Genomic DNA, 254,681 nt, shown 5'->3' with positions numbered 1-254,681 from the left:
TTTATTCACTCTTCCCCTGCTATGCTTCATTGGGAATAATATTTCCTCACACTCGTACTCTCTGGTTTCCAAGGAGGCAGGAGTGGCAGATCAGAGCATAAGAGGAGACAGAAGAAATGTGGTATTTCTCACCTTTTGTCCCACTTCTCTGTTTCTTGTGGTGTCTCTGGTAGCAGGTGTATCTTCTTTGTCTTTTGGCTTTAGGACTCTGGTAACACCACTTCTTGCTGTCAATTCCATCCGATGGTATCATTTCCTGCTCTTGCTAATCTTTGGATTGCTTCACCATCTCTTTTGGTTTCTTAGCCTTGGTTCCATCACCCATGAAACCAGTTCCCTGTGTTCCTTCTACTTGAAAGATCCAGAGTTACTTTCCCAGTTGCATGCTGATTGATACACATACTAACAGCCTTGAGGATAACTAGAAATTCTTGGTCTCACCCCCCCCCTGCCCAAAATTACTAACTTGATTATACCATTGAGTGATCAAGAATCTATTTTCTATTAGCCAATTCTATTTAAGCCCCATAGCCTTTATGATTTGTTAGAAAAAATTGAAACTGACAAAAATTCTATAAATTGAAGTTTTTCTCAAGAGTGAACCAAAGTTTGACAAGATCCAAATATTGTATTGGAGCCTGGGAAGATGGTTGAGTACGAAGAGCCTAAATTCAGCTTGTCCCATGGATACATATGGATAATAGCCACATCAGTATAACCCAGAAAACAACCCAAAGACTGGTAGAACAAGCTTTCCACAGTTAATTGCATAGAGGAGGCCACAAGGAAAAATGTAGGAGGGGCAGAGATGGGGTCATTACCCAAACTCTTGGTGAGACTAACCACAAAAGAAAGGGACTCCACAAGCACAGAGAAAGGAGAGGACCAACCACACAGCAGGCCCCCCAGACAGTGATGAATCACCTCAACATCTGACTTTGAAAACCAATGGGGCTTAACTTCACAAGTTTTTACAATCAGCAGGGCTTACCTCCTGGTACTTTGGAGATCTTAGGGCTTAGCTCTAGAAGAGCCAGGGAGCAATAGGGACACCTTAGCAAAAAGCCCTGCTGAGAAACAGCATAGAAGTAGCAGTTTGAAAAGTACCTGGGTACACAGCAAAAAGATTTGTTTACTAATCTCAGAACATGTGCTGAAGGGTTAGGGATCTTTAGGAGAGTTGTTCAAGAACAAAAGAGCTGACAGGAGCCATTTCTCTACTGCCCCCCAGCTTAGATCACTGGACACTTGCAGGAAACAGCATGACCAATCTCCACCTAGCTTGCTAACACACCACACTCTACCTGTGCTTTCTCCTGTGGCTCCACCCCATCCAATCTGTCCCACTTAACAAGAGTCCCTTCAAAGTGGCTCCTGTGATTTCACATCCTGCAAGCAGCCCCCACAGTGACCAGTGCCACTCCAAAGTAATGACAGAGAATTTTAAAGCAGCAAGAGAAAAGAAAACAGCTACATACAAGGGAAACTTCATAAGGGTATCTACTGATTTATCAGCAGAAACTTTGAATATATAATATGCCACTCCTGGTCTGCTAAGTGCTGAAAGGAAAAAAAACCTGCAACCAAAAATACTCTACCCAGCAAGATTATCACTCAGAATAGGAGAGATCAGGAATTTCCCAAACAAAAGTTAAAGGAATTGTCACCACTAAGCCAGCCTTGTAAGAAATGTTAAAGGGAATTAATCTTTCAGTGGAAAGAAAAACTATAAACATGAGTAAGAAAATTAGAAAAGGAAAAAATTCCACAGGCACATACAAACATAATAAAGGTAGATAAATCACATAAATCACTTATAAGACCAGTAGGGAGGACTTTTGGCAAAGATGGCAGAGTAGAAGGGCCCTAAACTCACCTGTGCTGTGTATATAACCAGATAACACATCAGTGTAACCCAGAAAATGACTCAAAGACTGGAAGAATAAACTCCAGAACTAAATGTAGAGAAGAGGCCACATTGAAGAAGGTAGAAAGGGTAGAGACATGGAGGGGAGCTAAACCCTGCAGATCTGGCTGCCAGAAGGAGAGATATACAGGTGCAGACAAGGGCACAAAACAAACTATCAAATCAGGGAGGCTGCACAGCAAAGACAAATCACCGTAGAATTTGGCTTTGAAGACTAGAGGGCCAAATTTTGTGAATTCTTACAACCAGCAAGACTTAAAACCTGCAACTTTAAGAATCAGCAAACTTGGCAGAGGCAGTAAGATGGCAGAGTAGTAAGGGGACCCTGAGTTTGTCTCATTCCTGAAACACAGCTATATCAGCATCAAACCATTTTGAACACACAGGTAATTGACCTGAGGATTAATGCAACAACCTGTATAATTTGAGAGATCTTGGCAGATGAAGCAATTACCCCTAGAGAAAGAACAGGAATAAATGGCCAGGGATTTAATCAACAAAGATGTAAGTAAGATGTATAAACTAGAATTGAAAACCACAATTATAAGAATACCAGCTGGGGTTGAAAAAAAGCATAGAAGACACCAGAGAATCCTTTTCTGCAGAGATAAATGAACTAAAATCTAGTCAGGCCAAAATGTAAAATGCTGTAACTGAGATACAGTCTCAAATGGATTCCATGATGGCTTGGATAGACAAAGCAGACCAGCAAATCAGTGATATAGAAGATAATATTATGGAAAATAATGAAGCTGAAAAAAAGAGGGGATACAATGGCAAAAGGTAATGATACAAGACTTAGATAAATCAGTGACTATTAAAGAGGAACCATTCATGTAACAGAGTTCCAGAAGATGAAAAGAGAAAGGGACAGAAGGTTTTTATAGCTGAAAACTTCCCTAAACTGGAGGACACAGACACCAAAATTCAAAAAGTACAGGGAACTCCTGTTAATTTCAACAAAAAACCAACAATTACCAAGGCATATCATAGTCAAATTCACAAAATACACAGACAAGGAAAGTATCCTGAAAGCAACAAGGGAAAAAAAGTCTTTAACCTCCAAAGGAAGACAGATCAGGTTCACAACAAATCCGTCCACAGAAGCCTGGCAGGCCAAAAAGGAGTGGTAGGATAGGGGCGCCTGTGTGACTCGGTTGGTTAAGTATCTGATTCTTGACTTTGGCTTGGGTCATCTCAGAGCTCGTGGGTTTGAGTCCCACATTGGGCTCTATACTGGCAGCGTGGAACCTGTTTGGGATTCTCTCTCTCTCTGCCCCTCCCCAGGTCTCATGCTCATACTTTCTCTCTCTTAACATAAACTTAAAAAAAAAAAAAGAATGGAGTGGCAGGATATATTTAATGTGGTGAACGGGAAAAATATACAGCCAAGAATTCTTTATCCAGCAAGGCCACTATTCAGAAGAGAAGGAGAAATAAAGAGCTTCTCAGACAAAATCTAAAGGAGTTCATGACCACTAAACCAGCCCTGCAAGAAATTTTAAGGGGGAGTCTTTGGAGAAAAAACAAGACCAAAGGGCCAAAAGCAACAAAGACTAGAAAGGATCAGAGAACATCACCAGAAACACCAACTCTACAGGCAACACAATGGCACTAAATTCATATCTTTCAATAATCACTCTGAATGTAAATGGACTGATTGCTCCAATAAAAAGACATAGGGTATCAGAATGGATAAAAAAGAAAGATCCATCTATATGTTGCCTACAAGAGACTCATTTTAGACCTAAAGACATCTGCAGATTGAAAGTGAGGAAATGGAGAACCAACATTCATGCTAATATATGTCAAAAGAAAGCTAGGGTAGCCATACTTAGGCAAACTAGAATTTAAAACAAAGAGTGTAACAACAGATGAAGGGCATTATATCATAATTAAGGGGTCTATCCACCAAGATCTAACAACTGTAAATATTTATGCCCCCAAGACAGAGGCACCCAAATATATAAACCAATTAATCACAAATATAAAAAACTTATTCATAACAATACAATAATAGTAGGGGACTTTAACACCCCAATTACAACAATGAACAGATTAAGCATAAAATCAAAAACAATGGCTCTGAATGACACACCAGACTTGACGGACTTCACAGATATATTCAGAACATTTCATCCTAAAGCAGCAGAATACACATTCTTCTCTAGTGCACAAGAAATATTATCCAGAATAGATCACATACTGGGTCACAAATCAGCCCTCAACAAATACAAAAACATTGGATCATACTGTGCGTATTTTCAGACCACAATGCTATGAAACTTGAAATCAATCACAAGAAAAAATTTGCAAAGACCACAAATATTTGGAGGATAAAGAACATCCTACTAAAAAAAAAAAGAAAAAGAGGGAGAGTGCCAAACCATAAGAGACTCTTAAAAACTGAGAATAAACTGAGGGTTGATGGGGGGTGGGAGGGAGGAGAAGGTGGGTGATGGGCATTGAAGAGGGCACCTGTTAGGATGAGCACTGGGTGTTGTATGAAAACCAATTTGACAATAAATTTCATATTAAAAAAATTAATGGGTTAACCAAAAATTTAAAAGAGGAAATTAAAAAGTACATGGAAGCCAATGAAAATGAAAACATGACAGTCCAAAACCTTTGGGATGCAGCAAAGGTGGTCATGAGAGGGAGGCATATAGCAATCCAGGCCTTCCTAAAGAAGGAAGAAATGTCTCAAATACACAACCTAGCCGTACACCTAAAGGAGCTGGAAAAAGAACAGCAAATAAAGCCTGAAGCTAGCAGAAGAAGAGAAACAATAAAGATTAGAGGAGAAATCAATGATACTGAAATTAAAAAAAAAAAAAAAAAAGAACAATGAAACTAGGAGCTGGATCTTTGAAAGAATTAACAAAATTGATAAACCTCTAGCCAGATTTATCAAAAAGAAAAAGGAAAGGACCCAAATAAATAAAATCATGAATGAAAGAGGAGAGATCACAACGCCACAGAAATACAAGCAATAATAAGAGAATATTGTGAGCAATTACATGCGAACAACATGGGCAATCTGGAAGAAATGGATAAATACCTAGAACATATAAACTACCAAAACTGAAACAGGAAGAAATAGAAAATTTTAACAAACCCATAACCTGTAAAGAAATTGAATCAGTGATCAAAAATCTCCCAACAAACAAGTGTCCAGGGCCAGATAGAATTCTACCAAACATTTAAAGAAGAGTTAATAACTATTCTTTTGCAGCTGTTCCAAAAAATAGAAATGAAAGGAAAACTTATAAAATCATTATATGAGGCTAGCATTACCTTGATGTCAAAATGAGACAGACCCCACTAAAAAGGAGCATTACAGACCAATTTCCCTGATGAACATGGATGCAAAAATTCTCCACAAATTATTAGCAAATCAAATCCAACAATACATTAAAAAAATTTTTCACCATGATTAAGTGGGATTTATTCCTGGGCTTCAGGGTTGGTTCAATATCCACAAATAAATCAGTGTGATACATCACTTTCTTTAATAAAAGAAAGGATAAGGACCACATGATCCTCTCAATAGATGCAGGAAAAGCACTTGACAAAATACAGCATCCTTTCTTGATAAAAACCCTCAAGAAAGTAGGGGTAGGAGGAACATATCTCAACATCATAAAGACCATATATGGAAGACAAACAGCTAATATCATCCTTAATGGGGAAGAACTGAGAGCTTTCCTCCTTAGATCAGGCACATGACAGGGATGTCCACTGTCACCACAGTTGTTCAACACAGTACTGGAAGTCCTAGCTCCAGCAATCAGACAACAAAGAGAAATAAGAAATAAGAAAAAAGACATACAAACTGGCAAGGAAGAAGTCAAACTTTTACTCTTTTTTTTTTCCAATATATGAAATTTATTGTCAAACTGGTTTCCATACAACACCCAGTGCTCATCCCAAAAGGTGCCCTCCTCAATACCCATCCCCCACCCTCCCCTCCCTCCCACCCCCCATCAACCCTCAGCTTGTTCTCAGTTTTTAACAGTCTCTTATGCTTTGGCTCTCTCCCACTCTAACCTCTTTTTTTTTTTTCCTTCCCCTCCCCCATGGGTTTCTGTTAAGTTTCTCAGGATCCACATAAGAGTGACACTTTTACTCTTCAGAGAAGACATCATAATCTACATGGAAAACCTGAAAGACTCCACTGAAAAACTGCTAGAGCTGATACATGAATTCAGCAAAGTGTCAGGATATAAAATCAATGTACAGAAATATATTGCATTTCTATACACAAATACTGAAGCAGCAGAAAGAGCAATCAAGAAATCGATCCCATTTACAATTGCACCAAAGCCCATAAGATACCCAGGAATCAACTTAATAAAAGAGGTAAAAGATCTGCTTGCTGCAAACTATGGAAAGCTTATGAAAGAAATTGAAGAAGACACAAAGACAAACATTCCACGCTCATGGATTGGAAGAACAAGTATTGTTAAAACGTCCATGCTACACAAAGAAATCTACATATTCAATGGAATCCCTATCAAAATAACACCACCGTTCTTCACAGAGCTAGAACAAACAATTCTAAGCTTTGTATGAAACCAGAAAAGACCCCAATAGCCAAAGCCACCTTGAAAAAGGAAACCAAAGCTGGAGGCATAATTCTGGACTTCAAGGTATATTACAGAGCTGTAATCATTAAGACAGTATGGTATTGGCACAAAGATAGACACATAGATCAATGGAAAAGAATAGAGAACCCATAAATGAACTCACAACTTATGGTCAATTAATCTTTGACAAAGCCAGAAAGAATATCCAATGGAAAAAAGATAATCCCTTTAGAAAATTATGCTGGGAAAACTGGACAGCAACATGCAAAAGAATGAAACTGGACCACTTTCTTACACCATACATAAAAATAAATCTAAATGGATGAAAGACCTAAATGTAAGACAGAAACTCATCAAAATCCTAGAGAACACAGGTAGCAACCTCTTTGACCTTGGGCACCACAACTTCTTACTAGGCATGTCTCCAGAGGCAAGGGAAACAAAAGCAAAAATAAACTATTGGGACTTCATCAAGATCAAAAGCTTCTGCACAGCAAAGGAAACAATCAACAAAAATAAACGCAACAAATGGATTGGGAAAAGATATTTGCAAATGACTTATCTGATAAAGAGTTAGTATCCAGTCTATAAAGAACTTACCAAACTCAACACCCAAAAAACAAATAATCCAGTGAAGAAATGGGCAGAAGACACAAATAGACATTTTTTTGAAAGAAGACATCCAGATGGCTGACACATGAAAAGATGCTCAACATTACTCATCATCAGAGAAATACAAATCAAAACCACAATGGGATACCACCTCACACCTGTCAGAATGGTGAAAATGAACAACTCATGAAACAACAGATGTTGGAAAGAATGTGCAGAAAGGGGAACACTTTAGCACTGTTGGTGGGAATGCAAACTGGTGCAGCCACTCTGGAAAACAGTTTGGAGTTTCCTCAAAAAATTAAAAATAGAAATAACCTACAACCAGCAATTGCAAGACTAGGTATTTACCCAAAGGATACAAAATGCTGATTCAAAGGGAGCACATGCCAATGTTTATTAGTGGCATTGTCAATAATAACCCAATTATGGAAAGAGCCCAAATGACTATCAACTGATGAATAAAGAAGATGTATATGTCTACAGTAGAGTATTATTCAGCAAAAAAAAAAAAAAAAAAAAATGAAATCTTGCCATTTCCAACAATGTGAATGGAACTAGAGTGTATTACTATTATACTTAGTGAAATAAGTTAAAGACAAATATATGATTTCACTTATACGTGGAGTTTAAGAAACAAAAACGATGAAGATAGGGGAAGGGAAGGAAAAAAAAAATAAGATCAAAACAGAGAAGGAAGCAAACCATAGGAGACTCTTAAATACGGAGAACAAACAGGTTTCCTGTAGGGGAATGGGTAGAGGGATGGGCTAAATGAATGATGGGCATTAAGGAGGGCACTTGTTGGGATGAGCACTGGGTGTTAAATGTTAAGTGATGAGTCCCTAAATTCTACTCCTGAAACCAACACTATACTATATGTTCATTGACATGAATTTAAGTTAAAAATTTTTTTTAATATAAGAAACAAAAATCAGAGAGCAAACTGTGGGGGAGCCCTGAGGGTGACAGAAAGTTGAGTCCCCATACATAAAGAGACTGCATGACAAACAGCTTGTAGAGACACAGATTAGAAGCAATAGTTTGAAAAATGTCTGGGGCATACAGGAAGGAAAGTTATTGACTAATGTCAGAGTACAGCAAGGAACTTTTCCAGGAACAAAGAAAGGAGATGGTAGGCACCATTTCCCTCCCCCATCCTCCAGCATAAATATGGGAACCAGCATGGCACCAGCATTCACTGCCTAACTTGCTTATACTGTACCCTGCCACCCTCCTGCCCCAGTGCTTCCATGGGTCCTGCCTCTTCTAGCCAAGCCTTCCTCAGTCCTGGTGCTACAGCTGCCCTCCCCCAGAAGACCAGCATGCAAACCTTGCCAACATTGTGTCTCTCGACTCTGCACTCTGTGGCACCTTGGTCTCAGTGGCAACAGCTGGTCACCTCCTGAGGAAGATTCCTGTACCTTGTTAAAACTGCATTTTCCCTCCCCAAGCATGCTTTACAGAGGTGCCTTGTGTGCCCCAACTTCCGCAGCAGTGCATTTCTCCTGTGGAAGAAGACCAGTGCCACCTTGTTAAAAGTGACACCCAACCCAATACTCTGAAGAGCAGGAGACGTAGCCAATTTTTCTACCACACAAAAACACACAGAGTTAGACAAAAGGAGGAGACAGAGGAGTAGTCCCAAATGAAATAACAGAGGGCAAAATCACAGCAAGAGACCTAAGTGAAACAGATATAAGTAATATGCTTCATAGATAATTTAAAGTAATGATCATAAAGATACTCATGGGACTTAAGAGTGGAGGGCATCAATTAGACAACACCTAGATTAAAATACAGAGATGAAGAGCATAATAATTGAAATTAAAAATACACTAGATGAAATAGCAGGCTAAAAGAGGCAGAAGAACAAGTGAGTGACCCAGAGGACAGAATAATGGAAAGAAATCAAGCTGAGCAGGTGAGAAAAAATTATGTAACATAAGAACAGACTTAATGAACTCAGAGACTCCCTCACGCATAATAACATTGGCATTATAGGGATCCCAGAAGAAGAAGAAAGAGAAAAAGGGACAGAAAGTTTATTTGAAGAAATAATAACTGAAAACTTACCTAATTTCAAGAAGGAAACAGAAATTCAGATCCAGGAAACACAGAACCCCCCCCCCCCCAACAAAATCAACCCAAAGAGGTCCACACCAAAACACATAGTAATTAAGATGGCAAAAGGCAATGATAAAGAATTTTAAAAGCAGAAGAAAACAGTTATATACAAGGGAAACCCCATACAGCTATCACTGTTTTTTTCAACAAAAACTTTGCAGGCCAGAAGGGAGTGGCATGATGTATTCAAAGGTCTGAAAGGGGAAAAGTCTGCAGGCAAGAATACTCTATCCAGCAAGGCTATAATTCAGAATATAAAAAGAGTTCATGGTCACTAAACTAGCCCTGCAAGAAATGTTAAAGGGTACCCTTTTGGGTGGAAAGGAAAGACCATAAGTAAGGGTAAGAAAAGAAGGAAGCAAAAAAGCAGTAAAAAATAAGTATTTCTGTAAAAATCAGTGAAGGGACTCACAAAATAAAAGGAAGCACTATACCATATACCTAAAATGTGGGGAGGAGAGGAGTAAAGAATGGGTTCAAAGTTAAGCAACCATCTGCTTAATATAGACTGCTATATGCAGATGTTATTTACAAGCCTAATGGTAACCACAAATAAAGGAGTAACAGATATGCAAAAAATAAAGAGAAAGGAATCCAAGTATATCACTTATAAAAAGCCAACTTATGTTTAAAGAAAAGAGCGAGAAGGGGCACCTGTGTGGTTCAGTCAGTTAAGCATCCGACTTCAGCTCAGGTCATGATCTCACAGGTTGTGAGTTTGAGCCCCACATCAGGCTCTGTGCTGACAGCTGAGAGCCTGGAGCCTGCTTCAAATTATGTCTCCATCTCTCTCTGCTCCTCTCCCCACCCTCTCAAAATATAAATAAACATTTTTAAAAAATTTTAAAAAGAAGAAAGCAAGGGAAGAAAGGAAGAGAAGATCCACAAAAATAAACATAAAACAAATAACAACAATAAATACATACCTGTCAATAATGACTTTGAATGTAAATGGACTAAACACTCCAATAAAAAGATATATGGAGTGCTGGAATGGATAATAACACAAGACTCATCTATATATCCATACCTAAAGACACGTGCAGATTGGAAGTGAGAGGATGGAGAAATATTTATCATGTAAATGGATATGAAAAGAAAGCTGGAGTAGCAATATAAGTATTGAAAACAAAATTGACTGCAAAACAAGACTGTAACAAGAGACATAGGACACTATATTATCATTAAAGGAAAATCCAACACGACATACAATTGTAAATATTTATTCAAACAAAATGGGAACACCCAAATACATAAAACAGTAACAAATATAAAGGAACTGACAGTGATACAATAATAGTAGGGGATTTTAACACCCACTTACATCAATGGACAGATCATCTCAACAGAAAATCAACAAGGAAAGAGTGGCTTTGAATAATCCACTGGACCAGATAAATTTAATAGATATATTCAGAACATTTCATCTTAAAACAGCATGCTACATATTCTTTCCAAGCACACGTGAAATATTCTCTGAATAGATCACATGTTAGGCCACAAAACAAGTCTCAACAATTTCAAAAAGATCAAAGTTATACTATGCATCTTTTCTGACAACACACAATGAAATTGGAAATCAACCACAAGAAAAATTTTGGAAAGAGCAAAAATATATGGAGGTTAAACATGCTACTAAACAATGGATGGGCCAACAAAGAAATCACACAGGGCATAAAAAAATGTATGGAGACAAATGCAAAGGAAAACACAATGTTCCCAATTCTTTGGGATGCAGCAACAGCAGTCGAACAGGGAGGTTTATAACAATACAGGCCTACCTCAAGAAACAAGAAAAACCTCAAATAATCTAACCTAACAAAAACAATAGAACAGATCAACAAAACGAGGAGCTGGTTCTTTGAAAAGATTAACAGAATTGATAAGACTCTAGTCAGACTCATCCAAAAAGAAAGAGAAAGAGAGAGAGATAACACAAAATCAGAAAGGAAAGAAGAAATAACACCACCACCACCACAGAAATACAAAGGATGGTAAGATAACATTATGAAAAAATATATGCAAACCAACTGGACAACCTAGAAGAAATGGATAAATTCCTGGAAATATCTAGCCTACCAAAATGGAAACAAGAAGAAATAGAAAATTTGAACAGTGGGATTACCAGCAATGAAATTGAATCAGTAATCAAAAAATTCCCAACAAACAAAAGTCCAGGACCAGCTGGCTTTGCAGGGGAATTTTACCAAACATTTAAAGAAGAGTTAACACCTATTTTTATCAAACTATTCCACAAGAAGAAGAGCAAGAAAAACTTCCAAATTCATTCATTGAAGCCAGTATTACTCTGATACCAAAATCAGATAAGGATACCACAAAAAAAGGATAATTGTAGGCCAATATCACTGATGAACATAGATGCAAAAATCCTCAACAAGTATTAGCAAACCAAATGCAACAATACATTTAAAAAATGATTCACCACAGTCAAGTGGGATTTATTCCTGGGATGCCAGGGTGGTTCAATATTTGCAAATCAATTAACATGATATATCACATCAATAAGAACAAGGATAAAAACCATTTGATTATTTCAATAGCAGAAAAAGCACTTGACAAAGTACAACATCCATTCATGATAAATACCCTCAATAAAGTAGGCTTAGAAGGAACATACCTCAATACAATAAAGGCCTTCTATGAAAAACCCACAGCTGACATTAAACATGATACTCAATAGTGGGAAACTGACAGCTGTTCCTTTAAGGTCAGAAACAAGACAAAGATGTCCACTCTCACCACTTTTATTCAACACAATACTAGAAGTTCTAGCCATAGCAATTGACAACAAAAAGAAATAAAAGGTATCCAAATCGGTAAAGAAGAAATAAAACTTTCACTATTTTCAGATGACATGATACTTTATATAGAAAACCCTAAAAATTCCACCAAAAAACTAGAACTGACAAATGAATTCAGTAAGGTCAAAGGATACAAAATCCATGAACAGAAACCTGTTGCATCTCTATACACTAACAATGAAACAGCAGAAAGAGAAATTAATAAAACAGTCCCATTGACAATTGCACCAAAAATAAACTTAGATATCTAGAAATAAACTTAACCAAAGAGGTGAAAGGATCTGTACTCTGAAAACTATAAAAGACTGATGAAAGAAATTGAAGATAACATAAAGAAATGAAAGACATTCCATATTCATGGATTGAAAGAACAAATATTGTTGAAATGTCCATGTTATCCCCAGAAATCTACAGATGTAATGAAATCCCTATCAAAATACCACCAGCATTTTTCACAGAGCTAGAACAAACAATCCTCAAATTTGTATGGAACCATCAAAGACTCTAATTGCCAACAAAATCTTGGGAAAAAAACATAACAAAACAAAACTGGAGATATCATAATTCCAAATTTTAAGTTTTACTACAAAGCTGTAATAATCAAAACAGTGTGGTACTGGCACACAAATAGATCATAGATCAATACACACAAATAGAACATAGATCAATGGAACAGAATAGAGAGTGCAAAAATAAACTCATGATTATATAGTCAATTAGTCTTTGACAAAGGAGGCAAGAATAAGCAATGGGAAAATGACAGTCTCTATGACAAATGGTGCTGGGAAAACTGGACAGCTACATGCAAAAGAATGAAACTTCACCACTTTATTACACCATACACACAAAAATAAACTCAAATTAGATTAAACACCTAAATGTGAGACCTGAAAACATTAAAATCTTAGAGGGGAACATAGGCAGTGATCTCTCTGACAGTGCAGTAACAGCATGTTTCTAGATATGTCTCTTGAGGCAAGGAAAATAAAAGCAAAATAAACTATTTGGACTACATCAAAATAAAAAGCTTCTGCACAGCAATGAAAAAAAAAAACTTAAAGACAATATAATGAATGGGAGAAGATATTTGCAAATGACATATCCAATAAAGAGTTAGCAACTAAAATGTATAAAGAACTGATACAACACAACACTCCAACACCAAACAATCTAATTAAAAACAGGTAGAAGATATGAATAGACATTTCTTCAAGGAAGACATACAGAGGGCCAAAAGATACATGAAATGATATTCAACATCACTTATCCTCAGGGAAATGCAAATCAAAACCATAGTAAAATATTATCTCACATTTGTCAGAATGGCTAAAATAAAAAACACAAATAAGTGTTGACGAGGACATGGAGAAATAGGCATACCTGGGCACTGTTGGTGGGAATGCAAACTGCTGCAGCTGCTATGGAAGACAATATGGAGATTTCTCAAAAAATTAAAAAAAGAACTACCCTATGATCAAGCAGTCTCTGTACTGGGTATTTACCCAAAGAATACAAAAACACTAATTCAAAGGGATACATGCACTCCTATGTTTATTCCAGCATTATTTATAATAGCCAAATTATGAAAACAGCCCAACTGTCTATTGATAGATGAATAGATAAAAAAGATAAGGTACATATATACAATTAAACAGTATTTAGCCATAAAAAAGAATGAAATCTTGCCATTTGCAATAACATAGATGGAGCCAGAGAATACAATGCTAAGCAGAATAAGTCAGTCAGAGAAAGACAAACACCATATGATTTCACTCATATGTGGCATTTAAGAAACAAAACAGACGGGGATAAAGAGACTAAATAACAGAATCTTTTTAAAAAAAATTTTTTTTTCTAACGTTTATTTATTTTTGAGACAGAGAGAGACAGAGCATGAATGGGGGAGGGTCAGAGAGAGAGGGAGACACAGAATCTGAAGCAGGCTCCAGGCTCTGAGCAGTCAGCACAGAGCCCGATGCAGGGCTTGAACTCCCGGACCGCGAGATTGTGACCTGAGCCGAAGTCGGACGCTTAACCGACTGAGCCACCCAGGCGCCCCTAAATAACAGAATCTTAACTATAGAGAACAAACAAACGGATATCAGAGGGGATGTGTGTGGTGGTGGTGGGAGTGAAATAGGTGAAGGGGATTAAGAGTACACTGATTTTGATGAGCACTGAGTAATATATGGAATTGTTGAATCACTATATTATACACCTGAAATGAATATAATACTGTATGTTAACTACACTGGAATGTAAATTTTAAAAAACAGAGGTTAAAGCACAAAAGCAGTAATATCAGTTACATCCATAAGAATCAGTCAAGGGATTCACAAAATAAAAGGATATAATGTATGATACCGTATACATAAAACATGCATGGGGGTAGTAAGCATTTAGTGCTTTTAGTATCAGTTCAAAGTTAAGCGACCATCAACTTTACATAGATTGGTATATGCTTAGGATATTATATATAAACCTAACAGTAACCACAAATCAAAAATCTATAACAGATAAAAAATAAACAGAAAGGAATCCAAGCATATTACAAAAAAAACCCCATCAAACCACAAAAGAAGAGAGCAAGAGAAGAAAGTAACAAAGAACTAAAAAAAACAACCCTAAAACAAGTAACAAAATGGCAGTAAGTACATATCTATCAATAATTACTTTCAATGTAAATGGACCAAAAGCTGCAATCAAAGACATAGGGTGACTGTATGGATGAAAAAGCAAGACCCATCTATATACTGCCTATAAGAGACTCATTTCAGATCTAAAGACACATGCAAATTGAAAATGAAAGGATGGAAAAACTTTTATCATGCAAATGGAAGTGAAAAGAAAGCTGGGGTAACAATATTATATCAGACAAAATAGACCTTAGGAAAAAAAAAAAGACAAAGAAGGACAATACATAACCATAAAGGGAACAATCCAACAAGAAGATATAATGACTGTAAATGTTTATACACCCAACACAAAAGCACCAAAATACATAAAGCAACTATTAAGGAACATAAAAGAAGAAACGTATATAGCAATAGAATAATAGTAAGCAACCTAAACATCCTACTTAAGCAATGGAGACATCATCCACATAGAAAATCAACAAGAAACAGTGACTTTTAATGACACATTGGACCAGATGCAGCTAACAGATATATACAGAACATTTTATCCTAAAACATCCTTTGCAAGTGCACATGGAACATTTTCCAGAATAGATCACATTAGGCCACAGTCTCAACATATTTGAAGAGATTGAAATCATAAATGAAATCAAAACTAAAAAACAACAGATCAATGAAACCAGGAGCTGGTTCTTTGAAATGTCAACAAAAGTGATAAATCTTTAGCCAGACTCATCAAAATTAAGAGAGACAGAGAGACAGAGAGAACTCAAAACTAAAACTGAAAGAGGAGAAATAACACCACCACAGAAATACAAAGGATTGTAAGACAATATTGTGAAAAAGTATATGCCAACAAATTGGACAACCTAGAAGAAATAAATAAAGTCTTAGAACAATATAAACTTCCAAAACTGAATCAGCGAGAAATAGAAAATTTGAACACAGAAATTACTAACAATGATATTGTTAGTAATCAAAAAACTTTTCAACAAACATAAGTCCAGGACCAGACGGCTTCACAGGGGAATTCTACCAAACATTTAATGAAGAGGTAATATCTATTCTTCTCAAATTCCAAAAATAGAAGAGGAAGGAAAGCTTCCAAATTCATTCCAGGAAGTCAGTATTACCCTGATACCAAAACCAGATAATGACAGTATGGGAAAAAAGCCTAAAACTACAGGCCAATTTCTCTGATGAACATAGATGCAAAAATTCTGAACAAAATATTAACAAATGGAATACAATAATACATTTAAATAATCACTCACCACAATAAAGTGGAATTTATTCCTGGGATGCAAGATGGTTCAATATTTGCAAATCAATTGACACTACACATCACATTAATAAGAAAAAGGATAAAAACCATATGATCAACACATGCAGAAAAAGCATTTGATAAAGTACAATATCCATTCATGATAAAAAAAAACTGTCAACAAATTAAGTTTAGAGAAACATATTTCAACATAATAAAGGCCATATATGAAAAACCCATAGCTAACATCATACTCAATGGTGAAATGCTGAGAACTTTCCCTCTAAATTCAGGAACTAGACAAGGATGTCCACACTCACCACTTTTATTCAACAAAGTACTAGTAGTCCTAGCCACAGCAATCAGACAACAAAAATAAATAAAAGGTATCTAAATCAGTAAAGAAGAAGTCAAACATTCACTATTTGCAGATGACATGATACTGTGTATAGAAAATGCTAAAGATACCACCAAAAAACTACCAGAACTGATAAATTAATTCAATAAAGTCACAGGATACAATGTTAATATCATAAATCAGTTGCATTTCTACACACTAATAATGAAGTAGCAGAAAGAGAAATTAAGAAAACTATCCCATTTACAATTACACCAAAACAATACCTGGAAATAAACTTAACCAAGGAGGTGAAAGATCTGTACTCTGAAAACTGTAAAACATTGATGAAAGAAATTGAAGATGACATAAGAACCAATATTGTTAAAATGTCCCTACTACCCAGTAACCAAGGCCATCTGCAGATTAATGCAATCCCTATCAAACTACCAAGAGCATTTTTCACAAAACTAGAACAAATAATCCAAAAATTTGTATGGAACCAAAGAAGACCTTGAATAGCCAAAGCAATCTTGAGAAACAAAGACAAAACTAGAGGTATCACAATCCTAGATTTCAAGGTAGTAATCAAAACAGTATGACTGGCACAAAAATGAACATATAGATCAGTAGAACAGAGTAGAAGGCCCAGAAATAAACCCACACTTTTAAGATCAATTCATCTACAACAAAGGAAGTAAGAATATCCAATGGGAGAAAGGCAGTCTCTTCAACAAATGAGGTTGGGAAAACTGGACAACTACATGCAAAAGAATGAAACAGGACCACTTTCTTATACCATATACAAAAACTCAATATAGATTAAATACCTAAATATAAGACCTGAAACCATGAAATTACTGGAAGAAAACATAGGCAGTAATTTCTTTGATATCAGCCATAGAAATAAAATAAAAAGATTTTGCACAGCAACAGAAACCATCAACAAAACAAAAGCACAACCTACTGAATGTGAGAAAATAATTACAAATGATATATCTGATAAAGCATTAGTATCCAAACCATATAAAGAATTTATACAACTCAACCCCAAAAGAAACAAATAATCCAATTTAAAAATGGGCAGAGGAGATGAAGAGAAGTTTTTCCAAAGAAGATATACACATAGCCAACAGACACATGAAAAGATGCTCAACATTACTCACCATCAGAAAACTGCAAATCAAAACCACAAGGGAAATCATGGCTTTCAGAATGGCTAACATAAAAAACAGAAAAAAATAACAAGTGTTGGTAAGGATGTGAAGAAAACAAATCCTGCTGCACTGGTGGTAGGAATGCAAACTGGTACAGCTACTGTGGAAACCAGTTTGGAGGTTTTACAAAAAATTAGAAATAGAATTCTTATATGAAACAGTAATTCCACTAGTGGGTATTTACCTAAAGAATATAAAAACACTAATTTGAAAAGATATGCACCCTTATGTTTCTTGCATTATTTACAATAGCCAAGATATGGAAGCAACTCAAGTACACACTGATAGAAAAATGGATAGAGAAGATATGATACACACACCCCATTGGAATGTTACTCAGCCATAAAAAAGAATGAAATTTTATCATTTGCAACAATATGAAGAGATCTAGAGGGTATAATGCTAAGGGAAATAAGTCAGTCAGAGAAAGACAAATACCATATGATTTCACTCATGTATTTTTAAGAAACAAATGAACAACAAAAAAAGACAGAAACAACAACAAAAACAGACTCTTAAGAACAAACTGAAGACTACCAGAGGGGAGGGTATGAGGGGATGGGTGAAATTGGGGAAGGAGATTAAGAGTACACTTGCCTATAGGGCACCTGGGTGGCTCAGTCGGTTAAGGGTCCAACTTCAGCTCGGGTCATGATCTCATGGTTCGTGGGTTCAAGCCCCGCATTGGGCTCTGTGCAGACAGCTTGGAGCCTGGAGCCTGCTTCAGATTCTGCGACTCCCTATCTCTCTGCCCCTCCCCCATTCATGCTCTGTCTCACTTTCTCAAAAATAAATAAACATTAAAACCTAGTCTTAAGGAATTTACCCAAGGGATACAGGAGTACTGATGCATAGGGGCACCTGTACCCCAATGTTTATAGCGGCACTCTCAACAATAGCCAAATTATGGAAAGAGCCTAAATGTCCATCAACTAATGAATGGATAAAGAAATTGTGGTTTATATACACAATGGAATACTACGTGGCAATGAGAAAAAATGAAATATGGCCTTTTGTAGCAACATGGATGGAACTGGAGAGTGTGATGCTAAGTGAAATAAGCCATACAGAGAAAGACAGATACCATATGGTTTCACTCTTATGTGGATCCTGAGAAACATAACAGAAACCCATGGGGGAGGGGAAGGAAAAAAAAAAAAAAAAAAAGAGGCTAGAGTGGGAGAGAGCCAAAGCATAAGAGACTGTTAAAAACTGAGAACAAACTGAGGGTTGATGGGGGGTGGGAGGGAGGGCAGGGTGGGTGATGGGTATTGAGGAGGGCACCTTTTGGGATGAGCACTGGGTGTTGTATGGAAACCAATTTGACAGTAAATTTCATATATTAAAAAATAAAAAAAAAAAATAAATAAATAAATAAAACTCAAAAAAAAAAAACCAAACCAAAACAAAACAAAACAAAAAAAACCTAGTCTTAAAAAAAAAAAAGAGGACACTTGCCTAGATGGGCACTGAGTAATATATAAAATTGTTGAATATAACACTGTATGTTAATTATACTTGAATTTTAAAAAAGAACAGAACCAATTCTTGTAAGTCTCTGATTTAAATCTGATGTCAATTTTGCTATTTTTGCAGTTTCTACAGTTTTATGTGGTTTCCTAACTTTCATGCTACTAAAGAGGCCCTTATATAGTTTTTTGAGTAAGTTAGAAAGGTAAGTAAGTTAGGAGGTGCCTCGGGAATTAGTATGAAATCTGTTATTATCTTTATTTATAGTGTAACCATAAAAATAAATAAATAAGCAGTTATCAGATGATATTAAAATTAATAGATGTTCTATAAGCCCAGAGAATCACATACTGTGGAATCTGAAAATATTAGAATTGAAAAATAAGAGTATATTAATAACAAAAGGCTAAACATAAATAACTGTAAAGACCCTGAAAACTGGGTGGACAGGAATAATTTAGAGAATAACAAAGATTTGGGAAATCAGAGAACTATCAACTGGTGATATTGTTATCTAGTGAAAAGGGGGAAAAGCTGGAAAATAAAACTTAGCAAATATGAACTGAATATGTGTTTTTTGGTTTTTTCTTAAGGTTCATAAACAAAAACACATTTACATCAAAAGTGCTTCTTTTTCATTTTAATTAAAACAAAATGGTTCTAACAAGATGAAATTTGGTTGCTGACTTCTATCACATAAAAGGACAGATCTCCAAACCATTTTGTTAACTGGAGAAATGATATTATGAGTGTTGATCTTACATATCATTCTGGACTTTTAACATTTGGATAATATCACAAATGAGTGAACACTTTTCAATATTTTCTTTTAATTTCTTTTTTTGCCGCATTCTATGGATTTCATAATCTGGGATTGCATCATTTATATGAACTAAGTCTGCTGAAACCATTCGAGGACTTGTAAATTTTCCATTGTAGTTTTCTCGTCGTTTGTTAACCTCTGGAGCAGTATTCAGTCTTGCAAAGTGTTTTAACTGATTATGGCTATAATTTGGGCTCTTTCCTAAAAGTGTTGCTCTTGATTTTGCTTGTTCAACATGCTTAAATGAGCTCACAGGTATATCCTCAAATCTATCCGAACAATCCTAAATATTAAAATAAAAGATCAGGTTGGTGAGTTAGTTTTCTTAAAAGAACATTTTAAATTTATAAGAACTGGAGTTTGTAACATCAACAGTTAAAGACAAAGAATGAGAGCACCAAATATTTTATAGGCAGCCCCCAAAATCAGATCCTACACCCAATGCCTCCTATTAAATACTATCATAGAAAACATGCTTTAAAAAATAAGTGTCATTATTTCAAAGGATCTGTTTTTCTTTTTTCTTTTTTAAGAGAGAGAGAAAGAGAGCACACACATGCAGGTTGGGGAGGGGCAGAGAGATAGAGAGAATCTTAAACAGACTCCATACTCAGTACACTCAGCACAGAGACCCATGCGGGACTTGATCTCATGGCCCTGGGATCATGGCCTGAGCCAAAGTCAAGAGTTAGATGTTTAACTGACTGAGCCACCCAGTCTAAAACTGGCTTTTAGACAAAAGTCTAAAACTGACTTTTAGACAAAGCCAGTCAGCCAGAAGAACTCTATTATTCTTCTCCAAAACGAAATTTCCCCAATCCCAAATATAAGTCATGAACTCGTACTTTATATTATCCAGGGTTTCATTCTTTTTTAAAAAGTAATAAACATCTTCTTTAATATACTTTCACACATACATAAAGAGCCTGGGATATAAAGATACAGTCATACCATTTATATTAAAGTAAAAAAATTATGTACATTCTGAAAGTAAACAAGTAAAACATTTAGGAAAATAACTGGAAGAATACACACCAACTTTTTAAAATGATGGTTAAGGTGGTGGGATTATGGGCTTTGTTTTCCTTTTATCTTTTTTCAAATGTATATACTATGGCTATATTTTATAATAAACATGTAATAACCTACAATTATCCCTAAGAGGGAATGGAACTATTAGTCATTCCTAAACTAGTATAAACTAGTTTCCTCTGCAGTTTGAACATCTTGTCCCTTAACGCTTTGCAGAGATGGCCACACCAAAGGAATAAGATACTCTGATTTGGAGACAAGGTGGGAATGAATTAATAGAATTGGAGGGTGAGAAGAGGTTGTGCAGGACTGAGAAGAATTGAGGCAGTAAGAAAGAGATTTACAGAAAAGGAGGTATAAAGAGTATAAAGACAAATTCTATCTACTTTACAATTTTGCCTGGGTTTGAAGAAGGCAAGGAAACATTCTTCCTCTCCCCTCTTATGTTAAGGGGAGCAATTAGGTAAGCCACATTATTAAGGGAATTTCTGCTACTTTGGTGAGTAATATATAATTCTTGCTTCACAGATTAGATAACTGATACTAGAATACCAGTGGAAGGGCATGGACACCCACACAACTGGTTATTTTCTGGATGCTCCTACAACTCAATTTCTCTGTCTTCCATTTTGATTCCTTTGAGAGATTCTCAGATTTTAGAAAAGAATCAGATGAGCAAGTCTTTCTGATGATCTGATAACGCCCTCCTACCATTCAATTCTCTTTCTCTGTTGTCAACTTCACTAGAGAGAAAACTTTAGGTACTTTGGTTTAACAGAGGAAAGTAAAGATAACTCTACCTCTCTTGCCCACTCTTAGGATAAAGTTTCTGAGACCCTGTATGATCTCATATGATATAATAAAAACACAATTTCTTCTGTTTGGAAAAGTGACATTAAAGATTCCATTTGTCCACAGGAACTTCAGAAAGTCTTTACTTTCCCCAAATTATGGACGCATCTTCTACTTCCTTTTTCCAGTAGGCACATATGCTCACTCAATGCTAAATTGCCAACTTTAGACAGAAAAGAGAAATCCAAAGTTGGTATACGCTAAATTGATAATATATTCCCAGCTACTAGTTTTACTATTTACTAAAGGTAAATATTTGCTTTGCTATGGAAAGCAAATTCAAAGCAACTGTTATAAATCTATTTTCTCATTCAAAGGATTATGCACATCAAATTATGTAATATCATTTTGGGATTTATGGGTTCTCCCAATTGTGTGTCATGCCTGTCTATATATACTAACAGAGAAGAGCAGCAGTCCAGAAAATTAAAGTCCCTTCTATTTCTAGATTTTAACTTTGCTTCAGAATGGTTTGTATAAAGTCTGGTAGCAGTTTTACCTTCCTAACTGTTTTATGTTAATATTATAAATAGATTTGAATTCTCAAATTTCTCAGCACATAAGATAAAAGAAGGGCAGTGGTAATAGAAGAGAGTAGAAGTTAAATTAAAAATTTTCCACTCATAATCCAATAGATTGTAAATTTTGCATATCCTAATGCTTATCACAATAACTGACACATAATATCTTTGTTTACTGAAACAAAGATAATTCAGTAATCTGAAAAATACTTATATTTGCATGAAAACAAAATCCCAGCTATGTTTTCATAGTATACAGCCACTGCCAATAATTGTATAGGTTGTGCCTGTACTGCAGCCCCTGGCTGAGGCGTTGAGTCACGGCTGAAATCCAGCCAGTTTTCCATAGACAGGGCTATGTGCTTTGGCTCTAGATACTCAGTCTACAGTCTTCCCTGAGGAAAGGGTGCCTTTCTAATTCATGCTCCAGAGGGAGTACCCTTTATCTATTTTATACTAAGGCACTGAGTCCCCTGATTTTGTGACTGCATTTTTAATTGGGTAAGGTGAAATCTGAATGTCAGAAGAAATTTTTTTTTTTTTAATTTGAAGGTCTGTATATCTTGGGGGTTATCTATGAAGGTTATATACACACTTGCATAGAGATATATATGCCCTAAAATAGATTATTTACAATTCTTGCCAAATACAAAAGTAGTAGACTTAGAAAAACAGTATTACATGTATAGTTCTTCTTGCAGTCCAATGAAGCAATGTCCTTGGAACAGATTTCCTTAGAATTCTCGCGGTGGGCAGTGTGGTTGGTAGTATCCTAACTAGTTTGCTAAATGACTTCTTTTGTTTGTTGACATGGTCTCTTTCTTTTCGGACCTTGGGCTTTACATTTTCTCTCTTTAATACTGCTGGGAAGAGGGATGGTTTTGAGTTTTTCTCAGCTTCCACAACTTTATATTTAAACGACTGTAATTCAGGGAATTTGGCACATTTTTCATTGCAAATTCCATTTGTCTTTAGAGAAAGAGTTTGTATTTTTTTGTATTGTGCAAATGTTACTAAATGTTTTTTATTATTATTATTATTTCCTTTCAATCTCTGAAAATACTGGTCTTCTAACTTTGATTTCTCCCCAGCCTCTAAATTGAAATGAGTTAAAGTGTTAGTCTGCCTGGAAGGAAAGGTGTATCTGTATATATATTCTTCATTTTCATCTCGCATTTTGCAATTAGGAATTCTTGGATATGGTGACAGTACTGTTTCAAGTTTTTCTTGTGCCATCAATTTATAGATGTTATTATGCTCTTTTTTTTCAAGAGACTTCGTTTTTAGTGTCTTTTCAAAGCAAGCATTTGACTGAGCTGTTTTTGATTTACCACTCCAACTATGCGGGTCTTGAACTTCTGTTTTAAAGTCACAATTTTCTGCTCGAAGAAGCTGCATAAAACTATGTTCACTCCTTTGTTTCTTAAGTACTGTATCTGTAAGTCTTTCTGATGACTTATTTAATGGAATTGCTTGGGTATTTTTGTTGAAAGAAGGTTGTGCTTTAATTAATTTCAGTGTTTTGGCTCCTTCTTTAGGACAGTATCTTTGCTGTTCCTCAATTATTGATGGATTTTCCTTAATATTCTGTAAGGAAAAATATTCTTTTTCTTTCTCTTTGGTCAGTTCTGTTGCTATAAGTCTATCCTCAGGAACTTTTTGTAAAGTGGTTTTTTGAACAATTTTTGAATATTTATTTTGCCTTTCTGAAATCTCCTCCATAAATTGATTTTCTTTTCTAAAAGATAATTCTGGTGATACACATTTTAATGGTATGGATCTAGTATTGATCAAATTTATATGCTGGTTGATCCCCTCTAATTGACTTTCAGTTATTAGTCCTGATTTTGAAAGTTTTTCTATAAAAAGACTCTGGAGGTGTTTGCTTAAATCAGCTCTTAGATTTAATACTTCATTTTCTGATAAACCTATAAGATAGTTTTGTAGAGATTTACTTAAAGGATATTTCATGTGTATGTCAAGTCTTTCACCAAAACTCCCCCTTGAAGTGTCTTGTCCTAACTCATGAAAAGATATTGAGGCACTTCTAGATCTTAGAGAAGACATGTTTGAGTGTATAGTCTCAGATTCTGTCTCTTTAAATAAACTGCTTTCTGAAAGGTTTTTTAGGAAATAGTTTTGGAGAATTTCATTTAAAAAAGATCTTAGCTTTATTTCCAAATGTTTATCTATGAAATGATGATTAAAATTAGTTACAAAAGACATGATTTCTTTCACAGTTTCTGAATATTTTTCTAGAAAAATATTCTGCCCTTTTGGTTCTGCTTTCTCATTCATCAAATATAGATTGTGATAGATTTTTGGTAAGTCTTCTTCAGTGATGTGTCCAGATTCTGAAAGTCTTTCTACAAGGTAATGTTGGATATGTTTACTTAGTTCAGATTTTAAATTTTTTATTTCTGACTCTGAGAGTTCTTCTAGAAATACACGCAGCTTTGGATTCAAAATAGGCTTACTGTCTAATTTATCTGCTTTATCAAAATTCTCTTTGATTTCTTCAAGGTCTTCTGTATTATTTGGAAAAGGATGCTGGATTAATCTTTCTAATTCTTTTTCTAGTTGTCTTCTTTCAGACTGATTATATTTGAAAAAAATATTAAACATATGTTTTAAAAAGGATTTTAACATTATTACATCTGAATCATTAAGTTTACCCATTAATGAGTTACTTAAATTTTCTAAAGTAGAATTCAGATCATTTTCTTCTCTATCAAACCTCTGACTGTTATTTAGCGTATCTGTTTTTTTATCTGGTGTTAACTGATATTTTGGATCTTGTAGGGGTATGTTTTGGCTTTCATCCACATATCCGACTCTATTAAAAGAAGTAGTTTCTTTGGGAATGATGAGTATATTCTGCTCTGAAAGAGGTACTGTTTTACTTTGGGTTTCTGAACAATCCTCTGTGGAATACTTTGGCTCTTCTTCAGCAAATGCTGTCTCTGTATCCAGCATGGAACTCTTTTGATATTCTTTATTTAATTCTATCACTTTAATTACCCCAGATTCTAAAAGACTATCTACAGGAAATGCTTGTATTATCTGGCTTATAACAGATTTGGCCTGTGGCAATTCTATTTCATCATCATTTTCTTCATAGCGAAGTAGAATGTTTGAAGATAAACTCTCCCAAGCAGTGGGTAATTGATTCTGCAAATTTATTGGTATCTCACTCGATTCTTTCACTCCCATTTCCAACTCTGAGAAGATAGGTGCAGTGAATATTTGCTTTATAACATAATCATGTGCAATGCTACTTACACCTGGTTGGGAACTAGACACTTCAATTTTTGAATTTTTCTTTTTGAAATTATTTTTTTTAATTGGAAAATCAATCTCACCAGACTCCAAGTGTTTTTCAGAGACAAATTCCCTTTCTACCTCTGGAGAATTTCTTGGTTCACCTACTGAAAGTGAATCTGCAGGAATATCTTTAATTTTTTGTCTTAAAAGAGACTTTGAACTTACAATGTATTTTTCTGAAAGCAAGCTATTTAAATCTTGAACTTTTTCAAATACTTTGTTTTCCACACTAGTTGGTGGTTCATCATGAACATGTAAAAGTGGAGAACTACGACTTTTCTTTCTTGTTTCAGTGTCCATAGGAACCTTTGGTTTAGAAAATAATTCATCTGATAGGTCTTGCAGATTTTTACCTAAAATTGACTTGAGCATCACTGATTGTTTTAAATTTTCTAGGTGGGAAGTAAGACTTAATGATTTTGAGAGGCGACATGTATTTACATTTCCAGTCATTGATGATTCTCCTTCAAAGTTTGGTAGAGATACATTTGGTAGTCTTTCTTTTAATTTATTCTTACTATCTAAAGTCGTTAGTGTGGTCATAGTGGGATCACGGGCGAAATTACTCTTAGTGTCTAAAGTCTTTATTGTAATGAAATCAGGATCACAGGCTAACTTAGTCTTAGTGTCTAAAGTCTTTACTGTGGTGTTACCAGGATCACATGGCCAGGTTTTATGAGTAGGTCTTGCAGTTTTTGAATATGTTGGGTAAGGAGGATCTTGGTCTTCATGCTCTATAACCTCTGTACTTAAAATGTTTCTGCATCTGGACATATCTTGGTCTTTCCTTTTTCTGACTGACATTTTGTTGTTTATATTCCTTATGAAAGGATCAAAACCATTCTTAAAGTTGAATTTCTGGAGCTGTAATATTAAAAATAAAAGGTAAGAAATTCTATAGTATTTATTTGAATTTATAATAAATTTTCTAGTTAAATTCTCTTTAAGAAATCTGTCAAGTTATCTACTCATCCACCTACCTTCTATAAAGAGAAAACTATTTTAAAATATTTGAAATTGGAATGATGAAAATTTTAATGCAAATTTTAAAAGTCATAATTCTGATACTATTTTGTGTCCAAGAGCTTTTCTGCTACCTAGAATATTTTAAAATACTTAAACAGCATTCATACATAGTTTTTTAAAAAACTTAATTTCCAGTGTTACCTGCACTTATTTAGACAATGGCTAACATCAGGATCTAAGTCCTATCCATAGAAATACTTACCATTTTAGTAGCAATATAGAACATTTTTATAATGCAAAGCAAGTAGTAGATATCCCATTAAAAGTATCATAAATATTTTACAAAGACTAACTTGGGAGCATATATCATCTGCTTTTAGGTCTGAGAATTTCAACAATGATGATGAGTTCTACCCACTCCTTAGCATGTCACAGTAGAGTTTTGCTTTTTGATGAAAGGTCTTTCAGAAATGGTTAAGAGAGAGCAGTACAAAAAAATTCTGGATTACAGTGAAATTCCAGTGTAATATCCATGAGCAGTTTTGTAGCTCTGGGAATCAAGTTAGTCTATCATGAAATAGTCTTTGGAATGCAGTCTCTTATTCCAATTTTGCCAAACATATTCTTGTGTTTGTTAATATAACATATATTATCCAGTTGAAAAAGGCAAAATATGAAATAATCAGCCTAATATTTTAGTTTATTTCAACTTAGTAGTTTAAGCTTTATTGTAATGGATACAATTTATTATATCTATTTTTCAAAAGTTAGTTGATATCCAGGTGATAGCATAAGAATCCCCTGGGTCTTTCTGAGAAATATAGATTCCCAGACTCCATTCCAAGATTTAGTTTCATCAGGTCAGAGGTAGGACCTGAGAACATGTATTTTTTCAAAGATAGCCAGATGCTTCTAATGGGTAGTCTGGTTTAGGAACCATTGAATTATATAAAGTATTAGAGAAAACTAGTATTTAAATATAATTGTTATTGGGATAGGATAATTTGGGACTCACCTGATATTTTGGTTTGAATTCTATATATTCTGGTCTGAAAGATGGTGAAATATATTCCTTTGGTGAAACAATCACCTTATAAAAAGAGAAATTTTAATTTTAGAATGCTTGTTATGCAAGGATATTTCCCAAGATAATTTTATTCTTTCAATAGTTATTAAAGATATAACAATTTAAAACCTAAATAAGTATTTTTCTCATAACTACTATAATTTACTTTGCCAATTATCAAAGAAATCTATACATATATAATACATTTGCATATATAATCTTAGCTTCCTTGATAGTATATTCAGCCTAGTGAATTTATAAAATCAAAACAATACAGAGCAACGTCAAGCAGAAACCAAAATAGAAAAGAAATAGAATTATCAGAGCAAATGTAATCTCATTTTAAAAGGTTGTAAAATGCTTTAGATAATAAATGGCATTTGATATGATATTGGGATATATAGCACTTTCAATGATTCTTTAAACTGTAATTGCTAAATAGGTTACTTAACGCTGACTAAGGAAACACTTGGTGCTAGATCAGGGTGTATAGGAGCAGGTATAGAATCACAGAACCACTGAATTTTTGTAGATGAAAGGTGCTTTAGAGATATTCCAGTCCTCCTCGTTTTATACAAGATCTGAAGTTGAAGTTGGTTGCCCCAAGTTACCCAGATGATTAGTAGCCTAAATCTTAGGTGTCCTAAATTTTCCATCACACAATCAAGACTGCAGTAATGTGCATCCATACTGACAACTCATCTAGAGAAAACTTGACACCATCACTCTGAGAGTACATAGTACTACAAGCCACTTGCTGATAAACTATCTCCTTTAGACAGAATGTTCATATATACCAAGTTAATTAAAATAACATTTCAATGAATGATGTTTCCATCTGTAACACTTTTGGTTTATATGTTAATATTAAGCAGTTAATAACACAACTTTATTCCTAAATTTTCAGCACCTTACCACTTTTGCTATTTTTAATTGCCTTAACACATTGACTAAATTATTTCTACAAGTTTCTCAATATTCCCCATTATGGTTTCTCCCTTTCAGACAAATGTGTCTAACTCTGAGTTCTTGAAATATATCTCAGACTTTCCCACACCTGTTCTTTTGCTTTTTTCTTTGCTTGAATTTCCCTTAAAAAGTTTAAATTATAACATTTAAAATCTCATTATTTTAAATAAATTTAGTAGAAAAATTAAAAATAAATGAAATATGACAAGGAAATGGAAGAATAGTGATTATGTATGTATGTGTGTGTATGTATGTATGTATATGGGTGTGTATGTACATATATATATGTAAAATCTCCTTTTTGTAAAAGACACAAAAAGTCCTCCCTAATGTAAGCATGAAAGGATGTATGAAAGGATATAAAATGCTAACATCTCTGGAGGAGAGGAAATAGGAAACTATTAACTTTTATTCTGTTTAACTCTGTATTATTATTTAGATGAACATGGAACACTACTGAATATAAAAACTCCAATACATTTATACTGGGGAGACATGCTTTAGGCATTCATCTCAGGAAGCTAGAAAAGGGCAATAAAACAAACCAATATAGGAGCTTTAAGATGATGGACTGAACATGTGGTTCTATTCTCTCCTACCTCCCAAGGTTCCAGTAAATTAACAGAAAATAATATTTCAAAAAGAAAAGTCTCATGGAAATACTGGAAATCAATAAGGTGAGACACAAGGATTTAGAAAGTTGAGAAAATTTAGAAAATATGAAAGAAAATGAAATTAATTGAATGAAAATCCCCATCAAGAAAGTTAGAGCCTTAAACAACAGAACTCAGGTGGGCCTGAGAAGCAATAAATTCAAGGTCAGCATATACAAAGAGAATCAGATAATGGTGTAATTGTCATAGTTATTAATTAAAGAGCTGTATTCAGAACAGCTGGATCTTCTCTATCTCAGTGAATACAGAGCATATATTGCTGGGAGCATTGTCTTTCCCAGTCACTCACCCAAAACATCAAGAAAAGAAAAAAAAAAACATCTTTCTAAAGAAAGTGAGCCATCTGTGTAGGTGGAGATCCTATGAGTTTTGAGCCTTGATGGGGAAGCAGAGTAGAGCTTGCTGTCACTTATATTTCCACATCAGGTAATAGAAAGGGTATAAAAAGAAAGAAAAGGAAGTTCCATCTAGGAGATTAAACACATGGGTTCTCTGGAAATGTTGTTGGGTCCCCAGCCATCCTGCCTACCCTCTTCCATCCCCATATACCCTCCAGGGAAGCCTGCCTGTCACACAGAGCATACCTATACAATTAACATATTACTTCATTTGCAAATATAAAATGAGCCAACAAAGTTTACCAGATATATGAGGAAAATCAATACATGGAAGTGAAGAATTAATATGAACAGAACAAACCCTGGAGTAAATAGAGATATTTCTGAGGAATGTGAGGGGAGGGTGATCCTTGGAAAAAAATTCTAAATGGTATCTCGAGATAATCAAAAAGGTATTGATATCCACTTAGCTGTATAATAAGCATCTCAAATACAGCATATACAAAAAAGAATTCTGGATTACTAAGACTGCTCCCCTCCCTCCCCTCCAAAACCCCCACAAAACCTTGACCTTTCTCTGTCTTTTCTCACTTCAGTTAATGGTGCTACCATCTACTGAATTATTAGGCTAGTAACTTAAGTATAACTCTTTAATTTATCTCCTTCTCCATCCATATCTAATCCAGTATTAAGTCCTGTGGTTGCTGCCTTCAAAATATATCAAGTGTTCAATCACATCTCACCATCAACCCTACCACTGTAGCACAAGCCACTATCATCTCTTTGCCAAACATTACTCTTCTAACTTGTTTCTTGTTCTCTGTGACAAAGACTAATAATTGCCTTACCACAATATATATGATCTCACGAACATAATTTTTTTTTAGCATTTAGGCAGAAATGTCCCCTGCGTAAAAAAAAAAAAAAAAAAAGCTACATTTTCCAGTGTCCTTTGAAGACAAGGGTAACTATGTGACAAGTTTCTGGCAAACTACACATAACTGGAAGTTGTTGGGAGAATCTTCTGAGAAAGTATCTTAAAATAGAGGCAGACTCATTTGACAGGGACCTAACTGACCAGCCTGCATTCCAAGTTATATGAGATAGACCTGAACTAGTCAGGCCTTCATGTATCCACCCAGCAAGGTTAAAACATCCACACACAATGATTTGCACAAAAGGTCTTCCTATGCTCTATCTAGTTCAATGAAGTTAACTGGGAACTGGGCTGACACTGCTCAAGACCAAGAGTGCTGCCATAACATAGGGGATAGAGCAAGAGTGAGTAAAAATGCCATGAAATTTCCCAATATTTTGAAGATGGCTTTTTCTTCATTGGATATTTGTTTGGTTTCCATAAACTTTGTTTTCCAGAGCTCCTATGAAGCTTGTTCAGATAGCTTCTGAATGCTTTTTCAATGTTCTTCAAGGGAACAAGAACTTGGAGCTTCTTATTCCAACATTTTGTTGCTGTAACTTTCCTTTAACATTTCTTGTGGTGTTGGTCTTCTTGCAATAAATTCTCTCAGACTTTGCTTGCTGAAAGGGTTTCTTAACTTCTATTTTGAAAAATGCCATCACTCTTTAAAGAATTCTAGATTGGTGAGGTTTTTCCTTCCATTACTTTAAAAATGACATTCCATAGCCTTCTGCCTTGCATAGTCTCCAACATGAAGTCTGTTGTTATTTGTATATTTCTCCCCCTATAATAAATGTGCTTTCCTCTCCCATCCCCTTAAGGTTTTCTCTTTACCACTGATTCTCAGCAATGTGATTATGATATGTCTGAGAATTTTTTTAGATCTATTCTCTTTGAGGTTCACTGAGCTTCTTGGGTCTGTGGGTTTACACCTTTCATCAAATTTGAAAAACTTTTAGACATTATTTCTTCAAATACATTTTTTAAGTTTCTCCTATGAGTCTCCAATTACACGTACATTTTACCATTGTATGTATTTATTATTTTCTTACTGGATGCTAAGACTGAGAAATTTTACATTTTTGGTTGCTAGATTTTGCTTTCTTCGTTAATCTAATATTTTACTTTATTTTGATGTACATTAATATACATAGAAACAGTTGGACTCTTTTGAAGTTTGCTTTTAAGCTTTATTGGTGTTGGTATTGTCCAAACGCCTTTAAGGTAAGGATGACTTAGTCTCTCTACTAAGATGATAGCCTTCTATTTTCTGTCACATGTGTTATGAGTCTTTCCTCTTTGACATATAGGAAAATGGTTTATTTCTAGCTATACGAGCTCCTAGAATGTTCTACCTAACATTTTCAATGGTTCTTTTTCTTGCCTCCAGTATTTCACTCGTCAGTGAATGAGTACTCAGTCTAGTACTCAATGACTGAAGGGGACCTCCTTCAGTTATCTGGAGATTTCTTGCTCTACATTTCCTTCCTCTCTGGTACTCTACTCCACAAATTCTGCCTCTGCCTGCCAAAGTCCAATATCCATCTCTTCAACTCAGTGAGACTTCCAAGCTCTGTTTTGGTTCTGTCTCCTTGTGCTGCTATGTAGTAAACTGGTATGACTGTATGGCTCACTTTGTCCTTTTCTCTAAGTAATCACAGTCCCATGCTGCCATCTTCCCATTGTCTGAAACTGCCTTTCCATATTTTTTTCCTGTTTTTTTTATTGTTTAAGGCAGAAAGATAAATCATGTCCCTGTAAACTCCATCTTCACTAGAAGCAGAAATGTGACATTTACTTTTCATGGATCTACCATATACATTATTTGGTTCAGCAGAGATTAACATTTATATAATAATAATATATTATATATAACATATATATATATTTTAATATTGTAATGTCATAAATATTGTAACAATTATAAATTAATTTTTCTTAGATTTAAAATAGACTCTATATGCTCTATAAACAAAGCATAGGAGATTTAACTAGAGCAAAACAATAGAATGTACTAGAAACCTTGACAAAGAAATGACAATATGTGAATAACAACAGCAAAAAGAAAATGGAAGGGACAGGAAAATTAAGCTATTTAAAAACATTTTTTTAAATGTTTTTATTTATTTTTGAGAGAGAGAAAGCATGAGTGGGGGGGGGGCGGGGAGTGACAGGGAAACATAGAATCTGAAGCAGTCTCCAGGCTCTGAGCTGTCAGCACAGAGCCTGATGCAGGGCTTGAACTCTTGAACCATGAGATCATGACCTGAGCTGAATTCAGACACTTAACTGACTGAGCCACCCAGTCACCCCAGAAAATGAAATTTAAAACAAATATATTTACATTGGGGCGCCTGGGTGGTTCAATTGGTTGAGCATCTGACTTGGTTTCAGCTCAGGTCATGATCTCACAATTTGTGGGTTCAAGCCCCACATCAGGCTCTGTGTTGACAGTGTGGAGACTGCTTGGGATTCTCTCAGTCTCTCTCTGTCCCTCCCCCACTCTCTCTCTCTCAAAATCAATAAATAAACATTAAAAAAACTTTTATCTTTCATAATAGGAAATTGATAAATAATGCCTATAGTAACAAGAATTTTTCAAAAAATATTAATCAGAGCATTATAATCATTAGAAAAATTTAAAAAATAATGTCTAATAAAACTGAGAAGAAACATTGTAGAAGGAAGGTTTGAAACATTATAAATGCTCTAAATCATCTTTCAGGGTGTGATATCAACACATTCTACCTGAAGTTGATTAGCTGATAAATAATATAGAATTTGAACTACATAAGTTATAATAAAACTCACTGGAAGAATTACAAAGCAAAATGTTAAAAGTAGTTGTCTGGAGGAAGTGTGACTGATAGTGTGGTTATAGGTGGAGAAGAATGACTTTTACTTTTCATTTATACTGTTCTATGCAGACTGATTTTGGGGGGACTGTCTGGGTGTAGTTTGAATTTAAAAAAAAAAAGCTGAGGGGTGCCTGGGTGGCTGAGTTGGTTAACCATCTGACTTCAGCTCAGGTCATGATCTCATGGCTGGTGGGTTCAAGCCCTAGGTCAGGCTCTGTGCTGACAGTTCAGAGCCTGGAGCCTGCTTCGGATTCTGTGTCCACCTCCCTCTCTCTGCCCCTCCCCCACTCATGCTTTCTTTCTCTTTCAAAAATAAATAAACATTAAAAAAAAAGCTGAGGGGTAGGAGAACATAAAAGCTTAAACCTTATAAAAAAACTACAAAGAGCATTCTTTTTAATTTTTTTTGAGAGTGCAAGTGAGCAAGTGAGTGAGGGGCAGAGCAAGAAGGAGAGAGAGACAGAGAAGCAGCACTCACCCAAGGGTCATGTTTTACCCGAAGCTGGGCTTGAGCTCACTCAAAGTGAGGCTTGTGCTCACCTGAAGCAGGGCTCAGTCTGACCTGAAGCAGGGCTTGTACTCACGTTTTTGTTTTGTTTTGTTTTGTTTTTGAGAGAGAGAGAGAAAGTTACATAGGACATTTTTCATAGGAAATTGATTAAATAATTTTTGTATAGGCTCACAATGAGAGACAATAGAATCTACTAGTTTACAGCAGATTTCAAACTCAGTCTGCCTCAGCTCAAAACCCAGGCTTACCACTTGATTTCTAGATGTTCTCAGACTAATCAGTTAGCTGCTCCACGACTTACCTTTCCCACATATATAATAAAGTAAAAATATCTACTTCACAGTATTGTTATGAGGATTAAATGAGTTAATGTATTAGGATACTAATACAGTAACTTGTGATAAAAGTATTGGCTATTATTATAAAAAAGAATGAAATCTTGCCATTTGACAATATGGATGGACCTAGAGGGTATCATGCTAAGTGAAATAAGTCAGACAGAAAAAGACAAATACTATATGATTTCACTTACATGTGGAATCTGAAAAACAAAACAAAAAAACAAAACTAGACTCTTAAATACAGAGAAAAAACGGGTGGTTGTCAGGAGGAAGGCAGGTAGGGGGGATGGGCAAAATAGATTAAGGGAATTAAGAGGAACAATCTTCCAGTTGTAAAATACATAAGTCATTTTGTATGGGGCTGCAGCATGGAAATATAGTTAAAGGTACTACAGCAGCATTATGTGGTGATAGATGATGACCACACATCATAATGAGCATTGAATAATGTATTGAATTGTTGAATCAATATGTTGTCCACCTGAAACTAATATAACACTGTGTGTTAATTATACTTTAAATAAAAACTATTGGCTATTATTAAGATAAAAATATTTTAGCCATTTAAAGTAATGAATTTGATATACAGGTTGTACAAGCAATGTGATAACACATGAAAATTTAAGGTACAGAACAATATGGCTAGTTGATCATAATAAGCAGTCTGGAAAAGTGCCAGTCGCATATAAGGATGTCTTTGCAAAACTGACTCAAGTGGGATAGGACAAATTCAATAGACAATAATTTAAAAATTTTTTTTAATAATTAAAATATATGATTATGCATTTGCCAAAATCCATTGATCTTTACTTCACAAAGAATGAACATTAATGCACATAAACTACAACCAAAACAATAAAAAAAAAGAATGTTAGTAGTCAAGAAATAATGCAGACATTGATAAATGAATCTAATTGTATTATAAATGTAATTACACTGAAAGGGGTAGGAGAAAAAAGGAACTGGCCATAGTAACTTTGGAAAATAATGTTTTGAGTGGAAACTCTAAGGCTAAAGACAAAGTAAACTGTACATAAACACTGTGCACTAGAAGGTAAATTTGTTCTTCATGAGTATGGTATAATTTAGTAATTCTGACACTGCTTTGCATTCATATTGGGGCTGAATAAATAAATAAATGAATTGTGGATGATGACAGCAGGTTTCTCACTGTGGGAGAGAGAAGTTACTTTAGATACAAGCAAGAAAAGTGGGTTAGAATAACTCAGTGATACTGGAGTAAGTTCAGAGACATCAGTAGAAACTTAGAAAAATATATAGAGAGTTGGATACATACAGAAACAAGTATAAATATATCTAAATATTTGGGTTTGCATACATACATATATTAACTGTCCTCTGAGAAAGCCTAGACACAACAGCAACAAACACACCCAGTTCCCAGAGCCTGGTTTCAAGTATCATTCTCCAGTAAAAATAACCAGGGATCCTTGTAAAAATGGTTGATTCTAGGACTGGGGCAAGAGATATACAAGATATACCTGGAACATCTTATAGTACAAAAAGTAGGAAAGTGCTCAAAAAACAAAAGGATGGGGGCATGTCAAAGGGACACAGGACATACTGAAAGAGTTCCTAATGGCCACCCACCCACCCACACACACACAATAACATCGTATTGGATTATAACCCAAAATATAAAATATATTTATTTAGCAATAAAATACCTGAAAGAAAGAAAGAAAGAAAGAAAGAAAGAAAGAAAGAAAGAAAAGAGAGAAGAAAAGAAAAAAGAAAGTAAGAAATTGGCTGATATAACTAGGGAGGATCTGGTTCCAGGGACTCAAGTGAGCAAGTCACTATCTCTTCATATCTTTCTTGCTCTGTGTTGTTTTTGTTTTTTTTTTTAATGCATTCTTTCTTAGATCACAGCTAGCTCTTGCTATAAAAGAATAAAGATTTCTCTTAATATTCTTATATCAAATTATATGGTTATCCTGGTAGCCACAGAGACAGTATCAAGTTTGTCAACTACACCAAGGATCAGAGTTGAGGCAGGGATGATATCCTCAGGAAGGGATACTGACAGACAAAAATATGTTAACTATATGGACAACTAATATGTACACTCATGCCTCATTTTATCATGTGTTGTTTTATTGTACTTCCCAAATATTGCTTTTTTAAAATAAATTGAAGATTTGTGGAAACCTGGTGTCAAGCAAGTGTATCAGTGCCATTTTTCCAAGAGCATTTGCTCATTTTGTGTCTCTGTGTTACATTTTGGTAATTCACACAATGGTTCAAACTTTTTCATTATTATTCTACTTGTTGTGCTGATTTTGTGATCATTTATTACAACACTGAAAGCTCAGATGATGGTTAGCATTTTTTAGCAATAAAGTACTTTTAAATTACGGTATGTGCATTTTTTAGACATAATGCTATTGCACGCTTAATAGACTACAGTACAATGTAGGCATAACTTTTATATGCACTGGGAAACCAAAAAATGCATTTGACTTGCTTTACTGTGATATTCACTTTATGTGGTGGTCTGGAACCAAACCTGCAATATCTCTGAGGGTGCTTGCTGTGTTGAAATAACTGCCTATCTATTTCAACAAAAATATCAGATTTTTACCTCATACCAGAAAAAAAAGTATAAGTGAATTAAACCCATGTAAACATAAAAAACCTGTACTAGAAAGACATCTAAGAAAATACTGACATAATCTTGGGAAGGGGAAATACCTTCTAAGAAAAATTATAAACTAACTGCCACAAAGGAAAAGGTGCCAGATTCGACAATATAAAAATTTAAAATTGCTGTAAGGACTCCAAAGAAGTCTAAAAACATAGATAACAAACAGTATTGATAACAAAGCATTGTTATTTGAAATACATAAAACGTTCTCACATATAAACACACACCCAATTTGCATATACAGGCTGAGTCAACAGAAATACAAATGGATAATAAACAGGTGAAAATTGTTCACTCATTAATAATCAGAAAAATGTAAATTAAAATAACAATGGAATATCATTTTTGTGTGAACAACTAACAAAAACTAAAATGAACAGGGTATGGAATAGTGAATATTTTCTTACATTTTGGGTGCAAATACAAATTAGTAAATATGGTTTAAAGGATAATCTTGCAGGATTTATGTCAAAATTAAAAACACTCATATATTTTGATCCAACAAGTCTACTTTTCATATTTATCCTATGGTATACTTGTACAGGTGAATAAAGATAATACTTACCATTTAGTAAGTGACTAAATTCATTATGTTCCAAGCCCTTTAAAATTCTTTGAAATAGATGATAGTATAATCATTTTGCAGATGACAAAACTGAAACTCAGATGTAAATTGCCCAAAGCTATATGACCATGAAAGTGGAAGAATCTGCATTTGAACCTAGATATTTTTGCCTGTAAAATCCAAGGTCTTTTTACTATATCATACTAGTTCTCTTACCATCACCAAACACTGCCTTTAATTGGTAGGTAAAATCAAATTCCCCATTCCTCCCCACCTTTCTTGCATCTTGACCTTTGGGGAAATGATTTAGCATCCTGTCATTGTCAAGGTTTAAATAGAAACAAACTAAGCTATATCTTGAAAGTCTTAATTTATGAAGGGGATCTAAAAATGTGAAGGAATTATTGAAAGACTGTCACCTGAATGAGCTATGAGTTGAAAGAGATGTTTGTTAGTCCTTTCCAATTCAGATTAGCACTCCAGAAGTTTGTCTCAAAATACTGCATTTCTTTAACACACTGTCTACCTTGGTTCATAAAAAAGCCTTCTTTTAACTTCAAACAACTTCAAAGTTTATTTCCCCACAGAATTCTGAAGATTTTGTGACTTTGTGAAGCAATTACCTTAGACTTTTATGAATTTGTTCTAGAATACTGATGTCTTCAATTTACAAGCTTATTGCCCTAGGCGATAGATTCTTTCAAACTTCTAAATCTGTTATTCATACATAACCTGTTTTATGGCTTACCAACTGAATTTATCTTGTTCAGTTTATCTGTTGTATATACAGGTTTGACTACCATCCTTAAGGACAATATTTAAGGTAAGTTTTCCTTTTCTTTACTTTATAAAAATTCAACTCTTTATTTTGAAATACTGTAGATTCCCATGAGTTGTAAGAAATAATAGAACTCAAACCCTTTATTTAGTTTCTCTCAATAGTAACATCTTACAAAACTGTAGTAGAATATCATAACCAGGATATTGACATTATACAGTCAAGATGTAGAACATTTCCACAAGAATCCCTAAAGTCCTTTTATAGTCAGTCACATCCATTTCTTTCCTGCCCCCACTCCCTATTTAATGCCTAGGAACCACTAATCTGTTCATTTGTATGGTTTTGTAATTTCAAAAATATTATATAAATGGAGTCATACAGTGTATAACATTTTGGAATTGGCTGTTTTCAGTCAGAATAATTCTCTGGAGATTCATCCAAGTTGTATATATCAATACTTTGTTCCTTTTAATTACTGTTATTCCATGGTATGGATGTACCACAGTTTATTTAGCCATTCACTAATTGAAGGACAATCTGGGTTGTTTCACTTTTTGGCTATTATGAATAAGGCTGCTATGAATATTTGTGTTTATATTTTTCTGTGAATATAAGAATTTCTCTGGGATAAATGCTCAAGAGTGCAATTCTTGGGTTTCATGGCAGTTGCATAGTTTTTTGACAAACTGCCAAACTATTTTCAGGTGTGGCTGTAAAATGCTTAATTCCCATGAGCAATTTCTCAACATTTCACCAGTATTTGATTTTATTATTGTTTCTTATTTTAGGCATGAGACTTAGGTCAGAGTTTGGTTTTGTTTCTCAACAGATGTCCAGTTGCTCCAACACCACTTGTTGAAAGGCTATCTTTCCTCCATTGAATTGCTTTTGCATAACTGTCAAAAATCAGACATGTTTTTGTGGGTCTATTTCTGGCATATTTATTCTGTTTCATTGATATTTGTGTCTCTCTCAGCTCTAATAGCACACTGTCTTAATTTGTGGTTATTGTAGCTCTATAGTAGGACTTAGCATCAGTTAAAAAGATACCCCTTACTTTAACCTTCTTTTTAAAGATAACTTTAGCTATGCTAGCCCTGTGCCTTTCTACATATATTTTAGAATGACCTTGTCTATGTTTACAAAGAGCTGGAGTTCAGATAGAAATTGTATTAAATCAGGAGAGGTGTAGAAGATGGTAGCAGAGTAGGAAGACCCTAGGCTCATCTCGTCATGTGAACACAACTAGATAACTATCAAAACATCCTAATTAGGGGTGTCTTCATGTGACTCTTGATCCTGGGGCTGTGAATTAGAGACCCATGTTTGGTGTCGAAATTACTTAAAAAATAAAATTTTTTAAAAATCATCCTAAATACCTCAGAAAATCACCCTGAAGACTGACAGAACAAACTATACAACTAAAGGGAGATAAGAGGCCACATTGAAGAAGGCAGGAAGTGTGGAGACATGGTTTAGAGGAGAAATGGATCATGGGTACTGCAGAGGGGAGGGAGCCATAGTTGCAGAGAAGGCTGAGAGAGAGTATGACACATAGGGGATCACACAAGGAGAACATTTCCTCAAAGCCACTGGCTGGGAAAAAGAGAGGGGCTGATTTTTGTGAGTCTGCCACCAGCGTGGCTTAAAGCTTAGAGTTTTAAAGGTCAGTCAGCTTGGCTGGGATAGAGCACTGAGGGCACTGCCCATCTCCTGGAGAGAAGGGCCCAAATAACCTGGGGGCAGACAGCATGGAAGCAAAGATTTGAAGAACACCTCGGGCACACAAGGGGGGAGATTATTTGCTCTTCTTGGAGTCAGTCCCTGAGAGGTAGCATGCGGGAGGATCTCTCTCCATGGACAAAGAAGCTGGCTGGAGCCATTTCCCTCCCCACCTCTCAGCATAATCACAGTCACCTGGGAGAAGCAATCCAGCATTGACACAGGCTGCCTAACTTGCTTACACCAAGTTCTACACCTCTGCTCTCTGGCAGAACTTCCCTTCTCAGTCAAGCTTGCCTCAGTCCCAGTGCAGTGAGCCCCACCTCGGAAACCAGCAAAACCCCTACCCACACCACATTCCCAAACAAAGAGTTCTGTAGGGCTTCAGTTCTAGTGAAAGAACTATCAGGTCTCATTTAACAAGTAGAACAGAGAACACCTAGTTTAAACTCACCACATTCTGGGCAAGGACCAAACACTGTCCACTGCAAGCAAGGAGAACCTCCACAGATGACCAGCCTAAAAGATACAGCAGCCAAAACGCAACAGCAGAGCGCACACAGTACACATTAGAGACACTCCCTGATGCACCAGGCCCTGGAAACCACATGGCCACTTCTCATACAGCTATTACTCTCTGGTGCAGAAAATATAACTGGCATCTCTAACACAGAGAAAAAGGCAGGGCCTTAGACAAAACCAAGACAGAGGAATTCATCCCAAATGAAAGAACAAGATAAGGTCACAGCCAGAGATCCAAGCGAAAAAGATATAACAACTAACATGATTGATGGAGAATTTAAAGCACCAATCATAAGGTTACTCACTGGGCTTGACAAAAGGATGAAAGACATCAGGGAGACCCTTATCACAGAGATAAAAGTTTTGAAAGAATCAGAAATAAAGAATGCAATAACTGAGATTGGAAAAAGGTTTCAGGCAATGAAAAGCAGGCTGGAATCAGCAGAAAAATGAATTGGTGATATAGAAGACAAAATAATGTGAAACAAGCTGAACAAAAGAGAGAAGGAAGAATTATAGAACATGAGAATAGACTTAGAGCACTCAATGACTCTATCAAACATTAAAACATTTGTATCATAGGAGTACCAAAAGAATAAAAGAGAGAAAAGGAAGCAAAAGCCTTATTTGAGGAAATAACTCAAAACTTCCCTAATCTGGAGTAGCAAACAGACATCCAAATCCAGGAGGCAGAGAGAACTCCATCAAAATCGACAAAAACAGGCCAATACCAAGACAGGTTGTAGTTAAATTTGCAAAATATAATGATAGAGAAAAAAATCCTAAAAGCAGCAAGAAAAAAGAAATCCCTAACCTACAAGGGAAGACCCATAAGGCTAGCTGCAGATCTCTCCACAGTACCTTACAGGCTTGAAGGGAATGGCACAGTATATTCAAAAGTATATTCAAAGTATATTCAAAGCTCAGAGCCTGGAGCCTGTTTCTGATTCTGTGTCTCCCTCCCTCTTTGCTCCTCCCCTACCTGTGCTCCATCTCTCTCTGTCCCTCAAAAATATATAAACATTAAAAACAATGGGTAGAAGGCATGAATAAACATTTTTCCAAAGATGACATACAGACGGCCAACAGACACATGAAAAGATGCTCAACATCACTCATCATCAGGGAAATACAAATCAAAACTACAATAGGATACTACTTGACACCTATATTTGAATTACTATTTTTGGATTATTTGGGTAAATACATAGTATTTACTTTATTGAATCTTTACCATATTGAGTCTTCCAATCTCTGAACATGGTATGTTCCGCCATTTATTTAGGCCTTCGATTCTTTCTGTCAACATTTTGTAATTTTTATCATACAGATTGTTTACATGCTTTGTTCGATTTGTAAGTATGTAATTTTCTTTGGAGTTATTGTAAATGTTGTTTTTTAAATTTTTGTTTCCACATTTTCATTGTTAGTATATAGAAATGCTACTGATTTTTTCATTTTGAATTTGTATCCTCCAACCTTACAGATCTCACTTATTATTTCTCATATTGTTATTGTTGTTATTGTTTTTAGAATCTATTTTATACACAACCATTCCATCTGAAAATATAGTTTTATTTCTTTTTTTCTAATTTATGTGACTTTTATTTCCTTTTCTTTTTTGTTACAATGGATAAAATTTCTAGTACTATATTAAAAAAGAGCATATATCATTGCCTTATTCCTTATCTTTGAAGAAGAGCATTCAGGCATTCACCATTGAGTTAATGTAAACTGTAGATTTTTGCAGATGCACTTTATCAAGTTGAGAAAGTTACCTTATAATAGTTTGTTGAGAGTTATGTCATGATTGTATGTTGAATTTTGTGAAAAAATCTTTGTGTCAACTGATATCATATTTTTCTCCTTTAGTCTGTTGATATGGTGAATTACATGACTGATTTTCAAATGTTGAACATGTCTTGCACATCTGGATATGATGAATTACATGGACTCATTTTCAAACGTGGAACCAGCGTTGCATGGCATATAATTTTTTTATACTTGCTGTATAAGTGTGCTAATATTCTGTTGAGGATTTATGCATCTAAATTCATGAGCAATACTGTTTGTAGTTTTTTCTTCCTTCCTTCCCTCCCTCTTCTTTTTCTTTTCCCTTTCCTTTCCTCTTTCCTTCTTTATCCCTTTTTTCTTCCCCCTTCCCTTTTCTTTCTTTTCTTTTTTCTTCCTTCCTTCCTTCCCCCTTCCCTTTTCTCTTTCTTTCCTCCCTTCCTTTCCTCCTTTCCTTCCTTCCCCCTTCCTCTTCCTTTCTTTCTTTCTTTCTTTCTTTCTTTCTTTCTTTCTTTCTTTCTTTCTTTCTTTCTTCTTTTCCTCCCTCCCTGCCTTCCTGCCTGCCTTCCTTCCTTCCTTGTCTTTATCTGGTTTAGGTAATAGCCACATAAAATTAGTTGGGAAGTACTCTTTAGTCTTCTGTTTTTTGAAATAGATTGGGTAAAATTAGTGTTAATTCTTTCTTGACTGCTTGGTAAAATCCTCCAGTGAAACCATCTGTGCCTGGACACTTCTTTTCCAGGAGCTTTTAATTACCAATTCAATTTTTTTTTAATGGCTGTAAGACTATTCAGGCTGATTAATTCATCTTAATTGATATGGATAGTGTGTGGTTTTCCAGGACTTGGTCCACTTCTTCTAAGTTGTCAAATATATGAGCCTAAATTTCTGGGCAGCATTTCCTTCTTATCTGTTTAATTCTACAATGATATACTCTATTTCATTCCTGATGTTGGTGATTTGCATCTTTTCTCTTTTTATTTTTGCCATTCTTATTAGAGGTTTATTCATTTTGTTGATTTTGAAGAGCCACCTTCATTTGTTTCACTGATTTTCTCTATTATTTTCTAGTTTTCAAATTCATTAATATTTGCTCTTATCTTTATTATTTCCTTCGTCCTCCTTGCTTTGGGTTTAGTTTGCCCTTCTTTCTCTAAGCTCTTGAGATGAGAGCTTAGATTATTTATTTGACAGTCTTCATCTTCTAGTGTATGCATCTAGTGCTATACATTCCTTTCAATGGCTGTGTTAACTATGTCTTATCAGTTTTGATATGTTATATTTTCTTTTGTACTCAGTTCTATGTATTTTTTATTCCATTTGAGACTTCTTTTACCTGAAGATTATACAGAAGTGTGTTGTTTAATTTATAAGCATTTGGAGGCTTTTCTGTTGTCTTTCTGTTGTTGATTTCTAGTTTGATTCCATGCTATGTAAATGACCCAAAGATGGCTTCTACATACTTCCACCCTCCAGGTTGTTTACCTCTTCAAAACAGGCTGAGACCCATTAGCTCAAAAGCCTGCCAGCGCCAAACTAAAACTTGTGTACATCCAATGGTTTTAACAATAACCCAAATAGGGGTGCCTGGGCCACTTAGTCAGTTAAGCATCTAAATCTTGATTTCAGCTCAGGGCATGATCTCATGGTTCATGGGATCAAGCCCCATGTCACGCTCTGCCCTGATAGCATGGAGCCTACTTGGGATTCTCTCTCTCCTCTCTCCCTCCTCCTCCCCCTGCATGTGCTCTCTCAAAATAAACATTTAAAAATAATAAAATAATAAAAATAACCCAAATTAGCTATTTAAAGCCCACCTGCTTTGCATACCATATGAAACTGTGCCTAACATATGCTAGCCATAGATAAGATAAACCCTGGGTATATAAAGACCTCTAGTCCCTGCTGCCCTTTAGACTTCTCTGACCCTGAGACTCCCTGCTGAGTGAAATGACCTAGATATGTAACCACCTCTCCAATAACCCTGTCACCCAGGAATTTCCATGCTATGTGGAAGTGGTGGCCTCTGTTCTATAGCCTCTGGATGGTCTCATGCTGTGAGGGACTTCCCCCCACATTCAAACCTATTAAAGTGTCACTCAAATAAGGCATGTGTGTGCTAAAGCCACCTTATGGTCATCTTTTTCCTTGATCAGCCCCCAAGTTCCTTCAGCCCTCTATATTCCAATGTGGTCAGAGAATAAAAGTTCATATGGTTTCAATTATATTAAATTTGCTGAAGTTGATTTTATGATCCATGATGTGGTCCATAAAATCTAAATGTTGCATGAGCACTTGAAAACAATGTGTATTCTGTTGTTGGGCAGAGTGCCAGGTCTTGTTGGCTTTTTTTGTTCAGGTCTTTTACTAGCTGATTTTTTTCTGTCTAGTAATTATAAATTACTGAGACTGGGCTGTTGACATACCCAATTAACTATGGATTTTATTTCCTCTTTCAGCTTTATCAAATTTTGTCTTATATATTTTTAGGCCCTGTTACTTTAGGGTTACTATGTCTTCCTGGTGGACTGATACTTTTATTTTTATATAGCATCCTTTTTTGTCTCTAGTAATTTTCTAATGTCTATCTAGTTTATCCAATATTAATACAGCCATTGCTGTTTTTTATGATTAATGTTTGCATGTCATATCTTTTCCCATTCTTTTGCTTTTGTTAAAAACAAATATGTAAGTTTTATGTTATTTCCTATACAATACATAATGTTGGGTCACATTTTTTATTCACACTGCCAACTCTTTTAAATAGTGTATTTAGACCACTTATATTTGAAGTAATTACTGACATATTTGGGCTTAAGGCTGCCATTTTATTATTTATTTGTTTTCTGTTTGTTTCCTCTATTTCTCATTCCTCTGTTTCTCTTTTTTATTGTTTTTTTATGGGTTGATTAATATTTCTTAGAATCCCACATTGATTTATTTATGCTGTTTTTGAGTATATTGCTTTTTATAGTTTCATTAGTCGTGGTATTATATTTACATAACATCACAATTTACTGCTATTGATATTTTACCTGTTCAAGTGAAGTATAGAAATCTTACTCCTGTTTAGGCCCCTTCACTTTTAGAATATTATTGTCTTAATTATTTCCTCTGCTTACAACGTGCATCAAGTAGATGGTGTTATAATCTTTGCTTTGACCATAACATCTTAAAACTCATGAGAAGCAGGATAGTCTGTAATATTTGCCCACTCATGTTCTTTTAATTCTGAAGTTCCAAGCCTTCTCTATTTTCTTTCTTTTCTTTTTTCATTTCTTTTTCTTTTCTTCCTTCCTTCCTTCCTAGAGACTTTCCTTTAGCCATTCATTAAGGATCTGTTTGCTACCAACAAGTTCTCTTCGTTTTCCTTTATCTGAGAATGTATTCATTTCTCTGTCACTTCTGAAAGATATTTTCCCAGGTGTAGAATTGCCTGTTCTTCTCTTTCAGTACTTGAAAAAATGTTGTGCCACCTCCTTCTGATCTCCATAACTTTAGATGAGAAAATCACTGTCATTCAAATAGATATTCCCCTGTAGATAATGCATTGTTTCTCTATGACTGTTTTCAAGGTGTTTTTTTTTTTTCTTTAGTTTTCAAATGTGCAATGATGATGTGACCTGGTGTAGATTTCTTAGGATTTATCCTCTTTGAGACTTGCTCAGCTTCTTGAATCTATTAGGTTTATGTCTTCCACCACATTTGAGAAGTTTTCAGTCATTATCTCCTTTAAATACTCTTGCTCTTTCATTTCTTTTTCTGCTTCTCCTCTCCCCCTCCTCCTCCACTTCCTCCTCCCTTTTTTCCTCCTTCTCCCTCTCTCCCTGTCCCTCTCCCCTCTCCAATCCTTCTGGAACTCCAATAATATGAATGTTAACTCTTTTGCTATTGATCAAGAGGTCCCTAAAACTCTGTTAATTTTTTTCAGTTTGTTTTCTTTCTATTGCTTAGACTGTGTAAATTCTGTTGGTATTTTCTTAAATTCACTGCTTCTATCCTCTGTCATCTCCAATCTACTATTAAGCCCTTTAAGTGAGATTATTATTTTGGTTAGCCTTTTTCAGTTCTATACTTTCCACTGATCTTTTCTACAACCTCTATGTCTGTGCTGATAATTTTTGTTTCAAGAGAACTTCTGATTGCTTGGTGAAGCATTTTTATGGTGATTGCTTAAACTCCTTGTCAGTTATTTTAACATGATTCATCTTGGTGTTTGCATCTTTTGATTATCTTTTCTCATTTATGTTGTGATTTTCCTGGTTCCTGGTATGAAAAATGATGTTCAAGTATATCCTGGATACATAGGATCTTATATTATGAGAACCTGGATTCTTTAAAAAATGTATTTTTAAGTTTATTTATTTTGAGAGAGAGAGAAATCGAGCAGGGGAGGGGCAAGGAAAGGGATAGAGAGAATCCCAAACAAGTTCTGCACTGTCAGCACAGAACCTGATGTGGGGCTCAAACTCATGAAACCGTGAGATCATGACTTGAGCAGAAATCAAGAGTTGTATGCTTAACTGACTGAGCCACCCAGGTGCCCCCAGAACAATTTTTAGCAGGAAGTCACCCTGTTGGGATGTAGCATGGGGCCAGCCAGGTGGATGTACATGTTCAGCTTCCTACCAGGTATCCCTGACACCACCCAGCAAAAGTGGGGCAATGATTCATACTGTCTTATTGAAGACAAATAGAATGAACATTAAGCATCCTCCCTGACTCTGATAACACCTTCTCAATGAAAGTGAGGCAGCCACTTGAACCACATTTTACCTCCAATGTGGGTGTTTACCTCCAATGTGGGTGTAATATCATCTCTCCACTAAGCCCCCTGACACCAGGGATTGGGGAAGGAGAAACAGAGTGCCAAGTAGCCTGTCTCCCCACTGCTTAGTTTTGCCTCATTGATGTCAGGTGGGGATGGAGGCTCAATTCCCTACTGGATCCTACTGACATAGGGGGCAAGGGAAAAACTAGTGCTAGCCAAGACTCCATTACACAGCCTCATTAAATTTTGTTGCTACTAAGTGTGGATGGAGGCTCAGTTGGCTATTGGACCCAACTGATACCGCCCTGGTGCTAGAATCAGAGTATTGGTTACTTTCACAAGCCAGGGGATGAGAAGATCAGCTTCTAGCTTAGCCCCACCAACACTATCCTATCAAGGGATATCGGAGTATTGCCTTGTTCTGCTGGGTGGAGATAGCAGAACAGCTGCCTGCTCAGTCTTACTTCCACCTAATGGGGAAACCACAGTGTGCCACCTGTTTACCAGGGGTAAGGGTGGAGTATGAGATAAAAGATCAACTTCCTACTTGTATCCACTGAAACCATGTGCTGGGAGAGGAGTGTAATTTTTTCATTGGAGTTTGGCTGGAGTAGGGCAGGCATTGCTAAAACAGTTTACTGCTGTTAGCCTACCCCTTTCTGGGTTTCTTGGTTAGAGGGAACAGGCTTTCCTTGGAGCTTTAGTCTGTGCCTATTGGCAGCTTCTAGTTGCAGGCTTCTGCAGTGTCCTGTTCAGAATATATTAGGAACAAATAAGGAAACTTAGAAAACTCACACCATGTCCTCAGATCCCCAGGAAGCCTACCTCCTTCTTTCTTTGTTTCAGAGATTTCTTATGCTTGTTTGTTAAAGGTATATATATTTTTAGTTGTGATGGGAAGAATCTAGGAGGAATGGGGTTATTCCATCTTGTCCAAACTGAAGTCTCTTCATTTTAATATAAAGCTTTTGAATGTTTGTAGGTTCCTTTAGCACTACTATTTAATTTCTCAATGCTTTTATAGTAACACTTTTTTTACTTTATTTTTAATTTTTTTATTTTTTAGAATATTTTTTAATGTTTATTTATTTTTGAGAGAGAGAGAAACAGAGTGCAAGCAGAGTGAGGGGCAGAGAGAGGGAGACACAGAATAGAAGCAGGTTCCAGGGTCCAAGCTGTCAGCACAGAGCCTGATGCAAGCTCAAACTCATGGACCATGAGATCATGCCCTGAGCTGAAGTCGGATGCTTAACCAACTGAGCCACCCAAGCACCCCTATTTTTTTTTTTTTTTACTTTAAACAGTAGTATTACCAGATTACAGATTTGTGAAGATAATCTGGGATGTCCTTACCCTAGGATTTACAGGATAATCTCATCTTGATTCCTACTTTAATGGTATAAATGAAGGCTGTTCTTTCTCCTCCACCATGCCTCTTCCTAATGCCATGATAATTCTTTTTCCTTTATCCTTTATCTTTTTTTATACAGTGATGAGCTTTTGCATATAAATTATATAAATATTGTGTGTATGTGTTTGTGTTTCTAACAGAGAAATTACAGGGTTTTAGCTGAGTTGAATACACCAGTCCCCACATGGGCCTTGACTGCCTCCAATCTAGAGTCTTGGGAAGTTGTGGCATGCAGTTCTTCACATCCACAGGTGGCCTTTGGCCTTGGCTGCAAGTGATCTACAGGGGATCAGGAGTATAGGATATCTGGGAATAAAAACTATAGAGTGTCATTTACCTAACACTACCAATACTTTTAGGGGGCTGTCACAAAGCAGTTGGTAGAAAGAAACTATTAGTGATAACAGCAAAAAGACAAAATCTATGTGGCAGACAAAATATAACATCTATTGGGTGACTACTCTGTACTACTGTTCCAGGTGTGAGAAGATAAAAAGATAAGTAAGATAAATACCTTACTCCAATGTAGAAAAGACTATGGTCAAATATCATATAAAAGATAGGATATTGCTTTGGTGGTAATATGCTAAATCACCTAAAGTGCCATAGCTAATATGTAGTCAGGCTCAATCTGAAGCTAGTTGTCAAATCATCTTTAACTGTCAATGCTACTTTGCCTATGCCTGCTGTACTTTGTAAACTTATCTCACTTAGAACAATTATGTTACTGTATATATAATGGTTTACTCCAAATGAGTCTTTCTGCTACCTCACTGTAAGGTCTTTTAAGTTCAAGATATTCATATACCAAATCCTACTATCTACAAAAAATATTAGTAGGGGGTTCCAATGTCTTGGATTAAGGAGTCAGTTAGTCATTAAAAATTACAAGGAAAAGCACTTTGATTCTTTCCCCTTGTGAGAGATGATTCTTACCTACTGAATGTAAAATAGGAAGTAGACCAAAATTTTATTTCTCTTCTCACCTTCCATGTCAGTATTTCTTTCTTGCCTGGTTGTTCTAAGTCACACATCCCCTGTTCCATTTCTGCAATACTTACTGCTATTTTCAAGACGCAGAAGAGGAATCCATTATAATTAATTTCAAGTATTAATGGACAAAAGAGATGAGAATGGCTTCTTTAAAACTATTTATATCAAAACAGATGGGCAGAGGTGGTCTATGCTTCCCTAGTGCTATTGTGAGTTGCCCACTAAGCAATAGATATATGGGGGGAAGCAGAAGTAAAGAATTCAGAAGTGTAGCCTGCTAAAGTTAATGTTGTTTATAGTGCTTTATAATAATTTATAGATTTTTATATGATAAATATATAGGATAAATATATAATAAATTTTATTTATAACAGATTCATAATAATGCATATGCTTGCTTGATGACAGAATAATATCAGTAATTAATTCAAAACAATGTAAAATATTAATGATTTTTAAATGATCTATCAATCTACTTACTGATTTGCCCTTTTTATTTGAATTTTTTTGTCCATGGAACTTATCTTGCATTAACCTATCTGAAAAAGAATTAAAAAAAAGATTATATAAATAAGTTAGCACTTGTGGCATTTGACAAACACGATCTATAGGCATGTCTCTAACTAATGATGGTGCAGCATAGCAATTAAGAGCACAGGTTCTGGGACCAGACCGCTTGGACTCAAACAGTCTCTGTAAATAACCATCTAACTTTGGACAAGTTATTTTGGCTCTCTCTGTCTCAATTTCCTCCATCTGTCAAAAGATAAAGATCCCCTGCCATAAGGCATGTGATTTTAAGGGCTAAAGCATCTAACACTGGTCTGGAACATAATAAGCACAAAAAGAATGCAACTTTTGTTGTTTTTGTTACTACTACTCCCTTTGCTCTGACTCCTGATATACTGTAACCTTGGGTCTGTCACCTAATAAGTCCAATTACTATTTTCAATAGTATTGTTAAAATGCATGCATTAAGTTATTAAAATTAAATGTCACAATGGTCTATATTTTTATGTCTTTTAGTCAGATGACAGTATATATTTGTATGGAGTACTTCTATTTTTCTGGTTCCTAATGTTAGTTCAAAAAATAAAAACTAAATTACGAACAAACAAAACCTTATCATTGCACTCTACGTGGTTCTGAATGTTTTTTGTGGGTGTTAAATTTTATGCACGTTATTCAAAGTTGTGTTTGACTAGATATTTAAAAGATTGCTTTTACTCATCCTTCTTGGAATCTCATTTTAGCATATCCTCTAGGAGTCATTTGGGTAATCTTCCATTATACATTTACTATTCATACCCAAATCTATAAAGCTGTGTAAACAATCTACATCTTAGATACTTTTCATTAATAATTCTGTATTTCCTCAATAATTCATGACCGTAGGAGGAATCTCATGAAATAAACTAAAATAATTTATAAAGTATAGAATGGAACAATTATAGTCTTTAATTATTGGTAGTCCTAGGCTGAGATAAATGTGCATAAATATATACATTTATATAAGGGAGTGAGAGGTATCAATGAAAGTAGTTCCAAAGTAATGGAGCTAGGCAAATCCTCTAAATTTTTTACAAATAATAATAAATCAAGGAATTCAACAAGAGTGAATCAACTCTAAGTATACTGCATTTCATTTATTTATTTTTATAAAAGTAAAACTAACTTATGCTTTTTTTTTCAAGTTTTTATTTAAATTCCAGTTAGTAAACATACACGGTAGTATTAGTTTCAAATGTAAAATTTAATGATTCATTACTTACATACGACACCCAGTGCTCATCACTATTAGTGCCTTCCTTAACCCATCACCCATTTAACCTAGACTCTCACCCACCTCCCCTCCAGTAATCCTCACCTGTTCTCTACAGTTAAGAGTCTGTTTCCTGGTTTGCCTTTTTTTTTCCTTCACATTTTCATCTGTTTTGGTCCTTAAATTCCACATATGATTGTAATCATTTGGTATTGGTCTTTCTCTAACAGTTCACTTAGCATGATACATTCTAGTTCCATCCATGTTGTTGCAAATGGCAAGATTTCATTCTTTTTGATCATCAAGTAATATTCTGTGTGTATGTGTGTGTGCATTTGTGTGTGTGTGTGTGTGTGTGTGTGTGTGTGTGTATGGACATGGGCTCTTTCCATAGTTTGGTTATTGTTGATAATGCCGCTACAAACATTGTGGTGCATGTGTCCATTCAAATCAGTATTTTTTATTTCTTTGGGTAAATACATAGTGGTGCCATTGCTGGACTGTAGGGTAGTCCTATTTTCAACTTTTTGAGGAACCTCCATACTGGTTTCCAGAGGGGCTGCACCAGTTTTCATTCCCACCAACAGTGTAAGAGGATTCCCCTTTATATACATCCTTGCCAACACCTGTTGTTTCTTGCATTGTTCATTTTAGCCATTCTGATAGGTATCAGGTGGTATCTCATTGTACTTTTGATTTGTATTTCCCTGATGATGAGTGATGTTGAGCATCTTTTCATGTGTCTGTTGGCCATCTGGATGTCTTCTTTGGTAAAATGTTTATTTATGCCTTCTACCCATTTTTTTAATGTTTATTTTTGAGAGAGAGAGAGCACAGGTGGGGGAGGAACAGAGAGAAAGGGAGACACAGAATCGGAGCTATCAGCACAGAGCCCAACATGGGGCTCGAACCTACGAACGGTGAGATCATGACCTGACCCAAAGTCAGATGTTTAACCAACGGAGCCACTCGGGTGCCTCTCTTTCACCCATTTTTAATTGGATCATTTGGTTTTGGGGTGTTGGGTTGTATAAGTTCTTTATATATTTTGGATACTAACCTTTTATCAGATATGGTATTTGCAAATATCTTCTCCCATTCCATAGGTTGCCTTTCAGTTTTGTTGATTGTTTCCTTCACTGTGCAGAAGGTTTTTATTTTGATGAAGTCCTAATAGTTCATTTTTGCTTTTGTTTCCCTTGCCTCAGGAGACATATCTAGTAAGAAGCCACTACAGCTGATGTCAAAGAAGTTACTCCCTCTGTTATCTAGGATTTTAATGGTTTTCTATCTCATATTTAGGTTTTTAATCCATTTAGAATTCATTTTTGTGTGTAGTGGTAAAAAAGTGATCCAGTTTCATTCTTTTGCATGTTGCTATCCAGTTTTCCCAACACCATCCATTGAAGAGACTATCTTTTTCCCATTGGATATTCTTTCTTGCTTTGTTGAAAACTAATTGACCATATAGTTGTGGGTTCATTTCTGGGTTTTCTATTCTGTTCCATTGATCTATGTGTCTGTTTTTGTGCCAGTACCATACTTACTGTCCTGGTGATTACAAGTTTGTAATATAACGTGAAGTCTGGAATTGTGATGTCTCCAGTTTTGCTTTTCTTTTTCAAGGTGGCTTTGGCTATTGGGGTCTTTTGTGGTTCCATACAAATTTTAGGATTGTTTGTTCTAGCTCTGTGAAGATCGTTGGTGGTATTTTGATAGGGATTGCATTAAATGTGTAGATTGCTTTGGGTAGCGTGGACATTTTAACAATATTTGCTCTTCCAATCCAGGAGCATGGAGTGATTTTCCACTTGTTTGTGTCATCTTCAATTTCTTTCATCAGTGTTTTATAGTTTTCAGAGTACAGGTCTTTCACCTGTACTTTGGTTAGGTTTATTCTTAGGTATCTCATGGTTTTTGGTGTAATTGTAAATGGGATTGATTCCTTGATTTCTCTTTCTGCTATTTCATTATTGGTGTATAGAAATGCAACAGATTTCTGTATGCTGATGTTGTATCCTGTGACTTTAGTGAATTTGTATATCAGTTCTAGCAACTTTTGGGGGGAGTTTTTGGGTTTTCTATGTAAAGCATCCTGTCATCTGCAAATAGTGAAAGTTTGACTTTGGATGCTGTTTTATTTCTTTTTGGTGTCTGATTGCTGAGGCTAGAACTTCCAGCAGTTTGTTAAAAAAAACAAAAAACAAAAAACAAAAAAAAACCATGATGAGAATGGACATCCCTGTCTTTTTCCTGACCTTAGAGAAAAGTTCTCAGTTTTTCCCCATTGAGGATGATATTAGCTGTGGACTTTTCATACATGGCCTTTATTATGTTGAGGTATGTTCCCTCTAAACCAACTTTGTTGAGGGTTTTTATCATGAATTGGATGTTGTACTTTGTCAAATGCTTTTTCTGTTTCTATTAAGAGGATCGTACGGTATTTACCCTTTTTTTTATTGATGTGGTGTATCACATTGATTGATTTGCAAATATTTTTTTAAAGGTTTATTGGGGTGCCTGGGTGGCTCAGTCAGTTAAGCGGCCGACTTCGGCTCAGGTCATGATCTCGCGGTCTGTGAGTTCGAGCCCCGCGTCAGGCTCTGGGCTGATGGCTCAGAGCCTGGAGCCTGCTTCCGATTCTGTGTCTCCCTCTCTCTCTGCCCCTCCCCCATTCATGCTCTGTCTCTCTCTGTCTCAAAAATAAATAAAACGTTAAAAAAATTTTTTTTTAAAAATAAAGGTTTATTTATTTTGATATTCACAGAGATCAGGGGAGGTAAACAGGGAGAGGAAGAGAGAGGGAATCCAAGCAGGCTCCACTGCTTGTAATGGAGAGCCCAATGAAGGGCTCAAACTCACGAATTGTGAGATCATGACCTGAGCCTACATCAAGAGTTGGATGTTTGACTGAGCCACCCAGGTGCCCCTGATTTGTGAAAATTGAGCCACACTTTCAACCCGGGAATAAATCCCACTTGACCATGGTGAATGATACTTTTAATGTACTGTTGAATCCGATTTGCTAGTACTTGCTTGAGAATTTTTACATTCATGTTCACCAGGGATATTGGCCTGTAGTTCTCTTTTTTAGTGGGGTCTTTGTCTGAATTTGGTATCAGGGTATTGCTGGCCTCATAGAATGAATTAAGTTTTCCTTCCTTTTCTATTTCTTGGAATAGTTTGAGAAGAATGGGTATTAACTATTTTTTTTTTAATTTTTTTTAACATTTTATTTATTTTTGAGACAGAGAGAGACAGAGCATGAACGGGGGAGGGGCAGAGAGAGAGGGAGACACAGAATCGGAAGCAGGCTCCAGGCTCCGAGCCATCAGCCCAGAGCCCGACGTGGGGCTCGAACTCATGGACCGCGAGATCGTGACCTGAGCTGAAGTCAGACGTTTAACCGACTGAGCCACCCAGGCACCCCGGGTATTAACTCTTTAAATGTTTAGTAGAATTTGCCTGTGAAGACATCTATCCCTGGACTTTTGTTTGTTGGGAGATTTTTGATTACTGATTCAACTTCATTGCTGGTTATTGATCTGTTCAAGTTTTCTATTTCTTCCTGTTTCAGTTTTGGTAGTTTATATGTTTCTAGGAATGTATCCATTTCTTCTAGATTGTCCAATTTGTTGGCATATACACTTCCATTACATACTTTTATAATTGTATTTCTGTGTTGTTAGTTGTTATTTCTCCTCTCTCCTTTCTGATTTTATTTGGGTCTTTTCTTTTTTCTCTTTGATGAGTCCAGCCAGGGGTTTATCAGTTTTATTAATTTTTCAATGAACCAGCTCCTGGTTTCATTGATCTGTTCTATTGTTTTGTTTTTATTTTTTATATCATTTATTTCTACCCCAATCTTTATCATTTCCTTCCTTCTGCTGGGTTTAGGCTTCATTTATTGTTCTTTTTCTCACTCCTTTAGGTGAAAGGTTAGGTTGTTTATTTGAGATTTTTCTTGCTTCTTGAGGTAGATTTGTATTGCTGTATAGCTCCCTCTTAGGATCAATTTGCTGCATCCCAAAGGTTTTGGACCATTGTGTTTTCATTTTCATTTGTTTCCATTTATTTTTAATTTCTTCTTTGATTTCCTCATTGATTCATTGATTCTTTAGTAGCAAGTTCTTTAACCTCCATGTATTTTTGCTCTTTCAAATTTTTTCTTCTGGTTGACTTCAAGTTTCATAGCGTCGTGGTGAGAAAAGTGGCATGGTATGATCTCAATCTTGTTGTATTTGTTGAGGCCTGATTTGCAACCTAGTAAGTGATCTATTCCGGAGAATGTCCCATGTGCACCTGAAAAGAATGTGTATTCTACTGCTTTAGGATAGAATGTTCTGGTCCAGTGTGTCATTCAAAGCCATTGTTTCCTTGTTGATTTTCTGTTTAGATGATCTGTCCATTGATGTAAGTGGGGTATTAAAGTCCCTTACTATTACTGTATTATTACCAATGAACTCCTTTATGTTTGTTATGAATTGTTTTATTGTTTATTTTTACAAAATGTGTATTTTGAGAGAGAGAGAGAGGGAGAGGGACAAAGAGAGAGAGGCAGAGAGAGAGAGAATCTCAAGCAGGCTCCATGCTATCAGTGCAGAGCCTGATGTGGGACCCAATCTCACAAACTATAAGCTCACAACCTGAGCTGAAATCAAGAGTCAGACACTTAAGCGACTCAACCACCCAGGCACCCCATGAATTTTATATATTTGGGTGTTCCCATTTTGGGTGCATAAACATTTATGATTGTTATATATTCTTGGTGGATAGACCCCTTTATTATGATGTAGTACTCTTCTTCATCTCTTGTTACACTCTTTGTTTTAAAGTCTAGTTTGATATAGATATCAATGAATATTGATATCTCTAGCTTATTGCTACTCTGGCTTTCTTTTGATATCCATTTGCATGATAAATGCTTCTTCATCCCTCATTTTCAACCTGCAGGTGTCTTTAGGTCTAAAATGAGTCTCCGGTAGGCAGCATATTGATAGCCCCTATTGTTTTTTTATCCATTCTGACACCCTATGTCTTATGATTGGAGTGTATAGTCCATTTACATTCAGAGTAATTACTGATAGATATGTATTTAGTGCCATTTTATTACTTGGTTTTGTTGTTGTTTCTGGAGATTTTCTCTGATTCTTTCTTGTCTTTGTCACTTTTGGTCCTTCCTTTCCACTCAAAGAGTCCCCTTTAATATTTCTTGTAGGGCTGGTTTAGTGGTCATGAACCGCTTTAGTTTTTGTTATCTGGGAAACTATCTCTCCTCCTATTCTGAATGATAGGCTTGTTGGACAGAATATACTTGGCTGCAGATTTTTCCCATTATGCACTTTGAATATACCATGCCACTCCCTTCAAGCTTGCCAAGGTACTGTGGAGAGATCTGCAGCTAGCCTTATGGGTCTTCCCTTATAGGTTAGGGACTTCTTTTTTCTTGCTGATTTTAGGATTTTTTATCACTGTATTTTGCAAATTTAACTACAACATGTATTGGTATTGGCCTGTTTTTGTAGATTTTGATGGAGTTCTCTCTGCCTCCTGGATTTGGATGTCTGTTTGCTACTCCAGATTATGGAAGTTTTGAGTGATTTTCTCAAATAAACCTTTTGCCTCCTTTTCTCTCTTTCTTTGGGACTCCTATGATACAAATGTTTTTGTTTGATGGAGTCATTGAATTCTCTAAGTCTATTCTCATGTTCCATAATTCGCCTTTCTTTTGTTCAGCTTCTTTTGTCCAGTATTCTATCTTCATTTTTTTTTTTAAGTAGGCTTCACGCTCAGTGTGGAGCCCAATGTGGGGCTTGAATTTATAGCACTGAGATCAAGACTTGAACTGAGGTCAAGAGTTGGATGCTAAAAAGACTGAGCCGCCCCCTAGATGCCCATTATTCTATCTTCTATATCACTTACTCCTCTGCTTCTTTCATCCTTGTGGTCATTATATCCAATCTGTTTTAAATCTCAGTCACTGCATTTCTCATTTCTGTCTGTTTTTTTTTCAATATATGAAATTTATTGTCAAATTGATTTCCATACAACACCCAGTGCTCATCACAAAAGGTGCCTTCATCAATACCCATCACCCACCCTCCCTTCCCTCCCACCCCTCATCAACCCTCAGTTTGTTCTCAGTTTTTAACAGTCTCTTATGCTTTGGCTCTCTCCCACTCTAACCTCTTTTTTTTTCTTCCCCTCCCCCATGGTCTTCTGTTAAGTTTCTCAGGATCCACATAACAGTGAAAACATATGGTATCTGTCTTTCTCTGTATGGCTTATTTCACTTAGCATCACACTCTCCAGTTCCATCCATGTTGCTACAAAGGGCCATATTTCATTCTTTCTCATTGCCACATAGTACTCCATTGTGTATATAAACCACAATTTCTTTATCCATTCATCAGTTGATGGATATTTAGGCTCTTTCCATCATTTGGCTATTGTTGAGAGTGCTGCTATAAACATTGGGGCACAAGCACCCATATGCATCAGTACTCCTGTATCCCTTGGGTAAATTCCTAGCAGTGCTACTGCTGGGTTATAGGGTAGGTCTATTTTTAATTTTTTGAGGAACCTCCACACTGTTTTCCAGAGTGGCTGCACCAATTTGCATTCCCACCAACAGTGCAAGAGGGTTCCTGCTTCTCCACATCCTCTCCAGCATCTATAGTCTCCTGATTTGTTCATTTTGGCCACTATGACTGGCATGAGGTGATATCTGAGTGTAGTTTTGGTTTGTATCTCCCTGATGAGGAGCGACGTTGAGCATCTTTTCATGTGCCTGTTGGCCATCCGGATGTCTTCTTTAGAGAAGTGTCTATTTATGTTTTCTGCCCACTTCTTCACTGGGTTATTTGTTTTTTGGGTGTGGAGTTTGGTGAGCTCTTTATAGATTTTGGATACTAGCCCTTTGTCCGATAAGTCATTTGCAAATATCTTTTCCCATTCCGTTGGTTGCCTTTTAGTTTTGTTGATTGTTTCCTTTGCTGTGCAGAAGCTTTTTATCTTCATAAGGTCCCAGTAGTTCATTTTTGCTTTTAATTCCCTTGCCTTTGGGGATATGTCAAGTAAGAAATTGGTATGACTGAGGTCAGAGAGGTCTTTTCCTGCTTTCTCCTCTAGGGTTTTGATGGTTTCCTGTCTCACATTCAGGTCCTTTATCCATTTTCAGTTTATTTTTGTGAATGGTGTGAGAAAGTGGTCTAGTTTCATTCCTCTGCATGTTGCTGTCCAGTTCTCCCAGCACCATTTGTTAAAGAGACTGTCTTTTTTCCATTGGATATTCTTTCCTGCTTTGTTAAAGATTAGTTGGCCATACTTTTGTGGGTCCAATTCTGGAGTCTCTATTCTATTCCATTGGTCTATGTGTCTGTTTTTGTGCCAATACCATGCTGTCTTGATGATTACAGCTTTGTAGTAGAGGCTAAAGTCTGGGATTGTGATGCCTCCTGCTTTGGTCTTCTTCTTCAAAATTACTTTGGCTATTCGGGGCCCTTTGTGGTTCCATATGAATTTTAGGATTGCTTGTTCTAGCTTCAAAAAGAATGCTGGTGCAATTTTGATTGGGATTGCATTGAATGTGTAGATAGCTTTGGGTAGTATTGACATTTTGACAATATTTATTCTTCCAACCCATGAGCACAGAATATTTTTCCACTTCTTTATATCTTCTTCAATTTCCTTCATAAGCTTTCTATAGTTTTCAGCATACAGATCTTTTACATCTTTGGTTAGATTTATCCCTAGGTATTTTATGCTTCTTGGTGCAATTGTGAATGGGATCAGTTTCTTTGTCTTTCTGTTGCTTCATTATTAGTGTATAAGAATTCAACTGATTTCTGTACATTGATTTTGTATCCTGCGACTTTCCTAAATTCATGTATCAGTTCTAGCAGACTTTTGGTGGAGTCTATCAGATTTTCCATGTATAACATCATGTCATCTGCAAAAAGTGAAAGCTTAACTTCATCTTTGCCAATTTTGATGCCTTTGATTTCTCGTCTGTGCTTGGCTCCAGAGAATCTGTTCTGCTAGTCTTCTGGCAGTTTTCTGGGTTATTTAGGCAGGTGTAGGTGGAATCTAAGTGATCAGCAGGATGCAGTGAGCCCAGCATCCTCCTAGGCCGCTATCTTCCGAGACCAGCTTCCTCTGATTGTTTTATTACTCTTATCTCTGTGGCACGAGTCTTCCTGATGTTTTCTATGCTTTTGTCAAACCCAACAAGTATCTTTACAATTGTTTTAAATTCTCCATCAGGGATATCACCTATATCTGTTTCAATTATATCTCTGGTTCTTTCTTGTTCTTTCTTTGGAATGAATTCCTCCATCTTGGCGTTTTGTCTAAGTCTCTGTATTTTTCCATGTGGTAGAAAATCCAGTTTTGTTCCTGCTCCTTAGAGTAATGGCTTTATGAAGAAGAAGTCATATTGTGTCCAGGGCCTGGTGCTTCAGGTAGTGTCTGTGGTGTGTGCTTCATGCTCTCTTCTGCTGTGTTTTCGCTGCTCTATCCCACAGGTCATTCACCTGCAGAGGTTCTCCTTGCCTGCAGTGGGTAGTGTTTGGACCTTGGCCAGAGTATGATGAGTTTTAACTAGGTGTGCTCTGATCTGCTTGTTAAATGAGACCTGATGCTACTTCCATTATAACAGAAGACTAGCAGATCTGTATGGTTGGTAGACATGGTGCATGCAAGTGTTTCTTCTAGTCTTCTGGGGAAGGGGCCCACTGCACTGGTCCTTAGGGACACTTGCCCAAGGAAAGCAGTACCAACAGAGTGCAGGGGGGTGTGACTTGATGTAATCAGGTTATTCAGCCAGTCTTGGTGTGGTGTTGTTTACTGAAGTTGGTTTATGCCAAGGTGGGGAAGAGGGGAATGACACCAGCCAGCTCCTTTGTCCCTAGAGTTGGAACATCGTTCTTGCTGTTCTCAGGGAAGCACTCCTAGAAGAGTGAATGATTTCCCCCTCACATGTCCCAGGTGTTTTTCAGATTGCTGTTTTCATGTTGTCATCACTGTGTTGCTTGTCTGCCTGGAGCATCACAGTACACTTTGGGCTCTATCTCAGCCAAGCCTGCTAACTTTTAAAACTCCAAACTTTAGGGACCAGTAGGGACGTGCGCTGGTCTTCTGGGAGTGGGTCTTGCTGTGCTGGGACTGGTGCATGTTTGACCAAGAAGGCTGTCACACCAGAGTACAATGGTATGGGAATTGGAATAAGCAGGCTCAACAGCCTATGTCCAGGTTGCTGCCTTCAGCAGGTGTCTCTGTGCCTATGCTAAGGCATGGGGGAGAAAAATGCACCCACTGGTTCTCTTATCTTTGGAGAGGCAACTCTGTGAATGCCACCTCTCACAGTTGTGCTCCAAGTAGAGCAACCAGTCTCTCCTCATGTGCCTTAGGTGATCCTCAGATCACATCATTTGCCCTGGAGTTGCTTGCCTGCCTTCTCTCCAGGAGTAGGAGGGTAGCACCCTCAGGTCTCTATCTCAGCCAAGCCCACTGACCTCCAAAACTCCAGTCTTTGAGCCCTGCTGGTTGCAAAGTCATGAAAATCAGCCCCTCTCATTTTCCCAACCAATGGCAATGGGGAAGGGTGCTCTACTCTCTCTCACCTTTCTCCACAACCAGGGCTCCCTCCCTTCCTCAGCACCTATGATCCGTTTCTCCCCCAAACTATATCTCTGCACTTCCTAACTTCCTCAGTGTGGCCTCTCCTGTCCCTTTAGTTGTACAGTTTAGTCTGTCAGTCCTCAGGTGGATTTCTTGGGTATTCAAAATGATTTGGGGGTGCCTGGGTGGCTCAACCAGTTAAGCATCTGACTTTGGCTCAGGTCATGATCTCACAACCCATGGGTTCAAGCCCACATTGGGCTCTGTGCTGACAGCTCAGAGCCCAGAGCCCACTTAAGGTTCTGTGTCTCCCTCTCTCTCTGCACCTCCCCAGCTCACGCCCTGTCTGTCTCCTTCAAAAATAAATAAACATTTAAAAAAATGTAGGGGTACCTGGGTGGCTCAGTCAGTTAAGTGCCTGACTTCAGGTCATGATTTCACAGCTTGTGAGTTCGAGACCCACATTGGGCTCTGTGCTGACAGCTTGGAGCCTGGAGCTTGCTTCAGATTCTTTGTCTCCCTCTCTCTCTCTCTCTCTGCCCCTCCCCCACTAACACTCTGTCTCTCTCTCTCAAAAGATAAAAACATTAAAAAAATATATAAAAATGTAAAAAACCAAAATGATTTGATAGTTATCTAGCTGTGTTCAAGGGATTAGGCAAGCCTAGCATCCTCCTGCTATGACACCATCTTAGCTCCCTCCCTCATATAAAGTATTTATAATAGATTGGGTTAATTAGATAAGACTGGTCTGCATGAGTAAACTGATTGTCAGTTTGCAAAATATAACATAACCATTTTTTCTTATGTATGTATTTTTAAATTCCAATATAATTAACATCAATATTAGTTTCAGGTGTACAATTTAGTGATTCAACAATTCTATATATTATTCAGTGCTCATCACAGTAAGTATACTGTCAATCCCCTTTACCTATTTCACCCATTCCCCCACCCACCTCCCTCCTGGTAACCACCAGTTTGTTCTCTATGTTTAAGAGTCTGGTTTTTGTTTTGTTTTGGTCTTTTTTTCCTTGTTTGTTTTTAAAGTATAACAAAACCATTTAAAATATGTATTTAGGAATCTTAATTTTTTAAAGCTCTATTCAGATATAAATTTAGGAATATAGACTTAGAAATAGGAGACCCAGTCATCTTAAAATCATTTTTCCCATTGTAAAAATGAGAAAGCCCAAGAGCAAGATAGAAGTGAGCAAGAAGGAACTAAGTCCTGTTTTCTCTCTAAGCATTTATTTATTTTTAAAAAGGTATGCTATAGATGTTCTTTCCAATCCCATATTTGATTTGATGCTGCTTATAAAGGTTCTTCACCTTTCAGAGGTGACTGGATCAGTGTGAACCATACAGTGCTGTATGAAGATCAAATAAATGTATGGGAAGTGTTTACAAAACTATGATGATTGAATAAGGCAATGTCAGGCAATGACAAGGAAAGTTCTGAAAACTTTATTCTTAGTATCTAGTTCTATGCTTTCATTTTGAAAATGGGAAAATTAAGGCTTTTGCAAGACAAATGATTACCTAAGGTCACAGAACTAGTAGCAAGGCAGGGGTGAGATACAGTTTATCCCCTCAGAAATATTTTCTATTACTTGATAAAAATTTTTCTGACATTTATTTTAAAAAATATTTTTAAATATCTATTTTTGAGAGAGACAGAAAGAGAGAGAGAGAGAGAGAGAGAGAGAGAGAGAGAGTGAATTGGGGAGGGGCAGACAGAGAGGGAGACACATAATCCAAAGCAGGCTCCAGGCTCTGAGCTGTAAGCACAAAGCCTGATACAGAGCTTGAACCTGTGAACCAGGAGATCATGACCCAAGCCAAAGTCGGATGCTCAACCAACTGAGCCACCCAGGCACCCCAAACTTTCCTGACATTTAAAGTATTAATTCCTGAAACTGACATCCTATATTACAAAATAGCTTCTTGTACCCCCATATATGTTTTTAGAATTGGTATTAATGTATAGAACAAGTGTATAAATACATATACATATGTATACATATATAAATACAAAACATATATGCCTAAGGCACTAATTTCTAATTATATTTATTTCACTATATTCATCTATTCAAATAAGCAAAATTTCCCTTTTGGGGGCTTTGTTCTAAAAACATACGTCTCAAGTACACTGTCATCTGATATTCCATAAGTTGGGTGTTGGAGAACTTTTTCCATGTTACAAAAAAGTGTGCTTGTTTGCTCATCATTCCTGTCAAGTGTTCTAGTTATCTTATTTTCTCTTCATTTTAATTAGATTACTGCCATCTCCTCTGGATGGCTATTCAATCACTACACAATTATGACTGTTACAATTGTTAAATATTAAAACATTTCTGTACTAATTTATAAAAATTTTGCCTCAAGATGTTCAAATGTCCACCTTACATTCATTGCCCTAGTTGTCTGATTCCCTTAGAAATCTCCATTTCCTTTCATCCCAATAAAGTATAGTAGGGTTCACCAGAACTCTGACCCAATGGTATTGTCTAATTTGCTTGTTCCATGCTTATGCATGTACTAGTTGTTAAATATTTTGATTATCTCCTTTGGGTTTACTGATATGTCAAACGTGTCTTCATAATGATATCAGTGAACATCTTTTTGGATCAGAAAAATCTCTTCAGTAGGTAGATTTACAGGGTAGACAAAACGTTTGTAAACAAACATAAACATAATAGATGGTTTAGTAATAATATAATCATTTAAAATAAATATTATAAAGGATTTTAATTTGCTTTGCTTAATTTCCCATTAATATTAAAATTCCATACATTTTTTGTGCCAATAGTTACAAAACATCATAGTATAATTTATATTTTGAAGGAAAGTCTTGATCATAATTATTTTAGGTGAGTTCTTATTCTCAATTTCACTGAATATTTGAAAATCAAAACAGTACATATACAAATAACTTACCCTCAGCATCAGTAAGATTTACAGTTTCATTCCTTGTGCTAACTGAATGACGGTGACTCTGAAATTAAAAAAAAGGAATAGAAAAATTGATTAAATATCAATATGACTTTTAAATAACATATTGATGGCTTTAAGTAATGAAATGAGATCCAATGTTACCACTTGGCTTTATCATATTAAGGAAAGTAATTCATTTACAATGTAATCAGTGCAACTGGAGGTGGTGAGATAACTTGCATAGCTTAAACATTGTATTAGTAGGTTGTTAAGGTAGGAAATGAAAATCATTTTTAAAAGTGGCATTATTTTTCTATATCATTGACCTATTCTTGCTCTTTCCAAGCCACAGGAAACAAAAATATTTTGTAACTTAAAAGGATAAAATAAAAATAAGATTAATATCAGAGAAAGTATATAGCAAATGAGAAGGGAGAAGTGACATTAAGGAAAATGGTGGAGTAGAGTACTTACAGAACTGTTCTCTCCATTGAAATAAATATAAACTGTCAAAGTTGGAGATCAACTATTTCTTTTTTTCCTCCTTTCACAGAAAATTTTTATTTTTTAATTTTATTTAAATCCAAGTTAGTTAATATATAGTGTAATAATGGTTTCAGGGGTAGAATGTAGTGATTCATCACTTGCAAGATCAACTATTTCAAACTCTAAATCTAATGCAAAACTTATAGCATCCAGGGGACTGGTCAATAAAGAAAAGGACAACTAAATTTTTGTGTTTAAGAAAATCTGTGAAGTCATTAGCTGGCCACTGAGATAATGGAACAGAAACGACAATGACTGACTACAAATGACGAGGAATACAGTCTTTGCAAAAAGAAAAAAAAAGCTTGAATAGGTCGCTAAAGAAACTGATGACTGCAGCCCTCAAAAAATCAACAGCAATAACCCTTGATGAAGGAGGAAAATCTAATTCCCAGAATTGCATTATAATATTTAAAATTCCCAATTTCCAGAAAAAAATTAAAAGGCATACAAAGAAACAGGAAATATGGACATTCATAAAAATAAATTGATAGGAATAACCCCTGAGAAAAAAACAGAAATTGGACTTACTAGACAAATATTTTTAAACAACTTTCTTAGATGTGCTCAAAGAGCTAAAAGGACCCATGGACAAAGAATAAAGGAAACTAAGAAAATGATGTATAAACAAAATGAGAATATAGAGACAGAAATTATAAAAAGGAACCAAAGAGAAATTCTGAATCAGAAAGAATTTTGGCATCTTCAAGTGCACCAATATACACATTATGGGAATCACAGAGGAATGAAAAGATTGGAAAGAATATTTGAAGAAATAATTCCCAAACATTTCCCAAATATGATGAAAGGCATGAATCTACACATCCAAATGCTTAACAAGCTCCAAGAAGGATAAACTCAAAAGAGATAAACACCAAAGCATATTATAAATCAAACTGCCAAAAGAAAAAGACAAAGCAAGAACTCAAATGGAACACGAAAAGACTCATCATATACAAAAGTTCTTCAGTAAGATTAGCAGTCAGTTTCGCATCAGAAACTACATACATTAGTACATAGAAAATACTGTCAACTATAATTCAGTAACAAGCAAAACCATCCTTTAAAAAAATGAACAAGGGGGTGCCAGGTGGTTCAGTTGGTTGAGCGTGTGACTTCGGCTCAGGTCATGATCTCATGGCTTGTGAGTTCAAGCCTCGCCTAGGGCTCTGTGCTGACAGCTCAGAGTCTGGAGCCTGCTTCCAATTCTGTGTCTCTCTCTCTCCTCCTCTGCTCATGCTCTCTTTCAGAAATAAAATAAACATTAAAAAATGTAAAAATTAACAAGAATTAAGGCACTCCCATATCAACAAAAGCTGGGGGAGTTTGTCACTAATATTTCTGCTTTAAAAGAAATGCTAAATGAGTCTTTCAGGTTGAAAGGATAGGACACTAGACAGTAACTCAAATCCATAGTAACAACTCTGGAAAAGGTAATCAAATAGGTAAATATAAAAGCCAGTATTATTGTACTTTTGGTTTGTAACTTTTTATTTCCTACATGCTTTAAAAAATATTATTTTACTGATATATAACTCACATCTAGTATATTAGTTTTAGATGTACATTATATATATGTGTATATATTGTATATTTATACATAATCATTCTGATGTGTGTATATATATATATATATATATATATATATATATATATACACACACACACACACACACCACAATGATTGATTACAATAAGTTGACATACATCACCAGACATAGTTACAATTTTGTTGTGGTGACAATTTTCATAATTTTTTTCTCTTAGCAACTTTCAAATATACATACAATACAGTATTATTAACTATAGTTACCATGCTGTACATAACACCCTCAAGGTCTGTCCATATTTTTGCAAATGGCAAAATTTCTTTCTGTTCTATGGCTGAATAATATTCCATTGTATATAAACACCACATTTTCTTTATCTGTTCATTTGTCAATTGATAACTAGGTTGTTTCATGTCTTGGCTGTTGTAAATAATGCTGCAAAGAACATGGGGGTGTAGATATCTTTTCCAGACAGTGATTTTGTTTTCTTTATATAAACACCAGATGTTTTCTTTATATAAATACCAGAAGTGGAGGCCATATGGTAGTTCTATTTTAAAATTTTTTGAGGGACCTCCATACTGTTTTCCATAGTGGGTGCACCAATTTATATTCTCATTTCTTTTCTTTATTAGTAATCTCTGCACACAATGTGGGGCTCAAACTCACAACCCCAAGATCAAGAGGTGCATGCTCTTCTAAGCCAGCCAGGCACCCCCTACTTGTAATTCATTATAATTTTCTGTGATAAGAACACTTAAGATCTACTCTCTTAGCAAATTTTTAGGTATACAATACAGTATTTTTAACCATTGGCACTATGTTGTACAGTAGATCTCCAGGAATTATTTATCTTGTATAACCTAACCTTTGCACCCTTTGACTAATACCTGTTTTCCTCCTCCAAACCCTGGACTACTTCACTCTTTGTTTCTATGAGTTTGACTACTTTAGATTCAACATATGAGTGGTATAATACAGTATTTGCTCTCTGTGTCTGGTTTACTTCACCTAGCATAATTTACTCCAGGTTCATCCATATTGTTGCAAAAAGAATTTTCTTCTTTCTCATGGTTAATATTTCATTGTATGTATATACCACATTTCCTTTATTCATTTGTACTTCAATGGACATTTAAGTTGCCTCCATGTCTTGGCTATTGTAAATAATGCTGCACTTAACATGGGAATGCAGATATCTCTTCAAGACCTGGTTTTAATTCCTTTGGATATGCCCAGAAGTAGGATTCTTGAATCATATGTTTGTTCTATTCTTAGTTTTTTGAGTAACATCTGTATTTTTTTCCATTGTGACAAATTTACATTTTCATTAACCATGTATAAGAGTTCCCTTTTCTCCACATTCTCACCAATATTTATTACATTTTCTTTAGTTGGTTGGTTTTTGATAGATTCCATCATAACAGGTGTGATATCTCATAGTGGTTTTGATTTGTAGTTCCCTGATGATTAGTGACATTAAACAACTTTTCATGTACTTGTTCGTCATTTGTGTGTCTTCTTTATAGAAATGTCTTATCAGTTCCTCTGCCCATTAAAAAAAAATCAGGTTATTTGGTTTTCTATGCAACTGATTCATAGGAGTTTCTTATATATTTTAGATATTAACCCTTTATCAGATACATGGCTGGTAAATATATTCTCACATCCCATACTTTACTTTTTCATTTTGTTGGTTTTTAGCTACAGTAATCAAAACACTATGGTACTGGCGTAAAAACAGATATATAGACCAACAGAACAGAATAGAGAGTCTGGAAATAAATCCACGTAGATATAAATATGAAAAGGGTGCTAAAAATACACAATTGGGACAGGATAATCTCTTCAATTAACTGTGTTGTGAAAACTGGATATTCACATGAAAAAGAATGAAATTGGACCTTTGTTTCACCCTGTACACACACAAAAAAAACTCAAAATGGATTTAACACTAAAACCTAAGATCTGAAACCATAAAACTCCTAGAAGAAAACATATTAACAGATATTCCTGACATTGGTTTTTACAGTGTTTTCTTGGATATGAAACCAAAAGCACAGGCAACAAAAGCAAAAATAGACAAGTAGGATTATATCAATGTAAAATTTCTAATTATATATTCTCTGATTTTTGGAAGCAGTCATTTTATGTCCACCATATGAAGTTATTAATTATGTCAAATTTTTACATCCTTACTAACATTTTTGCCTCCTAGCTCCATTAATAAACACAAATATTAATCTTTAAAAAATTTCTTTTTAACATTTATTCATTTTTGAGAGTAAGAGACACAGAGCAGGAGCGGGGGAGGCGCAGAGGGAGAGGGAGACACAGAATCCAAAGCAGGCTCCAGGCTCTGAGCTGCCAGCACAGGGTCTGATGCGGGGCTTGAACTCACGGACTGCAAGATCAGGACCTGAGCCTAAGTCAGACACCCAACCAACTGAGCCACGCAGGCGCCCCAACACAAATATTAACCTTAAAAAGAATGAGATTAAATTATCTCACTACATTTGTGAATTTGTCCATTTCTATATGAAGTTATTTTTAGCTGTGTATATTTTGAAATTATATCAAATTTTCTTGCTTTAAATGAATTTTTCTTGCTTTAAATAATTATGTAGGAACCGTCTATTCTCTAAATAGTTGTTTTTATTTTAAAAATAAATATTAATTTTTTATCAATAGTGATATATCAGCTTTCCTTTGGTTAGTATTTGTTCAGTTTTCTCCTCTTTGGTTTCACCCCTTCTGTACCCTTAAGTTTTAGATGTGTCTGTTACTTTCATAGCAATCTGAAAATATTTTAACTAAAAGATGGCATTCGCTTATAAATTTATTGTGATAACTCACATGTTTGAATTTCTTTCTACCATTTAATTGTTCTTTCTTTTAAAATGCTTTTTCCTCCCTGGAATCCTTTTGTACTCCTTTCCTGTATTCTACAGAATTGGATAGGTTTTTAAATTTTCTCCCTTTAGAAGAATATATACATTTTTAATTAACTTTCCTTCAATTTTATCATGTATTATCATGTATCATGATTTTTTTGAATGGTCATTTAGATGAGTACAGAATTCTATGCTTAATGTTTTCTCAGTATTTACTATTTCTTTGTTCTCTACTGTTGCTTTTCACAGTTTAGGTTCTCCGGAAGGAACACCCTGTGATGGAAGTGTATGTGTAAGATCTCCATTAGAGGGTACTATTGGGAGCAACATCTGAGGAAGAGAGGGTAAAGAAACAGGATTGGAAAAAAGAGAAGTTGAGTTGCAATACAGTCCTAATTATGCTCAGCAGATCCTGCAGGGAGTCCAGTTGAGATGGTTGTTAAGAGTTTTTCCACTTTGGGGCAAGGGGATTGAGTGTTTTACCTGTAAGTTGATCTATCATTGGATAGATCTCTATCATGTCTCTATAAGGAGACATGACTTGAGCAAGCTCAAAGTCAAGGGGCAGAGAAGTATACTCCACCTCTAATAGAAAAAAAACCTAAAAAATTGGAAAAGGGAAAAGGCATGAATAAGGGAAGGGTAATGTGTTGAGGTCAATCATTCATTCTACCACAGTCCATCTTTTTAGCCATAAATATTCATATCTTTCTCAAATATAAAATAAGCTTACTACCATTCAAACCGTCCTAAAGCTTCATTCAATCACAGCATCATACTTAAAATATAAATCTAGATACAATTCCTCCTGAATTACTCCTACAAACCACAAGCAAATTATTAACCTCTTCTAATCATACATTATTGGAAGAGAGATAGAATAATGAAAATAAATGCTCCCATTTGGGGAAAAAAAAAAGAAGTGCAAAGAGAAGCATGGGAAGATGGCAGAGGAAGAGGATCCTAAGCTCACCTCATCCCATGGACACATCTAGATAACATTCACATCAGTGCAACTAACCCAGAAAACAACCCAAAGACTAGTAGAACATACCCTATACAGTTAATTGTAGAGAGGAGGCCACATGGAAAAGGGTAGAAGGGGTAGGTATGGGTGGGATCCAAACACCCAGTGAGACTAACCACAAAAGGGAGGAGGACACCACAAGCATGGAGAAAGTAGAGGAACAGACCCCATACCAGGGACCCCACACAAGGTGGACTGGCACTTGGAAGATGAGTCCCCATGACATCTGGCTTTTGAAAACCAGAGGGACTTACCTTCACAAGTTTTTAAAATCAGCATACTTAACTTGGGGAACTTTAAAAATCAGTGGGCTCTGCTCTGGGAGAGCCAGAGGGTTACAGGAAATGGAGTCCCCACCTTAAAGATCCAGTATAAAAACAACCTCACTGAGATACAGCACTGAAGCAGCGGTTTGAAAAGAGCTTGGAGTATATGGGAAGGAGATATTTTACTAATCTCAGAACATACACTGTGGGCGGGGGGGGGGGGGGGAGGGCAGGAATTGTTAAGGGACCTCTCCAAGAATGCAAGAACTGATTCCCAAAGAATCAGCTCAAACACTCTACACCTAGCTTGCTAACACCCCACCCTCCAACCTCCCACATTCTCCTGTGGAATGCCCCATCCAACCTGCCCCACTCAGCAGGAGTGCCTCTAACGTGGTGACTGACACATATTCTGCAAATAGCCTTGACAGTGACAAGCACTACTCGAAATTAACTCCTACCTTGGGAAGAGGGGAAGATAACCACACACACCAGTTTGACTGAAACCCAAACAGATGGACTGGAGCTAGACATCTGGTCTAACTGCAGGACCCACCCAACAATGAAAGCCTCTCAGGGGACAACTCAGGAAGAGCACTCTGCAGTTTGGTGTGACTTCAGTCCTGGAAAATGGTCTGAGGGCACTCATCCAGTTTGACTTAACTACAATACCAAGACAGCCCCAGACTGGCCTCTTAACAGCACTGGTTCCAAACCCTTCCCACAATAGGCAAAATGGGCCACTGCAGCTTACTGGACTAAAGGCAAACAGAGTTCAATCACAAGAGTAGGGCACACCCAACACACAGAGGAGACACCCCAGAAGCACTTGGTTCTGGTGAAAGGGGAAATTGCACTATAGTACACCCCAGTACCTCTTCTTCATAAGGTCACTACTTCCAAGATCAAGAGACACAGCTGACTTGGCTAATACATGGAAACACACACAGAGGGTTAGACAAAATGAGGAGACAGAGGAATATGTCCTAAATGAAAGAACAGAACAAAATCACAGCAAAAGAGCTAAAAGAAATGGCTATAGGCAATTTACCAGAGAGAGAGTTCAGAGTAATGGTCATAAAGATACTCACTGGACTTGAGAAAAGAGTAGAAGATCTCAGACTTTCAACAAAAGAGACAGAAAATATTTAAAAAGAACCATTCAAAGATTAAGAGCTCAATAACTAGAATTAAAAATACATAAAAGGGAACAAATCATAGATAGAGGAAGCAGAAGTATAGATTAGTGAGTTGGGAGAAAGAGTAATAAAAAACACCAAATGGAACAGAAAAAAAAAAAGAATAAAAAATAAAAATAGGTTAAGGGAATTCAATGACATCATCAAACATAACAGAATTCACATTATAGGGATCCCAAAAGAAGAAGAGAGAGAAAAAGGAGGAGAAAATTTATTTGAAGAAATAAAAGCTGAAAACTTGCAGAATCTGGGGAAGGATACAGACACCCAGATCCAAGAGGCATGATAACCCCCCACAAAAATTAATTCAAGGAGGTTCACACCAAGACACATAATAATTAAAATGCCAAAAGTAGTTATAAAGAGAGAATTTTAAAAGCACCAAGAGACCAAAAGAAAACAATTACACACAAGGGAACATCAAAAGGCTATCAGCTGATTTTTCAGCACAAACTTTGTAGGCCAGAAGGGAGTGGCATGATATACTCAAAGTGCTGACAGGAAAAAAACCTGCAACCAAAAATACTCTATCCAGCAAAGTTGTCATTCAGAATAGATGGAGGGATAAAGAATTTCACCAAGGAACAAAAGTTAAAAGAATTCATCACCACTAAACAGGTCTTACAAGAAACATTAAGGGGAATTTGTTGAGTGGAAACAAAAAAAAAAATCAGGAGTAAGAAAATTAGGAAAAGAAAAAATTTCACAGGTAAATACAAACATAATTAAAAAACCATAGATTTTTCGTTTGTAAAACTACTGCAGAGGTTAAAGCACAAACACAGTAAAATCAGTAATATCTATAAAAATCAGTACAGGGATTCACAAAATAAAAGGATGTAAAGTGTGACATGACATGTATAAAATGTAGTGGAGAAGAGTAAAAATTTAGTGCTTTTAGAAGGGGTTCAAACTTAAGTGACCATCAACTTAATATAGACTGGTATATGCACAGGATATTATATATAAACCTAATGGTAACCACAAATCAAAAACCTGTAATAGATATAAAAAAAAAAAAAAAAAAAAAAGATGAATCCAAGCTTATCACTAAAGAAAGTCACCAAACCATAAGGGAACAGAGCAAGAGAAAAAAGAAACAAAAAAGAACTATAAAAACAACCATAAAGCAAGTAACAAAATGACAGTAAGTGGGTCCCTGTCAATAATTACTTTGTGAATGCACTAAAGGCCCCAATCAAAAGACATTGGGTGACTGAATGGATAAAGAAGCAAAAGCAGATCTAACGGCACATCCAGACAAAAAGTGAAGGGATAGAAAAACATTTACCATACAATGGAAACGAAAAGAAACCTGGGGTAGGAATAATTATATCAGACTATATAGGCTTTAAAACAAAGACTGTAACCAGAGACAAAGAAGGACACTACATAACTGTAAAGGGAACAATCCAACAAGAAGATTTAACAATTATAAACACTTATGTACCCAACATGAGAGCATTCAAGTACATAAAGCAACTATTAACAGACACAAAGGAAAAAAATTGATAGTAATATAATAATAGTAAGGAACTTTAACACCCAACTTACATCAAGGCATAGATCATCCAGACAGAAAATCAACAAGAGCACCCAAGTACATAAAGCAACGATTAACAGACACAAAGGAAAAAAAATCGATAGTAATACAATAGTAGGGGACGTTAACACCAACTTACATCAAGACATAGATGTATCATCCAGACAGAAAATCAACAAGGAAACAGTGGCTTTGAATGATACATTGGACCAAATGCATCTAACAGATAATTCAGAGCATTCTATACAAAAACCGTGAAATACACATTCTCTTCAAGTGCACATGGAAGATTCTCCAGAATAAATCATGTTAGAGCACAAAACAAGTCCAAGCAAATTCAAAAAGATTGAAATCACATCATACATCTTTTTTGGCCATGACACTATGAAACTAGAAATCAACCATAAGAAAAAATCTGGAAAGAACACAAATACATAGAGATTAATTAACATGCTACTCAACAATGAATGGGTCAACAAAGAAATCAAAGAGGAAATAAAAATATACATGGAGGCAAATAAAAATGAAAACACAGCAGTCAAAAACTCTTTGTGATAAAGAAAAAAACTGTTCTAAGAGATTAATGCAATAGAGGCCTACCTCAAGAAGCAAGAAAAATCCCCCCAAAACCCCAAACTTTACATATAAAGGAATTAGAAAAGGAAGAACAAACAAAACAAAGCCAGTAGAAGGAAGGAAATAATATATATTAGAGGAGAAATAAATTAAATAGAAACTGAAGAAACACCAGAACAGATCAATGAAACCAGGAACTGGTTCTTTGAAAAGATCAACAAAATTGATAAACCTTTAGCCAGACTCATCAAAAGAGGTGGGGAGAGGGAAAGATAGAGGGAGGGTACTCAAATAAAATCAGAAATGAAAGAGGATAAATAATAGCTGACACCACAGAAATACAAAGGATAAGAAAATATTATGAAAAATTATATGCCAACAAGTTGGAAAACCTAGTAGATATGGTTTAAGTTCGAGAACCATATAACCTTCCAAAACTGAATGAGGAAAAAACAGAAAATTTAAACAGAAGATTACTAGCAATGAAATGGAATTGGTGGTCAAAAAACAAAAACAAAAACAAATAAACCCCCCAAAAACTCCCAACAAATAATTCCAGGGCCAGAGAGCTTCACAGGTGAACTGTACCAAACATTTAAACAAGAGTTAATACCTAGTCTTCTCAAACTATTCCAAAAAATCCAGAAGATCAATGAAAGTGTCCAAATTCATTCTATGAGGCCAGCATTATCCTGATACCAAAATCAGATAAAGACACTGAAAAAAAAAAAAAAAAAAAAGGAACTACAGGCCAATTTCTCTGATAAACCTAGATACAAAAAAACCTCAGTGAAGTATTAGCAAACCAAATCCAACAATGGATTAAAAAAGTCATTCACCACAATCAAGCTAGATTTATTCCTGGGATGCAAGGGTGGTTCAATATTGCAAATCAATCAATGTGATACATCACATTAACAAGAGAAAGGATACAAGTCTTACAGTCATTTCAATAAATGAAGAAAAAGTATTTGATAAAGTACGTCAAAATAATAAAGACCATATATGAAAAATCCACAACTATTATCATACTAAACGGTGAAATACTGAGATTTTCCTTCAAGATTGGGAACAAAACAAGGATGTCCACTCTCACCACTTTTATTCAACATAGTACTGGAAGTGCTAATCACAGCAATTAGTCAAGAAAAAGAAATAAAGGGCATCCAAATTGGTAGGGAAGAAGTAATACTTACTATATTCAGATAACATGATACCATATAGAGACAACCCTAAAGACTCCACCAAAAACTACCAGAACTGATAAATGAATTCAGTAAAGTCACAGGATGTAAAATTAACATACAGATATCGATTGTATTTCTATACCCTAATAATGGAGTAGCGGAAAGAGAAATTAAGAAAACAATTCCATTTGCAATCGCACTAAAAAGACCAAAATACCTAAGAATAAACTTAAAAAAATTTTTTTTTAATCTTTATTTATTTCTGAGAAAGAAAGAGCGTGAGCAGTGGAGGAACAGAGAGAAAAGGAGACCCAGAATCCGAAGCACGATCCAGGCTCTGAGCTGTCAGCACAGAGCCCGACACGGGGCTCGAACCCACGAACTGTGAGATCATGACCTGAGCCGAAGTCAGAGGCTTAACTGACTGAGCCACCCAGGCGCCCCAAGAATAAACTTAGCCAAGGAGGTGAAACACCTGTACTCTTAAAACTATAAAATATGAAAGAAATTGATCATGACACAAACCAATGGAAAGATATTGGTTTGGGACAACCAATATTGTTAACATGTCCATATTATCAAAAGCAATCCACAGGTTTAATGCAATTCCTATCAAAATATCAGTAGTATTTTTCACAGAGCTACAATAAATAATCCTAAAACTTACAGGGAACCACAAGAGTCCCATAATAGCCAAAGCAATCTTGAGAAAGAATAAAATTGAAGAAATCACAATTCCAGATTTCAAGATATACTATAAAACTGTAGTAATCAAAACAGTATGGTACTGGCACAAAATTAGGCACACAGAGAGCCCCGAAATAAACCTATGCTATTATGGTCAATTAATCTATGACAAGAATATACAATGGGAAAAAGTTGGTCTCTTCAACAAATGGAGTTGGGAAAACTGGACAACTACATGCAAAAGAATGAAATTGGACCACTTTCTTACACCATACACAAAAACTCAAAATGGATTAAGGACCTAAATGTGAGACCTGAAACCATGAAATTTCTAGAAGAAAACACAGACAGTAATCTCTTTGACATCAGCTGTAGGAACATTTTTTTATATATGACTCCTATGGCAAGGGAAACAAAAGCAAAATTAAACTATTGGGACTACACCAAAATAAGAAAACAAACGTCTGTACAGCAAAGGAAACCATCAATATAACAAAAGACAACTTACTGAATGGGAGAAGATATTTGTGAATGATATATTCAATAAGGAGTTAATACTTAAAATAAAGAACTTCTAAAACTCAACACCAAAACCATGCCCAAATAATCCAATTAAAAATGAGAAGACATGAACAGATATTTCTCCAAGAAGACACACAGATGGACATCAGACACATGAAAAGATGCTCAACATCACTAATTATCAGAGAAATGCAAATCAATACTTCAATGAGATATCACTTCCTATCTGTCAGAATGGCTAACATCAAAAACACAAGAAATAACAAGTGTTGGTGTGGATGTGGAGAAAAACGAACCCTCATGCACTTGGGAATGCAAGCTGAACAGCCACTGTGGAAAACAGTATGGAGGTTCCTCCAAAAATTAAAAATGGGATTACTGTATGATCCAGTAATTCTACTACTGGGTATTTATCCAAAGAAAACAAAAACACTAATTCAAAAAGATATAAGCACCCCTATGTTTATTGTACCATTATTTCTAATAGTCAAATATGTAAGTAACCCATGTGTCCATCCAGATGAAATGATAAAAAAGACATGGTATGTATATTAAATGGAAAATTACTCAGCCATAAAAAAGAATGAACTCTTGCCATTTGCAACAACATGGATGGATCTGGAGAGCATAAACGTTAAGTGAAACAAGTCAGTCAGAGAGAGACAAATGCCATATGATTTCATTCTTATATGGCATTTAAGAAACCAATGAACAACAACAACAAAAAGATAACCAAAACAAAAACAGACTCTTAAATACAAAGAACAAACTGGCAGTTGCCAGAGGGAAAGTAGGTCTGCGTATGTGGGTGGGGTGGCAGGGATGCGTGAAATAGGTGAAAGGAATTAAGAGTATGTACACTTACCCACGGGGTGCCTGGGTGGTTTAGTCAGTTAAGTGGCCAACTCTTGACTTCAGCTGGGGTCATGATCTCATAGTTCATGAGTTCAAGCCCCATGTGGGGCTCTGTGCTCACTGTGGGGAGCCTCCTTCAGATCCTATGTCTCCCTCTTTCTGGCCCTCTCCTGCTCGCTCTCACTCTCTGTCTCTCAAAAATAAATAAACATATATATATATATATATATATAAAAGAGTACACTTATCTTGATGAGCACTGAGTAATATATAGAATTACTGAACCACTATATTGTACAGTGGAAATTGACATAACACTGTACGCTAAAAATACTTAAATTTAAAAAAAAAAGAATAAAAGTAAGAACAGGACATACATGAGTCACTGGTACTTAACAATTCTGAAATCCTTCTGGGAAAACTTTGCTTGATCCCCCTGCTCTAGAAGCACAGAATATTCCTTGATTTGGCCCCAGTTTTGCCTCTGGGAATGGCTGCATAATCGTTTTCCAAGGTTCTTGGCTTTTTTTCTCTGCATGGGCTTCTCTTCTTTCCCATCTTCCTCCTCAGATACTTCTGAAGAAGGCATTTGAGCTCATGCCCTTTATGTACCTGGGCAGTTTTCTCATTTTATTATCTGCTAGTGGCAAGTTGGGAACCCAGAGGGTTGTTTTGTTTTGTTTTGTTTTAATCTCAGCATGTCACTTTTAGTATAGGCTGGCACTAAGTTTGCCATTAAATCTCTTTTTAAAAAAAAATGTTTATTTGAGAGAGAGAGAGAGAGAGAGTGCAAGCAGGGGAGGGGCAGACAGAGAGAGAGAGGGAGAGAGAATCCAAAGCAGGTTCCAGGTTCTGATTTGTCAGCACAGAGCCTGACATGGGGCTCAAATTCACAAACCACAAGATCTAGGCTGCAGTCAAATGCTCAACCAACTGAACACCCAGGCACCCCAACTATTAAAGCTCTTTCAAAGACTAGGTATGTACATATGCATGTATGTACATATTTATGTATGTATGTATGTGTGTATGTATGTATGTTAAATTCCACTCAACTACATGAGCCAAAAGCCACTATTCAAAACATGCCCCCTCTATACTTAAGTACTGGTACTTTGGGCACATTAAATTTCTGTGAGACTGCACACTTACTCTATGACTCCTTTTGTTCAGTTGGAATGGTATCCCTAGATGCCACCTTATTTCTTCAGCACAGCCTTGATTTTATTGTTACCCCTAGGCCGTGTTGTAGGGGCCATATCTTTGATATGTAATATTGTTTCATTTTTCAAACCTTCAAGTCCCAGAATTATTAACTTTCTGTATATGTCTTTTCATATATTCTGTTCAGTGCCTTGTTCAATGGCCTAGCATTGTGCATTTTGAGAAGAGAGTGCCGTGATGAGACACTGTATTATGGTGTTAGTATGTGCAGAGACGTATGGGTCCTTGATCTATATTTTGGGTACCTATGAGGCAAGGGATTCCCAGAGTTCTTTGCTCCAAAGGGGAAACTCTGGACAAGGAACTTTGATGTTGCTGGCCATACCAAATGGCCAGACCTTTATCAATTGCCCAAGAATATGTAATGTGCAGATTTGGCCTATTTTTGGTCAAGGAATCCAGTGTTAAGAAGACAGCCTGAAGTTCAGCCAATTGTGCTGACCCTTATATCACATCCTTTTATGAGAACTTTATTAAAGGATGAAAGGCAGCAGCTCTCCAGCAAGCTTTATCACATGTGTTGGTGACAATGCCATCCATAAGTATATGAATCCAGCTCCCCAGGTAACCAAACAGTTTGGGAGAAGGGTGAACACCTCCATTACTGTGGTACCTGTCAAGGGACTGAGTACAGAGGTCACTCCTGCCTGAAGATGGGTTGTTCAAGAGAGCCCAGTCTTTGGTTGCTGTGCTGAGTGAGATTTCAGGATGCTGATTCCATGACTGAAGCATGATGCGCTGCTGAGTATGGAGGGCCACAGTCCCAGGGCCTGTGAGAATCTCTGTTTCCAGTATGTGGCTAGCAATTACCACTCTAGTGAGGTATAGCATAGGGTAAAGGAAGACTATTTCTTGCATCAGACGCCCACAGACAACTTATGGCCATCATGAGAAGTCCAAAGTCTCCAGAGGAAACATTATGTATGAAGGTTGTGAAAGCCTAATAAAGTCTGTTAGGGACACTAACAGAAGTGAGTTTTTTATTTTTGTGACTTGGACAGATTCTTGAACTTTTTGTTGGAGTGGGCACCACTTGAGAAGGGCTGATTTGGAAGTAACAGCGTAAGTGGGCTTCTAAAATTTGTAATTGCCTCCAGAACCCAAAAAGGCCAAAAATATGTAGGGCCTGTTCTACTGTTGCAAGTGCTGAGTGTCAAAATTATTTCTTGATAGTTTTAAGGATGGAGCAGCTCTCAGCTTACCAAATAATTCTCAGGAATCTAGTGAAGGTGACAGTCCTTCCACTATCTGTGTGGCAATAGCTCATACCTTTTTTATAAACCACTTTGTGAATATTTGTATGCCCTAAATGAGTGTGTCAAATTAATTTCCTTGGAGGGATATGTGATCAACGTGTCATACATGTAGTCCTGGAGGAAAATGAATGCTATTAAGATCCTGTTTGCAAAGATTGTGTGTGATTAGGCAAGGCTGTTGAGGTACACCACCAGTAGCCAGGTGCAGTATATTGGGCCCCTTTGGAGATGAAAATAAACTGTGGCTGAGAGATTACTGTAATAGGCACAAAACAGAACAGCCAAATGTACAGTAGCAAAATATTTATCAACTGCTGACTAGATATAAGAATGTGCTGTGAAAGAATGTGCACCACACATTCTTTCCAAGTTATTAACAGGCAAAACTGATCTGTTAAATGAAGAATAAGTAATGACAATCACTCCTCCTTTATGTTGGTCTCATGTAACAAGTTTCAATCCTAAAGGACTCTGTTTTAATTTACATTGGGCTGTATTAACTATTTTAACTGGAATGGTCCAAGGGGCCTTATTTTGCCAAGTCAATTTATAAATGCTAAAGATTTTTTTCTTCCTTTTTACCCATGTTTTGGCTACTGTGAATAATGTTGCAATAAACATGGGACTGAAGATCTCTCTTTAAGATTCTGTTTTCATTCTCTTTGGTATATATGCAGAAGTGGGATTGCTGGATCATATGGTAACTCTTTTTAATATTAAAAAAAATTTTTTTTTAACATCTATTCATTTTTGAGACAGAGAGAGACAGAGCATGAACGGGGGAAGGTCAGAGAGAGAGGGAGACACAGAATCTGAAACAGGCTCCAGGCTCTGAGCTGTCAGCACAGAGCCCGACGCGGGGCTCGAAAGCACAGACCGCGAGATCATGACCTGAGCCGAAGTCGGATGCCCAACCGACTGAGCCACCCAGGCGCCCCTCTTTTTAATTTTTTTGAGGAACCTCCATACTGTTTTCTCTAGTGTCTATGCTAACTTACATTCCCACCATCAGTGCACAAAGGATTCCCCTTTCTCCACATCCTAGTCAACACTTGATATCTCGTCTATTTGATGAGATATTTTTTTTTTTTATTTGATGACAGCCATTCTAACAGGTGTTAGGTGATACCTCAACATGGTTTGCATTTCCCTGATGATTACTGATGTTGAGGATCTTTACACATACCTTTTGGTCATTTCTATGTCTTATTTGGAAAAATATCAATTCAGATTTTCTGCCCATATTTTAATTGGAATGTTTGGTTGTTTTTTGTTTTTGTTTGTTTGCTATTGGGCATATTTTTTTAAATTTTTTTTTAACCTTTATTTTTGAGACAGAGAGAGACAGAGCATGAACGGGGGAGGGTCAGAGAGAGGGAGACAAAGAATCTGAAACAGGCTCCAGGCTCTGAGCTGTCAGCACAGAGCCCAATGTGCGGCTCGAACTCACAGACCACGAGATCATGACCTCAGCCGAAGTCGGCCGCTTTACCGACTGAGCCACCCAGGCGCCCCGGTCATAATTTCTTAATATATTTTTATATTAATCTCATCGCAGATATGATTTGCAAATATTTTCTCCATCTTTTTAGGTTTTTCATATTGTTGAGTATTTCTTTTGCTGTGCAGATTTTTAGTTCTATTTAACCACTTTTTAATTTTTATTTTATTATTTTTAAAGTAGGCTCCACACCCAACATGGGGCTTGAACTCATGACCCTGAGATCAAGAGTTGCATGCTCTACCAACTAACTCAGCCAGAGGACCCTAACCACACTTTTTAAATTTTGTTGCCTTTGCTCTTGATGTCCTATGCAAAAAATAATTGTCAAAAACAAGGAGATTTTTCTCTTAAATTTTCTTCAGGAGTTTTGAGATTTCAAGTCTTACACTTAAGTCTTTAACCCTTTTCAAGTTAATTTTTGTGAGTGGTTTCAGATAGGGGTTTAATTTCATTTTTCTGCATGTGTTTAAGTTTTCATTTATTGAAAAGACTGTCCTTTCCTCACTGAGTATTCTTGGCTGCCTGTCAAATATTAGTTGACTGTATATGTGTTGGTTTATTTCTTGGCTTTCTATATTTTATTCAGTCAGTCTGTGTATGTGTTTTTCATACCACACTGTATTGATTACTATAGTTTGTAATGCAGTTTAAAATCAGGAACTGGTTGGGGGTGGGGGTCTAGTTTTGTCCTTCCTCAAGATTGCTTTGGGCTCCCCTTTGTGGCTCCATAAACATTTCAGGATTGTTTTTTCTATTTCTCTGAAAAATGCCTTTAGAGGTTTGATAGGTATTGCACTGAATCTATAAATGGTTTTTGTAATAGGGACATTTAAGCAGCATTCCTTTTTCTGATCCATGAACATGGGATTATCTTTCCATTTATTTGTGTCTTCTTCAATTTCTTTCATTAGAGTCCTATGTTTTTCACAGTACAAATCTTTCACCTCCATGGTTAAATTTATTCTTAAGCATTTTATTGTTTTTGATGCTATTGTGAATAGGATTGTTCTCCTTATTTATTTTTCAGGTATTTCATTGTTAGCATACAGACACACAATTAATGTTGTATATTGATTTTACATCCCCCAAATTTACTCAATTCATTAATTCTAAACAGGTTTTTCTGTTGCTTCTGTTGTTGTCGATGAGTCTTTAGCATTTTCTACATATGGGATGTTATCATCTGCAAATAAAGACAATTTCACTTCTTTCTGATTTAGATGACTTTTATTCATCTTGAGTAATTAGCTAGGACTTCCAGTTGAGTGGTAGGACTTCTATGTTGAGTAAGAGTGTGAAAATGGGCACCCCTGTCTTATTCTTGATGTTTACAGTAAAAGTTTTCAAACTTTTACCATTGAGGATGATGTGAGCTGTGGGCTTGATATATTTTGGCCTGTATTATGTTGAGGTATGTTTCTTCCATACCCAACTTGCAAAGATATTTTATCATGAAAGAAAGTTATATTTTGTCAAATATTTTTTCTTCATCTATTGAGATGATCATATAATTTTATCTTTAATTCTGTTAATGTGGTGTATCACATTTACTGATTTGCATATATTGAACCATCCTTCCATCCCAGGGATAGATCTCACATGATCATGGCATACAATCACTTTAATGTGCTATTGAATTCAGTTTGTTAAGATTTTGTTGAAAAATTTTGAATCTATAATCATCAGGGATACTGGTCTATAGCTCTCTTTTATTGTAGGGTCTTACCTTACTTTGGTATCAGTGTAATGCTGACCTTGTAAAATGAGTTTGGGAGTTTTTTCCTATTTAATTTTTTGGAAGAGTTTGAGAAAGACTGATATTCATTCTTCTTTAAGTGTTTGTTTCACCAGTAAAACCATCTGGTCCTGGGCTTTTCTTTGTTGGAAGCTTTATTATTTCAATATCCTTACTCATTATTGATCTGTTCAGATTGTCTATTCATGATTTCGGTATAAGTTGTAATTTTTTTAATGTTTACTCATTTTTGAGAGAGAGGGAGACACAGGTTCTGTTTCTAAAATATAATTTATTGTCAAATTGGCTAACATACAGTGTATACAATGTGCTCTTGGTTTTGGGGGTAGATTGCCATGATTCATCGCTTACATACAATACCTAGTTCTCATCCCAACAAGTGCCCTCCTCAATGCTCATCACCCATTTTCCCTTCCCCCTGCCCTCCCCATCAACTCTCAGTTTGTTCTCTGTATTTAAGACTCTCTTATGGTTTGCCTCTCTGCCTCTCTGTTTGTAACTATTTTCCCCCTTCCCTTCCCCCATGGTCTTCTGTTAAGTTTCTCAAGTTCCACATTGAGTGAAAACATAGGATATCTATCTTTCTCTGAGTGACTTATTTCACTTAGCATAATACCCTCCAGTTGCATCCACTTTGCTGCAAATGGCAGGATTTCACTCTTTCTCATTGCCAAGTAGTATTCCATTGTATGTATAAACCACATCTTCTTTATCCTTTCATCAGTTGATGGGCATTTATGGCTCTTTCCATAATTTGGTGATTGTTGAAAGCACTGCTATAAACATTGGGGTACATGTGTCCCTATGAATCAGCACTCTTATATCCTTTGGATAAATTCCTAGTAGTGCTATTGCTGCATCATAGGGTAGTTCTATTTTGAAATTTTTGAGGAACATCCACACTGTTTTCCAGAGTGGCTACACCAGTTTGCATTCCCACCAGTAGTGCAAGAGGGTTCCCGTTTCTCCACATCCTCACCAGCATCTGTAGGTTCCTAAGTTGTTCATTTTAGCCATTCTTACTGGTGTGAGGTGGTATCTCAGTGTGGTTTTGATTTGTGTTTCCCTGATGATGACTGATGTTGAGCATCTTTTCATGTATCTGTTGGCCATCTGGATGTCTTCTTTGGAAAAGTGTCTATTCATGTCTTCTGCCCATGTCTTCACTGGATTATTTGTTTTTTGCGTGTTGAGTTTAGTAAATTCTTTAGAGATTTTGGATGCTAACTCTTTATCTGTCATTTTCAAATATCTTTTCCCATTCTGTCGGTTGCCTTTTACTTTTGTTGATTGTTTGCTTTGCAGTGCACAAGCTTTTTATCTTGATGAGGTCCCACGAGTTCATTTTTGCTTTTAATTCCCTTGCCTTTGGAGATGTCTCGAGCAAGAAATTGCTGCAGCTGAGGTCAAAGAGGTTGTTGTCTGCTTTCTCCTCTAGGGTTTTGATGGTTTCCTGTCTCACATTTAGGTCTTTCATCCATTTTGAGTTTACTTTTGTGTATGGTGTAAGAAAGTGGTCTAGTTTCATTCCTGGAATTTTCCAGGAGAGAAAAAAGAAAAAAAAAAAGAATATAAAAGAGTGAAGAAAGCCTATGTGAATTATGGAATATAACCAAGCCAAACAATTTACATATCATTGGAGTCCCAGAAGAACACAGGGAGAAAAGGGCAGAAAATATATTTAAATAAATGATGGATGAGAACTTTCAAATCTGGGAAAAAATTTGGATATGTAAGTTCATGAAGCTTGTAGGTCTCCAAATAAATTCACTGCAAAGATATCTTTTGTAAGACTCATTGTAATAAAACTGTCCATTATAAAAGACACAGAGAGGATTTTAAAAGCAGAAAGAGAAAAACAATTCCTCACATACAAGAGAACACCTATCAGGCTATCAGTGGGTTCCTCAGCAGGGACCTTGCCAGCCAGGCAAGTGGGAGATGATATATTCAAAGTACCGAAAGAAAAAAGCCTGCCAACCAAGAATATTTTACTCAGCAAACCGTCCTTCAGAAATGAGATACTTTCCCAAACAAACAGAAGCTGAGGAAGTTTATCACCTGCCTTACAAAAAATGTTGAAAGTAATTAAGCTGAAATGAAACGATAATAACATAAAAACATATGAAAATACAAAACACACTGGTAATGGTTAATATACAGTCAACATCAGAATAGTCTAACACCATAATATGATGGTGTATTATCATTTAACTCTAGTATAAAGGTTAAAGGACAAAGTATTAAAAATAACTATAGCTATAATAATTTGTTAACGGATTCATAGAGGTAAATTAGAAGAGGTAAATTGACAAAAAAAAACCCATAAAATGTGGCCAAAGAATCAAACTGAACCACTTTCTTACACCATACACAAAAATAAATTCAAAATGGATCAAAGACCTGTGAGACCTGAAACCATAAAAATCCCAGAAGAGAACACAGGCAGTAATTTCTTTGACATTAGCCATAGCAACTTCTTTCTAGATATGACTCCAGAGGCAAGGGAAACAAATGCCAAAATACACTATTGGGATTACATCAAAATAAAAGCCTTCTGTGCAGTGAAGGAAACAACAACAAAACTAAAAGAATGGGAGGATATATTTATAATGACACAACCGGTAAAGGACTAGTATCCAAAATATATAAAGAACTTATCAAACTCAATACCCCCAAAATAAACAATCCAATTAAAACATTGGCAGAAGACATGAACAAACATTTCTCAAAAAAAAAAAATAATAAATAACAAGACATACAGATGGACAAGAGACACATGAAAAGGTACTCACCATCACTTATCATTAAGGCAATGCAAATCAAAACAACAATGACATACCACCTCATACCTGTCAGAATGGCTAAAATCAACAACACAGAAATAGCAGGGGTTGGCGAGGATGTGGAGAAAAAGAAAACTCATGCACTATTGGTAGGTATGCAAACTAGTGCAGTCACTATGGAAAATGGTATGGATGTTCCTCAGGAAGTTATAAATAGAACTACCTTAGGATCCAACAATTGCACTACTATTTACACAAAGAATACAAAAATACTAATTTGAAGGGATACATGCACCCTGATGTTTACAGCAGCATTAGCTACGATAGCCAAATTATGGAAAGAGCCCAAATGTCCACTGACTGATGAATGGGTAAGGTATATATACGTACATACAATGGAATATTATCAGGCATAAAGAAGAATGGAATCTTGCAATTTGCAACAACATGGATGTAGCTGGAGTCAAAATAATACCATAACCTGAAAAAGTATCAACCAATAACCTCCAAAAGTGTCCCAAAGTCCAATGCTAGGAGAAGGTGGGATACTTGCAATGTAAACTCTCTCACCACAATATAAATGGGTCAATATTTGACAGGAATCCAGTTGGGCATGCAATGGTGGCCTATACATCAGAAACTTCACCAAACTTGACTACTTTATGCCCAGCTATGAAGGTGGATGTGTTGCTGTGTTGAGTATAATAATAAATCCAGGCAACAGTGGTGGCAATCTGGGGAGCAGAAGTTCCATCAGCAGCTTGAGTCCAGTCAGTCTCATCAAGAACATGCCCTTACTGTATAAGTTACTCAGATGGTTCTTTTCATAGCAACAATTTGGTTCTACAGAGTTTGCAGCCCCAAAGAGAAGTGCGTTTAACGTGGCAGTCTGTAGTTTTCCAAATGATAATCAGGTAGCTAAGCCATTGGCTATAGCCCAAAGGTAAGCAAAAATCTAACAAAGTTCTCAAGAGGAGTACTGGCCAGAGTTCTCCCAACTGAGTGAAATAACCACATCCATTTTTGCTTCTGAATAGCTGGCCCTTAAACTAAACAGCCATAGTAGCCCATTGAAACCATTAGGTTTCAGCTTAGCTGAACCATCAGTAAATTTTGCCCAAGCATTTAGGGGCAGCTCTGTGAATCCAGGACTTCACTGAGACAGTGGCTTTGCTTCAAGTGGCAAAACAAAGGATAAGTTTTGGGCCCAATTCAGTAGTTGCTACTTTTTCATGCAAAACCAAAACCTGCCAGGACCAGGTGAGATGCACCCCTGAACATACTCCTACCATTTGGCCAGAAAAACCTGCTGGTTTAGGCTCCACTCAAAGCATGTTGAATGCCTAAATGAGGCACATAAAGTCTCTCATGCCCAGAGTTAAAAAATATGCTGGGCTTCCTTTTGGGTGGTAGGTAACTGAAGAGACATCATGTTTTCTTTGACTGCCAAAGGAATTGAGTGTTGTGATTCTGTCCACACAGTCCCAAAAAAATCTTTTTGGGAAGCAGACCCTTGAATTTTTTAGGGTTTATCAGCCACTCCTGATGGTCAGCCAGGGCCAATGAGACTGAGGCTTTTGACTTGTTAATCAACAGAACATCTTTAGAAATTAGAGGGTGGAGGCACTCACTTAAATCCTGGTCCACGCTTGTGGCAAATGACAAGGACTTCTGTACCTGTGGGAGTACCCTGAATGGGAGAATTTCTTCTGATAATTTGTGACTATTTACAGTATAAGCATATAACATATCAATTTAACTAAATGGTTAGTTAGCAGTAGAGCTATAACAGTACAATGAATCAGCAGAGAGGGTCCTACCCATAAGGTCACTTTAAATTTTTTCCCTACTGCAAGTTTTGCTCAAACCCTATCAGTTGATTTCTGATATTTTTTCGCCTCTTGTAACATAGATTCTCTTGCACACTAGGGGCTACAATAGCTCTTTTATAGCCATCAGGAGATTGTTACTTCCAAACTGGGAGCACAGGAAGAGCAAGGGTGTGAGGGAAGCTAACCTCTGGGGGATATCTAGAGCAACTAGAAGGCTTTGTTTTCATTTTGGCCCTTTATCTTAATCTCAAGGTTGGTATACCCCCTGCATTGTGCACCTCCCTGCTTCCAGAGTGTCTGGGCCACAGGAGCTCAGATCCAATCACTGGTAGAAAGTAGCAGGTAAGTAGGTGCCCTGGCTAAGGAAGAAAATCATATAAACTAGGCTTGACCTTCAAGTGTCAGTGGTACAGGAAAGGTGGTGTTGGCAGTGTACAAGATAGTGTACCAAGTGCCATCAGTCTTGTATGGTGGATATAGCTATAATGACGATATCTGGAACAGCTGAAATATGGAAGCAACAACTGGATTCAGTTGATGATAACTTTAAGCCGCCAAATTCGTTAACAAATCCACTGGCCATACACACAGGGTTGTGGTATTGAGTTAATTGCATCTCTTACTTTCCAGGCTGCCTTGAAGTCCTTAATGAAGGCTGTGATTTCCCTTTTCTTTCTAGGATTCTATAGCATTTCTGTTAAGTGCACAGGGAGACAAGTTGGGTGGCAATTTACATGTCCCACCAGCACTTCTCTATAGCTCTTCCAATTCCTATGGAACTTATGGGATGGAGACAAACAAGTACGTAACATAATAATCCATACTACATATTCAGATGTGGAAACAACAACAGTACATTCAATTGACCTAAAGAGACCCATCTAGTTATGTTAGTTCCCTTCCCCATTGTGAACCCTGACCAAACCCCATAAAGTTGAACCCAACTAATTCTTCCTTCCACAGCTCTGGGTAATATAGAGATTTGAACATCCATAACCAAAAAAAGGCATAAAAGATTGGGCCCCCACCCTGTGAAATTCCTCCAGAAAACTTGGATGGCTGCACAGAATCCCCTTTAGGGACAGGAAGACCTTGGCCCCACCTTTAATCATGTTTCTCTTTAAGCCTCTGGGCTCAGCCTAAGAGGGAAGGGAAGTGTCATGGGGTTCAGAAGAAGGCAACTCCATACCATCTAATAAGACGTCACATGTACTGAGGTCTGCCCAACACTGTATAAGGCAACAAGGTCTTCATAGCTGATATTCTCTATTTCACCTTTTGGAATTATTTCACTCAAGAGCTATAGCCACATTGCTTTCTGGATAGGTCCATGTGGTTGCGTCCCCTCAAGTTACTTAAGCTTGCCTTGCATGGTAGTCACCTACTTTGTGGAGCCTACTTCAATCCAAGGCATCTGCTGTCCCATTACCGTGATGACATCTCATAAATTCTTCCCCAGTTTCAACATAAGGGCTAAAGGAGTTTTCCAAGTCGCCAGAGCTGACTTAAATAATTTATATTTCTTTGGGTCAGAAGATCATTTTCATCAGCATTGCACGCACAATTCACGGCAGTAAGTGCCCAAATACTAGTCAATGCCTATTATGGTTTCCCACAAGAGTTTATCTGTCTTAGGATAATCTCCCAAAGAGGGTCCAACCTTCCTGTAGCAGCCAGAACTCATGACAAAAAACTCAAATATCTTACAGTTGTTTTGGAATGGATGGAAGATTATCACTATACATGGCTCCTATCACTATATACTTAGGTATAAGATGGCCCAACCACTGCCATTCTTCCTTTATAGGTATTACACAACCTGCATCCTCATCTCCCAAGAAAATGAGCCAGAGTTCTAATGATACACTTGGTTTCTGCCCATAGCACTCATAAATTTCCTATCATCCTCACTGTAGGTATGCATCTCTGTAACTGCTGTCAAAAAAGATATTCTTCTGCTCACTCAGGACAGATCTTAATACTAAATGGGATGACTGAGGGGGCTCATCAGATTGGCAAGGATGTCTCCCTACCTGGAGGATAATTAGAAACAACCAGGCCAATCACTGTTCAGGCATGTTTTTAAATCTATTTCCCAAAACATAACGTGCAACCATCTCTTCAACAATCCAAAGTACAGGACTATTTATTGCCTGATTAATTATACAATTTGGTCACCACTTTCCACCAATTCCTGTGAGCTTCCCTCAAATCCAATGATCAGACCACAAAGTCCTCAAATCCGTGTCTGTCAGTATCCCATCTTGTCACCAAAGCTGTCAAGAATGTACGCTGCTGGTAAGCTAATTGGTTAGCCTGCCACAGCTTCAGGGAGGCTAACAGAAGAAATAAGTCTCCTGAGTTAGAAATAAAAAATAGCTTATTACTCAGAGCAATCACAGTAGCCAGAGTATAAGCATTTTTGCATCATTTTCTCAAGCCCTGATTCCCAAGGTAATGCAAAGTGGGCCAGATAACAACAGCACATGTGATGGATTATGTTACAGGAAAAGAATCCTATACCTCTCACAAGGACCATGGAGAATGTTTCCCAACAATATGGAAAGATTTGTGAAATGATGACATAAATATTAACTATTAACACTGGATGGTGGAATTATGGGTTCTTTCTTACAATGGGAGGGATTGCTTAAATTTTAATAATAAGTATATATCATTTTCAACTCTGTATTTTAAAAATGCATTATGAACATTTAGGTCAAAATGACCGTTTGAATTTTTACAAAGCTGCTGCAAAATAAGCAAAGAAATGTAAATATAGGACACTGTGTATCAGCTACTTCAAATTTTTTTAAAAATCCAGAGCTAAAAAAAAAAAGAGGAAAATCTATATGTATACTAGAAAACTAGTAGATTACTAGTTAGAGTTAGGGCAGAAATTAGAATTCCTCTAAAATGGTTCAACAAAAGAAGCTTAACATTAATGAAAGGCATATTTATGGATAAGGAACCAATAATAAATGTTGAGAGAAACACTGAAAAGATGTTACCACTCCAGCAAGGGCCCAGTGATAGCTGGAGTCATGGAGGTGGGGCCATTCAGCTGGAGCCACAGATACGAAGGAAAATTCATTGCCAGAACCACAGCAACAAAGCAGGAAAACAGTAGGACAGAAAAACGCAACCCTTCTTTTCCCTATTGCCCTCTAATGTTCTGCCAGTGTCTGTCACTTACTGCACCTAACTAGAAGTCAGCCAGAAAGAGAGTCTGGTAAGGCATTCCATAGCAGTCATCTTCCTGGGGCATAAAACAGAACAGAGAAAGGCAGACCATAGACTGGGGTGGGGACAAGATGGAAAATAATAAGTACAGATACTCTCCACAATCCAAAAATGTTTCTATAAGATATAGTCAAAATGAAAACAGTAAAAGGCTAACCAATCCACCTGTAATTTACCATATTCAAGTAAAAGCTTGATTTGGAAGAAAGTGGACAGAACTTTCTACCCCTCGATGAAGATGCATATTTCTTCAAGCTCATGGTATCTGCAATTAGTCCAGCTGCCCAGCTAAGTTAAGGAATGGTGGCTCAATGAATATAAAAACACTGAAAATTCAGAGATGTTCTCTGGTAGTATTGCTTCTGGTTATATATAATTTTTTTCCTGTTCCTCACAGACAAATAAAAGCCTAATTACTAAAAATATAAAATGACTCCTTTCCCTTTGTCTGGTACCCAAAGATTTAAGTAAACTATCTCTGACAAAATCTACCTCAGATACCACTGGACAAACATATCTTTCAGAGAATAGTATGAGCAAAGAGAAAAATGATTAGAACTTCCAAAATTATGTTTCTAAAGATATATTATGATCAGTTGAAAAAGTCCCCCTACTCCAAAAATCATAGAAACAATTTTTTATCTCTATTTTTATAGTCCCAATTAGTTTCAAGAATTCATAGATGTAATTAGATAAGAAAAACTGATTTCCAGGTGAAAAAAATATTGAATTAAAAAAGAAAGTGGATAGGGGTGCTTGGGTGGCTCAGTCAGTTAACCATCTTAGGTCATGATCTCATTGTTCATAGGTTTGAGCCCCACACTGCGTGTAGAGATTACTAAAATAAAGAAAACTAAAAAAAGATATTTTTGAAAAATATTTAAGGTAGTGTTTCACAGACCCATTCATCTACACAAAAATATTCTAAGTATCTTAGGGTGGCATCTTAGATCTCTCTCCTGGACAAGAGAACTTCTAAGATTCTTAAGGATACTGTACTACAGCACCTTGGCTCTCACTTAAAGGTAAATAGTGGATATTCAGGAGTGTAACAGTTGCCTAAGATAATAATTTGATATACAGGAAGCCTAAAAAATCTTTAAGAATCATAGCATCTGGGACAGAAGCAGAGATAATTTAAATGGAAAGAGGTTTTTGAACCCTCCACTTTCTTCAAAGAAGTCACAGGCTGCAAAGCTACTCAGTTACAAATACAAACTCTTTCTCAGGGAAAAAGAAGCTAAAGCCAAGCCCCAAGGGCAGAGGCAAGAAATTCAAAATTACTATGGCCCACTGACTGGTGTATGCTTCACCTTCCCCTTCTTCCACCTTTGGAATATAAGTGCCTATCCATTTCCCTGTTCTTTACTCACTATGTATGTAGGAGACAGATAATTGGTTTCTTTAATTCACAGTCTTAAGACTGAGAGGAGCCATACTCAAGAAACCTCATCTACCTGGATCTGATTTAGATGTTGAAATTCTGTACTTCAAGACTAAGCCTGATGCAGTAATAATAGCATGAGACCAAGGATCTTAGAAGGGAAGTAAGTATAGTTTGCATGTAGGAGGCACATGAATTACTTTGGGGTAGAGATAGTTCATTTGTGGTGGTTAATCTCCAAATATGGCCCCAATGAACACTTTCCAAGATTCATGCCCTTGTGTAGTCCCCTCCCATACTGAAACAGAACTGAGCCTAAGACTCGCTTTAACTGACAGAATTTAGTAGAAATATTCCTGTGCTAGCTCCAAGACTAAGTCTTAAAGGAGACCTGAAGCTTCTGTTTTTGTGTATTAGAAGCCCGAAGCTGCCACATCAGAAATTCAGCTGCCCTGCTAGAAAGACCACATAAAGGGGCTGCATGGAAAGGGAAAGGGATAATCCCTAAGATTACACTGTGGGGGGTGCAGGGTGAGTGTGGAGAATAGATACATCAAACCAGATAGTACATGCATCCCAACTGAGCCCAGATTTACAGCTGTTCCCATCAAAGTGTAAGACATATAAATGAACCTCACGAGTGTTCCAGCCGAATCGAGCTCCTAGATGATTATGGGCCCAGCCAATATTAAGTGGAGAAAAACAACTTCCCAGCTAAAGCACAATCAACCCACAGAATCTTGAGAGATAATAAAATGGTTATTTTAAGCCACTAAGTTTTGGAGTGGTTTGTTATGCAGCAATGAATGAAAGCTGAATATTCTGGAAGTCAGAGTAAATAGAGAAATTAAAAGGCAAACTACAAACTATGAAAAAGTATGTGCCATGATTATATCAATGGTTAATATCCTCATAATGAGAAAGAGCTCACTGTGAAACCTCCACAGGATCACCAAGTAGTCAACAAAATAAAATGGACAAAGGACATGATCTGTCTACTCATTGTAGGGACAAGCAAAATGGCCAATAAGTATGAAAAAGTTCTTATCATTATTCAAAAGACCATTAATATTCAAATACTACGGGTGAGAATATAGGGAAAGTCTTTCTGGAGAGCAAATTTGTCAACATGCCATTTCTATGAATATAGCAGGGGACAGTCACAGACCCAAATACTTAAGCAAAAGGATGTTAGTTAATTCCAAACTTAATGTCCAACAATACAGAAAATATATAATTGTTTAAAAGAATTACTAAATATCTATATTTGAGGATATTCTGCATCTTACAGATTTTTAAGGAAACTCAGATAACATGTTTATAATGTCGTTTTAAAAAGCACAGATAAAATTATACACACACACATATATAATTTGATCCAAGTTTTTTAAATAAATGAAAAATATAATTTTACATAACCAGGCCAAAAGGAAATAAAACTGTCAAATGTAGCAGTAGGATTGTAACTACTTCTATTTCGTCTTTCATGCTTCTATTTTCTAAATTTTCTCTAACTGTATTACTTCCAAATTCAGTAAAAACAAGAATGTTATTTGAGAATAACTAGCTACTTAAGAATAATTCCCCAACTAGAGATATTTAATAAAGTTATCTTTTGGAATTAGGAAGAGAATTTAGAAATGACCTGATATGATGTACCATTCAACAGATGAGGAAATAAGTCTAGAGATTTTAACTGCCCAAGCTTGTTGAAGTATTTAGAGGCAGAACCTTACTTAGAATCCAGATTTTTACCCACTGATCAGTACACATTTTTCTACTGCTTTATGAGCTACCTATAACAGTGATTCATGTAAGATGTAAAGATCTAAGTAGAATAACTGTAATTTTGAGAAAAGCTTTAACCCTTTGAATTTATATTCAAATCATTCTCATTTTAAACTATAAAATTATTTGCAATAAGGATATATGTTATTTCCTACAAGTTTTATTAAAAACTTCCACTGAAATCACGTCCCAAGATTTTAAATTTCCTTTGTATTTACATTTTGTTATTGTTGTTACACATTCAGATGAATTTTATACCCACCCATGAGACTAGTTTGTACTACAGGTATCTCCAATCACTCTTTTTTTTTTTTTTCAAGGCTTTTTCCTCCTTACTTTATGGATATACGCAGGGTAGGTATGTTTAATATACTTAGACACACCTCCGCTTGGAGGCTTTTGAATGCATTTTCAATTTATTTGTGTTTTTTTAATGAATTATTTTGTTTTTCATAGTCTTATACTTCTGATACGAGGGCAGATACCTTTAGTTCAAGGTCTTCCTCTAGATCTTGGCTTTGAAACCTACCTTTTGATTTCGAATCTGGGGAAACTAACCTTGTGCTCTTCCTTCTAGCTAATCTTATAATGTTGCTTTGCCATCTAATTTCTGCCAGAGATGAATCTAAGTTCCTCTTCTTTATTTTACCTGGATATATATAGCTAGTTTTCAACTTTACCTCTGATGCAGAGGAGTCTGTTTGTGAAAGGCTTTCCACATCTTTCATATGTGGTGGAAATAATATATTTTTCATTTTTCCCTCTGGCACAGCTTCTGACTGGCATTCCTTTAAAAACAATGTTTTGCTCTCTTCCATTACTGTCAGGCTAGGAATAACACGCAATGGAGTTTGCTTTGGTGACTCATCTGTTTTCTTTGTTGACTCATCTGTTTTCTTTGTTGACTCATCACTTTCAGGAGCAACTGCAATAGTATCTGAATTATCTTGATCTGACTGGTTCAAAGTTGGTAGAAGAGTAAGGTCTTTCTTATCATCATTATCCTGCAACTAGAAAATATATCAATAAAGCAAAGCTACCAATAACTAGAAAATATATCAATAAAGCAAAGCTACCAATTAATCATTACTGACTAGAAAAGATTTAAAACTAATAGTACTGGACTTAAAATAATTTATACCCTTATCCTTTATCATAACAAGTTACCACCAATGTTTGTCAATTGTTACATTCCTTATTAAAAGTGTTAAGAAATTCTCTACTTGCCTGAAACCATGGACTATAGAATATTATCCATTAAAATGATCACACAGCTTTATAAATTAGTGGTTCTCATATACTTAGATTTTATAAATCAGCAACATCTCAAAAAAGAAAATTGAGGGGTCTAACATTTTGCTGTTATTATGCTACACCAATATATCAATAAATAAATAAAATTTTACCAGCAAAATAGCACAAAGAACATACCATTAAATCACAACTATATAATAAAATAAAGGAAATTTTAATAGCAAAATAGTACAAAAAGCACTATCAACAAATAAAGGACAACCTGTTAAGCCAAACAAATTTAGCTCTATGAAAAATTCTCTATAGAGACTATTTAGGGAGAAGATGGCAGCATAGGAGGACGCTGGCCTCACCGCGTCCTGCTGATCACTTAGATTCCACCCACATCTGCCTAAATAACCCAGCAAACCACCAGAAGACTAGCAGAACGGACTCTCCACAGCCAAGCATAGACAAGAGGCCCACGGAAGAGGGTAGGAAGGGCAGAGAGGCGGTGTGCACTACATGCACTGGTGGGAGGGAGCCGGGGCAGTGGAGGGGCAGCCCGCCTGGCAAGGCAGATCCCCCGAGTCTGGCTTGCAAAAGCCGAGGGGCCGGAGGGAGTGTGTTCTGACAGCCAGCGAGACTTAACATCTGGAATGTTAAAAGTCAACAGCTCTGTTCTGAGAGTGGGAGGGTGAGAGGACACAGGGAGAGAGAGGTGTTGAGCCCTGAAGAGAGAGCTCATTTCTGCAGGGAACAAAGGCGCTGGCCAGTGCCATCTCCCTCTTCCATCCCCCAGCCGAAACCCCAAAGGGAATCAGTTCCCAGCACCAAACATGCTTGCATCATGCAAACACCCAACACTGTTCTTCTGTGGATCCATCCCTCCAACGGGTCGGCCCCCCTCCCTGTGCTGCAGGGCCCCTCCTGCAGGGGACCACTGACGGCAAAGTGAGCTGAGCCTGCCCCTCCTGCCCCTGTGCACCTTGCGGATCCACCCCAGCTAATATGCCAGTTCCCATCAAAGAAGCGCCACAACCCTAGCAGTGTGCAAGTAGCCCAGACAGGGGCCACACCACTCCACAGTGAGTCCTGCCCCTGGGAGAGGGGAAGAAAAGGTACACACCAGTCTGACTGTGGCCCAAGCGGTGGGCTAGGGACAGACATGGGGTCTGACTGTGGCCCTGCCCACCAACACAAGTTACTCCAGACAGCACAGGGGAAGTGCCCTGCAGTTCCACGCCACCCCAGGAACCATCCAAAATGATGAAACGGAAGAATTCTCCTCAAAAGAAACTCCAGGAAGTAGCGACAGCTAACGAATTGATCAAAAACAATTTAAGCAATATAATGGAACATGAATATTAGTCATAATTAGAATAATAGTCATAAAATTAATAGCTGGGCTTGAAAAAAGTATACAGGACAGCAGAGAATCTATTGCTACAGAGATCAAGGGATTAAGAAATAGTCATGAAGAGCTAAAAATGCTATAAATGAGGTGCAAAATAAAATGGAGGTGACCACAGCTTGGATTAAAGAGGCAGAGGAGAGAATATGTGAATTAGAAGATAAAATTATGGAAAAAGAGGAAGCTGAGAAAAAAAGAGACAAAAAAAATCCAGGACTATGAGGGGAGAATTAGAGAACTAAGTGATGCAATCAAATGCAACAATATCCATATAATAGGAATTCCATTAGAGGAAAAGAGAGAGAAAGGGGCTGAAGGTGTACTTGAACAAATCATAGCTGAGAACTTTCCTGATCTGGGGAAGGAAAAAGGCATTGAAATCCAAGAGGCACAGAGAACTCTCTTCAGACGTAACTTGAGTCGATCTTCTGCACAACATATCATAGTGAAACTGGCAAAATACAAGGATGAAGAGAAAATTCTGAAAGCAGCTAGGGATAAACATGACCTAACATATAAAGGGAGACCGATAAGACTAGCGACAGACCTATCCACTGAAACTTGGAAGGCCAGAAAGGAATGGCAGGAAATCTTCAATGTGATGAACACAAAAAAATATGCAGCCAAGAATCCTTTATCCAGCAAGTCTGTCATTCAGAATAGAAGGAGAGATAAAGGTCTTCCCAAACAAACAAAAACTGAAGGAATTTATCACCACTAAACCAGCCCTACAAGAGTCCTAAGGGGGATTCTGTGAGTGAAATGTTGCAAGGACCACAAAGTACCAGAGACACCACTACAAGCATGAAACCTACAGACATCACGATGACTCTAAACCCATATCTTTCTATAATAACACTGAATGCAAATGGACTAAATGTGCCAACCAAAAGACATAGGGCATCAGAAGGGATAAAAAAACAAGACCCATCTATTTGCTGTCTACAAGAGACTCATTTTAGACCTGAGAACACCTTCAGATTGAAAGTGAGGGGATGGAGAACTGTCTATCATGCTACTGGAAGTCAAAAGGAAGCTGGAGTAGCCATACTTATATCAGACAAGCTAGACTTTAAATTAAAGGCTGTAACAAGAGATGAAGAAGGGCATTATATAATAATTACAAGGTCTATCCATCAGGAAGAGCTAACAATTATAAATGTCTATGTGCCGAATATGGGAGCCCCCAAATATATAAAACAATTACTCACAAACATAAGCAACCTTATTGATAAGAATGTGGTAACTGCAGGGGACTTTAATACTCCACTTACAGTAATGGATAGTTCATCTAGACACAGGATCAATAAAGAAACAAGGGCCCTGAATGATACATTAGGACAGATGGACTTGACAGATATATTTAGAACTCTGCATCCCAAAGCAACAGAATATACTTTCTTCTCGAATGCACATGGAACATTCTCCAAAATAGATCACATACTGGGTCACAAAACAGCCCTTCATAAGTATACAAGAATTGAGATCATACCATGCACACTTTCAGACCACAATGCTATGAAGCTTGAAATCAACAGGAAAAAGTCTGGAAAACCTCCAAAAGCATGGAGGTTAAAGAAGACCTTACTAAGGAATGAATGGGTCAATCAGCCAATTAGAGAATAAATTAAAAAATACATGGAAACAAACGAAAATGGAAATACAACAATCCAAACACTTTGGGATGCAGCGAAAGCAGTCCTGAGAGGAAAATACATTGCAATCTAGGCCTATCTCAAGAAACAAGAAAAATCCCAAATACAAAATCTAACAGCACACCTAAAGGAAATAGAAGCAGAACAGCAAAGGGAGCCCAAACCCAGCAGAAGAAGACAAATAATAAAGACCAGAGCAGAAATAAACAATATAGAATCTAAAAGAACTGTAGAGCAGATCAATGAAACCAAGAGTTGATTTTTTGAAAAAATAAACAAAATTGATAAATCTCTAGCCAGGCTTCTCAAAAAGAAAAGGGAGATGACCCAAATGGATAAAATCATGAATGAAAATGGAATTATTACAACCAATCCCTCAAAAGTACAAGCAATTATCAGGGAATACTATGAAAAATTACATGCCAACAAACTGGACAACCTGGAAAAAATGGACCAATTCCTAGGCACACACGCACTTCCAAAACTCAAACAGGAAGAAATAGAAAATTTGAACAGACCCATAGCCAGTGATGAAATGGAATCAGTTATGAAAAATCTCCCAACAAATAAGAATCCAGGACCAGATGGCTTCCCAGGGGAATTCTGTATTAAAACAGAGATAATACTTATCCTTCTCAAGCTGTTCCAAAGAAACAGAAAGGGAAGGAAAACTTCCAGACTCATTCTATGCAGCCAGCATTACTTTGATTCCTAAACCAGACAGAGACCCAGCAAAAAGAGAGAACTACAGGCCAATATACCTGATAACTATGGATGCAAAAATTCTCAACAAGATACTAGCAAATCGAATTCAACAGCATATAAAAAGAATTATTCACCATGATCAAGTGGGATTCATTCATGGGCTGCAGGACTGGTTCAACATTCATAAATCAATCAATGTGATACATCACATTAATAAAAGAAAAGAACCATATGATCCTGTCAATTGATGCAGAAAAAGTATTTGACGAAATTCAGCATCCTTTCTTAATAAAAACCCTCAAGAAAGTCGGGATGGAAGGAACATACTTAAACATCATAAAAGCCATTTATGAAAAGCCCATAGCTAATATCATCCTCAATGAGGAAAAACTCAGAGCTTTCACCCTGAGATCAGGAACATGACAGGGATGTCCACTTTCACTGCTGTTGTTTAACACAGTGTTGGACGTTCTAGCATCAGCCATCAGACAACAAAAGGAAATCAAAGGCATCAAAATTGGCAAAGATGAAGTTAAGCTTTCACTTTTTGCAGATGACATGATATTATACATGGAAAACCCAACAGACTCCACCAAAAGTCTGCTAGAACTGATACATGAATTCAGCAAAGTTGCAGGATACAAAATCAATGTACAGAAATCAGTTGAATTCTTATACACTAATAATGAAGCAACAGAAAGACAAATAAACTGATCCCATTCACAATTGCACCAAGAAGCATAAAATACCTAGGGATAAACCTAACCAAAGATATAAAAGATCAGTATGCTGAAAACTATAGAAAGCTTATGAAGGACATTGAAGAAGATATAAAGAAATGAAAAAACATTCTGTGCTCATGGGTTGGAAGAATAAATATTGTTAAAATGTCACTACTACCCAAAGCTATCTACACATTCAGTGCAATCCCAAACAAAATTGCACCAACATTCATCTCAAAGCTAGAACAAGCAATCCTAAAATTTGTATGGAACCACAAAAGACCCTGAATAGCCAAAGTAATTTTGAAGAAGAAGACCAAAGCAGGAGGCATCACAATCCCAGACTTTAGCCTCCACTACAAAGCTGTAATCATCAAGACAGCATGGTATTGGCACAAAAACAGACACATAGACCAATGGAATAGAATAGAAACCCCAGAACTAGACCCACAAATGTATGGCTAACTCATCTTTGACAAAGCAGGAAAAAATATCCAATGGAAAAAAGACAGTCTCTTTAACAAATGGTGCTGGGAGAACTGGACAGCAACATGCAGAAGGATGAAACTAGACCACTTTCTTACACCATTCACAAAAATAAACTCAAAATGGATAAAGGACCTGAATGTGAGACAGGAAACCATCAAAACCCTAGAGGAGAAAGCAGGAAAAGACCTCTCTGACCTCAGCTGCAGCTATTTCTTACTTGACACATCCCCAAAGACAAGGGAATTAAAAGCAAAAATGAACTACTGGGACCTCATGAAGATAAAAAGCTTCTGCACAGCAAAGGAAACAATCAACAAAACTAAAAGGCAACCAACGGAATGGGAAAAGATATTTGCAAATGACTTATCGGACAAAGGGCTAGTATCCAAAATCTATAAAGAGCTCATCAAACTCCACACCCGAAAAACAATCCAGTGAAGAAATGGGCAGAAAACATGAATAGACACTTCTCTGAAGAAGACATCCAGATGGCCAACAGGCACATGAAAAGATGCTCAACGTCCCTCCTCATCAGGGAAATACAAATCAAGACCACACTCAGATATCACCTCACGCCAGTCAGAGTGGCCAAAATGAACAAATCAGGAGACTATAGATGCTGGTGAGGATGTGGAGAAATGGGAACCCTCTTGCACCATTGGTGGGAATGCAAACTGGTGCAGCCACTCTGAAAACAGTGTGGAGGTTCCTCAAAAAATTAAAAATAGACCTACCCTATGACCCAGCAATAGCACTGTTAGGAATTTACCCAAGGGATACAGTAGTACTGATGCATAGGGGCACTTGTACCCCAATGTTTACAGCAGCACTCTCAACAATAGCCAAATGATGGAAAGAGCCTAAATGTCCATCAACTGATGAATGGATAAAGAAATTGTGGTTTATATACACAATGGAGTACTACATGGCAATGAGAAAGAACGAAATATGGCCCTTTGTAGCAACATGGATGGAAATGGAGAGTGTGATGCTAAGTGAAATAAGCCATACAGAGAAATACAGATACTATATGTTTTCACTCTTATGTCGATCCTGAGAAACTTAACAGAAGACCATGGGGGAGGGGAAGGAAAAAAAAAAGGGAGGGAGGGAGCCAAAACATAAGAGACTCTTAAAAACTGAGAACCGAGGGTTGATGGGGGTGGGAGGGAGGGGAGGGTGGGTGATGGGTATTGAGGAGGGCACCTGTTGGGATGAGCACTGGGTGTTGCATGCAAACCAATTTGACAATAAATTTCATATTTTAAAAAAAAAAAGAAAGATAAATTCTCTATGTTGTCTTTTTTCCCCTCTGTCTCCTTGGACTGGGGAAACCAGTACATGTTGACTCTTCAATTGATATTTAGAAGACATTTACCCCACAATGAAAAATATTAAATCCTATTTGTCAAGTAGTATAGAAAAATCTTTTATTCTTTGTTGGTTTACACACGGATCCATTGCTTTATGGAATGAATTCCTATGTAAAATTAGCTAAAATGCAAATAATATTACGTGAACTCTATTTTTTTCTTTATATTTTAAACATAGATTATAAACACATAGAGAAAGTAATGAATGTGGTTAGGTCTGTGGCATCAATTTCTAAGATCAATGTGCAGAACTAACTTTATGCTTTTATTAATTGCTGCCTCCTTGCTCTTCGTCAACATTTTTTGTCCCCATCTTCATATGTATTTTTAAATATTACCATTTTATGCTGTAATTTCCCTTTGAAGAGTGTAAATTAACTCAACTAAATAATGTAATTATACAGATACTACCATAACAGAAATAACCATAAAAACCTGAATAACTTCTTGGGTGCTTTTTTCCCCCCATCCACAAATATTTTTTTTATTTATAAATGTTTCATCCCTTTAAAAACAGTGACTATTAGAAGTTCTCTTCCAAGTTCCCTTACCTCACTTGGAGAAGTTTCAGCTCCTTTCTTTATACAGGGGACATCTGTAAATAAGTGAATTGTAATATTTTATTATTATATTATAAAATAAACATTTTTATATATGTACACTAATAAGATACTATTAGGATCTTTCTCACCAAGAACAAAGAGCAATTTAAATCAAAGCAGCTATTCACACATAAATACTATTTAGTAAAAACAGGCTGATGACTCTCTGGGCAGATGGGGGAATGGTAAATGAAAAAGTGAGGACTTAAAATGAAAACATGCATAAAGTGGTAAGATTTCAGATTCATCAATGTAAGACATAAAAACAGGTAAACAGTATATTTTGCTACAAGTCAAGAGGAAATAAAATAAATCCCGTATGGTCAGTGATAGAGCTGGGACTGAAAAAAAGATACTGGAATAAAGTTTTATGTATCCAGAGAAATTAGGACCATTCAAAAGAGGCTGACTGAAGCATTTATAAAAATTTTTCTAGAAATATAGAGTCTATATTTATCAAGTAGAAAAGAAAACCTAAAAGGAAGAAAGAAGGAATAAAAAATTGAGATAGAAAGGTATGTATTAAGTCTAGTATAAAACAAAATTTATTATGGTCACTATTAGCTGTGGGGTCAGCTTACCCATTTTTCTGAGCTTTGGTTTTCCCATATGTAAAACAGGATAATGATGGCTTATCTTATAGGTATGACACAAGTATATGTAAGATGTGAGCAGCAATATGGTTAAATGCTTGAGCTCTTGATATACTTTTTAAAGTTTTTATTTACTTATTTTGAGAGAGAGAGACAGACAGACAGAGAGAGAGAATAGGGGAGGGGCAGAGAGAAAGAGGATTTCAAAGAAGCTCCACACTGTCAGTGCAGAGCCCAATGCAGGGCTGGAATCACAAACCGTGAGATCATGACCTGAGCCAAAATCAAGAGTCAACACTTAACCGACTGAGCCACCCAGGCACCCCAAATGTTTGAGCTCTTGGGTCAAACAGACGAGGTTCAAATTCAACCCCAATCAGTTAATGGCTGTGTAACTTTTGACTGGTTACTTAATCTGTTTGATCCTCAGCTTTCTCATGTGTGAAATCTGGATAAATAATAATAGCACCCTCAACTGACTGATGTGAGGATTGAGTTATATAATCCAGGTAAAGGCTAAAGGCCTGCAACACAGTGATGAATAAATGTTAGCTGAAGCTATAAGAAGATATAGGAATACCAGAAGAAAACAAGTCACCAGACTTGAAATAAACTCTTCAGCTAAGGAAAAAAAAAAAAAACTCTTTGGATAAGAAAAAAATAATAATAAATAAAAATAAAAATAAACTCTCTGGGGAAAAAAAAGTTGGCAACCACCAGTGAGTAAGAGAGGTAAACCTCCAATCTTCAACACTGATAGGGAAGAGGGAAACTGATTCTCTTACTCGTGAAACGAGCATTTCAGGTGAAGAGTAGGCTAAAGATTCAGTAGCTCTGCTAGTCTGGTTGATCCTCAGAGGTTAGGAAAAGAACATATCAAAAGCTAAGGTGGCCAGGAGGTAGAAGCAGGGAAGTAGAGAAGTAATTTGTGGCACAAGTCTTGCAACAATAAATCATTATTCTACACCGGCAGAATCCAAGATTTTATAGATATAGTATTATGCATATATTTTAACTTACTTTCTAAATGTATCTTTTAACAGAGAGATTTTTTTAAAGACTACCATAACAATCTCTTCCATTATCTTATTGATAATTTGTGGTAAGTTCTAAAATTTAATGCTAATTTAATTTCCTGCCCTCCGCTGTCTTCCTTCCTCTTACACACACACACACCTCTACAGCTAACGTTTAAGAATATACCTTTTTCATAGATCATAGTTAAGATTTAACTATTTTCTTGTCCTTACAAGGAATACAGGAGCATTTAAAAAAAATAACTCTTAATTGGGTCTAAGCCTTTTCTTTAAGGTGTTACAAAATAAATACCTAATAGTAAAACTATAATGAGATGCATATTTATTTCCAAGAAAAAAATGAAATCCACCTAAAGCAAATTATTAATTTTCTTTTTGTGATACAACCACCTTCTTTTTAATTATCTTAATAATAAATAAATAATGTGAATTAAGTTTCTGAACCTGATATTACAGTATCTTCAGACTTCTTTTCAAATTGGCTTTCAAGTACCTCATTGGTATCACTTCCCTAGAAACAAGAAAAAAAAAGATATTGGAGAAATGTTGACAGAGCTAATCTGCCTTTATAACTTCTTTTATTACCTTCTTTAAAATTTACAGAAGAATATGGGTTTATGAGAAAAGCAATCCAAACAACACTATCTTCAAGAGTATACTCTAGCTAGGAGTTAATGTTCCAAGGAGAGGATATCCAAGAATTGATAGGGTATTTGAGTGACAAATGTAGGAGAGAAAAAGATTATGAGATAAATGACATAATATTGTAACTTCAAGTGACATAAGAGAATACACCCAGAAAACAGATTACTTTTTTATTGGAAAACATTATGGCCTATAAGTTGCAAAGAGGAATTATAAGGTAGCGTGATCCTTGACTGTTATAAAATATTGATGTTTTAATAAGAACACAAAGTCCATAGTTCCTTTAATGAAGAGCCCCCCAAATTTTCCATAAAATACTAATTCTGTATGAGGAAGTGCTAATCAATTTACCCTAAAGCAGTATCACTATGCCCAATTATAATGAGGCACTGAAAATCATTAATATATCTGTATGTTATGACTACCACTTCAAGGCTGGGATCTTAGTCAACATTTTATGAATTTACTGAAACCTCTTTGAATCTCTATTGCCACAGGTCAAAATATATAGGTTTCTAAAAATTTTTTTGATGTTTATTTATTTTGAGACACAGAGACAGAGAGTGAGCAAGGGAGGGACAGGAGAGAAGGAGACACAGAATGTGAAGCAGGCTCCAGGCTCTGAGCTGTCAGTACAGAGCCCGACTCGGGGCTCGAACCCATCAACAGTGAGATCATGACCTGAGCCAAAGTCAGACGCTTACCTGACTGAGTCACCCAGGTGCCCTGGTTAGATTATATTTCTAAATATTAAACCTCACTTATATATGTGACAAAGGTCTAGTATTCAAAATATATAAAGAACTCTTACAACTGAACAATAAAAATAAAAATAACCTAGGGATGCGTGGGTGACTCAGTTAAGCGTCTGACTTCAGGTCATGATCTCGCAGTTGGTGAGTTCAAGCCCCGTGTCAGGCTCTGTGCTGACAGCTCAGAGCCTGGAGCTTGCTTCACATTCTGTGTGTGTGTGTATGTCTCTCTCTCTGCCCCTCCCTCCACTCACGCTTGCTTGCTCTCTCTCTCTCTCTCTCTCTCAAAAATAAACATTAAAAAATTAAAAAATAAAAATAACCCAATTTTTTAAAATCAACAAAGGATTTGAACAAACATTTATCAAAGAAGATATACAAATGGCCAGTAAACACATGAAAAGATGTTCACATCAATGGTTATCAGAGAAAGGCAAATCAAAACCACTACCGAAGAGTTACCACTTCAAACCACTAGGATGGCTATAATTAAAACAACAACAACAGAAAAGTAAAATAACAAGTGTTGGAGAATATATGGAACCTTCGTACATTGTTGGTTGGATGTAAAATTGTGCAGCTGATATGGAAAACAGTTTGACAGTTCCTGAAAAAGTTAAAGAGGGAATTACTGTATGATCTAACAATTCCACTCCTAGGAATATACCCAAGAAAATCACAAACATATGCCCACATAAAAATCTGCATATGAATGGTCACAGGAGCATAACTGATGACAGCTAAAAAGTCAAAACAACCCAAATGTCCATCAACTGATGAGGATAAACAAAATGTGGTACATATCCATATAGTGGAATATTATTTGGCAGTAAAAAGAAACAAAGTATTGCTACATGCTACAATGGGATGAATCCTGAAAACACTATGCTAAATTAAAGAAGCAAGTCGCAAAGAACTATATATTCATTGGTTCCACTCAAATGAAATGTTTAGGATCAGCAAATCTACGAAAACAGGAAGGATATTCGTTATTGTCTAGGGCTAGAGGGGTGTGAGAGGTTTGGTTAGGGGGTTTCTTCGGGGGGTAATAATGTTTGAAAATTGATTATAGCAATGGACATACAATTCTGTGAATATACTAAAGGTCACTGAATTCTATACTTTAAGCAGGTGAATTATATCTTAACAAAGCTGTTAAAAAACCAAATCTTACAAATTATTAGTTAACATTTATTGAATGTCACATTAGGAAAATAGGAAAGTACATGAATCATGAATAGCATTTTATATATCAAAAACTAAGCAATATCTTATTATCACTTTTAATTATCATAATCTTTTTTAAATAAATAGTATTAGAAGTTAGATATGGAGAATGTATTATGTTAATTACCTTACATTCTTTATTGGCCAATTTTGGGGTAAGAACTCTTTCTAAATAGCTAGCTTTTTCTATCCATGTACTCAGATTCCTATATTCTTTTTTCATTTTTTCCAGCCTAAAGAAAGAAATCAGGTATACATTTAAAAAATAAGTGACAGAAGAACATATATGGCATGATTCACAGAAGAATACATTCAGTATTGATACACTTATAAAATGTTCTGAGAGGCAAACCAGCAGTATATTAAGAATATGAAAGAAAGGAATGATTATAATAAAAATGAGAGCAGTAGCTACCTGAGGAGGGTTGAGGAGAGGATTGAATCTCATAACGGCACACAAAACACATTTTTGATAGTGATGATTTAAGTTTTTATTCAAATTCCAGTTAGTTAATATACAATGTAATATTAGTTTCAGGCGTACAATTTAGTGATTCAAAATTCACATACAACACCTGGTGTGCATCACACTAAGTACACTCTTTAATCACCATCACTCATTTAACCCGTCCCTCCCTCCGACCTCCCCTCTGGTAACCATTAGCTTGTTCTCTATAGCTAAGAGGCTGTTTCTTGGTTTCTCTCTTTTTTCCCCTATGATCATTTCCTTTGTTTCTTAAATTCTGCCTATGAGTGAAATCATATGGTATTTGTCTTTCTCTGACTTATTTCACTTAGCATAATACTCTAGCTCCATCCATGTCATTGCAAATAGCAACATGTCATTCCTTATGCCTGAGTAATATTCGTGTGTGTGTGTGTGTGTGTGTGTGTGTGTGTGTGTGTGTGTGTGTGTGTCTTTATCCACTCATCAGTTAATGGACATTTGGGCTCTTTCCATAATTTGGCTACTGTTGATAATGCTGCTATAAACATTGGGGTGCATGTATCCCTTTGAATTAGTATTTTTTGTATTCTTTGGGTAAATACCTAGTAGTGCCATTGCTGGATTTTTAACTTTTTGAGGAACCTCCATACTGTTTTGTCCTAAGTAGCTGCACTAGTTTGCATTCCCACCAACAGTGTAAGATGGCTCTCTTTTATCCATCGGTTGTTTCTTGTGTTGTTCATTTTAGCCATTCTGACAGGTGTGAGGGGTATCTCATTGCAGTTTGATTTGTATTTCCCTGAGCATCTTTTTACATGTCTGTTGGCCATCTGGATGTCTTCTTTGGGAAAATGTCTATTCATATCTTCTGCCCGTTCTTTCATTGGTTTTTGGGTGTTGAGATGTCTAAGTTCTTTATATATTTTAGATACTAACCCTTTATCAGATATGTCATTCACAAATATCTTCTCTTATTCCATGGGTTGCTTTTAGTTTTGTTGATTGTTTCCTTCACTGTGCAGAAGGTTTTTATTTTGATGAAGTCCCAACAGTTCATTTTTGCTTTTGTTTCCCTTGCCTCAGGAGACATATCTAGTAAGAAGTTCCTATGGCTGATGTCAAAGAGGTTACTGCCTCTGTTATCTAGACAGCAATATAATAATAGTAAGGGACTTTAAAACCCCACTTACCTCAATAGATAGATCAACCAAACAGAAAATTTATAAAGAAACACTGAAGCTAAACTACACATTAAATCACAGAGTTAATACTTCTATAGAACATTCCATCCAATGGTCATCTTAAGTACATGTGAAACATTCTTCAGGATAGATATGTTAGGCCATAAAACAAGTACTCATAAATTTAAGATGACTAAAATCATATCAAGCATCCTTTCTGACCATAATCAATTCCGAGAAGAAACTGCTAATTTCACAAATTTTCAGCAGAGATTAAGCAACATGCTACTGAATAACCAGTGGGTCAAAGAGGAAACCAAAAGAAAAATATTTTTAAATATCTTGAGACAAGTGAAAATGGAAATACAACATATAAAAACTTATGGGATGTAGCAAAAACACTTCTAAGAGGTAAGTTAAAAGCAGTAAGCATTTACAATAAGAAAAAGAAAGATCTCAAATAATTTTATACTTCAAGGAACCAGGAAAAAGAACTAAGCCAAAATTAGTAAAACAAAGGAAATAACAAAGACCAGAGTGGGGAAAAATAGAAACTAAAAAGACAACAGAAAAAAAAATCAATGAAACTAACAGCAGACTTTGGTGGGGGTGGGATGGGGGTATTGATAAACCTTCATTATGCTTACAAAGAAGGAAAGAGGACACTAACAAATATGTTTTTAAAAATCACCATTGTATATCTAGTACCCCATAATAGTGCCTGACACACACTAGGTATTCAATAATGTTACTAAACGAATAAAACATCAGAATAGAGGATAAAAGGGTTCTTTGGTCATTCAGCTCAATGTTAATGAATTAATAAGTTATGAGTCTGAGTAAAAAATGTATTCAACATAAATAATCATTTTTTAAGTGACCAAGGAGTTCTGCTTCTGGCAATGGTGGACTAGGTTACTTCAGATAAACCATCTTACTACACAACTAAAAAGGCTGGACAATATTTTTTTAAAAATTATATTTGAAAGTGGGGCACCTCGATGGCTCAGTTGCTTAAGAGTCCAACATCAGCTCAGGTCAGGATCTCGCTATGAATTAAAGCCCTGTGTCGGGCTCTGTGCTGACAGCTCAGAGCCTGGAGCCTACTTCAGATTCTTTGTTTCCTCTCTATCTGCCACTTCCCCACTTGCAGTCTGTCTCTGTTTCTCTCTCAAAAATAAATAAACATTAAAAAATTTTTTTTAATAAAAATTTTAAAAAATTGTGTCTGAAAGCATCAGTCAGTTATAAAAGCACCAAGGATTTACAGATCCAAGATTATAGGAATCTCAGAGACAATAAGCCCCATCATTTGGTACCATTTTTCCTTCCAGGCATTTGTGGTGGCTAAGAGCTAAGAAAATGAGAAGAGCCTGGAGATAGATATGCCAGAATTAGGGAACAAAAAGCAGAGTTCAGACCCTGCCAAGGATGAAAAGCCAAGGTAAACATCTAGGCTTTCAGTTGGGACCCCAAAAGGTTAAACCACGAGAATAAGAGCCTCCTTGTCTTGTGACTTACTTGCCTCACACTAGTCCCAGTCCTACTACTAGGAATAAGATTAAACCATTAAAAGACTAATCCTCATAGGAAACAAACCTAAATCATTTCAATCTCAATCTCAAGTGAATTAAGTGATCTGGGATTGCTAGTTTCCTAGTCTAGTTGGCTGACAGATGCAAGTGTCTATCCTCCCTGTAAGAATATACAATCAAGAGCCACAAATTAGTTCTACAGATACAATGTTTGGCACTCAATAAAAATAGCTAGGTATATGAGAATGTAAGGCTTGACTGAAAATTATGAGGGGAAAAAACCCAATAGAAACAGACCTACAGGAGATCCAGATAATAAAGTTACCACAGATGAACTTTAAAATAGCAATGGTTGGGGTGCCTGGGTGGCTCAATCAGTGAAGCAGCCAACTCTTGATCTCGGCTAAGGTCATGACCTCATAGTTTGTGAGATCAAGCCCCATGTCAGGCTCTATGCTGATGGTGTGGAGCCTGCTTTGTAGTCTCTCTCTCCCTCCCTCTCTGTCCCTTCTCCACTCATGTGTATGCATTCTCTCTTGCTCTCTCTCTCAAAATAAATAAACCTAAAAATTTTTTTAAATGTTTTTATTTTTGAGAGAGGCACAGAGTGCGAGCGGAGGAGGGGCAGAGAGAGAAGGAGATGCGGAATCTGAAGTGGGCTCCAGGCTCTGAGCTGGAGCACAGCACAGAGCCTGACATGGGGTCGAACTGACGAATGTTGAGATCATGATCTGAGCTGAAGTTGGACGCTTAACCAACTGAGCCACCCAGGTACGCCAATAAAGAAATAAACTTAAAAAATAGCAATGACTAATATGTTCAAAGAATTCAAAGAGAAGTCAGGGGATTTTGGTAGAGAAGTGGAAACTATAAAATAAAGGAAAATAACTTCAATAAAATAACTGAAATTAAGAATTCAATTGGTTTGGGGTATCTGGGTGGATCAGTCGGTTAAGTGTCTGACTCCAGATTTCAGTTCAGGTCATGATTTTATGGTTTGTGAGTTTGAACCCCACATCAGGCTCTGCACTTGACAGTGTGGAGCTTCTTGGTTTTCTCTCTCTTTCCTTCTCTCTACTCCTCCTCAGCTCACTCTCTCTCTCTCTCTCCTCTCTCTCAAAATAAATAAACTTAAAAAAAAAAACCCATACACACACAAAAGAATTCAATTAGTTTAACAACAGATTAGAAACAAAGAAAAAAGAACCAGTGAACTGTAAGATACGATGGGAGAAATTATTTACACTGAAGCATAGAGAAAAAAGGATGGGAAATACAGAAAAAAGCACAAGAGACCTATAGAATACATGTTGAGTCAAGAGTAGAGCAAGTATTATACTTTCTCCCTTATAAATAAGTTATCACCTCTTTTCCTATCATTTCATTGACTTTTCTAAACAAATACCTAAAGCTCATGTCTCAAAAGAAAAAATTAATGTACAAATAACACATAAATGAGATGAAGACTTTTTTTTTTTTTTTTTTTTTTTTACCTTTCCCGAGGTTGTTGCTGAAGTTTTTCAAGTCGCACTACAGATGGCTGGTTGGATTGGGGCATTGCAGTTGGCATCCCAACAGTAACATTCAGGTCTGGGGATAGGAATGCTGGATATTCTATTGGCTGTGGTGTAATTACATTTCTGCAAAATTGGTTATAATGTTAAATATTGAAATTACACAAATGACACTTCTAAAATCAGTGGTAGCTATCAATTCTACATTGCAATCTCACCTGTCTACCTTGAACCATCAGAGGGTAGAGCTAGGAAAAAAGAAAAAGATCAGAGATCCTGACAGAAGTGCTCTCTTGAGCACTCTTACTACAAAGATGGGCAGCAGGGATGGGAAAGGAGATAAGGACCTGAAGTTCTAATGAGGAGTAGAAAGTGTTTAAGCCCAGAGGTGCCTGGGTGGCTCAGTTGGTTGAGCGTCTGACTTTGGCTCAGGTCATGATCTCATGGTCCATGGGTTCGAGGCCCGCATCGGGCTATGTGCTGACAGCTCAGAGCTTGGAGCCTCGTTTGGACTCTGTCTCCCTCTCTCTGCCCCTCCCCTGTTTGTGCTTTGTCTTTCTCTCAAAAAATAAACAAACATGAAAGAAAAGAAAGAAGAGAAAGAAAGAAAGAAAGAAAGAAAGAAAGTGTTTAATCCCAGACCTCTCTCCCAACCTCTAGATCTGGTCAAGTTGACACATAAAATTAATCATCACAAGTCCACCCACCACTTGTCAACCTGACACCCAGAAGTATCTCTTTAAAACATATTTGATCTCCAAATGAGAACAATAACATGACATAACTATCCTGCATACAACCAAAAACTCACTAGCCTCTTCCCCAGAAAAGAATAAAAGTCTTTGAGTGATGTTTACTCTTCTTAATACCCTGAAACTTAAATAGTGTGATGCAAGTTTAACAATATTTAAATAGAATATAAAGTCAATTATAATATAAAGTCAATATAGCGTATGTTACATGATGGTAAGATATGAGGAGGGGAAAAAAGATTATATATATATATATATATATATATATATATATATATATATATATATATATATATATTTTTTTTTTTTTTTCCAGTCACTTGTTAGATGGGCCAGAGTAGCACACCCAAATGAGGAATAAGTTGTCTCCAAAATCCAAAAAAGCCACCAGTGTTGTGCCTCTGTTTTAGTTATAGGAAGGGCCAGTTGCAACAACTTATCTTTCACCTTAGCAAGATTATCTCGACAAGTCCCATACCACTGGCTCCTCAAAATTTCAATGAGGTAGAAGACCCCTGAATTTTTGTCAGAATTCTTCCTACAACCTCTGACATGCAAATGTCTTACCTAAGTAAGTTAGATTAGTTGCTTCTTTCTGTTCACTAGATCCAATCAGCTTAAAGGGCATCATTGTAATGAACCTGTATAATGTTTTATATAGGGGAAAGGCAATCAAGATTCCTGTGAACATATTTAATGACATAGGGCTGGAGAAGTTGATATACCTGAGGTAAGACAGTGAAAGTATATTGCTGACCTTGCCAGCTGAAAGAGAGCAAACTGCTTTTTATGGTCTTTATACTGGGAAAATAGCATTTGCCAGATCACTAGTTGCATACTAGGTACCAAGGGATGTGTTAACCTGTCCAAGAAATGAAACCACACCTGGTACAGCAGCTACAATCGGAATCACTACCTGGTTAAGCTTAGAACAATCTACTGTCACTCTCCAAGATCTATTCTATGCACAGGCCAAAATAAGTGAGCTAAATGGGGATGAGATGGGAATCACCACTTTTATATCTTTGAGTCCTTGATAATGGCACTAATCTCTGAATCCCTCCATGAATGTGGTATTGCTTTTGGCTTACTGTTTTCCTAGGTAGAGGTAGCTCTCTAGTGGCTTCCATTTAGCTTTTCCCATCCTAAAATCCCTAGGTCCATAGGTCAGGCAATCAGTGTAGCGATTCACCTATAGCTAAGTGTGTTGGTGCCAATTAGGCAATCTGGAATTAGGGAAATAACCACAGGATGGGTTTAAAACTCCATTTATCACCTGACTTCCCTAAGTCCCTACTCTGGTGGACAACAGTGATGTTTTGAGTCTTCAGGAATTAGTGTCATTTCGGAGCCAGTAGTGTCCAGTAGTCTCTGAAAAGTCTAGTAGTAGTCTCTGAAAGGTCTGATTATTTCCTTTTCCCTAATGTACAATTAACCCTGGTAAAAGGCTCTCCTTCCCTTTTGGGAAAGCTGGGAGAAAGATTAACATTACAAATTTTTATCAGCATACTAGCATCTCTCCTTAAGGGGAGAAAGCATCCCCTTCATTTGAAGGTTTCTGGGTCTGCAAACTGGCTCAAATCTGGGAAACGATTGAGGAGCTATGACTCTTTTTATGACTCAGGTCAGAGTTTTGTTCACTTGACCTAGAACTTTTCTGGTTATACAGATTAAGAAAGAATTTAGTAGGCTTCCTATATATGTTATTTCTAGGAACACCATGATTAATTAGCCAATGCCAAAGGTCCATGTGAGTCAAACTATTCTGATCGCTGCTTTGACTCTACTGTCTATTACGGTAACGTGTCTTGTCATTGGTGGTTGAGTGCCATCACTTGGCCCCTGCCATCCTGGAATCCAGTTATTCCCCATTGCATTCAGGTTTTCCCAGTTCAGTGACTGCAGCTCCCACTGTGAGGTCTGGCCCACAAAGAAAAGCAATCACAGAGTTCTTCAAGGGTGGAGGTCCCCTCACAAATTTACTTCTCACTGTCATGTGAAAGGTATATCTTCTGGACCCTCCCTGGGTGAGTGAGTAGGTCTTAAAGACAAATCCATGCCAATATCACCATCTTTCTATGCCCTTGAATACCTTCCTCTAATTAAACCAAGGCAGGTCTGGCATTTCTAATTCACTCAAGTGGACTTCATTTGGTTCATGTTTCTGCAACCAAACAACCAAATGGAGCCTTTTCTAACACCCTAATCTGCAACATTAAATGCGGAATCTCTGCTTATCATAAATCAATAATTTTGCTATGACCCAATTTTGTTCCTTCCACCACTATCCCACACCCATAGTTCCTTATGTTTACCTCTAGGAGGATTCTTATCTCATTTGTATTATAATAATTCCTTTTTACAAGTTAACTTTGCACTAAACCATGAGCTACTAGAGGGCAGGGACCAGGCCTCATTTATTTTAGTATTTGCAATGCCTTGGAGATATAGCAGACATTTAATGAATGTTTATCGAATCAATGAGTGGAAAAGGAAACAATGATCAATAAACATAAAACATTCAAATTTTACCATTTCAACAAATGACCAATATCAAGTGGACAAAATTTATTTTTAATGATAATACCCAGTGCTGGTGAGACTACAGGACAATAAGCACTTCAGAACATAAGTTCTCATCCTATACCTAATTCCCTCATTCCTATTTTCTCCATTTCTTTTTCTTCGATAGCACTATGGATTAAATTTCTATCTCAGGTGCTCATTTTTCTTTTATCTATTTTTACTGTTTCAATTTTAAGATTGGTTGACATTTTTTAATGGTTTAATGGTTTAAATTAAACCATTTAATTTTGGTTTGCTAATAACATTTTTTGAGCATGGACTTTTTGCTGAAGATTTGTAGGTAACAACTGCAATATGTCAAAGTGGGGGTAACACTACTATACTGTAGAGCATAAAACTGAGAACTATTAGACACTTTGATCTTACAAGTCCCTCACCTCCTTCTAGAAGAGGGTATCTCACTGACTATCTTTCCTTATCAAGCTAACCCTACCTTCCCTCCTCCCCCCATCAGCCATGAAGCACCCTCTCTTCTTTATCTTATTTCTCCAGGAATATACCCAGAAACCCAAATTTTCTCCCATCTTATTAAGCAAAACAATTCACTACTCTCTTTACCTTGGAGTCTAGCCCATTCTGGCTAGGTCTTAAGACACCAAAATGATCCATCAAATGGATTAAATGCTTTAAATGCCACATAATCTTATTATGTACATAAGTGTTCAAACACTTACGTCACAGGGTCTGTTCTTTCTGGAGGTGGTGCAATATTCATAAACATGGATGGCTCAACAATTTTCTGAAGAGGTTTTAACTGAAGAAAATCGTAAGTGTGTTTTAACACTGCTTAGTTACAATTACAGTTCACTCTAATACTACTATTCTCTAGGACTATAAGCCTTAAATACATTAAAAAAGAAATAGAATTAAAAGAGGAAAAAAGAACTAATATTTACGGAGCACTAAATATCTGTCAAGAACATTATATCTTTAATATTATTTTATCCTCTCAATAATCCTATGATGTAGATAACTGTGCCTATTTTACAAAAAAATGCTGAAGATGAACTACTTTGTTCAAGGGTTACCCAAGAGACATCATAGCCAGGTTTTGAATGCAGCTTTATCTGCCCCCAGTGTAGTGCTCTTTTTACATTTTCAAGACAGGGGAGTAGGGAACTATATTACTGAAAAGTTCACCAACATAGAACCAAAATCAAAAACTTTTATATTTCCCACTCTTTTTCACCTAATACCTCTGTTCCATGTTTTTGGTAGAGCCCACTTACATAAAATAATACTTGCCTAGTCTTATCTGAAAAGAGGATATCCCCTACGAATGTGATTGCCACATGTTTTACTTATATCCGGACACAAAATCTACCTCTGAAGTTGGTGCTTATAAACTGTTACAAAAGGGACTAAACAGAAGTCCCTATAAGGGCCAATTCACAAGAAAATAAATAAGCAGAAGGAAAAGAAAGAAAAATCAAAGGAAAGAAGGAAAAAAGATGAAAAAAAGATTGTGTCTAGTGCTTTCTTCTGTATATCACTTCTGATTCAAAATGCATTAAAAACTATTATGATATACCATAGGCAAAATTTTAGAATAACATTTTACCAGGGATAATACAGCAATAGACTTATTTAATAAGAATAATGTACCTACTCTCAATTCCTAATTTAAAAAAAAACCCAAGACTATAAAAAAATAGCAAAAAACAGAAATGAAAGATTATATGCAAAGTATACAGGTCATATCCCCTATATAACAGCACCACTGATGGCACTGGATTTATAAATGCCCCAAAGTTGTGATAATACCAAGGTATATCAAGAGTTATTTCAAAACAAATGTAGCCTAAGGACATAATAAAAAAACAGGACACAGGTTAATGTACAAAAGTTTCCACTGGAACATGGATATATGTAATGAATTTAAAGGGGGCAGGCCAAAGCTAGGAGGATTAACTTCTTTGAAAATACTACTTTCTTGATAAATGAAGGAAGGCTCAAATAACACCAGATATTGAAATAACTGTGGGGGGTGGGGGGAGGAACATATGTGACCAGAGTAAAAAATGTTATGTGAATATAATTAATGACTCCATTTTTAATGAGTATTTTTAGATACAAAAATCTACACTTCTTACATACTTAAAATAACTGTTTTTAACCCAATGAAAACACAGACACAAGAGCAAAGTTTTATGATAAAGGCGTTTTGAATAAAGATTATTTTTAAATGTACACGGAAATAAAAAATGGTAGTTTCCTTTATCCTTAGGCCGGAGAAAAACAGCATTCTTTTAAAAATATTTATTTCATTTTTTAAAAAGAATATGTATTTTAAAGGATTTACCAAACTGAATAGAGGCTCAGAAGAGATTTGACTAAAGAGCTATAGAATAATTTTTAAAAGAGAGGAACTAACCTGATGTGAAAATCCATAACCAAAGTTTCCATAGGAGAACATAAATTCCACCTCCACCCTGCAGATAAACTAAACACGTGGCAAATATTTTATTGATCAGAAAGATATTTTAATGAAAAAGTGATAGCCAACTAATATTTTTACATCACAAATTTATGTTTAAAAAACCAAAGCATTAATACATCCTGATTAAAAAACAAAAAAAATTCACCCAAGGAACCCCGATAGAAGAATCTATGGAGTTCCTGAAATGTTAAAAACTTTATGTTAAGGAATATTATATGAGTGTTAAAGAGAAAATTTCAATTTATAATTAATAGGATTACCTTGATACATATATGAACATACATGCATATGGTTTTAAAGTATTTACTCACACTTCTCCTATCTCCACTTCCATTTTCAGATAAAAATTTTATTTAGACAAGTGATTTCATCTCTCTGAACCCTAGCTTGCTCAAATGTGAAATGAAGGAGGGTATCAGAGGTTATGACCTCAAATGTCCATCATTCTCTTCTTTATGTTCCTTGTCCCTGTTTTAGCTATTGGCAAAAGTCTCTTTGAATAGAAGACCAATTAATCAAAATAATAATTTTAAGCACTTAAAAAGAAATTCAAGTGAGAACTGTAAACAACTCTTCAGAAACTCCTCAAGGAGAAAAATATTTCCTCAATTAAAGCTGAAGAGTCAAAGAAGCAGCTAGGATATTTTACTCTCTTATCCAATGATTTCAGTTTTCTTGTTCACCATTTAGCAGTAAGGTAGCAGCATTTAAAACAAACAAACAAACAAAAAGGTGGAGATGAAGATTTTGTGAGCAAATATTGTTCTTTCTATTTAATAAATTTCTATGAATTCAAATAGTGACTGGTAGAGTAACAAAGAGAATGGAAACACTATCAGAGGTTAAAACTATATCAGAGCAAAGCTATAAAAAATGTTAAGTATGTGCACAAAGCTTTGGGAGTTTCAGTAAAGTTCTTACTATGTTTTTATTCAACATTTGAAATTCTTCAATAAAGCACCCTTTCTGGAAAAAAGTAATAAATGATAAAATTCTCAAATACAGAGTCACTCATATAATCATCCATATGTAATCTAAACTATTTCATAAATTTTGGAAAATTAGATTGTGATTTTTAATGCACGTTAATTTAATAGCTAAATACAATTATAATGAATATTTGGAAGAAAATAAAAATTCTGGGTTGTACCAAAAGTAAATGTTAATATTTACATTATGTTTTAGACAAAAATGTTTCTGCTAGTCATAGTTCCCCTTTCTCCAAGTCTTAAAGGACCATGCCTGCACTCCTTTGTGGGGTTTAACAAAAATCTGCATGATAAGCTGACTCATGATAGGGCTGCTTCTCTCATCGTCAGGACTGTTGGCATTTTTTTAACCAGGTAAACCTTGGGTATCCTTGTTCACCACCTCTCATCATCTCTGCCGTGCTATCAGTCCTCCCATTTAATCCAGCATCCCAGGGTTAACAAACAACCTCCCATCTTTAACTGCTCCACTAAACATTTCCTCTTTATTTTACCTAAGACTTGGCTTACCACTAAGGATGCTGTTTCCCTCATAGACTCAAGTGAAGGCCCACATACCTCAAGACCAGCAGGTGGAGCAGCATCCTCCACATTCCCCTTCTAGTGCTCCTAGATCATATTATTACACATAGATATAAGCAGTTTTCCATTTTTAAGCTTCATGCTATCTGGCATGTGTTTCAGACATTCTGGTCATAATTCTCATTTAGTGAAAACTTTAGCACCTGGTTCATACATCCTCACCACCTGTAAAACCCAGCAATCTGCAGAACCTATTTAACTCCTGCCCTCTCAGTTCCTGGTGAAGCATTATAATGAAGGAAATAACATCTGGTGGTACATGGCCGACTTCACATAGAATTAGCATATATATATGTTCTTCATATAGTCACAAGATTTCTCAGAAAATTCGCAAATAACTGAAATAGATTTCCTTAATGTCCTGTCAACCTGCTCTTTATAGCTTCTTATTCTTGATAGCATCCCTTTTCCCAAAGTGGGGACTGGGGAAATACTGTATTGTTTCAAGACTGCTTTTTTCTTCCCTTTTATAAACTGTGCCTCTGCTTTTGATGAAAGAACTTGACCTACAGAGTGATTCATCTCCCTCATATATAAAGTAAACTTTTAGTCATATTTTAAACTATGGTAATATCTTTGAGTTCTTCCTCTAGGTCTCACTGAGATCTGCCAATTAAGTCTTCACTGGAGCCAATTAATATGTTCATCTTGAATGTGCTTCTCAAATCCACTGAGTTTTAGGCTTGCTTTCACTCAGCTCCTCTGGTGAGTTTCAATGTGTGGCAATGAGCTGTTTGGCAACCTGTCCTGAAATTGGTTTTGCTCTGCCCAAAGCAAGTTACTGGGCTTAGGCCCAGTCTGGGAAAGTGCAGGGTGGGGTGGAGGTGGGGGCAATGCTAAACTACTCAAAGGTATAGAGAGATAGATACTCAAAGGTATGATGCTTTACAAGGCATTAGTCTAACAATATTTCACACCTTCAAATTCTCTCTTGACTTTCTCAAAGAATTACAGTACTACCCATCTTTCTGTTTATCACCTAGTCCTAGGCTTATCTGATAAGGATCATATAGCTAAACCAATAGTCAAAAGTAGTACCAGAGTTCATCCCAAAATTATTACTCGCATTCCTTTTATAATCAATCCAGGAATATTATAAACTCCAATATGTTTATATGCCTTAACTGGACCCTAGGCCCTAACAATTAGCTGATGTTTCTGTTTTCTCCCAGAGCCTCAAAGGAATGCAAGATGTATCAGGGATGAGAAGAAACAAGGGATTCATGATACAAGCTACAGATCAATCATTTTTTTACAAAGCTATGTAGAACCTATTATCTGATTTTTAAAATTCAACTCAAGGTCTTTGTTCTCCGCAATAAGGCCAATTATATTCAGAAAGTAATTGATAATAACTGGTAATCATAACAATACATTTGCAGCCTCTTCATGTATACCTGTGGAATAACTGTTTTGCACTAAAATGGCCCTTCCATGCTTCTAAACATGATCTATAGTTTGGGTCTGGTCATCAGGTCTTCCCAATTCATCCAAGTTCTAAATTTGACCAGTCTGCATGACGAATTCTACCCTAGCTAGCAGTTCTAGAACTAAAACAAATGGTTTATAATTTACCCCTGCATGTGACTCAAATGATACAGCTCAAGCTTTAGAGATCAGACAAACCAGCATAAATTTGTTGACTAGAATAATTCTAGATTATAATATTCTCCTTGACCTTTTATTCTCCAGTGTGGTAGAGTCTATCTACACAGTAGCCTACACATGTTGTTATACCCAGGTAAACACTTCAGGAAAAGTAGAATCATTAATAAATTAAGAGGCCTTCATGAAAAGATGTTCAATATTACTGGTTATTAGGGAACTACAAATTAATACCAAAATGAGATACTACTACACACCTATCAGAATGGCTAAACTGTAAAATGGCATCAATACAAATGCTGATGAGGATGGTGAGAAACTGCACATTCATTTCTGATGAAGATGTACAAGGCATAGCCACTCCGGAAAACAGTTTGACAGTTTCTTTAATGACTCTACATGCAACTATCTTACAAACCAGAAATTTATCTGATTAATGAACACTTGCACTTGCACCAAAACCTATACATGAATGTTTATAACAACTTTAATCAGAACAGCCCAGAACTGGAAACCCAGATGTCCTCCAATGGGCAAACTGTTAAAAAAAAAATGTGGTACACTCACACCCTGTAGTGTTACTCAATAGCAGAAAAGGAATGAACTAGTGAAACACAGAACAACCTGGATGACTTCCCAGAAAATTACACTGAGTGAAAAAACCCACCATGAAAGGTTACATACTGTGTGATTCCATTTATGTAATATCCTTGAAATGAGAGAATTAAATAAGGGAGGAAAACATTAGTGGTTGGTTGCCAAGGGTTAAGGAGGGGGTAGGGCAGGAGGGAAGTAGATGTAGCTATAAAAGGGCAACATGAGGGATCCTGGTAGAGGTGGAAACATTCTGTATCATGGTTGAGATACCGTGCCATAGTTTTGAAAGATGTTACCATCAGAGGAAACTGAGTAAAGGATAAAGGATCTCTATTGTTTCTTTCAACTGCATCTGAATCTACATTTATCTCAAAAGAACAGTTTTGGGTTTTTTTTGGTTTTTTTAAAAGGCTACGTGTCTATTTAATGTGGGCCAAATTCATCCATGCGACTTACTCTCCCATTAGACCTACTTCAATAGGGCTGGATACAAAGTGGATTCAAAAAATTTATTATTACATTTGTGATTGTCACATAGTTCTTGTTTTCCTCTATTGTCTGATATGCAGATGTTCAACTATTATTATACAGTCATCATCCCAAGACAACATCCAGCTAATAAAACTGTATCAAAACAAAAACTAAAAACAAAAACCCCCAAAGCACTTGTGGTCAGCTTTGTACTTCTGGGATCTTAGTTTTGACCAAAAGTGAGTAACTGAGAAATTCTAATAAGGAAAATGACACAATTCTTAATTAAGGTAGAAGTTCCTATAGAAAGGATACTGACAGATATTATACAAAAACAGAATATCTTGAACACACCACAGCTAAAATCATACAGCTCTTTGGGGAAATCCAAAAATAACCAAAATTGCTTTCCTTGATGACTGTGTCCATTAAATAATAATGGTCTCTTTACCATACGATGTAGCAATGCATCAAAGAGACTCATAGAGAGCAATTTATCATAATGTAGAGACTTTTTCAGATATGCATTGGAAGATATGTTCAAGAAAATTCATTGCAGCAGAGAGAATAGTAAAAACTGAAAACAATTCAAATGTCCATCAACAAATCTATAGACAAATAAAATGAGGAATGCTCCACATGGAACAGTATATAACAGAGAGATAATGAGCGCCAGCAAATGAGATTACCTGTATTGATCTCAGAAGCATAATACTTTAGAAACAAATTATATTAGTTTGCAACTATATATAAGTAGTAAAACTATGGAAAAAAAACAAAGGAATAAATACAGTTTAAGATAATTATTATATTTTGGGGGCGGGGGAAGGGCAGGAGATTGAACCAGGTGACAGCATAGGAACTTCAACTGGATTACATTTACTTTGTACCACTTTGGGAAAAATACACAAATCCCATAATTTTATAGGTCCTTTAAAGCTCACCCCCTACCTACCCTTTATGCTATAGTTGTCATATGCATTACATTTACAAACATTATAAACTACACAAGGCAAGGTTATAGAACCTATAAAACTGCAAGATTTGTGTATCTTCCCAAAGTGGTATGAAGGTTATATTTTTAAATAGTAATATATCTTAAAGAAATTAAGAGGAAAAAGAATAGTCTTTCCTTTGGCATCTCTATACTGCTAAATCCATCAAATGAATTTCTGATTTTAGATATTGTATTTTTCAGTCCTATAATTTGCATTTGGTGCTTTTTATATTTTCTATTTTTCTGTTTATGTTTATTAAAAAGATGTGGAATGAAATTCTGAGAAATGAAATGCTATATTACAATTGTGGGACGGTGAGTCATATTTTTCATCTAAAAATTTTTACCATCATAAAAATACTGAGAAGTTTACACATACAACTATAGTCCAAATGCCCTACTCCCTTCAACAAAATGTGACTAATAATATACATTTTTCTGATGCATAAATTGCTATATAGTAGAGGAAATTTTAGTCATTTCCAAGATCCTTCCCCCCTAATTTTCTGAGAATCTTCAACTGCTTACTCTTATTCATTAGTCAGTATGCTCTCCTCCTTTGTCTGATGCCTGTTAATATTCTGAAAAAGCTGATTTCTCCCAAAATCTCATTATGAAACTTTTGAAACATATAGATCATCTGAAAGACTACAGCAATAAGTATCGATACACCCTACACCTAGATTAAACAAGTTCAAACATTTAACAACTGTTAAAAACTGTTTCAACATTTTGCCACGCTTGCTTTATCTGCGTGTATGCACATTCATAAGTTGCAGCCATCATGTCACTTTATACCAAAATGTTAAATCTTCACCTTGTGTACCATAAAAATAAGGACATTCTTCTATATAACCACAATATCAGTATTACATTTCAGAATATTAACAGTTATTTTAGGGTTTTATCTAATACGTGATATAAATTCAAAATTTTCCTAACTGTCTCAAGAAGGTCTTTTTATAACTTATCTTTTTCAAACCTGTATTCAATCAAAGCTGTGTGTCTTCTAATCTAGAACAGTTACCTCCATCTTTATTTTTTTTAATAACCTTAACTTTTTAAGGGATCTAAGCTGGTATGTCCACATTATGTATTTATCTTATATCAACATGGTATCAATTTTTTCCCTATCTCCTAATTCCTATAAACTAAAAGTTAGATCTAGACCCTGCTTCATTAAATTTGGGTTAAACATTTTTGATGAGAACCATTCATAGGTAATGCTGTATACTTCATATTGTACCACCGTAGGAAGCATATGATGTTAAATTGTCCACAATTACTTATACTAAGTTCAAGCTCTTGGTTAAAGCAGTAACCACAACATTGCTCTATTGTAGAGGCATCTTTTGCCCTTTGCAACAATTAATCTGTAGGCTGTTAATGGTGGCATCATGGAAATATTTTATGCCCCAATAACCCCTTACCTAATGTTTTTAGTAGCAATGGTAAGTCTTGATTGAACTAATCATCATTCATTATAAAGAACTGCAAGGGGTGCCTGGGTGGCTCAGTTAGTTGAGCGTCGGACTTTGGCTCAGATCGTGATCTTGCAGTTCATGAGTTTGGGCCCTGCGTTGGGCTCTGTGCTGACAGCCCAGATCCTGGAGCCTGCTTCAGATTCCTTGTCTCCCTCTCTCTCTGACCCTCCCTCTTTCTCTCTCAAAAATAAACATTAAAAAAAAAGAACTGCAGAAATGGTCAATCTGTAATTCTATCATTCTTCCTACACTTATTAATTGGCATTCTCCTGTTTGAAAGTTTTAAAATTCCATTTTTCTTCCCCTATTCTTTTTTTTAAGATCACCAAGATTTATGGATTTTTCCTCATTCAGAATTTGTAATGGTCTTTTGGATGTTCAAATTATCCTGAAATTGGCCAACAGAAGTCCCTGGAATCTGGCTCCTATGTCTTTTGATGGAACTCCATTAGTCTTTGAAGGCTTCCTTGCTTTGTGTCCTAAGGAATATTTCTGAAAATCCTTAAGTTTGTTTATATTTGTTCACTAATCAGTTAGTTCTCTTCCTTCGAGTTCAGAGCAGTATGGCTGCTGGAAAGTGAGAGGGTACTCCTACAAAGGAGAAAGCAAGAGAGAAGAAACCAGAAATTCTGTGTATAAATCCTGTCCCAAACTCTGGCGGACCCCTAAACAACATATGCACAGGGCAGACAGCAAGCAGCCCAGCTAAGGATAAAGAACTGAAATTTGCGCTGTCCACTAAGAGAGTTTGTGGTTTGAGTCCTGCTTAAAAACATTCCAGAAAAAAAAAATAAAACATGCTCATTAGTCTTTTAGGTATCACTGCCCTTCTACATAATAAATTTTTAAAAATATTATGCTGTTACAAACTTTTGTTTTTTTAAATATAGCCCAAGGGAGATATTGTTTCCTAAGCACATGAGTTTGAAGGTAGATAATAAACCACAAGGAGTTCATCAGACACAGATAAATAATAACAAACACCAACTGGACAATGTGATACCAAGGTGAAAAAATAACTTTGATACATACCTGAATTACATCATAAAGATGTACCTGAACACTCCCTAACAAGAAAGGATATTTTTCTGTATTGTCATATTTCATCAGTTCCAAGTAAATATTATTCCGCTCATCATCCTGACGCCTGGGAATCTTGATACAAAACACATATAAAAAGAATTATTAAATTTTCAGTTTGAATTTCAGGTATAATTTCTGAATAAATACATCCATAAACTATACTTTTGTGTACTTTTGTGTACAACCTAGTGATGTTTACATATATTGTTGGCTTTATAACTTTTCAATCTCACAGTCACATATACCTTAGTGTCAACAAAAAACAAGATCTTTTTTATATGTAACATCAATTACAGTGTTTTGAAATATGCACTGCCTACATTCTCTTTTTAACTCTACACAAAGGTTTAGCCTCAACACTCTACTGAAACAATCTTACAAAAGGTAATCCAATATCCAATCCAGCAAATCTAGGTAATCCAAAAACCCAATATCGAAAGATATCCAACATCCTTTTCAGTCTTTGTTCCTTAACTTATTGATAAAACGTATACCATCATCTCAACTTGGAATTCTCTCCCAACCTTGAGCTCTGTAACACAATACCACTATTACGTGACCTTTAAAATTCACACACTCTTTTGCTAATTAGAAAAAAAAATCTCATTATTCTCCAGTCTAGGGACTTTTAAAAAATATTTGTTTAAAAATATAATTGGCATACAATATTCCATTACTTTTAGGTGTATAGCATAATGATATTTGTATATATTGTGAAATGATTATCACAGTAAATTTAGTTAATGCTCATAAGCACAAAGTTACAATTTTTTTCCTTGTAATGAGAGAATTTTTAAGATCAACTCTCTTAGCGCTGTCAAACACACAATACAGTATTACTAACTATAGTCACCATGCTATTACTTACTTATAACTGGAAGTTTGTACACTTTGACCACCTTCACCCTTTTGCCTACTCCCCAAACCTCACGTCTGGCAACCACCAATCTGTTCTCTGTGACTATAAGTTGTTTTCTTGGAGCTATTAGATTCCACACATAAGTGAAATCATACAATACTTGTCTTTCTCTGTCTCATTTCACTTAGCATAATGCCCTCTAGGTCCATCCATATTGTTACAACTGGCAGGATCTCCTTTTATGGATGGATAATATTCCTGTGTGTGTGTGTGTGTGTGTGTGTGTGTGTATCAAATTTTTTAAGCCATTCACCCATGGACAATTAGATTGTTTCCATGTCTTGATTACTATAAATAATGCTGCAATGAACATGGAGGTGCAGATGTCTTTTTGAGATAGTGATGTTGTTTTCTTTGGATATATACCCAGAAGTGGCATTGCTCGATCATATCGTAATTCTATTTTTAATTTTTGAGGAACCTCCATATTGTTTTCCATAGTGGCTACACCAATTTACATTCCTGCCAACAGTGCACAGGGATTCCCTCTTCTCCACATTCTTTGTGCTACTCTTATCATATATTCTTCTTCTACATATGCTACAAATTTTACCATTCATCATTATTATTTTGTTTTAAACAATTAGTAGTCTTTCAGAGAACGATTTTTTTAATTAAAATGTTTCCTTTATTAAATTGTTGGCTTTCTGGAAAAAAAACATTTTAATTCAATAAGTATTTGTTAAATGTTAATGAATTCTAGGCACCAGAGATATAATAGAGCATAGTAAGGTAAAGCCCTTGAGCATGGGGAGCCTGCAGGCTACTGAGAAAGGAGGTCAACACATAAATGGAAGGGTTACACTGTGACCATCATTATCTGTAATAGAGCACCACTGTAGGACCTACTGTAGAGCAATCGTCAACAAAGTCTTCTCTGAGAAAGAGAATACCAAGATCTTAAGAATTTGTAAATTATGAGATATTTTAATTCAGGACCAGAATGAATATACAACATTCATAGGTAATTTACTGTGAAATCATGTGATTATGTCTTGATAGAAAATTTTAATTATTCACTAGCAGTTCTCAATGATTTTTTTTTTTTTTTTACATTTTATTTTATTTTGAGGGAGAGAGCAAGTGGGGGAGGGGCAGAGAGAGCGGGGAGAGAGAGAATCCCAAGCAGGCTCTACACTGCCAATGCAGAAGCCGATGTAGGGCTTGATCTCACAAACTGTGAGATCATGACCTGAGCTGAAATCAAGCTGGATGCTTAATCAACTGAGTCAACCTGGTGCCCTATTCAATGGTTTATAGAGGTATTCAATACATATTACATTATGATATGCAAATTTGTTTACTGATGGAATTTTGAAGAACCAAAAATGTATTTAGCCCTTACGTAAAAATTCAAAATTTGGAAAACATTTTAAAAAGTCTTTTCTTTTTTAATAGTCTTTTATTTTTACCCATATAGTCACCATTACCAGTGCTCTTCATTCCTTCCTATGCATCTGGGCTTCTATCTAGGATCATTTCTCTCCAACTTGAAGCTTCCTTTGAGGTTTATTATAATTCAGGTCTTTCAGATACATATTCTCTTAGCTTTTGTCTTTCACCATCTTTTTAAAGAATATTTTCACTGGATTTAGAAATTTAGGTTCATTTTTTTTTTTTTTTTTTTCAGCACTGGAAAGATGGCATTCCTTTATCTCCTGAACTCCATTGTTTCTGATAAGAAGTCTGTTGTTACTCTTATGGTTGTTCATCTAAACATGCTGTGTTCTTCCCCTCTGGCTACCTTTAAGATTTGCTCTTTATTTTTGGGTTTTGGCAGTTTTATTATGATATACTTAGGTATGATCATTTTTGTACTTCTTTTTCTTGAGCTTCACTGAATTTCTTGAATCTACTGATTGATGTCTTCCATTATTTCTAGAAAATGTTTAGCAGAGAAAAACCTAAAATACTAAATACTCTAATAAATATCTTCCTTCTGGGATGTAACTGAACATCTGTAAATTGAGTGATATGGCCCACTGGTCTCTTCTGGGTTTTTTTAGTCTTTTTTCTCTCTGAACTACAATTTGAATGATTTCTACTAACTTATCTTTCAATTCACAGATCCTTTCTTCTGCTCTGTCCAGAATGTTTCAAATGAATTCATTTCAATATTGCATTTTTCAGATCTAGAATTAGATTTGGTTTTTAGATTTTCCATTTTCTTCAAATTTCCCATTGTGATCATCCATTTGGTCCTCCTTTTCCAGTTTGACACATTTATGATAGTTGCTATCAAGTTCTTGTCTCCTAATTCAAACATTTAGGTCACCTGTGGGTTTACCTCTATTGTTGGTTTTATTTCCTCATGAGCAGCATCTTTTTATTGTATAATGGCTATGCAGTAGAGACTCTGGGTTTTTATATCTTCCCTTACTAAGTTTTGACTTTTTTTTTCTGGAAGGCAGTTAATTGCTGGCAGGTCATCTTGATTCTATGACAGCTTGGTTCGATGATGGGCCTATCTCAGCCTTTGTCCATGGTACCGGGGTTTTAATCCTTACTTTTAAGACATGATCCTTATTCCTAACACTTGGACTTTCTGTGATCTCAGATTAATACCGGTAATGTTCAACAAAATCTCTCCACGTTAGCTGCATAAAACTCCAATAACTCTGAATTTGTGATTTCTGAAATCTCTATTCAGCTCTCAGTTCCCCAGCATCTATTCTCTGTAATTCCTCCTAGAAACTCCCTTTGCATATGCACACCATAGGATCCAACCAAGGACCTGAATGGAATAACTATACAGATTTCTGGGGCTCCTTGTCTGCTCTCCATCCTCTCCAGTGCCCCACCTTACAAATTCCAGCCACCTTAGCAGCCCCAAATTCTCATCTGTTTCCTCTCTCAGCCTCTGCTTCCTCCACCAAGCAATATCACTCACTCTTTGGTTTCACTTCCCTTTTTTTTAAATTTTTTAAATGTATTTTTTGAAGGAGAGAGAGAGAATAAGCACATGAGCAGGGGAGGGGCAGAGAGAAGGGGAGACACAGAATCCAAGGCAGGCTCCAGACTCTGAGCTGTCAGCACAGAGGACGACATAGAGCTCAAACTAAGGAGCCATGAGATCATGACCTGAGCCGAAGTCAGCCGCTTAACCCACTAAACCACCCAAGTACCCCTGGGTTTCAGTTTCTTATGCCAGATTCACTGCCAGACAGAAAGCTGTTGTAAATGTGGAGCTCACTTCTTCTGCTTCCCTCCTCTTAAGGATTACAGCCCTCCGATTTCCCTTGTTAAATGTCAGAAAATAGTTCTTTCATATAAGTTACTCAATTTTATAGCTGTTTAGAGCAGAAGAGTACATCTGATTATCAGTTACTCCAGCATGGCCAAGTCAGAAATTCACTAGTATTTATTCTTTAACATGAGTTTTAACATCACTTACTCAATAGCTTTTTAGATTAAAGCCTTAGAAAAAGCCTAAAAAAGCCTAAAAACTAGATTAAAGCCATTTACTAGTCCTTTTGTTGTTATTGTTGTTGTTTTTTCTATTTTTAACTAGATCTATTTTGTAAGCTTTAGCAAATTCAAGCCCTAAAGTAGAAAATGTATTCTTTTATTTTATCCCAGTTATGTGATACATAGTTTCAAAGTCAAATAGTTCTACAATGGTTGAAACAAATAAGAACTTTGTTTTCCTCCCATGTTTAATCTTTTTTTTTTCTCTATTTTATGATGTTTTGACATCTTAAAAAGCTTGCTGGCCAGAGACAGATGTTCTCTCCCTGGGCTAACCAATTCCTAGAGATAGAAAAGGGGTTAGCTAGATAGAAGACTATCTTTCATATGCAAACCAATCCCAAAATTTAGCCCTAAACTACTCATCTAACTCTCACAGGGAGGCAATATTTCCCCTGCCCTAAATCGTCCCAGGCCCAGGTACCAAGCAACTAAAGACTACCCCTACAGCCAAAGGCCTATGGGAATTATTCATGCTAGCCAATCCTAAATTTTTAACCCTCTCCTGCATTGCTTTCTCAAATAAATCCCAATGGAGGTTTTAGCCTTCACTCTCTCCTCACTTCTGTGTTCTGTCTCCTGACCACCTTGATACTTCCCCTGTGGCCCTATGTAGTGTATCCCTTTGTTCCCTTCTCTCACTGGCATTAGTCTCTCCATTCCATGTTGTCATTCAGTCATATCTCTATAAAGTAAATCCTGGGTTTAATTTTAGAATACTACCCTATCCACCCCCTAAAAGCCTCAAAAGCCACCTTTCAAGCTTTTAAAGGGATATCTCTGGTTTTCGTCATGAAATAATGTTTCAAAGTAACATGCTTATATTAAGTGATTTTTTTGTAGTTTTAGATACTATCAGTTAATTGCTTATTGTGGAGGAAAAATATTAGCTCAACACCCTCCCCGACAGATTTTACATTCTCTTCCCTTCATTCCTCCAATATATTATAGATCATACTTTTTGTTAGACTAATACTTAGTGTTTATTGTGTATATGTAACTATTTTTCAGGGTTTAACAATATAATTACAATGATTATATTTCCTTTTCTCTATCACTTCTTAATTTTCTTAGAGTTAATATGTGTTTTGCTTTTTTTATCTTCATTCCCTTGTGCAGTTTTCTATGTAGTTATTACTAAGTCGTTCCCAAACTTTCTATTAGGATTCCATTAAAATTCTTCTCTTAATATCCTCAAACTAACAGCTCCTATTAAAATAAAGAAAAAGATTTTCGGGACACCTGGGTGGCTCAGTTGGTTAAGCATCAGACTTCAGCTCAGGTTATGATCTCATGGTTAGTGGGTTCAAGCCCCATGTTGGGCTCTGTGCTGACAGTTCAGAGCCTGGAGGCTGCTTTGGATTCTGTGTCTCCCTCTCTCTCTCTGCCCCTTCCTTGCTTGTGCTCTGTCTCTTTCTCTCTCTCTCAAAAATAAACATTAAAAAAAAAAACTTTAAATAAATAAAAAGATTTTGATTATGCTTATGAAGATAAGCACCCTATTAATTTGTATTATTTTTCCAGTGCTAATTTCAACTTTTATTTAAGTGGACATACATCCACAAAATTCTTGAAAAATTGGCAAGCTCAGGAAAACTATTTTGCAAAGTAAAAGAAATAGCATAGGTAAGTTACCTTTAACAAAACTATGCCTGTTTTGTGTGTGTTTTGTTTTGTTTTGAGAGAGAGAGAGAGAACACAAGTGGGGGAGGGGGCAGAGGCAGAGAGAGAGAATCTTAACAGGCTCCACGCTCAGTATGGAGCTGGATGTGGGGCTTGATCCCACAACCCTGGGATCATGACCTGAGCTAAAATCAAGAATGGGATGCTCAACTGACTGAGCCACCCGGGTACCCCATGGTTTTGTTTTGTTTTTTTTTTTTTTTTTTTTTTTGTAAACTATGCTTAAAGAACTATCTTCAATACTCAAGACTTAAGCAAAATAAAATTCTGAAGATTAAAACTAAAGGTTAAAAAATATACAGCATGGAGGAAATGTTCTAAGATTTCACTAAAATTTAACCGATGTCATAAAACTTTTAGGACTAACAACTAATCAATGAATCCCACATCTGAATGAAACAGTGCTGCTTGTTTTAAAGAAAACTTTGAGATACATTTAAGATTCTAAGAAGCTTTTTAAAAAATATATTGATTTTGAGAGAGGGGGAGGGGCAAAGACAGGGAGGGGAAGAGAAAGAGAGGAAAGAGAAAATCCCACTCTGAAAGCGCAGAGCCCAATGCCAGACTCAATTTCACCAAAGGTGAGATTATGACCTGAGCTGAAATTAAGGCTCGTGATGCTTAACTGACTGAGCCACCCAGGTGCCCCTAAGATTCTAAGAAGCTTAACTGTAAAAAGAAGCAAATTCTTAGCATACCAAGCTCTGGTGTGAGAGGAAGTTTAATAAAGTGAAGTCTGAAGCCAGACTGACTCCATTCCCAGCTCCACTATTTACTAGTTCTAGGACCTTAAGAAAGTTCTTTTACCTAACAGTACCTGTTTCCTCATCTGTAAAATGAGGATGATAATAAGAGTATATATACTTTGAGGGGTTGTTATAAAGACTAAATAAGTTAATCCATGCAAAAACAATTAGGGTTTACATAAGAAGAAAGGAGAGAGGGAAATTAAAAAAAAAAAGGTACTCTCTGAACATTTGCATCCTCTCAAAATTCATATGTTGAAGTCTTCTCCCCAGTGTGATGGTATTTATAGGTGGGGTGTCAGGGAGGCAATTAGGTCATAAGGGTGGAGCCCTCATGAATTGGATTAGTGCCCTTCTAAGAGACATAAAAATCTCTCTGTTCCCTCTGCCATGTCACTATATAATGAGAAGATGGCCATTAGGGAATCAGAAAGCAGGCTCTCATCAGACACCAGATCTGCCAGCACCCTCATCTTGAACTTCCCAGCCTCCAGAAAGGTGAGAAATGAATGACTGTTGTTTAGGCCACCATATCTATGGTAATTTGTTATTTCAGCCCAAGCTAAGACCTGGTAGAAGAGGGTAGATGAGAGAAGAGCAAGACAGAGAAAAATGCACGTGTGATAAACACTCAGAACCGCAGACAGTTAAGATCTTAGGAAAGAAGACCTCAAGATTATGAATTTTCCAGTAAGTTGTTTCTTTAAAAAACACCAATATAGCCCATGGTATATAAACAGAATACTGTAAAATATCCAATAAAAGGACACTGCATTTGCTTCTTTCTCATCCCCTAAAAAAAGAACATAATTAGTGTAAATTATTTGAAGCTGTAAAAAGGCAATTTTATATCTAGAAGAGAACTTTAACATTACCTGTATGGAAAAATACTTTATGTCATCAAACTTAATTACAGTGTTCTTCTCATCACTTTGGGGTAGCAAGCTACACATTTTTGTACATTTTACAATGTTGTTTATAGAGATGCGAATGAACAAATTACTGTAATATTGTAAACCAACTGAAAATACACAGATATTTAGGAAGCAAATTTTATTGTAACGGTACAATAACACATTATATAATTAATTCATTAAACAATTCAGATGAAACCTAAGAATTAAGCAAATAAATAGGATAATTGTAGAGCATATTAAACAATTTTAAAATTCTTTAAAAATAGTATTTCTGCCCATCAATAGTAGGCACAAATAGGAAGATTGCTTACTCTTTAGTCACTTCTAATATTTTCTAATATTTCTAATATACTAGTCATTTATATTTCTATCCTCACATTTCCATTATAATTTTTTGCAAATGTTTCTATATGTTATTAAGGTGATTAAATATTTGAAATATATAGTTAAAAACTTCTCTAAGCATAATTATGTAGAAATTCAAAAATTCAGAAAAGTCACTTGAGAGTAATTTATTTTTAACATTAAGACAACAAAATTTAAAGCAGTTTTCTATTCTCTCATTCATTTCACTATATACTTATTAAAACTATACAATATTTTTATTTTTCATAGCACTCCATGAATTAAAACAATTTTGTTTTTATGATTTAATTAATTTTATTTTAAAATCTCTTTGTATAGAATTCTCTTCAATAACTTTTACATAAAAGACAAACACCAACTCTTCATAACAAGACTGGTTTTATGTGATGATAAATCTAATAATGAGAAATCCATTTAAGTAAAGGCACCAAGATAAATTAAATCCTTTAAACAATGTTTAAACAGCACAATTATTCCTTAGAAATAATTAGTATTATCATCTAAGATATATAATTCTCCTTTAACTTATATGGTGATTGAGGTGGATTACAGATAGCTGAAAAGCTTTTTTGTCACTTTGCACATCAAAAAGTGGAGATTATTTTCCTCTACTCTTCAGTCTGGCCCTGTGACTACTTTAAAATGCAGTGGACATGACCAGGGCTGAGTCTAGGACAGAGTAAGAGAGGCATCAGTCAGGGTCCAAAATTTAAGGGGACACCAAAAACTTTAGTAATCAAAATAATATATTAAGGTAATATTTTTAAAAAATCAAAATTAATGCAGAAAAAAACATATGATGAAAAGACAAGCCCTTGGGACTCCATGGAAAGAGAGAAAGGTCTAGCCATTTCAGCTTTCCAGCTAAGTTCATTCTTCCAGGAATCTTCACTAAAGCACCAAACATGTAAATGAGCCATTTTAGATATTCCAGCCCTTCTGAACTGCCAGATGACTGCAGCACCTGCTGTGTAATGTGAAGCAGAATTGCCACCTAGTGAATGCACATAGTGATTGATAATAAAATAGTTAATGTTTTAAGCCACTAAGTCTTGGCGTGTTTTGTAATGTAGCAATATTTAACTGAAACAGATGCATGATCATGCTATGTTTCTTAAATCAAAAGAAAGGATACTCTTAGGCGTGAAATGTCTGCAGTTCTTTACATGAATAGCGAGGCAGCCAACCTAAAAACAATCAAAATAAAAACATAGCACATGAGTTTTTAAAAGTTAACTTTTTTCCATTTTACTCTAAACCAAACCATATATATTTTTAAAAGCTCCTCTTTGCTAGTTTTTCTTAAAAAAAAATATTGTTTCTCACTAGAAATATCTATTTAATGGAAAACACCAGAAAACAGAAATACAGAAGAAATATAGGCAGGATTTATGCAAAGTAAAACTAAAATGAACACAAAGAAGAAAAAAAGAGAGGATCATTACTAACTTAAATCCAACCATCACTCTTCGAATCATTGTTATTTTATATTAGGTGAAAACTGACAAAATGTAGCATCTTGCATATAATAAGAAGAAATATGCCTTGCTTCAGATAAGCTTTTTTATCTAGTATCCTAAAACCACTTTATTCATTCAACAATCATTCATCCACTATACTGTGCCAAGGGCTCTGAAACATTCATTTTCTCTTGTACAAGTTGTTTCTAAATGTTAAAGAAAATTCCAACTTGTGTTTAAGCATGAAACCAAATATAAAATGAATACATGAATTTTTGAATACTGTTATGTATTATTAGCTGAATACATTTATCCATGGTTGGTCTTAAAAACCAAGTAAAAACAACTGCAATATTATATTAAACACTGTGAAACAAAATATATGGCCCAATGGTATTTTTAAATGTATATAAGTAATTTTAAAGATTCAGATTGGCTTTAAAACAATACAGAAAAAAAATTAGCATTCAATATTTAATTAGAAGACTACAGTATGTGAATGATGAAATCCTGAGAAGATAATACTGTGGTCTACTTCTTAAGGAAACATAGATATGAAATGTTATTTTAAAGGGAAAATTCAAAGTTTTCCAATGCAAAGGGGTATAATGCGTATTACACAATCTAGGTGGGATTTTAAATGGTACTTCCATAGGTGATCCCACGAATTTTTTTTTCTTAAAATTTTTAATGTTTATTTATTTAGAAGGGAGAGAGAGACAGAGTGTGAGCAGGGGAGGGGCAGAGAGAGAGGGAGATACAGAATCAGAAGAAGGCTCCAGGCTCCACGCTGTTAGCAAAGAGTGCAATGCGGGGCTCAAACTCACGAACTGTGAGATCATGAAGTTGAAGTTGGATGCTTAACCAACTGAACCACCCTGGTGCCCCAAACTGTTTTTATTTCTTAAAACTGGAGTTATACATTAGGTAGGTAAAACAGGCAAGTATAGCTACAATTCTAGATTGTATAATTCTACGCTTTAACATTCTGCCATAAGTCATTGCTTGCCTGCCAAGTGTTTCAACATGAAGCCATGAACAACTACCCTAACTTTCTTTATATTTCAATAGTTCTTCATACTTTTACATAACAGAACCATAAAAAAGAAAAAATTCTATTCAAGTACAGAAAAATATTTAACAGGCAAAAATATAATAATGCCCATTGACAGGCTATGGGTAACATATGTTGCCACAGATTTTGAGATCCATCTGTGGGTCAAAGCACTAACCATGTCAACACTTTCACCCAACCCCCCAACACACATTAGAATAGTAAAGCAACAAGAAGGGTGTTCACTAAAGCACTTTATGTGCCCAATTTTAAGATAGCTTTTTCACCATTTTTTTCTGAAAAAGGGATCTATCAGAATGAGGAATAGAGTGTTTTGATATAATTATCATTGCAGACACATGTACAAACCTTGCCAAATACCTCAGAATGAGTCACAGAAGTTTCAAAAAGAAAGTGATGTGACAAATCCTACACTGAGAGGAGCTATCACATGCCAAACATCTGTCAGATATTTCCAACTGACTTTTAAGAGAAGTTTATTAATGTCTAGCAATATGTAATTCAAATAAGGCAAATACAAACTACAAAGTTAGGAAGTGTGAATGAAATCAAAATACCAGTTCAAAAGAAATGCAGAAGTCCTATTCAAGAGTATGGATTACGGAAGTGACTATGTCAACAATAATGGACATGCTTACAGCCCAAAGGCATTTCAAAGAGTCTTTTTCTAAGTTTAGATTTGGACAGTGAAGGCTTATACTCCAACTTTCATTGTGATGTAGGAAAGTGCTATATAATTACATGGATAAATGCTCATTTTGTAAAAGAAAAAGAAAAAGAAAAAAGTATATATTAATACAGTCTTACTTTTTCTCCCCAAAAAACGTGGTGTTAAATTCATCATATATTTTTAATAAAAAAAATGTACAGTATATGATAGGATCTAGAGAAGAGAGATTAGAGAAACTCTCACTTCATACCCATTAACTATTCTAATGATGTTCACAAATAAAGACAGCTGTAAAAGAATTCCACATTTGCTAGTTCTAAATATACATAGATCCTCATGTCCTATACTCCATAGCACCCAAACGAAAAAACAGATTTTTCTACTTCTCAGCATAGACATTAGATCCTACCTGTGTGTTTGTGTGTATATGTATAATTCATGAGCGTGTTTCCCTTTTGTTCCTGGGACTTACTATTTTGGGGATAAGGGAGAGGTGTGGAGTCAATTTTCAAATTGTAGCTCAAAGGCTCCTAAATCTGACAATATAATCACTTGACAAGCACAATAAAAATACTGATTCTTAGACCCCATTCTCAGATTCCAAGTTAGCAGATTTTAAGAGGGGGCCAAGAATCAATGTTTTGAATAAGTATCCTAGGTGACTCTGATGTACCTAGAGTTTGGGAATTCAGTTTTTGAATTAGAAAACATTTTTTTGCCTGTGAATCAAGATGTTTTCCCTAATTTCAGTGATTAGAATGCTTTTCTAACTCAAAGAAAAAATGAAAAATTTACAAATATGTTATCAGAAATATTTTCTACATATACTTTTTTTTTTTTTTTAATTTTTTTTCAACGTTTTTTTATTTATTTTTGGGACAGAGAGAGACAGAGCATGAACGGGGGAGGGGCAGAGAGAGAGGGAGACACAGAATCGGAAGCAGGCTCCAGGCTCCGAGCCATCAGCCCAGAGCCTGACGCGGGGCTCGAACTCACGGACCGCGAGATCGTGACCTGGCTGAAGTCGGACGCTTAACCGACTGCGCCACCCAGGCGCCCCTACATATACTTTTTGAGAATCAAATAATAAATGTTAACTAGTCTTCACATAAAATAAAATAATTTGTACAGGTTTACTAAGGATTAGTCACACATACCACATCCCCAAATGGTACCAAAGTTGGAACTTGAGGTGTTACTTCCAGTTCTTCACTTTCAGACCCTCTAAGAGTTTTTCTCAGCATCTACAATGTAAATAAATTAATATAAGACTTTAGGAGGCAAACAAAAACTAGATAAAAGTTTACTTCAACAAATATTTTGAGTATTTAGTATTTATCAGGTATTAGTCTAGGCAGTAGAATATAACTAGAAAACTCATCCCTACCCTCAATAAGTTTATCAATAAATTAACAGAGAAGCAAAACGTAAACAATTAAATATAAGATCATTAAAGGAGTCATGAGAGAGGAAAGAAGTGTATGATACCATGAATAATGAACTCTCCTTGCTAACTAAAACTGACCATCATTACCACATCTTAGTCTCAATCTGACATGGACTTGAGACCATATCCCACAGAGGACAGTGATCGTGCTTGCAAGTAAGTTATCCCAATATTCACCCAGTTCATCAGCCACTGAAGGAATTGGAATTTAATCCTTTGGAATAGTAGGTACATAGGAATGGAGCAGTGGGCAAATGGCTTTGGTTCTTAGTTGTGTGATTTCCTCCAGAGTAATTTCACTAACTGATATTTGTGGGTTGAATTTAACTTTGTTCTTAAGGGCTCTGGTCACTACACATGATGGTTAGCTTTTAAAATTTTCAAGACATTTTAGTATAGATTTTAAAAGAGAAAGAGCATTAAAGTGAATGGAGGGGAAAGGCAAAGGAACTAGGGAAAAACCTACTAAAAACCTAACCTGAAAGGAGAATTGTATTTATCCCCAACTTTTGCTAACTTGAATCAGTATGGCCTTACTTATAAACATTAACTTCCCAGGAGTCTGTTGGTATGTGTCTTTTTAAGAATTGTTCTGTTTTGATGTATATAATAAATCCCTAGTTATGTTGAAATTTTTGCTTCAAAGTAAATAACAAACACTTTGGTTGTACTGAAAAAACTTGTTGTATATGTCCTAGATCATTTTGCTATCATTGCCATCGCTGCATCTGACTGGTTTAATGGACTTTATATATATGATTTTTATGTATTTGTATAATTTGTAGTTTAAGATAACTGAGTGACAACCACTATGTTGTAACAAAACTATCAAACTGTGGTACATTACATGTGTATTTAATGTGGACTCTCAACTTTCTATGGACCCTCTTATTATGGAAGTCTACTTTGAATGTGGTTTTTAATAAATACAAAATAATTGGGGAGGGGGAGTAATTCCTTTAGAATACTGATTCTCAATTTATCCTTAATTATGTGGCAAAAATATTGCCTTGCCTCTCAGATCACTACCTCTTTACTTTTCCTTCCTCATCTGAGCAGAGTTGTCTTCAGTGACAGCAACACAAGCAAAACAATTCTTTGCCAAAATTCCATCAGAATCTTGAGTAAAAGTTCTGAAGACTAGTCTCATAAGGCCTACTTATACCACCTAGAATTTTTCCTGAACCTGCAGAGACTTTTTATTTCAGTTAATTCCACTATGCCTTCCACTATGAAAGGCCCCTTATTCAAAGCCCCTTGAATAAGTCTCTCGCAATACCTCTGTACATTCACTCACATTGTTCTCTGTATTTCATCCCCAGTGACTTTTTTGACTACTCTCCTCTGTTCTAGTTTTCTTTGAAAATCCACCAGCCTACACACTTACCTTTTCCCTCATATATTTCTACTTCCTAGCCCTAATGGAAACCTTAATTAATGTCCTTACGTTAATTAACATTTACTAATGTGCTGGCATAACTATATGCCTGGCACTGTGCTGATTCTCCTTTGAAGTGTTCTTGCCTTTAATAAGTTCAGCCTGGAGTTTAAGAGAGATGAGTGAAGAAAACAATTATTGCTTCTCTATAAGAAAAACAATTGCTGGGGGCGCCTGGGTGGCTCAGTTGGTTGAGCATCCGACTTCAGCTCAGGTCACGATCTTGCGGTCCGTGAGTTCGAGCCCCGCGTTGGGCTCTGTGCTGATAGCTCAGAGCCTGGACCCTGTTTCCAATTCTGTGTCTCCCTCTCTCTCTGCCCTTCCCCCGCTCATGCTCTCGCTCTCTCTCTCTCTCTTTCTCTGTCAAAAATAAACAAACATTTTAAAAAATTAAAAAAAAAACAACATAGATGCCTTCCATTTCTTAAAAAAAAAAAGAAGAAAAACAATTGCTGAAAAAACAGAATTTTATCTTTATTTTTTCTTTATTGAACCCAGATCTCCTACATGGGAAAAAGAATAACTTAATTTGATTGCTCAGACCCTCCCATTCATTGTGCAAACTACAAGTGCCTGGAATTATTAACTCTATAAAATATTTAAGTCCTCTTTTCCCCGCCCAAGCTCAGGAGCAATGACTCTCTTTCACCCTCTGTGGTTCTGTTCCCATGAAACAATGACATTCACAGCAGAGCCCAGGGATTATCCCCTAGAGTATGGAAAAAAAATATTAGAATTTAACAATTTTCTTTAACCATAAAGTAAGTATATATAACTGACTATAAGCAGTAGACAAATATTCTGAGGCAAAGTGTGAGTTTGATGTTCAGAGAGGCGCATATCATTGCCTTCATGAGTTCTGGATATTTCATTTGCCAGTTAAGTGTATTGACCAATTCACACTACCTTAAGTAACATATTGTGTGCTTTACAAATAGACAAGAGCTGATCATAAAAAATTTCATGGCAAAATATTTTTAAAAGTTGGCAAACATAAAGACTTACCATGTACTTTGGTTTTCCAAAAAGACAAATGTTCCATATAAACTTTTTTGTAATGACAAAGATTTATCAGCAGTATGTAAACTAGCAAATGTTTTAAAATATGTATTTCTTAATCTGTCTTTTCAGAGTAGGATAGTTACATTTTAATGAGTATCAAAATAACTATCTTTTTGAAATGAACTAATGTGGAGAATATTTTGAAAACTATTGGAAATATTTTCATCTAATGTAATTTTGTGTGTGTGCAAATGTGCTATGATCCCTACAAGCTCAAGGTATCACACTTTAAAAACTTAGAAACAATTTCCTCGTTTGTTTAAAAAATCTCACAAAGGAAGGGTTTGAGCAGATTAGACGATTTTTCCTTCTAAATATAAAAAAGAATGGAATGCCTTCCAATTAGTTTGCCAGAACTAATTACTCAGAAAAGATAACATTTTACTGATAAAATCTGGACTAAAAACTTCGCATAATAGAATAAAAATGAAAAATGAGAATGTGGGGGTGCCTGGCTGGCTCAGTCAGAAGAGCATGCAGCTCTTGATCTTGGGGTTGTGAGTTCAAGCCCCACACTGGGTGTAGAGATTGCTTAAATAAATAAATATTTAAAAAGAAAAAGAAAAAGGAGTAATGTGGTTTACTAATAAGCACAACCAAGATGCACCTCTTCCACTTGAAATTTCGAATCTTTGAAAGTATCTTTTTCAAATATAATAGCATTAAAAACGATATACTGATATAAATTTGCCTTAGCACCAGACCTTCAAATTACTACATCACAAATACTAGATCATGCTTTTCAAAATAGTAATGCTTATTGAATTCTGTACCACTAATAATAAAATGGAAATCATTTTTAGAAATATTGGCTATCACTTTTAATTTTTTGTATATTGTAGATTTTACACAGTAAATTACAGCACATTTATGTAATATATAAATAAATATGCAAACACTGGTGACAGATGTTCACATGTTTTTTACTGATAAGATTGTATATACTGATACAGAGTCACATGTAAATGCCCATAATTTGTCTCACTTTCCTAAATCTGACTTCAGGGGGCTTTAAGCTGCCAGTTTCTATGCATATTTCAACTAGGCACAGTCTGCTAAGAATGAAACAGGTTCACCTTCTCCATTTCATACATGCTGCCTTCAATTTGAGATGGAGGTAGGAGTTCCATTAAGTTTCCCATTTAGACTCATTAGAGAAAGCCTTAGATAAAGCTGATACTTAGTTCTTCATTTGATTGTCCACTTTTTAGCAAATACTAATGGCCACAACCCTGGAGCAGAAGAGGAGCAAGAGGTAAGATTCCAGTACCAAGCCCCATACAGGATGCCTAAGAAGTATATCAGGGTACCACCTAAGAAGTATATCAGGGTACCTGGGTGGCTCAGTCAGTTAAGTGTCCGACTCTTGACCTCAGCTCAGGTCTTGATCTCAGGGTCATGAGTTCAAGTCCCACATTGGGTTCTGTGCTGGGAACCTTCTTAAATAAAGCCTACTTAAAAAAAGAAGAAGAAGAAGAAGTATCTCATAAACACCTGGCAAACAAGGGGAGTGGGGAGAAAGAGTGTTAGGGAAAGAAGTGATGATATGTCAAGTGGGTCGCAAGAGGAAAATAGTTAAGAACTACAAGGAGAGAAGCCTAGACAGAATAAGTAAGTGTAAAAGCATAAAGAAGCAAGACATAGTTTTATTACTTTATTATATTGTATTTGTATAACATACATAGGTATATTATACTGAGATACATATACTTACGTACAATAATATACATATTTACATATAAACATATAAATACTGTTATGCTTATGTATTACTTATATATTTATATGTTCTATGTAAATATTGCATCACAATATATATATACAGTTGGTCATCAAACAACATAAATTTGAACTGCATGGGTTCATTTATACATGATTTTTTTCAATATACAATTGAATATTCAATATACAATATTCAATATACAATACTATATGAATGTATATATGAATGAATATTCATTCATATACACATGAATGTATATTCATTCTATATGAATACGTATATATGAATATACAATATTCAATATACAATACTATATTTTCATTTTCTTATGATTTTTCTTGACATTTTCCTTTCTCTAGCTTATTTTATTGTAAGAATATAGTACACAATACATATTAGCATGCAAAATATGTGTTAATCAACTGTTTATATTATCAGTAAAGCTTCCAGTCAACAGTAGACATTAGTAGTAAATTTTGGGGGAATCAAAAGTTATACATGGATTTTTCAACTGCATGAGGATCAGTATCCCTGACCCCCATACTGTTCAAGAGTCAACTCAAAATAATTCATCTCTTCAAACTGAACTATAGTTTCAATGAACCAAAATCAAAGTCCTAATAAGTTTTCCTAAAGAAATTGATGAACTTTCCCAAAAACTAAAATGGAAATGGAAAGACCAAGAATAGCCAAAACTATCTTGAAGAAAAACAAAATGAAGTATTTAAAAATTAAAGAATTAAGGACATTATTTCTTAATGTCTGAAGGCATTAGCAAAAATATAGATAAATGCACCAAAGAAACTGATTAGAGTCTAGAAACAGACCCACACATGGGTATTTCATTTGTGACAAAGTTGGTACTGCAGAATAGGGGAGAAAAAACAGTCTAAGGTAGGTCAAGTATTAATCACCATGAAAAAAATACAGAAAGAAAGAATACAAGAATGAAAGGAAGGAGGTGAGAGAGAGAGAGAAAAGAAAAGAAAACCTGACTTGTATCTCACACCACACACAAAAAAATCAGTTACAGGTGAACTGTTGATCTCAATGTCAAAGGAAAAACAATTACAAGATAATACAAGAGAATATTTTCATGCAGCTGAGGAAGAAGCTCTTCAAAACAATGCAAAGAGCAATAACCATAAAGAAAAAAGTTTGATACATTAAACTACACTAAATTTAATAACTTTTGCTTATCAAAAGATGTCATACATAAGATATTTGGGAGAAAATATTTGCAACATGTATAGTATAACTGACAAAGAGCCTGTAACTAGAATATATATACAAACTTATAGAAATTAGTTAAGAAAAAGGCAAACAATCCAAGAGAAAAATAAGTATTTCACAAAAGACTTTATATGATGGCTAATAAACATTTGGAAGGGAACTCACCCTCATTAGTCATCAGGGGAAAAAAGTTAACACCACAAAGAGATACCATTAACACATTTCTTGGATGGTTAAAAATAAAGAGACTGACAATATCAGGTGGCAAGGATGTGGAGTAACTAGAATTCTTATACAGAATATAAATTGGTCTATCTTCTTTGAAAACCTGTTTGGTATTATGTGCTGAAGTTGAGCATATATATAATTATGATCCAGAAATTCCGCTACTAGATATGTCTTCAACAGCATACCTCTACTTCTTTCTTACAAAGACATTTGTGATTACATTTGTGATTACATATGTGATTACAAATTACATTTACGGCCCAACTCAATCCAAGATAATCTCTCCATCTCAAAATCCTAATCATTGCATCTGCAAAGTTCCTTGCCATATAAGGCAATATAAACTATTACAACCATAAATAATTTTATACTAACAAATTACACAATTTAGATGAAATGGAAAAATTCCTAGAAAGACACAAATTACCAAAACTGATCCAAGAAGAAGAAAGAATAACTGAAAATACCTATAACAAGAAATTGAATTTGTAATTAAAACTCTTCCTAAAAAGAAAAACCCAGGCCCATATTGTTTCACTGGTGAATTCTACCAAATACTTAAAAGAAGAAATTATAACGATCTTTCACAAACTCTTTCAGGAAAAAAAAAAAAGTGGGAGGAGGAGGTAGAGGAAGGAAACTTCCCAAGATATTCTATGAGGTCAGTTTTATGTTCATACCAAAGACAGACAGACATCACAAGATGAGAAAACAACAGATTACCATTCCTCATGAATACAGAGGCAAAAATCCTCAACAAAATATGAGGAAACCATATCCAGCAACAGACAAAAAAGGACCATGTGCTATGACAGAGTGGGATTTTCCCATCTGAAAATCAATTAATGTAATAAGCCATATTAATAAATAGTCCAAGAAAAATCACACGATCATTTCAAAAGATGCAGAAAATGTATTTGACAAAATCTAAAATGGATTTTTGTTTTTTGAGAGAGAGAAAGCTGGGGAGAGGGGCAGAGGTTGGGAGAATCTTAAGCAGGCTGCACGCTCAACACAGAGCCTGATGCGGGGCTCGATCCCAAGACCCTGGGATCATGACCTGAGTAAAAATCAATTTGGGTACTCAACCGACTAAGCCACCCAGGCGTCCCTAAAATGCATTCTTAATAAAAACTCTGAACAAACTAGGAATAGAAAGGAACTTACCTAACAACACACTTCGATGGTGAAAGACTAAGTGCTTTCCCCCTAAGATTGGTAAGGCAAATGTTCACTCTCACTACTTTTTTTTTTAATTTTTTTCAACGTTTTTTTTTTTTTTTTTTTTTTTGTTTTTTTTTTTATTTATTTTTGGGACAGAGAGAGACAGAGCATGAACGGGGGAGGGGCAGAGAGAGAGGGAGACACAGAATCGGAAACAGGCTCCAGGCTCCGAGCCATCAGCCCAGAGCCTGACGCGGGGCTCGAACTCACAGACCGCGAGATCGTGACCTGGCTGAAGTCGGACGCTTAACCGACTGCGCCACCCAGGCGCCCCTCACTACTTTTAATCAACATTGGACTGTAGGTTATATCCAATGCAGTCCAACAAGAAAACGAAATAAAAAGTATCCACATTTAAAAGAAAGTGGTAAAACTAGTCTTTATGTGCAGGCATTAAAATCCTGTACACTAAAACTAATAAACAAGCTCAATGGAGTATCAGGATACAAGAACAAAATACAAAAATATCTTTTGTAGAGTGTCTGACTGGCTCAGTAGGTTGGGCATCTGACTCTTGATTTCAACTCAGGTCATGATCCCAGGGGTGTGGAATTGAGCCCTGTTTTTTATAAAAAGATAAAAACGTAAAAATTTTTTTAAAATCTTTTGCATTTCTGTATAACAGTAATGAAAATAATTATATATGAAATAGCATCAAAATAAAAAATACTTAGGAATAAATTTAATAGAAGGAATGTAGTAATATTAACAGAAGAAACAATAAACAGAAGAAATATTAAGACTTGTACACTAAAAACTGCAAAACATTTCTGAATGAAATTAAAGAAGATCTAAATTCATGATAAATATTTCATATTCATGGATGGAAAGATTCAATACTGTTAATATATCCATTCTCAAAGTAATCTAGAGTCAAAAAATAAACCAACCACTAACTTAATCAAGAAAAGAGGATAAAACACAATTAAGAGGTTCTGGTCCATGATGGTGACCTATAGGAAGAAAACCTTGAAAAACTCACTTCCTCCACAGAACACACAAAATTACACCTATTAATAGAATAATTCCTCTTGAAGAAAATCTGAGGGCTGACTGAACAGCTTCTGAAAACCAAAGACAGAGAGAAGAGCAGGAAAACAGCAAGAGAAACAGAGCCACGGTAACAAAGGGGAAGTCCAAACCCCAGGATACTGCAAATGGCAGTAGGAAGGGATAATACTGAGGAACCTGGGACAGATTCCTGTTCTTAGGCACAGAAAAAAAGCTGCAGTTTAAAAGAGCAACTAGTATATAAAAGACAACAAAGCCTAGACCACAGCAGTGTCCAGACATGATAATGGGTAGGTCTAGTTGTCACAGCAAACTTGTGATCTCAGCAAGCCCTTGGTCCACAAGACCACTCTAGCCCCAATTGCACTGGGGCACAGCAAAACAAAACAAAACAAAACAAAACAAAACAAAACAAAACAAAAACAAAACAGGATTTAAAAGAGCCAAGGAGCTCTCTCCCCCTCCACCTTAAAAGCCCACAACAAAGAAGGGTCTGGACACCATAACCAGTGGATCCTGATGCCATAACTGGCATTCCCACTTGTCACAGTGAGCTTGTGACCTCAGCAAGGCAAGGATCTGAATGCCCACCTGAGCCCTGATTGTACTGGGGCATGGTGGCGGAGGGGGGGGTGGGGGAAGCTATGGTTGAAAAGGACCAAGGGGCTGTGGGGATGATCTCTTCCTCTCCCCCTTAAAATCCCAGATGGATAGAAAATTAGGTAGGTTGTATATTTGGGACCTTTCTTGCTTCTTGAGATAGGCCTTAATTGCAATGTATTTTCCTCTTAGGACTGCCTTTGCTGCATCTCAAGAGGATTGGACTGCCATGTTTTCCTTTTCATTTGCCTCCATGTATTTTTAAATTTCTTCTTTAATTTCCTGGTTAACCCATTCATTCTTTAGTAGGATGTTCTTTAACCTCCACGTATTTGAGGGCCTTCCAAATTTTTTCTTGTGGTTGATTTCAAGTTTCATACCATTGCAATCCGAAAATATGCATGGTTATGATCTCAATATTTTTGTACCTGTTGAGGGGTATGACCCAACATGTGATCTATTCTGGAGCCTGTTCTATGCGCACTCGAGAAGAATGTGTATTCTGCTGCTTTAGGTTAAAATGTTCTGAATGTATCTGTTAAGTCAATCTGGTCCAATGTGTCATTCAGAGCCATTGTTTGCTTGTTGATTTTCTGCTTAGATGATCTGTCCATTGTTGTAAGTGGAGTATTAAAATCTCCCACAATTATGGTATTATCAATAAGTTTGCTTATGTTTGTGATTAATTGATTTATATATTTAGGTTCTTTCAGGGGACATAAATATTTACAATTGTTAGCTCTTCTTCATGGATAGACCCCTTAATTCTGATACAGTGATCTTCTTCATCTCTTATAGTCTTTGTTTTAAAATCTAGCTTGTCTAATACAAGTATGGTTCCTCTGGCTTTCTTCTAATGTCCATTAGCATGATAGGTGGTTTTGCATCCCCTCACTTTCAATCTTCAGGTGTCCTCAGGTCTAAAATTAGTCTCTTATAAGCAACATATAGATGGATCTTGTTTTAAAGGAGCTAGAAAAGGAGCAGCAAATAAAGCCAAAGCCAGGAGAAGAAGGGATATAATAAAGATAAGAGCAGAAATAAATGAAATAAAATCCAAAAGAAGAAAAAAAAAGAACAGACCAGTGAAACTAAGAGCTGGTTTTTGAAAGAAAAAAAACAATATTCCTGGGATGCAGGACTGGTTCATTATTCACAAATCAATGTGATATACCACATTAATAAAAGAGAGGATAAGAACCATATGATCCTATCAACATTTGATAAAACCCTAGCCATACTTCTCAAAAAGAAAGAGGACCCAAATAGGTAAAATCATGAATGAAAGAGGAGAGATCACAAACAACACCACAGAAATATAAACAATTATTATAGAATACTATTAAAAATTATATACCAACAAACTGGACGATCTGGAAGAAATGGACAAATTCTTAGACACTCACACACTACCAAAACTCAAACAGGAAGAAATAAATAATTTGAACAGGCCCATAACCAGCAAAGAAATTGAATTAGTTTATCAAAAATCTCCCAATAAGAGTCCTGGGCCAGATAGCTTCCCAGGGGAATTCTTTTTCTCTTTTTAAATATATGAAATTTATTGTCAAATTGGTTTCCATACAACACCCAGTGCTCATCCCAAAAGATGCCCTCTTCAATACCCATCACCCACCGACCCCTCCCTCCCACCCCCCATCAGCCCTCAGTTTGTTCTCAGTTTTTAAGAGTCTCTTATGCTTTGGCTCTCTCCCACTCTAACCTCTCTTTTTATTTTTTTTCCTTCCCCTCTCCAATGGGTTCCTGTTAAGTTTCTCAGGATCCACATAAGAGTGAAAACATATGGTATCTGTCTTTCTCTGTATGGCTTATTTCACTCAGCATAACACTCTCCAGTTCCATCCACGTTGCTACAAAGGGCCATATTTCATTCTTTCTCATTACCACGTAGTACTCCATTGTGTATATAAACCACAATTTCTTTATCCATTCATCAGTTGAATTCTATCAGACATTTAAAGCAGAGTTAATATCTATTCTCCTCAAACTGTTCCAAAAAATAGAAATGTAAGAAAAGCTTCCAATCTCATTCTGTGAAGCCAGCATTACCTTGATTCCAAAACCAGACAAATACCCCACTAAAAAGGAGAACTACAGGCCAATATCCCTGATGAAACTGGAGGCAAAAATTCTCAACAAGATACTAGCAATTCAAATTCAACAGTACATTAAAAGAATTATTCACCATGATCAAGTGGGATTTATTCCTGGGCTGCAGGACTGGTTCAATACTCACAAATCAATGTGATATACCACATTACTAAAAGAAAGGATAAGAACCATATAATCCTTTCAACAGATGCAGGAAAAGCATTTAACAAAATACAGCATTGTTTTTTGATAAAAACCCTCAAGAAAGTAGGAATAGAAGGAACATATACGAAAGGCCCATAGCTAAAAACTGAGAGCTTTCCCCCTGAGATCAGGAGCACACAAGGGCATCCAATCTCACCACTGCTGTTCAACAAAGTACTGGATGTCCTAGCCTAAGCAATCAGACAATAAAAAGAAATAAAAGGCATCCAAACTGGCAAGGAAGAAGTCAAGCTTTCACTCTTTGCAGATGACATGATACTCTATGGAAAACCCACAAGACTCCACCAAAAACTGCTAGAGTTGATACAGGAATTCAACAAAGTCGCAGCATATAATATCAATGTACAGAAATAGGTTGCATTTCTATACACCAATAATGAAGGGGCAAAAAGAGATATCAAGAAACTGATCCCATTTACAATTGCATCAAAAACCATTAGATACCGGGGCACCTGGGTGGCTCAGTCGGTTAAGCGTCCGACTTCGGCTCAGGTCATGACCTCACAGTTCGTGAGTTCGAGCCCCGCATCGGGCTCTGTGCTGACAGCTCAGAGCCTGGAGCCTGCTTCACATTCTGTGTCTCCCTCTCTCTCTGCCCCTTCCCTGCTCATGCTCTGTCTCGCTCTGTCTCAAAAATAAATAAACATTAAAAAAAATTTAAAAAAAGAACATTACTAAGGAATAAACCTAAGCAAAGAGGTAAAAGATCTGTATGCTGAAAACTATAAAAAGCTTATGAAAGAAATTCAAAACACAAAGGAAAAAACATTCCGTGCACATAGTTTGGAAGAACAAGTATTGTTAAAATATCTCTGCTACCCAAAGCAATCTACACATTCAATGCAATCCCTATAAAATAACACCAGCATTCTTCACAGAGCTAGAACAATTCTAAAATTTTTATGGAAACACAAGATCCCAAATAGTCAAAATAATGTTGAAAAAGAAAAGCAAACCTTGAGGCATCACAACCCCAGACTTTAAGCTGTATTACAAAGCTGTAATCATTAAGACAGTATGGTACTGGCACAAAAACAGACACATAAATCAATGGTATACAGAACCCAGAAATGGACCCACAAATATATGGCCAATTAATCTTCAACAAATCAAGAAAAAGTACCCAATGGAAAAAAGATAGTCGCTTCAGCAAATGGTGCTGGGAGAACTGGACAGTGACATGAAGAATGAAACTAGACCACTTTCTTGCAACATATGCCCAAATAAATTAAACATGGATCAAAGACCTTAATGTGAGACAGGAAACTATCAAAATCCTACAGGAGAAAACAGGCAGTGATAACTTTGACCTTGGCTGCAGCAACTTCTTACTTGACATGTCTCTGGAGGCAAGAGAAATAAAAGCAAAAATGAACTATTGGGACCTTATCAAGATAAAAAGCTTCTAAGCAGCAAAGGAAACAATCAACCAAACTAAAAGGCAACTGATGGAATGGGATAAGATACTTGCAAATGACATATGGAATAAAATGTTAGTATCCAAAATCTATAAAGAACTTACCAAACTCAACACCCAAAAAACAAATAATCCAGTGAAGAAATGGGCAGAAGACATGAATAGACATTTTTCCAAAGAAGACATCCAGATGGCAAACAGACACATGAAAAGATGCTCAACATCACTCACCATCAGGGAAATACAAATCAAAACCACAATGAGATCCACCTTACACCTGTCAGAGTGGCTAAAATTAGCAACTCAGGAGTTTCCATAGATGTTGGTGAGGATATGGAGAAAGGGGAACACTTTTGCACTGTTGGTGGGAATGCAAACTGGCACAGCCACTCTGGAAAACAGTGTGGATGTTCCTCAAAAAATTAAAAATAGAATTACCCTATAACCTAGCAATTGCACTACTAGATATTTATCCAAATGATACAAAAATGTTGATTCAAAGGGGCACATGCACCCCAATGTTTATAGCAATGCTATCAACAACAGCCAAATTATGGAAAGAGCCCAAATGTCCGTCAACTGATGAATGGGTAAAGAAGATGAGGTATATAAATACAATGGAATACTACTTGGCAATGAAAAATAATGAAATCTTGCCTTTTGCAACAACGTGGATGGAACTAAAGGGTATTATGCTAAATGAAATAAGTGAGTCAGAGAAAGACAGATATCATATGATTCCACATTCAAATCTGGAATTTGAGAAACTCAACAGATGAACATAGGGGAAGGGAAGAAAAAATAAGATAAAGAGAGGGGGCAAACCATAAGAGACTCTTAAATACAACTGAGGTTGCCCAAGGAGGAGAGGTGGGTGAGGGGATGGGTTAAATGAGTGATGGCACTCATTATTGTAGGTAATGCCCACATTATTAAGGGCACTTTTCAGGATGAGCACTGGGTGTCCTATGTAAGAGATGAATCACTGGGTTCTACCCTTGAAGCAAAGACTACACTGTATGTTAACTCACTTGAATTAAAAAAAAAAAAAAAAAGCCCAGACCAGAACAGGGTCTGGCTCACAATGAGCTCAAGACCTCAGTGAACCCAGAGTCTGTAAGACCACACCAGCCTCTATGGAGCTGGGGCACAGAAAATAAGCTACATATATAAATTTTATTTAAATTATTATTTTTTAAAAATTTAAAATTTTTAAAATTAGTCTTATTTTTATTTTTGTTCTTTTTGGGTTTTTTCTTTTATTTCTTTTATTTTTTCCTTCTTTTTGTAAAAAGCCACAGTTTCAAACAGTAAGTAGCATATATTGCCATACCTCCAGCCAGCCAGCAACCATCACCAAGCACACACAGTCAACATAGGGGACACCATATACAAAACTACTCCTTCAAGTTTAGGCGAAGTAGTCTTTCTGCCTAATCCATATAAACAAGATAGTCAAGCAAAATGGAGATACAGAAAAAATATGTTACAAAAGAAAGAACAGGAAAAAACTTAAGAAAAAATAAATAAATGAAACAGAGATAAGCAATATGCCTGATAAAGAATTTAAAGTAATGACTGTAAACACACTCATTGGGCTGGAACAAAGAGGGAAGAACTCAGTGAGACTGTCAACATAGAGATAGAAAATATTAAAAAGAACCAATCAGAGTTGAAGAATACAATAACTAAATAAAAAACACACTAGAGGGAATCAACAATAGATCATAAAATGCAAAAGAAGCATCAGTGATCTAGACAAAAAGGTAATGGAAAACACGCAAGATGAACAGCAAAAAGAAAAAACAACTTTAATAAAAATGAAGATAGATTAAGAGATCTCTTGGACAACATCAAGCAAACAAGAATTACAGGAGTCCCAGAAGAATGAGAGAGACAGTTGTAAAAAATTTTTAGAGGAAATAGTAACAGAAAACTTCCCTAACCTAGCAATGGAAATAGACATCCAAGTCCAAGAAGCACAGAGAGTTCCAAACAAGATGAACCCAAGGAGGTCCATGTCACGGAATATAATACTTAAAATGTCAAATGCTGGGGAAGATCATGGAGTAGGAGGACCCCGGGCTCACCCTGTCCCATGCACACACCTAGATAACACCCACATCAATGTAAATAACCCAGAAAATGACCGAAGACAGGCAGATCAGGTTTTCCAGAGTTAAATGTAGAGAGGAGGCCAAATCAAGATGGTAGAAGGGCAGAAACACAGTCAAGAAACAAACTAATCTGTAAGACTGACTACAGGAGGGAGGGACAGCAGGCATGGAAGAGGAGGAGCAGCAAACCCCACACTCAGCACCCCAGGCATGGGTGACCACACTGGGAAGATGAATTCCTATAACATTTGACTCTGAAACTAGATGGGCTTAACTTTGCAAATTTTTATTATCAGTGAGGCTTAACATAGGAAACATTAAAAATGAGCAGGCTCGGCTCTGTGAAAGCCAAAAGGCTATTAAAAACTGGGTCCCTGGCATTAAAAAGACAGTCTGACAAAAACCTCATCAAGTTACAGCACAGAAGCAGCAGTTTCTGAGGTACCTGGGGTATACAGGAAGATTTCTTTGCTGGTCTCAGAGCCTGTGCAGAAAAGGTAAGTTTCTTTGTGAACCTTATACAAGAACAAAATTGCTGGCTGGCACCATTTCTTTCCTCTGCTCACCAGTCTAGATGCACTGACACTTGTGGAAAGCAGCCCAAACACTTTCCACCACGCTTGCTGACAGTGCATCCTGCCCCCACTTTCTCCTACAGATCTGCTCCATCCAACCATCTCCACTAGATGGGAGTCCATCCAGGGAGGTGCCAAAAGTATGGCATTGTTTAAGCAGCCCAGTAGCCAGCACCACTCTAAAACAACTCCTGCCCTGAGGAGAAGAGAAGATAACCACACACACCAGTTCAACTGTGGCCCCAACCTGGGGGCAGATATATCATCTGACTGCTGGCCCCAAACACCAACAAAAACCTCAACAGGGGCAACACACAGAGAAATCCCAGGAGATCAGGGTCACTGTACTCCCCAACAGACAAACTAGAGGTAGACATCTGGTCTGTTAGGTCTTGCCTACCAACAAAAGCCTTCCAAGGGACAATGCAGGGAGAGTGTCCTGTTTTTCACTGTGATTACAGTTCTAACAAACATGCTGAGTGCAGGCATCTGGTCTGACCTGACTCAAACCCAAGGTGACCCCATAATGGCCCATTACAGCACAGGGACCAAACCCTGCCCACAACAACAAGGCCATTGCAGATAACTGGACCAAAGGCAAACAGAGTTCAACCACAACAACACGGAATACATAGTACACTGAGGAGATATCCCTGAAGTGCCTGATTCTGGTGAACAGGGGACAATGCACTATAGGGCACTACAGGTCCTCTTCTTCATAAGGCCATTATTTGAATAGCAGGACAAGTAGCTGATTTTCCTAACATACAGAAACAGACACAGACACCCTGACAAAATTAGGAGACAGAGGAATATGCCCCAAATTAAATAATAGAAAGAGAGCCAAATGAAACAGACAACTAATATGCCTGATAGAGAATTTAACATAATGGTCATAAAGATATTCACTGGACTTGAGAAAAGAGTGGAGAACCTCAGTAAGAACTTCAAGAAAGAGTTAGAAAATATAAAAAGGAATGAATCAGAGATGAAGAACACAGTAACTGAAATTAAAAATACACTAAAAAAGAATAAGTTGTAGACTAGAGAAGCAAAGGAACAGATCAGTGAGCTGGAAGATGGGAGTAATGAAAAACAATCAAACTTATTAGGAGAGAGAAAAAACATTAATAAAAAAATGAGACTAGATTAAGGGAACTCAGTGACACCAGCAAGTGTAACAACATTTGCATTATAGGGATCACAGAAGGAGAAGAGGGAAAGGAGGGAAGAGAAATTTATTCGAAGAAATAATAGCTGAGACTTCCCAAATCTGAGGAAGAAAATAGATATCCAGACCCAGCAGGCACGAGAGCCCTCAAGAAAATCAATTCAGAACGGATTCTCCGGAGTCAAGTGTAGACGAGAGGCCCACAGAAGAGGGTAGGAAGGGCGGAGAGAGAGGCAGTGCTCTGGCAGGAGGGAGCCGGGGCAGAGGGGCAGCCAGGCAGCCCTCAGGCAAAGCAGAGCCCTCGAGTCTGGCTGGCAAAAGCGGAGGGGCCGGACAGAGTGTGTTCGGACAGCAAGCGGGACTTAACATCTGGAAGGTTATAAGTTAACAGCTCTTTTCGGAGAATGGGAGGGCTGGAGGACAATGGGAGAAAGAGGTGTTGAGCCCCGGATGACACAGCGCAGCTTGGTGGTGAACAAAGGCACTCGGCCAGCGCCATCTCCCTCGCCCATCCCCCAGCCAAAATCCCAAAGGGAATCAGTTCCTGTCAGGGAACTTGCTTGCACCGGGCAAACACCCAACACTGTGCTTCTGCAGATCCATCCCTCCGGCGATGGTGGTGACTTCCTCCCAGTGCCGCAGGGCCCCTCCCAAAGCGGATCTCCGAAGGAAAAGCGAGCTAAGCCTGCCCCTCGCCGATCCACCCCAGCTAATAAGCCAGATCACCAGCACCACAAGCCTGGCAGTGTGCAAGTAGCCCAGACGGGCCACGCCACCCCACAGTGAATCCCGCCCCTAGGAGAGGGGAAGAGAAGGCACACACCAGTCTGACTGTGGCCCCAGCGGTGGGCTGGGGGCAGACATCAGGTCTGACTGCGGCCCCGCCCACCAACGCAAGTTACTCAAGACAGCACAGGAGAAGTGCCCCGCATCCCGCACCACTCCAGGGACTATCCAAAATGACGAAACAGAAGAATTCCCCTCAAAACAACATCCGGAAATAACGACAGGTAATGAACTGATCAAAAAGGATTTAAACAATATAACAGACAGTGAATTTAGAATATTAGTCATAAAATTAATCGATGGGCTTGAAAACAGTATAGAGAACAGTAGAGAATCTATTGCTACAGAGATCAAGGGACTAAGGAACAGCCAGGAGGAGCTAAAAAATGCTATTAATGATCTGCAAAATAAAATGGAGATGACCACGGCTCGGATTGAAGAGGCAGAGGAGAGAATAGGTGAACTAGAAGATAAAATTATGGAAAAAGAAGAAGGTGAGAAAAAGATTAAAAAATCCAGGAGTATGAGGAGAAAATTAGAGAACTAAGTGATGCACTAAAGAGAAATAATCTACGCATACTTGGTATTCCAGAGGAGGAAGAGAGAGGGAAAGGTGCTGAAGGTGTACTTGAAGAAATCATAGCTGAGAACTTCCCTGATCTGGGGAAGGAAAAAGGCATTGAAAGCCAAGAGGCACAGAGAACTCCCTTCAGACATAACTTGAATCGATCTTCTGCACGACACATCATAGTGAAACTGGAAAAATACAAGGATAAAGAGAAAATTCTGAAAGCAGCTAGGGATAAACATGCTCTAACATTTAAAGGGAGACTGATAAGACTCATGACCTACCTCTCTACTGGAACTTGGCAGGCCAGAAAGGAATGGCAGGAGATCTTCAATGTGATGAACAGAAAAAAATATGCAGCCAAGAATCCTTTATCCAGCAAGTCTGTCACTTAGAATAGAAGCAGAGATAAAGGTCTTCCCAAACAAACAAAAACTGAAGGAATTCGTCACCACTAAACCAGCCCTACAAGAGATTCTCAGGGGGATCCTGTGAGACAAAGTACCAGAGACATCGCTACAAGCATGAAAACTACGGACATCACAATGACTCTAAACCCATATATTTCAATAATAACGCTGAATGTAAATGGACTAAATGTGCCAACCAAAAGACATAGGGTATCAGAAGGGATAAAAAAACAAGACCCATATATTTGCTGTCTACAAAAGACTCAATTTAGACCTGAGGACAACTTCAGATTGAGAGTGAGGGGATGGAGAACTATTTATCATGCTACTGGAAGTCAAAAGAAAGCTGGAGTAGCCACACTTATATCAGACAAACTAGACGTTAACTTAAAGGCTGTAACAAGAGATGAAGAAGGGCATTATATAATAATCACAGGGTCTATCCAACAGGAAGAGCTAACAATTATAAATGTCTATGCGCCGAATACAGGAGCCCCAAAATATATAAAACAATTACTCACAAACATAAGCAACCTTATTGATAAGAATGTGGTAATTGCAGGGGACTTTAATACCCCACTTATAACAATGGATAGATCATCTAGACACATGGTCAATAAAGAAACAAGGGCCATGAATGATACATTGGATCAGATGGACTTGACAGATATATTTAGAACTCTGCATCCCAAAGCAACAGAATATATTTTCTTCTCGAGTGTACATGGAACATTCTCCAAGATAGATCACATACTGGGTCACAAAACAGCCCTTCATAAGTATACAAGAATTGAGATCATACCATGCATACTTTTGGACCACAATGCTATGAAGCTTGAAATCAACCACAGGAAAAAGTCTGGAAAACCTCCAAAAGCATGGAGGTTAAAGAACACCCTACTAACGAATGAATGGGTCAACCAGGCAATTAGAGAAGAAATTTAAAAATACATGGAAACAAACGAAAATGAAAATACAACAATCCAAACTCTTTGGGATGCAGCGAAGGCAGTCCTGACAGGAAAATATATTGTGATCCAGGCCTATCTCAAGAAACAAGAAAAATCCCAAATACAAAATCTAACAGCACACCTAAAGGAAATAGAAGCAGAACAGCAAAGACACCCCAAACCCAGCAGAAGAAGAGAAATAAAGATCAGAGCAGAAATAAACAATATAAAATTTAAAAAAACTGTACAGCAGATCAACGAAACCAAGAGTTGGTTTTTTGAAAAATAAACAAAATTGATAAACCTCTAGCCAGGCTTCTCAAAAAGAAAAGGGAGATGACCCAAATGGATAAAATCATGAATGAAAATGGAATTATTACAACCAATCCCTCAGAAATACAAGCAATTACCAGGGAATACTATGAAAAATTATATGCCAACAAACTGGACAACCTGGAAGAAATGGACAAATTCCTAAACACCCACACACTTCCAAAACTCAATCAGGAGGAAATAGAAAGCTTGAACAGACCCATAACCAGTGAAGAAATTGAATCAGTTATCAAAAATCTCCCAACAAATAAGAGTCCAGGACCAGATGGCTTCCCAGGGGAATTCTACCAGACGTTTAAAGCAGAGATAATACCTATCCTTCTCAAGATATCCCAAAAAATAGAAAGGGAAGGAAAACTTCCAGACTCATTCTATGAAGCCAGTATTACTTTGATTCCTAAACCAGATAGAGACCGAGCAAAAAAAGAGAACTTACAGGCCAATGTCCCTGATGAATATGGATGCAAAAATTCTCAATAAGATACGAGCAAATCTAATTCAACAGCATATAAAAAGAATTATTCACCATGATCAAGTGGGATTCATTCCTGGGCTGCAGGGCTGGTATAACATTCGCAAATCAATCAACATGATACATCACATTAATAAAAGAAAAGATAAGAACCATATGATCCTGTCAATCGATGCAGAAAAGGCATTTGACAAAATTCAGCATCCTTTCTTAATAAAAACCCTCGAGGAAGTCGGGATAGAAGGAACATACTTAAACATCATAAAAGCCATTGAGAGCTTTTTCCCTGAGATCAGGAACATGACAGGGATGCCCACTCTCACCGCTGTTGTTTAACATGGTGTTGGAAGTTCTAGCATCAGCAATCAGACAACAAAAGGAAATCAAAGGCATCAAATTTGGCAAAGATGAAGTCAAGCTTTCACTTTTTGCAGATGACATGATATTATACATGGAAAACCCGATAGACTCCACCAAAAGTCTGCTAGAACTGATACATGAATTTAGCAAAGTTGCAGGATGCAAAATCAATGCACAGAAATCAGTTGACTTCTTATACACTAATAATGAAGCAACAGAAAGACAAATAAAGAAACTGATCCCATTCACAATTGCACCAAGAAGCATAAAATACCTAGGGATAAATCTAACCAAAGATGTAAAAGAACTGTATGCTGAAAACTATAGAAAGCTTATTTAGGAAATTGAAGAAGATATAAAGAAATGGAAAAACATTCCGTGCTCATGGGTTGGAAGAATAAATATTGTCAAAATGTCAATACTACCCAAAGCTATCTACACATTCAATGCCATCTCAATCAAAATTGCACCAACATTCTTCTCAAAGCTAGAACAAGCAATCCTAAAATTCATATGGAACCACAAAAGGCCCCGAATAGCCAAAGTAATTTTGAAGAAGAAGACCAAAGCAGGAGGCATCACAATCCCAGACTTTAGCCTCTACTACAAAGCTGTCATCATCAAGACAGCATGGTATTGGCACAAAAACAGACACATAGACCAATGGAATAGAACAGAAACCCCAGAACTAGACCCACAAAAGTATGGCCAACTAATCTTTGACAAAGCAGGAAAGAACATCCAATGGAAAAAAGACAGTCTCTTTAACAAATGGTGCTGGGAGAACTGGACAGCAACATGCAGAGGAATTGAAACTAGACCACTTTCTTGCACCATTCACAAAAATAAACTCAAAATGGATAAAGGACCTGAATGTGAGACCGGAAACCATCAAAACCTTAGAGGAGAAAGCAGGAAAAGACCTCTCTGACCTCAGCCGTAGCAATTTCTTACTTGACAAATCCCCAAAGACAAGGGAATTAAAAGCAAAAATGAACTACTGGGACCTTATGAAGATAAAAAGCTTCTGCACAGCAAAGGAAACAATCAACAAAACTAAAAGGCAACCAACGGAATGGGAAAAGATATTTGCAAATGACATATCGGACAAAGGGCTAGTGTCCAAAATCTATAAAGAGCTCACCAAACTGCACACCCGAAAAACAAATAATCCAGGGAAGAAATGGGCAGAAAACATGAATAGACACTTCTCTAAAGAAGACATCTGGATGGCCAACAGGCACATGAAAAGATGCTCAACGTCCCTCCTCATCAGGGAGATACAAATCAAAACCACCCTCAGATATCACCTCACGCCAGTCAGAGTGGCGAAATGAACAAATCAGGAGACTATAGATGCTGGAGAGGATGTGGAGAAATGGGAACCCTCTTGCTCTGTTGGTGGGAACGCAAACTGGTGCAGCCACTCTGGAAAACAGTGTGGAGGTTCCTCAAAATATTAAAAATAGACCTACGCTATGACCCAGCAATAGCACTGCTAGGAATTTACCCAAGGGATACAGGAGTACTGATGCATAGGGGCACTTGTACCCCAATGTTTATAGCAGCACTCTCAACAATAGCCAAATGATGGAAAGAGCCTAAATGTCCATCCACTGATGAATGGATAAAGAAATTGTGGTTTATATACACAATGGAGTACTACATGGCAATGAGAAAGAATGAAATATGGCCCTTTGTAGCAATGTGGATGGAACTGGAGAGTGTGATGCTATGTGAAATAAGTCATAAAAAGAAAGACAGATACCATATATTTTCACTCTTACGTGGATCCTGGGAAGCTTAACAGGAACCCATGAGGGAGGGGAAGGAAATAAAAAAAGAGGTTAGAGTGGGAGAGAGCCAAAGCATAAGAGACTCTTAAAAACTGAGAACTGAGGGTTGATGGGGGGTGGGAGGGAGGGGAGGGTGTGTGATGGGTATTGAGGAGGGCACCTTTTGGGATGAGCACTGGGTGTTGTATGGAAACCAGTTTGACAATAAATTTCATATATTGAAAAAAAAATAAAAGTTACATAGTTGTATCTTTAAAAAAAAAAAAAAGAAAAGAAAATCAATTCAAGGAGGTCCACACCAAGACATAGAGTAATTAAAGTAGTAAAAAGTAGTTGTAAAGAGAGAATTTTTAAAGCAACAACAGAAAACAGTTAGTACAAAGGAAACCACTTAAGTCTATCAGCTAATTTTTCAGCAGAAGCTTTGCAGGCCAGAGGGAGTTGCATGATATATTCAAAGTGCTGAAACAAACAAAATATGCAACCAAGAGTACTTTATCCTGCAAGGCTATCATTCAGAATAGAAGGAGAGATAGAGTTCCCAGATAAACAAAAGTTAAAGAAATTCATCACCACAAAACCAGCCTTACAAGAAACGTTTCGGGGATCCTTTGAGTGGAAAGAAAACACCATAAGCAGGAGTAAGAAAAGTAGAAGACACAAAACGATAAAATTAAGTGTATCTGTAACAATCAGTAAAAAGATTAATAAAATAAAAGGATTTAAACAATGGCACTATATATCTAAAATGTGGGGATTGGGGAGAGAAGAGTAAAAATTTAGTGCTTTCAAAATGGTTCAAACTTAAGTGAATACCAACTCAATAAAAACTGTTATATGCACAAGATGTTATATATAAATCTAATGGTAACCACAAATCAAAAACCTGTGATATGCAAAGATTAAAAAAAAAGGAATCCGAGGGGAGAAGCCAAGATGGCGGAACAGCACATTAGTTTTTTGTATGTCTCACGTCCATGAAGTACAGCCAGACCAACACTAAACCATCCTACACACCTAGAAAACTGATTGGAGGATTAACACAACAATCTGCACAACCTGAACAACAGAATTCAGCAGGTATGCGGTGCGAAGAGCTGAACTTGGGGAGTGAGAAGCCGCAAAAGGTAGGGAACCGTTTTTGTGGGCACAGAGAGGACAGAGACTGCGGGGGAGGGGGGGTGGTGGGGGGAGGAATACAGGAAAAGCACCCCTCCCCAAAAGCAACTGGAGAGAAAGTGGAAAATTAGAAACAGCCACAGGGACTAAACTAAAAAGGGATAAAGGAAAAAGGAAAGGGTTTAAATTCCATTAAGACTGTAAACAAGGGGAGTGTAAAGGCTGCAACTCCACAGCTCAATACCTGGTGGTGCTCTGGTGGGAAGGGCAAATCCCCAGGAACAGAGTGGGGTACAGGAGGTTTTCAGGTTACATGGGGAAAAGCAGTTCCACTGCTGGAAGGACATTTGGTAGAGACTATTGAAGCCACCTGGTCCGACCAGGTCCCAGCACATTCGCTGGTGGTGGGGCAAGGTCATTAAGGGTGAAGCCTGGTGCCAGATGTGTGTTGTGAGATTGCATAATCCCTGAAACACTGCTGCTACACTGTCTCGCAAACTTTTCCTGGGGCAGTCTGGCACCTGGCCGCAGTCTCAAGGCACCAGCAGCAGGGTCCAGCAAGCGTTCCTGGTGCAGCCAACATTTGGCCATTGCTCATTCAGCCATTGCTCGGTGAGACCCTCCCACAGAGGAGCTGAACGGGTCAAAGCCACAGTCCTTTGAAAGTAAGGGGCCAGGGAAAACAGCCACATCTGAAATAAAACTCGGGAGAGAGGTACTGCCAGGGGCAGGGTCATGGAGAGTGAAAAAGTGGGGAGTGGATAAGAGCTGAAGACAGGGGACAGGTCCATGATTGCTGATCTGAGAGAACAGACTGGGTAGCTGTGTGGCACCATTTTCACCGCTCCCACACATGTGCATACACACCTACGAGCGCCGCAACAATCCACCCCAGTAAGGTAGCAATCCCTCTAGTGGAGAGCAGAGCTGTTACACTGAGCGCAGCCCAACTGGGACAACTTCACTCTTCAAGAACACAAGTTTCACCGCAGGCTTAATTTATGGACTATAAAGAGCTAAACAGACTGACTTCTAGGGTAAAATGAAGCAATTTCAGTCCCACTTCAATGTGTTAGCAGGTTCATCTATTCAATTTTTTTTTCCTCTTTTTTCTTTTTTCTTTTTCTCTTTTACAATTCTTTCCTTTTTCTTGAATATAGAAAGAGAAGAAATTCATTTTTATTTTCAATTTTTATTAAAAATGTTTTTATTTAATTTTTATTACTATATTTTTTACTTTTGTGTAAATTTTTTCAAATCCTACTTTACTTGCTTCATTTTATTTTATTCTACTTCAGTGTATTCACCTTTTCAAATTTTCAAACAATTTCATTTTTTTCTTTTTTTATCTTTTTCGTTTTTCTTTTTCTTGAAGGGAGAAAGAGAAAAAATTCATTTTTACTTTCAATTTCTATTAAAAATATTTTAATTTTTATTACTATATTTTCGCTTTTATGTAAATTGTTTCAAATTCTATTTTACTTCCATCATTTTATGTTAGTCTACTACAGTGTATTCACTTTTTCAAATTTTCAAATGATTTCTTTTTTTTCTTTTTTGTTTCTTTTCTTTTTTCTTAAATACAGAAAAAGAAAAATTCATATTTTTAATTTTTATAAAAAATATTTTTCTTTAATTTTTTCTACTATATTCTTTACTTCTGTGTTTATTTTTTCAAATTCAATTTTTCATCCATCATCTCATTTTAGTCTAGTTCAGTGTATACATTTTTTCAAATTCTCAAACAATTTCCTTCCCCCGCCTTTTTTTCCTCTAATCTGTCAAACCAGTTTCAATACCCAGACCAAAACACACCTACGATCTAGTAGATTTGTGTGTGTTAATTTTTAATTTTAATACTTTTTTAATTTTAAATTTTTTTAATTTCAATTTTTCTACCCCATTAATTTCTTTTCTCCCTTCAAAATGACAAAACGAAGGAATTCACCCCAAAAGAAAGAGCATGAAGAAACAACAGCCAGGGATTTAACCCACACAGACACAGCAAGATGTCTGAACCAGAATTTAGAATCACGATAATAAGAATACTAGCTGGAGTCAAAAATAGATTAGAATCCCTTTCTGCAGAGATAAAAGAAGTAAAAAATAGCCAGAATGAAATTTAAAATGCTATAAATGAGCTGCAATCATGGATGGATGCAGCAGCGGCAAGGATGGATAAGGCAGAACAGAGATTCAGTGATACAGAGGACTAACTCATAGAGAATAACGAAGCAGAAAAAAAGAGGGAGATTAAGGCAAAAGAGCACGATTTAAGAATTAGAGAAATCAGTGACTCATTAAAAAGGAACAACATCAGAATCATAGGGGTCCCAGAAGAGGAAGACAGAGAAATAGGGGTAGAAGGGTTATGTGAGCAAATCATAGTGGAGAACTTTCCTAACCTGGGGAAAGACACAGACACCAAATTCCAGGAAGCACAGAGGACTCCCATTAGATTCAACAAAAATCGACCATCAACAAGGCATATCATAGTCAAATTCACAAAATACTCAGGCAAGGAGAGAATCATGAAAGCAGCAAGGGAAAAAAAGTCTGTAACATACAAGGGAAGACAGATCAGGTTTACAGCAGACCTATCCAAAGAAACTTGGCAGGACAGAAAGGAGTGGCAGGGTATATTCAGTACTCTGAATCAGAAAAATATGCAGCCAAGAATTCTTTACCCAGCAAGGCTGTCATTCAAAATAGGAGAGATAAACAGTTTCCCAGACAAACAAAAATTAAAGGAGTTTGTGACCACTAAACCAGCCCTGCAAGAAATTTTAAGGGGGACTGAGGAGAGAAAAAATGCAAAATATATAAATAAATAAATAAATAAATAAATACCAAAAGTAACAAGAGTAGAAAGGACCAGAGAACACCACGAGAAACTCCAACTTTACAAGCATCATAATGGTGATAAATTCATATCTTTCAGTAGTTACTCTAAACGTCAATGGACTCAATGCTCCAATCAAAAGACATAGGGTAAAAGAATGGATAAGAAAACAAGATCCATCTATATGCTGTTTACAAGAGACCTCTTTAGACCTAAAGACACGTTCAGAATGAAAATAAGGGGATGGAGAACCATCTATCACGCTAATGGTCAACAAAAGAAAGCTGGAGTAGCCATACTTATATCAGACAATCTAGACTTTAAAATACAGACTGTATCAAGAGATGCAGAAGGGCATCATATCATAATCAAGGGGTCTATCCACCAAGAAGACCTAACAATTGTAAACATTTATGCACCAAATGTGAAAACACCCAAATATATAAATCAATTAATCACAAACATAAAAAAAACTCATCCATAGTAATACCATAATAGTAGGAGACTTCAACACCCCACTCACAGCAATGGACAGAACATCCAATCAAAAAATCAACAAGGAAACAATGGCTTTGAATGACACACTGGACCAGATGGACTTAACAGATATATTCAGAACATTTCATCCTAAAGCAGCAGAATGTACATTCTTCTCCAGTGCACATGGAACATTCTCCAGAATAGACCATCTACTGGGACACAAATCAGCCCTAAGTAGGTACAAAAAGATCGAGATCATACCGTGTATATTTTCAGACCACAACCCCATGAAACTCAAAATCAACCACAAGAAAAAAATTGGAAAGGTAACAAATACTTGGATACTGAAGAACATCCTACTAAAGAATGAATGGGCTAACTAAGAAGTTAAAGAGGAAATTAAAAATTATATGGAAGTCAATGAAAATGATAACACCACAACCCAAAACCTCTGGGACGCAGCAAAGGCAGTCATAAGGGCAAAGTATATAGCACTCCAGGCCTTCCTAAAGAAGGAAGAAAGATCTCAGATACACAACCTAACCTTATGCCTTAAGGAGCTGGAAAAAGAACAGCAAATAAAACCCCAAACCAGCAAAAGACAGGAAATAATTAAGACTAGAGCAGAAATTAATGCTATCAAAACCAAAAAACAGTAGAACAGAACAATGAAACCAGAAGCTGGCTCTTTGAAAGAATTAACAAAATTGAGAAACCACTAGCCAGTTTGATCAAAAAGAAAAAGGAAAGGACCCAATAAATAAAATCAAGAATGAAAGAGGAGAGATCACAACCAACACAGCAGAAATAAAAACAATAATAAGAGAATGTTACGAGCAATTATAGGCCAATAAAATAGGAAATCTGGAAGAAAAGGACAAATTCCTAGAAACATATACACTACCAAAACTGAAACTGGAAGAAATGGAAATTTTGAACAGACCCATAACCAGTAAGGAAATCGAATTAGTAATCAAAAATCTCCCAAAACACAAGAGTCCAGGGTGAGATGGCTTTCCAGGGGAATTCTACCAAACATTTAAGGAAGAATTAACACCTATTCTCTTGAAACTGTTCCAAAAAATAGAAATGGAAGGAAAACTTCCAAACTCTTTCTATGAAGCCAGCATTACCTTGGTTCCAAAACCAAAGACCCCACTAAAAAGGAGAACTACAGACCAATTTCCCTGATGATCATGGATGCAAAAATCCTCAACATATTAGCCAACTGGATCCAACAATACACTAAAAAAATTATTCACCACGACCAAGGAGGATTTATACCTGGGATGCAGGGGTGGTTCAGTATCTGCAAAACATTAATGTGATTCGTCACATCAATAAAAGAATGGACAAGAACCATATGATCCTCTCAATAGATGCAGAGAAAGCATGTGACAAAATACAGCATCCTTTCTTGACAAGGACCTTCAAGAAAGTAGGGATAGAAGGAGCATACCTCGACATGATAAAAGCCATATATGAATGACCCAACACTAATATCATCCTCAGTGCGGATAAACTGAGAACTTTCCCCCTAAGGTCAGGAATAAGACAGGGATGTCCACTCTCACCACTGTTATTCAACATAGTATTGGAAGTCTTAGCCTCTGCAATCAGACAACACAAAGAAATAAAAGGCATACAAATCGGCCAGGAGGAGGTCAAACTTTCACTCTTCACAGATGACATGATACTCTATATGGAAAAGATTTTTGATGGAAAAGATTCCACCAAAACACTGCTAGAATTGATTCATGAATTCAGCAAAGTGGCAGGATATAAAATCAATGCACAGAAATCGGTTGCATTCCTATATACCAACAATGAAGCGACAGAAAGAGAAATCAAGGAATCGATGCCATTTACAATTGCACAAAAAAAACATAAAATATCTAGGAATAAATCTAACCAAAGAGGTGAAAAATCTATACACTGAAAACTATAGAAAGCTTATGAAAGAAACTGAAGAAGACACAAAAAAATGGAAAAAGATTCCATGCTCCTGGATAGGAAGAACAAATGTTGTTAAAATGTTGATACTACACAAAGCAATCTAAATATTCAATGCAATCCCTATCAAAATAACACCAGCATTCTTCCCAGAGCTAGAACAAATAATCCTAAAATTTGTATGGAACCAGAAAACACCCTGAGTAGCCAAAGCAATCTTGAAAAAGAAAACCAAAGCAGGAGGCATCACAATCCCAGACTTCAAGCTACACTACAAAGCTGTAATCATAAAGACAGTATGGTACTGGCACAAGAACAGATACTCAGATCAATGGAACAGAATAGAGAACCCAGAAATGGACCACAAACATATGGCCAACTAATCTTTGTCAAAGCAGGAAATAATATCCAATGGAATAAAGACAGTCTCTTCAGCAAGTGGTGCTGGGAAAACTGGAGAACGACATGCAGAAGAATGAACCTCGACCACTTTCTTACACCATACACAAAAATAAACTCAAAATGGATGAAAGACCTCAATGGAAGACAGGAAGCCATCAAAATCCTTGAGGAGAAAGCAGGCAAAAACCTCTTTGATCTTGCCCGCAGCAACTTCTTACTCAACATGTCTCTGGAGGCAAGGGAAACAAAAGCAAAAATGAACTACTGGGACCTCATCAAAATAAAAAGCTTCTGCACCACAAAGGAAACAATCAGCAAAACTAAAACGCAACCGACAGAATGGGAGAAGATATTTGCAAATGACATATCAGATAAAGGGTTAGCATCCAAAATCTATAAAGAGCTTATCAAACTCAAGACCCAAAAAACAAATAATCCAGTGAAGAAATGGGCAAAAGACATGAATAGACACTTCTCCAAAGAAGACATCCAGATGGCCAACCAATACATGAAAAATGCTCAACATCACTCCTCATCAGGGAAATACAAATCAAAACCACAATGAGATAACACCTTACACCTGTCAGAATGGCTAACATGAACAACTCAGGCAACAACAGATGTTGGTGACGATGCGGACAAAGAGCATCTCTTTTGCATTGTTGGTGGGAATGCAAGCTGGTGCAGCCACTCTGGAAAACAGTATGGAAGTTCCTCAAAAAACTAAAAATAGAACTACCCTATGAACCAGCAATTGCACTAGTAGGCATTTATCCAAGGGATACAGGTGTGCTGTTTCAAAGGGACACAGGAACCCCCATGTTTATAGCAGCACTATCAACAATAGCCAAAGTATGGAAAGAGCCCAAGTGTCCACTGACGGATGAATGGATAAAGAAGATGTGGTATGTATATATGTATGTATGTATATATACATACATACATATATACATACAATGGAGTATGACTCTGCAATCAAACAGAATGAAATCTTGCCATTTGCAACTACGTGGATGGAACTGGAGGGTATTATGCTAAGTATTAGTCAGACAAAGACAAAAATCCTATGACTTCACTCATATGAAGACTTAAAGAGACAAAACGAACATAAGGGAAGGGAAACAAAAATAATATAAAAACAGGGAGGGGGACAAAACAGAAGAGACTCATAAATATGGAGAACAAACTGAGGGTTGCTGGAGGGGTTGTGGGAGGGGGGATGGGCTAAATGGGTAAGGGGCATTAAGGAATCTACTCCTGAAATCATTGCTTCACTATATGCTAACTAATTTGGATGTAAATTTTAAAAAATAAAGAATTAAAAAAAAAAAGGAATCCAAGTATATCACTAAAAAAACCATGAACACACACTATGAAAGAAGAGAGCAAGAGAAAAAAGGAAAAGAGAAGAAAAATAATCAAAAAATAATTAACAAAATGGCAATAAGTACATATCTATCAATAATTACTTTGAATGTAAATAGACTAAACTCTCCAATCAAAAGACATAGAGTGACAGAATGAATAAAAAGGCAAAACCTATATGCTGCCTACAACAGACTCCTTTCAGACCTAAAGCCATATGCATATTGAAAGGGAAGGGATGGAAAAACATTTACCATACAAATGAAGATGAAAATAAACCAGGGTAGCAATACTTGTATCAGACAAAATAGACTTTAAAACAACGACTGTAACAAGAGTCGAAGGACACTACATAATCATTAAGGGAACAAGAAGATATAATAATTGTAAGTGTTTATGCATCCAAATACATACGGCACCTATTAACAAACATAAGGAAGTAATTGATAGTAATGCAATAATAGGAGAGGACATCAACACCCCACTTATATCAATGAATAGATCATCCAAACAGAAAATCAACAAGGAAACAGAGGCTTTAAATGACATATTGGACCAAATGGATCTAACAGATGTATTCAGAACATGTTATCTAGAGGATAAATTGAGGGTCGATGGAAGGAGGTGCATGGGGGATGGACTTCATGGGTGATTGGTATTAAGGAAGGCATTTATGATGAGCACTGGGTGTTTACATAAGTGGTGAATCACTGAATTCTACTCCTGAAACCAATATTGCACTGCATGTTAACTAGAATAAAAATTTGAAAGGAAAAAAAAAAAAAAACATGCTATCCTAAAACAGGATACACATTCTTTTCAAGAGCACATGAAACACTCTCCAGAATAGATACCATGTTAGGTGACAAATGAAGTATCAACAATTTAAAAAGGACTTAAGTCATACCATGCATCTTTTCAGACCACAATGCTATGAAACTAGAAATTAGTAACACAAAAGATTCTGGAAAGAACACAAATATATGGTGGTTAAATAACATGCTACTAAACAATGAATGGGTCAATCAAGAAATCAAAGAGGAAACCAAAAAACAAATGAAGACAAATGAAAATACAATAGCCCAAAATCTTTGGAATGCAGTAAAAGCTGTTTAAGTTTATAGTCATACAAGCCCTACCTCAAAAAGGAAGAAAAATATCAAATGAACAACCTAGCTTTACAACGACCAGAGCTAGAAAAAGAGAAACAAAGCTAAAAATGAGTTCGAGAAAGGGAGTAATAAAAATTAGAGCACAAATAAAAACTAAAAAAAAAAAAAAAGATCGATGAAATGAGGAGCTGGTCCTTTGAAAAGGTCAACAAAACTGATAAACCTTTAACCAGACTCAAAAAAAAGAAGAGGAAGAAGATGACAATGAAAACTCAAACAAAATCCGAAATGAAAGAGTAGAAATATCAACCAAAACCACAGAAATACAAGACTGTACGAAAATATTATGAAAAATTCCATGCCAACAAATAGGCAATCTAGAGGAAATAGATAAATTCCTAGAAACATAACCACCCAAAACTGAACCAGGAAGAAATAAAAACTTTAAACAGACCAATTACTAGCAATGAAATCGAATCAATAATCAAAAGGCTCCCAACAAACAGAAGTCCAGAACGAGACAGCTTCACGGGTGAGTTCTATCAAATATTTTTTTTAACTTTTATTTTTGAGACAGCACAAGCGGGAGAGGGACAAAGGGGAACAGAGGATCCAAAGTGGGCTCTGGGCTGACAGCAGTGAGCCCAATATGGGGCTCAAACTCACAAAACACAGATCATGACCTGAGCTGAAGTTGGATGTTCAACTGACTGAGCCACCCAGGTGCCCCAAGTTCTATCAAACATTTAAAGATGAGTTAATATCTAGCTTAGCTGGGAAGATGACGGCGTAGGAGGACGCTAGGCTCACCGCATCCTGTGGATCACTTAGATTCCACCCACACCTGCCTAAATAACCCAGAAAACTGCCAGAAGCCTAGCAGAACGGATTCTCCAGAGTCAAGTGGAGACAAGAGGCCCACGTGAGGGTAGGAAGGGCAGAGAGGTGGTGCGCAATACACGGACTGGCGGGAGGGAGCCGGGGCAGAGGGCCAGCCCACCGGCAAAGCAAAGCCCCCGAGTCTGGCTTGCAAAAGCGGAGGGGCCGGCCGGAGTGTGTTCTGACAGCAAGTGGGACTTAACATCTGGAAGGTTATAAGTTAACAGCTCTGCTCAGAGAACGGGAGGGCTAGAGGACAATGGAAGGGAGAGTTGTTGAGCCCCAGACGACAGAGCTCAGCTTGGCGAGGAACAAAGGTGCTCGCGAGCGCCATCTCCCTCACCCATCCCCCAGCCAAAATCCCAAAGGGAACCAGTTCCTGTCAGGGAACTTGCTTGCACCGGGCAAACACCCAATGCTGTGCTTCTGCAGATCCATCCCTCCGACGGCGGGTGTGACTCCCTCCGGTGCTGCAGGGCCCTGCCTGAAGGGGATCTCCGAAGGAAAAGCGAGCTGAGCCTGCCCCTCCTGCCCCTGTGCACCTTGCCGATCCACCCCAGCTAATACACCAGATCCCCAGCACCACAAGCCTGGCAATGTGCAAGTAGCCCAGATGGGCCACACCACCCCACCCCACAGTGAATCCGCCCCTAGGAGAAGGAAGAGAAGGTACACACCAGCCTGACGGTGGCCCCAGTGGTGGGCTGGGGGCAGACATCAGGTCTGACTGTGGCCCCGCCCACCAACGCAAGTTATTCAAGACAGCACAGGGGAAATGCCCTGCAGTTCTGCACCACTCCAGGGACTATCGAAAATGATGAAACGGAAGAATTCCCCTCAAAAAAACCTCCAGGAAATAACGACAGCTAACGAACTGATCAAAAAGGATTTAAACAATATAACAGACAGTGAATTTAGAATAATAGTCATAAAATTAATCACTGGGCTTGAAAACAGTATAAAGGACAGCAGAGAATCTATTGCTACAGAGATCAAGGGACTAAGGAACAGCCAGGAGGAGCTAAAAAATGCTATAAGTGAGCTGCAAAATAAAATGGAGACGACCACGGCTCGGATTGAAGAGGCAGAGGAGAGAATAGGTGAACTAGAAGATAAAATTATGGAAAAAGAAGAAGGTGAGAAAAAGATTAAAAAATCCAGGAGTATGAGGAGAAAATTAGAGAACTAAGTGATGCACTAAAGAGAAATAATCTACGCATACTTGGTATTCCAGAGGAGGAAGAGAGAGGGAAAGGTGCTGAAGGTGTACTTGAAGAAATCATAGCTGAGAACTTCCCTGATCTGGGGAAGGAAAAAGGCATTGAAAGCCAAGAGGCACAGAGAACTCCCTTCAGACATAACTTGAATCGATCTTCTGCACGACACATCATAGTGAAACTGGAAAAATACAAGGATAAAGAGAAAATTCTGAAAGCAGCTAGGGATAAACGTGCTCTAACATTTAAAGGGAGACTGATAAGACTTGTGACCGATCTCTCTACTGACACTTGGCAGGCCAGAAAGGAATGGCAGGAAATCTTCAATGTGATGAACAGAAAAAATATGCAGCCAAGAATCCTTTATCCAGCAAGTCTGTCACTTAGAATAGAAGCAGAGATAAAGGTCTTCCCAAACAAACACTGAAGGAATTCGTCACCACTAAACCAGCCCTACAAGAGATCCTAGGAGGGATCCTGTGAGATAAAGTACCAGAGACATCGCTACAAGCATGAAACCTACAGACATCACAATGACTCTAAACCCATATCTTTCTATAATAACACTGAATGTAAATGGACTAAATGAGCCAACCAAAAGACATAGGGTATCAGAATGGATAAAAAAACAAGACCCATATATTTGCTGTCTACAAGAGACTCATTTTAGACCTGAGGACACCTTCAGATTGAAAGTGAGGGGATGGAGAACTATGTATCATGCTACTAGAAGTGAGAAGAAAGCTGGAGTGGCCATACTTATATCAGACAAACTAGACTTTAAATTAAAGGCTGTAACAAGAGATGAAAAAGGGCACTATATAGTAATTACAGGGTCTATACATCAAGAAGAACTAACAATTATAAATGTCTATGCGCCGAATATGGGAGTCCCCAAATTTATTAAACAATTACTCACAAACATAAGCAACCTTATTGACAAGAATGCGGTAATTGCATGGGGCTTTAATACCCCACTTACAACAATGGATAGATCATCTAGACACATGGTCAATAAAGAAACAAGGGCCATGAATGATACATTGGATCAGATGGACTTGACAGATATATTTAGAACTCTGCATCCCAAAGCAACAGAATATATTTTCTTCTCGAGTGTACATGGAACATTCTCCAAGATAGATCACATACTGGGTCACAAAACAGCCCTTCATAAGTATACAAGAATTGAGATCATACCATGCATACTTTTGGACCACAATGCTATGAAGCTTGAAATCAACCACAGGAAAAAGTCTGGAAAACCTCCAAAAGCATGGAGGTTAAAGAACACCCTACTAACGAATGAATGGGTCAACCAGGCAATTAGAGAAGAAATTTAAAAATACATGGAAACAAACGAAAATGAAAATACAACAATCCAAACACTTTGGGATGCAGCGAAGGCAGTCCTGACAGGAAAATACATTGCGATCCAGGCCTATCTCAAGAAACAAGAAAAATCCCAAATACAAAATCTAACAGCACACCTAAAGGAAACAGAAGAGCAGCAAAGACACCCCAAAGCCAGCAGAAGAAGAGAAATAATAAAGATCAGGGCAGAAATAAATGATACAGAATCTAAAAGAACTGTAGAGCAGGTCAATGAAACCAAGAGTTGGTTTTTTGAAAAAATAAACACAATTGACAAACCTCTAGCCAGGCTTCTCAAAAAGAAAAGGGAGATGACCCAAATGGATAAAATCATGAATGAAAATGGAATTATTACAACCAATCCCTCAGAAATACAAGCAATTACCAGGGAATACTATGAAAAATTATATGCCAACAAACTGGACAACCTGGAAGAAATGGACAAATTCCTAAACACCCACACACTTCCAAAACTCAATCAGGAGGAAATAGAAAGCTTGAACAGACCCATAACCAGTGAAGAAATTGAATCAGTTATCAAAAATCTCCCAACAAATAAGAGCCCAGGACCAGATGGCTTCCCAGGGGAGTTCTACCAGACATTTAAAGCAGAGATAATACCTATCCTTCTCAAGATATCCCAAAAAATAGAAAGGGAAGGAAAACTTCCAGACTCATTCTATGAAGCCAGTATTACTTTGATTCCTAAACCAGATAGAGACCGAGCAAAAAAAGAGAACTTACAGGCCAATGTCCCTGATGAATATGGATGCAAAAATTCTCAATAAGATACGAGCAAATCTAATTCAACAGCATATAAAAAGAATTATTCACCATGATCAAGTGGGATTCATTCCTGGGCTGCAGGGCTGGTATAACATTCGCAAATCAATCAACATGATACATCACATTAATAAAAGAAAAGATAAGAACCATATGATCCTGTCAATCGATGCAGAAAAGGCATTTGACAAAATTCAGCATCCTTTCTTAATAAAAACCCTCGAGGAAGTCGGGATAGAAGGAACATACTTAAACATCATAAAAGCCATTGAGAGCTTTTTCCCTGAGATCAGGAACATGACAGGGATGCCCACTCTCACCGCTGTTGTTTAACATGGTGTTGGAAGTTCTAGCATCAGCAATCAGACAACAAAAGGAAATCAAAGGCATCAAATTTGGCAAAGATGAAGTCAAGCTTTCACTTTTTGCAGATGACATGATATTATACATGGAAAACCCGATAGACTCCACCAAAAGTCTGCTAGAACTGATACATGAATTTAGCAAAGTTGCAGGATGCAAAATCAATGCACAGAAATCAGTTGACTTCTTATACACTAATAATGAAGCAACAGAAAGACAAATAAAGAAACTGATCCCATTCACAATTGCACCAAGAAGCATAAAATACCTAGGGATAAATCTAACCAAAGATGTAAAAGAACTGTATGCTGAAAACTATAGAAAGCTTATTTAGGAAATTGAAGAAGATATAAAGAAATGGAAAAACATTCCGTGCTCATGGGTTGGAAGAATAAATATTGTCAAAATGTCAATACTACCCAAAGCTATCTACACATTCAATGCCATCTCAATCAAAATTGCACCAACATTCTTCTCAAAGCTAGAACAAGCAATCCTAAAATTCATATGGAACCACAAAAGGCCCCGAATAGCCAAAGTAATTTTGAAGAAGAAGACCAAAGCAGGAGGCATCACAATCCCAGACTTTAGCCTCTACTACAAAGCTGTCATCATCAAGACAGCATGGTATTGGCACAAAAACAGACACATAGACCAATGGAATAGAACAGAAACCCCAGAACTAGACCCACAAAAGTATGGCCAACTAATCTTTGACAAAGCAGGAAAGAACATCCAATGGAAAAAAGACAGTCTCTTTAACAAATGGTGCTGGGAGAACTGGACAGCAACATGCAGAGGAATTGAAACTAGACCACTTTCTTGCACCATTCACAAAAATAAACTCAAAATGGATAAAGGACCTGAATGTGAGACCGGAAACCATCAAAACCTTAGAGGAGAAAGCAGGAAAAGACCTCTCTGACCTCAGCCGTAGCAATTTCTTACTTGACAAATCCCCAAAGACAAGGGAATTAAAAGCAAAAATGAACTACTGGGACCTTATGAAGATAAAAAGCTTCTGCACAGCAAAGGAAACAATCAACAAAACTAAAAGGCAACCAACGGAATGGGAAAAGATATTTGCAAATGACATATCGGACAAAGGGCTAGTGTCCAAAATCTATAAAGAGCTCACCAAACTGCACACCCGAAAAACAAATAATCCAGGGAAGAAATGGGCAGAAAACATGAATAGACACTTCTCTAAAGAAGACATCCGGATGGCCAACAGGCACATGAAAAGATGCTCAACGTCCCTCCTCATCAGGGAAATACAAATCAAAACCACCCTCAGATATCACCTCACACCAGTCAGAGTGGTGAAATGAACAAATCAGGAGACTATAGATGCTGGAGAGGATGTGGAGAAATGGGAACCCTCTTGCACTGTTGGTGGGAACGCAAACTGGTGCAGCCACTCTGGAAAACAGTGTGGAGGTTCCTCAGAAAATTAAAAATAGACCTACGCTATGACCCAGCAATAGCACTGCTAGGAATTTACCCAAGGGATACAGGAGTACTGATGCATAGGGGCACTTGTACCCCAATGTTTATAGTAGCACTCTCAACAACAGCTACATTATGGCAAGAGCCTAAATGTCCATCAACTGGTGAATGGATAAAGAAATTGTGGTTTATATACACAATGGAGTACTATGTGGCAATGAGAAAGAATGAAATATGGCCCTTTGTAGTAACGTGGATGGAACTGGAGAGTGTGATGCTAAGTGAAATGAGCCATACAGAGAAAGACAGATACCATATGGTTTCACTCTTATGTGGATCCTGAGAAACTTAACAGAAACCCATGGGGGAGGGGAAGGAAAAAAAAAGAGAGAGAGGTTAGAGTGGGAGAGAGCCAAAGCATAAGAGACTCTTAGAAACTGAGAACAAACTGAGGGCTGATGGGGGGTGGGAGGGAGAGGTGGGTGGGTGATAGGTATTGAAGAGGGCGTCTTTTGGGATGAGCACTGGGTGTTGTATGGAAACCAATTTGACAATAAATTTCATATATTTAAAAAAATGTAACATTGTGTTCAAGTATATCAGATTTTAAAAAAAAATTTTTTTAAACAGAATGACAATTGAACTAAAAATAAAAAAACCCACACAAGAAATAACAAGAAGGAAATAGCCATTGAAACACACAAGACATAAAAATCATACAATATGACTTTGCAGACCTCCATATATATTTAAAATCTAAATGAAATGTATAATTTCCTAAGGAAATATAAATTAACAAAACTTACCCTATCAGTGATAAACAGCTTAAATAGACCAATTTCCATAAAAGAAATAGAGAAAGTTAGCAAGGAACTACCACCACAAAAAAAAGTTCCAGGGCCAGGAGTTTTTACAAGGAATTCTATCAAACCTTCAAAGAACAGACATGACATGGCACTACACATTGTACCATTGAATAATAAGGAAAACTTTCTATTTCTATGAAGCAAGCATAACACCATACCTAAACTGATAAAATTATAGACAAGTATCACTTATAAATATTGATCAAAAATACCAAATAATAACAAACAAATTGAGCACCACATTAAGAAAATAATATGCAATAACCAAGAGGTATTAGTTCCAGGAATGCAAGGCAGTTCGATATTGGGAAATTCATTAATACAATATAGCACATCATAGATCTAAGGAGTAAAGTTGTATGATTATTTCCATACATGTTTAAATGGCCTCTGACGAAATTCAACATTCTCAAAAATGGGAATTAAGCAAGTCTTGAAGCCAGTGTTTCATTCGGTATGGAAACACTAGAAGAACTTTTACTAAGATCAGGAACAAAGCAAGGCTGCCTGCTATCACATCACTCTTCAACATCTTACTGGTGGCATGAGACAAAGCAGTTAGATAAGAGAGATCAACTAAAGGCAAAAGAATTGGAAAAAAAAGTAAAATTATCTCTATTTGAAGATGATCTGATTGTGTATCTAAAATTAAAATAACAACACTAGCTCAAATGTTTAAAAAATTCAATAAGGTAGTAGGTTATGAAATTAACATACAGAAATCAATAGCCTTAATATACGTAAAAAATAAATAAGGGATACAGCGCAGAAAAAGGCCCTCCTTAGGAATAATCTTAACAAAAACTGTCCAAAACTCCTAAAAGGAAACCTTTAAAACACTTCTGCAAGATACATAAGTAGATCTGAATGAATGGAAAGGCATCTCTTACCTATGATACAGGACAAGTCAACATCATAAAGATGTCAGTTTTACCTAACTCATCAATTTAATGCAATCCTTATAAAAGAATATAAGCTTCTTTACTGAGATAAACCAATTAATAATCAAGTGCTTTTTAAAAAGTTATAATATTCAGAATATCATTAGAAAAAGAAAAATACAAAGTTGGGAACCAGCCTTACCAGACATTAAGGCATAGTAGAAGTCTTTAAAATAAGGGGCGCCTGGGTGGCGCGGTCGGTTAAGCGTCTGGGCTGATGGCTCGGAGCCTGGAGCCTGTTTCCGATTCTGTGTCTCCCTCTCTCTCTCTGCCCCTCCCCCGTTCATGCTCTGTCTCTCTCTGTCCCAAAAATAAATAAAAAAACGTTGAAAAAAAAAAATTTAAAATAAAATAGTATGGTCCTGGTACATGATCTGAAAAACAGACCACTAGAACAGAAAGTCCAGAAAAAAATCAAATATATATGTTCACTTAGTATAAAGGTGACATCTCACATCAATGCAGCAAAGATGGATTTTTTTTCTTAATAAATGGTTTAAGGGCATCTACTTTGAGGAGGAAAAAAAATCCATACCTCACACCATACAATCCAAATAAATCAGGGATTTTTTTATGTGTTTTTGTTTTGTTTTGTTTTTAGAGAGAGACAGAGCATGAGCGGGGGAGCGGGGGAGCGGGGGAGCGGGGGAGGGAGAGGACACAGGATCTGAAGCAAACTCCAGGCTCTGAGCTGTCAGCACAGAGCCCTATGCGGGGCTCAAAGTCATGAACCAGGAGATCATGACCTGAGCTGAAGTAGGAGCTCAACTAACTGAGCCACCCAGGTGCCCCAAAATAAATCAGGGATTTAAATGTAAAATGATAATATCAAGGATTAAATGTAAAAATGATATACAAGTACTAGAAGGTAACAGGTAAATTCCTTTACAACTAGGGTGTATATAAACAGTTTTTAACTAAGACCCACAATTTAGATGTAATAAAAGATTGATAAGCTTGACCTCATAAAATTGAGAACCTTTTTACATAGCAAAAAGTACCATGAACAAAATACAGCTGTTAAATTGTGAAAAAAATATTTGTAACACGTATCACAGATGAAGATCTAATATCCTTAAATAAAGAATTTTTGAAAAGTGGAGGAGGAAAAGAACAAAATTCTCTTAGGAAAATAACTTGAACAGAAAATTCATACACAAAAAAATTTAAGATACTTTAAACATACAAAAAAAGATATGCTATGGCTTCATTTCACGCCACTCCCCCTCTCATTCACTATGTTCTGTGACCATTCCAAACTATCTGTCTGCAGAAACTTCACGCTTCTTTACTCCTTTTATTATGCTCTCCAACAACTCTTTAAATGGTAGCTAGTCTCTTCAGGTTTTCACTTAAAAGCCAATACTTACAGAGGCATTCTCTGATCCCCTGTCCAAACTACTATCTTTCTCCACCACAGTTATTTTATATCGCAGTGCCCTTTTATTTCCTTAGAATGCAACATAATCTGTAACTCTCTCTCCCAACTGAAAATTAGCTTCAAGAAAGGTGCTTTGCTTGTCTTGTTCACCACTGCATCCCTGTGTCTAATACAAAACTTGGCACACAAGCCTAGGTGTAATAAAAGTAAAATAACGAGAAGTTAGGAAGTAGCATCTAGTTTGCTTTCAGCAGTGAGCTGCTGAAAGGAATTAACGAGGTTTAAAGAACTGACATTAATGTGCAGTGTACATAATCCACATTTTTACCAAAGTCAGAAACTGCAATATCCCTCAACTGGAGCACTCTCTAGTTAATCCTTACAATTCCTTTAGTAATTTATATTCAATAAACTTTCTTTTCATCTCACTGAGATCTCCAGTCATTTATCCCTCCTTTTTCTTTCACCTGGTTCATGAAACTCTTCTGGCTTCATTTGCTTTCTTCTCTAGCATACTCCCTCAATCTACAACTTCCACATCAATGCCTATCTTTTTCCTCTATCTATAGTAATTTTCAAACTATGAACCACGGGGGTAGTTTAAAATTTGAGCATATTCCTGGGGCCCCAGCCTTCTGATTCAGTAGATCTAAGGTGGAGGCCAAAGAATCTAGATTTTAGTAAGTATCCTAGAAGATTTGGATACCAGTGATCCAAGGATAAAATATACACTGGTCTGAAGGAAGAGATGCCTTTCTTCCTATCCAAGAAGGATACCTCTCTCTGTGCTCTAGAGACCATACTTTTCCATTCTCTCAGAGATTTTACTTTACTGTACTCATTGCCTACATTCTTTAATCTCTCCTTAAATCCTAACAAACAATTTTTCCATAAAGCATATCTGATCCATGTCAACCCCCTCCTTAAAACCCACCAGCTTTTCCTGTTTCCAATCTCCGTGGTTCTCAACTTTGAATAACAATGAATTGAAATGTGTTCTAAGCATTATCTGCAAACTAGTGTTTTCCAAAATGTATGCTAAGAGGATGTGGAAATATATATAAGAGATATATTTGCTTCCAAGTTTAAAACAAATGTATTTTGTACAGAAAATGCTAAACATATTTACAGAGCTGTTCTGATTCCACTATGATAAACTGCTTTCAAGAAATCATGTACCATAAAATGCCAAGAAATCATAGAAAGACTACCTGTTGCCCAAATATATAATGTCCCATCTGTGTACTGATACATAGGCAGCATTTATTAAAGAGCGCCATCCATTCCATGTTCAATGGTCTACATTATGTATCTTATAGCTATTATAATAATTTTAATAACATATACTTGCATTACTCTAAATGTATTATATAATAAATGCCTATAGTGCATAAACTCATTACTCATTCCTCTAGATCTGTGTCTGAAAAGAATTCATTTATGTGGTCATTATAACTAAATCCAAGTGCACATTTCATTTCCTAAGCTCTTTTTGTTGTTCTCTCAAAATATTAAAATATTCTATGGTCAAATAATTTGGGAAACCAAACTTGGGTAAACAGTGTACCTTGCATATAGGTACACTATTCTTTTTTGAATGTATGTATACTGTTGTACCTATAAGTAAATTAAAAACACTGCTGCATGGTAGCTTTTTGCCATTACAGATTTTCCCAATTAGTAGAGAGTAAAGAGCCAGTTACTTTAATGTGAGAAACTTTGTTTTTTGGGGAGTCCCTGGGGGGGCTCAGTTGGTTAAGCGTCCAATTTGAAACTCAAGAGTTTCTTGAAACTCAAGAGTTTCACACATTTCAAACATAAATTAATCTTTCTAATTAAGAACAGGAGGCCAATAATTCACTTTGTAGACATGATGCAGATTTGGTCCTACAGGTTCATCTGTAAGAACCTCAAGAATTGAAAACAAAGGTAACTAAAGTTTCTGGAGTTTAGCCTTTTGACCATATAAATGAAATCCCAATGATGAGTGATGGCACCATCACTAAAGTCAATGATGACAGCAGCTGACACTTATTCACTCTGTGCTTTGCAGTGTTAAGCACTTTGCATCACCATCTCCCTCAGATCTTCATACGACCCTATAAGTAAGGGAGATTGTCATAAGTATTATCTAAATTGTCTTAATTTAATAGTTAATAAAACGAGACTGTGATCCGTTAAATAATCGTCAACTTCCCACAAATAAGCACTTCCTCAGGTATTAACACCTTCCAACTTAGGGCAGGTCTCCCTCCCTCCCATCTGCATGCACTGAGCCCTCTGTCCTTCCCCAGTCCTCTAGGACTTAATTTACCAGGTAGAAAACAGACTCCCCCGGCCCGGGCCCCCACTCACATTCAGCAGCCGGTACCCAGTGCCCTCCTTGTTCTTTTCCTTGGGCAGATAATTGGTCTTAGGCTCCTGGAAGTTACGAGCCGGAGAAGACGCCAACCCTTTTTTGTCCATGGTTTCCACGTTGACATGACGACTCCTGGGAAGCATAGGGGCTGTGTACAGGGAATGGACCCGCCCGCCGCGGTTATCAGCTGCTTTGGAAACCTTAGTCATCCCTTGCGGCGGCTCTATTCCCCCATGCTCTGCGGGTGGGTCTGCGCCTAACCGCCTGCCTGCTACTGCGCATGCGCAGCCCACTAGCCACCCCCCCCCCCCCCCCCGCGCATGCGCATGCGTACACACCCTGTGAGCGCACATTGCCCTGATAGAGCAGGCTTTAGGAAAGTGTGAGCTTCAAGAGCTGGAGGGTCAGCTGCAAGCACTTACCTAAGCCATTTAGGTCTCCCTTACAAGGGAGCCATAGCATGCTGGTGGACAGCAAGGCTTCTCAGCTGTGTGATTGAACACCATAGTTCATTTTCTTATCTGCCCCTCAAACCATTATAAGCCTCTTTTCCCTAAACCAGTTACTTCTGGGAGATTTACAATATCAATAACCACTTCCTTACACTGTCCCCTGAGCTCCAGATGTTATGTTTCCAACAGTCTACTTGGACGTCTTTACTGTCCTATACACTCATAACACATGTTAATTAATATTCTTCTTCCCTCTCAGACCTCTTAGTATGTTCCAAACTCATTTAATGTAGCAATATCATAGCCACAAAAGCTTAAAACTTCAGACATATTTTTTAGTTTTAACCGTAAATATTAGAACCCTACTGTTACTCTTTATGGCATCTAGTTTACGATACCTCACATACACAACTGCAATGGTTTACTCATGGATCTCCCAGCCTGCTGTCATCCACTCTTTACACTTCTCAATATTAATGCAGTTTACCTTTAAAAACAAACAAAACCAGCAAATTAAAATAAGCAACAGAAATTTTCAGAGCTTTTTTTGTTAGCCATAGATTCGAATTCCTTAATATGGAAACCAAGGGCATTCAAAATGCACTCTGCTACCTCAGGATCCTTATTTATTGGTATTCTACTTGAGATCTATTTTTGTTTTATTCAGGCGCCAGCTCAAACTCCAGCTTTCAGTTAAATCGTATAACCCCATGCACATATTCTCAAAGCAGAATTAACTGTTGTCTCTAAGCTACGACTTGGCATATCAGGACTAGTGGGCTCACACTAATAGAATTAGTTAATTTCAAAAGATAGAGTTCAATGGGGGCAGGAAACTGATTCTCATCTTGTACTCCTCAGGGCTCATGGCACAAGAACCGAAAGCTCTTGATACACATTTGTTGTCATTTGGGGTCTATGCTGTGTTGTACTTAATCATTGTGCCAATGAGACTTGCTGCCCAGCAGCACACTATGACTTCTTTAGGGTTCATGTAATAATGCAACATAAAAAGTATCTAATCTGGGGCCCTGGGGTGGCTCAGTTGATTAAGCATCCAACTCTTGGTTTTGGCTCAGGTCATAATCTCCTGGTTCATGAGTATGAGCCTTGTGTCCAGCTCTGTGCTGACAGTGCAGATCCTGCTTGGAATTCTCTCTTTTTCTCTGTCTTTGCCCTCCCCTGCTCGCAGGCTCATGTGCTCGCACACGCGCTCTCTCTCTCAAAATAAATAAATAAACTTTAAAAAATATATATCTAACCTAAATCTAGTCAAACCTCTAGACCTAACCTTCTGTCTACAGGAAATTCAGGAGATAGAGAACAAACTGAATGATGCTCTTAGGAAAAAATCAAACAAATGCAAAATGTAGGTGGGACATTCCAAAACAAAATGGTTTGGATTCTTTGAGTTACAGCCACTCTAGCAAACAGTTTGACAATTTCTTAAAAAAACTAAACATGTAACTACCACACAAGCTAGCAATTGCACTCCTGAGCAGTTTCCCAGAGAGACAAAAACTTACATTCACACAAAAACCCACACACAAATGTTCATAGCAGCTTTATTCATAATAGCCAAAAAATGAAATCAACTCATGTTTTTCAACTGGTAAATGATTAAACAAGCACCTATCTTGGAATACAAATTAGCAATGAAAAGAGATGAATACACAACTTGGATGAATTTCCTGGGCAGAAAAAAGCTAATCCCAAAAGATTACATACTGTATGATTCATTTATAACACTCTTGAAATGACAAAATGTTATAAATAAAAGACAGATTAGCGGTTGCCAGGGGTTGGAGTTAGAGGTGCAGAGATGGGGAAATAAGTGTGGTTATAAAAGGGCAACAATGAAAGACTCCTGTGGTTTTTGGAAGTGTTCAGTATCTTTTACAAAAAATTTTTTGTTAATGTTTATTTATTTTTGAGAGAGAGAGAGCATCAGTCGGGGAGGGACAGAGAGAGACAGGGAGACACAGAATCTGAAGCAGGCTCCTGGCTCTGAGCTTCAGCACAGAGCTTGAACTCACGAACCATGAGATCATGACCTGAGCCAAAGTCGGAAGCTCAACTGACTGAGCCACCAAGCACCCTGGAACTGTTCGATATCTTGACTATGGTGGTAGATACACAAACCTACCCAACTGGTAACATTGTATTAATACACACACACACACACACACACACACACACACACAGTGGTACAAGTAAAACTAGAGAAATTTAAATAAGATCAGTGGGTTTTATCAATGTCAATATTCTGGATATGATATCATACTACAGTTTTGTAAAATGTTATTTAGAGACACTGGCAAAGCGTACAAAGGATTTCTCTGTATTATTTCTCAAGTATGCATGAGTCTACATTTATCTCAGGAAATTTTTCAATTAAAAACGTCATGGGGGAGAGAAAAAAATGTAAGAAGACCATTTAAAACTAAGAGATAAAACAACCAAATGAAATGTGCAAACCTTGACTACATCTTGAGAGACAGCTGGGGAAATTTGAGAATGCACTATTTTCCAGCTATTTCAACAAGATGTGCTATGTAAACAAATGTTCTTATTTTTGGAGGATTCACGTTTACATATTCTGGTGAAGTGACATGATGTTAGCAACTTTCAAAAGATTTAGCAAGAAAACAAGGGTGTATAAAGAAAGATAAAACAAATGAGCAAATGTGGCAAAATTTTAACAACTATTAAACCTAGGTTGATCTACATTACAGTTGCTACAATTATCCTGGTCTTTCAACATTTTTACATTTGATAGTTTCCAAATAAAAAGCTCTCAGAGTTCACTCATTCATATGGTCTTTTCCTTGTCCCCCATCTTTACCGGTAGAAATCCAGCCATCCTGTAAAGGACATGCCCACACGCGACCTTACCCACAATACTTTCCTAGATTCTTTAACTCCTATGCCTACCTATGACTTTTGACTAGATAATGAGCCTCTAGAAAGCAGGTACTAGGTTTTGTTCATTTTCTCATTTTTTTGTCCGTTCACAATTCTAGCAATTTGATTGAAATCACATCATCTATCACAAGCCAAGCTTTATGTTTCATAATAGATTACAGATGGTGTATATAGGCCAGAGGTCCCAAGTGCTGGCTAGTCTACTGGCTATATCACAATCACCTGGGGAATCTTTTTCTAAAAAGACCTACTGAATCTCAGACCTACTGAATCTGAATCTCTGGAGATGGGCCTAGAAGTCTATGTTTTGTTCTGCTCATGGGGAGTGGGGAGAGGCCACTCCAATTACTGAATGTATTGCACCCCAAAAAGCAACAAAAGCCTCATTGGGGATCTTGCCTATTGACACCTCAGAAACTCCACTAAGCCACTCTACCCACACTCGATACAGGGTGAAAAGTGAGAAAAAAGATGACTTTGAGCCAATTATGGAGACATATTAGCAGTGAACTTCCTCAAAGTTTCCCAATCATCATGGCCAAAGGTTTTTTGATAGGCTTGTACAGGTCCACCAGCTGCTCAGGAAATATGTACTTGCTAGGGTGATTGGGAAATTTGAAGTCTGGGTCATACTTCCCAGACCTGAGGAATTTAAAGGCAACTATGCCCTTGCCAGTTACACTACTACCCACCTAGCCAGCTTTCTGAGTTGCATTCCATAGCTGCTCTGGGGTGTCTTTATTCTCTAGGATGTTAGGAGCAAAACTCCCTTCAACCTGGTATTAACTTTCTGTTGCTGCCATAACAAACTACCACAAATTTAGCAGATTAAATAACACACATTTGCTATCTTAACATTCTGTATGTCAGAAGTCTGACATGCGTCTCACTGGGCTAAAATTAAGGTGTCAGCAGGGTTTAATTCCTTCATGGAAGTTCTAGGGGAAGATCTGTTTTGTTGCTCATTGGGATCTTAACAAAATTCAGTTCCTTAAAGATGTAGGACTGAGCCCACATACATTTACTGGCAGGCTGTCAACCAAGGACCATTCTCAGCTACTAGAGATCACCCATATTCCTTGGCTTGTAGCCCCTTCCTCCTTCAAAATGAGCAACATAACTCTCTGCCCTTCTTCCATTGTCATCTCACTCTCTGACCACATAAAGGAAAAATTTTCTGCTTTTCAGGACTCATGTGATTACACTGGGCCCAACCAGATACTCCAGGACAATTTCCCCATTTCAGGGTTAAACGACCTTAATCACATCTGCAAAATCCCTTTTGCCAATATAATGTTCCAGGATCAAGAGATGAACATCTTTGGGGAATATTATCCAGCCTACCACAATCCCCTACACTGGTTTTCTCATATTTCCTTGATGGCATTTGTTCAGGTGTGGTAAGTTTTAGAGCTAATGAACGACTTCCCTGAAGTTTGCTGACAGGGCGGATCACGAACTTCTGCACCACCAGCCTGTTGCCAGCATAACCATCCCTGATCACAGCAAAAGCTGGAACTGGCAGGATGACTTCAGAATTGCCAGCAGACTCACAATTCTGTGTCAGCACAGGGAATCCCCTTTTCAGCAGCTCCAGTCTCCCAGGCAAGATATTTCCAATATGGTGCTCGCACCAAATTTAGACCTATTCTTAGAGCCATCCACCCCTAGTCAATTGGTCAGTCCTCTTCCCTTCCACAACATTCAGTTGCTTGCTAATCAGGCAGGCCCAACAGCTTTATTGATGTGCTTGATAGCCTTTGAGATATAGCATCCCATGGAGAGTCTGTCTTGTTATTGTCTTAAGCTCTAGGGTCTCATACCAGTTGAGACACCAATGAATATGGCTCTGAAGAGACCTTTTTCCATGCAGGGCACATCTCAAGAATGGGATTTCCTCAAGAGCCAGAGATGTCTCTGACAGAGAGCTTGAGAAAAGGCGTGGTGACTTCTCCTCCTATTTCTTGTTGCACAAAAAAAGAGGCAGAGCAAAGGGCAGTGTAGAGGTCAACTGAGATCGCTCAATAAGCTCACAGGTCTCTCATTTATTTCCCTGAATTCTTGTTCCACTCAGCTTCTCTTTTGCTATATGTTTTTTGAAGCTCCCTAAATTATTCTGATGTGCAGCCAGATATGGGAAAACTGATATGGGTTTTTAAGGGAAAAAAAAACTTTTATGGTTATAAACCTTTTTTTATTGAAGTATAATTAATATACGGTATTATATTAGTTTCAGGTGTACAACAAAAAGATTCAACAATTCTATACATTACTCAGTGCTTACCACTGTAAGTATGGTTATCCTCTGTCACCATTTTTACAATTTTATTGACTGTATTCCCTATGCTGTACTTCTTATCCCTGTGACTTATTTTGTAACTGGAAGTTTGCACCTCTTAATCCCCTTCATCTGTTTTACCCATCCTCCCACCCACCTCCCCAGTTTGTTCTCTGTATTTGAGTCTTCTTTTTTTTGTATTTGTTGTTTCTCAAATTCCACATACAAGTGAAATCATATGGTATTTGTCTTTCTCTGACTTATTTCACTTAGCATTATACCCTCTAGGTCCATCCATGTTTCTACAAATGCCAAGATTTCATTCTTTTTTATGGCTGAGTAATATTCAATTCCATGTTTATACCACAACTTCTTTATCCTTTTATCGATGGATAGACACTTGGGTTGCTTCCCTATCTTGGCTATTGTAAACAATGCTGCAATAAACACAAGGGGTGCATATATCTTTTTGAATTAGTGTTTTTGTTTTCTTTGGGCAAATACACAGTAGTGGAATTACTGGATCATATGGTAGTTCTATTTTTAATTTTTTGAGGAACCTCCATACTGTTTTCCACAGTGGCCACACCAATTTGCATTCCCACCAACAGCGCACAAGTGTTTCTTTTTCTCCACATCCTCCCCAATGCTCATTATCACTGGTCTCTTTGAATCTAGCCATTCTCACAGATGTAAGGTGATTTTTCTTTTCTTTTTTTTTTAGAGAGTGATGTTTATTTTTTTAATGTTTTTATTTATTTGTGAGAGAGAGGCAGAGTGTGAGTGGGGGAGGAGCAGAGAGAGAGGGAGACACAGAATCTGAGGCAGGCTCCAGGCTCTGAGCTGTCATCACAGAGTCCGACGTGGGGCTCGAACTCACGAGCCGCGAGATCATGGCCTGAGCCAAAGTCGGACGCTCAACAAGTAAGGTGATTTTTCATTTGTGGTTTTGATTTGCATTTCCCTGATGATTAATTATGTTGACCAGCTTTTCATGTATCTGTTAGCCATGTGTATGTTTTTGTTGGCAAAATGTCAATTCAGGTCCATTTTTTAAATAGATTATTTGTTTTTTGGTGTTGAGTTGTAGAAGTTCTTTACATATTTTGGATATTAACCCCTTATCAAATATATCAAATATTTGCAAATATCTTCTCCCATTTAGTAGGTTGCCTTTCATTTTGTTGATGGTTTCCTTTGCTATGCAAAAGCTCTTTATTTTGGTGTTGTTCCAATATGAAACTTTTCAAACAGAAGAGGTACATTTTATTAGTCATGAAGGAAAGCATCTTTCAAGTTAAATTACAGTATACTTATTACATGATATATAATCACAACCACCAAGCCAGTTTCAAAAAAGACAAATTTCATATTTTATTCAGTAAGGAGACATTAAAAATACATAAAGGCCTTTTGACCCCTTCTTCCCTACTCCCTAAATTTTATGTTTAAACCTGATATATATTTTGTAACACTAATGTTTTTTTCTATATTAGAGCTTTTCAAGGTAATGATTATAAATGCAACTAACTTGAGAGAACAGGAAATAAACACATTCACCTGCTGTTTTCTAGCTCATTACCTCCTTTGTCATTAAGATGATAATGCTAAAGAGATTAATGTTTGAGTATGAATTGGAGATACAATTTTTACATTTTCCATAATCTTGAGAAAATTTTCAGTACTATATAATCAAAAAATCAATTCCAAATACACCTGCACACATCTTATAAAAATACATTTAAAAACAAGAATAGGAAAAATTCTAAATACTGGGTCATTATTATTCTGAAGGTGAGCTGGCATCATGAAGAAGCTTTGAGTCCTTTATCTTTTTCAGGATATTCTTCCACATCAGAGGAGAACATCAACTCTGGGAGAGAAAATCAACAGATCTTACTCAAAATGGTTTCCCAGTACCTCAAAAAGAGTTTTACAGCTTAGTTATAAACAGATTCTCAAAATATTGACATATTTAATACATATAAAGAAAACTCTCAAGTACAAATAAGAATTTTTAATAATGAAATCTGATTTAAAAGGTGAGTGAGGAGCACATGAGTGGTTCAGTTAAGCATCCGACTTTTTTTTTAAGTTTATTTATTTATTCTGAGAGAGAGAGAGAGAGAGAGAGAGAGAGAAAGAGAGAGAGAGAACAGAGGAAGGGCAGAGAGAGAGGGAGAGAGAGAATTCCAAGCAGGCTCCATACTATCAGCACAGAGCCTGCTTGGAATTCTCCCTTTATCTCTCTCTGCTCCTCCCCTGCTCATGCTGCTCTCTCTCTTTCAAAATAAATAAATAAACTTTTAAAAAATAAATAAAAGGCAAGTAAATGACAAATGTACAAATAGTGCATTTTAAAATGTTTAAATTTCAAATGTACTGTAAACCACTGAAAAATAAAACATATATAATGGAGACAATAACGCTTACCAGAAAATTTAAGTCACTTAGAGAACCTGGGATTATTAAACAGCTAAAATGTCTAATTCTGTAATGACCATGATAACCTACAACGGAGGGGCAGATGAAGAGCAAGGACTTGGGACTGACACGAGGCGTGTGCCCGTTTATCTTAAATGTCTTATCCCATTTAATCACCATAACAACCCAATAAGCAAGTTATTATCATCCTCATTTTATATTTACACTTTTTATCCACATAGAAATAAAAATGTTTTTATGAGTCACACGGCCCTAAAAGAGAGCAGGATCCCAGAAATCTGCACAAAGCCAGCTCGATCCAGCTTCAATCCCAATCATAGTGTGGAATGTTATTAGTTGACATTTCTACATGTAAACTGTTACTTAGCATATAGGTGTCTAATTTATCAAAATATCAAGACATAAAGAAAAAGAAGACCTTAGGAATTTAGTAAAATAAAGTCCTCCAATATAAATATTACATGAAAAATTCCTTGAATGACAAAACTATGCTGAGTGAAAATAGGAAATAGCAAAATACATAAAGCCTCAGACAACTTGTAAATATACTTCAAATACTCCAAAAGAAACAAAGCAACAGAATATTCAGTGAAGAAACATGAGAATTATGATGCAAAAGGTACATTTGTGAATAAGAATATACCAGATTTAGTTTTTACAAATGGAAATATTGGAAAGATTCTCAATTCTTAGACTTCTGAGGTTATAATTAGTTGATCAAATCACAAAGGCTCAGGATATTTAACCAATCAAGAATAAATAACCAAAGTCCAGAAAATATCAAAGAGATTCAAGGGTGAAACTCGGGAACATCTGCTAAAGAAATACAAGTTACACTAGAAATACTAAGCAGTTCCTAAAGCAGTTCTCAAGGGCTATCAGTTTGCTAATATGATTCCCCTTCTCCAGATGTTCCAAAAAGGGTCTGGGGACAATAGATTAGTAAATCTCACTTTCCACCAAGCACACTAAAGCTAGGATTACTACATATTTCATTAGACAATGAAGGGTTAAGAATTTGTGCCAGGTAGAGGAGGTAAGAATGAATATGTCTGATAAAAGCTACATAGATGAAGCATGATTTATTTCAAGTTAAGAGATACTTTGATCAGAAGGAGATCAAAAGAAATGAAGAGCAAAGACTCTCTATAAAATACTTGAAGGGTTCCAAGAGAAGAATTACCTCCTAAATATAAATATGTACATGGGCCACAGAAGACTTTCACTGAGTACTCTAGGGCTCCAACTCTCTTAGACTCTCACTGCTTCTCCTGGCATTGTTTCACCACTTTACTGTTACTCTTCTTTCATTATTTTACTTTAAACACAGCTTTGTTATCAGATTATAAGCTATATCCAATAAAAGAAAATTTATAAAGTCAAAAGATTTCATGATATTCTTATACTATTTCTTCTTTAATACCTTCACTAAGATCCATGCCTGGCCTGTAAGACAAAAAAAGCCATGATAGTCCAACCAGAAGGGCCACCACCAGATTCACTACAATCCATGGCTGGAGAACCTGTTCCTCAACTCCTGCTGCCCTAAAGACACACAAACACTCATTAGAAATATCTTCATTTAGGTTCATATATCCAAATATATCTCTTTAAGGAACTTTAAAAAAATTAGTTCTCACCTAGAGAAACAACAAGCATGAAATAAGTATACAACATATAATTTCCCTATAAAATACACCATATATATATAAAAATACACACACACACACACACACACACACACACACACACACACACACACACACACCATGAGAATAAAGGTTCAAAGGTTACTGAACTCTATCGCCAAACAAATTTTCTAGGTTTCCCTTCCATCTACTGTGGTGCTACTCATGTCCCTAGCTACTCTCACAAAAAAGACTGCCCCTCTCAGTTTTGTGAACTTGACTCTCAACTCACCTGTCAGCTTCATGACTGGCCACTGATCTGTGGAGGCTGGTTCTCCCTAGATTGTTCTCTTTCTAGCATTGCTTTTCTAGCAGCATTTCTGACTGCATCCCAGCTACCCACTCCCATCACTATTCTGGAGTATTAGGCCCCTGACTGGGGGCAAAGGTACAAGGCTTCTCCAGTTCATGGTCTATGACTGATCTTACAACCGTAACTTAATAGATTTAAAACAGACTTATAAAAAGAGTACATTTTATTAAAAATGCAATCCAATAGCAATCGTTATCCATTAACCAAGGTAATAGGTATTTTCTTACCATAATTTTGGAAACAAAAACAGGGCCTTCATTATTATTTTTAAATGAAAACACGTAAGAGAGTAGAAGGATAAGAACAGTACCATTACTCCGGTTGTTGCTGTTATTTTACATCAACAATTGCTAATGCTATTGTGAGTTCTTACCAGAGGCTACCATTAACAGACGAAGGTGTGTAAAGGTGAATTCTGTCACTTGTCATTTGCTGACTCAGAGATAATATAAGAGCAGTAAAGTACACTGAGAAAAAGACAAATGAAATTACTAATGTATTTTTAACAACCCAGTTTATTTTGAATTTATAGATTACTTTAAGGTCAAAACTCTATACTTTGGGGAATGATGACATAAAAGAAATTCATTTGATCAATTTCAATAGGCTGGCTAACCTTATTTTAATTTTCAAGAATATAGATGCAGAAGGGTATTTTGAGATGCTCATTATTTCATCATTAGAAATTATAAGAACCTAAAGGTCTCTTAAGAAATTAAATTACTTACTCAAGGTCTTAAAACTAGTTTTATTAATACTCTCATAATTTAGAACAAAATGTATTCCAAATTATCAAAAAGATATAAAATAGTATTTGTTACTGAAATGCCATGCCAGCTGAATCTGTTTAATATCAAGTAGAAAATACAAAACTGAAACATTACAAAATATAAGACAAATCAAGCTTTTAAAAGCTATCTAGATCAACCTGTACTGGAAAACAATTCTATCAAAATTATGCCTATCATATTTTTTTAATTGCAAATTCCACTGGACATCTGTAAGTAATGTTTATAAGTAGCAATAACATAAAATCTTTCTAAAAGTAAAATTAAACTTTTCTTGGTTCAAAATTACAGTGTAATTCAAGTATTACACAATTATCAAATTAAACTATTTACTCACAGAAAGATGCTAAAGCTGTAGGATCCAGAGCAAGAAAATTTCGGATTGCTACTGATGTTTTAGCAAAGTCGATCCTAGAAAATACAAAATCCGCTTGTCACAGTGCATTCGTAAACCTCTCACAAAACTGTACTCTCTTGACTATCATTTTTTTCCTTCTCTATTCTAGTGCTACCACATACATTGTCTATTATTAAGCTTTAAGTGGCTACAGTTTATATAAACACACATGAAAGAATATCTTATTTACAAAAGCCACATAAAACACTTAACTAGATTAATATTTAGTCAATATTCTTTTGGAGTTAAGACATTCTTAACAAATTAAACATGAACTGCAAAATTTCATTAGATTCTACCTCTTTGTATTACCCATATCATTAGGCTTTAAGTTGTTGTTTTTCTTAAAGGGTTGAATTGTGTTCTCAAAGACATGTTGAACTTCTAGCCCCTTCCCCCTTTTCCTGTGAACATGACCTTATTTGGAAATAGGGTCTTTACAGATGTAACCAAGTTAATATGAGGCCATTAGAATGGGCCCTAATTCAATACAACTGGCATCCTTAGAAGGAGAGAAGGGAAGACCATCACGTGACAAAAAAAGCAGAAGTTGGAGTGATGTGCCTACAAACCAAGGAACTCCAAGGATTGCCAGTAACCACTGGAAGCTAAGGAAAGACGTGGAAGAGACTCTTGATCCAGCCCTCCAGAAAGGAACCAACCTGGCCAACACCTTGATTTCAGAATTCTAGCCTCCCAAACTGAGAGGGAATAAATCCCTGTTGCTTTAAGCCACCCAGTCTGTAATACAATTGACCCTTGAATAACACAGGGTTGAACCGCGTAGGTCCGATTACATGCAGATTTTTTTCAATAAATATAGTGCAGTACTGTAAATGTATTTTCCTTATGAGTTTCTTAATAACTTTTGTTTTTCCTGGCTTAATTTTTTACAAGAATACAGTATGTAATACATATAACATACAAAATATGTGGTAATCAACTATTTATGTTATTGGTGAGGCTTCTGGTCAACAGTAGGTTATTAGTTAAGTTCTCTGAGGGAGTCAAGACTTATATATCAATTTTTGACTTGCAAGGGGTCAGCACACCCAATCCCTGAGATTTTCAAGGGTCAACTGTACTTTGTTACAGGAAACCTAGGAAACTCACACAATACCCAGAGTCTCACCTATACCTGATTCAGATGATTTGGAAGATGATATTTGGAACTGTTTTCATTGACTATATTTGGAAGAAATTTTAAATTCAGAGTTGATGCTGGAATGGGTTTAGATTTGGGAGATGCTTTTGTTGAGAGTATTCCCATCCCCACCTGCCCCCCAAAAATGGAAACAGACTGGCTTTTAAAAAAAAAGTCAAAGTAATATTAATTCTCTTTTGAAAACTGTCATAGGGACAATGCTCAACATTTCTGAAGAAAAGTTACAGGGATGTGCAGTCACAATAATCTTACCTGTCAAAAGTTGAAACTGTACTTAGAGCCAAAAGCAAGTAGAGAAGACTCTGGAATGGATATGCTAAGGTCTTATACTGTTGCAGAAGGTTTGAGAGGTTAGAAAGCTGATCTCCTGCCAGAATATATATGAAAACAATATTCCACACAGCACAGCCAGCCAAGAAGCCATGGGAAAAGAGACCAATCATCCTGAATGGAAAAGGGTTTAGTTATTACACACGCATTACTAAAGCAAAAAGCTAAAATATTTTTTAAATCTCTTCACATGTAAGAATAAAACTTAACATTTCACAAAACTAAAACCAAGCTTTTTCTTTTTATCACACTGATAGGCAGATGATTTAACTCCAATTAAATATTTTAAAAAATATACCTATTTACTATTTTAAGTTGTCAATTTTGTTCACAGTATAGAACAATCAAGACTTATTTTTAAAAAAATTATGGAATATCTGTTTTAAGAAAAGTCCAACAAAAGCAGTCACCTGAAAGCCCGGTGCACTGAGAGTGCAACATCTCTGGTCGTCCAGGAAAGCTTCACGTCCATTGACACCTCTATATTTTCTGTGGTCTTTATCAACTCTGAACGATCAGCAGCCTGGAATCTCCCTAAGAACACATTACACACTTATCAACAACTAGTAACATTGAACCCTGGCAGGCTGTTTACATTATTTCACACTGTAAGAACCCTCAGACTGAGATTTTGTGGTTTTTCTATCTAAAAACTCTCCCTGATCCAGTCCCGATTTCAGAAGGCTCTTCTCTTTTGGTTGCTTAAATATACTATTTTTTTATCTTTAAGAAAAATAAACAAAGTCCATATATTTCCTTCTCATCCCAAAATAGATGTTAAAGTAACAGTTTTGGAAATCAATTACATTTAATGAAATAATGAACTTTCCACCCAGAACAAAGTCTAGAAACCTTTAACATGACATAATCCAAAATATTCTAATTTTGAGATGTTAGTTTATTAAAGTTCAAATGCCAACACTATAAAGCTAAGTCAATGTTTGAAAACACTTCAAATTTCTTAGGAAAAAATGCCAGTGTGTGTAGCATGGCATTCTGTGATGACAGAGTGGAAAGGGGTTGTTTTATAAACATAAAATTCCTGTGACAAGTATCTGTTCAAGTGTCAGCACCACAACACTGTGTGAGCAGAGCATTATCCTTTTACTGTTGACAAGGCTCCTTCTTGTAGATCTACCAATGCACAAACAGACCTCAGGAAGCAGGAAAGGTTCCATTTCAATTATCTTTGCCAAATCTGGCTGTCAAGTATTTGGGAGGATGAAAGACAGAGGTGCAAGACCTAATTTTCCCTCAGAAAAGACAACTTCTGGGCAGGCAACTGGTGTCTTTTATGGTCAGTTATTCTAGGAGGGAAGTTTCTGTGCTAAGGGAAACAAGAATAAAAATGAGGATTCAGTGACATTGCTTAAAAACAGACTATAAAAAATAGATATTGCTTAAAAGTGAGGATTGAGTGATATTGCTTAAAAACAGAAGTAAATTAAAAACCAACATAGTATACTAGTAAAAGTGCTTGATTAGAATAGTCATATAACCTCAGTTCAAGTCCCAGTTCTGCACTAACCTACTTCGAGACCCTGTCTAAGTCAGCCTCTCGGGATCACAAGTCTCTCACTGGCTAAGAACTCCAAGATGCCTCACATGGGATCTTATAGAATACAAATTCTAAAATAATTTACATAAAATCTAAATTATAAATTTTAATACCAATGTTTATTTTTCATTTGAGTTCTTTAAGCAGCATATTCATAGCATATTCATGGATATGTGTGGTCATGATCATGCTTTCCATATGTTTTTCTTAAACACTGCAAATGGAGTTTTATAATCAATGTCAGAAAGAATATGGAGCTACAACACTGTATTTCTTATTTAATATGGTAATACCATCATGTATTTTCTCTCATTTATTTGTAATTATAAAAATCATATCATTATCTGCCCTACCACCAACACCACCATCATTATTGAAAACTGATAAAGTACAACAAAAAATAAAGAAATGGGTGAAAGTGGGTGGGAGATTTTCAAAGTTACCCACAATCCCATAACCCAGAAACAACCAACATTAATATTTTGGCATATTTCCTTCTAGTCTTTTGTCCTATACATTTTTCTACAGTTGAGCTCAAACTACATATGTGTGTGTATGTTTATTTTTCATTAAATCTTTCCACGAATTGGGGCGCCTGTGGCTCCGTCAGTTAAGCATCGGACTTCGGCTCAGGTCATGATCTCGTGGTTCACGAGTTTGTGTCCCACATTGGGCTCTGTGCTGACAGCTCAGAGTCTGGAGCCTGCTTCAGATTCTGTGTCTCCCTCTCTCTCTCTCTGCCCCTCCCCCACTCATGCTCTGTCTCTCTTTGTCTCTCTCTCACTCTCAAAAATAAAAACATTAAAAAAATTTTAAATCTTTCCATGAAATTAAAAATTCTCTGTAAACATTATTTTTAATGGTATGGAAGATTTTATTATACAGACACACCATAACTGACTGAAATCATGCCCCTTCCATTTTATATTTATATTGCTTGCAGTTTTTCACTCTCAAGAATAACAATACGATGGTTAGCTTTGTTTATAAATTTTTGTTCATATTTTTATTTCCTTAATTCAGATTTCCAGAAATATAATTCCTACGCAAAAGGATATCCTTGTATAATTCCTAAAAAGCTCATATTCAAACACAAGGAAGTACTTACGGCTTTTTTCCACAAACACTTTGCCTACAGGCTGGCTAATGCCAGTGGGTACAGTGAATCTAGACTGTTGTTCTGGACTGCTTTGCTCATCAGTAATTATGTCTTCATCTTCTACTCCTAGTTCATTGGCATACTGTAATTCTGCTGGCTGGGTTTTCCTATAATCAGGAAGAATGTAAGAAAAATGGATTATTACTGTATTTTTACAGACACACATAAGGAGGTACCTGTAAAAGAGCTCTAGACTTGGGAATCGAGAAATTTGGTTTTACTCAAATGGATTATTAACTGTTATGTGCAGCAAGTCACATATATTTATGTGGGCCTCAGTCTTCTCATCTGGAAAATGAAGTGACTGAACTAGATTTGTAAGGTTCTTTCCAAACTTAAAATGATAGGATTGGATACAAATATTGATCACTATTTATTGGGTAATTTCCAAAAACAAACAATAGTGTTATATAACTTATTTAAAGTATCCCATTCTCTTTTATCCGAGACTTAATTTCCTATGCTAAAATACACATTTTTTTTATTGCTGAAATAATCACAATTTGAATTCTATTAACATGAGAAAATATATCACAATAGTCCATTTTATTAATATTACCTTCAAATTTCAGTATGTTTAGTATCTAACTTTTTGCTATTCATATAATATCTTCTATTGATGTTCATCTTTTTTAGAGATAGCTCCTAAATTTTTAATTTAAGTATAGTATTTTACATTTGCAGTTGTTTACTCTTTTCAAATCTATCATTAGGTTGGTTTAACTGATATTTTTGTAATCTTAATTACCGTATTTAATATGACTTAATCCAAACCTACAACTTGAGAGCTCTGAATTAAGTAGCATAGTGTCCCTGAAGAATATTTAGAAGGACACATAATTCTTACTTTGTCTTCCTTCGAGGTTTCTGAATAACTGCCTCCTCAGTTGGCTCCATATGAATACCATTTTCATTTCGTAATAAAGATGAATTGGATGCCTTCTTTTGGGCAAAGGAAGTCTCCAATTCTGAAAATAAAGTATATTAAATTTTCAAGTTACTACAACATAGAAAAGTATATTAAATTTTCAAGTTACTACAACACAGAGCCATAGAACATATAACATATAAAACTTATAAGACAAGAGAACTTTAAAAGTTCTAATTAGAGTAGAACAGATCAATGAAACCAAAAGCTGGTTCTTTGAAAGAATTAACAAAATTGATAAACCACTAGCCAGTTTGATCAAAAGGAAAAAGGAAAGGACCCAAATAAATAAAATCAAGAATGAAAGAGGAGAGATCACAACCAGCACAGCAGAAATAAAAACAATAATAAGAGAATATTATGAGCAATTATATACCAATAAAATGGGCAATCTAGAAGAAATGGAAAAATTCCTAGAAACATATACACTACCAAAACTGAAACTGGAAGAAATGGAAAATTTGAACAGACCCATAACCAGTAAGGAAATCGAATTAGTAATCAAAAATCTGCCAAAAAACAAGAGTCCAGGGCCAGATGGCTTTCCAGGGAAATTCTACCAAACATTTAAGGAAGAGTTAACACCTATTCTCTTGAAACTGTTCCAAAAAATAGAAATGGAAGGAAAACTTCCAAACTCTTTCTATGAAGCCAGCATTACCTTGATTCCAAAACCAGGCAGAGACCCCACTAAAAAGGGGGTGATCATGACCACCAATTTCCTTGATGAAGATGGATGCAAAAATCCTCAACAATACATTAGCCAACCAGATCCAACAACATTAAAAAAATTATTCACCACAACCAAGTGGGATTTATACCTGGGATGCAGGGCTGGTTCAATATCCACAAAACAATTAACATGATTTATCACATCAATAAAAGAAAGGACAAGAACCATATGATCCTCTCAGTAGATGCAGAGAAAGCATTTGACAAAATACAGCATCCTTTCTTGATAAAAACCGTCAAGAAAGTAGGGATAGAAGGATCATACCTCAAGATCATAAAAGCCATATATGAAAGGCCCAAATGCTAATATCATCCTCAGTGGGGAAAAACTGAGAGCTTTCCCCCTAAGGTCAGGAACAAGACAGGGATGTCCACTCTCGCCACTGTTATTCAACATAGTATTGGAAGTCTTAGCCTCTGCAATCAGACAGCACAAAGAAATAAAAGGCATCCAAATCGGCCAGGAGGAGGTCAAACTCACTCTTCGCAGATGACATGACACTCTATATGGAAAACCCTAAAGATTCCACCAAAAAACTGCTAGAACTTATCCATGAATTCAGCAAAGTAGCAGGATATAAAATCAATGCACAGAAATCGGTTGCATTCCTATACATCAACAATGAAGCAACAGAAAGAGAAATCAAGGAATTGATCCCATTTACAGTTGCACAAAAAACCATAAAATACCTAGGAATAAATCTAGCCAAAGAGGTGAAAAAATCTATATACTGAAAACTATAGAAAGCTTATGAAAGAAATTGAAGAAGACACAAAGAAATGGAAAAAGATTCCATGCTCTGGCATAGGAAGAACAAATATTGTTAAAATGTCAATACTACGCAAAGCAATCTAAATATTCAATGCAATCCCTATCAAAATAACACCAGCATTCTTCCCAGAGCTAGAACAAATAATCCTAAAATTTGTATGGAACCAGAAAACACCCTGAGTAGCCAAAGCAATCTTGAAAAAGAAAACCAAAGCAGGAGGCATCACAATCCCAGACTTCAAGCTATACTACAAAGCTGTAATCATCAAGACAGTATGATACTGGCACAAGAACAGACACTCAGATCAATGCAGCAGAACAGAGAACCCAGAAATGGACCCACAAACGTATGGCCAACTAATCTTTGTCAAAGCAGGAAATAATATCCAATGGAATAAAGACAGTCTCTTCAGCAAGTGGTGCTGGGAAAACTGGAGAACGACATGCAGAAGAATGAACCTCGACCACTTTCTTACACCATACACAAAAATAAACTCAAAATGGATGAGAGACCTCAATGTAAGACAGGAAGCCATCAAAATCCTTGAGGAGAAAGCAGGCAAAAACCTCTTTGATCTTGCCCGCAGCAACTTCTTACTCAATACGTCTCCAGAGGCAAGGGAAACAAAAGCAAAAATGAACTACTGGGACCTCAACAAAATAAAAAGTTTCTGCACTGCGAAGGAAACAATTAGCAAAACTAAAAGGCAACCAACAGAATGGGAGAAGATATTTGCAAATGACATATCAGATAAAGGGTTAGCATCCAAAATCTATAAAGAACTTATCAAACTCAAGACCCCAAAAAACAAATAATCCAGTGAAGAAATGGGCAAAAGACATGAATAGACACTTCTCCAACGAAAACCTCCAGATGGCCAACCGACACATGAAAAAATGCTCAACATCACTCCTCATCAGGGAAATACAAATCAAAACCACAATGAGATAACACCTTACACCTGTCAGAATGGCTAACATGAACAACTCAGGCAACAACAGATGTTGGCGAGGATGCGGACAAAGAGGATCTCTTTTGCATTGTTGGTGGGAATGCAAGCTGGTGCAGCCACCCTGGAAAACAGTATGGAAGTTCCTCAAAAAACTAAAAATAGAACTACCCTACGAACCAGCAATTGCACTAGTAGGCATTTATCCAAGGGATACAGGTGTGCTGTTTCGAAGGGACACAGGAGCCCCAATGTTCATAGCAGCACTATCAACAATAGCCAACGTATGGAAAGAGCCCAAATGTCCATCAATGGATGAATGGATAAAGAAGAAGTGGTATATATATCCAATGGATTATTACTCAGCAATCAAACAGAATGAAATCTTGCCATTTGCAACTACGTGGATGGAACTGGAGGGTATTATGCTAAGTATTAGTCAGTCAGAGAAAGACAAAAATCATATGACTTCACTCATATGAGGACTTTAAGAGACAAAACAGATGAACATAAGGGAAGGGAAACAAAAATAATATAAAAACAGGGAGGGGGACAAAACAGATGAGACTCATAAATATGGAGAATAAACAGAGGGTTACTGGAGGGGTTGTGGGAGGGGGGATGGGCTAAATGGGTAAAGGGCACTAAGGAATCTACTGCTGAAATCATTGTTGCACTATATGCTAACTAATTTGGGTGTAAATTTAAAAAAATAAAATAATTCTAATTAGACCAAAATTTTTTCATCATTTTACTAATTTTTAATTTTTATAATGTTATACCTCTAAATGCTCACCAAAAAAACAGAAATTGTAATGCCAAAAATATGGGAAAAATTATGTAATCCAGTACCCAGAGTTTTGGGAGAGCCCCAAGATTACCTACAGATCACATATTCACCCAACGGACCCACAGGACTCAGAAGGCATTACACTCACCAGTCCTTACATTCATAGTTACAATGTATCACAGTGAAATGACATAAAGTAAAATCAGCAAAGGGCAAAGGCACATGGAGTAAAGTCCAGAGGAAACCAGGTATAAGCTGTCAAGAGTCATCTATCAATGGAGTCACACAGCATGCGCTAATTCCTCCAGCAACAAGCTGTGACATGTATGACACTTTCTCTACCAGGAAAGTTCATTGAAACTCAGCACCCAAGGCTTTTATTGGCACCTGATCACATAGGCACTCCCTGCCTAGCACATACCCAAATTCCAGATTCCCAGAAGGAAAGCAGGCGTTCAGCATAAATCATATTGTGTACACAAATACATAGCAAACCACCCTTATAATTTAGGGAAACTTTTATTTAAGTGTGGGGAACTGCTTATCATCATGTTCCAGAGGTTGAAGAGGCAACCTTTCAAGTGGCCTTTCTTTTTCTTTTTTTTAATTATTCTCAAGCTAGTTGTATACAGTGTGGTCTTGGCTTCAGGGTGGATTCCACTGATTCATCGCTTACATATAACACCCAGTGCTCATCCCAACAAGTGCCCTCCTTAATACCCATCACCCATTTTCCCCATCCCCATTAACCCTCAATTTGTTCTCTGTATTTAAGAGTCTCTTATGGTTTCCTCCCTCTCTGTTTTTATCTTATTTTTCCTTCCCTTCCCATATGATCATCTGGTAAGTTTCTCAAATTTCACTTATGAGTGAAATCATACAATATCTCTTTCTCTGACTGACTTATTTCACTTAGCATAATACACTCTAGTTCCAACCGTGTTGTTGCAAATGGCAAGATTTCTTTCTTTTTCATTGCTGAGTAGTATTCCATTGTATATATATACCACATCTCCTTTATCCATTCATCAGTTGATGAACACTTAGGCTCCATAGTTAATATCATTGTCAATCGGGAAAAATTGAGAGCTTTCCCCTGAGATCAGGAACATGAGAAGAATGTCCATTCTCACCACTGTTGTTCAACGTAGTATTAGAAGTCCTAGCCTCAGCAATCAGACAATAAAACGAAATAAAAGGCATCCAAACTGGCAAAGAAGAAATCAACCTTTCACTCTTCACAAATGACATTAAATTCTACATGGAAAACCCAAAAGACTCCACCAAAAAACTGCTAGAGTTAATACAGGAATTGAGCAAAGTTGCAGGATATAAAATCAATGCACAGAAATCGGTCGCATTTCTATACGCCAATAATGAAACAACAGAAAGAGATATCAGGGAATCGATCCCATTTACAATGACATCAAAAACCATTAAATACCTAGGAGTAAATGTAACCAAAGAAGTAAAAGATCTATATGCTGAAAACTATAGAAAGCTTATGAAAGAAACTGAGGAAGATGCAAGTAGGCCTTTCTAACAAGAGCAGTTTCAGGCTTGCTATATTAACTCTTTCCTGAGCACAGGGTATTAAGTTTAAGTAAGTCAATGGAGTCTTCTCATCAGCTAGCTATTCTTCCAATGTGAAAATACTGGCAATGGCTTCCTGGAATATCCTCAAAGCCCCCAGAATTCTATTTTAATAAAACACTTTAGCCCAAACTGGAAATACCAAAGAAGTAAAGCATACCATAATCATCCAGATGAAACAAAATAAAAATCATACAAAATTAAGTACCCAGAAATTTAGAAAGCTGGACTTGCATAGATGAGTACATTCTGGAATGACAGTGACAGGTGCTTTTTTGGCCCAGAACTTAGTTGGGTCCATAACTTTCTAAAAATGGCCAAGTCAGAGGCGCCTGGATGGCTCAGTCAGGTGACCATCCAACTCTCGATTTCGGCTCAAGTCATGATCACAGCTTCATGGGATTGAGCATCCCATTCAACTCCATCCTGAGTGTGAAGCCAGCTTAAGACTCTCTCTCTATTCCTCTACCCCTCTCCCCTGCTTGCACTCTCTCTCTAACGAAAAATAATACATACATACATACATACATACATAAAATAGAAATGGTCATTTCTGTAAATACATTTTTCATAAATTATAAAACTAGGTACTGGTATCCATCTTGATTTTCAAATTTGTACCCTAACTAAATTAACTATGGTGGTAGTTTTAATTCAACTATATTTACTGCCAGTAATGAAAGAAATCATAAAACTGTCTGATCGTCATTTCTGTCTCTTTTTCCTTCTTCTGCCCTCTCCCCTTCATAAATACTCACTGTCCCTGGGCACTGCAGCATCCTACTTCAACTTGCCTCTAAAAACTGTGCTCCATACTATGAACTCTTCTAGTTCCTACCCTCTCCTCCTGTAATTCTTCCATCCCATCAGGACCTACTATTTTCTAAGAGGATAAGTAATTGGTCAGGGTAGTTATTTTGTAATAAATTATTCATCAGGGGCCAATGTTAGTAGGAAAGAGCTAATCTCCCAATCCTCATTCCTTCCCTTTGTTTTACTCTAACAAAACCCATTATCTTTCTTCTAATTACTATAAAAGTCATAATGCTCAATATTTGAAAAATTAGTAAAAAATAAATGAAGAAAGACAATAAAAATCATCCCTAATTCCTTCTTCCAAAAAACCTACCTTTGCTATATCTTTCCATTGTTTTTACTATATAGATGTATGCATATACATGTGTTCTGGGTTGAACTGTGTCCCCCACCAAAAGATATGTTCAAGTCCTAACCCCCAGTACCTGTGAATGAGACTCTATTTGGAAATAGGGTCTTTGCAGTTATAATCAAGTTAAGATAAGATCATGCTGGATTAGGATGGGCCTGAAATCTAATGACTGAAATCCTTATACCAGAAAATATGGGAAAATGTGAAGACAGGTGTACAAAATGGAGTTATATTGCCACAAGCCAAAGAACATCAAGGATTGCCAATAACCACCATAAGCTAGAAGAGGCAAGGATGGATTCTTTCCTAGAGCCTTCAGAGGGGGGATGGCCCTGCAGGCACCTTGTTTTGGACTTCTATCCTCCAGAACTGTTGGAGAATACATTTCTGTTCGTTTAAGTTTCTCCATTTATAATAATTTGTTATGGCAGCCCTGGGAAATTAATACAACATATTTTACAAAAATAGGATCCTTTGATATATACTATTATATGTATGTATGTATATTAATATGTATGTATGTACTATTATATGTATGTATGTATATTAATATGTATGTATGTATATTAATGTATATACTATTATATGTATTATATGTATGAGTCACTATTTCACCTTAACAATCCTTTTAATGGGGCCTGGTTTCTATTAAATGGATAAAATATGATTTATTTAGCCAGTATCACTTTGTTAGCTATGGTTATTACCAGTTTCTACTCCTATAAATAATGCTGAAGTTACCATCCTTTAATTATTGTGGCTAGTGTAGTTACTTCTATTTCTAGCAGTTCAGACAGGCTATACCAATTTACGCTCTTAGCAGCAGTATATGAGTGTGCCCCTTCCTCATCAATTTTTATACATATATGTAATATATGTATATGTGTATATATGTTTTATCTAACACTTTTAAATTTTATAATCTGAAAAAAAGCATTGCCAATTTGATATTTGACAGTATTTTGTTTACCTTGTGAATAGCGCCTGGGACATAGCAAGACTCAATAAATGATGACTGTTCTTTCATTGCATTGTTCATAGATTCAGTATTAACTGAATCTATCCTTTCCCCACTCATCTTAAATGTCCATTTTATCACATACTAAATTCTTATACACACCAAAATCTGAACTTTCTGTTTTAATCCCGTATTTGTATTCCTTCCCTCATAATATACAGAAATATGAAAAAAGAGACTCTCTAAAGGGTTCTTGACCTAACCTATTAGAGTTACTCCAGTGGTAAAACTTTAAGAAAGAAAAAAGTAAAGGGATACGGGTGAGGAAAAATGGGAACAGAGAAATTTTAAATCATACCCCCAATATAACAACTAGTATCACAACCTAACCTTGGTCTCTTCACATACCAAGAGGTAGCCTTGTCTTCCTCTGCCTCCTCGGAACAGGAGCTTCTTTTGGTTGTTCTGTGGATTCTTTAGCTGGTGGCTCACTGCCCTCAGATGGCTTATGAACAGGAGCCTGAACAAGGCCTTCTGAAGAAGCGCTACCTGCAGACAAGTGGAATGGGAAAAAACAGGATAATTTAACCAAAGATCACTGAGTCTTAAAAGATGAAAAAAAAATGGAACTAGAATAGTTCCTAAATGATGACTAACTGTCCTTTGTTACATCTTTGCCTATAAGAATTGGTCTTAACCCACACTTATATCACATTATAAATTAAAATAAATTCAGTAGTTAATATATCAAATCAATACTCAAGGGTTTTTGTTTTTGTTTTTTATTATATCTCTACATACAGACACAGATATTTTCACATCTTAAGATTCGTAACAGGCAGCAAGTAGAGTGGAGGGACGAGTTAGAGCTGACTGAGGTTTTGAGCCCAAGTGACTGGGAGAATGGGGGATTCCATTAACAGAAATTTGTGAGAAGTAAAAAATTGATTTATGGTTGAAGGTAATGATGAATTCTGAACATGCTGAGTTTAAGTTACTGACAGAACATCCAGGAGTATTAGTGGATAACTAAGACAAAAAGTTCACAAAACTTGCTTATTGTAGAACCTCTAACACATGGCTAATATGGCCTTGACTTCAGACTCTTGCTAATGAAGAGATTCTTTGACTGAAATTAGGGATCCCAGGACATTGTGTCTCTAAATCCAGTATCCTGTTCAAGGGTCTGAAATCAATCACAGCTTAAGACAATTTACGTTGTCTAGGGATAAAAGACCTCAAAGAGTCCAAGAATGCTGTGGAAGTAAGAGTTTAAGTAGTACAATCCTTTATTCCATGAATGCTTCTAGACACTCTTCTGGCTGCCCACTGTCTTGTTCCTCACTATCACCTTCCACTTCCTTAAACTGACTTTGATTCTGTCCTCAACACAGCAGTGACTTGGGACTTCTGGGGCTTTGCCTCTACCTCATTGGTGATGTTTGTCATGCCTAAGGTCCTAGAAAGTCTTGTGATCCCACAAAAAAAGAACAACTTCTTACCTAGTGTGTTTTTTGTTCTGGGCTTCTTTTTCTTAGGACGACTAAGGGGAATATCACCTATAAAACACACACACAAAAAACAGAAAAGGCTGCCTAAATTTCAATGCAGAGAGCAGTCAAAAGGAACTTTTAGTAGGGAAGACCTTTCCCTCTCTTCCCTAGGTCCAGCCAACTTCTACACATTAGGGGAAGGAGGCAAGAACTTGACAAAATCAAAGAAAGCTTATAGTATAATGCCAGTAGCTCACTGTTGGTCAGTAATATTAGAAACAGCGATATTAAAAAAAGAAAGAAAGAAACAGTGACGTTTCTAATACTAGAAAAGTGGGCTCACAAAATATTCATCTGATCACCCACATTTTCCAGCCCCCTTGCACCCAGGTGTGGCCTGAGACTGGGTTGAGCCAATATACTGTGAGAACCGATGTGCCAAAACATTGAAAGAGCTAGTGAGTAACTCTCCAGCTTTCTCTTCCTTTGCTGAAGTATGTTAAGATGGCAGAGCCACAGAATGGAAGTAGCCTGAATCATGACGTCATAGCAAAGAGTGGTGAAAGGCAACTGGCCTGGATTGTTGCCACGGTGTACTTAGAAATATTAACCAGAAATATTAACCAGAAATAACCTTGTATGATATTAAGTTAGAGATTTTGAGGTTGGTATAGCATAGCCCAGTCTATCCTGATTAAATGAGACAAAAGACAATGTCATCCCTATTACAAAACTATAAACTAGCCAATGGTCATGTTGTGGGTGACTCCATCCTGGAATGAGTGCTTTCATATTTGTAAGGTAAAGTATCACTCATATAACTAGTGCTATAGATCAACCTTCATTTAAAAAATAGCAGTCATAAGGATATTTTGCTAAAAGGATAAAAGTATATTGCAATATTATAAATTACACCATTCAGATTCAACTTTAAGAAAAACATGAAGGAATCAAATTAACTTTTGAGCTCCCAGTTTTAAAAGTTTTACATTAAGGATGAACTAACTCACCTTGAATAGCACTTTACATGACACCGACCAAATTTAATTAGGACAAAGACAAAAAAAAAAGAAACTATTAATTAGAAATCTATTATATTGTTACACTGAAAACTGACTTAAGTCATTGTAAATTTAAAAATAAGCTTTCACAGAGCCAGCTAGTTTATAAACTAGCATATTTTTATAAGTAAAAAAGCTAATAAAACTGTTAACAAAATAACCCCAATATTTTCTGAACTTACATATACATATTACCTACTGTCTATTAATAAAGTGGATTAAGCAGATTAAGAATTCTTATTTTGTCACTGATTAAAACCAGCTTAAACTGAAGAAACTATTCTAGCAACCCAAAGAGGATCAAAAGTCTTATAAACAAGACATTAAAACATTCAGAATGGATCCATTATCTTACCATGTTGACATTCAGGCTTTGAAACAGAACATTTAATTATAACTGTAATCCTAATGATTCAAGAATTGTGTACCTTTAAACTTTTAGGAAGCCTTTTTCTAAAATTTTCAAGAAGTTTTCTCTGAATTATTATAATTTTGCAATTGTACTAGTCAATTTTTTCACTTTATTCATTTTACATTTTTAAAACTCAATAAAAAATAAAACTAACTTATTTTTACCTTGGCACAGGTGGAAGGGCTCGTGGAGGACGCTATGGGGAGAAGAAAACTGCTTGTAAGTAAAAGCCTCAGAACATCTTCATGTACTTCAAATCTTTTGATAACCCTGTTCATCAAATGAAACCCAAGAAGTACTACTGAGAATCAGATGGGCAATTCTAAATTTGTCTTAACAATTTCTAAATTTCATATAAAATTCCTTCCTTCCTACTACTCCTTTCTATCTACATGTCAGGCTGTGTCCTAAGGACTACAGTTACATTAATGAACAAAACAGAGAAATCCCTGCTTTTATGGAACTTTCTTTCTAGTAGTTAAGTATGAGAAGATTACACATATGCACATGCACACACATGCACACACACTCGCACACACACAAAAATGAGGGAGGATGTGGAGTGCTACTTTAGTTAGGGAAAGTCTCTCTGAGATATTTGAGCTGAGACCTGAATAAGAAAGGAGCCAAAGGGGAGCAAACACAAAGGCTTTTAAGAGAGATTACAGTGTTTCAGCTAAAAGAAGGCCAGTAAAGCTGCAGCACAGTTACAAAAGATAGGCAGGGGCCAGATTAATTAATTGGGGTCTTTTTTTTTAAGTTTATTTTTTTGAGCGAGAGAGTGCACACCTGAGTGGGGTCAGGGCAGAGGGAGAGGGAGAGAGAGAATCCCAAGCAAGCTCCCCACTCTCAGCCCAGAACCAACAAGGGGCTTGATCCCACCAAGGGTAAGATCATGATCTGAGCCCAAGTCCAGGGTCTGAGGTTTAACAGACTGAGCCACCCAGGCACTACCATTAGGGTCTTGAAGACAAAAGGTGTCCAGACTTTGTTTTAATTAAACGAGAAGCCAGTGGAGGTTGTATGCCACAGAGTAACACACTTTTTTAAAGAAATCACTCTGAATACAGCATGAGGAATGCATTTTAGGGCAGAAAGAATTACACACACACACACACACACACACACACACACACACACACACACACACACACACCCGTTATAAATGCCACTTTACATGAATAAGAGAAAGTGTTTGCAGTTCAGAGATTAGAGATGAGAAGCATTCTGCGATCTTTCAAAATAAAATACTAACAGAAATACCTCAAAATCAATCTAATGTCCCAACTGTCTCATGCTCCTTGCAGAGGGCATGATTCAAAAGGGTTACATTTTAGACACTCTTAGTTTGTTCTACGATCGTCCCATTTAGCAATCCATTCGTTCAAACGGTGTATTAATACAAATGCTACGAGATTAGGACAAAGCAAGCTGTCTTAATACTATCTGGTAGTTTAAATTACAACTGGAAAAAAACGATAGTCATAAGAAAGCGCTATTGTAAAGATGCTATGGATCACGTTCTGTCCAAGGATTCAGTTCACACGTTCCACATTTCAAAAGTCCCGCAAAAATGACGTGTCACCCATCCACAAAGCCAACTTTAAGCCCCATAAAAGCAGGACAGCTCGACTGAACACAAAATCCTAATAGCTCAAACATAACTAAGGCTCGCTTACCACCTGCTTCTTTCCCATTCGGTCTAAAACCCTGCTTCCCCGCGGCGCTCAGCCTCCAGGTTCGAAGAGCTCACACCCCGCCCCCTGCTCACTCCCGCCCGGGCAGGCCACGCGCAGGCGCCGTGCGTCATTGGACTGCGCGGCACTGGCTGCTGTGGCTCTCAGCCCTTCTCTGCAAGGTGGGGGCGAGGATAAGCGCGGGGAGCTGGTTGGGCCTTTGCAATCTAGCCTTGCAGAAAAGGGGACGTCGGAGTGGGGGTTGACGTGCCAAGGAAAAGAGACTCCAGCGGGCATAGGACAGCAATCACGGTTCCACCCATGGTTTCCCAAGTGGTTGCAGTGATTTGTTCCTGGGAGGTGGGAAAAGACCATGATTAAGTCTCCGCTAGGAAACTGCGATCTCTTTCCTGGGCAGGTAAATGCCCTCCGGGAGGAATCCGCACGAGAGACCTCGCTGGCACCCCGGGAACACGCAGGGGGCGAGAAGGCAGCGAAGAGAGACGTTGTCATAGCAACATCGGGCGCTCAGGCCACCAGAAACTTCACGCCCTGCTTCTCCCCTGGCTCCAGGAGTTCGGGTCCCGGGGTCGGGGAGAACTTCTATTGCCCGCTCCAGTCTAATCCTGTGAGCACCAAATGGGTGGACGCGCACACATCACTGGCAGTGCTCTCCCTTTGCGATCCCCAGCCCTAGGCATGGCCCCGCCTCAGGGCCAGCTGAAGCGTTAGGACAGCACCCTCCACCGCTGCCACTTCCGTGGCCGAAGAGCCGCTCACCGGTTCGGCCTCCAGGCGGAGCCCCGAGTCCGCCCTCATTGCGCTCTCCCAGCCGGGGTCTCTCAACGCAACGGCCGGCGGCCCGAGCCTGGCCCCCGCGACCGTGCCTCCGGGACCTGCGTCAGGCGGGGGCTTTGCGGTGTCGGGTTAGGCCGCAGCTCTGGGGCCAGGTCTCTGCCTGCCTTCGCTGTGTCAAGCCCCGCCCACCAAGGCGTCAGAGTTAGGGAGGGGCGCTGTTAGCCCTGTAGTGAGCCTGGTGGAATCACTTTTGTCAAGCAGTGAAGAAATGAATGAATCAAGTAGGCAGTCAAGGGCTGTGAGCAGAGAATAGATACCGCTAAACCCAAAACACTCTGTTGGTACCGAGAACTGATAATCGGCAATGCCAAGATTGCCTAGAAGAGCCAGGCACTGATCATCCCTAGAACCAGAAGTCTGGAAGGGCTAAAGTTACAGAGAGGGAAGGAGGCAAAGCATAAGAGACTCTTAAAAACGGAGAATAAACTGAGGGTTGATGGGGGGTGAGAGGGAGGGGAAAGTGGGTGATGGGCATTGAGGAGGGCACCTGTTGGGATGAGCACTGGGTATTGTATGGAAACAAATTTGACAATAAATTTTATATTTAAAAAAAAGAAAAAAACATTTTACCTTACATGGACAAATATGAATAAATATCAATTGAAATATTAAAAAAAAGAAACTGATCTCTGAACATAATAGAGACCACTCCACTGCTTGAACATAATGTGCAGGTAGCAACCAGAGCTGACCCGGACCAGACTGAGTTTTCATCTGAAGGAGGCACTCATTGACTGACTTGGCGTTTGATTCTTTAACTTCTTACCCTTGTATCTTGTTTATTGTGACTTTATCTTGTGTCACATATGTGAAGTCAAGTTAAACAGGTAGTGAAATGTCATTCAGTTTGGAATCCTGCATCTGTTAAAATTGTGTAAATCCTGCTTTATGAGTGAATAAAGCTGACATTATGGAAAGACACAAGTCATGTACCACCTTTACAAGATGCGGGAGACACCCACGCCCCCACACCACACACACACGCGCGTGCGCGCGCACACACACACACACACACACACACACACAAGCCCAGTGTTTCAGGGTGGGTATGTATTGATACAGGCTAGTATCAGATTTTTTTCCAGGTGTGTGGGTGTGAGTGTGTGTCTGTGTGTCTGTCTGTCTCTGTTGATACAGGCAATTCTCAAATTTTCGCCAGTTGCTTATCTTCCATCTCTGTAAATCAAGTTTAGGAAAACTTTTTCTCAAAAAAACAGAAGATCAAATCCGAGATAACCTAAGTATCATTAAAAATGACTTAATTCTCTTTGGTTGGGGTTTCTTGGGGGGTTAATTTTTTTCCTTGGTTGTTTTTTTTTCCCCCTTTGGTAGTTGTTTTTTTAAGATAATCACTTTAAGTAAAAAAGAACTACAAATACCTTGAAGTATGCACTTGGTTTCTTTTATAGTTAAGAAAGAGATTGGAGGAATAGAGGGATGGTGTGGGTATGGGGAATGTTAGAGAATGATGCAGAAGATAAACAGATACAGGGCCAATAAGAGTGACTGCAAGCCTCAAGATCTAGGGAAGAAAGAAAAATAAGACTTCATGGAATAGCATCCTCACCTTGTGGTTTTCTCAGATACGAGTCTCTAGGACTAAAGTCAATTGCCCTTTCCTAGTTTAGGCATAATATGGACGTTGGCTTTTAGGCAAATTAGTGATTGTTACAGCTCTGAACAGAAGAATAATTTTTTTCCTTGTAGACTGATTTATAAATGATGAGGGCAGTGTCTTTTCTGTAAGTTTTCACATTAGATGTGAAATGTGTACATTAACCCTTCTTTCTTGCTAAGTCAAGTAAAAGCCATTTTCATAAAATAGAAGTTTCATGAGGCAAAATCCAGTTTCTGAAATTAAATACTACTTATTTTATTTAGGGAAGCTCTTTTATCTGAATTGTACAAAAACCGCATGAAATCTATGAAAGGTTCTCATACTCACTGGCTTAACATTGTTCATACTCCTACCATTGCTGCATATGAGGTAAAGGAAAACATTTTTTCCTGAAAGCCAAGGAGGTAATTCTACATACATACAATGCAAATATTTTTTTTTCAAACCGGACTAATTAATAAACTGCACCACTTTTAAAGTTGTACACATTATAATGGAGCAAATCCTGCTGTTTTAGATTGCAGCTATTATTCCAGAGCTCTGTAACAGATGAATATTGTTAAAACCCCAGCATTAAGCAGGAAGCCTCATTAAGACTCAGTGTCAGAGGAAACCCATGTTGCTGGTACCCACTGAGGCTCCTCCTGAGCCTTCTGAACTGCAGACAACAATTGGGCACAGGCATCTTGCAAGTTGTCATTCACAATCACATGATCAAAAAACTGGCCAAACTGTGTCTCCATCTTTTGGGCTAAATCCTCCATCTCTTGTAGATCTTCATCCTTCAGGAGAAATGAAAAAATATGGATAGCACAGACTTAATAAGATAAATATAAATAATACACAGTTTGTTTTGATGTTATATTCAGTTGTGAAACTATTTATAAAAACACTTAGGTCAAATAAACGTCCTCTATTCTAAACGACAAAACGTATGTTTCTATCTTTACTCTTACTAAATGTTTCTCTGGTCAAGACTTTGCAAAACTAAGTAACAGTTGGTAGCCAGAACAACCCCCTCAACTTCTTATTTGGACTTATATTGTTCTATTATCTAAACACTTGAAGCTTTCAAACCATATATAACAAAGAAGAAGAAGAAGAAGAAGAAGAAGAAGAAGAAGAAGAAGAAGAAGAAGAAGACGACGACGGCAGCAGAGGAGGAGGAGCAGGAGGAGGAAGAAAGGGAAAGAAAGAAAATGAAATTTACCAGTTAAATATAAGTAAAACTTACACATAAATTTCAAATGAAATTTTAGAAGGTAAAATACAGTTTCTAAAACTAAATACTGATAAGAATGATATCATTCTGCCACTTTCAACATGAAGATGGTGACCTAGTTCTATTGAATTAGACATACCCTAATTGTCCTTTGCCTCATGATGCCATGACTTAATTCACTTTTGATATCGATTTCCTCTATTGTGAAATGTTCATTTAGTGAGTCATTTGGCCTTCCTTGGAACTAATGCATTAACTTCACTGCTGTTATTTTCTTATTTGTCCATAACAATTAAAACAGTACAGCTTTTTGACAGTGCAATCATAAAAAACAAATAGGGGGGAGCTTGGGTGGCACAATCTGGTAAGCATGTGACTCTTGGTTTTTTAGCTCAGGTCATGATCTCACAGTTTGTGAGCTTGAGTCCCAGGTCAGGCTCCGCGCTGACATCGCAGAACCTGCTTCATATTCTCTCTCACCCCCTCTCTCTTTGCCCCTCTCCTGCTCTCACTCTCTCTGTCTCTCAAAGTAAATAAATAAACTTAAAAAATAAAGTAAAAAATAAACACAAATACAAATGCAGGCACTGCAATGTTGTGGCAGCACTCCTTTACAAGATGACAATACTCATGATCCAGAAACAATTTTGTTGATTTGATTAGCTTGCCATAAAAATGAGAACACAATTTTAAATGCCTATGAGATTCAGAGAATTTATCCATGGACTCCACTGTCTGAAACGCAAACTGAAGAATCAGATTTTCATACAGTAGTCACTTAAAAAAATATGAAGACAGAAATAATAACAAAGGATTATACAAATATACCTGTTTTTCACTTCAGAAGCACATATATTAAATTTGTTTTTTTTTAGTTTTTTAACATTTATTCATTTTTGAGACAGAGAGAGACAAAGCATGAATGGGCGAAGGTCAGAGAGAGAGGGAGACACAGAATCTGAAACAGGCTCCAGGCTCTGAGCTGTCAGCACAGAGCCTGACGCGGGGCTCGAACTCACAGACCGCGAGATCATGACCTGAGCCGAAGTCAGACGCCCAACCGACTGAGCCACCCAGGCACCCCTTAAATTTGAAACAATACAGATTAACATGGCCCCTATGCAAGGGAGACATGCAAACTTATGACGTATTCTTTATGTTTAATTTCAGTTTTATAAGATGAAAAAGTTCTAGAGATCTCTTGCATAGTGTGAATATATTTAACACTACTAAACTGTACAGTTACAAATGGTTAGGATGTTATGTTTTATGTTATGTGTTTTTTACCATATACACAAAAAAATAAGTGGATGTAATATATTGATCTAGGTGATGGTTATCTGGGTATATGCACATGTAAAAATTCATTAAGCTGTTATACATAAGATTTACATACCTTGCTGAATGTATATGATGACTTAAAATAGTTAAGGTAGATTTAATGAAAAAAATAAACTGGAAAGAAACTAGTTATTCCAGGAAGAGTTCACTGATAAATCCCACCTGTCTTGGCCCCTCTATTATTTCCATCATCATTAATACATAATATTTGCATTTAGAAATATATTTTATATAGGTAACTCATATTACATATAAGATATATTCACTACAACATTTTAAAAGTAACTTCTCAAACTCTTTCATAAGATAAATAATAAAATATAAACATCAGGCTTGTGCACACCCAGTTTCCACGTGGCTTTGCAAACTGTGGCTTGAGGTCATTTTTTTTTTAAACTTAAGCCAGACTAGAAAAAAAAATAATAGTATCATAGCATTTATTAAACATTATTTTAATATCTACAAATGATATCCAGTAAAAAGGACAAACCATAGGGCATTTCATTATTCATTAGAAACAAAAATCACATTCCTTAACACTGGAATGTTGTGAAAATAATACAGTGATTATTTTTTTACTAGAAAAAAAATACATCCGTCTATTTTCTCTGTATCTTACCTTGAACTTCATGTCCACAAAGTAGTCTGTAATGATCTTGGCATTTTTCCGAGATTGCTTCATACAACTCATGTTAGATGGCTTTATAAATATGACATAGGGCTTTAGTTCATGGGTTCGAGCTATTTGAATACCCTACACAAAAAAAATAGGTTCATATTTAAAAACAGAAATCTTAATTTCCTAGAGTCAACATGAACGTTCTCAAAATTTCTAAGACCAGAAATTAGCAATTATTTTCAGCCAATTTATTTTTATTTATTCTCCTTTGCCCTCAAGTCTTCAACTCTAAAAAATAAAAATTTTAATAATTAAGAGATGGGGTTCTAGAATTAAAATTAAGTTTAAATTGTGGCTCTTCCTCTCACTAGTCATGACACCCTTATGAAATCTGAGAATAGGATCCTATAAATAATCTCATGGGAAAGAGGCAAAGACAAACTCTGCAGGTGGATCAGTTCTGTTTCACCCTCACTTCCCCTTCCTCTTGGCTATTATCTTATATTGGATACTACTGACGTCTTCACACTGACCACCAGCCTTGACCCAAGTAAGAACAATTGTCTTATCCCCTGATTCTCTTTAGTACACGTGGTATATTTAAAATGACTACAAAAAAAATCCCACAAAATACAAGGATCGAAAAATGGAGCCTATACATTGTGTGTTCTTTATCCTAACTTGCTCACTCCTGCCTCACTCCACATATAATCTCATAGAGGTAGCTACAGATATGACAACATGGGAACCTCACCTCCTTGTGTAAAACAACATCTTATTCTCTCCACAAATTTCCTTAATGCCTTTGTGATCAAAGTCAAAACAGGATTCTAACTTTTCTTTATAGCCACCAGCTCAGTTCTCTTTTTGTATCTGAGAAGCAAGACTCATTCCCTAACTAAAGACAAGATATTGGCAACTGTTCCTTTACATAAGATCCTGGTCCTTAGATATGGTAAGTGGTCTTATCCCTAAAAGGCTAAAAGAATAAAATGTCTCAACTACGATCTACAGCAATATGCACAAAATGCAAGACATTCATTCATTACTTTGGGGAGATGGGAAATATTCTACCATAGACCTACCTGAGGCTCTAAGTCCATGACACAGATCTTTCCTTCATCAAGGACTGCTTGAACAGCATCCACGCTGGTGCCATACAGGTGGCCTTTGTATTCACCATACTCGAGCATCCTGCAAGGGTGCCACAAGGAAAACAAGAACTCTTTCTACAAGTAAAATACTATTATAGTAACATGAAGATAAACTCCAATGAGATAGAACATAAATATGTGGACTTCGGTAGCACAAGAAGAATTATCAATAGGAGAAAAAAAATATTAGGAGATCTAGGACTCCACTATTTCTCCAAAGTCTCTAAGACTGGCAACTCAGTTCTGCTCCCTCTCCCAACCCAATAAGTTAGTGTAGTAGTTGATCAATTTGCATTTCCTTGCTTAACTCTTCAGAAACAAAAGGAATTGCCCCAGAAGCTTTGGATAATGCATAAAAATGGGGCATGTATTTTGAAGGTAAAATAACCAAAGGTGAGAATCAGATTCTGAATGTATAGCCTACCTGTGACCATACATGAGGCTTTCAAATGTTTCCTTTGACACGTAATGATACTCACGTCCATCCATTTCATAACTCTTTTTGGAACGAGTAGTATCTATCAAAAAACGGAATTTAAAAAAATGTTTTCAAATCTTTGAAATGTTTTGGTTTATTACCAATATACATTTGGATAAATATTTCTAATCAAAGTAAATAAATGAATACATAAACAGGTAAAAAAAATGCTAGAACCAAAAAGACGGAGCCTAAATTGGTGATAAGAAAATAGAAGTTCTCATCAAATCAGTTCATCTATAAATCTTTATTAAGTAATCACAGTGTGGACATGAATGTATTAGGTATTGAGCTAGGATGGGGAGACCCTAAGGGATAGCTGCTCGTACTAAAAAACAGGCATGAGTGAATTATATGTGAGCCTTAAGATGCCTAAAGGCCCCCAGGTAGCATATCTTATGTTTAGATAATGCATTTCCCAAGATCTCATTTCATTGCTCACACTGCTAGCTTGATGAAATGCTATTTCATCACCATAGTTTACTGATAACTAACTGAAGATTTTAGAGAGTAACTTGCTCATGTACACAAGACTAATGAAAAGCAAAGTTGAAAACAAGAACCTACGTGTTCTGACTCCTCCTAGACTAATATTTTCTGCTACACCAGATTGTCTCTGAATTGAAAGGAGAAAGCCCATGACAGTCTGTCTGCAGTCTTGCCCAAATGCATTGATAGCCAAGGGAGATGGTGATTAGTTTTAGGGAACTCCAGAAGGGACTGGTGGAGTCTGGATTCAGTCCCATTTTTTTATTATAGATTCCTCAAGTTAAATAGTACTTGGTGTAGAACACAGGAGCTCATTGAATAACTGAAAGTGATTCATTTTCTGTTCATCTATTTATTCAACGAACATGTACTGAGTGCCTCTGTCCTGGATATATTAGCTTCCTAGAACACACAGATGAATGAACCACAGTTCCAACTCTGTGTCCTATATATACCACAAAGCTTCTAGTCCTTTAATCTGCATTGCCACAAATTCTCCCTGTTCATAAAAAAAAATGGCATATTTGCATTTGTACTTGACAAAGTTTAAGAATGAAATATATGAACACTTGATAATATCAACACATGGAAATGACAAAGCAGGAACTTGACACAGACCCTAAATGATAAAAGGAGTTATGGACATTCAAGAGGTTTAAAAAACAAATGTCATCTGAGAGTCATCTTTTTTTTTCTTTATTCAAGGCTCTCTGCAGATCCTTAGAATTCCTACAGTTATGCCACCTCTCCTATAGCTTTGTACTGAAAAAAAAAAAAATTCTGGTAAAACACTATACTCTCGGGTTATAATAAATTATGTAAATATAAACCTAAGATTACTAATTCTCCGTGGCTTCTATTGGACTATATTTTATATGGTAGGTTAAAATCTGTGAACTAATGCATAACTATATGTATTCATTTTAAGATTAAAACTATTTACTCAATTTAGAAAGCAAAATATGGGCAACATTTTCTCATTTGAATGATGACTAGCTATACTGCTTACAATTATTCTATGTTCCATGGGCATTTTATTTTTATCCAGATTATTGAAAAATGGTGATTTCTTCTGTGGTTTTGTTTTAATTCAAGTTAGTTAACATACAGTATAGTCTTGGCTTCAGGAGTAGGACTCAGTGATTTATCTTTTACATATGACACCCAGTGCTCATCCCAAAAAAGTGCCCTCCTTAATGCCCATCACCCATTTAACCCACACCCTCCACCCACCTCCCCTACAGCAACCCCTGGTTTATTCTCAGTATTTAAGAGTCTCTTATGGTTTGCCCCCCTCTCTGTTTTTATCTTATTTTTTCTTCCCTTCCCCCTACGTTCATCTGTTTTGTTTCTTAAATTCCACATATGAGTGGAATGAGGGCTCTTTCCCTAATTTGGCTATTGTTGGTAGTGTTGCTATAAACATTGGATGTTGGAGATCAATGTCCATTCTTACACATGTGAACAGTGTTTGGAAAGCACAACCTATGGTATATGATCATAAAGCAACTTTTTAAAAATTGTTTTTAAGTTTAGTTATTTTGAGAGACAGAGCAGAGTAGGGGCAGAGAGAGGGGGAGAGAGAGAGAATCCCAGCAGGCTCCATGCTGTCAGCGCGGAGCCCTATGTGGGGCTTGAACTCACGAACCGTGAGATCATGACCTGAGCCAAAACCAAGAGTCAGACGCTTAACTGACTGAGCCACCCAGGCACCCCTATAAAGCTACTTTTTCTGTCACCTACTGCCTTCTGTGGGACAAGACCTTCTCCTGGTCCTGAATGAAAATCTAAGCAGTTATCAGGACTCTTCTCATTACTCTTAGGTTAAAAAAAAAAAAAGGCCACCATCACCTGTGCCACAAACGCAGTCTTGATCTAATAAAATTCCATTCCCATGTAATAATCAAAATTATGATTATTTTAGGCTTCTCCTCCCCACACCTGGCTCAGACTTGCTGCAAGCAGGGAAGCCTGCAGTCAGAGAAGCCAGAAGTCAGGAAAGGGAATAGGATTCCTCTCCTCCCTTTCATTGCCTCTCTACTATTCCTCTCCAGCTTTCTAACTGTCCAAGGCTACAGTGCAGAAAGGAGAGGAAAGAGCAGGAAAATTCTCACTTCACTGATACTGATGCTGGATACTATAGGCTCCTTTTAGATATTTAAATCTGGTAGATATTTAAATCTGGCTCTGCTCTCCTAGAAGATGCATTGGGTTATTCTGCAAACCCTATCACCACCACCGTTGCCACTGAGTATCTCAAATCCATCCCTATGCCAGCTAGTCACTTGTGATTTCTCAAAAGGTAGCTACTTCCCAGACTATAGCCATTGGCCACTCCTTTAAACTCTTTCCATTTTTTCAGGTATAATTCTGACATCAGTCTTCCATGCGCCCCAAACTGCAGGGAACGCATGCAAAGCTCTTAAGTGGTTTCTCTAAGTTCCTCTCTCTTGTGTTCAGATGAAGAGGAAGAACCTACATGCACATGCTCTTTCCTGCCATGGATGATATAATCATACATACAGACATATAAAATTATATCTGTATATATTGAAATTTTCAAAATAAAATAAGGCATTTAAAGAGCCAAGCACAGTGCCAGGAAGATGGTAAGTAATTAATGAGTGTTAGTTATTATTGCTAAATATTAGTTTTCCTGAAGAGTCATCTATATAGTCATTGAGAAATGGAAAAGAGACAAAGTCCCCCTTTAAAAGCCTACATGTCAATAAATCAATTCCCTCTATTAAAATAAATATAGTTAGAAATATTATACAAGGACTATCCCTAGTGTCTGATATATTTTTACAACAAAAATGGTATGGCATAGTTAACTGAGATCAATGCATCTGCAGAGACAAAGACAGTTTTACCGAAACATGAACTGCTAGGAAAGAAAAACTACACATACGTGGCACAGCACTTTGGAAATGGCTAGGATTACGTTCAATAAGTTGTCTTCTCAGTTCATTTACTCCAACGCCCGAAGGTCCTAAATACAGAAAGTCACATGCAGAAATTATAAGATGTGAATAAATATAATTTTGTGGTAAAATCATCATTTCAGTTCTTCTACTGAAAAAACTTGAGAGCGAATTTTTTGGGAAATGTTTTTAGTTTCTCACAAACTGAAACAATTCCAGAAAGCTCTTAGGAATTTTCCTGGTGACCCATGGAGTAACCCACACTTCTTCAACATTCCAGAAATAAGCTGGGGAATTGCAGGAACCAGTCACCTCAGCAACCTTCATCTAATGTCGGACACTGAAAATTCTCTGGCCTCATTTCAGATAATCTGAGACAATCTGCCTTTCCTGTCAAATGAAGTTTCCATCACATCACAACCCAGAAATCAGCCCCTATAATTATGGGTCCCATGACTTATAGAATTCAGACATATTTCCTTTTTTTTAAGTTACTTATTTATTTTGACAGAGAGAGCGAGTGGTAGAGGGGCAGAGAGAGAAGGAGAGAGAGAATCCCAAGCAGGCTCCACACAGTCAGCACAGACCCCAACCTGGTGCTCGAACCCACAAACCATGGGACCATGGCCTGAGCCAAAATCAAGAGTCAGACGCCCCCAGACATACTTCCTGATAGATAGTTGAGTCAACACTCTGTGTGCAACTGGAGTCAGAGCTGACTTCACGCAATTACATAGGGCCCAGGCTTAGCATACTACACTGGGTTTAATGCTCTTCTTTTGCCTTCTTGAAATCTTAATCATCATTAAACAAGAAGCCCTTGCATTTTCATTTTGCCCTGAGCTCTGCAAATTATGTAGCCGGTCCCGGCTGTAGGGCATGTTGTTCTGCTCTACAGGGGCCTCTCTTGATTACAGTTGGAATACACAGAGATGGCAGCAAGACATTAGTTACTACAGCTGCAGGGACCAGCTTTGCAGAGCTCTTGGTCACAAAAGCACGTCACCCCAGTACTGTATTTGCCCTGTTCTTTAGCACCATATATAGTCCAGAAAATTTTAAACATTTTTCTAAAGAAAGTGGTTACAAATTTCTTAGGGAAATAGATCTTAAGGATTTTTTTTTCTTTTTTTTAAATAAACTGTGGCTTTTTTTAATGTTTATTTTGAGAGAGAGACAGACAGAGAGCACATTCAAGAGGAAGGGAGGGGCAGAAAGAGAGGAAGAGAGAGAGAAGCCCAAGCAGGCTCCATGCCCTGCAGTGGAGGCCCAATGCAGGGCTCAATCCCACCACTGTGAGATCAGAACCTGAGCTGAAATCAAAAGTCAGATGCTTAATCAACTGAGCCACCCAGGCACCCCAAGGATTTTTATTTCTCATACAGACTGATAATGCAGTCTGGGGGAATACTCACCTATGCTTACAGAACAAACTCAAAACAGGTCAAAAAAAGACAAAACAAAATTTCATAATACAACCTGTTAATACCCCCAGTGTATCATGGCATACCACATTTAACTGTAAACAATAAAAACATGAGACAATAAAGTTTTATTTATAAACACACATATAAGACAGGCTTTTTTTTTTTTTAAAGGTGTTTATATTGGCGTCCCTAAAGAATTCTAGTTTTGCCACCACTCCCAACACAAAACCACTGACTCTAGAAGGAAAAGTTCATTATGGGGGAGGAGAGACACAGTTCCTGAGACGTACCCACGAGCACTATGAGGCGGTGCTTGTCTGAAGGGCGTCGCTGGTACCTGACCACCTCCTCGTAGGGGGCGCCTGATGCGCTCAGACAGCCGCTGGCACTGCAGACCCCCGCGTGCTGCTGGCGCAGGTGAGACTTCCGGCGGCAAAGGCGCATGCTCCGGCGGAAGCCAGCTGGGAGGGTGGAAACGCACAGGATGTTACATCCAGGTAGGAGAGATTATTTCTCTTGCCCCGTCTGATGGCGCCTGCAGTGACTGCAACCAGCAAGTGTTAATTAACATAATCATGTCTGTCTAAAGGTAGAAAATAAGAAGAGAACAGAAGGAAAAATAACAAAATGCCCCCACATGTTGCCGCTAAGTTGCACCCTGTGCCCACCATGTGCCAGGTGCTGGGGTTCTAGCGGTCAACTAAATCAAACTCATTTCCTCATGACATTTACGTTTTATGGAGGAGGAAAAACAAAAGTAAACACATCAACAAAAATAAGTGCTTAGAAGAAGGAGCAGTGGACTGATGGGGGTGTTTCTTCATGGGGAATGAGGGAGTTCAAGTAAAGCATGTGTGAAAAGGTAACATGAAGCAGACACGGGAATAAAGTAATGGAGCCAGTCAGGAGGCATCTGGGGGTGAAAGCAGCCCAAGCGAAGGGAACATCAACTGCTAAGGTGCAGAGAAAGGAGTGTTTGGGGAAGCACAGAAAGGCTCGAGTAGGGCAGGGTCCTGAGCAGTAGGGAGAAGGGTAGGACGTGGAGTTGGAGAGGAAGCAGAGTGTTGGATTGTGGTCCAAATGGGATAAAAAGCCACTGGGTAATGGAGAAATGGGTGTGACATGGTTTGATTTATGTGTCTGAAGAATTCCTCTGTTGCTTGGGGAGGATGTAAAGTGTGGGCTCAGGGGAGAGCAGCTAGGAGGCCCTTGCAGTGCCCCAGATGAGGAAGAATAGTGGCTTGGGCCAGGATAGAAACGGGTGAGCAGGCTGATTACTCACATTTTTCAGATGGATACACTAAGACATGGGTTAGGGGGCTGCTCACAACTATGTCATCAGTGGCAGAGTTGGACGCTTTAACCATGATTTCTGAACTCCTAGAATCCTGCTTAACCTGCCCGCTGAATCACAGAGCTTTCTGGTATTTAAAAAAAAAAAAGAGCTGTTCCCAGGTCCTTTCAATAGGTAGAGCTAGGGACTATATGTATATGTATAAACACAAACACATACACACACACACACACACACACACACACACACACACACACACACATCTATATCTGTATCTGTATATGTCGAACACCATGAGTTCACACCAATACCCACAAAGCCACCTCAACATTGCGTGATTTATTCCAGCCACCACCACCTCCCCACTTTCTGTATGTTTCTCAGTGAGAAACCTGACACTGATTGTCCTCAATACATTTACTTCTTAGTCAAGAGCACTTGTGCAGGATGGGGACGGATGGTGTCAGCAACCTGGCAGAAAGTGTCAGGACCCAAGCTAGGTGAGGAGGCCATCTTTGTAGAGGCTGTGAGGTGTCAGAACCCAAGTGATGGCAGCTGTCCTCCTCACATTGCTCTGGCTCTGACAACCTGTACCAGACCACCATCATCCCCTGCATAAACGTTCTCCTAATACTGCTCAGTGATGCCCCACCCCAGGCTGCTTCTTTTCCACCTTTGTGCAGATGCCTTCCCTTTTAGCATACTTAATGGCGTTGGGGCTGGGTTAACCTCAAAGGGATACAGAAAAGTGGTCCCATGTTGTTGTTTTTCTAAGCTCTCTCAATGATTCTAATGTGCATCTTGGCCCGGGGAACCAACATTTCACTTTATAGATCCTGCTGTTGCCCCACTGTCTCATGGAAAAGGAGGCCCAGTGTGGTTTTACATGAGCCTTTAAAGGGGTCCTTCAGAAACCTCTGCCAAGTTGACAGAATATAGAAATGTGGTCATCAAAGTTAAGTTTGGTAGTCAGACAATTGGTCTCTTTAGAGTAAGATAAATATGTCATGAAACAGTCTGGAAGAAAACAAAAGATTTGTGTTTGCTGAATAATAAGAGATATCCAGTGGAAACCAGATGAATTATAATGAATGATCAACACATCAGAATACTAACCCCCCCAAAAATTGGGGGGATAGAGGGAAACCAGAACAAGGAACAAGTTTGTAAATGTCCATCAACAAAAGAAGCTTTCAGAAGAGTCAGGATGGTATCACTAAAATGTTAACAAGTGACAAAGACCCACCTCTTATTAATCATCACCTACCAATAAAGAACTTCTGATCACAGCCAACAAATTCCTCCTTGTCTGAAACACAGAGAATGGCAAGAACAGAATATGTGGAGGAAGAAAAAGAGAAGTTTACTTAGAACAGATGCATGAAATTATCTTCAAATCTGCAAGTGACGCTCTTTCAGTAGATGTCAGCACAGCTGAATTCATCCTGAATGGCTTATTAAAGAATATCCTAAGCACTCTGCAACCTATCACATGCCCCAAACTATGCAGAAATACTCTCCAGAATTTTAGCAATACACAGAATATATTCTGTCAAGTATAATTAAAACAAAGAGCTATTTTAGGCTTGTTTAAAGTTACAAGAAAGATATTGAGTCATAGTCAAAACAAATAAAAATTTGGTATACATTTTTAAACATGCCCAAAGAAAACTGACTTAAAACAGGAAACAGATGAACTGGCTTTGGCTTAAACTTGTGGAAATGGTATTCTGCAAGACCTTTAATTAATCCCTTTGTTGGAGGGGGGTTTTAAGTTTCTCCCTGATAAAATGGTTTATTCTGTATAAAATTAGTATTTGCTCTATGGCTGCCAATTGTGTCTGACTGTCCAAGAATCTGAGGAACAAGAGTGAGGAGAACTGATCCCAGTGGCTCTGAAGCATCTAGAACTTATTTAAACTCCTGTCTCTGCTTCCACTGCAGTCTCAGAAAAATTCATATAAACTCCAGGAAAAAAATGTTATAAAAATATCATTTTAAAGTTACTTTTTACTAATAGACGTTCCTTTTCACTTATGCAACTCTGTTCTGATCATTGAAGTACTATGTAAAGAGCCACTGTTCACAGAATGAACTAACATATACAACCTTTTCTTCTTAACCTTTCTTTCATGTACATCTTAAAATACAAAGAAAACACACCAAAATTAATTCCATCTTCTATTAAGTAAGCACTGAAATACGTCAGTAAGTTTAAAAGGAAATGTTTACTCAGGAATATATTCATAAAGCTTAACTGCTTTCATTGTTCACTTTTAAATATTTTTCTATGAAATTGAATATCTTATCACTGCTTTCACCCTCAAAATACATCTTATCTTAAAGTGTATCCTGTCAAGTATGCACATGGAGGCACTGAAAAATCTTAAATATAGCTCTGTTTGGCTTACCCAGGAAATAAAAACAAACAATTACCTTCTGAAAGCTCCTCTGGATATTTGGACAAGTGAAAAAACAGACATGAAAAAGTTAAGTCTTTGAGAAGATCGAGTTGGCCATCCACTAAAGACAAGTTACAAAAATGAGGCTTTTATGTCTCTCTTAGAGAAAGTTGTAACCTGGGTAGGTCTGGCAAGGCAAATGAACAACGTACAACTGGGGACTCAGGAACTCGTGGGACCTGACTGTGCTGCTCTGAGGACTATGACTTGTTCTGCAAGTCACTTATCTACATTCTCCCTGAAGATTTTATCTATGAAGACTCCTCTCCACTGGTTGGCTTAAAATGGGGCTTGAGAGAGAGAAATTATAGGAAGGCAACTGATTTGAGCCTCCTCTCTCCTTCTCTCCCAGAGGCCATATGCTGCTGCTCCAGAGGTGCTGCAGCAGCCTCTAGCCTAAGCATCCTCATTCTTTACTCCTCACTGGGTCCAGTGACACATGTCCATCTCCAGCCAGCCCATTGGAGACAAGGGGAACTAAACACAAAGTGTGCTGTTTTGTTTTCTAGATATCTTAAATATCCATGTTTTCTGTTACTTTTTTTTAATTGGCATTCCTAATTAGATTATATCATCACCTCCCAGAGAAATTCAAGGTCACATGACACTAAATTCAGAAAAGAGTTGAGATCAAAACTGAAGAAATGTAACTGCCCACTAAGAGCTCTAAGTAACAGAATTAAGCATCATGAATGAGTATCGAGTTATTTACTTAGAAGGGCACCTGGGATATAAAGTGAGCTCTGTACTGACAGCAGAGAGCCCCATATGGGGGCTCAAACTCATGAATTGTGAGTTCACAACCTGAGCCGAAGTTGGATGTTTAACTGACTGAACCACTCAGGCACCCCAAAACTAGAAAATTTAGAAACAACATAAATGGTAAATAAATAATTTAGGTGCATAGTTCTCAACTCTATATGTCTTAGTGCCATCTTTTTTATAACCAATATTTGTGGCAACCTCTCGATTCTTATGAAATCAAATTAATATAATCTATTGCACACTTAATTTTAAAAACCAATGCAATACTCTAACTGTAATATAAAGAAAAAAATTAAAAAGAATTCATTTATATTTTAAAAATGTGTATTTCAAAATATTAATCCTCAGGCATGACTTCTCTAGAAGACATAAGAAACTATGAATAAGAAACTATTAGATGCTTATACCCACTTATAATGAAGAAGCATGGATTAAAGGAAGTGAAAATATTCCTTATATGAAGTATAGAAAAATAGAAGGGCAAAGTAACAGTAAATTCTGAAATAAAAAGTGCTCTGATAAGTAATGACAGACCAGGTTTACTTGTATATAAAAGGGAAATTGCCTTAATTGAAGTAGGGATAATATACCAAAGCAATTATAATCTGATGAACTGGAGAAAAGGAGGAAATATACTTGGGAGCAGTTGAGTAATGTTAACATGCTCCAAAAGGTTGCCAGTTTTCAAAATACTCTGTGAGACCTATTTCATTACTAATGATGTCAACATTACTCTGATGTTGGTATCACACACTTGGTGATACCATATGTCATCAATAATAACAAATAACATTTTAAAGTAAAAGAAAATAATCAATCAGCATAGATACTTCACTTTCTAGTTTATTTACTATCAGTATGGAGCGGACAGAATGTGTGGAGTAAATTATTCAATAGCTGCGAGGCAATTTCTTTAATCCTGTTCAAATGTCTCTCTCCATAGTGACTGTCTTCTAAACAACTGAGCTTTTCATGTTATGTCTTATGAAAATGTATATCACTATTGTGTGTTAAGGAACTGCTCATTTATATTTGTAATGTGTTTTGTCCAATAGGACATTAAAAATATTACGCAGGATGGTCTCACACACTGCAGGACATCTGGCATTCCTGAGTCCTACCAGTTAAAGGCCAGTGCCCCAAATCAATGTGACAACCAAAAAATGATCCCAAAGAACTCCAAAATGCCCCAAAAGAAGCACTGGCTAAGGTGAAGCTTGTAATATCTCACAATTATACTGTTGAGGTATTTAAACAATTATTGTATCATATCCCTAGATGTGTGTTTAAATTATACCAATATCTGGAATACACTCTTAAAAATCAATACCAAATATTCATTTTTTACTTACCAGATTCAAATGTTTCTTCATCTATGGTTTCCCATGGGGACACAAAAAAAACCAAAAGTGTCATTTTATTACTATCAATACTGAGCCTGTACTTTAACAGATGAATTCCCTGACCCTATGCTTCTGCATACACACTAACTTCTAAAAATCTTTCCTGAATCAAGGCCAAGTCAGTGGTGTCTCTATGGCATATTGAACTTTTAAATGAGATATGTGGTATTAAGTAGCTGGGCTATGACAATAAGCAGGTATGCTGTATGAGGCTATAATCAATAAAATAAAATAAAAGAGACTAAATAAAATCTAAAAGAGGCTCAGAGGGAAGGGAAAGGTAGAATGTCACAGGAAACTCCAATGGATTGTCAGTGCACAGCTTTGCTATTAGAGGGCTTTCAGATGGAGGAGAGATGCACCCTGACTGAAGGTTGGGGCAGGGTAGGGGGTGGGGAGGAACCATAAGCAACAGGAACGTGGCAAGGAGAGTGAGTATATTGGTTTGATTGCATAGGCTTGTGTAGGCGATAAGGAAAGATTTTATGTAAACCAACTTTCAGTTAAAACAGTTCTTTTTAGCATTTTAAAGAGATATTAAGGATCATGAAACTAGAATGTAGAGGGAGAGCAATTTGAAATATATAGCAACATTACCAATGCTTGCGTCCTTGGATCAGGCAATACTGCATCTAAGGTTTACTCATACCATGTGGAACAATATATTTACAAAGCTATTTGTTGTAGCATTGTTTGTAATAGAACAGACTGGACATAACTCAAACATCTACTGATAAGTGATTATATAAATGCACAATAATTTATTTAACCAATAAGCTGTTAAAAACAAAGGAAGAGGCTCTTTAAGTACTAAGATGGAATCATATACAATGCTAAGGAGAAAAGCCAGGGACAGAAGAGTGTGTATAGTGTACCATCAAAAAGTCTTTTTTGTTGTTGTGTTCTTTTTAAAGGTATTTTTAAAAGAATGGTAAGGATGATGATAGGGAGAGGAGAAAAAATATACATCATTGCTTTTACATGCACAGAATATGTCTGGAGGGATCAGGAAGAAACTGAGAGCATTTATTGCCTCAAGAAATAAAACTGAGTAGAGGAGAAGGGAAAGGGAGGAACTCTATACTTTGGAAGTTTTTGAATTATACAATATGTGAATGTATTACCTAATAAAAATTGTAAATTAAAATTATAGAAAGAAATGAATATTACTGCAAGTTTTTAAAAACCCGAATGTGTACCTGGCAAAATAAATATGGTGTCAGCATTATTCTGTAGTTGTTCTGGGAAGTATATGTGAATCTTTAAAATATCCACAATTTAAAGATTTCATATTGTTCTTTAATTTCTAAAAACTAGATTAGCCCAGAAAGCCAAGACAAATTCACTTATCTGACTAAGGACTCTCCAACTACTGTCCCAACAATACTCTGGTGATTCTTGAGCCAATCTTCATTATGCCACTAAATTTGGAAAACCTTTTCCCAATTTACAAAAAAAAAAAAATTAAGTATAGAAATGTAAAAAGTTTTCATATATTTCTCAAAAATTTGGAACCCACTTCTATTTATCTATACTAGAATCCACCAGAAGATGGTACCAAACAATAACAAAAGCTATATGTTCCTTTCTTAAAATTGGCATTTCAGTATTTTATAGTATTTCACAAAAGCATGGTGGTTTCCAGACATTCCACCTGAATGTTACTGAATGTAACACCTGAGTATTACTGAATGTTCCTGTGATCATTTCTAAGACACTGGTTTCTAGAACACTTAGTAGAAGGTTGGTTTTGGAGCCTGGAGACATTCCCACAGCTGTGCCTCCCTTCCAAGTGCCAGAACCACAGAAAAAGGCAGGCGCAGGGGAATTCATTTTACACATTTCTTCCAGAGGAAACCTGTGGCTCCATTTGGCCAACTCTGCGTCAGAGAATCTACTGCTGAAGTGCTTCATATGCCTTCTGGTGGTAATTCTATCAAAAGGAAATGTTACCTGCTTCCACACACTTCTCATCAATCTTCATGTCATCTTCTATAAAAGAGGACAGTAAGGGAAAAATAGAACTTAAAATGTATGAGTTTCCCAACGTATAGGCTTATGTCAGTAAACTCAGACCACCTTACAATAATGTTACTCTTACAACAAGCATATTCCTTATGCTTGCTCACTTGGAGAGATAAAAAGGACTCCACCATATTCAATGAAAATCTATGGTATAGAAGGCAACATAACATAAAATGGTTAACATTTTAAAAGCATTGGCTTTATGAATGGACAAATTAGTTTACCTCAAACCTCAGTTTTCTATCTATAAATGGAGATGGTAGCAATACCTCCCATGTAAGTGAGGATAAACTGAGATAGTGTATGAAAAGCTCAGGTATATGGTAAGCACTCAATAAATGTTAAAATAATAAATAAATAATATATATTATAATATATAAAAATAATGTTAAAAAATTAACTATTTTTACCTTTAACTATGGTATATATAAGAGAATAAGAGACCATAACTTTTAAAGCCGACCCCACCTAATATTCAAAACCCTCTACAACATGACCCAAACCCAACTTTGAAGGCTATTGTCCATTTCTTCCTTCACATATCTTATATTCCCATTACAGTAGCCACCATCAGTCAGTCCTCTGTACCTTTGCTTATGCTGTTCCCTTTGCCTGTAATGCTTCAAGGTCCATCTCAAACATTAACTAAAATGATTATCTCTGCCATGAACTGCATAGCATTTTCTTCCTACTACCTTGAACTCCCTGCTACTACACATCTATTCTAATATATAGATGTAATATAATACAACCATTTGAGTATTTGTCTTATTTGCCCTCCTAGATAGTACCTTAAAAGCATAAACTGTCTTGCTAATTTTTACATATTTTACAGAGCTTAGTACAGTGTCTTGCACAGAATAGGTACATGACAAATTATTTATTAAGTTGAACTGAATTTTCCTTTTAATATGAAAATAGTTAATGTAAATGTACATTTTGAAAAAATAATTCTTTTTCAGAAAGCACTATACATCTTGTGCCTACCATAGTGCCCAGCACTTCCTAGGTGAGAAATAAATAGTGGTTTAATAAGTCTTATCATGTTCCAAAAGTGCAAGTAATTATCTGTATAATAAGCTATAATATTATCAAGTCACATAATAAACCTATCACCACCTTCTTACAGACCATATCATTAACTACGGTTTTTAAGTAACATATGCAATATAAAAATTTTTACAAAATAATACTGTTTTATAGAGGTAGGGGCACAGATAAACAAGTAACGTAGCTGCCATTCAATTCCTCATAATTATTCAGAGGTTACATTTCAGATTAGTATTTTATAACAACAGTGAATTTATTAGTTCCTAAGACATAACTAGAGGTTTTATGTTTTTTTTTTAATCAAAGAAAACTACTATTATTATTCCTGTTTTACAGAGGAATTTACACGAGTGAACTTCCAGTAACAGCACAAGTAGCCCTGATTTTTCTAACTTGCAAGCCTGGGATCTAAGACAGACACTGATTTTATTCTCTCAAAATCAACAATTCCACACTATAGGCAAAGGGTAGGTGTTATGGGCTGATCTGTATCCCTCTCGAATTTATATGTTGAAGTCCTATCCCCCAGTGTGACTGTATTTGGAGACAGGGCCTTTAAGGTTGAATGAGGTCATAAGATTGATTGGGGCCCCAATCCAAAAGGACAGGCAGTCATCTGCAGGCCAGAAAATCTCATCAGAAACCAGACCGGCTGAACCTTGATCTTAGACTTCTGGCTGTCAGAACTGTGAGAAAAAAAGTGTCTGTTGTGTAAGCCACCCAGTCTATGGTATCTTGTTATGGCCACCTGAGCAGATTAAGACAGTGGGTTTGTTACCCACCAAGACCTCAGAGACCCCGCCTTTCCAAAGACCTGCCCATTTCCAGTTTCAGGATTGAGCTGTGGGGGTGCCTAGGGGAGTGCTCTTCTAGCCTCTCTTCCCCTCCACAAGCAGATAGCATCTTGCCTTCTTGCTTTTGTAAGTGTGTGTGTGGCATCATAATGAGTCATGTGGGTGTCTGGGCTCAGAGAGAGAAGTAATAACTGGAGGTTCCATTTGCCTCTGAAACAGAAGCTTCAATCCAGACTACACTGCCTGCAACATCTGGCAATATTCTTACCTTCTTTGGACTTCAATCTTTTCATCCATAAAATGGGAACAATCACGAATTCCTTACAGGGTTATTTTTAAGACAGTGTGTGTAAAACAGCTGACACAAAACAGCAAGCCAGTTTCACAACTTTTATTGAATTTTTACCACGTGCTGCATATAAATGTTATCTCTATTTTCTCCTATTCCTCTCAGTGTTAGGACAATTACATCATGTGTGCTTTCTTTTGACTGACATCTTTTGACAAATTAAGATCTTAGTGATTGGAACACTACTAGGTATATAGGAAGAGCTTAATAAATAGCTAAACTGAATTGAAGTGAATTAACAAAACTATACAAAAGTTCTGCAAGACTTTGGAGATGAGGGTTTCTTTTTTCAAATACTATTTCTTACCTTCTTCCATAGAAATTGCTGGATACAGACAAATAATGGAAGTGGGAAAAAAAAAGAGAGAGAGTGAGAGAGAGCACAATAGTTAATGCTATGGTTTTTCAGATTAACTTACAATAAGAAAAGCAAAGTGCCAAAATCATTTAATTAATGTTCTAGGCTTAATCTTTAGAAATTTGAAGGCTATTCAAATGATAAATGAAAAATTTGTAATGAAATGATAAATATGTATCCTATAGAAACTAATACATTTATGAATCTTGTTGGAAATGGGGATTTTGCTTCTGGCAAATCCCACTCCCTTCCCTCCTTAAAGTTCTATAAGGGTTGTGTTCTATTCATTTCTGAATTAATGCACTTAGTTCAGAATATTTTAGGAACTCAAATCTTGACTGGAATAAAAGGGAGAGAGGGAGGAAGAGAGGAAGGAAAGAAGGGAGGAAGGAGTGAAGGAAGGAGGGCAGGAAGGAGGGAAGAAAGGAAGGGGGAGGGAAGGAAGGAAGGGGGAATGCAGAAGGGGGAGAGAGGAAGGAAAGAAAGAAAAAAGACAGAACAGCGACAACTTAATTGTATGAGCATCTTTAGTAATATATTTATGATGGCCATCTGCAAATTTTTCAGTAAGTCTTGTTAAATAAAAGTGCCCATACCTCCTAATAACTTGTTCCTGAGATTTTTCCCCTCTATGGTAACATTAATCAGAAAGACACAAAATAATACTTATTATAGCATCATCTAAAACAGTTAAAAAGAAAAGGAATGATCTAATAATTTAGAAACTGAACATGCCCCATGAGAAACAACCCTATGAAAAGTGACCAATTAAGTCAGTGGCTCCACCCTTGAGGTTCCTGGACTTAGAGATTTGTGAGTATAAGAATAGGGGCTACAAACCATATTTCAGGATGGGCTTTTCCAAAAGTCTAAAGTAAATCACACTTAGGCTACAGGAGCCAATTAAACATCAACTAGGGGTCCTACTAGTTACCAGATGCTGATTAGAAGCTTCATTAGCGGGGCCCCTGGGTGGCCCAGTCAAACACCTGACTTTGGCTCAGGTCATGACCTCATGGCTTGTAAATTTGAGCCCTGAATCAGGCTCTGTGCTGACAGCCCAGAGCCTGGAGCCTGCTTCGGATTCTGTGTCTCCCTGTCTCTGCCCCTCCCCACTCATGCTCTGTCTCTCTCTCTCTCTCTAAAATAAATAAACATTAAAATGTTTTTAAAAAAAGAAGCTTTATTAGCATTTCAATGTGCCTTTGAGAAATGAAATAGGAAACTGAATTAAAGAAGTACCTCAATCTGGTTTGGTAAAAAAAAAAAAAAAAAAAAACTTTTTCAAAACACAAAGAAATAACTAAAATATCACTATAAAGATCACATCATGAAAAATGTTTCTGATAAAATGTTAAGTTAAATAAAAAAGATAGGTGCACCTGGGTGGCTCAGTTGGTTAAGCATCCGACTCTTGATTTCCACTCATATCATGATCTCTGGGTTCTTTAGTTCAAGCCCCACATCAGTTCTGTGCTGACAGTGCACAGCCTGCTTGGGATTCTGTCTCCCTCTCTCTCTCTCAAAAATAAATAAATAAACATTGCCACTCTGAAGGAATTATAAGAGAGTTTTCTTCTTTCAAAAATGTCTCTATGATTGTCATCATAAATTTTCAAGAGAAAAAGAGAAGAAAAACTAATTTTGGGCTTAGACGAGTAATAAAGTAAGGACTTGCCATGAGCCAATTGGTGACACTGACACTGTTGTCTGCTTTAGTCCCCTTGCAGCCTCCCGTTCCGGTCCCTCTCCCTCCCTCCTGGCACCCCCAACCTTACTTCCTTTCGGAGAGTGGGGGGAGGCCTGGTGAGGGCCATTTCTGAAAGGGCCTTGCTCAGACAGTTCCAGCTGAGCTCTGCCAAGCTGCAGCCCCTCTTTTCAGGTGGCAAGTAGTTCACAAGCTTTGCCACCATGGATACCTTTACTAACCATTCCCCCACTGCCGTTTGAATATTGCCATCTAGCGAGGAAACTGCATTGATTAAGTAATAATTCAGTCCCATGTTTATTCATCAAATGCACACACGACTGTTCATCAGAGCTTCTGAATAGTGTGAAATTTAACCCCCCTGCATAGAGCCCACATGAAGGTTTGTGTGTGCCTTGTTCACCAGCATATGTATAATGTATAAGGTAGCTGTAAAGACCTCGAGGCACTCAGAGTTGGGGGGCCATCACAGAAGGTATCACCGACACAGGAACATTTGCATTTTTATAAACTGAAAACTCTTATAAATCCAAAGGCATGAAGGTGCAGAGTAGGATTTCAGATGGCTGCTAGGAGCTTATTTGGGCAGTGGGGACAGTCAGAGATCCTCTCTTGGGCAGGAAGCCAGCCCTGGGAGAGAAGGAGCAGGCTTCCCCACGATGCACACGCTGGGTTTGAGGTATCAGCACACTCACATATGGTGGATTTGAGGTGGGTGTGAGGCTGGTATGGCTGAGACCACCAGAACTCCCGCTGCTTCCTATGCACAAAGAAATACACCATGAGGAAAAAAAAAAAATCAACTCAGGTTAACTCAGGTGAAATAGATCCAGTGCTCCCTAGAATTCTGCTGCTTCTACCCAAGTGAAAAGGGAGATTTCTCCTCCAAACACATTGTCAAATATTCTCCAAATATACAGGTTTTCTTATCACGTTTTTCCTGTCTTACAGGCTCCTTTCAGAGCAACTCTTAGACTGAAAAATCTGGCCACAGGCCCCAGAGCTTCAGCGACTGACCCATAGGCCCCTGCCTCTCCAGTGGGTAAGCCTGCTTCACCTGGTCTCTGAATCTTCACAGCATGTTCCGGTTCCCCTCCCAGGTTGTTGATGCTCAATCCCTTAGAGCCATGTGGATTTCAATTCCTTCTGCATCCTTTATTTGCACGCTAATCCAATAAGCCTGTCATTTCTGTGGGCTCCTTGCAAGACCCCTACCTGAGCCTCCTCACTGCTTTCTGCCCTGAGACCATAAGGACTAACCTTATAAAGCCTTTATCCCTGTTTATGTCAGTCCCCCAAAGCTTGGGTCATCCCTTATCCTCTGCATGTTAATCCCTGTAAGGCTCTGTCTACCACCCGCCTTCCCTGAAGCCCTTTCACACACCCCATGGAAGTCGAAGTCAGTCTTCAACAAAGCCTCCCAGACTTCAGCCCCTACTGTGAGTAGGTGAGCCCTTCGCCCTCGTGCTCTAACCAAATCCCAGGTCTCCTGAGGGAACTGCTCCCCTGCATCTTTTAAGAGGCGGCTTGTTTCCTCTCCATTGACAGCTGTGTGCTGGTAAACAAGCTCTGGGGGAAGGGGAATAGCCGTGTTGAGTAGCTTTTGCTGATTTCTTTCCTGCTGGCTGATTTCCCTGACCATGGACGTGAGGAGAGGTGCATGTTTTCATCATTCTTCCTCTCTCTTTCCCAGCATTTCTTTACCCACCTCACTCTCAGCTTACAACATTCCTTCTTATTTCACTGAGACAATCAGAGAACTTCCACAAGCTCTCGCCATATCCTCACCCTCAACTATGTCCACACATTCTGGATTCTCTGCTGTTACTATTACTGTTTATGATCCTGTATAAGGCCAACGCCTCTACTTGTATATGGTTGACCTTTAAGCAGGCCCTCTTGTACATGGATTTTTTCCAATAAACAAGTACAGTACTGCAAATGTGTTTTTCCTTTCCTTATGATTTTCTTATTAATATTTTCTTTTCTCTAGCTTACTTCATTATAAGAATACAGTATATAATACACATAACATAAAACATGTGTTAATCCACTGTTTATATTATTGGCCAACAGTAGGCTATTAGTATTTAGGTTTGGGGGAGTCAGAAGTTATATGCAGAATTTTGACTGCATGGGGGGTCAGCACCTCTAACCCCTGTGTTGTCCAACTGTACTAGATCATGTCTCCGTCTGTCTGCTCAAGGACATTGACAACAGCAGTTCCTTTCTTTTTCTCTGTCATAAAAGTTTTCCCTCTCACTGGACTGTTCCTATGAGCATTATGTACCTCATCTAAAAAAGTTCTTTCACACCACTCCCCTTTCCTCTCCAGCTACTTTCCCATTGCTCTGCTCTGCTTTGTACTAAAATGTCTCATGCCATAATTTCTTCAAATTGCTTTTATGACTGCCATATTGCTAAATCCAATGGTTAGTTCTCAGTCCTCTCTATAGCAGCTGACGTGGTTGGTCAGACACTATACTGTCCTGATTTTCATCCCGCCTCATTGGTCACTCCTCAATCTCTTTTGCTAGTTCCTTTTCTTCCTCTCAATTTCTTAACATTGGCTGGGTCTTGGACCCTTTTCTATTTTCTATCTTTACTCATTCCCTCAGATCTCAAGGACACACAGATGACAGCCGTGGGTTCAGATTCAATAACTGACATTTCAATTCAGGCCTGAATGATTAATAGAGGGAGTTAGAACTATCTTTTTGAGTTTCACAAGTGCTTTTCTCTCTTTTCTATATGATATGATTTTTCTGGTCTCCTGAGTATTTAAAATGTTCAGGGCATATGGATAAGTTGACTTTTGGATTTACAGACCAGTGTATATGTTTATCTATCTGCTTGTCACTCTTTACCTAATCTTAAATACAATAACAGAAGCCTGAGAAACATTTTATGTCCTGATAGTTCAGTCCTGAGTCCAGAAGTAAGAATTTCCTTACCTCTTCAAAAGGTGGTTAGAAGGAATTAGACCAGCACAGGTACCAAGGTCTGAGATTTTCCGGGCCTGCCACCAGAGGGCATCGTTCTGGTCCACAATCTGCAGGATGTCCCCTTTCTGAAAAGGCAACCCTGCATCCATGCAGGGGATAGTAGGATCCTCCTGGGGCCAGTACTCGGTCATGGCACGAACATATACCTGACAGTAGGTACAAAATGGTCCCATCAAAAGAACCCTTGCCCATGGGCTGTCAAGACTTAAAACCATTTCTCTACTCCTCTACCTACTGTTACTATCTTTCCTCCCCATACTCTCCAAAAGGGGAACCTGCCTCTTGAACTGAGTCTAAGATCCACCAAAAAAGTGACTTTGCCAACAGAATCTCTTAGTACTGAAAAGTTTTTGCTCAAGTGTTTCCCATTCTTGATATTACTTTTTAACTTCTTGTACTCCATCTCCTTTTATTGTATTCATTTACTCATTTGCCTCTCATGTCATCAATATTGAAAAATGTCCAGAGCGCCTGGGTCGCTCAGTAGATTAATCATCTGACTTCAGCTCAGGTCATGATCTCACGCTTCATGAGTTTGATCTCTGCATGGGGTGAGCTCAAGCCCTGCTTCGGGTGAACACGAGCCCCATTTCAGGTGAGCCCTATTTCTCTCTCCGCCCCCCTTCATGGTATTCTCTCTCTCCCTCTATCCATCTCTGCCCTCATTCACTTGTGCTCTCCCTCTCTATCTGTCTCTCAAAACAAAATGTGCAACACAGTATTGAACAAATGTTCAACACATTATAGAGGAGGGTAGTATGATACAAAATATTAAGTCACTATTATTGTTATTTGAGGATTTCCTATATGTGATTATGAAGGCTCAGTGTATTCTTACCATCTTCTGGCTATTAACAGGAGGGGCAGAGACTGGAACCACCTTGAACATAATTGTACCACGAGACATAGCCTAGAAAATGTCAAAGGGGAGGGGGAGAATAACAAATCACAGAGTTCACTGGGTTATGACATTTTAGCAGATGGAGTTATAACACAGTGTGCCCAGTTTTAAGGGTGACATCCCCCACAGGGACTTTTACAAGGGTTCAATAGCTAAATATCACCATGCAGAAGTGGAAATTAGGAAGAAATTTAGCTCAGCTTCTGCCCTGCTATGGGGCTCCAGAGTTCCTGGCCTGCTAAACCCCACTCCGAGGCCTGGCCTCCCCCAGGAACACTCCATCTCGTGACCTTATTCAGCAAGGTCTTCTTCCCACAGACACTGGGGAAGGAGATGAGGTCTTGATCTGACTTGCCCTCCTCAAACTTGAGTCAGTAATTACTTCCCGAACACCTGTTCCTGTGCCAGGCAGCCCAGTCTGATGGGGAAGAAGAGGGCTCCCAAGTCTTCTGGGGGGATGGACAAGCTCTAAGCTCATGGGGGGAAGGGGGGCCCTCAAACATTTTGAGAAGACGGAGAACCTATTAGACTGATGGAGAAGGCAAGATCCTCCTGTCACGTGCACTGTGGCAGGTATTAGAGATCCAGAGAGGAACAAATGTCGCTCAGAAATTTCACAACCCCACCATCCTGGCTCTGAAGCTGGCACCAAAATGGCTGAGGTGGAGCCATGTGTGTCTGCAACTGACAGTCCTTAAAGCTCATGTGCAGCATCTCATAGCATGTGGTTTGCACAATGTTCTGGTGCTTAGTATATTCCCTGTAATCCCACCTCTCACGTAGTCCCTGAGGCACATCTATGAAAATTTAGGGTTCCCCCCAAAACTCAGTTTGAGAACCACTATGATAAATAGTAATCCATGTCAGCCCCCACACTTGGGGTGTGCATGGGGAGGTGGGGGGGCATACCACTATGGCTATGACAGCTGGACTGTGATTCAGGCAAAGGTTTGAAAAGTGGAAATGGGACCTAAAAGAAACCTAAACCATAAACTGGTCGTAAATCCCCAGTTTCAACCACCAATGATGGTGGGCAAGACAGGCAAGGAATTCCCCCTCCCATAGGGTAGCCTCCCCTGACATCTTTTCTACCCCAAAGCTACCTCAAGGAAGACGGTGAATAGATTTCAGCTGTATAAAAATGTTAGGGGAGCAAAGGTAATTTGCTCAGGTTCAGACACTCCTCCAGAGTCTCACTCTGGCCACCCCAGCTTCAGTTTCCAAAGGAGCATCTCAGGCAACAAGGAGCCTGGGCTGGGGGGATTGGCAGAGCCTTACTGAGGCCAAAAGAGCAGCTTGGCAAGAGAAGTCTCCCAGCAGAAACAGAAAAGGTCTGGGGGTCTGGAGAAAGGACCAAACCCCCCTCATGTTTCAGCACACACACCATGGGCCAGACAGGCTCAGGTCAGCCACAGCATTGCACTGAGTCGTGGAGAAGGCAAACAGAAGACTGTTACCAGAATATGGATCACTTGCTCAGGGTCCAGTCCCTCAACTGAAACTCCATTCACTTCCACCAGTTTGTCTCCAGCATATAACAGCCCTAGGCAAACAGGAACACAAAACAAAGGAAGATACAAGGAAACTGGCAAAAAATAGAGGTAGCTGTACCAAAGATTTTTAGCAAACTCATTAAGCCAAGCATGCTCTGACATTTAAACATTTACTCTGAAATAATAACAATAATAATACAGGCTGGTTATTCTGGAGTACACCACCACCAAAGCACAGAGAATCGCATTTTATACCTCTTTACTGGGTATTAAGTGATGGTGATATTTCTATTTCTGCTAATCTGATGCTGTAAAATGAAGATATCATGAGTAAATGATAAATGAAAAGGAAAGGGGAGGGGCATTCTTCAAAAGAGGAAACATGGAGAAACATGGGGGTTAAGATCAAGCCTTGAGAAGTATGAAGTAAACAGTGGAGTTGTCGGAGGGAGAGGTGAGAAGCAGGATGATGTTGTGGAACAGAAACCATGGGTGATGAACACTTCAAGACAGTTATGGTCAATGACACCAAATATTCTAGAAAGTAAAAATAAAACTGAGGCCAAAGGAAGGGACAGTGGACTTAGCAACTAGGAAATCCTGGGGCCACTGCTCTAAGAATGTTGGGGTATGAAGCCCATCCCGTCTCCAAGGCCCTGGGAAGTGAGGACATGGGGCAGCAGGCACGGAAATGCAGCCGTGAAAGGAAGGAAATTCAGTTCACTTGTAGAAAAGGCAAGCATCAGGCATTTCAAGGTGGAACAGAGCCTTGTTGCAAGCGGAAGGACCAGGTGAAGGGAGAGAATTGGGACTATAGAGCGGACAGACCTGGACTTGCATCCTGAGTCTAATTGAAAACCGTGCATACATTAGTTACTTAATCTCTTTGAGCCTCAGTTTCCTCTTCTGCAGAATGGCCTGATAATACTTAGTTTGGTAGGTTACCACAAGAATGTAAACTGAGAGAACATTAATATGGGGCCTCAGTGAAGGAGGGAAACAGGATTTTCTGGAATATTTATTCCCTCCTTCCTAGTAACCAATGCAATGCACAGAAGCCCTGACCTTGTTTAGGAAAGCTGGGTTTCCCTGGAAAGAAGACTAAACAAGTAATGGTTTCCTATTTCTCTGGTCACATCCATACTCTGCTGCTCAGCTTACCACTTCTCTCGGCCAGCCCTCCGTGGATGACTCTGGCCACCAGGATATCCCCTGTCATCTCGTGGCGCTTGATGGTAGCTCCCTGGAGAAAGAGTGCAGTGGAATCCCTCTTTTACCTAACATGACCATTTTTCTGGTGGCTTCCCTCAATATGCCTCTGGTCTGGTCAGAAGAGGATATTTATACCAACCAGGGCCATACCATGCCATCAAAAAGACAAGGCCATTCATTCAACCTTGGCCTATCAAAGTCTCTATCCAACCACATAGATACAAAAGAATATTTAGATCCTTACAAAGATAAAGAAAGCTCTCACCATTACAACCTAATCAAAGAGACTTCTTAGAAAATCAAATTAATACCTCACTTAGCTTCCCATCAATAAAGAGAAAAAAACTTAGATAAGTACATTGGAATTTAGTGAAATGTATGTACCTCAGAGAGCCAAACAATAAATATAATAAAATAAAATAAGTCTTATTTCTCACAGATTTTTCAACAAAGAAAAACACTAAGCAAAAATCTTTCCTAGAGAAAACATGATAATGTATCATGTGTTTAAAGCCACAGGCAAAAGTTGCTAGGACATGCTTCAGCCATTATCTTGGATCCCCTCACATTTTCTGAATGCCTCAAACTATACTGTGACTAGAGACAAGAATAGTTAACATTATATTAAATAACTACTAGAGATAATAGAGTTCACAATCAACCCTTAGTTCATAATTAACACTTGGTTCACAATTAACCATGGTATAATTCTAACGAAAAGATAAAGTGATTTCCTTACCAGGGGCTGTTGGTTTTTCACCAAACAAACAATCCTCATTGCTTCCTCACTGTCAGGGATGTTGTCTGGCAATGGGGGGAGAAGGGGCTCAAAATCTTTCTGAGCCACGGTGTCATGGGCACTGAGCAAGGCCTAGGAACAGAGAAGGCAAGGTGAGTAAACGTCACACATAGGACATACGCATTTAGAAGACAGGGAGCCAATACTCTGTCCAAGACACCGCCACCATCACTACTACCACAACAACCAACACGTACACGCTGGCCTTTTATGTGCTTTTATGTGCTGGCCTTTTTTACTCAGTCTTCACCATAACTCTGTGAGGCAGCTATATTTATTGTCCCCGTTTTAAAAGAAGCAAGGCAGGGAGAGAGTAAGTGATACATAATATATTCTTGCATTTCTGCTAAAATGTGTTTTGTCACTTCTCATTTCCTGCAAATCCATGTAATCCATGGTGCTCCTACAAGCTTGAACTACAGAATAACTTTTGTAATATTTTCTCTAATTAAAGCAGAATGGGGGATAGTAATCAAAACATCTTGCTGGTTTAGTTTGTCAGTGACTCCCAAGAGCCTATGAGGAACAGAATGAGAAAAAGTAGCTTCCTGATTTAGGGTATGAGCAAAGAGTTCCTTCTAATGGCCCATTTTGTTCAATTTTTATTTCATTGGGTGGGGAAGTAGTCATTTGATAGCCCAGTCTGAGATTGGAGGACAGAACTTCACTGGAACTCAGAGAAAATTCTCTAGGGTTATCTTGTAAACTAAAAATTTGACTCATAAGTTCCATTGCTCCAAACACAGACCTTCTCTTAAAATTCTCATCTGTTGATAAAATGATCTCAAATTCTATAAGTGCTATGAGATAGGTTTCCTTTCTGTAATCAAATGTTTTTTTAATCAATTGTTCTTCATATACCTCTCATTGAGTTTATCATCCTTATACTATATTTTCCAAACATCTTCATACATTTTATCTAAAACTTAAAATATTTACAAGGAAGTATACTACCCTGATTGTCCCCCAGAACTTTAGAGGGACAATGGCCTTGTAGGGGGGGCAACAAGACACATGGAAAGTTCCACATGTCTCCTCATAACTCTGGCAGGTTTAGCTCCATGGCTAACAACACAGAGCCAGTCACATCTGAGTCCCACATCTTTAAGAACAATCTGTTGGTCACCCGTGTGCAGTAATAGAACGTCTATTCAAAAAGTGCATCTTCTGTCACATTTATTTCTTCTTCCCAACTTTGCTTATGCACCAGATGGGCATATCTTATCTATTTTAGTAAGCACTTGCCTTAAAATGTGGAGCCTGGAGGATTTGTCTCAGTTCTTGGGTCTCAGGGGATTTAGGAGTTTCATGTAATATCCCCACTACCTGGTTGGTAAAAAAAGTGTACACTGTAAAATTTTTTAAAATCTTCATCACCTAGTTAACCTCACCCAGGCTGGATAACAGATATAGCACATTAACCTAAGACAAGCTGTTATTGAAATCTTCATTTTCATCTTTAAAGTCGGGGCCCAGAATCTTTCCTTCATCATTAAACTTTACTACAGCAAGTTGAATTCAAGATTTGGGGTAGATCTAAACTTCAGTGCCCCAGTCCTGGCATGTTACAGGCTTGGAGGAAGAACTAACATGATTTTGTCATATCATATGTACCAAGGCAATTTCCCTCTAGTGGCGCTAAAACTGTTTGTTAACATGAATGCTTTATGGGCAGGTTAAGGAACCTGAGTTCTCCAGGTATTTGAGCCCAATCCTGTGGATGTTCCATCAAATGGAAAATGGGAATAGTAGTTTGTATTTTAGGACTTATTATTTCATTACCAATTTTAGTGTTTACTGCAATAAAAAATGTTAAACAGAATAAGTTCTGATCTCTTTTCCATGGTTTAGATGTAGACCTGCTTTCTGATAGGACATAAGACCTTTAAAGACTTTACAGAGCTCTATAAATTCTCAGCAGTTGAGCCTCATTACCTACAGTCAAATGAAAATAAGTAGTTTACTAAGCTTTACCTCCATTCACTACAATTACAACAATAAAATATCATATGTGTGTTTTCCTGGGAATAACTGAGAACAATGTGAATTATTGATTACTGGAGTGGAGGGTAAAGTCTTTCTTTTTTTTTAATATTTATTTTAATACAGTTTGGGCAATAAATAATAAAATAGATTACACTTTTTCATCCATTTGATAAATATCTTTTGAACATCTACTATGTGCTAGGTACTGTTTTCAGTGATACAAATACAGTGCCAGACAAAAATCCCCATTCTCAAAAAAAAAAAAAAAATCCCCATATTTTTTTTTGATGGTGATGAGAGTTAAAAAGATAAATAAAACAGGAAGGTGGACAGGGAGGGGTTGCAATTTTAGGTAGGGTGACCAGAGAAAGCCTTAGTGCGAAGGTAATATTTCTATGGAGACCAGAAGGAGATGAGGAAGTAAATCATGTGAGTATATGGGCAAGAGCATTATTGACATATGGAATAGCAGTGCAAAAGGCCTGTGGCAGGTGCATGTTGGTTCAAACAACCACAGGGGTTAATCTGGCAGGAGCATAGTGAGCAAGGGGAAGAGCAGTGAGTGTTAAGTCAAAGAGGGAATGGGAACTATATTATGTTTGACTATCTAAGAACTGTGATGTGTACACTGAGATAGGGAGTCATTGGAAGGTTTTAAGCAGAGAAGTGACATGATTTGACACCCCTTTCAAGAGGAATTCTTCAACTACTATGCTGGAATAGACTATGGGGATGGGGGGGGGCAAGAGCAGGAGACAAGGGGGGAGGCTATATTGCAGTTATCTGTATACGAGATGATGAAGGTTTCTATTATGTGGCATAGTGGAGGTGATGAGATTCTGGATATATTTTGAAACTGGCCCTGAAGAATCTGTTGTCAGATTGGGTATGAGGTATGAAAGAAAGAGAAAGTCACAGATAACCCCAAGGAGTTTGGCCTGAGTACTACAAAAACAAAGGTGTCATTACTAAGATGGAAAAGGTTAGGAGAGAAGTAGCTTTGGGTGTGGGGACCATCAGGAGCTCATGGGCCATGTTAAGTTTGAAGGGTCCATTAAACATGCATTTAAGTACAATGGGGAGAAGTCAGTGGGTATAAGAGTTCAGGCAAAGAACCCCGCTAGAGATATAAATTTGGGAAACACTTCTATAACAACATTACCCAAGGATTACATGGGATAAACTGAGCCTAAGATTTAGGAGAAAAAGAGAGAAATGGACATATGCTTAAAATGCCATTTGTTTGTTTAAATTTGAAGTGCTGGCTAATTTTCTCCCTTCTATTAAAGCTCAATTAGAAACACTTACGCAATACAAAATCATCAAACTCTCCCATTAGGTCCTTAATTCATTTAAATTAACAGTGCAAGTAAAATGCCTTCACGTTTAAAGCCCTATTCTTCTGTGGATTAAAAAACCACCTTACCTCATAGGATAACGTCTGTGCATGAGTTGTAGCAGGAACAAGTTTCTTTTCTTTAAATTCCTGGAGACAATCATAAACCTGCAGAAGGGCAACGGTGGGAGAATGACATATTGATAACGTGACTATTAATGTTTCAGGTTGAAAGGTCTGCAAGGGGAGAGACAGGCTGGTCCATGGTGCAAGCAGTTGAGTGGCTTGTGTGACTGGCCTTTAATAAGGTGTCTCTCACTGTCTAACAGATATGGGCTCAAGTTTGGTGGTTTCAATGCTTCAAAGGCTTAATTACTGGCCGCCACTAGAAATTGGTCTTCCCCAGCCACCATCACTGGTAAAAGGAAATTCAAACTTTTACTCTTGTTATATTGACAAGTGGGTTTTCCAGGGTTGGGACCAATAGGGATTTGGGGCCAGAGACCTGTAAGAACCTCTGTGCCAGGCCACCGGCCATGTGGCTTGGGGTTCAGCAGAGTGTGTGAACAAGAGGCCGGGCACACTATATGTGCTTATTGCTCTCTGTTCTCATCTTCCATTCGTTTCCTCTTCCTCTCTTAATTCTCCAGTAAATGTTCATTTATAAAAATTTCAACTTCACCTCTGCTGACCCCAGGAATTTTTTCCACAGCAGGATCTACAGTTGGCTGAGTATGCCCAGGCATGCTCAGCTCTGCAGTGAGGCCTTTCTTATTTTAGGAATCTGGTTTCTCTTACTGGTGGAGGGATGAGGCCCAAGAGGCCAGTTAGGCCCAGCCTTCTACCATCTAGATCAGGGATGACAGTGCTTCCTCATGCCGCCCCTGTGCCAAGTGCTCAGGTTTACCCGGAAGACACAAGGCTGATGAACTGAGGCAGGGCACATGGGGAACACACCATCTGCACAGGTGAGCAAGGGAATCCCTTTAGTGACAGGAAAACTCCTGCTTGAGCTTAATCCCAAGAGGAAAACATGCCTGATAGGAATCAGGTTGGGCTTTTCCTCCCAAGTTTTCATGAGAAAACTGACTGACGGGTAACATGGTGTAAGTTTCAGGTGCACAGTATTTTGAGTTGATATATGTATGTGCTACAGAACGATTACCACGGTAAGGTTAGTCAACATCTGCTTTACCTCACATAATTATGATTGCGTGTGTGGGTGTGTGTGGGTGTGTTAAGAACATTTAAGATCCACTCTCTTAGCAACTTTCAAGTATATAATACAGTATTATGAGCTATAATCACTATGCTGTACATTACACCCCTAGAAGTTACTCATCTCATAACCAAGTCTGTACCCTTTGACCAACATCTCCCCATTTTCTGCAGCCCCTGCCCCTGGCAACCATCCATCTATGAGCTCTGCTTTTTTAGATTCACACAGAAGTGAGAACATATGATGTTTGTCTTTCTGTGTCTGACTTATTTCACTTAGCATAATGCCCTCCAGGTCCATCCATATTGTCACGAAAGGGAGGATTTCTTTCTTTTTTATGGCTGAATAACATCCCATTGTATGTTTCACTTCTGGGTATATATTCAAAGGAAAAGAAATCACGATCTCAAAGAGGTCTCTGCACCCCCGAGCTCACTGAGGCACTAGTCACAATAGTCATGACATGGAAACAACCTGAGTGTCCAACAATAGATGAATAGATGAAGAAATCAAGACTTTTAAAACAAGTTCTGTGAGTGTACCTCTTTGTTCATGCTAAAGATGTTGCCACTTTCTCTTATTTTATTGTATTCATTTTTAATTTATTTATTTTGAGAGAGCAAGAGCTGAGGAGAGGCAGTGAGAGAGGGAAAGAGAGAATCCCAAGCAGGCTCCCCACTATTAGTGCAGAGCCCTACACTGGGCTCGATCTCACAGTTTGTGAGATCATGACCTGAGCCAAAATCAAGAGTGGGATGCTTAACTGACTGAGCCACCCAAGCACCCCACCATTTTCTCTTATTTTAAATAATATATTAACAAGCATCAGAAGATTGACCACATTTCACACTTAGCTGAAGGACACACCCACATCCAAAAATTAACTTTAAAAGATAATCTTTCTTAAAAATAACATTTGAACAAAATTATAATTAGATAGTAGATGTTATTGTACAGTGCAAGAAATTATAGCCAAATTTAAAAGAAGAAGAAGAAATTTTCAAGGTAAGAAAAATTTAAGATTGGGGTGCCTGAGTGGCTTAGTCAGTTGAGTGTCCAACTCTTGATTTCAGCTCAGGTCAGGGTCTCACAGTTGTGAGATGGAGCCCTTAGTCAGGCTCAGCCCAAGGAAGCCTGCTTAAGATGCTCTCTCCCTCTCCCTCTGCCCCTCCCCCACTAGTGCGCGTGTACAAGCTCTTTTGCCCTCCAGCGCATGCACGCTCTCTCTCCCTCTCTCTCAAAAAAAGAAAGAAAGAAACAAACAAACAAACAAACAAAGAAAAAATTTAAATGTCTAAACAGAACTGCATATATCTCATTTCCTGATTTTAAGAAACAGGAATAATTTTTTTAAAGCATTTTTATTTGTACTGAGTTTTAGCCTCAAGGACAAAGGGTTGTAGACAGATGCTAAAGGTGCTGATGGCCATTTGTGGTGGTGGCTTTGTGATCCCATGGTCCTCTGGACGAAAAGGAACTAGGAGAGAAAAGAGGAGCTGCTGTATACTTCCCCACCTAAATTAAATTCCTTCGTAAGCTAATAGGTTTGTGTAGCTCTTCTCTGAGAATTGCTGTGATATTGGGATTTATAATAAGAATTACATTATTTAGTCTGGCCCTGATTCTGGCTCAGAGCTTCTAAAACCCTTGGAATTTCCTAAGCAAGGAAAGTGCTCTTTTTTTATGTTAATGAAGTGACTTCTGGAATGCACCTAAGGTTAAGGGCAGGTTGCCAGGAGAACTAACCATGTAATTAGACAGTTGGAATTTTCAGTCCCACCTCACCCCCACCCCCTTCCTCCACCTCTAAATCTGGGGGAAGGGAGAGCAGCTGGAGGTTGAATCTACACCCAGTGACTAATGATCTAATCAGTCGTGGCTATGTAATGAAGCCTCCAGAAAAGCCCAAAAGGACTGGGTTTGGTAGAACTTTTGGTTTGTGAACATGTGGCAATCTAGGGAAGAGTGAAGAGGGCATGGAAGCTCTTCATCCCTTCCCACAAGTCTTGGTCTATTTATTTCTTCCATCTGGCTGTTTCTGAGTTATATCCTTTTATAATAAACTGGTAATCTAGCAAGGGAAACGTAGCAAATTAATGGAACCCAAGGAGGAGGTTATGAAACCTCTGATTTATAGACAGTTGGTCAGAAGTACAGGTACCCATCTTGGCTTGTGACTGATGTCTGAAATGGGGGGAGGGTACAGCAGTCTTGTGAGACTGAACCCTTCACCTATGCTATCTCCGATATGATCCGATGCTATCCGATGCTATCTCCAGGTAGATAGTGTCAGAATTGAGATGAATAGTAGGACATCCAGTAGTATCCCGAGAATTGTTGTTGGTGTGGGGACGCCCACCCCCATGTTGGAAATTCTCAGAATAAGAATTGGCCTTCTAAGAACATTTACCAAGTTGGAATTTCCTGACAACTGACCAGTGGCACAGCTGGGTAAGCAGTTCCCAGCTCCCACAGTAAGCAAAGGCTTCCGGGTAATGAGGTGCTCACCTTCAGCAGAGCCTGCAGCCACGGCGAATGGAGAAGATCGTACAAGAGACACACTCCATTCACATCTCGGCTATAGAACAGATTGAGCTCTTGTAGCACAAGCCTCAGGATCTGGGAGAGACCTGGAAAAGGGCGAGGGTGGAGATGGGGTGGTTGGTGTGGGGTGAAGAAAGGCAGGTGTAAGTATGAAAGACAACTCAGACAGCCGGGATGTCCTAGTGACTATGGAGGAAGGAGATGATGCTGGATTTAAGGCCAAAGACTCAGGTTTCAAGCCCTGTTCTATCACTGTGTGAGCTTCAGAAAGTCACACAACTATCTGAAAACCAGTCCTTGGGGCAAAATGAGAATATGCTAGCTTTCCCATTGGGTGTTGCTAACTTTCCCATAGGGTTGTTGGGAACATTAGATGAAATAATAGATCATAGTATATACAGATGTAGGGTTTTATGAGAGCAAAATTGCTTTCCCTTCCCTACTTTTATCAGCCTTTTGGTTTTTTCCAAAATTATCTAGTTGTTCTCTGGATCTTCTTTCTCAAATTCATACATAGTCTTTGTCTTCACCCTTTTTGAGAGTTCTTATTGAAAATGTGATTGAAAAACTTGGTCCATAGGTTTTTAATACAAATCTCAGGATTCCACTGATTAAAGAAACTGAACAGATTTTAGTGAATGCTTGATTTTTTTACAAATAGAAACTATTTATTGTAGTGATATCTTGAATGTGAACAAGTTGTGAAGTTCTAAGTTTAAATAAAACACTGGGAGATTAGAGAAAAAAAGAGGTTCTAAACTCACTATGCCAATTTCTTTCCATCCTGACTTGAAAATTGCTTACACTCATCACTAGTAGATGTAGTAGGACACTCTAAAGTGTACAACAATGTCCTTATAAGGATCACAATAAATCTGGGGCACCCGGGTAGCTCAGTCGGTTCAGGTTCCAACTCTTGATTTTGGCTCGGGTCATGATCTCACAGTTCATGAGATGGAGACCCAAGTTGGGCTCCATGCTGACAACAAGGAGTCTGCTTGGGATTCTCTCTCCCTCTCCTCTGCCCCTCCCCTGCTCGCACTCTCCCTCTCTCAAAAATAAATAAACATTAAAAAATAAAATAAAAAAGAATCACACAAAATCTATCAGAATCCCTTCCCCTAAATTTGATCTCATATTTAGAATGATATTATAAGGCTTTTCCAGTCTAGAAAGGAGTCCTGATACCACATACCATTCTCTGGATTGGTGGCCGTAGAGGGCTTCATGTCCTTCTTGTCTGGTGGATCTGTGCCTTTGTCTGTCTGTATCCCTCCTCCCTGCACAAGCTTTCAGAAGGAATTCGGAACTGGGAGCAGACCAATAGCTCGCAGCACACAGCTCACTCAGTCATGCTGGCCATGCAGCTCTCATGCACTGGAATATATTTTCAATAGCATTTATATTGAGCAAGTCAAGCACTGTGCTATACTCTGGGATCCGTATCAAAGAAAACACTTGCCCTGTGGAGCTTACTCCCTAAATTAACCCCTATGAGAGAACACTACAATTTCATAAAACAGTCTTCCCACTCTTCTCTTTTTTTAGCAAGTGACAAACAAATATTTGTTTTGTTCCCTTCTCTTTGCCAAGTTAATTTTACCATCCTTCAGAGCCAGAAGAGGCTTCCCTGGCTTGACTCCACTCAGGTGCCCTGTTCTCTCTCACTGCACCTGTAGTTCTTCATGGTACTGATCATAATGGCAAAAGTCATGGCTACACCTGAGGCATACTCTTAAAGGTTGTTTTCTACGTTGCTTTCAGAAGGTTTATTTTCAAGAAACAGAAACACAATAGTGGCAAAACAGGGTAGAAATTTATATCTTGCTTATGTAAAAATGTAGAGGCAGAGAAAATTCAGGACTGGTAGGGCAGCCTTGCTCCGTGAAGTGCTCAGAGAATGGTCTCCTTCTAGCTCACTGCTCTGCCACCCTGGGGTGTGGTATGGTTCTCATTTTCCTGTTCCAAAATGGTGGCTGGAGCTCCAAACATCACTTCTACATTTCAGCCAGCAAAATTGGGATTAAGAAAATAAGGGCAAAGGGGTCATGCTCACAACTTCAGAGAAGTTGCCTTATATGATGAAAAATCACCTGGTATAATTTTCAAACACCTCACTGGACTTTGATGTTGCTCAAAACAACAACAATGACAACAACAACAACAACAACAACAAAAAAAAAACTGTATAACTATCAGAGCCTAGAACCCAACTTTTCTTTACCTATAAACACAAAGTATTTTTGCATAATATACATTGAATTTTCTGAAATGGTATTACTGTAATTGAGAAATGAATTTGCTTTGCTTGGACTTTATCAAGTTGCTCACTATTTCAGAAAATCATGTCAATAGTGCTAAGGCTGCTCATACCATTTCGGGTATCACAGTGTCACACCACACTATCTGCCTTTATCTGTGTCTGCATTCAAAGCTGCTGCATCCTGGTGGATTTTTTTATAGGTGCAAATGTGTTATTTCATTATATATAGTGATATATATGGTGTAGTGATATTCCAGATTTGTATATTGAAATGTACAATATCTTATTGACTACATTTATTTAACGTCTCCTTTTTATTATTCTTAGGACATGATATAGATGGATTTTCTTTTTTTGAGGTTGTGTGTAAGTGTCTTATTTTGGGTTTCCCCAGAATCAGACACAGACAAAGATTCTAGTGGGATGATTTGTTTGGAAAGTGATCCCAGGAAACACCAGTAGTAGAGTGGGATATTAAGACAAGGCAAGGGGAGCGCTGTCGACAATAGCCAAAGTATGGAAAGAGCCCAAATGTCCATTGACAGATGAATGGATAAAGAAGATGTGGCATATACAGATGTGGCATTGTGGTACAATGGAGTACTACTCAGCAATCAGAAAGAATGAAACTTTGCCATTTGCCAACTATGTGGATGGAACTAGAGGGTATTATGCTAAGGGAGATTAGAGAAAGACAAATATATGACTTCACTCATATGAGGAATTTAAGATACAAAACAGATGAACATAAGGGAAGGGAAGCAAAACAACATATAACAAGGGGTACAAAACATAAGAGACTCTTAAATACAAAGAACAAACTGGGGGTTGCTGGAGGGGTTGTGGGTGGGGGGATGGGCTAAATGGGTACGGGGCATGAAGGAAGACACTTGTTGGGATGAGCACTGGGTATTATACATAGGGGGATGAATCACTAGAATCTACTCCTGAAATCATTATTGCACTATATGCTAAGTTGGATGTAAATTTAAAACATTAATTAATTAAAAAAAATAAAATGTGAACGATGACATTAAAAAAAAAAAAGGCAAAGCAAGGAGACAAAGTCAGTGAAAGGTGTACCAAGCAAGTAAATCCTTGGGAAAATATGGGACAAGACAGTGGGGATACTTATACACCAATGCTGCCAGTGATTGGTTGAGAGCTTTTCCTAGAGAACATTACTTCTATTTCTTCCAGCCTGCTACATGCATACTTTCAGATAGTGGGTACAGGTGCTGGCAGTTTGAAGTTGGCCTGATGCAGGGGGTTGGGGAGGGTGCCTGGGTGGCTCAGTCTGTTAAGCAGTTAAGCGTCAGACTCTTGATTTTGGCTCAGGTTGCGATCTCATGGCTGGTGAGTAGGAGTCCCGTGTTGGGCTCTGCACTGACAGTGCATAGCCTCCTGGGGATTCTCTCTCCCTCTGCCCCTCCTCCTCTCATGCATGTGCTCTCACTCTCTCTCTCTTTCAAAACAAATAAATTAAAAACAAAAACAAAACTTTCTCTCTCCCTCTGCTCCTCTCCCCAGCTGGAGCTCACTAAAAAAATAAATTAAAAAATTAAAATGATGTTGGCGTGGAGTGCACCAAAATTGTAAGGACCAAGGGCATGTGGGTATTATTAAAGTAGGAGAATAAAGGGTAAATCAGGATTCTTTTAAAGGAGGATTTCAAATTAGTTGTTAGAGACTGGGATATTGCATCTGATGTGGTTGAGAACTTCTGTCCAGAGTTTAGACATTGTGGGGTTGAACCAGGGAGGCCATCTAGAAAAAGATCATTATTAGGTTGTCTCTAAATTCCAAGACAGTGAGAAGAGCAACACGGAAAGCTGTTATGAGATTTTAGACAACTTTCCCATGCACATTCTTTCCCAGTCACACTAAAGTATTCTAGTTTGCTAGATTCTAAGAAAACCTGAGATTAACATGTTTCGCCACGCCCACCACCACCCACTCTGCCCAGCCCCAAATGAGTTAGGTTAAACCCTGTCCTTTCCCTCTATTCTAGTTTTTGAGCCTCTATTGAATCACTTAGTTCAACATATGCATGTATGACTCACCTTCCTCCCAAGATGGGAGCACGTTTAGGGCAGGGAACTGAAAAGAAAGATGGAGCATCTTCCAGAGAAAAATCAGAGCAAACAGATGGGTCTGGCACCAAGCCATCATATTCAGGCAACTGCTGAAAACGCTACCCGAAGGGTGCCTCACAAATTACGTACCCTTAGAGAGGCAGCGCAGATTAACAATCCAACTGCTACTCATGTAGGGTGGACCACATTTCTTCCATATTTGATGCCCAAAAGACAGTGTGCCAAACTAGACCTATCTATGCAGCAGCTGGGGGTGCTAGACAGTGCAGTCCTGAGATGAACTTACTGTGAAGGAGATTTACAAATAAACTGTGGTTTCTGTAGTCGTTTGATTAAGAAAGCTTCCAATAAATCTAACTCCAGGGTTGCACAGATAACTAATTGATATATTCTAAAAAGCTCATGTTGACTAAAATCTCCTCACCCATGGAGGTATAAACAGTAATTTTCATCTCCACAGCTTGGGTGAATTCTAAAAACGTTGCTTGCCTGGTCGTTGTTAGGTTCCCAAGACAAATTTGCTATGGACGAATTGTGTTCCCCCAAATTCAGCTGTTGAAGCCCTAACTCCACTGTGATGGTATTTGGAGATGGGACCTTTGGTAGATGATTAGGTTTAGACGAGCCCCCGTGATGGCATTAATGCCCTTGTACAAAGAGACACCAGGGAGCTTGCTCTCCAGTCAGTCTCTCTGCCAGGTGTGGACACAGCGAGAAGGAGGCTCTCTTCAAGCCAGGAAGAGGGGTCTCACCAGAACCTGCCCATGATCGCACCCTGATCTCAGATTTCCAGCCTCCAGAACTGTGGGAAAATAAATCTCTGTTGTTTAAACCACCCAGTCCCTGGTATTAGCCCAAGGTAAGACAAAAATTCGTAGAAAAAAATTCAGAAAATGGTTTTCCCTCTCTCTTTATGGCTACAAAAACTGTTGTGACACTTCAGTTCACAATCTGCTTTGCAATTCTCTTACGCATTAACCTGTTCAGTGTGCAGCTCCTGTGTGGGTCATGTCTGCAGAGGGCCTGGAGAGTGGACCTCGTGCTTTCTGGTTCACTGAAAGCCTCAGCACCTGTAACAACACCTGGGCTGTTATTTCCAGTTGTTGAAAAGCAGAAAAATAGGAGGCCAAAATACGGAAGTACAAGGCTGATACCTTCCCAAGCAGTTCAAGAACAGCTGGGACGTTAGTCCTGAGGCGGGAGCTGCTGGACTCCAAAGGCCTCCCCTTCCTCTCTTCCTCTCTTCCTCAGCTTGGCTATATTGACCTCAACCTCTTTCCCTACCAAACTTTGAAATTGGGGGCCGAGAGCTTGGGAGATCATCCAAAGTTAACTTTCATTTTTCAGATGAGGAATCTGACATTCAGAGGGGGTATTCAGTAGAGCTCACAAGTAGTAAAATCAAAAGGTTTCCTCTTTTGTTTCCAGGACTAGCCCTGAAAAATGCTAGTAACTGGCAAAAGACTACATAATGCTTCTCCCTTGCTTTTTCGTGACTTCTGGACCAACTTTGTAGTTAGAACTTACTTATTTCTGCTGTCATGAGAATGAGAATTCTTGATTGAGGCTGCAAGTAAATAGCCAACCATATGCAATTCTAGACTAAATAAGTAACAGAGGAAGGAGCACCAGTTCTTATTAACCGAGAAGCTGCATTAGTGTTATTGACTCATAAGGAATTTGCCTTAAATATTACTTTAAAAATCAGTATTTCCATGAACCTGAAAAAATGTAGTGATTACTATTAAATGCCATTCCCTCTACCCCATTAAGCTCATTTTTCAAAATAATGCTTCCTAGTAGACCAAGCCTGAGAAAGCACTTGAAAACTTAGTAAGTAATGGCCCATACAAAAATGGCCCAGCTTCCCCAGGGTCAAAATGCTGTTGGCTAGGGCTAGGACAAATGCTCAATTTTACTCAGTCTACATGACAACTCACTATTCCATACTTAAGACATGGTTTCCCAAAGCAAAATCTGCTCTTTCAAAATCACAGAATTCACCATATGATTTGGGTTACAATGAAACCAAACTGTTTGAATTACATTACCCAGAATTTTCTTCTTAGCTATTAAAAATTAACAGAAGCACAGACATTTATAGATCTCTTCTGGTAACCCAGAATCATTTGGCAGAGTCTCTCACCTGTAAGACTGCAAACATCCAACGTTGCTCCTATCCAGAGAAACGCTTTGGTAGAAAATACACTCGTGGGCTATTAGCTGCCAAAGTCACCTCACTGTTCTAGAGAAAATCTCTGCACATCCTCTTTGATTTAATCCACAGAAGCCTAACCCAGCCTAACCACTAAATTACTCCTAAGCTTCCCCTGTCACAAATCTTTAAGCATTCCTTGTACTGAGAGGTGTAACATACCATTTTCAACCTTCGCATTGATACCTTCTCTCAAAATGCCAGCACAGTTAACACCAAAAAAGTTTATTTTTGTTGACGATAGCACGTTAACAGACACCCCACAACAGCATCTTATTTTTGTAAGTAGGCTTCATGCCCAGCATGGATTTCAATGCAGGGACTGAACTCACCAACCCGAGATCAAGACCTGGGCTGACACTTTACTGAGCCACCCAGGTGCCCCCAGACAATAGCATTTTTAATGAAAGAAAAAAAACAAACAACCAACTGTGGAGATACCCGAGAGTAAGCTGATCTTTAACCTGATTTCTCATGTTATGGTGAGAAAATGATGGAAGACTGTTTAGCCAATAATAATGAGGCCTATAAAAAAGTAGTTCCTTCTGGAAGTTTCCCTACCAACTGTCCTGAACTTAATAGTTATCCATTCTGTATCTCAGACTGGAGATACTTCTTTATTTGAAAATTTTATATTGCAGCAAGGGATTGGTGGGAAGCAGATATCCCAGAAAAAAAACGAAAGAAAGGGTACTGCTGACATCAGAGGATAAAGACCAAATGGCCATTGTCAGAGGTTTTTCAGTCCCTTTATTTGAAATTAAATGGGTAGCTTCCCTTTGCTTTCCACGATTGATGAAAATACAAGCGGAGAACGTGATACATCTGTGACTGTTTTGAGCACACCATATTTTATCCTACACACCTAATTTTATTAAAAGTTTTCACTTTCAACTCATTTTTTACTTTATGATGTTTTAATGTATCACCAAGCTATGATATTCCATCTCTGGCAGCAGCAGTAGGAAAGAGCCATGGAATTAAAGTTAGGGAAGTTCTAGAGTCCCAGCTCTAGCAGTGAGTGAATCCCAGCCACTCCTCGTCTGCAAAATCAGCGGGGCTAATGCCTGCCTCACAGGGCTGCTGTGAGCATTCATCACGCATGTGAAAGATCTGTAAATTGCTGCACAAGTGCTAGTATTTCTATTTAGAAATAGTGGCCTGGAGATTTAGAATTGAAAATTTATGGTTTTAAATATGCTATCTAAAAGGTATATAGTATGAAGTAACTGGCCAGTGTCACTCAAAACTCCAATAAAAGGATGATTTAAAACATGTTTTTCTTAGAATTGAGCCAGTCTATCATAATTTTGAGAATTTCTCAGTGGGTCTCAAGTCTTCATTCATTTCTACAACTATCCCTGTCTCTCTCTCTCTCTCTCTTAAGGGGTCAAGGCCTTCAGTAGATTTGCCTTTAAGAGCCAAATGTGGAATCTGTGTGTTTATTCCAAAATCAAAACAATCCCTAATGGAAATGCAAAGTGCTTAACATAATCAAGTGTTGGTCCTTTTCCAATAATGGGTAGCCACCTTCTGAGACAGAGCAGCGGTGACATGGACAGGCTTCTTGAGAAGACATTACAACTGGGAGGTGGGCTAACTAATGCCTAATATTTCCAACCAGAATTTTAAACCTCTTCTCTTCCCTTACCCGAATCTGTTTAGGAGAAAAAAAACAAAAAAAATAACCAGTGAGAATCAAAATATACCTTTTATTC

General features: G+C 37.2%; 3 protein-coding genes and 1 pseudogene across 11 annotated transcripts; 1 reads left to right on the top strand and 3 right to left on the bottom strand.

Moving 5' to 3' along the window:
- Positions 1-19,626: 19,626 nt before the first annotated feature.
- On the bottom strand, positions 19,627-179,812 carry CATSPERT (catsper channel auxiliary subunit tau). Of its 7 annotated transcripts, none has more exons than XM_078451010.2 (18): positions 179,522-179,812; positions 136,540-136,626; positions 133,313-133,364; positions 131,770-131,915; positions 124,028-124,150; positions 117,192-117,236; positions 116,205-116,273; positions 114,505-114,584; positions 110,472-110,618; positions 105,942-106,047; positions 103,635-103,701; positions 101,510-101,553; positions 94,048-94,377; positions 63,746-63,803; positions 49,900-49,958; positions 27,535-27,609; positions 22,911-26,417; positions 19,627-20,107 (listed from the first exon to the last, which is right to left on the bottom strand). In XM_078451010.2, the coding sequence occupies exons 1-18, from the start codon at positions 179,732-179,734 to the stop codon at positions 19,760-19,762; spliced, it is 5,556 nt and encodes a 1,851-aa protein (XP_078307136.2). In that variant the 5' UTR covers positions 179,735-179,812; the 3' UTR covers positions 19,627-19,759. The 7 variants fall into 7 exon arrangements, with proteins under 7 accessions (XP_078307136.2, XP_078307140.1, XP_060478933.3 ...); XM_078451014.2 differs by having other exon boundaries at positions 24,447-26,417; XM_060622950.3 differs by lacking the exon at positions 179,522-179,812 and adding an exon at positions 137,859-137,942.
- Positions 179,813-186,529: 6,717 nt separating this feature from the next.
- TMEM237 (transmembrane protein 237) lies at positions 186,530-208,543 on the bottom strand. 3 transcript variants are annotated; one of them, XM_060622957.3, is made up of 13 exons: positions 208,337-208,537; positions 206,045-206,076; positions 205,418-205,428; positions 204,417-204,473; positions 203,323-203,463; positions 195,871-195,991; positions 194,973-195,130; positions 192,717-192,840; positions 192,229-192,420; positions 190,752-190,825; positions 190,000-190,093; positions 189,049-189,170; positions 186,530-187,053 (listed from the first exon to the last, which is right to left on the bottom strand). In XM_060622957.3, the coding sequence occupies exons 1-13, from the start codon at positions 208,373-208,375 to the stop codon at positions 186,986-186,988; spliced, it is 1,233 nt and encodes a 410-aa protein (XP_060478940.2). In that variant the 5' UTR covers positions 208,376-208,537; the 3' UTR covers positions 186,530-186,985. The 3 variants fall into 3 exon arrangements, with proteins under 3 accessions (XP_060478940.2, XP_078307135.1, XP_060478941.2); XM_078451009.2 differs by lacking the exon at positions 208,337-208,537 and adding an exon at positions 207,560-208,267; XM_060622958.3 differs by lacking the exons at positions 186,530-187,053; positions 189,049-189,170 and adding an exon at positions 189,177-189,879 and having other exon boundaries at positions 208,337-208,543.
- Positions 208,544-210,257: 1,714 nt separating this feature from the next.
- On the bottom strand, positions 210,258-253,293 carry MPP4 (MAGUK p55 scaffold protein 4). Its single transcript, XM_060622970.3, has 22 exons — positions 252,895-253,293; positions 247,585-247,766; positions 246,354-246,475; positions 242,717-242,794; positions 240,550-240,630; positions 239,245-239,376; positions 238,455-238,536; positions 237,258-237,343; positions 235,738-235,809; positions 234,849-235,045; positions 232,590-232,654; positions 230,136-230,153; positions 227,564-227,602; positions 225,560-225,580; positions 223,417-223,431; positions 222,248-222,289; positions 219,977-220,147; positions 218,247-218,327; positions 214,793-214,886; positions 214,300-214,408; positions 213,215-213,349; positions 210,258-210,814 (listed from the first exon to the last, which is right to left on the bottom strand). The coding sequence occupies exons 2-22, from the start codon at positions 247,616-247,618 to the stop codon at positions 210,623-210,625; spliced, it is 1,866 nt and encodes a 621-aa protein (XP_060478953.1). The 5' UTR covers positions 247,619-247,766; positions 252,895-253,293; the 3' UTR covers positions 210,258-210,622.
- LOC132674050 (U6 spliceosomal RNA) lies at positions 212,317-212,416 on the top strand (annotated as a pseudogene).
- Positions 253,294-254,681: the final 1,388 nt, after the last annotated feature.

This window comes from Panthera onca, chromosome C1 (genome assembly GCF_046562875.1).
Source record: "Panthera onca isolate mPanOnc1 chromosome C1, mPanOnc1 haplotype 2, whole genome shotgun sequence".
Taxonomy (NCBI): Eukaryota; Metazoa; Chordata; class Mammalia; order Carnivora; family Felidae; genus Panthera; species Panthera onca.
The sequence above is the reverse complement of the archived record's forward strand: the minus strand, read 5'-3'. Positions and strand labels throughout refer to the sequence as shown.

Coding starts and splice junctions, on each gene's coding strand:
- CATSPERT (XM_078451010.2), bottom strand. CDS start 179,734: ATGACTAAGGTTTCCAAAGCAGCTGATAACCGCGGCGGGCGGGTCCAT. Junction 131,916..133,312: donor CAGACATTTCACGCCTAAGA/GTATCCTTTCTT, acceptor GTGTATTTTCAG/TTGGTTTACAATATTACAGT. Junction 26,418..27,534: donor AATTCAAACCAAAATATCAG/GTGAGTCCCAAA, acceptor TTAATATTACAG/CTCCAGAAATTCAACTTTAA.
- TMEM237 (XM_060622957.3), bottom strand. CDS start 208,375: ATGAGGGCGGACTCGGGGCTCCGCCTGGAGGCCGAACCG. Junction 206,077..208,336: donor TCCGCCTGGAGGCCGAACCG/GTGAGCGGCTCT, acceptor TTCTCCCCATAG/CGTCCTCCACGAGCCCTTCC. Junction 190,094..190,751: donor TACAGCTTTAGCATCTTTCT/GTGAGTAAATAG, acceptor TCTTTTTCTCAG/TGTACTTTACTGCTCTTATA.
- MPP4 (XM_060622970.3), bottom strand. CDS start 247,618: ATGAAGCCCTCTACGGCCACCAATCCAGAGAATG. Junction 237,344..238,454: donor AGGGCTGGCCGAGAGAAGTG/GTAAGCTGAGCA, acceptor CTGTTTGCCTAG/GGCTGTTATATGCTGGAGAC. Junction 220,148..222,247: donor TGATCAGAAGTTCTTTATTG/GTAGGTGATGAT, acceptor CCACCCTCCCAG/CTGGCTTCCGCCGGAGCATG.